The sequence below is a fragment of the Gobio gobio genome (assembly GCF_949357685.1).
Source record: "Gobio gobio genome assembly, chromosome: 19".
NCBI lineage: Eukaryota > Metazoa > Chordata > Actinopteri > Cypriniformes > Gobionidae > Gobio > Gobio gobio.
In genome coordinates, this window is record NC_137112.1 from 14,536,168 (window position 1) to 14,801,464 (window position 265,297).

Genomic DNA, 265,297 nt, shown 5'->3' on the forward strand with positions numbered 1-265,297 from the left:
CGTGATCAGAGAAATTTTACTTTGAGAGGGAAAAATACCGTTTTTTGGGCTAAAATGTGCTAACCTCTCATGCCACATGTCTCCCTTCTTTAGAGGATGAGTAAAATTGATGGCTTTTCAAAATGATGTGGTCACATGACCAATTCCTTCTATGGTTTTCCAGAAACAAATGGGTGGAAGCAGGCCCATCGCAAGGGGGGTGCGAGGCCCTGTGCGAACGTGATGTGCCAGGCCCGGGGGTATAGCCTTTTAACTGGGGTCTACTCTGTTGCTATAGTGACGAACAATTTGTTGTTTATGTGGATATTTAAGAAAAAAAAATCGTATATTCAGTTTAACAGCAGGTTCAAGAAGTTAAACCGTGTAACTGAACTGGGCAGTGCGCACATTTTTACGCTAAAAATATGTTCTAAATTATGAAGGGGTCAAATGCGTTTGCAAAACGCCCAGAATGCACTTGAATTAGTTTGGACTGCTCTCTCACTGAATCATCAGAAGCCATTTCTCAGTCGGTACAATTATAAACAGACAGTATTGAGAGGACCAGCGCTGTTTTTCAGTATTTCCTCTGTGAAAATGAACAAAATGGATGTCTGACAATTTCGTTGCTTTTTGCAGTTTTCAGATTTAAAAAACGTTTAAAACGTCTCGAGATAGAGCTTTAGTTAGGTTATGCTTATTTAACTTTAATAGTGTTAAATAAAAAACCTTTTGTGCATACCGTCAGATGAAATGCAAGCGTCTGTGCTTTCTCCATCCATGCAATAAATGCACATGCTTGAATGAGCGCACATTTCTAGCGTATTTACTTGAACTTCGTAGGTAATATCTATGGTTTGACCCATGTCAGAGGCGGCCAAAAATCTGAAATTTGAATGGACTGGGAATAAAGCTCTATGAACTTGACGTGCGATGCCCCCTGACTGACATGTATGCGCATGAATCACCGTCACACGCACAGAGAAATGGGCTATTGCAAGTTACTGCATAATACATTTTTAACAAGCAGAATAATAAAGCATCACCATACACACTTTTAGCTATGTTTTTTTAAAACTATTATAGTATTTTGAAGGACAAAAACATGAACTTTAACTATTGGCTTTACATCATCAAGTCAGCTGTCGTCTTTACTTTTGCGCGAGGCCCTGTGCGGTCGCACGCTTGGCACAGCCCTTGCGACGGTACTGGGTGGAACTACTTCCCCCCTGGCACAAATCACCCCACTCTCCCCTACATCCCATAAACAAATGAAAAACCTAAAGCACTCACCGCCTGTTTCACCCATCATATTCGCCATCGACCTCCTTGTCCAATCTGGAATAAAAGCAATACAAAACACAAAACACAACACAACAAAACACAATACAATACAATAAACTCTCCTCAAAAATACTCCTCCCAGAAAAGAAAAAAAGAAAAGAAAAACAAAAAATTAATCAAACTCGAAAATAAGAAAAGAACAACAAGATAGCACTATCCTTAGAAATAATAAGAACTAAAACTCAAAAATATAACTCTGTGTAAAGGATATCTCTTGCGATGTTCTTCCAGAATACAAAGTCTTGTCTCAGGAATCGTCAAAACAGCTTCAAAATCTCAAAGTCAGCACAGAAAATATTCTGCAAAAGTTTGTGAATTCGCCTCGTCTCTCTCAACAACAGATCGAGATCGGTGTGCATGCACAAGAGTCTGAATTCATAACATGCGTCGGCGTCGCCATAGCAACTAAAACTCAAATAATTCATATGAGCAGAGCACGTGACCGCGCATCGATCTGAACACATTTATTGAAGTTACAAACTTAATCTTTAATAAAAAGTCTGAAAATGTTTCATTGACTCAGTTCAAAACTTTGATTCAGTGATTCCTCTGCATCATCATCACTCAGAAATGCTAGATATCTCTGCAATTAGACGTCCCCGTTTTCCGGAAATGTCCCCGTTTTACAGCTCGTTCAAAACAGCCCGCATATGGCATATACATTGCAAAAAAGCCCAACATACAGCAGCTGCTGGAGCAATCGTGTAGTGATTATTTCTCCAGCAGATGGCGCTGTGAGCTACGCTGACTCTACTTGGTCGCGCGCGCCGCTTCATGATGAACGTAACACGAGAGCAGAGCGCCATTATCGTCAAATATCACAAGAAACATCGTTATCACTTTCATGGTAGTAACACACTAACCATTCATGTTAAATTACTGTTTGCATGTGCTTTATAACAGATCCTCAACGGGGTGCGGGATTGTTTTGTCCCCAAAAGTTCCACAGTCACAAAGCAGCTCACAACAAATACATAAATGCAGAATACACATACTTAAACACATGCTTAAAATAAGCCTAAAATGCAAAATAACAAGACCAATTAAAGATAGAGTTATTTTCAAGCACAAACGTAACAAAACATTTAAAGTAGAAAAAGAAGAAGTAATTTATACAGTATAAACTTGTGAAAATGAAAGTATTAAATACAATTACATTTGTTAAATAGTTTATTTGTATAATGTGTTTTTGTTAAGTCATGTTCTAATATTGTTTTGAACGGCTTGTGATTTACAGTGGTGGTTTTACTATTAACTGTTTTCATTGTTTGATTGTTTTTTTGTTTTGTTTTTGCGGGTGCGGTGAATTGTATTAAAACCAGACCAACTAAATCATAATAATTATTCATGTTAATAATAATATAGGGAGCCCACAACGACAACAAAAAACATTCAAAAATATATTGTCCCCGTTTTTAATTAATCGACAGGCCCAATAACAAATGAGATTTCTTAGTGATATTTTGACCACTCAAATAGGAAATGTCCCCGGTTTCCATTTCAGAAATCTGGTCACCATACTCTGCATGCATCAAAATGGGTTGGTAAATACTTTTATTTATTTTTACTATATTTTGCTATATTATTGCATATGAATCAAATAATGTTTCCTTGTATTAGTTTAATGGTGAATTTTTGTAGTTCTTATATTTTAACTTGTTTCAGGGTATTAAAATGTAAGGTTATATATGTGTGTGTTTAAAATCAACACAAATTCAACAACATTTTTTTTAACACAAATTAAAGAAAATTAGATTTTTTTTGCAGTGTGACTAACACTTATTTCTATCCAGCGATTCATGGCATTCATGTCAATAATGTCAACAACAACAAAAATTATTGAGTCATGTACACTAGTATACAATGCCTGTGTACCCTCTATAAGAAAATCTATTTATGCTGTTTTATTTGTTCTCTTTCTCATTGTTCCTAAAAATATAAAAAATAATATAGGCCTATATAAAAATGTAGTAGGCATATGCATCCCTAACCAGTCTTAAGGGAAAGTTCACCCAAAAAATAAAATTCTGTCACCACAAAGATATTTAGAATGTTTGTAACCAAGCAGATCTCGCCCCCCATTTGACTACCATAGTATTTTTTATCCCTTTAAAAAGCCCAATTATTCCTTAGAATAGCAGTGATTTGGAAAATGCTGTTGTTATGGTCTGAAGTGTTAAAATGGTCAAATGAGACCTTGTTTGTAACCTCTAAAATAGGCCTACAGTTTTGATTTTGATTTTTTGAATTTCATTAGGTTTGATTCAAATGGTAAATACAGACATTTGTGATCTTTGTAAATATCCAGTGCAGTTTTAGTCTCATGAAATTACAAACATTAGTCTTGCTTCATGTCAGAGAAGCTGATTTAAGGGCACAACACAGATGACCTCAGTGTATGTTGTCTTCCAGTGTACACCACTAAGCTGCTGATTAAAACCCCAAACTGTTGCTTTAGACATAAATGAAGATGCAAAGGCCATAAAAGGATGACATTTCTCTTAACATGCCATTTGAAACCTTTAAAATACAACATGTATGGCAAAAGGTACAAAACATTTAAAATTAACATGATTACATAATGAAGAGTTAGACGTACATTTATTTTAAACAACTAAAGTCAGAAAAAGTGACCTTTAAGTTAAAACATACAGTATGCTTTTATATTTGCATTACCACCTATCTTAAGTGTGAGCATTTGACAGAGGTTTTGTTTTTGTTGATAGATAGACAGACAGACAGATAGATAGATGGATGGATGGATGGACGGACGGACGGACGGACAGACAGATAGATAGATCTGTGTGCTCGTGTGTTTGAGTAAACGCTAGTGATAGTAGCTTCACGACGGGACGCCGTCACCTTACTTCGGGAGGGGAATTACCTCAAAGTATTGAAATTGTGTTAGATGTATTCGAGAAGGGAATTACCTCGAGATACTGTAGTTTTATATTAACAGAATTGTCCGTGGTGAAGTCAGATAAACGGATTGAGAATTCCCGCGACAGAGGTGAACCAGAAGGGATGTTTAGCTGTTTGAAATGCATTGAAGTTAAACTGATAACTGAATGAAATGAAATAAACTCTTATGGTGTAAAGTATTTTTGGTGTTCTTCTCTGTGTAATGATATTAGAACAGCATGCGTCACTGAACATTTAAACAAATTCCAGCATTAAACAAACAAAACAATGAAACTAACAACTTGGGACGATGAACGGGATGTTACAACACCGACATCAGGGCTACAAACACACAACTACACCAGGATGGCACATTTTGCCGGCATTTATGCTGCGTTCCAGGCAGGTTTCTGAGCCCGTAAGTTACGACTTCAAACCACGACTCACGACTTTGTAGCGTTCCAGGCAAAGTCACGCCGAACTGCCTGAGCGGTAGCTTGATGTAAACAAAGCGTGGCGGACCGTACGGGGCTTATGCTCATTTACAATCACTTCTATCGCCAAAGGTGCTCACTCCTTGCTTACTTGAGGGAAACGGAGGAGAAAAGCGGCGCATAAGGCAAGAGAAGCTGTTATACCTTTTATTTTATGTATCTCTGTATGTATATCTGGAAATGTATTTGGTATTATTTTATTCTTGCACTCAATGGCCTGAAAACGAGCTAAGGCTAGAAAAGCTGCTGATAATGCACAACATTTGCGGATGAATAACGTTAGAGCAATACCTTAATTTTAAAAAACGATTTGGGTTTTAATGTACGACTTTCATAAACACCGCATCCGTAGGGGCTGCCATTGTTGCTTCGCGGGCTAATGTGACGTCAGAGCTCGTAACTGGGAGTACATCGATCTAGTACGAGTTCACGGGTGGGAAGTCACGGGTTTGACTGGTGCACTTTCATGGGAAGAAGGTTGGAAAAACACGGGTCGCCTAGAACTCGGCATTCGTTTGTGTGTATGTGTAATGGTGGAAACAGTTTGTTGTGTGCACATGCCCATGTTCAGTCCCTTCAAAATAAAAGTCCGGGGCCACAGTCAGTCTGTGACAACTATATAAATAAAGATGAGTTGTTCTAACTAAACAAAGCAAATGTGGCTGTGATGACTTGATGACTCTTTCCAGTCTTCGGTCTCTCGTGTTCTCGCTCAGACGTGGGCCGGCTCTGATCTCTGGTGCGGCGGCTTGGGTTCCTGTCAGGTCGGGGTTGGACTTCAGGCTTCGGGTCAAGTCTCGAGCTCAAGCGCTCCACCAAGGACAGCAAGTGTTATTTCCTATCCAATACAAAGATTATATGAACATGTGAACTCATGAATGTTTTTTTAGAGCTGATTTACAACAGAACTGAATTCTTGCAATTGCGTCACTGATTGTGTCATTTTCCTGTTTATTACTGTGAAGCCGCTCTGAAACAATCTGTATTGTATAAAGCGCTGTATAAATGAAGCTGACTTGACTATAACAATGAACACACATTTGAAAACCTCACTACAAATAATCCAGAACTGAAGATAAATGATCATAATCCTACTCTGTCTGTTAGACTTCCTCACACCTGAAATCACTGATCGAGTGAATCTCCTGCACTTCTCCTGAACTTCTCCAGATCATTTCTAATCCACTCATGTTGTAACATCTGCTCTAACGTCGGCCGTTTCGTTGGATCCCGGGCTAGGCACTTGCTAATCAGATCTCTGCATTCTGTACACATTTTATTAAGGAGCGGCTGGTTAGTCATGACCATGTGACACGAACGTTGGCATCTATGAAAACAGCATCTGATGAACAATAAACTGAATGTATTTCAACTTGAAAAATCTTACATACTTCACCTTTACCTGTTTCTAAACAGAGCCTTTGCTTTATGTGTGTGTGTTTATATATGTTATCAATATTTTTCACTCACCTTTGGATACGTTGGAGTTCTGAAATGCAACTTTGGCTTGTGTGATTTCCTTTGTATTGCCAAAGGGAACACAAGCGTTCATCATCTCGTACAACAACACCCCTAGAGCCCAGACATTTGTTGGGATGGCGTGGAATAGAGGTTCAGTGAAGACTTCAGGCGGGGTGTAACTCAGTAATCCTGTAAGCAAGACATTTGCACATTGTTGAGCAATTTCTTCAAAGCATCAAATTATCAGAAAGTCAATACATCCAGGTTTCCACACTCCAAAAATACTCACCACAGTATATGTTGCTCTTGTAGCCATCGTCACTAAGTAGCTGACCGCAGCCGAAGTCTATCAGCTTGAGCTCTAGCGTGTTTGTCTTCACCAGGAAATTCTGTGGATGAACGTCATTATGAAAAACGCCATGCTCGATGCAGTGTTGCACTGCCAGCACAGCCTGTCTCATGATGACCCGAGCTGTGGTTTCATCCAGTGGAGGATCACGAAGGATGAAGTGGAGCAAGTTCTCGCAGGGTTCAGGGAACTCCATTATGAGGTCGAATGTCCGAGGATGTTCAAACCAGTCGTACAGTCGGATGACGTAGGGGCTTGTGGGTTCTTGCCTCATCATGAGCAGCAGCGCCACTTCTGTTACGAGAGGTGTGGGATGCCCGGGCTAGAGAAAAGTAGTAGACAGAAGGTTAGCTGGGTCAAAATCTGAAGAAAACATATCATTTTTAAATGTACTTTTCTTTGATCTTTATAGATACGATCATCAGAGCCTTTCCAGGTTTACTGATCTATTACATTTACACCTAATGCTTCCTCCAGGAGTATTGACTACAGTAATCAGCACTTAAACAACAAATACACATTTAACTTTTGACCAACTTACAATATCAAGATAACGATCGTTGTTGATCTTGCGCATCTGCTTGATGGCAATCTGCAAAAAAAAAAACCAAAAAACAATGTTCAATAACAGTAACAGTGTTCAAACGCCTGTTTGTACAATTCAGCAAGATTGCTTTACCTTTTTGCCATCAAGTTTCCGTGTTCCCTTGAACACTCTTCCGAATCCTCCGGATCCAATCATCTCTCCCACGGTATAGAGAGTCTCAAAGGAGTCTGAAAAACAAAATATGAGAAATATATGAGCTTGCTGGATCCTTTGTTTTATATTAAAAATAACAGTGCAAACAAGACAATAATAATACTGTTTAAAACAATGTTGGAGAAATAATGTCTGTGGATTGAGCCTTACTTGGCTTGACGCCGGAGTGATCTGGATCAGGTGATGATGGACCAGGATCGGGTTCTGGCTCCAGATCCGCTGGAGGAACAAACGGCTCCACAACATCCTCAGCACTGAGACAACAGCAGAGGAGCGAGCGCCTCATAGCCTGACACACGTTCCTGAAGAAAGAACGATCTCCTTTCCTCTTCTTACATTCTGCAGGTTTTTCTGAAATGAAGAAAACAAAACTGAATTATTAGAAACATCTTTGACGTCAAAATAGGCAATGATATAATGACATACCTTACATTTTACTGTTAAATCCAGAAAAAATAAATAAATGTGCCTGTACTGTGACTGTCTTACGCATGAAATAGCAAAATCTCCATCTGTACACTTTACACCGCCCAGCTTTATTTCAGTCTCACCTGTTGAGCTCTTGTTCACTGGTGAAAGGCCATTTGAAGTCTCCGTTGGCTCGACGGGAACTTGACCTGGCAGCAGAGGCCACATCCACTCTTCGGGGCTGTCGGACCAGGACAAACTACAGTGGCTGCAACTGCCCTGTTCGCTTAGGCTATCCGATCTATGGCCACTCCACTTCCAATCGACGATGTACGAGCCTCGGCTGCTGAGGCTCAACGACTCGCTACAGAACCACCTCACTATATTGTCAGAGAGGGACAAAGATGATTTGGACATATTAATAATCAAATTGTTACTTTATTTTTTTTCCCCAACTTTCTATTTTCAAAGACACATTATTTGTTAACTGAGCCATAACTTCTTCAATAAAAGCCTATTCTGACCTCTGCGAAGGAGTTTAGATGGAGTGGACGGACGTCCATCGTCCTGGCTCAGCCGGCTGCCGCTCTGCCACTCCCTCTTCCTGTCAGTCTGACCTGTGGACACAGAAACACAAAACTCAGAAGAGAGAAGTGCTAAATGTGTAGAAGCTCCTGGATCTGTGTCTGGGTCCGGTCCTCAAAACCGCGTCTCCAAACCTCCTGACCAGCCATCTGAGAGAAAGTGGCTCTCCTGGATCTGGAGCGGCCTGAGGCTGGAATTTTTCAGTAACATTAGGGGAGAGTGGGGTGAGTTGTGCCAGTTTTTACTCAAAGTGACTTTAAAGTGAGGCCATGACAGTAATGTCTTCAACTTAAGAACGTACATATATTTCAGGATGTGGTGCATCCCTGAGAACAATAACTTTGGATCTGAAATAAATTGTTTCAGAAATATAGCTTTTGGGGAAAAAAGTGGTCTCGTGGCACAACTTGCCCCTGGTGAGGGGTAAGTTGTGCCTTTGGGGAGAATACGTTGGGGTAAATTGTGCCAGTGATTTCTGAAGTAAAACAGAACATTTTAATGTTATGAACTGTAATGCTATATGAAAGCAAGACAAATTCAATACAAAATTACTAATTTAAGGTTTATTTAGATATTGTCACCCTATTAAACTGTTGGAATAAGTCATATTTTGTAGTTTTTGGGAAAAGACAAAAAACTTCAATACACAAACAATATATGATATTTGTGAATCATTTCAGCCAAAAAGGCTTTGGCAATAAATGCCTGTTGGCACACATAGAAAGCTGCCTGTCAAATATGTAACATATAAGAATAAAGTGAGGCTCATTTCTAAACATCCTATTGTGACTAAATTTCTCTTTATTAACAAAACTGAAATCAGTGTTAGCTAAATGAAACAAATGGCAGGTGAGTCAAACACTGATGAGGCATGCCCATCTCCTCACTTCTCCAGATTATCCCCTGTGGGTACGTAGATCTAGGTGGTCTGGATCTGGCCTTACTACTTAACATCCCACTTGTCAATGCTGCAGGGGAATATAAACTTCTGCTCTCTTCTGGCTGTACCAACAAGTTTTTGGGGTATGGGTAGTTTCTTGAGCACCTCTAGGGATGACTCCTTCATCGTTTTCTTTCAATGTAAAGATGGACTTTCCATCCACAGACTTCTTTCAACTTTGGCACAAATCACCCCAGACTCACAAGTTTGTAAAAACTAGCATGATCCAGCAGTTAAGAGCTAACATCATGTTAACTGTATAGACTCATTGTGTAGCCTGCTAAAGCACTAAAACATGTGTGAAATGTTTTCAAACTTGTCTATAATTGTTCAGACGCTACAATCAAAAAACCGTGATCAGAGAAATTTTACTTTGAGAGGGAAAAATACCGTTTTTTGGGCTAAAATGTGCTAACCTCTCATGCCACATGTCTCCCTTCTTTAGAGGATGAGTAAAATTGATGGCTTTTCAAAATGATGTGGTCACATGACCAATTCCTTCTATGGTTTTCCAGAAACAAATGGGTGGAAGCAGGCCCATCGCAAGGGGGGTGCGAGGCCCTGTGCGAACGTGATGTGCCAGGCCCGGGGGTATAGCCTTTTAACTGGGGTCTACTCTGTTGCTATAGTGACGAACAATTTGTTGTTTATGTGGATATTTAAGAAAAAAAAATCGTATATTCAGTTTAACAGCAGGTTCAAGAAGTTAAACCGTGTAACTGAACTGGGCAGTGCGCACATTTTTACGCTAAAAATATGTTCTAAATTATGAAGGGGTCAAATGCGTTTGCAAAACGCCCAGAATGCACTTGAATTAGTTTGGACTGCTCTCTCACTGAATCATCAGAAGCCATTTCTCAGTCGGTACAATTATAAACAGACAGTATTGAGAGGACCAGCGCTGTTTTTCAGTATTTCCTCTGTGAAAATGAACAAAATGGATGTCTGACAATTTCGTTGCTTTTTGCAGTTTTCAGATTTAAAAAACGTTTAAAACGTCTCGAGATAGAGCTTTAGTTAGGTTATGCTTATTTAACTTTAATAGTGTTAAATAAAAAACCTTTTGTGCATACCGTCAGATGAAATGCAAGCGTCTGTGCTTTCTCCATCCATGCAATAAATGCACATGCTTGAATGAGCGCACATTTCTAGCGTATTTACTTGAACTTCGTAGGTAATATCTATGGTTTGACCCATGTCAGAGGCGGCCAAAAATCTGAAATTTGAATGGACTGGGAATAAAGCTCTATGAACTTGACGTGCGATGCCCCCTGACTGACATGTATGCGCATGAATCACCGTCACACGCACAGAGAAATGGGCTATTGCAAGTTACTGCATAATACATTTTTAACAAGCAGAATAATAAAGCATCACCATACACACTTTTAGCTATGTTTTTTTAAAACTATTATAGTATTTTGAAGGACAAAAACATGAACTTTAACTATTGGCTTTACATCATCAAGTCAGCTGTCGTCTTTACTTTTGCGCGAGGCCCTGTGCGGTCGCACGCTTGGCACAGCCCTTGCGACGGTACTGGGTGGAACTACTTCCCCCCTGGCACAAATCACCCCACTCTCCCCTACATCCCATAAACAAATGAAAAACCTAAAGCACTCACCGCCTGTTTCACCCATCATATTCGCCATCGACCTCCTTGTCCAATCTGGAATAAAAGCAATACAAAACACAAAACACAACACAACAAAACACAATACAATACAATAAACTCTCCTCAAAAATACTCCTCCCAGAAAAGAAAAAAAGAAAAGAAAAACAAAAAATTAATCAAACTCGAAAATAAGAAAAGAACAACAAGATAGCACTATCCTTAGAAATAATAAGAACTAAAACTCAAAAATATAACTCTGTGTAAAGGATATCTCTTGCGATGTTCTTCCAGAATACAAAGTCTTGTCTCAGGAATCGTCAAAACAGCTTCAAAATCTCAAAGTCAGCACAGAAAATATTCTGCAAAAGTTTGTGAATTCGCCTCGGCTCTCTCAACAACAGATCGAGATCGGTGTGCATGCACAAGAGTCTGAATTCATAACATGCGTCGGCGTCGCCATAGCAACTAAAACTCAAATAATTCATATGAGCAGAGCACGTGACCGCGCATCGATCTGAACACATTTATTGAAGTTACAAACTTAATCTTTAATAAAAAGTCTGAAAATGTTTCATTGACTCAGTTCAAAACTTTGATTCAGTGATTCCTCTGCATCATCATCACTCAGAAATGCTAGATATCTCTGCAATTAGACGTCCCCGTTTTCCGGAAATGTCCCCGTTTTACAGCTCGTTCAAAACAGCCCGCATATGGCATATACATTGCAAAAAAGCCCAACATACAGCAGCTGCTGGAGCAATCGTGTAGTGATTATTTCTCCAGCAGATGGCGCTGTGAGCTACGCTGACTCTACTTGGTCGCGCGCGCCGCTTCATGATGAACGTAACACGAGAGCAGAGCGCCATTATCGTCAAATATCACAAGAAACATCGTTATCACTTTCATGGTAGTAACACACTAACCATTCATGTTAAATTACTGTTTGCATGTGCTTTATAACAGATCCTCAACGGGGTGCGGGATTGTTTTGTCCCCAAAAGTTCCACAGTCACAAAGCAGCTCACAACAAATACATAAATGCAGAATACACATACTTAAACACATGCTTAAAATAAGCCTAAAATGCAAAATAACAAGACCAATTAAAGATAGAGTTATTTTCAAGCACAAACGTAACAAAACATTTAAAGTAGAAAAAGAAGAAGTAATTTATACAGTATAAACTTGTGAAAATGAAAGTATTAAATACAATTACATTTGTTAAATAGTTTATTTGTATAATGTGTTTTTGTTAAGTCATGTTCTAATATTGTTTTGAACGGCTTGTGATTTACAGTGGTGGTTTTACTATTAACTGTTTTCATTGTTTGATTGTTTTTTTGTTTTGTTTTTGCGGGTGCGGTGAATTGTATTAAAACCAGACCAACTAAATCATAATAATTATTCATGTTAATAATAATATAGGGAGCCCACAACGACAACAAAAAACATTCAAAAATATATTGTCCCCGTTTTTAATTAATCGACAGGCCCAATAACAAATGAGATTTCTTAGTGATATTTTGACCACTCAAATAGGAAATGTCCCCGGTTTCCATTTCAGAAATCTGGTCACCATACTCTGCATGCATCAAAATGGGTTGGTAAATACTTTTATTTATTTTTACTATATTTTGCTATATTATTGCATATGAATCAAATAATGTTTCCTTGTATTAGTTTAATGGTGAATTTTTGTAGTTCTTATATTTTAACTTGTTTCAGGGTATTAAAATGTAAGGTTATATATGTGTGTGTTTAAAATCAACACAAATTCAACAACATTTTTTTTAACACAAATTAAAGAAAATTAGATTTTTTTTGCAGTGTGACTAACACTTATTTCTATCCAGCGATTCATGGCATTCATGTCAATAATGTCAACAACAACAAAAATTATTGAGTCATGTACACTAGTATACAATGCCTGTGTACCCTCTATAAGAAAATCTATTTATGCTGTTTTATTTGTTCTCTTTCTCATTGTTCCTAAAAATATAAAAAATAATATAGGCCTATATAAAAATGTAGTAGGCATATGCATCCCTAACCAGTCTTAAGGGAAAGTTCACCCAAAAAATAAAATTCTGTCACCACAAAGATATTTAGAATGTTTGTAACCAAGCAGATCTCGCCCCCCATTTGACTACCATAGTATTTTTTATCCCTTTAAAAAGCCCAATTATTCCTTAGAATAGCAGTGATTTGGAAAATGCTGTTGTTATGGTCTGAAGTGTTAAAATGGTCAAATGAGACCTTGTTTGTAACCTCTAAAATAGGCCTACAGTTTTGATTTTGATTTTTTGAATTTCATTAGGTTTGATTCAAATGGTAAATACAGACATTTGTGATCTTTGTAAATATCCAGTGCAGTTTTAGTCTCATGAAATTACAAACATTAGTCTTGCTTCATGTCAGAGAAGCTGATTTAAGGGCACAACACAGATGACCTCAGTGTATGTTGTCTTCCAGTGTACACCACTAAGCTGCTGATTAAAACCCCAAACTGTTGCTTTAGACATAAATGAAGATGCAAAGGCCATAAAAGGATGACATTTCTCTTAACATGCCATTTGAAACCTTTAAAATACAACATGTATGGCAAAAGGTACAAAACATTTAAAATTAACATGATTACATAATGAAGAGTTAGACGTACATTTATTTTAAACAACTAAAGTCAGAAAAAGTGACCTTTAAGTTAAAACATACAGTATGCTTTTATATTTGCATTACCACCTATCTTAAGTGTGAGCATTTGACAGAGGTTTTGTTTTTGTTGATAGATAGACAGACAGACAGATAGATAGATGGATGGATGGATGGACGGACGGACGGACGGACGGACGGACAGACAGATAGATAGATCTGTGTGCTCGTGTGTTTGAGTAAACGCTAGTGATAGTAGCTTCACGACGGGACGCCGTCACCTTACTTCGGGAGGGGAATTACCTCAAAGTATTGAAATTGTGTTAGATGTATTCGAGAAGGGAATTACCTCGAGATACTGTAGTTTTATATTAACAGAATTGTCCGTGGTGAAGTCAGATAAACGGATTGAGAATTCCCGCGACAGAGGTGAACCAGAAGGGATGTTTAGCTGTTTGAAATGCATTGAAGTTAAACTGATAACTGAATGAAATGAAATAAACTCTTATGGTGTAAAGTATTTTTGGTGTTCTTCTCTGTGTAATGATATTAGAACAGCATGCGTCACTGAACATTTAAACAAATTCCAGCATTAAACAAACAAAACAATGAAACTAACAACTTGGGACGATGAACGGGATGTTACAACACCGACATCAGGGCTACAAACACACAACTACACCAGGATGGCACATTTTGCCGGCATTTATGCTGCGTTCCAGGCAGGTTTCTGAGCCCGTAAGTTACGACTTCAAACCACGACTCACGACTTTGTAGCGTTCCAGGCAAAGTCACGCCGAACTGCCTGAGCGGTAGCTTGATGTAAACAAAGCGTGGCGGACCGTACGGGGCTTATGCTCATTTACAATCACTTCTATCGCCAAAGGTGCTCACTCCTTGCTTACTTGAGGGAAACGGAGGAGAAAAGCGGCGCATAAGGCAAGAGAAGCTGTTATACCTTTTATTTTATGTATCTCTGTATGTATATCTGGAAATGTATTTGGTATTATTTTATTCTTGCACTCAATGGCCTGAAAACGAGCTAAGGCTAGAAAAGCTGCTGATAATGCACAACATTTGCGGATGAATAACGTTAGAGCAATACCTTAATTTTAAAAAACGATTTGGGTTTTAATGTACGACTTTCATAAACACCGCATCCGTAGGGGCTGCCATTGTTGCTTCGCGGGCTAATGTGACGTCAGAGCTCGTAACTGGGAGTACATCGATCTAGTACGAGTTCACGGGTGGGAAGTCACGGGTTTGACTGGTGCACTTTCATGGGAAGAAGGTTGGAAAAACACGGGTCGCCTAGAACTCGGCATTCGTTTGTGTGTATGTGTAATGGTGGAAACAGTTTGTTGTGTGCACATGCCCATGTTCAGTCCCTTCAAAATAAAAGTCCGGGGCCACAGTCAGTCTGTGACAACTATATAAATAAAGATGAGTTGTTCTAACTAAACAAAGCAAATGTGGCTGTGATGACTTGATGACTCTTTCCAGTCTTCGGTCTCTCTCTTCGGTGTTCTCGCTCAGACGTGGGCCGGCTCTGATCTCTGGTGCGGCGGCTTGGGTTCCTGTCAGGTCGGGGTTGGACTTCAGGCTTCGGGTCAAGTCTCGAGCTCAAGCGCTCCACCAAGGACAGCAAGTGTTATTTCCTATCCAATACAAAGATTATATGAACATGTGAACTCATGAATGTTTTTTTAGAGCTGATTTACAACAGAACTGAATTCTTGCAATTGCGTCACTGATTGTGTCATTTTCCTGTTTATTACTGTGAAGCCGCTCTGAAACAATCTGTATTGTATAAAGCGCTGTATAAATGAAGCTGACTTGACTATAACAATGAACACACATTTGAAAACCTCACTACAAATAATCCAGAACTGAAGATAAATGATAATAATCCTACTCTGTCTGTTAGACTTCCTCACACCTGAAATCACTGATCGAGTGAATCTCCTGCACTTCTCCTGAACTTCTCCAGATCATTTCTAATCCACTCATGTTGTAACATCTGCTCTAACGTCGGCCGTTTCGTTGGATCCCGGGCTAGGCACTTGCTAATCAGATCTCTGCATTCTGTACACATTTTATTAAGGAGCGGCTGGTTAGTCATGACCATGTGACACGAACGTTGGCATCTATGAAAACAGCATCTGATGAACAATAAACTGAATGTATTTCAACTTGAAAAATCTTACATACTTCACCTTTACCTGTTTCTAAACAGAGCCTTTGCTTTATGTGTGTGTGTTTATATATGTTATCAATATTTTTCACTCACCTTTGGATACGTTGGAGTTCTGAAATGCAACTTTGGCTTGTGTGATTTCCTTTGTATTGCCAAAGGGAACACAAGCGTTCATCATCTCGTACAACAACACCCCTAGAGCCCAGACATTTGTTGGGATGGCGTGGAATAGAGGTTCAGTGAAGACTTCAGGCGGGGTGTAACTCAGTAATCCTGTAAGCAAGACATTTGCACATTGTTGAGCAATTTCTTCAAAGCATCAAATTATCAGAAAGTCAATACATCCAGGTTTCCACACTCCAAAAATACTCACCACAGTATATGTTGCTCTTGTAGCCATCGTCACTAAGTAGCTGACCGCAGCCGAAGTCTATCAGCTTGAGCTCTAGCGTGTTTGTCTTCACCAGGAAATTCTGTGGATGAACGTCATTATGAAAAACGCCATGCTCGATGCAGTGTTGCACTGCCAGCACAGCCTGTCTCATGATGACCCGAGCTGTGGTTTCATCCAGTGGAGGATCACGAAGGATGAAGTGGAGCAAGTTCTCGCAGGGTTCAGGGAACTCCATTATGAGGTCGAATGTCCGAGGATGTTCAAACCAGTCGTACAGTCGGATGACGTAGGGGCTTGTGGGTTCTTGCCTCATCATGAGCAGCAGCGCCACTTCTGTTACGAGAGGTGTGGGATGCCCGGGCTAGAGAAAAGTAGTAGACAGAAGGTTAGCTGGGTCAAAATCTGAAGAAAACATATCATTTTTAAATGTACTTTTCTTTGATCTTTATAGATACGATCATCAGAGCCTTTCCAGGTTTACTGATCTATTACATTTACACCTAATGCTTCCTCCAGGAGTATTGACTACAGTAATCAGCACTTAAACAACAAATACACATTTAACTTTTGACCAACTTACAATATCAAGATAACGATCGTTGTTGATCTTGCGCATCTGCTTGATGGCAATCTGCAAAAAAACCCCCAAAAAAACAATGTTCAATAACAGTAACAGTGTTCAAACGCCTGTTTGTACAATTCAGCAAGATTGCTTTACCTTTTTGCCATCAAGTTTCCGTGTTCCCTTGAACACTCTTCCGAATCCTCCGGATCCAATCATCTCTCCCACGGTATAGAGAGTCTCAAAGGAGTCTGAAAAACAAAATATGAGAAATATATGAGCTTGCTGGATCCTTTGTTTTATATTAAAAATAACAGTGCAAACAAGACAATAATAATACTGTTTAAAACAATGTTGGAGAAATAATGTCTGTGGACTGACCCTTACTTGGCTTGACGCCGGAGTGATCTGGATCAGGTGATGATGGACCAGGATCGGGTTCTGGCTCCAGATCCGCTGGAGGAACAAACGGCTCCACAACATCCTCAGCACTGAGACAACAGCAGAGGAGCGAGCGCCTCATAGCCTGACACACGTTCCTGAAGAAAGAACGATCTCCTTTCCTCTTCTTACATTCTGCAGGTTTTTCTGAAATGAAGAAAACAAAACTGAATTATTAGAAACATCTTTGACGTCAAAATAGGCAATGATATAATGACATACCTTACATTTTACTGTTAAATCCAGAAAAAATAAATAAATGTGCCTGTACTGTGACTGTCTTACGCATGAAATAGCAAAATCTCCATCTGTACACTTTACACCGCCCAGCTTTATTTCAGTCTCACCTGTTGAGCTCTTGTTCACTGGTGAAAGGCCATTTGAAGTCTCCGTTGGCTCGACGGGAACTTGACCTGGCAGCAGAGGCCACATCCACTCTTCGGGGCTGTCGGACCAGGACAAACTACAGTGGCTGCAACTGCCCTGTTCGCTTAGGCTATCCGATCTATGGCCACTCCACTTCCAATCGACGATGTACGAGCCTCGGCTGCTGAGGCTCAACGACTCGCTACAGAACCACCTCACTATATTGTCAGAGAGGGACAAAGATGATTTGGACATATTAATAATCAAATTGTTACTTTATTTTTTTTCCCCAACTTTCTATTTTCAAAGACACATTATTTGTTAACTGAGCCATAACTTCTTCAATAAAAGCCTATTCTGACCTCTGCGAAGGAGTTTAGATGGAGTGGACGGACGTCCATCGTCCTGGCTCAGCCGGCTGCCGCTCTGCCACTCCCTCTTCCTGTCAGTCTGACCTGTGGACACAGAAACACAAAACTCAGAAGACAGAAGTGCTAAATGTGTAGAAGCTCCTGGATCTGTGTCTGGGTCCGGTCCTCAAAACCGCGTCTCCAAACCTCCTGACCAGCCATCTGAGAGAAAGTGGCTCTCCTGGATCTGGAGCGGCCTGAGGCTGGAATTTTTCAGTAACATTAGGGGAGAGTGGGGTGAGTTGTGCCAGTTTTTACTCAAAGTGACTTTAAAGTGAGGCCATGACAGTAATGTCTTCAACTTAAGAACGTACATATATTTCAGGATGTGGTGCATCCCTGAGAACAATAACTTTGGATCTGAAATAAATTGTTTCAGAAATATAGCTTTTGGGGAAAAAAGTGGTCTCGTGGCACAACTTGCCCCTGGTGCAAGACAAATTCAATACAAAATTACTAATTTAAGGTTTATTTAGATATTGTCACCCTATTAAACTGTTGGAATAAGTCATATTTTGTAGTTTTTGGGAAAAGACAAAAAACTTCAATACACAAACAATATATGATATTTGTGAATCATTTCAGCCAAAAAGGCTTTGGCAATAAATGCCTGTTGGCACACATAGAAAGCTGCCTGTCAAATATGTAACATATAAGAATAAAGTGAGGCTCATTTCTAAACATCCTATTGTGACTAAATTTCTCTTTATTAACAAAACTGAAATCAGTGTTAGCTAAATGAAACAAATGGCAGGTGAGTCAAACACTGATGAGGCATGCCCATCTCCTCACTTCTCCAGATTATCCCCTGTGGGTACGTAGATCTAGGTGGTCTGGATCTGGCCTTACTACTTAACATCCCACTTGTCAATGCTGCAGGGGAATATAAACTTCTGCTCTCTTCTGGCTGTACCAACAAGTTTTTGGGGTATGGGTAGTTTCTTGAGCACCTCTAGGGATGACTCCTTCATCGTTTTCTTTCAATGTAAAGATGGACTTTCCATCCACAGACTTCTTTCAACTTTGGCACAAATCACCCCAGACTCACAAGTTTGTAAAAACTAGCATGATCCAGCAGTTAAGAGCTAACATCATGTTAACTGTATAGACTCATTGTGTAGCCTGCTAAAGCACTAAAACATGTGTGAAATGTTTTCAAACTTGTCTATAATTGTTCAGACGCTACAATCAAAAAACCGTGATCAAAGAAATTTTACTTTGAGAGGGAAAAATACAGTTTTTTGGGCTAAAATGTGCTAACCTCTCATGCCACATGTCTCCCTTCTTTAGAGGATGAGTAAAATTGATGGCTTTTCAAAATGATGTGGTCACATGACCAATTCCTTCTATGGTTTTCCAGAAACAAATGGGTGGAAGCAGGCCCATCGCAAGGGGGGTGCGAGGCCCTGTGCGAACGTGATGTGCCAGGCCCGGGGGTATAGCCTTTTAACTGGGGTCTACTCTGTTGCTATAGTGACGAACAATTTGTTGTTTATGTGGATATTTAAGAAAAAAAAATCGTATATTCAGTTTAACAGCAGGTTCAAGAAGTTAAACCGTGTAACTGAACTGGGCAGTGCGCACATTTTTACGCTAAAAATATGTTCTAAATTATGAAGGGGTCAAATGCGTTTGCAAAACGCCCAGAATGCACTTGAATTAGTTTGGACTGCTCTCTCACTGAATCATCAGAAGCCATTTCTCAGTCGGTACAATTATAAACAGACAGTATTGAGAGGACCAGCGCTGTTTTTCAGTATTTCCTCTGTGAAAATGAACAAAATGGATGTCTGACAATTTCGTTGCTTTTTGCAGTTTTCAGATTTAAAAAACGTTTAAAACGTCTCGAGATAGAGCTTTAGTTAGGTTATGCTTATTTAACTTTAATAGTGTTAAATAAAAAACCTTTTGTGCATACCGTCAGATGAAATGCAAGCGTCTGTGCTTTCTCCATCCATGCAATAAATGCACATGCTTGAATGAGCGCACATTTCTAGCGTATTTACTTGAACTTCGTAGGTAATATCTATGGTTTGACCCATGTCAGAGGCGGCCAAAAATCTGAAATTTGAATGGACTGGGAATAAAGCTCTATGAACTTGACGTGCGATGCCCCCTGACTGACATGTATGCGCATGAATCACCGTCACACGCACAGAGAAATGGGCTATTGCAAGTTACTGCATAATACATTTTTAACAAGCAGAATAATAAAGCATCACCATACACACTTTTAGCTATGTTTTTTTAAAACTATTATAGTATTTTGAAGGACAAAAACATGAACTTTAACTATTGGCTTTACATCATCAAGTCAGCTGTCGTCTTTACTTTTGCGCGAGGCCCTGTGCGGTCGCACGCTTGGCACAGCCCTTGCGACGGTACTGGGTGGAACTACTTCCCCCCTGGCACAAATCACCCCACTCTCCCCTACATCCCATAAACAAATGAAAAACCTAAAGCACTCACCGCCTGTTTCACCCATCATATTCGCCATCGACCTCCTCGTCCAATCTGGAATAAAAGCAATACAAAACACAAAACACAACACAACAAAACACAATACAATACAATAAACTCTCCTCAAAAATACTCCTCCCAGAAAAGAAAAAAAGAAAAGAAAAACAAAAAATTAATCAAACTCGAAAATAAGAAAAGAACAACAAGATAGCACTATCCTTAGAAATAATAAGAACTAAAACTCAAAAATATAACTCTGTGTAAAGGATATCTCTTGCGATGTTCTTCCAGAATACAAAGTCTTGTCTCAGGAATCGTCAAAACAGCTTCAAAATCTCAAAGTCAGCACAGAAAATATTCTGCAAAAGTTTGTGAATTCGCCTCGTCTCTCTCAACAACAGATCGAGATCGGTGTGCATGCACAAGAGTCTGAATTCATAACATGCGTCGGCGTCGCCATAGCAACTAAAACTCAAATAATTCATATGAGCAGAGCACGTGACCGCGCATCGATCTGAACACATTTATTGAAGTTACAAACTTAATCTTTAATAAAAAGTCTGAAAATGTTTCATTGACTCAGTTCAAAACTTTGATTCAGTGATTCCTCTGCATCATCATCACTCAGAAATGCTAGATATCTCTGCAATTAGACGTCCCCGTTTTCCGGAAATGTCCCCGTTTTACAGCTCGTTCAAAACAGCCCGCATATGGCATATACATTGCAAAAAAGCCCAACATACAGCAGCTGCTGGAGCAATCGTGTAGTGATTATTTCTCCAGCAGATGGCGCTGTGAGCTACGCTGACTCTACTTGGTCGCGCGCGCCGCTTCATGATGAACGTAACACGAGAGCAGAGCGCCATTATCGTCAAATATCACAAGAAACATCGTTATCACTTTCATGGTAGTAACACACTAACCATTCATGTTAAATCACTGTTTGCATGTGCTTTATAACAGATCCTCAACGGGGTGCGGGATTGTTTTGTCCCCAAAAGTTCCACAGTCACAAAGCAGCTCACAACAAATACATAAATGCAGAATACACATACTTAAACACATGCTTAAAATAAGCCTAAGATGCAAAATAACAAGACCAATTAAAGATAGAGTTATTTTCAAGCACAAACGTAACAAAACATTTAAAGTAGAAAAAGAAGAAGTAATTTATACAGTATAAACTTGTGAAAATGAAAGTATTAAATACAATTACATTTGTTAAATAGTTTATTTGTATAATGTGTTTTTGTTAAGTCATGTTCTAATATTGTTTTGAACGGCTTGTGATTTACAGTGGTGGTTTTACTATTAACTGTTTTCATTGTTTGATTGTTTTTTTGTTTTGTTTTTGCGGGTGCGTTGAATTGTATTAAAACCAGACCAACTAAATCATAATAATTATTCATGTTAATAATAATATAGGGAGCCCACAACGACAACAAAAAACATTCAAAAATATATTGTCCCCGTTTTTAATTAATCGACAGGCCCAATAACAAATGAGATTTCTTAGTGATATTTTGACCACTCAAATAGGAAATGTCCCCGGTTTCCATTTCAGAAATCTGGTCACCATACTCTGCATGCATCAAAATGGGTTGGTAAATACTTTTATTTATTTTTACTATATTTTGCTATATTATTGCATATGAATCAAATAATGTTTCCTTGTATTAGTTTAATGGTGAATTTTTGTAGTTCTTATATTTTAACTTGTTTCAGGGTATTAAAATGTAAGGTTATATATGTGTGTGTTTAAAATCAACACAAATTCAACAACATTTTTTTTAACACAAATTAAAGAAAATTAGATTTTTTTTGCAGTGTGACTAACACTTATTTCTATCCAGCGATTCATGGCATTCATGTCAATAATGTCAACAACAACAAAAATTATTGAGTCATGTACACTAGTATACAATGCCTGTGTACCCTCTATAAGAAAATCTATTTATGCTGTTTTATTTGTTCTCTTTCTCATTGTTCCTAAAAATATAAAAAATAATATAGGCCTATATAAAAATGTAGTAGGCATATGCATCCCTAACCAGTCTTAAGGGAAAGTTCACCCAAAAAATAAAATTCTGTCACCACAAAGATATTTAGAATGTTTGTAACCAAGCAGATCTCGCCCCCCATTTGACTACCATAGTATTTTTTATCCCTTTAAAAAGCCCAATTATTCCTTAGAATAGCAGTGATTTGGAAAATGCTGTTGTTATGGTCTGAAGTGTTAAAATGGTCAAATGAGACCTTGTTTGTAACCTCTAAAATAGGCCTACAGTTTTGATTTTGATTTTTTGAATTTCATTAGGTTTGATTCAAATGGTAAATACAGACATTTGTGATCTTTGTAAATATCCAGTGCAGTTTTAGTCTCATGAAATTACAAACATTAGTCTTGCTTCATGTCAGAGAAGCTGATTTAAGGGCACAACACAGATGACCTCAGTGTATGTTGTCTTCCAGTGTACACCACTAAGCTGCTGATTAAAACCCCAAACTGTTGCTTTAGACATAAATGAAGATGCAAAGGCCATAAAAGGATGACATTTCTCTTAACATGCCATTTGAAACCTTTAAAATACAACATGTATGGCAAAAGGTACAAAACATTTAAAATTAACATGATTACATAATGAAGAGTTAGACGTACATTTATTTTAAACAACTAAAGTCAGAAAAAGTGACCTTTAAGTTAAAACATACAGTATGCTTTTATATTTGCATTACCACCTATCTTAAGTGTGAGCATTTGACAGAGGTTTTGTTTTTGTTGATAGATAGACAGACAGACAGATAGATAGATGGATGGATGGATGGACGGACGGACGGACGGACGGACGGACAGACAGATAGATAGATCTGTGTGCTCGTGTGTTTGAGTAAACGCTAGTGATAGTAGCTTCACGACGGGACGCCGTCACCTTACTTCGGGAGGGGAATTACCTCAAAGTATTGAAATTGTGTTAGATGTATTCGAGAAGGGAATTACCTCGAGATACTGTAGTTTTATATTAACAGAATTGTCCGTGGTGAAGTCAGATAAACGGATTGAGAATTCCCGCGACAGAGGTGAACCAGAAGGGATGTTTAGCTGTTTGAAATGCATTGAAGTTAAACTGATAACTGAATGAAATGAAATAAACTCTTATGGTGTAAAGTATTTTTGGTGTTCTTCTCTGTGTAATGATATTAGAACAGCATGCGTCACTGAACATTTAAACAAATTCCAGCATTAAACAAACAAAACAATGAAACTAACAACTTGGGACGATGAACGGGATGTTACAACACCGACATCAGGGCTACAAACACACAACTACACCAGGATGGCACATTTTGCCGGCATTTATGCTGCGTTCCAGGCAGGTTTCTGAGCCCGTAAGTTACGACTTCAAACCACGACTCACGACTTTGTAGCGTTCCAGGCAAAGTCACGCCGAACTGCCTGAGCGGTAGCTTGATGTAAACAAAGCGTGGCGGACCGTACGGGGCTTATGCTCATTTACAATCACTTCTATCGCCAAAGGTGCTCACTCCTTGCTTACTTGAGGGAAACGGAGGAGAAAAGCGGCGCATAAGGCAAGAGAAGCTGTTATACCTTTTATTTTATGTTATTTGTATATCTGGAAATGTATTTGGTATTATTTTATTCTTGCACTCAATGGCCTGAAAACGAGCTAAGGCTAGAAAAGCTGCTGATAATGCACAACATTTGCGGATGAATAACGTTAGAGCAATACCTTAATTTTAAAAAACGATTTGGGTTTTAATGTACGACTTTCATAAACACCGCATCCGTAGGGGCTGCCATTGTTGCTTCGCGGGCTAATGTGACGTCAGAGCTCGTAACTGGGAGTACATCGATCTAGTACGAGTTCACGGGTGGGAAGTCACGGGTTTGACTGGTGCACTTTCATGGGAAGAAGGTTGGAAAAACACGGGTCGCCTAGAACTCGGCATTAGTTTGTGTGTATGTGTAATGGTGGAAACAGTTTATTGTGTGCACATGCCCATGTTCAGTCCCTTCAAAATAAAAGTCCGGGGCCACAGTCAGTCTGTGACAACTATATAAATAAAGATGAGTTGTTCTAACTAAACAAAGCAAATGTGGCTGTGATGACTTGATGACTCTTTCCAGTCTTCGGTCTCTCGTGTTCTCGCTCAGACGTGGGCCGGCTCTGATCTCTGGTGCGGCGGCTTGGGTTCCTGTCAGGTCGGGGTTGGACTTCAGGCTTCGGGTCAAGTCTCGAGCTCAAGCGCTCCACCAAGGACAGCAAGTGTTATTTCCTATCCAATACAAAGATTATATGAACATGTGAACTCATGAATGTTTTTTTAGAGCTGATTTACAACAGAACTGAATTCTTGCAATTGCGTCACTGATTGTGTCATTTTCCTGTTTATTACTGTGAAGCCGCTCTGAAACAATCTGTATTGTATAAAGCGCTGTATAAATGAAGCTGACTTGACTATAACAATGAACACACATTTGAAAACCTCACTACAAATAATCCAGAACTGAAGATAAATGATCATAATCCTACTCTGTCTGTTAGACTTCCTCACACCTGAAATCACTGATCGAGTGAATCTCCTGCACTTCTCCTGAACTTCTCCAGATCATTTCTAATCCACTCATGTTGTAACATCTGCTCTAACGTCGGCCGTTTCGTTGGATCCCGGGCTAGGCACTTGCTAATCAGATCTCTGCATTCTGTACACATTTTATTAAGGAGCGGCTGGTTAGTCATGACCATGTGACACGAACGTTGGCATCTATGAAAACAGCATCTGATGAACAATAAACTGAATGTATTTCAACTTGAAAAATCTTACATACTTCACCTTTACCTGTTTCTAAACAGAGCCTTTGCTTTATGTGTGTGTGTTTATATATGTTATCAATATTTTTCACTCACCTTTGGATACGTTGGAGTTCTGAAATGCAACTTTGGCTTGTGTGATTTCCTTTGTATTGCCAAAGGGAACACAAGCGTTCATCATCTCGTACAACAACACCCCTAGAGCCCAGACATTTGTTGGGATGGCGTGGAATAGAGGTTCAGTGAAGACTTCAGGCGGGGTGTAACTCAGTAATCCTGTAAGCAAGACATTTGCACATTGTTGAGCAATTTCTTCAAAGCATCAAATTATCAGAAAGTCAATACATCCAGGTTTCCACACTCCAAAAATACTCACCACAGTATATGTTGCTCTTGTAGCCATCGTCACTAAGTAGCTGACCGCAGCCGAAGTCTATCAGCTTGAGCTCTAGCGTGTTTGTCTTCACCAGGAAATTCTGTGGATGAACGTCATTATGAAAAACGCCATGCTCGATGCAGTGTTGCACTGCCAGCACAGCCTGTCTCATGATGACCCGAGCTGTGGTTTCATCCAGTGGAGGATCACGAAGGATGAAGTGGAGCAAGTTCTCGCAGGGTTCAGGGAACTCCATTATGAGGTCGAATGTCCGAGGATGTTCAAACCAGTCGTACAGTCGGATGACGTAGGGGCTTGTGGGTTCTTGCCTCATCATGAGCAGCAGCGCCACTTCTGTTACGAGAGGTGTGGGATGCCCGGGCTAGAGAAAAGTAGTAGACAGAAGGTTAGCTGGGTCAAAATCTGAAGAAAACATATCATTTTTAAATGTACTTTTCTTTGATCTTTATAGATACGATCATCAGAGCCTTTCCAGGTTTACTGATCTATTACATTTACACCTAATGCTTCCTCCAGGAGTATTGACTACAGTAATCAGCACTTAAACAACAAATACACATTTAACTTTTGACCAACTTACAATATCAAGATAACGATCGTTGTTGATCTTGCGCATCTGCTTGATGGCAATCTGCAAAAAAAAACCCCAAAAAACAATGTTCAATAACAGTAACAGTGTTCAAACGCCTGTTTGTACAATTCAGCAAGATTGCTTTACCTTTTTGCCATCAAGTTTCCGTGTTCCCTTGAACACTCTTCCGAATCCTCCGGATCCAATCATCTCTCCCACGGTATAGAGAGTCTCAAAGGAGTCTGAAAAACAAAATATGAGAAATATATGAGCTTGCTGGATCCTTTGTTTTATATTAAAAATAACAGTGCAAACAAGACAATAATAATACTGTTTAAAACAATGTTGGAGAAATAATGTCTGTGGATTGAGCCTTACTTGGCTTGACGCCGGAGTGATCTGGATCAGGTGATGATGGACCAGGATCGGGTTCTGGCTCCAGATCCGCTGGAGGAACAAACGGCTCCACAACATCCTCAGCACTGAGACAACAGCAGAGGAGCGAGCGCCTCATAGCCTGACACACGTTCCTGAAGAAAGAACGATCTCCTTTCCTCTTCTTACATTCTGCAGGTTTTTCTGAAATGAAGAAAACAAAACTGAATTATTAGAAACATCTTTGACGTCGAAATAGGCAATGATATAATGACATACCTTACATTTTACTGTTAAATCCAGAAAAAATAAATAAATGTGCCTGTACTGTGACTGTCTTACGCATGAAATAGCAAAATCTCCATCTGTACACTTTACACCGCCCAGCTTTATTTCAGTCTCACCTGTTGAGCTCTTGTTCACTGGTGAAAGGCCATTTGAAGTCTCCGTTGGCTCGACGGGAACTTGACCTGGCAGCAGAGGCCACATCCACTCTTCGGGGCTGTCGGACCAGGACAAACTACAGTGGCTGCAACTGCCCTGTTCGCTTAGGCTATCCGATCTATGGCCACTCCACTTCCAATCGACGATGTACGAGCCTCGGCTGCTGAGGCTCAACGACTCGCTACAGAACCACCTCACTATATTGTCAGAGAGGGACAAAGATGATTTGGACATATTAATAATCAAATTGTTACTTTATTTTTTTTCCCCAACTTTCTATTTTCAAAGACACATTATTTGTTAACTGAGCCATAACTTCTTCAATAAAAGCCTATTCTGACCTCTGCGAAGGAGTTTAGATGGAGTGGACGGACGTCCATCGTCCTGGCTCAGCCGGCTGCCGCTCTGCCACTCCCTCTTCCTGTCAGTCTGACCTGTGGACACAGAAACACAAAACTCAGAAGACAGAAGTGCTAAATGTGTAGAAGCTCCTGGATCTGTGTCTGGGTCCGGTCCTCAAAACCGCGTCTCCAAACCTCCTGACCAGCCATCTGAGAGAAAGTGGCTCTCCTGGATCTGGAGCGGCCTGAGGCTGGAATTTTTCAGTAACATTAGGGGAGAGTGGGGTGAGTTGTGCCAGTTTTTACTCAAAGTGACTTTAAAGTGAGGCCATGACAGTAATGTCTTCAACTTAAGAACGTACATATATTTCAGGATGTGGTGCATCCCTGAGAACAATAACTTTGGATCTGAAATAAATTGTTTCAGAAATATAGCTTTTGGGGAAAAAAGTGGTCTCGTGGCACAACTTGCCCCTGGTGAGGGGTAAGTTGTGCCTTTGGGGAGAATACGTTGGGGTAAATTGTGCCAGTGATTTCTGAAGTAAAACAGAACATTTTAATGTTATGAACTGTAATGCTATATGAAAGCAAGACAAATTCAATACAAAATTACTAATTTAAGGTTTATTTAGATATTGTCACCCTATTAAACTGTTGGAATAAGTCATATTTTGTAGTTTTTGGGAAAAGACAAAAAACTTCAATACACAAACAATATATGATATTTGTGAATCATTTCAGCCAAAAAGGCTTTGGCAATAAATGCCTGTTGGCACACATAGAAAGCTGCCTGTCAAATATGTAACATATAAGAATAAAGTGAGGCTCATTTCTAAACATCCTATTGTGACTAAATTTCTCTTTATTAACAAAACTGAAATCAGTGTTAGCTAAATGAAACAAATGGCAGGTGAGTCAAACACTGATGAGGCATGCCCATCTCCTCACTTCTCCAGATTATCCCCTGTGGGTACGTAGATCTAGGTGGTCTGGATCTGGCCTTACTACTTAACATCCCACTTGTCAATGCTGCAGGGGAATATAAACTTCTGCTCTCTTCTGGCTGTACCAACAAGTTTTTGGGGTATGGGTAGTTTCTTGAGCACCTCTAGGGATGACTCCTTCATCGTTTTCTTTCAATGTAAAGATGGACTTTCCATCCACAGACTTCTTTCAACTTTGGCACAAATCACCCCAGACTCACAAGTTTGTAAAAACTAGCATGATCCAGCAGTTAAGAGCTAACATCATGTTAACTGTATAGACTCATTGTGTAGCCTGCTAAAGCACTAAAACATGTGTGAAATGTTTTCAAACTTGTCTATAATTGTTCAGACGCTACAATCAAAAAACCGTGATCAGAGAAATTTTACTTTGAGAGGGAAAAATACCGTTTTTTGGGCTAAAATGTGCTAACCTCTCATGCCACATGTCTCCCTTCTTTAGAGGATGAGTAAAATTGATGGCTTTTCAAAATGATGTGGTCACATGACCAATTCCTTCTATGGTTTTCCAGAAACAAATGGGTGGAAGCAGGCCCATCGCAAGGGGGGTGCGAGGCCCTGTGCGAACGTGATGTGCCAGGCCCGGGGGTATAGCCTTTTAACTGGGGTCTACTCTGTTGCTATAGTGACGAACAATTTGTTGTTTATGTGGATATTTAAGAAAAAAAAATCGTATATTCAGTTTAACAGCAGGTTCAAGAAGTTAAACCGTGTAACTGAACTGGGCAGTGCGCACATTTTTACGCTAAAAATATGTTCTAAATTATGAAGGGGTCAAATGCGTTTGCAAAACGCCCAGAATGCACTTGAATTAGTTTGGACTGCTCTCTCACTGAATCATCAGAAGCCATTTCTCAGTCGGTACAATTATAAACAGACAGTATTGAGAGGACCAGCGCTGTTTTTCAGTATTTCCTCTGTGAAAATGAACAAAATGGATGTCTGACAATTTCGTTGCTTTTTGCAGTTTTCAGATTTAAAAAACGTTTAAAACGTCTCGAGATAGAGCTTTAGTTAGGTTATGCTTATTTAACTTTAATAGTGTTAAATAAAAAACCTTTTGTGCATACCGTCAGATGAAATGCAAGCGTCTGTGCTTTCTCCATCCATGCAATAAATGCACATGCTTGAATGAGCGCACATTTCTAGCGTATTTACTTGAACTTCGTAGGTAATATCTATGGTTTGACCCATGTCAGAGGCGGCCAAAAATCTGAAATTTGAATGGACTGGGAATAAAGCTCTATGAACTTGACGTGCGATGCCCCCTGACTGACATGTAGGCTATGCGCATGAATCACCGTCACATGCACAGAGAAATGGGCTATTGCAAGTTACTGCATAATACATTTTTAACAAGCAGAATAATAAAGCATCACCATACACACTTTTAGCTATGTTTTTTTAAAACTATTATAGTATTTTGAAGGACAAAAACATGAACTTTAACTATTGGCTTTACATCATCAAGTCAGCTGTCGTCTTTACTTTTGCGCGAGGCCCTGTGCGGTCGCACGCTTGGCACAGCCCTTGCGACGGTACTGGGTGGAACTACTTCCCCCCTGGCACAAATCACCCCACTCTCCCCTACATCCCATAAACAAATGAAAAACCTAAAGCACTCACCGCCTGTTTCACCCATCATATTCGCCATCGACCTCCTTGTCCAATCTGGAATAAAAGCAATACAAAACACAAAACACAACACAACAAAACACAATACAATACAATAAACTCTCCTCAAAAATACTCCTCCCAGAAAAGAAAAAAAGAAAAGAAAAACAAAAAATTAATCAAACTCGAAAATAAGAAAAGAACAACAAGATAGCACTATCCTTAGAAATAATAAGAACTAAAACTCAAAAATATAACTCTGTGTAAAGGATATCTCCTGCGATGTTCTTCCAGAATACAAAGTCTTGTCTCAGGAATCGTCAAAACAGCTTCAAAATCTCAAAGTCAGCACAGAAAATATTCTGCAAAAGTTTGTGAATTCGCCTCGTCTCTCTCAACAACAGATCGAGATCGGTGTGCATGCACAAGAGTCTGAATTCATAACATGCGTCGGCGTCGCCATAGCAACTAAAACTCAAATAATTCATATGAGCAGAGCACGTGACCGCGCATCGATCTGAACACATTTATTGAAGTTACAAACTTAATCTTTAATAAAAAGTCTGAAAATGTTTCATTGACTCAGTTCAAAACTTTGATTCAGTGATTCCTCTGCATCATCATCACTCAGAAATGCTAGATATCTCTGCAATTAGACGTCCCCGTTTTCCGGAAATGTCCCCGTTTTACAGCTCGTTCAAAACAGCCCGCATATGGCATATACATTGCAAAAAAGCCCAACATACAGCAGCTGCTGGAGCAATCGTGTAGTGATTATTTCTCCAGCAGATGGCGCTGTGAGCTACGCTGACTCTACTTGGTCGCGCGCGCCGCTTCATGATGAACGTAACACGAGAGCAGAGCGCCATTATCGTCAAATATCACAAGAAACATCGTTATCACTTTCATGGTAGTAACACACTAACCATTCATGTTAAATCACTGTTTGCATGTGCTTTATAACAGATCCTCAACGGGGTGCGGGATTGTTTTGTCCCCAAAAGTTCCACAGTCACAAAGCAGCTCACAACAAATACATAAATGCAGAATACACATACTTAAACACATGCTTAAAATAAGCCTAAAATGCAAAATAACAAGACCAATTAAAGATAGAGTTATTTTCAAGCACAAACGTAACAAAACATTTAAAGTAGAAAAAGAAGAAGTAATTTATACAGTATAAACTTGTGAAAATGAAAGTATTAAATACAATTACATTTGTTAAATAGTTTATTTGTATAATGTGTTTTTGTTAAGTCATGTTCTAATATTGTTTTGAACGGCTTGTGATTTACAGTGGTGGTTTTACTATTAACTGTTTTCATTGTTTGATTGTTTTTTTGTTTTGTTTTTGCGGGTGCGGTGAATTGTATTAAAACCAGACCAACTAAATCATAATAATTATTCATGTTAATAATAATATAGGGAGCCCACAACGACAACAAAAAACATTCAAAAATATATTGTCCCCGTTTTTAATTAATCGACAGGCCCAATAACAAATGAGATTTCTTAGTGATATTTTGACCACTCAAATAGGAAATGTCCCCGGTTTCCATTTCAGAAATCTGGTCACCATACTCTGCATGCATCAAAATGGGTTGGTAAATACTTTTATTTATTTTTACTATATTTTGCTATATTATTGCATATGAATCAAATAATGTTTCCTTGTATTAGTTTAATGGTGAATTTTTGTAGTTCTTATATTTTAACTTGTTTCAGGGTATTAAAATGTAAGGTTATATATGTGTGTGTTTAAAATCAACACAAATTCAACAACATTTTTTTTAACACAAATTAAAGAAAATTAGATTTTTTTTGCAGTGTGACTAACACTTATTTCTATCCAGCGATTCATGGCATTCATGTCAATAATGTCAACAACAACAAAAATTATTGAGTCATGTACACTAGTATACAATGCCTGTGTACCCTCTATAAGAAAATCTATTTATGCTGTTTTATTTGTTCTCTTTCTCATTGTTCCTAAAAATATAAAAAATAATATAGGCCTATATAAAAATGTAGTAGGCATATGCATCCCTAACCAGTCTTAAGGGAAAGTTCACCCAAAAAATAAAATTCTGTCACCACAAAGATATTTAGAATGTTTGTAACCAAGCAGATCTCGCCCCCCATTTGACTACCATAGTATTTTTTATCCCTTTAAAAAGCCCAATTATTCCTTAGAATAGCAGTGATTTGGAAAATGCTGTTGTTATGGTCTGAAGTGTTAAAATGGTCAAATGAGACCTTGTTTGTAACCTCTAAAATAGGCCTACAGTTTTGATTTTGATTTTTTGAATTTCATTAGGTTTGATTCAAATGGTAAATACAGACATTTGTGATCTTTGTAAATATCCAGTGCAGTTTTAGTCTCATGAAATTACAAACATTAGTCTTGCTTCATGTCAGAGAAGCTGATTTAAGGGCACAACACAGATGACCTCAGTGTATGTTGTCTTCCAGTGTACACCACTAAGCTGCTGATTAAAACCCCAAACTGTTGCTTTAGACATAAATGAAGATGCAAAGGCCATAAAAGGATGACATTTCTCTTAACATGCCATTTGAAACCTTTAAAATACAACATGTATGGCAAAAGGTACAAAACATTTAAAATTAACATGATTACATAATGAAGAGTTAGACGTACATTTATTTTAAACAACTAAAGTCAGAAAAAGTGACCTTTAAGTTAAAACATACAGTATGCTTTTATATTTGCATTACCACCTATCTTAAGTGTGAGCATTTGACAGAGGTTTTGTTTTTGTTGATAGATAGACAGACAGACAGATAGATAGATGGATGGATGGATGGACGGACGGACGGACGGACGGACGGACAGACAGATAGATAGATCTGTGTGCTCGTGTGTTTGAGTAAACGCTAGTGATAGTAGCTTCACGACGGGACGCCGTCACCTTACTTCGGGAGGGGAATTACCTCAAAGTATTGAAATTGTGTTAGATGTATTCGAGAAGGGAATTACCTCGAGATACTGTAGTTTTATATTAACAGAATTGTCCGTGGTGAAGTCAGATAAACGGATTGAGAATTCCCGCGACAGAGGTGAACCAGAAGGGATGTTTAGCTGTTTGAAATGCATTGAAGTTAAACTGATAACTGAATGAAATGAAATAAACTCTTATGGTGTAAAGTATTTTTGGTGTTCTTCTCTGTGTAATGATATTAGAACAGCATGCGTCACTGAACATTTAAACAAATTCCAGCATTAAACAAACAAAACAATGAAACTAACAACTTGGGACGATGAACGGGATGTTACAACACCGACATCAGGGCTACAAACACACAACTACACCAGGATGGCACATTTTGCCGGCATTTATGCTGCGTTCCAGGCAGGTTTCTGAGCCCGTAAGTTACGACTTCAAACCACGACTCACGACTTTGTAGCGTTCCAGGCAAAGTCACGCCGAACTGCCTGAGCGGTAGCTTGATGTAAACAAAGCGTGGCGGACCGTACGGGGCTTATGCTCATTTACAATCACTTCTATCGCCAAAGGTGCTCACTCCTTGCTTACTTGAGGGAAACGGAGGAGAAAAGCGGCGCATAAGGCAAGAGAAGCTGTTATACCTTTTATTTTATGTATCTCTGTATGTATATCTGGAAATGTATTTGGTATTATTTTATTCTTGCACTCAATGGCCTGAAAACGAGCTAAGGCTAGAAAAGCTGCTGATAATGCACAACATTTGCGGATGAATAACGTTAGAGCAATACCTTAATTTTAAAAAACGATTTGGGTTTTAATGTACGACTTTCATAAACACCGCATCCGTAGGGGCTGCCATTGTTGCTTCGCGGGCTAATGTGACGTCAGAGCTCGTAACTGGGAGTACATCGATCTAGTACGAGTTCACGGGTGGGAAGTCACGGGTTTGACTGGTGCACTTTCATGGGAAGAAGGTTGGAAAAACACGGGTCGCCTAGAACTCGGCATTCGTTTGTGTGTATGTGTAATGGTGGAAACAGTTTGTTGTGTGCACATGCCCATGTTCAGTCCCTTCAAAATAAAAGTCCGGGGCCACAGTCAGTCTGTGACAACTATATAAATAAAGATGAGTTGTTCTAACTAAACAAAGCAAATGTGGCTGTGATGACTTGATGACTCTTTCCAGTCTTCGGTCTCTCTCTTCGGTGTTCTCGCTCAGACGTGGGCCGGCTCTGATCTCTGGTGCGGCGGCTTGGGTTCCTGTCAGGTCGGGGTTGGACTTCAGGCTTCGGGTCAAGTCTCGAGCTCAAGCGCTCCACCAAGGACAGCAAGTGTTATTTCCTATCCAATACAAAGATTATATGAAAATGTGAACTCATGAATGTTTTTTTAGAGCTGATTTACAACAGAACTGAATTCTTGCAATTGCGTCACTGATTGTGTCATTTTCCTGTTTATTACTGTGAAGCCGCTCTGAAACAATCTGTATTGTATAAAGCGCTGTATAAATGAAGCTGACTTGACTATAACAATGAACACACATTTGAAAACCTCACTACAAATAATCCAGAACTGAAGATAAATGATCATAATCCTACTCTGTCTGTTAGACTTCCTCACACCTGAAATCACTGATCGAGTGAATCTCCTGCACTTCTCCTGAACTTCTCCAGATCATTTCTAATCCACTCATGTTGTAACATCTGCTCTAACGTCGGCCGTTTCGTTGGATCCCGGGCTAGGCACTTGCTAATCAGATCTCTGCATTCTGTACACATTTTATTAAGGAGCGGCTGGTTAGTCATGACCATGTGACACGAACGTTGGCATCTATGAAAACAGCATCTGATGAACAATAAACTGAATGTATTTCAACTTGAAAAATCTTACATACTTCACCTTTACCTGTTTCTAAACAGAGCCTTTGCTTTATGTGTGTGTGTTTATATATGTTATCAATATTTTTCACTCACCTTTGGATACGTTGGAGTTCTGAAATGCAACTTTGGCTTGTGTGATTTCCTTTGTATTGCCAAAGGGAACACAAGCGTTCATCATCTCGTACAACAACACCCCTAGAGCCCAGACATTTGTTGGGATGGCGTGGAATAGAGGTTCAGTGAAGACTTCAGGCGGGGTGTAACTCAGTAATCCTGTAAGCAAGACATTTGCACATTGTTGAGCAATTTCTTCAAAGCATCAAATTATCAGAAAGTCAATACATCCAGGTTTCCACACTCCAAAAATACTCACCACAGTATATGTTGCTCTTGTAGCCATCGTCACTAAGTAGCTGACCGCAGCCGAAGTCTATCAGCTTGAGCTCTAGCGTGTTTGTCTTCACCAGGAAATTCTGTGGATGAACGTCATTATGAAAAACGCCATGCTCGATGCAGTGTTGCACTGCCAGCACAGCCTGTCTCATGATGACCCGAGCTGTGGTTTCATCCAGTGGAGGATCACGAAGGATGAAGTGGAGCAAGTTCTCGCAGGGTTCAGGGAACTCCATTATGAGGTCGAATGTCCGAGGATGTTCAAACCAGTCGTACAGTCGGATGACGTAGGGGCTTGTGGGTTCTTGCCTCATCATGAGCAGCAGCGCCACTTCTGTTACGAGAGGTGTGGGATGCCCGGGCTAGAGAAAAGTAGTAGACAGAAGGTTAGCTGGGTCAAAATCTGAAGAAAACATATCATTTTTAAATGTACTTTTCTTTGATCTTTATAGATACGATCATCAGAGCCTTTCCAGGTTTACTGATCTATTACATTTACACCTAATGCTTCCTCCAGGAGTATTGACTACAGTAATCAGCACTTAAACAACAAATACACATTTAACTTTTGACCAACTTACAATATCAAGATAACGATCGTTGTTGATCTTGCGCATCTGCTTGATGGCAATCTGCAAAAAAAAAAACCAAAAAACAATGTTCAATAACAGTAACAGTGTTCAAACGCCTGTTTGTACAATTCAGCAAGATTGCTTTACCTTTTTGCCATCAAGTTTCCGTGTTCCCTTGAACACTCTTCCGAATCCTCCGGATCCAATCATCTCTCCCACGGTATAGAGAGTCTCAAAGGAGTCTGAAAAACAAAATATGAGAAATATATGAGCTTGCTGGATCCTTTGTTTTATATTAAAAATAACAGTGCAAACAAGACAATAATAATACTGTTTAAAACAATGTTGGAGAAATAATGTCTGTGGATTGAGCCTTACTTGGCTTGACGCCGGAGTGATCTGGATCAGGTGATGATGGACCAGGATCGGGTTCTGGCTCCAGATCCGCTGGAGGAACAAACGGCTCCACAACATCCTCAGCACTGAGACAACAGCAGAGGAGCGAGCGCCTCATAGCCTGACACACGTTCCTGAAGAAAGAACGATCTCCTTTCCTCTTCTTACATTCTGCAGGTTTTTCTGAAATGAAGAAAACAAAACTGAATTATTAGAAACATCTTTGACGTCAAAATAGGCAATGATATAATGACATACCTTACATTTTACTGTTAAATCCAGAAAAAATAAATAAATGTGCCTGTACTGTGACTGTCTTACGCATGAAATAGCAAAATCTCCATCTGTACACTTTACACCGCCCAGCTTTATTTCAGTCTCACCTGTTGAGCTCTTGTTCACTGGTGAAAGGCCATTTGAAGTCTCCGTTGGCTCGACGGGAACTTGACCTGGCAGCAGAGGCCACATCCACTCTTCGGGGCTGTCGGACCAGGACAAACTACAGTGGCTGCAACTGCCCTGTTCGCTTAGGCTATCCGATCTATGGCCACTCCACTTCCAATCGACGATGTACGAGCCTCGGCTGCTGAGGCTCAACGACTCGCTACAGAACCACCTCACTATATTGTCAGAGAGGGACAAAGATGATTTGGACATATTAATAATCAAATTGTTACTTTATTTTTTTTCCCCAACTTTCTATTTTCAAAGACACATTATTTGTTAACTGAGCCATAACTTCTTCAATAAAAGCCTATTCTGACCTCTGCGAAGGAGTTTAGATGGAGTGGACGGACGTCCATCGTCCTGGCTCAGCCGGCTGCCGCTCTGCCACTCCCTCTTCCTGTCAGTCTGACCTGTGGACACAGAAACACAAAACTCAGAAGACAGAAGTGCTAAATGTGTAGAAGCTCCTGGATCTGTGTCTGGGTCCGGTCCTCAAAACCGCGTCTCCAAACCTCCTGACCAGCCATCTGAGAGAAAGTGGCTCTCCTGGATCTGGAGCGGCCTGAGGCTGGAATTTTTCAGTAACATTAGGGGAGAGTGGGGTGAGTTGTGCCAGTTTTTACTCAAAGTGACTTTAAAGTGAGGCCATGACAGTAATGTCTTCAACTTAAGAACGTACATATATTTCAGGATGTGGTGCATCCCTGAGAACAATAACTTTGGATCTGAAATAAATTGTTTCAGAAATATAGCTTTTGGGGAAAAAAGTGGTCTCGTGGCACAACTTGCCCCTGGTGAGGGGTAAGTTGTGCCTTTGGGGAGAATACGTTGGGGTAAATTGTGCCAGTGATTTCTGAAGTAAAACAGAACATTTTAATGTTATGAACTGTAATGCTATATGAAAGCAAGACAAATTCAATACAAAATTACTAATTTAAGGTTTATTTAGATATTGTCACCCTATTAAACTGTTGGAATAAGTCATATTTTGTAGTTTTTGGGAAAAGACAAAAAACTTCAATACACAAACAATATATGATATTTGTGAATCATTTCAGCCAAAAAGGCTTTGGCAATAAATGCCTGTTGGCACACATAGAAAGCTGCCTGTCAAATATGTAACATATAAGAATAAAGTGAGGCTCATTTCTAAACATCCTATTGTGACTAAATTTCTCTTTATTAACAAAACTGAAATCAGTGTTAGCTAAATGAAACAAATGGCAGGTGAGTCAAACACTGATGAGGCATGCCCATCTCCTCACTTCTCCAGATTATCCCCTGTGGGTACGTAGATCTAGGTGGTCTGGATCTGGCCTTACTACTTAACATCCCACTTGTCAATGCTGCAGGGGAATATAAACTTCTGCTCTCTTCTGGCTGTACCAACAAGTTTTTGGGGTATGGGTAGTTTCTTGAGCACCTCTAGGGATGACTCCTTCATCGTTTTCTTTCAATGTAAAGATGGACTTTCCATCCACAGACTTCTTTCAACTTTGGCACAAATCACCCCAGACTCACAAGTTTGTAAAAACTAGCATGATCCAGCAGTTAAGAGCTAACATCATGTTAACTGTATAGACTCATTGTGTAGCCTGCTAAAGCACTAAAACATGTGTGAAATGTTTTCAAACTTGTCTATAATTGTTCAGACGCTACAATCAAAAAACCGTGATCAGAGAAATTTTACTTTGAGAGGGAAAAATACCGTTTTTTGGGCTAAAATGTGCTAACCTCTCATGCCACATGTCTCCCTTCTTTAGAGGATGAGTAAAATTGATGGCTTTTCAAAATGATGTGGTCACATGACCAATTCCTTCTATGGTTTTCCAGAAACAAATGGGTGGAAGCAGGCCCATCGCAAGGGGGGTGCGAGGCCCTGTGCGAACGTGATGTGCCAGGCCCGGGGGTATAGCCTTTTAACTGGGGTCTACTCTGTTGCTATAGTGACGAACAATTTGTTGTTTATGTGGATATTTAAGAAAAAAAAATCGTATATTCAGTTTAACAGCAGGTTCAAGAAGTTAAACCGTGTAACTGAACTGGGCAGTGCGCACATTTTTACGCTAAAAATATGTTCTAAATTATGAAGGGGTCAAATGCGTTTGCAAAACGCCCAGAATGCACTTGAATTAGTTTGGACTGCTCTCTCACTGAATCATCAGAAGCCATTTCTCAGTCGGTACAATTATAAACAGACAGTATTGAGAGGACCAGCGCTGTTTTTCAGTATTTCCTCTGTGAAAATGAACAAAATGGATGTCTGACAATTTCGTTGCTTTTTGCAGTTTTCAGATTTAAAAAACGTTTAAAACGTCTCGAGATAGAGCTTTAGTTAGGTTATGCTTATTTAACTTTAATAGTGTTAAATAAAAAACCTTTTGTGCATACCGTCAGATGAAATGCAAGCGTCTGTGCTTTCTCCATCCATGCAATAAATGCACATGCTTGAATGAGCGCACATTTCTAGCGTATTTACTTGAACTTCGTAGGTAATATCTATGGTTTGACCCATGTCAGAGGCGGCCAAAAATCTGAAATTTGAATGGACTGGGAATAAAGCTCTATGAACTTGACGTGCGATGCCCCCTGACTGACATGTATGCGCATGAATCACTGTCACACGCACAGAGAAATGGGCTATTGCAAGTTACTGCATAATACATTTTTAACAAGCAGAATAATAAAGCATCACCATACACACTTTTAGCTATGTTTTTTTAAAACTATTATAGTATTTTGAAGGACAAAAACATGAACTTTAACTATTGGCTTTACATCATCAAGTCAGCTGTCGTCTTTACTTTTGCGCGAGGCCCTGTGCGGTCGCACGCTTGGCACAGCCCTTGCGACGGTACTGGGTGGAACTACTTCCCCCCTGGCACAAATCACCCCACTCTCCCCTACATCCCATAAACAAATGAAAAACCTAAAGCACTCACCGCCTGTTTCACCCATCATATTCGCCATCGACCTCCTTGTCCAATCTGGAATAAAAGCAATACAAAACACAAAACACAACACAACAAAACACAATACAATACAATAAACTCTCCTCAAAAATACTCCTCCCAGAAAAGAAAAAAAGAAAAGAAAAACAAAAAATTAATCAAACTCGAAAATAAGAAAAGAACAACAAGATAGCACTATCCTTAGAAATAATAAGAACTAAAACTCAAAAATATAACTCTGTGTAAAGGATATCTCTTGCGATGTTCTTCCAGAATACAAAGTCTTGTCTCAGGAATCGTCAAAACAGCTTCAAAATCTCAAAGTCAGCACAGAAAATATTCTGCAAAAGTTTGTGAATTCGCCTCGTCTCTCTCAACAACAGATCGAGATCGGTGTGCATGCACAAGAGTCTGAATTCATAACATGCGTCGGCGTCGCCATAGCAACTAAAACTCAAATAATTCATATGAGCAGAGCACGTGACCGCGCATCGATCTGAACACATTTATTGAAGTTACAAACTTAATCTTTAATAAAAAGTCTGAAAATGTTTCATTGACTCAGTTCAAAACTTTGATTCAGTGATTCCTCTGCATCATCATCACTCAGAAATGCTAGATATCTCTGCAATTAGACGTCCCCGTTTTCCGGAAATGTCCCCGTTTTACAGCTCGTTCAAAACAGCCCGCATATGGCATATACATTGCAAAAAAGCCCAACATACAGCAGCTGCTGGAGCAATCGTGTAGTGATTATTTCTCCAGCAGATGGCGCTGTGAGCTACGCTGACTCTACTTGGTCGCGCGCGCCGCTTCATGATGAACGTAACACGAGAGCAGAGCGCCATTATCGTCAAATATCACAAGAAACATCGTTATCACTTTCATGGTAGTAACACACTAACCATTCATGTTAAATTACTGTTTGCATGTGCTTTATAACAGATCCTCAACGGGGTGCGGGATTGTTTTGTCCCCAAAAGTTCCACAGTCACAAAGCAGCTCACAACAAATACATAAATGCAGAATACACATACTTAAACACATGCTTAAAATAAGCCTAAAATGCAAAATAACAAGACCAATTAAAGATAGAGTTATTTTCAAGCACAAACGTAACAAAACATTTAAAGTAGAAAAAGAAGAAGTAATTTATACAGTATAAACTTGTGAAAATGAAAGTATTAAATACAATTACATTTGTTAAATAGTTTATTTGTATAATGTGTTTTTGTTAAGTCATGTTCTAATATTGTTTTGAACGGCTTGTGATTTACAGTGGTGGTTTTACTATTAACTGTTTTCATTGTTTGATTGTTTTTTTGTTTTGTTTTTGCGGGTGCGGTGAATTGTATTAAAACCAGACCAACTAAATCATAATAATTATTCATGTTAATAATAATATAGGGAGCCCACAACGACAACAAAAAACATTCAAAAATATATTGTCCCCGTTTTTAATTAATCGACAGGCCCAATAACAAATGAGATTTCTTAGTGATATTTTGACCACTCAAATAGGAAATGTCCCCGGTTTCCATTTCAGAAATCTGGTCACCATACTCTGCATGCATCAAAATGGGTTGGTAAATACTTTTATTTATTTTTACTATATTTTGCTATATTATTGCATATGAATCAAATAATGTTTCCTTGTATTAGTTTAATGGTGAATTTTTGTAGTTCTTATATTTTAACTTGTTTCAGGGTATTAAAATGTAAGGTTATATATGTGTGTGTTTAAAATCAACACAAATTCAACAACATTTTTTTTAACACAAATTAAAGAAAATTAGATTTTTTTTGCAGTGTGACTAACACTTATTTCTATCCAGCGATTCATGGCATTCATGTCAATAATGTCAACAACAACAAAAATTATTGAGTCATGTACACTAGTATACAATGCCTGTGTACCCTCTATAAGAAAATCTATTTATGCTGTTTTATTTGTTCTCTTTCTCATTGTTCCTAAAAATATAAAAAATAATATAGGCCTATATAAAAATGTAGTAGGCATATGCATCCCTAACCAGTCTTAAGGGAAAGTTCACCCAAAAAATAAAATTCTGTCACCACAAAGATATTTAGAATGTTTGTAACCAAGCAGATCTCGCCCCCCATTTGACTACCATAGTATTTTTTATCCCTTTAAAAAGCCCAATTATTCCTTAGAATAGCAGTGATTTGGAAAATGCTGTTGTTATGGTCTGAAGTGTTAAAATGGTCAAATGAGACCTTGTTTGTAACCTCTAAAATAGGCCTACAGTTTTGATTTTGATTTTTTGAATTTCATTAGGTTTGATTCAAATGGTAAATACAGACATTTGTGATCTTTGTAAATATCCAGTGCAGTTTTAGTCTCATGAAATTACAAACATTAGTCTTGCTTCATGTCAGAGAAGCTGATTTAAGGGCACAACACAGATGACCTCAGTGTATGTTGTCTTCCAGTGTACACCACTAAGCTGCTGATTAAAACCCCAAACTGTTGCTTTAGACATAAATGAAGATGCAAAGGCCATAAAAGGATGACATTTCTCTTAACATGCCATTTGAAACCTTTAAAATACAACATGTATGGCAAAAGGTACAAAACATTTAAAATTAACATGATTACATAATGAAGAGTTAGACGTACATTTATTTTAAACAACTAAAGTCAGAAAAAGTGACCTTTAAGTTAAAACATACAGTATGCTTTTATATTTGCATTACCACCTATCTTAAGTGTGAGCATTTGACAGAGGTTTTGTTTTTGTTGATAGATAGACAGACAGACAGATAGATAGATGGATGGATGGATGGACGGACGGACGGACGGACAGACAGATAGATAGATCTGTGTGCTCGTGTGTTTGAGTAAACGCTAGTGATAGTAGCTTCACGACGGGACGCCGTCACCTTACTTCGGGAGGGGAATTACCTCAAAGTATTGAAATTGTGTTAGATGTATTCGAGAAGGGAATTACCTCGAGATACTGTAGTTTTATATTAACAGAATTGTCCGTGGTGAAGTCAGATAAACGGATTGAGAATTCCCGCGACAGAGGTGAACCAGAAGGGATGTTTAGCTGTTTGAAATGCATTGAAGTTAAACTGATAACTGAATGAAATGAAATAAACTCTTATGGTGTAAAGTATTTTTGGTGTTCTTCTCTGTGTAATGATATTAGAACAGCATGCGTCACTGAACATTTAAACAAATTCCAGCATTAAACAAACAAAACAATGAAACTAACAACTTGGGACGATGAACGGGATGTTACAACACCGACATCAGGGCTACAAACACACAACTACACCAGGATGGCACATTTTGCCGGCATTTATGCTGCGTTCCAGGCAGGTTTCTGAGCCCGTAAGTTACGACTTCAAACCACGACTCACGACTTTGTAGCGTTCCAGGCAAAGTCACGCCGAACTGCCTGAGCGGTAGCTTGATGTAAACAAAGCGTGGCGGACCGTACGGGGCTTATGCTCATTTACAATCACTTCTATCGCCAAAGGTGCTCACTCCTTGCTTACTTGAGGGAAACGGAGGAGAAAAGCGGCGCATAAGGCAAGAGAAGCTGTTATACCTTTTATTTTATGTATCTCTGTATGTATATCTGGAAATGTATTTGGTATTATTTTATTCTTGCACTCAATGGCCTGAAAACGAGCTAAGGCTAGAAAAGCTGCTGATAATGCACAACATTTGCGGATGAATAACGTTAGAGCAATACCTTAATTTTAAAAAACGATTTGGGTTTTAATGTACGACTTTCATAAACACCGCATCCGTAGGGGCTGCCATTGTTGCTTCGCGGGCTAATGTGACGTCAGAGCTCGTAACTGGGAGTACATCGATCTAGTACGAGTTCACGGGTGGGAAGTCACGGGTTTGACTGGTGCACTTTCATGGGAAGAAGGTTGGAAAAACACGGGTCGCCTAGAACTCGGCATTCGTTTGTGTGTATGTGTAATGGTGGAAACAGTTTGTTGTGTGCACATGCCCATGTTCAGTCCCTTCAAAATAAAAGTCCGGGGCCACAGTCAGTCTGTGACAACTATATAAATAAAGATGAGTTGTTCTAACTAAACAAAGCAAATGTGGCTGTGATGACTTGATGACTCTTTCCAGTCTTCGGTCTCTCTCTTCGGTGTTCTCGCTCAGACGTGGGCCGGCTCTGATCTCTGGTGCGGCGGCTTGGGTTCCTGTCAGGTCGGGGTTGGACTTCAGGCTTCGGGTCAAGTCTCGAGCTCAAGCGCTCCACCAAGGACAGCAAGTGTTATTTCCTATCCAATACAAAGATTATATGAACATGTGAACTCATGAATGTTTTTTTAGAGCTGATTTACAACAGAACTGAATTCTTGCAATTGCGTCACTGATTGTGTCATTTTCCTGTTTATTACTGTGAAGCCGCTCTGAAACAATCTGTATTGTATAAAGCGCTGTATAAATGAAGCTGACTTGACTATAACAATGAACACACATTTGAAAACCTCACTACAAATAATCCAGAACTGAAGATAAATGATCATAATCCTACTCTGTCTGTTAGACTTCCTCACACCTGAAATCACTGATCGAGTGAATCTCCTGCACTTCTCCTGAACTTCTCCAGATCATTTCTAATCCACTCATGTTGTAACATCTGCTCTAACGTCGGCCGTTTCGTTGGATCCCGGGCTAGGCACTTGCTAATCAGATCTCTGCATTCTGTACACATTTTATTAAGGAGCGGCTGGTTAGTCATGACCATGTGACACGAACGTTGGCATCTATGAAAACAGCATCTGATGAACAATAAACTGAATGTATTTCAACTTGAAAAATCTTACATACTTCACCTTTACCTGTTTCTAAACAGAGCCTTTGCTTTATGTGTGTGTGTTTATATATGTTATCAATATTTTTCACTCACCTTTGGATACGTTGGAGTTCTGAAATGCAACTTTGGCTTGTGTGATTTCCTTTGTATTGCCAAAGGGAACACAAGCGTTCATCATCTCGTACAACAACACCCCTAGAGCCCAGACATTTGTTGGGATGGCGTGGAATAGAGGTTCAGTGAAGACTTCAGGCGGGGTGTAACTCAGTAATCCTGTAAGCAAGACATTTGCACATTGTTGAGCAATTTCTTCAAAGCATCAAATTATCAGAAAGTCAATACATCCAGGTTTCCACACTCCAAAAATACTCACCACAGTATATGTTGCTCTTGTAGCCATCGTCACTAAGTAGCTGACCGCAGCCGAAGTCTATCAGCTTGAGCTCTAGCGTGTTTGTCTTCACCAGGAAATTCTGTGGATGAACGTCATTATGAAAAACGCCATGCTCGATGCAGTGTTGCACTGCCAGCACAGCCTGTCTCATGATGACCCGAGCTGTGGTTTCATCCAGTGGAGGATCACGAAGGATGAAGTGGAGCAAGTTCTCGCAGGGTTCAGGGAACTCCATTATGAGGTCGAATGTCCGAGGATGTTCAAACCAGTCGTACAGTCGGATGACGTAGGGGCTTGTGGGTTCTTGCCTCATCATGAGCAGCAGCGCCACTTCTGTTACGAGAGGTGTGGGATGCCCGGGCTAGAGAAAAGTAGTAGACAGAAGGTTAGCTGGGTCAAAATCTGAAGAAAACATATCATTTTTAAATGTACTTTTCTTTGATCTTTATAGATACGATCATCAGAGCCTTTCCAGGTTTACTGATCTATTACATTTACACCTAATGCTTCCTCCAGGAGTATTGACTACAGTAATCAGCACTTAAACAACAAATACACATTTAACTTTTGACCAACTTACAATATCAAGATAACGATCGTTGTTGATCTTGCGCATCTGCTTGATGGCAATCTGCAAAAAAAAAAACCAAAAAACAATGTTCAATAACAGTAACAGTGTTCAAACGCCTGTTTGTACAATTCAGCAAGATTGCTTTACCTTTTTGCCATCAAGTTTCCGTGTTCCCTTGAACACTCTTCCGAATCCTCCGGATCCAATCATCTCTCCCACGGTATAGAGAGTCTCAAAGGAGTCTGAAAAACAAAATATGAGAAATATATGAGCTTGCTGGATCCTTTGTTTTATATTAAAAATAACAGTGCAAACAAGACAATAATAATACTGTTTAAAACAATGTTGGAGAAATAATGTCTGTGGATTGAGCCTTACTTGGCTTGACGCCGGAGTGATCTGGATCAGGTGATGATGGACCAGGATCGGGTTCTGGCTCCAGATCCGCTGGAGGAACAAACGGCTCCACAACATCCTCAGCACTGAGACAACAGCAGAGGAGCGAGCGCCTCATAGCCTGACACACGTTCCTGAAGAAAGAACGATCTCCTTTCCTCTTCTTACATTCTGCAGGTTTTTCTGAAATGAAGAAAACAAAACTGAATTATTAGAAACATCTTTGACGTCAAAATAGGCAATGATATAATGACATACCTTACATTTTACTGTTAAATCCAGAAAAAATAAATAAATGTGCCTGTACTGTGACTGTCTTACGCATGAAATAGCAAAATCTCCATCTGTACACTTTACACCGCCCAGCTTTATTTCAGTCTCACCTGTTGAGCTCTTGTTCACTGGTGAAAGGCCATTTGAAGTCTCCGTTGGCTCGACGGGAACTTGACCTGGCAGCAGAGGCCACATCCACTCTTCGGGGCTGTCGGACCAGGACAAACTACAGTGGCTGCAACTGCCCTGTTCGCTTAGGCTATCCGATCTATGGCCACTCCACTTCCAATCGACGATGTACGAGCCTCGGCTGCTGAGGCTCAACGACTCGCTACAGAACCACCTCACTATATTGTCAGAGAGGGACAAAGATGATTTGGACATATTAATAATCAAATTGTTACTTTATTTTTTTTCCCCAACTTTCTATTTTCAAAGACACATTATTTGTTAACTGAGCCATAACTTCTTCAATAAAAGCCTATTCTGACCTCTGCGAAGGAGTTTAGATGGAGTGGACGGACGTCCATCGTCCTGGCTCAGCCGGCTGCCGCTCTGCCACTCCCTCTTCCTGTCAGTCTGACCTGTGGACACAGAAACACAAAACTCAGAAGACAGAAGTGCTAAATGTGTAGAAGCTCCTGGATCTGTGTCTGGGTCCGGTCCTCAAAACCGCGTCTCCAAACCTCCTGACCAGCCATCTGAGAGAAAGTGGCTCTCCTGGATCTGGAGCGGCCTGAGGCTGGAATTTTTCAATAACATTAGGGGAGAGTGGGGTGAGTTGTGCCAGTTTTTACTCAAAGTGACTTTAAAGTGAGGCCATGACAGTAATGTCTTCAACTTAAGAACGTACATATATTTCAGGATGTGGTGCATCCCTGAGAACAATAACTTTGGATCTGAAATAAATTGTTTCAGAAATATAGCTTTTGGGGAAAAAAGTGGTCTCGTGGCACAACTTGCCCCTGGTGAGGGGTAAGTTGTGCCTTTGGGGAGAATACGTTGGGGTAAATTGTGCCAGTGATTTCTGAAGTAAAACAGAACATTTTAATGTTATGAACTGTAATGCTATATGAAAGCAAGACAAATTCAATACAAAATTACTAATTTAAGGTTTATTTAGATATTGTCACCCTATTAAACTGTTGGAATAAGTCATATTTTGTAGTTTTTGGGAAAAGACAAAAAACTTCAATACACAAACAATATATGATATTTGTGAATCATTTCAGCCAAAAAGGCTTTGGCAATAAATGCCTGTTGGCACACATAGAAAGCTGCCTGTCAAATATGTAACATATAAGAATAAAGTGAGGCTCATTTCTAAACATCCTATTGTGACTAAATTTCTCTTTATTAACAAAACTGAAATCAGTGTTAGCTAAATGAAACAAATGGCAGGTGAGTCAAACACTGATGAGGCATGCCCATCTCCTCACTTCTCCAGATTATCCCCTGTGGGTACGTAGATCTAGGTGGTCTGGATCTGGCCTTACTACTTAACATCCCACTTGTCAATGCTGCAGGGGAATATAAACTTCTGCTCTCTTCTGGCTGTACCAACAAGTTTTTGGGGTATGGGTAGTTTCTTGAGCACCTCTAGGGATGACTCCTTCATCGTTTTCTTTCAATGTAAAGATGGACTTTCCATCCACAGACTTCTTTCAACTTTGGCACAAATCACCCCAGACTCACAAGTTTGTAAAAACTAGCATGATCCAGCAGTTAAGAGCTAACATCATGTTAACTGTATAGACTCATTGTGTAGCCTGCTAAAGCACTAAAACATGTGTGAAATGTTTTCAAACTTGTCTATAATTGTTCAGACGCTACAATCAAAAAACCGTGATCAGAGAAATTTTACTTTGAGAGGGAAAAATACCGTTTTTTGGGCTAAAATGTGCTAACCTCTCATGCCACATGTCTCCCTTCTTTAGAGGATGAGTAAAATTGATGGCTTTTCAAAATGATGTGGTCACATGACCAATTCCTTCTATGGTTTTCCAGAAACAAATGGGTGGAAGCAGGCCCATCGCAAGGGGGGTGCGAGGCCCTGTGCGAACGTGATGTGCCAGGCCCGGGGGTATAGCCTTTTAACTGGGGTCTACTCTGTTGCTATAGTGACGAACAATTTGTTGTTTATGTGGATATTTAAGAAAAAAAAATCGTATATTCAGTTTAACAGCAGGTTCAAGAAGTTAAACCGTGTAACTGAACTGGGCAGTGCGCACATTTTTACGCTAAAAATATGTTCTAAATTATGAAGGGGTCAAATGCGTTTGCAAAACGCCCAGAATGCACTTGAATTAGTTTGGACTGCTCTCTCACTGAATCATCAGAAGCCATTTCTCAGTCGGTACAATTATAAACAGACAGTATTGAGAGGACCAGCGCTGTTTTTCAGTATTTCCTCTGTGAAAATGAACAAAATGGATGTCTGACAATTTCGTTGCTTTTTGCAGTTTTCAGATTTAAAAAACGTTTAAAACGTCTCGAGATAGAGCTTTAGTTAGGTTATGCTTATTTAACTTTAATAGTGTTAAATAAAAAACCTTTTGTGCATACCGTCAGATGAAATGCAAGCGTCTGTGCTTTCTCCATCCATGCAATAAATGCACATGCTTGAATGAGCGCACATTTCTAGCGTATTTACTTGAACTTCGTAGGTAATATCTATGGTTTGACCCATGTCAGAGGCGGCCAAAAATCTGAAATTTGAATGGACTGGGAATAAAGCTCTATGAACTTGACGTGCGATGCCCCCTGACTGACATGTATGCGCATGAATCACCGTCACACGCACAGAGAAATGGGCTATTGCAAGTTACTGCATAATACATTTTTAACAAGCAGAATAATAAAGCATCACCATACACACTTTTAGCTATGTTTTTTTAAAACTATTATAGTATTTTGAAGGACAAAAACATGAACTTTAACTATTGGCTTTACATCATCAAGTCAGCTGTCGTCTTTACTTTTGCGCGAGGCCCTGTGCGGTCGCACGCTTGGCACAGCCCTTGCGACGGTACTGGGTGGAACTACTTCCCCCCTGGCACAAATCACCCCACTCTCCCCTACATCCCATAAACAAATGAAAAACCTAAAGCACTCACCGCCTGTTTCACCCATCATATTCGCCATCGACCTCCTTGTCCAATCTGGAATAAAAGCAATACAAAACACAAAACACAACACAACAAAACACAATACAATACAATAAACTCTCCTCAAAAATACTCCTCCCAGAAAAGAAAAAAAGAAAAGAAAAACAAAAAATTAATCAAACTCGAAAATAAGAAAAGAACAACAAGATAGCACTATCCTTAGAAATAATAAGAACTAAAACTCAAAAATATAACTCTGTGTAAAGGATATCTCTTGCGATGTTCTTCCAGAATACAAAGTCTTGTCTCAGGAATCGTCAAAACAGCTTCAAAATCTCAAAGTCAGCACAGAAAATATTCTGCAAAAGTTTGTGAATTCGCCTCGTCTCTCTCAACAACAGATCGAGATCGGTGTGCATGCACAAGAGTCTGAATTCATAACATGCGTCGGCGTCGCCATAGCAACTAAAACTCAAATAATTCATATGAGCAGAGCACGTGACCGCGCATCGATCTGAACACATTTATTGAAGTTACAAACTTAATCTTTAATAAAAAGTCTGAAAATGTTTCATTGACTCAGTTCAAAACTTTGATTCAGTGATTCCTCTGCATCATCATCACTCAGAAATGCTAGATATCTCTGCAATTAGACGTCCCCGTTTTCCGGAAATGTCCCCGTTTTACAGCTCGTTCAAAACAGCCCGCATATGGCATATACATTGCAAAAAAGCCCAACATACAGCAGCTGCTGGAGCAATCGTGTAGTGATTATTTCTCCAGCAGATGGCGCTGTGAGCTACGCTGACTCTACTTGGTCGCGCGCGCCGCTTCATGATGAACGTAACACGAGAGCAGAGCGCCATTATCGTCAAATATCACAAGAAACATCGTTATCACTTTCATGGTAGTAACACACTAACCATTCATGTTAAATTACTGTTTGCATGTGCTTTATAACAGATCCTCAACGGGGTGCGGGATTGTTTTGTCCCCAAAAGTTCCACAGTCACAAAGCAGCTCACAACAAATACATAAATGCAGAATACACATACTTAAACACATGCTTAAAATAAGCCTAAAATGCAAAATAACAAGACCAATTAAAGATAGAGTTATTTTCAAGCACAAACGTAACAAAACATTTAAAGTAGAAAAAGAAGAAGTAATTTATACAGTATAAACTTGTGAAAATGAAAGTATTAAATACAATTACATTTGTTAAATAGTTTATTTGTATAATGTGTTTTTGTTAAGTCATGTTCTAATATTGTTTTGAACGGCTTGTGATTTACAGTGGTGGTTTTACTATTAACTGTTTTCATTGTTTGATTGTTTTTTTGTTTTGTTTTTGCGGGTGCGGTGAATTGTATTAAAACCAGACCAACTAAATCATAATAATTATTCATGTTAATAATAATATAGGGAGCCCACAACGACAACAAAAAACATTCAAAAATATATTGTCCCCGTTTTTAATTAATCGACAGGCCCAATAACAAATGAGATTTCTTAGTGATATTTTGACCACTCAAATAGGAAATGTCCCCGGTTTCCATTTCAGAAATCTGGTCACCATACTCTGCATGCATCAAAATGGGTTGGTAAATACTTTTATTTATTTTTACTATATTTTGCTATATTATTGCATATGAATCAAATAATGTTTCCTTGTATTAGTTTAATGGTGAATTTTTGTAGTTCTTATATTTTAACTTGTTTCAGGGTATTAAAATGTAAGGTTATATATGTGTGTGTTTAAAATCAACACAAATTCAACAACATTTTTTTTAACACAAATTAAAGAAAATTAGATTTTTTTTGCAGTGTGACTAACACTTATTTCTATCCAGCGATTCATGGCATTCATGTCAATAATGTCAACAACAACAAAAATTATTGAGTCATGTACACTAGTATACAATGCCTGTGTACCCTCTATAAGAAAATCTATTTATGCTGTTTTATTTGTTCTCTTTCTCATTGTTCCTAAAAATATAAAAAATAATATAGGCCTATATAAAAATGTAGTAGGCATATGCATCCCTAACCAGTCTTAAGGGAAAGTTCACCCAAAAAATAAAATTCTGTCACCACAAAGATATTTAGAATGTTTGTAACCAAGCAGATCTCGCCCCCCATTTGACTACCATAGTATTTTTTATCCCTTTAAAAAGCCCAATTATTCCTTAGAATAGCAGTGATTTGGAAAATGCTGTTGTTATGGTCTGAAGTGTTAAAATGGTCAAATGAGACCTTGTTTGTAACCTCTAAAATAGGCCTACAGTTTTGATTTTGATTTTTTGAATTTCATTAGGTTTGATTCAAATGGTAAATACAGACATTTGTGATCTTTGTAAATATCCAGTGCAGTTTTAGTCTCATGAAATTACAAACATTAGTCTTGCTTCATGTCAGAGAAGCTGATTTAAGGGCACAACACAGATGACCTCAGTGTATGTTGTCTTCCAGTGTACACCACTAAGCTGCTGATTAAAACCCCAAACTGTTGCTTTAGACATAAATGAAGATGCAAAGGCCATAAAAGGATGACATTTCTCTTAACATGCCATTTGAAACCTTTAAAATACAACATGTATGGCAAAAGGTACAAAACATTTAAAATTAACATGATTACATAATGAAGAGTTAGACGTACATTTATTTTAAACAACTAAAGTCAGAAAAAGTGACCTTTAAGTTAAAACATACAGTATGCTTTTATATTTGCATTACCACCTATCTTAAGTGTGAGCATTTGACAGAGGTTTTGTTTTTGTTGATAGATAGACAGACAGACAGATAGATAGATGGATGGATGGATGGACGGACGGACGGACGGACAGACAGATAGATAGATCTGTGTGCTCGTGTGTTTGAGTAAACGCTAGTGATAGTAGCTTCACGACGGGACGCCGTCACCTTACTTCGGGAGGGGAATTACCTCAAAGTATTGAAATTGTGTTAGATGTATTCGAGAAGGGAATTACCTCGAGATACTGTAGTTTTATATTAACAGAATTGTCCGTGGTGAAGTCAGATAAACGGATTGAGAATTCCCGCGACAGAGGTGAACCAGAAGGGATGTTTAGCTGTTTGAAATGCATTGAAGTTAAACTGATAACTGAATGAAATGAAATAAACTCTTATGGTGTAAAGTATTTTTGGTGTTCTTCTCTGTGTAATGATATTAGAACAGCATGCGTCACTGAACATTTAAACAAATTCCAGCATTAAACAAACAAAACAATGAAACTAACAACTTGGGACGATGAACGGGATGTTACAACACCGACATCAGGGCTACAAACACACAACTACACCAGGATGGCACATTTTGCCGGCATTTATGCTGCGTTCCAGGCAGGTTTCTGAGCCCGTAAGTTACGACTTCAAACCACGACTCACGACTTTGTAGCGTTCCAGGCAAAGTCACGCCGAACTGCCTGAGCGGTAGCTTGATGTAAACAAAGCGTGGCGGACCGTACGGGGCTTATGCTCATTTACAATCACTTCTATCGCCAAAGGTGCTCACTCCTTGCTTACTTGAGGGAAACGGAGGAGAAAAGCGGCGCATAAGGCAAGAGAAGCTGTTATACCTTTTATTTTATGTATCTCTGTATGTATATCTGGAAATGTATTTGGTATTATTTTATTCTTGCACTCAATGGCCTGAAAACGAGCTAAGGCTAGAAAAGCTGCTGATAATGCACAACATTTGCGGATGAATAACGTTAGAGCAATACCTTAATTTTAAAAAACGATTTGGGTTTTAATGTACGACTTTCATAAACACCGCATCCGTAGGGGCTGCCATTGTTGCTTCGCGGGCTAATGTGACGTCAGAGCTCGTAACTGGGAGTACATCGATCTAGTACGAGTTCACGGGTGGGAAGTCACGGGTTTGACTGGTGCACTTTCATGGGAAGAAGGTTGGAAAAACACGGGTCGCCTAGAACTCGGCATTCGTTTGTGTGTATGTGTAATGGTGGAAACAGTTTGTTGTGTGCACATGCCCATGTTCAGTCCCTTCAAAATAAAAGTCCGGGGCCACAGTCAGTCTGTGACAACTATATAAATAAAGATGAGTTGTTCTAACTAAACAAAGCAAATGTGGCTGTGATGACTTGATGACTCTTTCCAGTCTTCGGTCTCTCGTGTTCTCGCTCAGACGTGGGCCGGCTCTGATCTCTGGTGCGGCGGCTTGGGTTCCTGTCAGGTCGGGGTTGGACTTCAGGCTTCGGGTCAAGTCTCGAGCTCAAGCGCTCCACCAAGGACAGCAAGTGTTATTTCCTATCCAATACAAAGATTATATGAACATGTGAACTCATGAATGTTTTTTTAGAGCTGATTTACAACAGAACTGAATTCTTGCAATTGCGTCACTGATTGTGTCATTTTCCTGTTTATTACTGTGAAGCCGCTCTGAAACAATCTGTATTGTATAAAGCGCTGTATAAATGAAGCTGACTTGACTATAACAATGAACACACATTTGAAAACCTCACTACAAATAATCCAGAACTGAAGATAAATGATAATAATCCTACTCTGTCTGTTAGACTTCCTCACACCTGAAATCACTGATCGAGTGAATCTCCTGCACTTCTCCTGAACTTCTCCAGATCATTTCTAATCCACTCATGTTGTAACATCTGCTCTAACGTCGGCCGTTTCGTTGGATCCCGGGCTAGGCACTTGCTAATCAGATCTCTGCATTCTGTACACATTTTATTAAGGAGCGGCTGGTTAGTCATGACCATGTGACACGAACGTTGGCATCTATGAAAACAGCATCTGATGAACAATAAACTGAATGTATTTCAACTTGAAAAATCTTACATACTTCACCTTTACCTGTTTCTAAACAGAGCCTTTGCTTTATGTGTGTGTGTTTATATATGTTATCAATATTTTTCACTCACCTTTGGATACGTTGGAGTTCTGAAATGCAACTTTGGCTTGTGTGATTTCCTTTGTATTGCCAAAGGGAACACAAGCGTTCATCATCTCGTACAACAACACCCCTAGAGCCCAGACATTTGTTGGGATGGCGTGGAATAGAGGTTCAGTGAAGACTTCAGGCGGGGTGTAACTCAGTAATCCTGTAAGCAAGACATTTGCACATTGTTGAGCAATTTCTTCAAAGCATCAAATTATCAGAAAGTCAATACATCCAGGTTTCCACACTCCAAAAATACTCACCACAGTATATGTTGCTCTTGTAGCCATCGTCACTAAGTAGCTGACCGCAGCCGAAGTCTATCAGCTTGAGCTCTAGCGTGTTTGTCTTCACCAGGAAATTCTGTGGATGAACGTCATTATGAAAAACGCCATGCTCGATGCAGTGTTGCACTGCCAGCACAGCCTGTCTCATGATGACCCGAGCTGTGGTTTCATCCAGTGGAGGATCACGAAGGATGAAGTGGAGCAAGTTCTCGCAGGGTTCAGGGAACTCCATTATGAGGTCGAATGTCCGAGGATGTTCAAACCAGTCGTACAGTCGGATGACGTAGGGGCTTGTGGGTTCTTGCCTCATCATGAGCAGCAGCGCCACTTCTGTTACGAGAGGTGTGGGATGCCCGGGCTAGAGAAAAGTAGTAGACAGAAGGTTAGCTGGGTCAAAATCTGAAGAAAACATATCATTTTTAAATGTACTTTTCTTTGATCTTTATAGATACGATCATCAGAGCCTTTCCAGGTTTACTGATCTATTACATTTACACCTAATGCTTCCTCCAGGAGTATTGACTACAGTAATCAGCACTTAAACAACAAATACACATTTAACTTTTGACCAACTTACAATATCAAGATAACGATCGTTGTTGATCTTGCGCATCTGCTTGATGGCAATCTGCAAAAAAAAAAACCAAAAAACAATGTTCAATAACAGTAACAGTGTTCAAACGCCTGTTTGTACAATTCAGCAAGATTGCTTTACCTTTTTGCCATCAAGTTTCCGTGTTCCCTTGAACACTCTTCCGAATCCTCCGGATCCAATCATCTCTCCCACGGTATAGAGAGTCTCAAAGGAGTCTGAAAAACAAAATATGAGAAATATATGAGCTTGCTGGATCCTTTGTTTTATATTAAAAATAACAGTGCAAACAAGACAATAATAATACTGTTTAAAACAATGTTGGAGAAATAATGTCTGTGGATTGAGCCTTACTTGGCTTGACGCCGGAGTGATCTGGATCAGGTGATGATGGACCAGGATCGGGTTCTGGCTCCAGATCCGCTGGAGGAACAAACGGCTCCACAACATCCTCAGCACTGAGACAACAGCAGAGGAGCGAGCGCCTCATAGCCTGACACACGTTCCTGAAGAAAGAACGATCTCCTTTCCTCTTCTTACATTCTGCAGGTTTTTCTGAAATGAAGAAAACAAAACTGAATTATTAGAAACATCTTTGACGTCAAAATAGGCAATGATATAATGACATACCTTACATTTTACTGTTAAATCCAGAAAAAATAAATAAATGTGCCTGTACTGTGACTGTCTTACGCATGAAATAGCAAAATCTCCATCTGTACACTTTACACCGCCCAGCTTTATTTCAGTCTCACCTGTTGAGCTCTTGTTCACTGGTGAAAGGCCATTTGAAGTCTCCGTTGGCTCGACGGGAACTTGACCTGGCAGCAGAGGCCACATCCACTCTTCGGGGCTGTCGGACCAGGACAAACTACAGTGGCTGCAACTGCCCTGTTCGCTTAGGCTATCCGATCTATGGCCACTCCACTTCCAATCGACGATGTACGAGCCTCGGCTGCTGAGGCTCAACGACTCGCTACAGAACCACCTCACTATATTGTCAGAGAGGGACAAAGATGATTTGGACATATTAATAATCAAATTGTTACTTTATTTTTTTTCCCCAACTTTCTATTTTCAAAGACACATTATTTGTTAACTGAGCCATAACTTCTTCAATAAAAGCCTATTCTGACCTCTGCGAAGGAGTTTAGATGGAGTGGACGGACGTCCATCGTCCTGGCTCAGCCGGCTGCCGCTCTGCCACTCCCTCTTCCTGTCAGTCTGACCTGTGGACACAGAAACACAAAACTCAGAAGAGAGAAGTGCTAAATGTGTAGAAGCTCCTGGATCTGTGTCTGGGTCCGGTCCTCAAAACCGCGTCTCCAAACCTCCTGACCAGCCATCTGAGAGAAAGTGGCTCTCCTGGATCTGGAGCGGCCTGAGGCTGGAATTTTTCAGTAACATTAGGGGAGAGTGGGGTGAGTTGTGCCAGTTTTTACTCAAAGTGACTTTAAAGTGAGGCCATGACAGTAATGTCTTCAACTTAAGAACGTACATATATTTCAGGATGTGGTGCATCCCTGAGAACAATAACTTTGGATCTGAAATAAATTGTTTCAGAAATATAGCTTTTGGGGAAAAAAGTGGTCTCGTGGCACAACTTGCCCCTGGTGAGGGGTAAGTTGTGCCTTTGGGGAGAATACGTTGGGGTAAATTGTGCCAGTGATTTCTGAAGTAAAACAGAACATTTTAATGTTATGAACTGTAATGCTATATGAAAGCAAGACAAATTCAATACAAAATTACTAATTTAAGGTTTATTTAGATATTGTCACCCTATTAAACTGTTGGAATAAGTCATATTTTGTAGTTTTTGGGAAAAGACAAAAAACTTCAATACACAAACAATATATGATATTTGTGAATCATTTCAGCCAAAAAGGCTTTGGCAATAAATGCCTGTTGGCACACATAGAAAGCTGCCTGTCAAATATGTAACATATAAGAATAAAGTGAGGCTCATTTCTAAACATCCTATTGTGACTAAATTTCTCTTTATTAACAAAACTGAAATCAGTGTTAGCTAAATGAAACAAATGGCAGGTGAGTCAAACACTGATGAGGCATGCCCATCTCCTCACTTCTCCAGATTATCCCCTGTGGGTACGTAGATCTAGGTGGTCTGGATCTGGCCTTACTACTTAACATCCCACTTGTCAATGCTGCAGGGGAATATAAACTTCTGCTCTCTTCTGGCTGTACCAACAAGTTTTTGGGGTATGGGTAGTTTCTTGAGCACCTCTAGGGATGACTCCTTCATCGTTTTCTTTCAATGTAAAGATGGACTTTCCATCCACAGACTTCTTTCAACTTTGGCACAAATCACCCCAGACTCACAAGTTTGTAAAAACTAGCATGATCCAGCAGTTAAGAGCTAACATCATGTTAACTGTATAGACTCATTGTGTAGCCTGCTAAAGCACTAAAACATGTGTGAAATGTTTTCAAACTTGTCTATAATTGTTCAGACGCTACAATCAAAAAACCGTGATCAGAGAAATTTTACTTTGAGAGGGAAAAATACCGTTTTTTGGGCTAAAATGTGCTAACCTCTCATGCCACATGTCTCCCTTCTTTAGAGGATGAGTAAAATTGATGGCTTTTCAAAATGATGTGGTCACATGACCAATTCCTTCTATGGTTTTCCAGAAACAAATGGGTGGAAGCAGGCCCATCGCAAGGGGGGTGCGAGGCCCTGTGCGAACGTGATGTGCCAGGCCCGGGGGTATAGCCTTTTAACTGGGGTCTACTCTGTTGCTATAGTGACGAACAATTTGTTGTTTATGTGGATATTTAAGAAAAAAAAATCGTATATTCAGTTTAACAGCAGGTTCAAGAAGTTAAACCGTGTAACTGAACTGGGCAGTGCGCACATTTTTACGCTAAAAATATGTTCTAAATTATGAAGGGGTCAAATGCGTTTGCAAAACGCCCAGAATGCACTTGAATTAGTTTGGACTGCTCTCTCACTGAATCATCAGAAGCCATTTCTCAGTCGGTACAATTATAAACAGACAGTATTGAGAGGACCAGCGCTGTTTTTCAGTATTTCCTCTGTGAAAATGAACAAAATGGATGTCTGACAATTTCGTTGCTTTTTGCAGTTTTCAGATTTAAAAAACGTTTAAAACGTCTCGAGATAGAGCTTTAGTTAGGTTATGCTTATTTAACTTTAATAGTGTTAAATAAAAAACCTTTTGTGCATACCGTCAGATGAAATGCAAGCGTCTGTGCTTTCTCCATCCATGCAATAAATGCACATGCTTGAATGAGCGCACATTTCTAGCGTATTTACTTGAACTTCGTAGGTAATATCTATGGTTTGACCCATGTCAGAGGCGGCCAAAAATCTGAAATTTGAATGGACTGGGAATAAAGCTCTATGAACTTGACGTGCGATGCCCCCTGACTGACATGTATGCGCATGAATCACCGTCACACGCACAGAGAAATGGGCTATTGCAAGTTACTGCATAATACATTTTTAACAAGCAGAATAATAAAGCATCACCATACACACTTTTAGCTATGTTTTTTTAAAACTATTATAGTATTTTGAAGGACAAAAACATGAACTTTAACTATTGGCTTTACATCATCAAGTCAGCTGTCGTCTTTACTTTTGCGCGAGGCCCTGTGCGGTCGCACGCTTGGCACAGCCCTTGCGACGGTACTGGGTGGAACTACTTCCCCCCTGGCACAAATCACCCCACTCTCCCCTACATCCCATAAACAAATGAAAAACCTAAAGCACTCACCGCCTGTTTCACCCATCATATTCGCCATCGACCTCCTTGTCCAATCTGGAATAAAAGCAATACAAAACACAAAACACAACACAACAAAACACAATACAATACAATAAACTCTCCTCAAAAATACTCCTCCCAGAAAAGAAAAAAAGAAAAGAAAAACAAAAAATTAATCAAACTCGAAAATAAGAAAAGAACAACAAGATAGCACTATCCTTAGAAATAATAAGAACTAAAACTCAAAAATATAACTCTGTGTAAAGGATATCTCTTGCGATGTTCTTCCAGAATACAAAGTCTTGTCTCAGGAATCGTCAAAACAGCTTCAAAATCTCAAAGTCAGCACAGAAAATATTCTGCAAAAGTTTGTGAATTCGCCTCGGCTCTCTCAACAACAGATCGAGATCGGTGTGCATGCACAAGAGTCTGAATTCATAACATGCGTCGGCGTCGCCATAGCAACTAAAACTCAAATAATTCATATGAGCAGAGCACGTGACCGCGCATCGATCTGAACACATTTATTGAAGTTACAAACTTAATCTTTAATAAAAAGTCTGAAAATGTTTCATTGACTCAGTTCAAAACTTTGATTCAGTGATTCCTCTGCATCATCATCACTCAGAAATGCTAGATATCTCTGCAATTAGACGTCCCCGTTTTCCGGAAATGTCCCCGTTTTACAGCTCGTTCAAAACAGCCCGCATATGGCATATACATTGCAAAAAAGCCCAACATACAGCAGCTGCTGGAGCAATCGTGTAGTGATTATTTCTCCAGCAGATGGCGCTGTGAGCTACGCTGACTCTACTTGGTCGCGCGCGCCGCTTCATGATGAACGTAACACGAGAGCAGAGCGCCATTATCGTCAAATATCACAAGAAACATCGTTATCACTTTCATGGTAGTAACACACTAACCATTCATGTTAAATTACTGTTTGCATGTGCTTTATAACAGATCCTCAACGGGGTGCGGGATTGTTTTGTCCCCAAAAGTTCCACAGTCACAAAGCAGCTCACAACAAATACATAAATGCAGAATACACATACTTAAACACATGCTTAAAATAAGCCTAAAATGCAAAATAACAAGACCAATTAAAGATAGAGTTATTTTCAAGCACAAACGTAACAAAACATTTAAAGTAGAAAAAGAAGAAGTAATTTATACAGTATAAACTTGTGAAAATGAAAGTATTAAATACAATTACATTTGTTAAATAGTTTATTTGTATAATGTGTTTTTGTTAAGTCATGTTCTAATATTGTTTTGAACGGCTTGTGATTTACAGTGGTGGTTTTACTATTAACTGTTTTCATTGTTTGATTGTTTTTTTGTTTTGTTTTTGCGGGTGCGGTGAATTGTATTAAAACCAGACCAACTAAATCATAATAATTATTCATGTTAATAATAATATAGGGAGCCCACAACGACAACAAAAAACATTCAAAAATATATTGTCCCCGTTTTTAATTAATCGACAGGCCCAATAACAAATGAGATTTCTTAGTGATATTTTGACCACTCAAATAGGAAATGTCCCCGGTTTCCATTTCAGAAATCTGGTCACCATACTCTGCATGCATCAAAATGGGTTGGTAAATACTTTTATTTATTTTTACTATATTTTGCTATATTATTGCATATGAATCAAATAATGTTTCCTTGTATTAGTTTAATGGTGAATTTTTGTAGTTCTTATATTTTAACTTGTTTCAGGGTATTAAAATGTAAGGTTATATATGTGTGTGTTTAAAATCAACACAAATTCAACAACATTTTTTTTAACACAAATTAAAGAAAATTAGATTTTTTTTGCAGTGTGACTAACACTTATTTCTATCCAGCGATTCATGGCATTCATGTCAATAATGTCAACAACAACAAAAATTATTGAGTCATGTACACTAGTATACAATGCCTGTGTACCCTCTATAAGAAAATCTATTTATGCTGTTTTATTTGTTCTCTTTCTCATTGTTCCTAAAAATATAAAAAATAATATAGGCCTATATAAAAATGTAGTAGGCATATGCATCCCTAACCAGTCTTAAGGGAAAGTTCACCCAAAAAATAAAATTCTGTCACCACAAAGATATTTAGAATGTTTGTAACCAAGCAGATCTCGCCCCCCATTTGACTACCATAGTATTTTTTATCCCTTTAAAAAGCCCAATTATTCCTTAGAATAGCAGTGATTTGGAAAATGCTGTTGTTATGGTCTGAAGTGTTAAAATGGTCAAATGAGACCTTGTTTGTAACCTCTAAAATAGGCCTACAGTTTTGATTTTGATTTTTTGAATTTCATTAGGTTTGATTCAAATGGTAAATACAGACATTTGTGATCTTTGTAAATATCCAGTGCAGTTTTAGTCTCATGAAATTACAAACATTAGTCTTGCTTCATGTCAGAGAAGCTGATTTAAGGGCACAACACAGATGACCTCAGTGTATGTTGTCTTCCAGTGTACACCACTAAGCTGCTGATTAAAACCCCAAACTGTTGCTTTAGACATAAATGAAGATGCAAAGGCCATAAAAGGATGACATTTCTCTTAACATGCCATTTGAAACCTTTAAAATACAACATGTATGGCAAAAGGTACAAAACATTTAAAATTAACATGATTACATAATGAAGAGTTAGACGTACATTTATTTTAAACAACTAAAGTCAGAAAAAGTGACCTTTAAGTTAAAACATACAGTATGCTTTTATATTTGCATTACCACCTATCTTAAGTGTGAGCATTTGACAGAGGTTTTGTTTTTGTTGATAGATAGACAGACAGACAGATAGATAGATGGATGGATGGATGGACGGACGGACGGACGGACGGACGGACAGACAGATAGATAGATCTGTGTGCTCGTGTGTTTGAGTAAACGCTAGTGATAGTAGCTTCACGACGGGACGCCGTCACCTTACTTCGGGAGGGGAATTACCTCAAAGTATTGAAATTGTGTTAGATGTATTCGAGAAGGGAATTACCTCGAGATACTGTAGTTTTATATTAACAGAATTGTCCGTGGTGAAGTCAGATAAACGGATTGAGAATTCCCGCGACAGAGGTGAACCAGAAGGGATGTTTAGCTGTTTGAAATGCATTGAAGTTAAACTGATAACTGAATGAAATGAAATAAACTCTTATGGTGTAAAGTATTTTTGGTGTTCTTCTCTGTGTAATGATATTAGAACAGCATGCGTCACTGAACATTTAAACAAATTCCAGCATTAAACAAACAAAACAATGAAACTAACAACTTGGGACGATGAACGGGATGTTACAACACCGACATCAGGGCTACAAACACACAACTACACCAGGATGGCACATTTTGCCGGCATTTATGCTGCGTTCCAGGCAGGTTTCTGAGCCCGTAAGTTACGACTTCAAACCACGACTCACGACTTTGTAGCGTTCCAGGCAAAGTCACGCCGAACTGCCTGAGCGGTAGCTTGATGTAAACAAAGCGTGGCGGACCGTACGGGGCTTATGCTCATTTACAATCACTTCTATCGCCAAAGGTGCTCACTCCTTGCTTACTTGAGGGAAACGGAGGAGAAAAGCGGCGCATAAGGCAAGAGAAGCTGTTATACCTTTTATTTTATGTATCTCTGTATGTATATCTGGAAATGTATTTGGTATTATTTTATTCTTGCACTCAATGGCCTGAAAACGAGCTAAGGCTAGAAAAGCTGCTGATAATGCACAACATTTGCGGATGAATAACGTTAGAGCAATACCTTAATTTTAAAAAACGATTTGGGTTTTAATGTACGACTTTCATAAACACCGCATCCGTAGGGGCTGCCATTGTTGCTTCGCGGGCTAATGTGACGTCAGAGCTCGTAACTGGGAGTACATCGATCTAGTACGAGTTCACGGGTGGGAAGTCACGGGTTTGACTGGTGCACTTTCATGGGAAGAAGGTTGGAAAAACACGGGTCGCCTAGAACTCGGCATTCGTTTGTGTGTATGTGTAATGGTGGAAACAGTTTGTTGTGTGCACATGCCCATGTTCAGTCCCTTCAAAATAAAAGTCCGGGGCCACAGTCAGTCTGTGACAACTATATAAATAAAGATGAGTTGTTCTAACTAAACAAAGCAAATGTGGCTGTGATGACTTGATGACTCTTTCCAGTCTTCGGTCTCTCTCTTCGGTGTTCTCGCTCAGACGTGGGCCGGCTCTGATCTCTGGTGCGGCGGCTTGGGTTCCTGTCAGGTCGGGGTTGGACTTCAGGCTTCGGGTCAAGTCTCGAGCTCAAGCGCTCCACCAAGGACAGCAAGTGTTATTTCCTATCCAATACAAAGATTATATGAACATGTGAACTCATGAATGTTTTTTTAGAGCTGATTTACAACAGAACTGAATTCTTGCAATTGCGTCACTGATTGTGTCATTTTCCTGTTTATTACTGTGAAGCCGCTCTGAAACAATCTGTATTGTATAAAGCGCTGTATAAATGAAGCTGACTTGACTATAACAATGAACACACATTTGAAAACCTCACTACAAATAATCCAGAACTGAAGATAAATGATAATAATCCTACTCTGTCTGTTAGACTTCCTCACACCTGAAATCACTGATCGAGTGAATCTCCTGCACTTCTCCTGAACTTCTCCAGATCATTTCTAATCCACTCATGTTGTAACATCTGCTCTAACGTCGGCCGTTTCGTTGGATCCCGGGCTAGGCACTTGCTAATCAGATCTCTGCATTCTGTACACATTTTATTAAGGAGCGGCTGGTTAGTCATGACCATGTGACACGAACGTTGGCATCTATGAAAACAGCATCTGATGAACAATAAACTGAATGTATTTCAACTTGAAAAATCTTACATACTTCACCTTTACCTGTTTCTAAACAGAGCCTTTGCTTTATGTGTGTGTGTTTATATATGTTATCAATATTTTTCACTCACCTTTGGATACGTTGGAGTTCTGAAATGCAACTTTGGCTTGTGTGATTTCCTTTGTATTGCCAAAGGGAACACAAGCGTTCATCATCTCGTACAACAACACCCCTAGAGCCCAGACATTTGTTGGGATGGCGTGGAATAGAGGTTCAGTGAAGACTTCAGGCGGGGTGTAACTCAGTAATCCTGTAAGCAAGACATTTGCACATTGTTGAGCAATTTCTTCAAAGCATCAAATTATCAGAAAGTCAATACATCCAGGTTTCCACACTCCAAAAATACTCACCACAGTATATGTTGCTCTTGTAGCCATCGTCACTAAGTAGCTGACCGCAGCCGAAGTCTATCAGCTTGAGCTCTAGCGTGTTTGTCTTCACCAGGAAATTCTGTGGATGAACGTCATTATGAAAAACGCCATGCTCGATGCAGTGTTGCACTGCCAGCACAGCCTGTCTCATGATGACCCGAGCTGTGGTTTCATCCAGTGGAGGATCACGAAGGATGAAGTGGAGCAAGTTCTCGCAGGGTTCAGGGAACTCCATTATGAGGTCGAATGTCCGAGGATGTTCAAACCAGTCGTACAGTCGGATGACGTAGGGGCTTGTGGGTTCTTGCCTCATCATGAGCAGCAGCGCCACTTCTGTTACGAGAGGTGTGGGATGCCCGGGCTAGAGAAAAGTAGTAGACAGAAGGTTAGCTGGGTCAAAATCTGAAGAAAACATATCATTTTTAAATGTACTTTTCTTTGATCTTTATAGATACGATCATCAGAGCCTTTCCAGGTTTACTGATCTATTACATTTACACCTAATGCTTCCTCCAGGAGTATTGACTACAGTAATCAGCACTTAAACAACAAATACACATTTAACTTTTGACCAACTTACAATATCAAGATAACGATCGTTGTTGATCTTGCGCATCTGCTTGATGGCAATCTGCAAAAAAACCCCCAAAAAAACAATGTTCAATAACAGTAACAGTGTTCAAACGCCTGTTTGTACAATTCAGCAAGATTGCTTTACCTTTTTGCCATCAAGTTTCCGTGTTCCCTTGAACACTCTTCCGAATCCTCCGGATCCAATCATCTCTCCCACGGTATAGAGAGTCTCAAAGGAGTCTGAAAAACAAAATATGAGAAATATATGAGCTTGCTGGATCCTTTGTTTTATATTAAAAATAACAGTGCAAACAAGACAATAATAATACTGTTTAAAACAATGTTGGAGAAATAATGTCTGTGGACTGACCCTTACTTGGCTTGACGCCGGAGTGATCTGGATCAGGTGATGATGGACCAGGATCGGGTTCTGGCTCCAGATCCGCTGGAGGAACAAACGGCTCCACAACATCCTCAGCACTGAGACAACAGCAGAGGAGCGAGCGCCTCATAGCCTGACACACGTTCCTGAAGAAAGAACGATCTCCTTTCCTCTTCTTACATTCTGCAGGTTTTTCTGAAATGAAGAAAACAAAACTGAATTATTAGAAACATCTTTGACGTCAAAATAGGCAATGATATAATGACATACCTTACATTTTACTGTTAAATCCAGAAAAAATAAATAAATGTGCCTGTACTGTGACTGTCTTACGCATGAAATAGCAAAATCTCCATCTGTACACTTTACACCGCCCAGCTTTATTTCAGTCTCACCTGTTGAGCTCTTGTTCACTGGTGAAAGGCCATTTGAAGTCTCCGTTGGCTCGACGGGAACTTGACCTGGCAGCAGAGGCCACATCCACTCTTCGGGGCTGTCGGACCAGGACAAACTACAGTGGCTGCAACTGCCCTGTTCGCTTAGGCTATCCGATCTATGGCCACTCCACTTCCAATCGACGATGTACGAGCCTCGGCTGCTGAGGCTCAACGACTCGCTACAGAACCACCTCACTATATTGTCAGAGAGGGACAAAGATGATTTGGACATATTAATAATCAAATTGTTACTTTATTTTTTTTCCCCAACTTTCTATTTTCAAAGACACATTATTTGTTAACTGAGCCATAACTTCTTCAATAAAAGCCTATTCTGACCTCTGCGAAGGAGTTTAGATGGAGTGGACGGACGTCCATCGTCCTGGCTCAGCCGGCTGCCGCTCTGCCACTCCCTCTTCCTGTCAGTCTGACCTGTGGACACAGAAACACAAAACTCAGAAGACAGAAGTGCTAAATGTGTAGAAGCTCCTGGATCTGTGTCTGGGTCCGGTCCTCAAAACCGCGTCTCCAAACCTCCTGACCAGCCATCTGAGAGAAAGTGGCTCTCCTGGATCTGGAGCGGCCTGAGGCTGGAATTTTTCAGTAACATTAGGGGAGAGTGGGGTGAGTTGTGCCAGTTTTTACTCAAAGTGACTTTAAAGTGAGGCCATGACAGTAATGTCTTCAACTTAAGAACGTACATATATTTCAGGATGTGGTGCATCCCTGAGAACAATAACTTTGGATCTGAAATAAATTGTTTCAGAAATATAGCTTTTGGGGAAAAAAGTGGTCTCGTGGCACAACTTGCCCCTGGTGCAAGACAAATTCAATACAAAATTACTAATTTAAGGTTTATTTAGATATTGTCACCCTATTAAACTGTTGGAATAAGTCATATTTTGTAGTTTTTGGGAAAAGACAAAAAACTTCAATACACAAACAATATATGATATTTGTGAATCATTTCAGCCAAAAAGGCTTTGGCAATAAATGCCTGTTGGCACACATAGAAAGCTGCCTGTCAAATATGTAACATATAAGAATAAAGTGAGGCTCATTTCTAAACATCCTATTGTGACTAAATTTCTCTTTATTAACAAAACTGAAATCAGTGTTAGCTAAATGAAACAAATGGCAGGTGAGTCAAACACTGATGAGGCATGCCCATCTCCTCACTTCTCCAGATTATCCCCTGTGGGTACGTAGATCTAGGTGGTCTGGATCTGGCCTTACTACTTAACATCCCACTTGTCAATGCTGCAGGGGAATATAAACTTCTGCTCTCTTCTGGCTGTACCAACAAGTTTTTGGGGTATGGGTAGTTTCTTGAGCACCTCTAGGGATGACTCCTTCATCGTTTTCTTTCAATGTAAAGATGGACTTTCCATCCACAGACTTCTTTCAACTTTGGCACAAATCACCCCAGACTCACAAGTTTGTAAAAACTAGCATGATCCAGCAGTTAAGAGCTAACATCATGTTAACTGTATAGACTCATTGTGTAGCCTGCTAAAGCACTAAAACATGTGTGAAATGTTTTCAAACTTGTCTATAATTGTTCAGACGCTACAATCAAAAAACCGTGATCAAAGAAATTTTACTTTGAGAGGGAAAAATACAGTTTTTTGGGCTAAAATGTGCTAACCTCTCATGCCACATGTCTCCCTTCTTTAGAGGATGAGTAAAATTGATGGCTTTTCAAAATGATGTGGTCACATGACCAATTCCTTCTATGGTTTTCCAGAAACAAATGGGTGGAAGCAGGCCCATCGCAAGGGGGGTGCGAGGCCCTGTGCGAACGTGATGTGCCAGGCCCGGGGGTATAGCCTTTTAACTGGGGTCTACTCTGTTGCTATAGTGACGAACAATTTGTTGTTTATGTGGATATTTAAGAAAAAAAAATCGTATATTCAGTTTAACAGCAGGTTCAAGAAGTTAAACCGTGTAACTGAACTGGGCAGTGCGCACATTTTTACGCTAAAAATATGTTCTAAATTATGAAGGGGTCAAATGCGTTTGCAAAACGCCCAGAATGCACTTGAATTAGTTTGGACTGCTCTCTCACTGAATCATCAGAAGCCATTTCTCAGTCGGTACAATTATAAACAGACAGTATTGAGAGGACCAGCGCTGTTTTTCAGTATTTCCTCTGTGAAAATGAACAAAATGGATGTCTGACAATTTCGTTGCTTTTTGCAGTTTTCAGATTTAAAAAACGTTTAAAACGTCTCGAGATAGAGCTTTAGTTAGGTTATGCTTATTTAACTTTAATAGTGTTAAATAAAAAACCTTTTGTGCATACCGTCAGATGAAATGCAAGCGTCTGTGCTTTCTCCATCCATGCAATAAATGCACATGCTTGAATGAGCGCACATTTCTAGCGTATTTACTTGAACTTCGTAGGTAATATCTATGGTTTGACCCATGTCAGAGGCGGCCAAAAATCTGAAATTTGAATGGACTGGGAATAAAGCTCTATGAACTTGACGTGCGATGCCCCCTGACTGACATGTATGCGCATGAATCACCGTCACACGCACAGAGAAATGGGCTATTGCAAGTTACTGCATAATACATTTTTAACAAGCAGAATAATAAAGCATCACCATACACACTTTTAGCTATGTTTTTTTAAAACTATTATAGTATTTTGAAGGACAAAAACATGAACTTTAACTATTGGCTTTACATCATCAAGTCAGCTGTCGTCTTTACTTTTGCGCGAGGCCCTGTGCGGTCGCACGCTTGGCACAGCCCTTGCGACGGTACTGGGTGGAACTACTTCCCCCCTGGCACAAATCACCCCACTCTCCCCTACATCCCATAAACAAATGAAAAACCTAAAGCACTCACCGCCTGTTTCACCCATCATATTCGCCATCGACCTCCTCGTCCAATCTGGAATAAAAGCAATACAAAACACAAAACACAACACAACAAAACACAATACAATACAATAAACTCTCCTCAAAAATACTCCTCCCAGAAAAGAAAAAAAGAAAAGAAAAACAAAAAATTAATCAAACTCGAAAATAAGAAAAGAACAACAAGATAGCACTATCCTTAGAAATAATAAGAACTAAAACTCAAAAATATAACTCTGTGTAAAGGATATCTCTTGCGATGTTCTTCCAGAATACAAAGTCTTGTCTCAGGAATCGTCAAAACAGCTTCAAAATCTCAAAGTCAGCACAGAAAATATTCTGCAAAAGTTTGTGAATTCGCCTCGTCTCTCTCAACAACAGATCGAGATCGGTGTGCATGCACAAGAGTCTGAATTCATAACATGCGTCGGCGTCGCCATAGCAACTAAAACTCAAATAATTCATATGAGCAGAGCACGTGACCGCGCATCGATCTGAACACATTTATTGAAGTTACAAACTTAATCTTTAATAAAAAGTCTGAAAATGTTTCATTGACTCAGTTCAAAACTTTGATTCAGTGATTCCTCTGCATCATCATCACTCAGAAATGCTAGATATCTCTGCAATTAGACGTCCCCGTTTTCCGGAAATGTCCCCGTTTTACAGCTCGTTCAAAACAGCCCGCATATGGCATATACATTGCAAAAAAGCCCAACATACAGCAGCTGCTGGAGCAATCGTGTAGTGATTATTTCTCCAGCAGATGGCGCTGTGAGCTACGCTGACTCTACTTGGTCGCGCGCGCCGCTTCATGATGAACGTAACACGAGAGCAGAGCGCCATTATCGTCAAATATCACAAGAAACATCGTTATCACTTTCATGGTAGTAACACACTAACCATTCATGTTAAATCACTGTTTGCATGTGCTTTATAACAGATCCTCAACGGGGTGCGGGATTGTTTTGTCCCCAAAAGTTCCACAGTCACAAAGCAGCTCACAACAAATACATAAATGCAGAATACACATACTTAAACACATGCTTAAAATAAGCCTAAGATGCAAAATAACAAGACCAATTAAAGATAGAGTTATTTTCAAGCACAAACGTAACAAAACATTTAAAGTAGAAAAAGAAGAAGTAATTTATACAGTATAAACTTGTGAAAATGAAAGTATTAAATACAATTACATTTGTTAAATAGTTTATTTGTATAATGTGTTTTTGTTAAGTCATGTTCTAATATTGTTTTGAACGGCTTGTGATTTACAGTGGTGGTTTTACTATTAACTGTTTTCATTGTTTGATTGTTTTTTTGTTTTGTTTTTGCGGGTGCGTTGAATTGTATTAAAACCAGACCAACTAAATCATAATAATTATTCATGTTAATAATAATATAGGGAGCCCACAACGACAACAAAAAACATTCAAAAATATATTGTCCCCGTTTTTAATTAATCGACAGGCCCAATAACAAATGAGATTTCTTAGTGATATTTTGACCACTCAAATAGGAAATGTCCCCGGTTTCCATTTCAGAAATCTGGTCACCATACTCTGCATGCATCAAAATGGGTTGGTAAATACTTTTATTTATTTTTACTATATTTTGCTATATTATTGCATATGAATCAAATAATGTTTCCTTGTATTAGTTTAATGGTGAATTTTTGTAGTTCTTATATTTTAACTTGTTTCAGGGTATTAAAATGTAAGGTTATATATGTGTGTGTTTAAAATCAACACAAATTCAACAACATTTTTTTTAACACAAATTAAAGAAAATTAGATTTTTTTTGCAGTGTGACTAACACTTATTTCTATCCAGCGATTCATGGCATTCATGTCAATAATGTCAACAACAACAAAAATTATTGAGTCATGTACACTAGTATACAATGCCTGTGTACCCTCTATAAGAAAATCTATTTATGCTGTTTTATTTGTTCTCTTTCTCATTGTTCCTAAAAATATAAAAAATAATATAGGCCTATATAAAAATGTAGTAGGCATATGCATCCCTAACCAGTCTTAAGGGAAAGTTCACCCAAAAAATAAAATTCTGTCACCACAAAGATATTTAGAATGTTTGTAACCAAGCAGATCTCGCCCCCCATTTGACTACCATAGTATTTTTTATCCCTTTAAAAAGCCCAATTATTCCTTAGAATAGCAGTGATTTGGAAAATGCTGTTGTTATGGTCTGAAGTGTTAAAATGGTCAAATGAGACCTTGTTTGTAACCTCTAAAATAGGCCTACAGTTTTGATTTTGATTTTTTGAATTTCATTAGGTTTGATTCAAATGGTAAATACAGACATTTGTGATCTTTGTAAATATCCAGTGCAGTTTTAGTCTCATGAAATTACAAACATTAGTCTTGCTTCATGTCAGAGAAGCTGATTTAAGGGCACAACACAGATGACCTCAGTGTATGTTGTCTTCCAGTGTACACCACTAAGCTGCTGATTAAAACCCCAAACTGTTGCTTTAGACATAAATGAAGATGCAAAGGCCATAAAAGGATGACATTTCTCTTAACATGCCATTTGAAACCTTTAAAATACAACATGTATGGCAAAAGGTACAAAACATTTAAAATTAACATGATTACATAATGAAGAGTTAGACGTACATTTATTTTAAACAACTAAAGTCAGAAAAAGTGACCTTTAAGTTAAAACATACAGTATGCTTTTATATTTGCATTACCACCTATCTTAAGTGTGAGCATTTGACAGAGGTTTTGTTTTTGTTGATAGATAGACAGACAGACAGATAGATAGATGGATGGATGGATGGACGGACGGACGGACGGACGGACGGACAGACAGATAGATAGATCTGTGTGCTCGTGTGTTTGAGTAAACGCTAGTGATAGTAGCTTCACGACGGGACGCCGTCACCTTACTTCGGGAGGGGAATTACCTCAAAGTATTGAAATTGTGTTAGATGTATTCGAGAAGGGAATTACCTCGAGATACTGTAGTTTTATATTAACAGAATTGTCCGTGGTGAAGTCAGATAAACGGATTGAGAATTCCCGCGACAGAGGTGAACCAGAAGGGATGTTTAGCTGTTTGAAATGCATTGAAGTTAAACTGATAACTGAATGAAATGAAATAAACTCTTATGGTGTAAAGTATTTTTGGTGTTCTTCTCTGTGTAATGATATTAGAACAGCATGCGTCACTGAACATTTAAACAAATTCCAGCATTAAACAAACAAAACAATGAAACTAACAACTTGGGACGATGAACGGGATGTTACAACACCGACATCAGGGCTACAAACACACAACTACACCAGGATGGCACATTTTGCCGGCATTTATGCTGCGTTCCAGGCAGGTTTCTGAGCCCGTAAGTTACGACTTCAAACCACGACTCACGACTTTGTAGCGTTCCAGGCAAAGTCACGCCGAACTGCCTGAGCGGTAGCTTGATGTAAACAAAGCGTGGCGGACCGTACGGGGCTTATGCTCATTTACAATCACTTCTATCGCCAAAGGTGCTCACTCCTTGCTTACTTGAGGGAAACGGAGGAGAAAAGCGGCGCATAAGGCAAGAGAAGCTGTTATACCTTTTATTTTATGTATCTCTGTATGTATATCTGGAAATGTATTTGGTATTATTTTATTCTTGCACTCAATGGCCTGAAAACGAGCTAAGGCTAGAAAAGCTGCTGATAATGCACAACATTTGCGGATGAATAACGTTAGAGCAATACCTTAATTTTAAAAAACGATTTGGGTTTTAATGTACGACTTTCATAAACACCGCATCCGTAGGGGCTGCCATTGTTGCTTCGCGGGCTAATGTGACGTCAGAGCTCGTAACTGGGAGTACATCGATCTAGTACGAGTTCACGGGTGGGAAGTCACGGGTTTGACTGGTGCACTTTCATGGGAAGAAGGTTGGAAAAACACGGGTCGCCTAGAACTCGGCATTCGTTTGTGTGTATGTGTAATGGTGGAAACAGTTTGTTGTGTGCACATGCCCATGTTCAGTCCCTTCAAAATAAAAGTCCGGGGCCACAGTCAGTCTGTGACAACTATATAAATAAAGATGAGTTGTTCTAACTAAACAAAGCAAATGTGGCTGTGATGACTTGATGACTCTTTCCAGTCTTCGGTCTCTCTCTTCGGTGTTCTCGCTCAGACGTGGGCCGGCTCTGATCTCTGGTGCGGCGGCTTGGGTTCCTGTCAGGTCGGGGTTGGACTTCAGGCTTCGGGTCAAGTCTCGAGCTCAAGCGCTCCACCAAGGACAGCAAGTGTTATTTCCTATCCAATACAAAGATTATATGAACATGTGAACTCATGAATGTTTTTTTAGAGCTGATTTACAACAGAACTGAATTCTTGCAATTGCGTCACTGATTGTGTCATTTTCCTGTTTATTACTGTGAAGCCGCTCTGAAACAATCTGTATTGTATAAAGCGCTGTATAAATGAAGCTGACTTGACTATAACAATGAACACACATTTGAAAACCTCACTACAAATAATCCAGAACTGAAGATAAATGATAATAATCCTACTCTGTCTGTTAGACTTCCTCACACCTGAAATCACTGATCGAGTGAATCTCCTGCACTTCTCCTGAACTTCTCCAGATCATTTCTAATCCACTCATGTTGTAACATCTGCTCTAACGTCGGCCGTTTCGTTGGATCCCGGGCTAGGCACTTGCTAATCAGATCTCTGCATTCTGTACACATTTTATTAAGGAGCGGCTGGTTAGTCATGACCATGTGACACGAACGTTGGCATCTATGAAAACAGCATCTGATGAACAATAAACTGAATGTATTTCAACTTGAAAAATCTTACATACTTCACCTTTACCTGTTTCTAAACAGAGCCTTTGCTTTATGTGTGTGTGTTTATATATGTTATCAATATTTTTCACTCACCTTTGGATACGTTGGAGTTCTGAAATGCAACTTTGGCTTGTGTGATTTCCTTTGTATTGCCAAAGGGAACACAAGCGTTCATCATCTCGTACAACAACACCCCTAGAGCCCAGACATTTGTTGGGATGGCGTGGAATAGAGGTTCAGTGAAGACTTCAGGCGGGGTGTAACTCAGTAATCCTGTAAGCAAGACATTTGCACATTGTTGAGCAATTTCTTCAAAGCATCAAATTATCAGAAAGTCAATACATCCAGGTTTCCACACTCCAAAAATACTCACCACAGTATATGTTGCTCTTGTAGCCATCGTCACTAAGTAGCTGACCGCAGCCGAAGTCTATCAGCTTGAGCTCTAGCGTGTTTGTCTTCACCAGGAAATTCTGTGGATGAACGTCATTATGAAAAACGCCATGCTCGATGCAGTGTTGCACTGCCAGCACAGCCTGTCTCATGATGACCCGAGCTGTGGTTTCATCCAGTGGAGGATCACGAAGGATGAAGTGGAGCAAGTTCTCGCAGGGTTCAGGGAACTCCATTATGAGGTCGAATGTCCGAGGATGTTCAAACCAGTCGTACAGTCGGATGACGTAGGGGCTTGTGGGTTCTTGCCTCATCATGAGCAGCAGCGCCACTTCTGTTACGAGAGGTGTGGGATGCCCGGGCTAGAGAAAAGTAGTAGACAGAAGGTTAGCTGGGTCAAAATCTGAAGAAAACATATCATTTTTAAATGTACTTTTCTTTGATCTTTATAGATACGATCATCAGAGCCTTTCCAGGTTTACTGATCTATTACATTTACACCTAATGCTTCCTCCAGGAGTATTGACTACAGTAATCAGCACTTAAACAACAAATACACATTTAACTTTTGACCAACTTACAATATCAAGATAACGATCGTTGTTGATCTTGCGCATCTGCTTGATGGCAATCTGCAAAAAAAACCCCAAAAAAACAATGTTCAATAACAGTAACAGTGTTCAAACGCCTGTTTGTACAATTCAGCAAGATTGCTTTACCTTTTTGCCATCAAGTTTCCGTGTTCCCTTGAACACTCTTCCGAATCCTCCGGATCCAATCATCTCTCCCACGGTATAGAGAGTCTCAAAGGAGTCTGAAAAACAAAATATGAGAAATATATGAGCTTGCTGGATCCTTTGTTTTATATTAAAAATAACAGTGCAAACAAGACAATAATAATACTGTTTAAAACAATGTTGGAGAAATAATGTCTGTGGACTGACCCTTACTTGGCTTGACGCCGGAGTGATCTGGATCAGGTGATGATGGACCAGGATCGGGTTCTGGCTCCAGATCCGCTGGAGGAACAAACGGCTCCACAACATCCTCAGCACTGAGACAACAGCAGAGGAGCGAGCGCCTCATAGCCTGACACACGTTCCTGAAGAAAGAACGATCTCCTTTCCTCTTCTTACATTCTGCAGGTTTTTCTGAAATGAAGAAAACAAAACTGAATTATTAGAAACATCTTTGACGTCAAAATAGGCAATGATATAATGACATACCTTACATTTTACTGTTAAATCCAGAAAAAATAAATAAATGTGCCTGTACTGTGACTGTCTTACGCATGAAATAGCAAAATCTCCATCTGTACACTTTACACCGCCCAGCTTTATTTCAGTCTCACCTGTTGAGCTCTTGTTCACTGGTGAAAGGCCATTTGAAGTCTCCGTTGGCTCGACGGGAACTTGACCTGGCAGCAGAGGCCACATCCACTCTTCGGGGCTGTCGGACCAGGACAAACTACAGTGGCTGCAACTGCCCTGTTCGCTTAGGCTATCCGATCTATGGCCACTCCACTTCCAATCGACGATGTACGAGCCTCGGCTGCTGAGGCTCAACGACTCGCTACAGAACCACCTCACTATATTGTCAGAGAGGGACAAAGATGATTTGGACATATTAATAATCAAATTGTTACTTTATTTTTTTTCCCCAACTTTCTATTTTCAAAGACACATTATTTGTTAACTGAGCCATAACTTCTTCAATAAAAGCCTATTCTGACCTCTGCGAAGGAGTTTAGATGGAGTGGACGGACGTCCATCGTCCTGGCTCAGCCGGCTGCCGCTCTGCCACTCCCTCTTCCTGTCAGTCTGACCTGTGGACACAGAAACACAAAACTCAGAAGACAGAAGTGCTAAATGTGTAGAAGCTCCTGGATCTGTGTCTGGGTCCGGTCCTCAAAACCGCGTCTCCAAACCTCCTGACCAGCCATCTGAGAGAAAGTGGCTCTCCTGGATCTGGAGCGGCCTGAGGCTGGAATTTTTCAGTAACATTAGGGGAGAGTGGGGTGAGTTGTGCCAGTTTTTACTCAAAGTGACTTTAAAGTGAGGCCATGACAGTAATGTCTTCAACTTAAGAACGTACATATATTTCAGGATGTGGTGCATCCCTGAGAACAATAACTTTGGATCTGAAATAAATTGTTTCAGAAATATAGCTTTTGGGGAAAAAAGTGGTCTCGTGGCACAACTTGCCCCTGGTGAGGGGTAAGTTGTGCCTTTGGGGAGAATACGTTGGGGTAAATTGTGCCAGTGATTTCTGAAGTAAAACAGAACATTTTAATGTTATGAACTGTAATGCTATATGAAAGCAAGACAAATTCAATACAAAATTACTAATTTAAGGTTTATTTAGATATTGTCACCCTATTAAACTGTTGGAATAAGTCATATTTTGTAGTTTTTGGGAAAAGACAAAAAACTTCAATACACAAACAATATATGATATTTGTGAATCATTTCAGCCAAAAAGGCTTTGGCAATAAATGCCTGTTGGCACACATAGAAAGCTGCCTGTCAAATATGTAACATATAAGAATAAAGTGAGGCTCATTTCTAAACATCCTATTGTGACTAAATTTCTCTTTATTAACAAAACTGAAATCAGTGTTAGCTAAATGAAACAAATGGCAGGTGAGTCAAACACTGATGAGGCATGCCCATCTCCTCACTTCTCCAGATTATCCCCTGTGGGTACGTAGATCTAGGTGGTCTGGATCTGGCCTTACTACTTAACATCCCACTTGTCAATGCTGCAGGGGAATATAAACTTCTGCTCTCTTCTGGCTGTACCAACAAGTTTTTGGGGTATGGGTAGTTTCTTGAGCACCTCTAGGGATGACTCCTTCATCGTTTTCTTTCAATGTAAAGATGGACTTTCCATCCACAGACTTCTTTCAACTTTGGCACAAATCACCCCAGACTCACAAGTTTGTAAAAACTAGCATGATCCACCAGTTAAGAGCTACCATCATGTTAACTGTATAGACTCATTGTGTAGCCTGCTAAAGCACTAAAACATGTGTGAAATGTTTTCAAACTTGTCTATAATTGTTCAGACGCTACAATCAAAAAACCGTGATCAGAGAAATTTTACTTTGAGAGGGAAAAATACCGTTTTTTGGGCTAAAATGTGCTAACCTCTCATGCCACATGTCTCCCTTCTTTAGAGGATGAGTAAAATTGATGGCTTTTCAAAATGATGTGGTCACATGACCAATTCCTTCTATGGTTTTCCAGAAACAAATGGGTGGAAGCAGGCCCATCGCAAGGGGGGTGCGAGGCCCTGTGCGAACGTGATGTGCCAGGCCCGGGGGTATAGCCTTTTAACTGGGGTCTACTCTGTTGCTATAGTGACGAACAATTTGTTGTTTATGTGGATATTTAAGAAAAAAAAAACGTATATTCAGTTTAACAGCAGGTTCAAGAAGTTAAACCGTGTAACTGAACTGGGCAGTGCGCACATTTTTACGCTAAAAATATGTTCTAAATTATGAAGGGGTCAAATGCGTTTGCAAAACGCCCAGAATGCACTTGAATTAGTTTGGACTGCTCTCTCACTGAATCATCAGAAGCCATTTCTCAGTCGGTACAATTATAAACAGACAGTATTGAGAGGACCAGCGCTGTTTTTCAGTATTTCCTCTGTGAAAATGAACAAAATGGATGTCTGACAATTTCGTTGCTTTTTGCAGTTTTCAGATTTAAAAAACGTTTAAAACGTCTCGAGATAGAGCTTTAGTTAGGTTATGCTTATTTAACTTTAATAGTGTTAAATAAAAAACCTTTTGTGCATACCGTCAGATGAAATGCAAGCGTCTGTGCTTTCTCCATCCATGCAATAAATGCACATGCTTGAATGAGCGCACATTTCTAGCGTATTTACTTGAACTTCGTAGGTAATATCTATGGTTTGACCCATGTCAGAGGCGGCCAAAAATCTGAAATTTGAATGGACTGGGAATAAAGCTCTATGAACTTGACGTGCGATGCCCCCTGACTGACATGTATGCGCATGAATCACCGTCACACGCACAGAGAAATGGGCTATTGCAAGTTACTGCATAATACATTTTTAACAAGCAGAATAATAAAGCATCACCATACACACTTTTAGCTATGTTTTTTTAAAACTATTATAGTATTTTGAAGGACAAAAACATGAACTTTAACTATTGGCTTTACATCATCAAGTCAGCTGTCGTCTTTACTTTTGCGCGAGGCCCTGTGCGGTCGCACGCTTGGCACAGCCCTTGCGACGGTACTGGGTGGAACTACTTCCCCCCTGGCACAAATCACCCCACTCTCCCCTACATCCCATAAACAAATGAAAAACCTAAAGCACTCACCGCCTGTTTCACCCATCATATTCGCCATCGACCTCCTCGTCCAATCTGGAATAAAAGCAATACAAAACACAAAACACAACACAACAAAACACAATACAATACAATAAACTCTCCTCAAAAATACTCCTCCCAGAAAAGAAAAAAAGAAAAGAAAAACAAAAAATTAATCAAACTCGAAAATAAGAAAAGAACAACAAGATAGCACTATCCTTAGAAATAATAAGAACTAAAACTCAAAAATATAACTCTGTGTAAAGGATATCTCTTGCGATGTTCTTCCAGAATACAAAGTCTTGTCTCAGGAATCGTCAAAACAGCTTCAAAATCTCAAAGTCAGCACAGAAAATATTCTGCAAAAGTTTGTGAATTCGCCTCGTCTCTCTCAACAACAGATCGAGATCGGTGTGCATGCACAAGAGTCTGAATTCATAACATGCGTCGGCGTCGCCATAGCAACTAAAACTCAAATAATTCATATGAGCAGAGCACGTGACCGCGCATCGATCTGAACACATTTATTGAAGTTACAAACTTAATCTTTAATAAAAAGTCTGAAAATGTTTCATTGACTCAGTTCAAAACTTTGATTCAGTGATTCCTCTGCATCATCATCACTCAGAAATGCTAGATATCTCTGCAATTAGACGTCCCCGTTTTCCGGAAATGTCCCCGTTTTACAGCTCGTTCAAAACAGCCCGCATATGGCATATACATTGCAAAAAAGCCCAACATACAGCAGCTGCTGGAGCAATCGTGTAGTGATTATTTCTCCAGCAGATGGCGCTGTGAGCTACGCTGACTCTACTTGGTCGCGCGCGCCGCTTCATGATGAACGTAACACGAGAGCAGAGCGCCATTATCGTCAAATATCACAAGAAACATCGTTATCACTTTCATGGTAGTAACACACTAACCATTCATGTTAAATTACTGTTTGCATGTGCTTTATAACAGATCCTCAACGGGGTGCGGGATTGTTTTGTCCCCAAAAGTTCCACAGTCACAAAGCAGCTCACAACAAATACATAAATGCAGAATACACATACTTAAACACATGCTTAAAATAAGCCTAAGATGCAAAATAACAAGACCAATTAAAGATAGAGTTATTTTCAAGCACAAACGTAACAAAACATTTAAAGTAGAAAAAGAAGAAGTAATTTATACAGTATAAACTTGTGAAAATGAAAGTATTAAATACAATTACATTTGTTAAATAGTTTATTTGTATAATGTGTTTTTGTTAAGTCATGTTCTAATATTGTTTTGAACGGCTTGTGATTTACAGTGGTGGTTTTACTATTAACTGTTTTCATTGTTTGATTGTTTTTTTGTTTTGTTTTTGCGGGTGCGTTGAATTGTATTAAAACCAGACCAACTAAATCATAATAATTATTCATGTTAATAATAATATAGGGAGCCCACAACGACAACAAAAAACATTCAAAAATATATTGTCCCCGTTTTTAATTAATCGACAGGCCCAATAACAAATGAGATTTCTTAGTGATATTTTGACCACTCAAATAGGAAATGTCCCCGGTTTCCATTTCAGAAATCTGGTCACCTTACTCTGCATGCATCAAAATGGGTTGGTAAATACTTTTATTTATTTTTACTATATTTTGCTATATTATTGCATATGAATCAAATAATGTTTCCTTGTATTAGTTTAATGGTGAATTTTTGTAGTTCTTATATTTTAACTTGTTTCAGGGTATTAAAATGTAAGGTTATATATGTGTGTGTTTAAAATCAACACAAATTCAACAACATTTTTTTTAACACAAATTAAAGAAAATTAGATTTTTTTTGCAGTGTGACTAACACTTATTTCTATCCAGCGATTCATGGCATTCATGTCAATAATGTCAACAACAACAAAAATTATTGAGTCATGTACACTAGTATACAATGCCTGTGTACCCTCTATAAGAAAATCTATTTATGCTGTTTTATTTGTTCTCTTTCTCATTGTTCCTAAAAATATAAAAAATAATATAGGCCTATATAAAAATGTAGTAGGCATATGCATCCCTAACCAGTCTTAAGGGAAAGTTCACCCAAAAAATAAAATTCTGTCACCACAAAGATATTTAGAATGTTTGTAACCAAGCAGATCTCGCCCCCCATTTGACTACCATAGTATTTTTTATCCCTTTAAAAAGCCCAATTATTCCTTAGAATAGCAGTGATTTGGAAAATGCTGTTGTTATGGTCTGAAGTGTTAAAATGGTCAAATGAGACCTTGTTTGTAACCTCTAAAATAGGCCTACAGTTTTGATTTTGATTTTTTGAATTTCATTAGGTTTGATTCAAATGGTAAATACAGACATTTGTGATCTTTGTAAATATCCAGTGCAGTTTTAGTCTCATGAAATTACAAACATTAGTCTTGCTTCATGTCAGAGAAGCTGATTTAAGGGCACAACACAGATGACCTCAGTGTATGTTGTCTTCCAGTGTACACCACTAAGCTGCTGATTAAAACCCCAAACTGTTGCTTTAGACATAAATGAAGATGCAAAGGCCATAAAAGGATGACATTTCTCTTAACATGCCATTTGAAACCTTTAAAATACAACATGTATGGCAAAAGGTACAAAACATTTAAAATTAACATGATTACATAATGAAGAGTTAGACGTACATTTATTTTAAACAACTAAAGTCAGAAAAAGTGACCTTTAAGTTAAAACATACAGTATGCTTTTATATTTGCATTACCACCTATCTTAAGTGTGAGCATTTGACAGAGGTTTTGTTTTTGTTGATAGATAGACAGACAGACAGATAGATAGATGGATGGATGGATGGACGGACGGACGGACGGACGGACGGACAGACAGATAGATAGATCTGTGTGCTCGTGTGTTTGAGTAAACGCTAGTGATAGTAGCTTCACGACGGGACGCCGTCACCTTACTTCGGGAGGGGAATTACCTCGAAGTATTGAAATTGTGTTAGATGTATTCGAGAAGGGAATTACCTCGAGATACTGTAGTTTTATATTAACAGAATTGTCCGTGGTGAAGTCAGATAAACGGATTGAGAATTCCCGCGACAGAGGTGAACCAGAAGGGATGTTTAGCTGTTTGAAATGCATTGAAGTTAAACTGATAACTGAATGAAATGAAATAAACTCTTATGGTGTAAAGTATTTTTGGTGTTCTTCTCTGTGTAATGATATTAGAACAGCATGCGTCACTGAACATTTAAACAAATTCCAGCATTAAACAAACAAAACAATGAAACTAACAACTTGGGACGATGAACGGGATGTTACAACACCGACATCAGGGCTACAAACACACAACTACACCAGGATGGCACATTTTGCCGGCATTTATGCTGCGTTCCAGGCAGGTTTCTGAGCCCGTAAGTTACGACTTCAAACCACGACTCACGACTTTGTAGCGTTCCAGGCAAAGTCACGCCGAACTGCCTGAGCGGTAGCTTGATGTAAACAAAGCGTGGCGGACCGTACGGGGCTTATGCTCATTTACAATCACTTCTATCGCCAAAGGTGCTCACTCCTTGCTTACTTGAGGGAAACGGAGGAGAAAAGCGGCGCATAAGGCAAGAGAAGCTGTTATACCTTTTATTTTATGTATCTCTGTATGTATATCTGGAAATGTATTTGGTATTATTTTATTCTTGCACTCAATGGCCTGAAAACGAGCTAAGGCTAGAAAAGCTGCTGATAATGCACAACATTTGCGGATGAATAACGTTAGAGCAATACCTTAATTTTAAAAAACGATTTGGGTTTTAATGTACGACTTTCATAAACACCGCATCCGTAGGGGCTGCCATTGTTGCTTCGCGGGCTAATGTGACGTCAGAGCTCGTAACTGGGAGTACATCGATCTAGTACGAGTTCACGGGTGGGAAGTCACGGGTTTGACTGGTGCACTTTCATGGGAAGAAGGTTGGAAAAACACGGGTCGCCTAGAACTCGGCATTAGTTTGTGTGTATGTGTAATGGTGGAAACAGTTTGTTGTGTGCACATGCCCATGTTCAGTCCCTTCAAAATAAAAGTCCGGGGCCACAGTCAGTCTGTGACAACTATATAAATAAAGATGAGTTGTTCTAACTAAACAAAGCAAATGTGGCTGTGATGACTTGATGACTCTTTCCAGTCTTCGGTCTCTCGTGTTCTCGCTCAGACGTGGGCCGGCTCTGATCTCTGGTGCGGCGGCTTGGGTTCCTGTCAGGTCGGGGTTGGACTTCAGGCTTCGGGTCAAGTCTCGAGCTCAAGCGCTCCACCAAGGACAGCAAGTGTTATTTCCTATCCAATACAAAGATTATATGAACATGTGAACTCATGAATGTTTTTTTAGAGCTGATTTACAACAGAACTGAATTCTTGCAATTGCGTCACTGATTGTGTCATTTTCCTGTTTATTACTGTGAAGCCGCTCTGAAACAATCTGTATTGTATAAAGCGCTGTATAAATGAAGCTGACTTGACTATAACAATGAACACACATTTGAAAACCTCACTACAAATAATCCAGAACTGAAGATAAATGATAATAATCCTACTCTGTCTGTTAGACTTCCTCACACCTGAAATCACTGATCGAGTGAATCTCCTGCACTTCTCCTGAACTTCTCCAGATCATTTCTAATCCACTCATGTTGTAACATCTGCTCTAACGTCGGCCGTTTCGTTGGATCCCGGGCTAGGCACTTGCTAATCAGATCTCTGCATTCTGTACACATTTTATTAAGGAGCGGCTGGTTAGTCATGACCATGTGACACGAACGTTGGCATCTATGAAAACAGCATCTGATGAACAATAAACTGAATGTATTTCAACTTGAAAAATCTTACATACTTCACCTTTACCTGTTTCTAAACAGAGCCTTTGCTTTATGTGTGTGTGTTTATATATGTTATCAATATTTTTCACTCACCTTTGGATACGTTGGAGTTCTGAAATGCAACTTTGGCTTGTGTGATTTCCTTTGTATTGCCAAAGGGAACACAAGCGTTCATCATCTCGTACAACAACACCCCTAGAGCCCAGACATTTGTTGGGATGGCGTGGAATAGAGGTTCAGTGAAGACTTCAGGCGGGGTGTAACTCAGTAATCCTGTAAGCAAGACATTTGCACATTGTTGAGCAATTTCTTCAAAGCATCAAATTATCAGAAAGTCAATACATCCAGGTTTCCACACTCCAAAAATACTCACCACAGTATATGTTGCTCTTGTAGCCATCGTCACTAAGTAGCTGACCGCAGCCGAAGTCTATCAGCTTGAGCTCTAGCGTGTTTGTCTTCACCAGGAAATTCTGTGGATGAACGTCATTATGAAAAACGCCATGCTCGATGCAGTGTTGCACTGCCAGCACAGCCTGTCTCATGATGACCCGAGCTGTGGTTTCATCCAGTGGAGGATCACGAAGGATGAAGTGGAGCAAGTTCTCGCAGGGTTCAGGGAACTCCATTATGAGGTCGAATGTCCGAGGATGTTCAAACCAGTCGTACAGTCGGATGACGTAGGGGCTTGTGGGTTCTTGCCTCATCATGAGCAGCAGCGCCACTTCTGTTACGAGAGGTGTGGGATGCCCGGGCTAGAGAAAAGTAGTAGACAGAAGGTTAGCTGGGTCAAAATCTGAAGAAAACATATCATTTTTAAATGTACTTTTCTTTGATCTTTATAGATACGATCATCAGAGCCTTTCCAGGTTTACTGATCTATTACATTTACACCTAATGCTTCCTCCAGGAGTATTGACTACAGTAATCAGCACTTAAACAACAAATACACATTTAACTTTTGACCAACTTACAATATCAAGATAACGATCGTTGTTGATCTTGCGCATCTGCTTGATGGCAATCTGCAAAAAAAAAAACCAAAAAACAATGTTCAATAACAGTAACAGTGTTCAAACGCCTGTTTGTACAATTCAGCAAGATTGCTTTACCTTTTTGCCATCAAGTTTCCGTGTTCCCTTGAACACTCTTCCGAATCCTCCGGATCCAATCATCTCTCCCACGGTATAGAGAGTCTCAAAGGAGTCTGAAAAACAAAATATGAGAAATATATGAGCTTGCTGGATCCTTTGTTTTATATTAAAAATAACAGTGCAAACAAGACAATAATAATACTGTTTAAAACAATGTTGGAGAAATAATGTCTGTGGATTGAGCCTTACTTGGCTTGACGCCGGAGTGATCTGGATCAGGTGATGATGGACCAGGATCGGGTTCTGGCTCCAGATCCGCTGGAGGAACAAACGGCTCCACAACATCCTCAGCACTGAGACAACAGCAGAGGAGCGAGCGCCTCATAGCCTGACACACGTTCCTGAAGAAAGAACGATCTCCTTTCCTCTTCTTACATTCTGCAGGTTTTTCTGAAATGAAGAAAACAAAACTGAATTATTAGAAACATCTTTGACGTCAAAATAGGCAATGATATAATGACATACCTTACATTTTACTGTTAAATCCAGAAAAAAATAAATAAATGTGCCTGTACTGTGACTGTCTTACGCATGAAATAGCAAAATCTCCATCTGTACACTTTACACCGCCCAGCTTTATTTCAGTCTCACCTGTTGAGCTCTTGTTCACTGGTGAAAGGCCATTTGAAGTCTCCGTTGGCTCGACGGGAACTTGACCTGGCAGCAGAGGCCACATCCACTCTTCGGGGCTGTCGGACCAGGACAAACTACAGTGGCTGCAACTGCCCTGTTCGCTTAGGCTATCCGATCTATGGCCACTCCACTTCCAATCGACGATGTACGAGCCTCGGCTGCTGAGGCTCAACGACTCGCTACAGAACCACCTCACTATATTGTCAGAGAGGGACAAAGATGATTTGGACATATTAATAATCAAATTGTTACTTTATTTTTTTTCCCCAACTTTCTATTTTCAAAGACACATTATTTGTTAACTGAGCCATAACTTCTTCAATAAAAGCCTATTCTGACCTCTGCGAAGGAGTTTAGATGGAGTGGACGGACGTCCATCGTCCTGGCTCAGCCGGCTGCCGCTCTGCCACTCCCTCTTCCTGTCAGTCTGACCTGTGGACACAGAAACACAAAACTCAGAAGACAGAAGTGCTAAATGTGTAGAAGCTCCTGGATCTGTGTCTGGGTCCGGTCCTCAAAACCGCGTCTCCAAACCTCCTGACCAGCCATCTGAGAGAAAGTGGCTCTCCTGGATCTGGAGCGGCCTGAGGCTGGAATTTTTCAGTAACATTAGGGGAGAGTGGGGTGAGTTGTGCCAGTTTTTACTCAAAGTGACTTTAAAGTGAGGCCATGACAGTAATGTCTTCAACTTAAGAACGTACATATATTTCAGGATGTGGTGCATCCCTGAGAACAATAACTTTGGATCTGAAATAAATTGTTTCAGAAATATAGCTTTTGGGGAAAAAAGTGGTCTCGTGGCACAACTTGCCCCTGGTGAGGGGTAAGTTGTGCCTTTGGGGAGAATACGTTGGGGTAAATTGTGCCAGTGATTTCTGAAGTAAAACAGAACATTTTAATGTTATGAACTGTAATGCTATATGAAAGCAAGACAAATTCAATACAAAATTACTAATTTAAGGTTTATTTAGATATTGTCACCCTATTAAACTGTTGGAATAAGTCATATTTTGTAGTTTTTGGGAAAAGACAAAAAACTTCAATACACAAACAATATATGATATTTGTGAATCATTTCAGCCAAAAAGGCTTTGGCAATAAATGCCTGTTGGCACACATAGAAAGCTGCCTGTCAAATATGTAACATATAAGAATAAAGTGAGGCTCATTTCTAAACATCCTATTGTGACTAAATTTCTCTTTATTAACAAAACTGAAATCAGTGTTAGCTAAATGAAACAAATGGCAGGTGAGTCAAACACTGATGAGGCATGCCCATCTCCTCACTTCTCCAGATTATCCCCTGTGGGTACGTAGATCTAGGTGGTCTGGATCTGGCCTTACTACTTAACATCCCACTTGTCAATGCTGCAGGGGAATATAAACTTCTGCTCTCTTCTGGCTGTACCAACAAGTTTTTGGGGTATGGGTAGTTTCTTGAGCACCTCTAGGGATGACTCCTTCATCGTTTTCTTTCAATGTAAAGATGGACTTTCCATCCACAGACTTCTTTCAACTTTGGCACAAATCACCCCAGACTCACAAGTTTGTAAAAACTAGCATGATCCAGCAGTTAAGAGCTAACATCATGTTAACTGTATAGACTCATTGTGTAGCCTGCTAAAGCACTAAAACATGTGTGAAATGTTTTCAAACTTGTCTATAATTGTTCAGACGCTACAATCAAAAAACCGTGATCAGAGAAATTTTACTTTGAGAGGGAAAAATACCGTTTTTTGGGCTAAAATGTGCTAACCTCTCATGCCACATGTCTCCCTTCTTTAGAGGATGAGTAAAATTGATGGCTTTTCAAAATGATGTGGTCACATGACCAATTCCTTCTATGGTTTTCCAGAAACAAATGGGTGGAAGCAGGCCCATCGCAAGGGGGGTGCGAGGCCCTGTGCGAACGTGATGTGCCAGGCCCGGGGGTATAGCCTTTTAACTGGGGTCTACTCTGTTGCTATAGTGACGAACAATTTGTTGTTTATGTGGATATTTAAGAAAAAAAAATCGTATATTCAGTTTAACAGCAGGTTCAAGAAGTTAAACCGTGTAACTGAACTGGGCAGTGCGCACATTTTTAAGCTAAAAATATGTTCTAAATTATGAAGGGGTCAAATGCGTTTGCAAAACGCCCAGAATGCACTTGAATTAGTTTGGACTGCTCTCTCACTGAATCATCAGAAGCCATTTCTCAGTCGGTACAATTATAAACAGACAGTATTGAGAGGACCAGCGCTGTTTTTCAGTATTTCCTCTGTGAAAATGAACAAAATGGATGTCTGACAATTTCGTTGCTTTTTGCAGTTTTCAGATTTAAAAAACGTTTAAAACGTCTCGAGATAGAGCTTTAGTTAGGTTATGCTTATTTAACTTTAATAGTGTTAAATAAAAAACCTTTTGTGCATACCGTCAGATGAAATGCAAGCGTCTGTGCTTTCTCCATCCATGCAATAAATGCACATGCTTGAATGAGCGCACATTTCTAGCGTATTTACTTGAACTTCGTAGGTAATATCTATGGTTTGACCCATGTCAGAGGCGGCCAAAAATCTGAAATTTGAATGGACTGGGAATAAAGCTCTATGAACTTGACGTGCGATGCCCCCTGACTGACATGTATGCGCATGAATCACTGTCACACGCACAGAGAAATGGGCTATTGCAAGTTACTGCATAATACATTTTTAACAAGCAGAATAATAAAGCATCACCATACACACTTTTAGCTATGTTTTTTTAAAACTATTATAGTATTTTGAAGGACAAAAACATGAACTTTAACTATTGGCTTTACATCATCAAGTCAGCTGTCGTCTTTACTTTTGCGCGAGGCCCTGTGCGGTCGCACGCTTGGCACAGCCCTTGCGACGGTACTGGGTGGAACTACTTCCCCCCTGGCACAAATCACCCCACTCTCCCCTACATCCCATAAACAAATGAAAAACCTAAAGCACTCACCGCCTGTTTCACCCATCATATTCGCCATCGACCTCCTTGTCCAATCTGGAATAAAAGCAATACAAAACACAAAACACAACACAACAAAACACAATACAATACAATAAACTCTCCTCAAAAATACTCCTCCCAGAAAAGAAAAAAAGAAAAGAAAAACAAAAAATTAATCAAACTCGAAAATAAGAAAAGAACAACAAGATAGCACTATCCTTAGAAATAATAAGAACTAAAACTCAAAAATATAACTCTGTGTAAAGGATATCTCTTGCGATGTTCTTCCAGAATACAAAGTCTTGTCTCAGGAATCGTCAAAACAGCTTCAAAATCTCAAAGTCAGCACAGAAAATATTCTGCAAAAGTTTGTGAATTCGCCTCGTCTCTCTCAACAACAGATCGAGATCGGTGTGCATGCACAAGAGTCTGAATTCATAACATGCGTCGGCGTCGCCATAGCAACTAAAACTCAAATAATTCATATGAGCAGAGCACGTGACCGCGCATCGATCTGAACACATTTATTGAAGTTACAAACTTAATCTTTAATAAAAAGTCTGAAAATGTTTCATTGACTCAGTTCAAAACTTTGATTCAGTGATTCCTCTGCATCATCATCACTCAGAAATGCTAGATATCTCTGCAATTAGACGTCCCCGTTTTCCGGAAATGTCCCCGTTTTACAGCTCGTTCAAAACAGCCCGCATATGGCATATACATTGCAAAAAAGCCCAACATACAGCAGCTGCTGGAGCAATCGTGTAGTGATTATTTCTCCAGCAGATGGCGCTGTGAGCTACGCTGACTCTACTTGGTCGCGCGCGCCGCTTCATGATGAACGTAACCGAGAGCAGAGCGCCATTATCGTCAAATATCACAAGAAACATCGTTATCACTTTCATGGTAGTAACACACTAACCATTCATGTTAAATTACTGTTTGCATGTGCTTTATAACAGATCCTCAACGGGGTGCGGGATTGTTTTGTCCCCAAAAGTTCCACAGTCACAAAGCAGCTCACAACAAATACATAAATGCAGAATACACATACTTAAACACATGCTTAAAATAAGCCTAAAATGCAAAATAACAAGACAAATTAAAGATAGAGTTATTTTCAAGCACAAACGTAACAAAACATTTAAAGTAGAAAAAGAAGAAGTAATTTATACAGTATAAACTTGTGAAAATGAAAGTATTAAATACAATTACATTTGTTAAATAGTTTATTTGTATAATGTGTTTTTGTTAAGTCATGTTCTAATATTGTTTTGAACGGCTTGTGATTTACAGTGGTGGTTTTACTATTAACTGTTTTCATTGTTTGATTGTTTTTTTGTTTTGTTTTTGCGGGTGCGGTGAATTGTATTAAAACCAGACCAACTAAATCATAATAATTATTCATGTTAATAATAATATAGGGAGCCCACAACGACAACAAAAAACATTCAAAAATATATTGTCCCCGTTTTTAATTAATCGACAGGCCCAATAACAAATGAGATTTCTTAGTGATATTTTGACCACTCAAATAGGAAATGTCCCCGGTTTCCATTTCAGAAATCTGGTCACCATACTCTGCATGCATCAAAATGGGTTGGTAAATACTTTTATTTATTTTTACTATATTTTGCTATATTATTGCATATGAATCAAATAATGTTTCCTTGTATTAGTTTAATGGTGAATTTTTGTAGTTCTTATATTTTAACTTGTTTCAGGGTATTAAAATGTAAGGTTATATATGTGTGTGTTTAAAATCAACACAAATTCAACAACATTTTTTTTAACACAAATTAAAGAAAATTAGATTTTTTTTGCAGTGTGACTAACACTTATTTCTATCCAGCGATTCATGGCATTCATGTCAATAATGTCAACAACAACAAAAATTATTGAGTCATGTACACTAGTATACAATGCCTGTGTACCCTCTATAAGAAAATCTATTTATGCTGTTTTATTTGTTCTCTTTCTCATTGTTCCTAAAAATATAAAAAATAATATAGGCCTATATAAAAATGTAGTAGGCATATGCATCCCTAACCAGTCTTAAGGGAAAGTTCACCCAAAAAATAAAATTCTGTCACCACAAAGATATTTAGAATGTTTGTAACCAAGCAGATCTCGCCCCCCATTTGACTACCATAGTATTTTTTATCCCTTTAAAAAGCCCAATTATTCCTTAGAATAGCAGTGATTTGGAAAATGCTGTTGTTATGGTCTGAAGTGTTAAAATGGTCAAATGAGACCTTGTTTGTAACCTCTAAAATAGGCCTACAGTTTTGATTTTGATTTTTTGAATTTCATTAGGTTTGATTCAAATGGTAAATACAGACATTTGTGATCTTTGTAAATATCCAGTGCAGTTTTAGTCTCATGAAATTACAAACATTAGTCTTGCTTCATGTCAGAGAAGCTGATTTAAGGGCACAACACAGATGACCTCAGTGTATGTTGTCTTCCAGTGTACACCACTAAGCTGCTGATTAAAACCCCAAACTGTTGCTTTAGACATAAATGAAGATGCAAAGGCCATAAAAGGATGACATTTCTCTTAACATGCCATTTGAAACCTTTAAAATACAACATGTATGGCAAAAGGTACAAAACATTTAAAATTAACATGATTACATAATGAAGAGTTAGACGTACATTTATTTTAAACAACTAAAGTCAGAAAAAGTGACCTTTAAGTTAAAACATACAGTATGCTTTTATATTTGCATTACCACCTATCTTAAGTGTGAGCATTTGACAGAGGTTTTGTTTTTGTTGATAGATAGACAGACAGACAGATAGATAGATGGATGGATGGATGGATGGACGGACGGACGGACGGACGGACAGATAGATAGATCTGTGTGCTCGTGTGTTTGAGTAAACGCTAGTGATAGTAGCTTCACGACGGGACGCCGTCACCTTACTTCGGGAGGGGAATTACCTCGAAGTATTGAAATTGTGTTAGATGTATTCGAGAAGGGAATTACCTCGAGATACTGTAGTTTTATATTAACAGAATTGTCCGTGGTGAAGTCAGATAAACGGATTGAGAATTCCCGCGACAGAGGTGAACCAGAAGGGATGTTTAGCTGTTTGAAATGCATTGAAGTTAAACTGATAACTGAATGAAATGAAATAAACTCTTATGGTGTAAAGTATTTTTGGTGTTCTTCTCTGTGTAATGATATTAGAACAGCATGCGTCACTGAACATTTAAACAAATTCCAGCATTAAACAAACAAAACAATGAAACTAACAACTTGGGACGATGAACGGGATGTTACAACACCGACATCAGGGCTACAAACACACAACTACACCAGGATGGCACATTTTGCCGGCATTTATGCTGCGTTCCAGGCAGGTTTCTGAGCCCGTAAGTTACGACTTCAAACCACGACTCACGACTTTGTAGCGTTCCAGGCAAAGTCACGCCGAACTGCCTGAGCGGTAGCTTGATGTAAACAAAGCGTGGCGGACCGTACGGGGCTTATGCTCATTTACAATCACTTCTATCGCCAAAGGTGCTCACTCCTTGCTTACTTGAGGGAAACGGAGGAGAAAAGCGGCGCATAAGGCAAGAGAAGCTGTTATACCTTTTATTTTATGTATCTCTGTATGTATATCTGGAAATGTATTTGGTATTATTTTATTCTTGCACTCAATGGCCTGAAAACGAGCTAAGGCTAGAAAAGCTGCTGATAATGCACAACATTTGCGGATGAATAACGTTAGAGCAATACCTTAATTTTAAAAAACGATTTGGGTTTTAATGTACGACTTTCATAAACACCGCATCCGTAGGGGCTGCCATTGTTGCTTCGCGGGCTAATGTGACGTCAGAGCTCGTAACTGGGAGTACATCGATCTAGTACGAGTTCACGGGTGGGAAGTCACGGGTTTGACTGGTGCACTTTCATGGGAAGAAGGTTGGAAAAACACGGGTCGCCTAGAACTCGGCATTAGTTTGTGTGTATGTGTAATGGTGGAAACAGTTTGTTGTGTGCACATGCCCATGTTCAGTCCCTTCAAAATAAAAGTCCGGGGCCACAGTCAGTCTGTGACAACTATATAAATAAAGATGAGTTGTTCTAACTAAACAAAGCAAATGTGGCTGTGATGACTTGATGACTCTTTCCAGTCTTCGGTCTCTCGTGTTCTCGCTCAGACGTGGGCCGGCTCTGATCTCTGGTGCGGCGGCTTGGGTTCCTGTCAGGTCGGGGTTGGACTTCAGGCTTCGGGTCAAGTCTCGAGCTCAAGCGCTCCACCAAGGACAGCAAGTGTTATTTCCTATCCAATACAAAGATTATATGAACATGTGAACTCATGAATGTTTTTTTAGAGCTGATTTACAACAGAACTGAATTCTTGCAATTGCGTCACTGATTGTGTCATTTTCCTGTTTATTACTGTGAAGCCGCTCTGAAACAATCTGTATTGTATAAAGCGCTGTATAAATGAAGCTGACTTGACTATAACAATGAACACACATTTGAAAACCTCACTACAAATAATCCAGAACTGAAGATAAATGATAATAATCCTACTCTGTCTGTTAGACTTCCTCACACCTGAAATCACTGATCGAGTGAATCTCCTGCACTTCTCCTGAACTTCTCCAGATCATTTCTAATCCACTCATGTTGTAACATCTGCTCTAACGTCGGCCGTTTCGTTGGATCCCGGGCTAGGCACTTGCTAATCAGATCTCTGCATTCTGTACACATTTTATTAAGGAGCGGCTGGTTAGTCATGACCATGTGACACGAACGTTGGCATCTATGAAAACAGCATCTGATGAACAATAAACTGAATGTATTTCAACTTGAAAAATCTTACATACTTCACCTTTACCTGTTTCTAAACAGAGCCTTTGCTTTATGTGTGTGTGTTTATATATGTTATCAATATTTTTCACTCACCTTTGGATACGTTGGAGTTCTGAAATGCAACTTTGGCTTGTGTGATTTCCTTTGTATTGCCAAAGGGAACACAAGCGTTCATCATCTCGTACAACAACACCCCTAGAGCCCAGACATTTGTTGGGATGGCGTGGAATAGAGGTTCAGTGAAGACTTCAGGCGGGGTGTAACTCAGTAATCCTGTAAGCAAGACATTTGCACATTGTTGAGCAATTTCTTCAAAGCATCAAATTATCAGAAAGTCAATACATCCAGGTTTCCACACTCCAAAAATACTCACCACAGTATATGTTGCTCTTGTAGCCATCGTCACTAAGTAGCTGACCGCAGCCGAAGTCTATCAGCTTGAGCTCTAGCGTGTTTGTCTTCACCAGGAAATTCTGTGGATGAACGTCATTATGAAAAACGCCATGCTCGATGCAGTGTTGCACTGCCAGCACAGCCTGTCTCATGATGACCCGAGCTGTGGTTTCATCCAGTGGAGGATCACGAAGGATGAAGTGGAGCAAGTTCTCGCAGGGTTCAGGGAACTCCATTATGAGGTCGAATGTCCGAGGATGTTCAAACCAGTCGTACAGTCGGATGACGTAGGGGCTTGTGGGTTCTTGCCTCATCATGAGCAGCAGCGCCACTTCTGTTACGAGAGGTGTGGGATGCCCGGGCTAGAGAAAAGTAGTAGACAGAAGGTTAGCTGGGTCAAAATCTGAAGAAAACATATCATTTTTAAATGTACTTTTCTTTGATCTTTATAGATACGATCATCAGAGCCTTTCCAGGTTTACTGATCTATTACATTTACACCTAATGCTTCCTCCAGGAGTATTGACTACAGTAATCAGCACTTAAACAACAAATACACATTTAACTTTTGACCAACTTACAATATCAAGATAACGATCGTTGTTGATCTTGCGCATCTGCTTGATGGCAATCTGCAAAAAAAAGCACAAAAAAAACAATGTTCAATAACAGTAACAGTGTTCAAACGCCTGTTTGTACAATTCAGCAAGATTGCTTTACCTTTTTGCCATCAAGTTTCCGTGTTCCCTTGAACACTCTTCCGAATCCTCCGGATCCAATCATCTCTCCCACGGTATAGAGAGTCTCAAAGGAGTCTGAAAAACAAAATATGAGAAATATATGAGCTTGCTGGATCCTTTGTTTTATATTAAAAATATCAGTGCAAACAAGACAATAATAATACTGTTTAAAACAATGTTGGAGAAATAATGTCTGTGGATTGAGCCTTACTTGGCTTGACGCCGGAGTGATCTGGATCAGGTGATGATGGACCAGGATCGGGTTCTGGCTCCAGATCCGCTGGAGGAACAAACGGCTCCACAACATCCTCAGCACTGAGACAACAGCAGAGGAGCGAGCGCCTCATAGCCTGACACACGTTCCTGAAGAAAGAACGATCTCCTTTCCTCTTCTTACATTCTGCAGGTTTTTCTGAAATGAAGAAAACAAAACTGAATTATTAGAAACATCTTTGACGTCAAAATAGGCAATGATATAATGACATACCTTACATTTTACTGTTAAATCCAGAAAAAATAAATAAATGTGCCTGTACTGTGACTGTCTTACGCATGAAATAGCAAAATCTCCATCTGTACACTTTACACCGCCCAGCTTTATTTCAGTCTCACCTGTTGAGCTCTTGTTCACTGGTGAAAGGCCATTTGAAGTCTCCGTTGGCTCGACGGGAACTTGACCTGGCAGCAGAGGCCACATCCACTCTTCGGGGCTGTCGGACCAGGACAAACTACAGTGGCTGCAACTGCCCTGTTCGCTTAGGCTATCCGATCTATGGCCACTCCACTTCCAATCGACGATGTACGAGCCTCGGCTGCTGAGGCTCAACGACTCGCTACAGAACCACCTCACTATATTGTCAGAGAGGGACAAAGATGATTTGGACATATTAATAATCAAATTGTTACTTTATTTTTTTTCCCCAACTTTCTATTTTCAAAGACACATTATTTGTTAACTGAGCCATAACTTCTTCAATAAAAGCCTATTCTGACCTCTGCGAAGGAGTTTAGATGGAGTGGACGGACGTCCATCGTCCTGGCTCAGCCGGCTGCCGCTCTGCCACTCCCTCTTCCTGTCAGTCTGACCTGTGGACACAGAAACACAAAACTCAGAAGACAGAAGTGCTAAATGTGTAGAAGCTCCTGGATCTGTGTCTGGGTCCGGTCCTCAAAACCGCGTCTCCAAACCTCCTGACCAGCCATCTGAGAGAAAGTGGCTCTCCTGGATCTGGAGCGGCCTGAGGCTGGAATTTTTCAGTAACATTAGGGGAGAGTGGGGTGAGTTGTGCCAGTTTTTACTCAAAGTGACTTTAAAGTGAGGCCATGACAGTAATGTCTTCAACTTAAGAACGTACATATATTTCAGGATGTGGTGCATCCCTGAGAACAATAACTTTGGATCTGAAATAAATTGTTTCAGAAATATAGCTTTTGGGGAAAAAAGTGGTCTCGTGGCACAACTTGCCCCTGGTGAGGGGTAAGTTGTGCCTTTGGGGAGAATACGTTGGGGTAAATTGTGCCAGTGATTTCTGAAGTAAAACAGAACATTTTAATGTTATGAACTGTAATGCTATATGAAAGCAAGACAAATTCAATACAAAATTACTAATTTAAGGTTTATTTAGATATTGTCACCCTATTAAACTGTTGGAATAAGTCATATTTTGTAGTTTTTGGGAAAAGACAAAAAACTTCAATACACAAACAATATATGATATTTGTGAATCATTTCAGCCAAAAAGGCTTTGGCAATAAATGCCTGTTGGCACACATAGAAAGCTGCCTGTCAAATATGTAACATATAAGAATAAAGTGAGGCTCATTTCTAAACATCCTATTGTGACTAAATTTCTCTTTATTAACAAAACTGAAATCAGTGTTAGCTAAATGAAACAAATGGCAGGTGAGTCAAACACTGATGAGGCATGCCCATCTCCTCACTTCTCCAGATTATCCCCTGTGGGTACGTAGATCTAGGTGGTCTGGATCTGGCCTTACTACTTAACATCCCACTTGTCAATGCTGCAGGGGAATATAAACTTCTGCTCTCTTCTGGCTGTACCAACAAGTTTTTGGGGTATGGGTAGTTTCTTGAGCACCTCTAGGGATGACTCCTTCATCGTTTTCTTTCAATGTAAAGATGGACTTTCCATCCACAGACTTCTTTCAACTTTGGCACAAATCACCCCAGACTCACAAGTTTGTAAAAACTAGCATGATCCAGCAGTTAAGAGCTAACATCATGTTAACTGTATAGACTCATTGTGTAGCCTGCTAAAGCACTAAAACATGTGTGAAATGTTTTCAAACTTGTCTATAATTGTTCAGACGCTACAATCAAAAAACCGTGATCAGAGAAATTTTACTTTGAGAGGGAAAAATACCGTTTTTTGGGCTAAAATGTGCTAACCTCTCATGCCACATGTCTCCCTTCTTTAGAGGATGAGTAAAATTGATGGCTTTTCAAAATGATGTGGTCACATGACCAATTCCTTCTATGGTTTTCCAGAAACAAATGGGTGGAAGCAGGCCCATCGCAAGGGGGGTGCGAGGCCCTGTGCGAACGTGATGTGCCAGGCCCGGGGGTATAGCCTTTTAACTGGGGTCTACTCTGTTGCTATAGTGACGAACAATTTGTTGTTTATGTGGATATTTAAGAAGAAAAAAAACGTATATTCAGTTTAACAGCAGGTTCAAGAAGTTAAACCGTGTAACTGAACTGGGCAGTGCGCACATTTTTACGCTAAAAATATGTTCTAAATTATGAAGGGGTCAAATGCGTTTGCAAAACGCCCAGAATGCACTTGAATTAGTTTGGACTGCTCTCTCACTGAATCATCAGAAGCCATTTCTCAGTCGGTACAATTATAAACAGACAGTATTGAGAGGACCAGCGCTGTTTTTCAGTATTTCCTCTGTGAAAATGAACAAAATGGATGTCTGACAATTTCGTTGCTTTTTGCAGTTTTCAGATTTAAAAAACGTTTAAAACGTCTCGAGATAGAGCTTTAGTTAGGTTATGCTTATTTAACTTTAATAGTGTTAAATAAAAAACCTTTTGTGCATACCGTCAGATGAAATGCAAGCGTCTGTGCTTTCTCCATCCATGCAATAAATGCACATGCTTGAATGAGCGCACATTTCTAGCGTATTTACTTGAACTTCGTAGGTAATATCTATGGTTTGACCCATGTCAGAGGCGGCCAAAAATCTGAAATTTGAATGGACTGGGAATAAAGCTCTATGAACTTGACGTGCGATGCCCCCTGACTGACATGTATGCGCATGAATCACCGTCACACGCACAGAGAAATGGGCTATTGCAAGTTACTGCATAATACATTTTTAACAAGCAGAATAATAAAGCATCACCATACACACTTTTAGCTATGTTTTTTTAAAACTATTATAGTATTTTGAAGGACAAAAACATGAACTTTAACTATTGGCTTTACATCATTTAGTCAGCTGTCGTCTTTACTTTTGCGCGAGGCCCTGTGCGGTCGCACGCTTGGCACAGCCCTTGCGACGGTACTGGGTGGAACTACTTCCCCCCTGGCACAAATCACCCCACTCTCCCCTACATCCCATAAACAAACGAAAAACCTAAAGCACTCACCGCCTGTTTCACCCATCATATTCGCCATCGACCTCCTCGTCCAATCTGGAATAAAAGCAATACAAAACACAAAACACAACACAACAAAACACAATACAATACAATAAACTCTCCTCAAAAATACTCCTCCCAGAAAAGAAAAAAAGAAAAGAAAAACAAAAAATTAATCAAACTCGAAAATAAGAAAAGAACAACAATATAGCACTATCCTTAGAAATAATAAGAACTAAAACTCAAAAATATAACTCTGTGTAAAGGATATCTCCTGCGATGTTCTTCCAGAATACAAAGTCTTGTCTCAGGAATCGTCAAAACAGCTTCAAAATCTCAAAGTCAGCACAGAAAATATTCTGCAAAAGTTTGTGAATTCGCCTCGTCTCTCTCAACAACAGATCGAGATCGGTGTGCATGCACAAGAGTCTGAATTCATAACATGCGTCGGCGTCGCCATAGCAACTAAAACTCAAATAATTCATATGAGCAGAGCACGTGACCGCGCATCGATCTGAACACATTTATTGAAGTTACAAACTTAATCTTTAATAAAAAGTCTGAAAATGTTTCATTGACTCAGTTCAAAACTTTGATTCAGTGATTCCTCTGCATCATCATCACTCAGAAATGCTAGATATCTCTGCAATTAGACGTCCCCGTTTTCCGGAAATGTCCCCGTTTTACAGCTCGTTCAAAACAGCCCGCATATGGCATATACATTGCAAAAAAGCCCAACATACAGCAGCTGCTGGAGCAATCGTGTAGTGATTATTTCTCCAGCAGATGGCGCTGTGAGCTACGCTGACTCTACTTGGTCGCGCGCGCCGCTTCATGCAGAGCGCCATTATCGTCAAATATCACAAGAAACATCGTTATCACTTTCATGGTAGTAACACACTAACCATTCATGTTAAATTACTGTTTGCATGTGCTTTATAACAGATCCTCAACGGGGTGCGGGATTGTTTTGTCCCCAAAAGTTCCACAGTCACAAAGCAGCTCACAACAAATACATAAATGCAGAATACACATACTTAAACACATGCTTAAAATAAGCCTAAAATGCAAAATAACAAGACCAATTAAAGATAGAGTTATTTTCAAGCACAAACGTAACAAAACATTTAAAGTAAAAAAAGAAGTAATTTATACAGTATAAACTTGTGAAAATGAAAGTATTAAATACAATTACATTTGTTAAATAGTTTATTTGTATAATGTGTTTTTGTTAAGTCATGTTCTAATATTGTTTTGAACGGCTTGTGATTTACAGTGGTGGTTTTACTATTAACTGTTTTCATTGTTTGATTGTTTTTTTGTTTTGTTTTTGCGGGTGCGGTGAATTGTATTAAAACCAGACCAACTAAATCATAATAATTATTCATGTTAATAATAATATAGGGAGCCCACAACGACAACAAAAAACATTCAAAAATATATTGTCCCCGTTTTTAATTAATCGACAGGCCCAATAACAAATGAGATTTCTTAGTGATATTTTGACCACTCAAATAGGAAATGTCCCCGGTTTCCATTTCAGAAATCTGGTCACCATACTCTGCATGCATCAAAATGGGTTGGTAAATACTTTTATTTATTTTTTACTATATTTTGCTATATTATTGCATATGAATCAAATAATGTTTCCTTGTATTAGTTTAATGGTGAATTTTTGTAGTTCTTATATTTTAACTTGTTTCAGGGTATTAAAATGTAAGGTTATATATGTGTGTGTTTAAAATCAACACAAATTCAACAACATTTTTTTTAACACAAATTAAAGAAAATTAGATTTTTTTTGCAGTGTGACTAACACTTATTTCTATCCAGCGATTCATGGCATTCATGTCAATAATGTCAACAACAACAAAAATTATTGAGTCATGTACACTAGTATACAATGCCTGTGTACCCTCTATAAGAAAATCTATTTATGCTGTTTTATTTGTTCTCTTTCTCATTGTTCCTAAAAATATAACAAATAATATAGGCCTATATAAAAATGTAGTAGGCCAATGCATCCCTAACCAGTCTTAAGGGAAAGTTCACCCAAAAAATAAAATTCTGTCACCACAAAGATATTTAGAATGTTTGTAACCAAGCAGATCTCGCCCCCCATTTGACTACCATAGTATTTTTTATCCCTTTAAAAAGCCCAATTATTCCTTAGAATAGCAGTGATTTGGAAAATGCTGTTGTTATGGTCTGAAGTGTTAAAATGGTCAACTGAGACCTTGTTTGTAACCTCTAAAATAGGCCTACAGTTTTGATTTAGATTTTTTGAATTTCATTAGGTTTGATTCAAATGGTAAATACAGACATTTGTGATCTTTGTAAATTATCCAGTGCAGTTTTAGTCTCATGAAATTACAAACATTAGTCTTGCTTCATGTCAGAGAAGCTGATTTAAGGGCACAACACAGATGACCTCAGTGTATGTTGTCTTCCAGTGTACACCACTAAGCTGCTGATTAAAACCCCAAACTGTTGCTTTAGACATAAATGAAGATGCAAAGGCCATAAAAGGATGACATTTCTCTTAACATGCCATTTGAAACCTTTAAAATACAACATGTATGGCAAAAGGTACAAAACATTTAAAATTAACATGATTACATAATGAAGAGTTAGACGTACATTTATTTTAAACAACTAAAGTCAGAAAAAGTGACCTTTAAGTTAAAACATACAGTATGCTTTTATATTTGCATTACCACCTATCTTAAGTGTGAGCATTTGACAGAGGTTTTGTTTTTGTTGATAGATAGACAGACAGACAGACAGACAGACAGACAGACAGACAGACAGACAGACAGACAGACAGACAGACAGACAGACAGACAGACAGACAGACAGACAGATAGATAGATAGATAGATAGATAGATAGATAGATAGATAGATAGATAGATAGATAGATAGATAGATAGATAGATAGATAGATAGATAGATAGATAGATAGATAGATAGATAGATAGATAGATAGATAGATAGATAGATAGATAGATAGATAGAACACTTTTACTTCAAAGTCATGGTTCAGCGAGTTAAATATTGTGGCAGTAGCGACATCTGCTGGTTGAGAGGTGCGTAGCATAGGCCTATGCACATTTCAGTGAAATTTTTAGCTTGAGCTATCTTTCTTTAAAATAAAAGCTTCTTGGTTTGATATTTTGTGATATATATAGTTATTCTGAATATTGTGTCCAAATACTTCTATATTATTTACCATTATTGCAGCAAATACGTTACCGTTTTTCTCAATCGCTTTGGCTCAATTCTCGAATTTCTTATTGATTTAAGCAAATTGCAAATGTTTTGGCACGTGCGCAAAAGAGTTAAGTACAATTGTCTACAATTTGCACAATGACTAAATGCACATGGCTTGATCATCAAAACTGATGGGTTTGATTCTCAGTGAAACTGTCAAACACTTCACAATTTATAATCTTTCATCGTGTGAGCCATCACATGCAAAATTATCCATTCAGTGATTAATCTGTCAGACATGTTATATTCACTGGTGTAGTGCAGGCTATACGGCGTATACCCACTTCTTTATCAGTCGGCATTGAGTATACACACTTTTAAATCCCCTCTGATGCGCATCATTCAGCAAGTTCTGCATTAGCCATGACAGTCCAGCACATCATTTATAATTATATGTATATAACATCGTATTACAAAATTACAATTCAATTACTATTCTTTATCGATTAACTTGCAGTTAGTGAAGGCGGGATAGGCGGAATCAGTTCTCCTTGCCCCTTAATATTCAACACGCACACACAGATGTCCAATGAACCGCAGAACCATATACGTCACTCACAACAGTCTGAGAGCAACAGCACCACGCCACAGTGACGTCACTCACAACAGTCTGAGAGCAACAGCACCACACCACGGTCTCATGCCGGAAGTGGGCGGAGCTGATTTATCTTCGTATACATTGCTCAATGCTCATGGAGCAATCATACATTGGAGCGTTTCAAACCATGTTAATAATGTCAAGTATTTTATTAATACGTTCTAATTGTAGAGAGGTATAGATAGATAGATATACTCACTTTTCATTAATAGTACATAGTTAAATCATAAAAATACACACATTACACATTGAATATATTTCTAACGCAAGTTATATATGTAATGTAAATTAATATATATATATAAAATGTAAGTTTATATATATATATATATATATATATATAAACCCCATTGCAACGTTTTGTTAAGGATTTTTAAAGTAAAAAGTTTCTATTTATATTATGTCTTTAAAGATTATATTAGATCAATTGAACATAAAGCTTAAAACACTAAAAATGAAAACAAAGATTGAGCATTTGAACATTTATTTATATGACAAAATATTTTTTACTCAAGCATTTCAGAATGAACCTTTTTTCATAGTACATAATACACATTACACAATTCTACACTGGAATGCATAATTCAAGCAGATTCAGATTAATCAAATCCTAAAACAACACACAAATTATTTACTTCCCCAAAGGCATCATATACTAGCTGGGGTTTGCTTTAAAAAAATACACAATCAGACCAAAGAGAATATATTGAACTAGGTTCAAAGTTATTGCACAGCAGGTACATGACAAATTAAATCAAATGAAATCTCCATAAATATACAATTAATTCTGAGACTCCTTTAGTCCAAACACTTAAAAAATACTAAAGGCTCTTTGGCAAGTTGTTGGTCAACCATTTCAGCCTGTGAAAGTTGAAGGGCTTTTTCCTGGTCTTCCTCTTTCAATTTCAGAAAGCACGGCTCCTCCACGAAACCTCTGAAAACGTTTGGTAGTTCGCCTGCAGTGCAGAGGTCTTCTGTGATCCGTGGCTCCTTCATGAGAGAAGGGAACAAAAAATGGGATAAAATGTTGGAAGTTTTTTAACAATCTCGTGTGTTGAAGGATGTAGCATGTATAATAGTTTGTAAAAAAGTTTTGAAATTCAATTTTCCTCATGTCTATATTTGTGACAAATCATACCCTGTCACAAATCAAATTAATTAACCATTTTCAGTTCAAAATGTATACAGAAATCAAAGGCAAGCTTTCACACTGTGCTTATCGTCGTTCTAAACACACTTTTAACCCCGGGTAAAGTAACATTTCACACTTTTATATTTACGTGCTTTGGACAGTCACTGAAACACTGCATTCTATATAAATAATAAATTCACCGTTGGAGAGGAAAAACGTCAAATGCTGACAGAAAACGCAACAATTGCAGTGAAGAAGAGACCATTTTAATTATTTATAGTCTGAAATGTCCATTCAGGATAAACTTGTAATACGAGGACATGCAAAGCTTGAGCATTTATGTAAACATATTGTGTGCAGTGTTCGTCCAATCAGTGAAACTGCAAATAAGGACGTTATCCTATGGCTTAGTACAGTACAGTGTGGAACGGCAGTGTATGAATACCCAGGATTAATTGTTCATCTCAGGTAAATGATGATCAGTGTGAAACAAGATAACCCAGGATTCTGTATACCCGGGGTTTACTATTTCAAGTGTGAAAAGCCCTCATGTTTTTCATCCTAATGAAGAGAAGCTCTTATTTTTTAAAAAATGTCTTACTATTAACATGAATATCCCACAGTCAATAGAGCCGACCAACTGTTGTGGAACAGTCTAAAACAATAGAACATTATTAAGTTATTCCTGGAAAAGATGTGACAGATATAACAACACACTATCTGTATAAGTAGCTTATGTCTTTATGAGAGCCTTTTAAAACTAACCTTGTTTTTGATCAGCCTCCATTGTCCTGTGCTGGGGTGAGTCTGCTTGTCAATTTACTGCAACATAATCAAACAGAAATATTATATATAATGTAACCATAAAAATTGTACAAGAGAGACAAGTTTCATTGTTCTCAAGCAAAAATGACCACTTACTGCAAATTCAGAATATAAAAGAAACTTTCAGAACGTCATCCAAATGAACAATATCTATATTTGGCAATTCATATCACATGTTTGGTTGTGTATTTGATTTGATTTTAATAGGACATATTCAGACACATGAAATATTGTTTGTATTTTGTTAGCTTAAGGACATTGTGCTTATATATAAATATATCTACTTGAAACTTTGAAGATGAGATGACATTTTTGACCAAATCATGCAGAAAACCAACTAATTCTAAAGGGATAACAAATAAATACTATTTCTTGCCACTCAAAACATTCATACCTTCATGGACAGCTGCTTTTTGAAGTGAATTTGAAGGTGTGCATTCAACTAGTGCCATCTGGTCAGTTTAAAAACACTGGGCAGTGAAAACTGTTGCAGAATGTCTTGCATTGATGAAAATGAAGTAAAGCTGAGCCTCTCCAAATCGTAATGTGCCTCTATAAATTCGAAAAAAATCCACATAAAACACATTGGTCAGTATCAGAAAAGGTAATTAAATAAAAATACAGCGCCAACAACAAAGTAAAATCACAAACAATAAATATGTAACTTAAAGAAAGACCATATCAACAGATGCGAGAGACATCGTAAAGCTCGTTTAAAAAAAGATTAGAGCCACGTGCTGTATAAAGTGTTAATACAACAACTATGGATCAAATACACAACACAAATAAACTTGATAGATTAAAACCACAACACAAAAACAACTGTTTACCGTATTCTCTTTTTCCGCCATGCCGATTGTTTAGTTTTCGTTAACTCCGCCCACTTCCGGTCCTGCGGTTCAGAGAGCAGAGAATTTCAGCCAATCAGAAGAGCTCTTTTAAACACACCATATTAATTTGCGGATGTGCAAAATTCGTCTGTGACTTCACATTTTTGATACAGGTGTGTGAATGCGTTTTGCACCATATTCACTGCAGCAACTGTAGCAAAAATGTGAGCGTATGAGTTTTTTCATGTGTGATTCGTAGAATAGGATTTGTGCACCTGCAGTGAAGAATGTGTGAAGGTGTAACTGTTGTGTTGTGTTTGTAGGTGAGAAAAAAAATCTACAAGTTTACAACTCCTAAAATATTTTTCTCTGTGACTTCAAATGTATTGATACACATATGTGGATATGATCTATAGATACAAATTCCACTCGCACGCGTGTTCAGTTGTTTTGCACCAAAAATACCTTCATAGTATACATGGATTTCTCGGCGACGTCATCACTGCTTGCGCACGCACCCGAGAGGCAGAAAGAAGAAACCTCTCGTGTTGTAGGTTAGTAGCGGCGTGTCTGTAAGTCAAAATGCCAAGGAGTTGCTGCGTGTTTAATTGTACCAACAGAGCCAGTGCTGGGTGCCTGATGTTTAACATACCTAGGGGGAAGCATGCGTTTGCCAAAAAAGTATTACCTAACATGATCATTCATACATGTATCACAGAAACACTGCAAAATTAAAGACAGACAAACAGATCCAACTAAAATCACGTTTTATTGAGTCAGCAGTTATATACAAACAATAAGGAAAGCTTCAATGTTGTTGCAGTAGCGGACCAGCGATCTGTCTTTCTGCCTCCAGGATGCGCACGCACCCTGTAATGTTTGTAAACAGGAAACCCGTGTATGTGTTGTCTCAAGGACACGCCCACAACTGAGGGAACTCATAAATATTTATGCTGTGCCACCAGTGGGTGGAACCAAAGAGCTCAGTAACCGAGTATACTGTAACACCGCTCAGGCTTTCGCTCAGTTGCATCATTTCCGCTGTCTCTGCTCACCGGCTGAGGGACCACATGTAAGTCTCATCTGACACTTCATCTTCGTTCAAAACTCACAGCTCCTTGTTTATGGATCACATTATAGAGAAACGCGATCATAACTCGAACTATTACGCGAACTATGACTGTAGAGACGAGCGCGCGCGCACGAGCTGCTGTATTTATTTACACTTCGAAACAACTTCATCATCATCTCCATAAAGTGCTTTGTATCCGTTAATAACAAACACTTTTTAAGAGAGTATAAGCAGTCTTAATGTTACAACAATGTTTTTGGTTTAGTGATTTAAATGTTTATGAACTGTTAATGTAAACTGTCTGTTTTGCATTAATTCTGTTTTTTGTGTTGTTGTTATACAGATAGCAGGTTAGAAAAATGAAACTGAAATTAAGAAACCCTTCCCAGCTAGACCAGCTCAAAGCATGACCTTTAAAGGCTCTGAATTACCTATTGTTTTTAAAATCTTCCTATTTTTATTTAACCAGATTGTATTTTAAATTACATGTGGCCCTTTTTTTTGTGGGTTAGTAACATGTAGCCTAATTTATAATATTTGGTATATTTTATATTATGTTTCTTTACCCTTATTCTTGTTTATATTGTCAGTATTGTATACAATAGATCATGACAACAGGACACACCTGTCATTGCCACATGCCATTTCACAAAGCTGACGTATCAGCTGGTCCTAGTTAAAGACTAGCTTGGACCAGCTAATGACTAGCTTAAACCAACTTGGAGTAGCTAAAGAAAAGCTTGGGCCATCTAAAGAAGACCATCTTTAACTAGCTTGGACTAGCTAAAGACCATCTTAAACCAGCTTGGAGTATCTAAGGAACAGCTTGGGCCAGCTAAAGACCATCTTAAACCAGCTTGGAGTATCTAAGGAACAGCTTGGGCCAGCTAAAGACCATCTTAAACCAGCTTGGAGTATCTAAGGAACAGCTTGGGCCAGCTAAAGACCATCTTAAACCAGCTTGGAGTAGATAAAGAACATCTTGGGCCAACTAAAGACCATCGTAAACCAGCTTAGACCATCTTAAACCAGCTTGGACTACCTAAAGACCATCTTAACACATCATGGGCCAGCTAAAGACCATTTTAAACCATCTTGGGCCAGCTAATGAACATTTTAAACCAGTTTGGGCCAGCTAAAGAAGACCAGCTTAAAGCAGCTTGGGCCATCTAATGAACATTTTAAACCAGCTTGGACCAGCTAAAGACCTGCTTGGACCAGCTAAAGACCAGCTTACTTCAGCTTGGGCCAGTTAAAGACCATTTTAAACCAGCCCGGGCCAGCAAATGGCCATCTTAAACCAGCTTGGGCCAGCTAATGAACATTTTAAACCAGTTTGGGCCAGCTAAAGACCAGCTTGGGCCATCTAATGAACATTTTTAAACCAGCTTGGACCATCTTAAACCAGCTTGGGCCAGCTACAGACCATCTTGACCATCCTGGGCCAGCTAAAGACCAGCTTAGACCATCTTAAACCAGCTTGGACCAGTTAAAGACCATCTTTAACCAGCTTGGGCCAGCTAATGACCAGCTTGGACCATTTAAAGAACATCTTAAACCAGCTTGGACCAGCCAAAGACCATCTTAAACCAGCATGAATCAGCTAAAGACCATCTTAAACCAGCTTGGACTTGGAATTTAAATCATTTGATGCAAGGCTTGTTCACTCACTGTAGCTATTAAAAAGTTATTATTTAATAATAATAAAAAAAACCACTCATAAAGAAATCACTATAACTTTGAATTTTTTTTTAATTATTAAGAAAATTTTACCCATGTTCCTGTGACTTTTTCTTTTCAGTGAAACCACAGTGAGCGAGGAATGTAAATGTACCATGAATGCGTCTTAACAGAGGTTCATGTGATGCTTTGTGTGAGGTGCAGACCGAAACTGAAGTTGAAGCATGACCTTTAAAGGCTCTGAATTAGCTACCTTCTTTACCCTTATTCTTGTTTATATTGTCAGTATTGTATACAATAGATCATGACAACAGGACACACCTGTCATTGTCATTGCCACATGCCATTTCACAAAGCTGACGTATCAGCTGGTCCTAGTTAAAGACTAGCTTGGATCAGCTAATGACTAGCTTAAACCAACTTGGAGTAGCTAAAGAAAAGCTTGGGCCATCTAAAGAAGACCATCTTTAACTAGCTTGGACTAGCTAAAGACCATCTTAAACCAGTTTGGGCCAGCTAAAGACCATCTTAAACCAGCTTGGAGTATCTAAGGAACAGCTTGGGCCAGCTAAAGACCATCTTAAACCAGCTTGGAGTAGCTAAAGATTCAAGAACATCTTGGGCCAACTAAAGACCATCGTAAACCAGCTTAGACCAGCTACAGACCATCTTTAACCAGCTTGGACTACCTAAAGACCATCTTAACACAGCTTGGGCCAGCTAAAGACCATTTTAAACCATCTTGGGCCAGCTAAAGACCAGCTAACTCCAGTTTGGGCCAGTTAAAAACCATTTTAAACCAGCCTGGGCCAGCTAATGACCATCTTAAACCAGCTTGGGCCAGCTAATGAACATTTTAAATCAGTTTTGGCCATTTAAAGACCAGCTTGGGCCATCTAATGAACATTTTTAAACCAGCTTGGACCATCTTAAACCAGCTTGGGCCACCTAATGAACATTTTAAACCAGCTTGGACCAGCTAAAGACCAGCTTGGGCCAGCTAAAGACCATCTTGACCAACCTGGGCCAGCTAAAGACCTGCTTAGACCATCTTAAACCAGCTTGGAGCAGTTAAAGACCATTTTAAACCAGCCTGGGCCAGCTAATGACCATCTTAAACCAGCTTGGGCCAGCTAATGAACATTTTAAACCAGTTTGGGCCAGCTAAAGACCAGCTTGGGCCATCTAATGAACATTTTTAAACCAGCTTGGACCATCTTAAACCAGCTTGGGCCAGCTAATGAACATTTTAAACCAGCTTGGACCAGCTAAAGACCAGCTTGGGCCAGCTAAAGACCATCTTGACCATCTTGGGCCAGCTAAAGACCTGCTTAGACCATCTTAAACCAGCTTGGACCAGTTAAAGACCATCTTTAACCAGCTTGGGCCAGCTAAAGAAGACCATCTTAAAGCAGCTTGGGCCATCTAATGAACATTTTAAACCAGCTTGGACCAGCTTAAACCAGCTTGGGTCAGCTAATGAACATTTTAAACCATCTTGGACCAGCTAAAGACCAGCTTGGACCAGCTAAAGACCAGCTTACTTCAGCTTGGGCCATCTAATGAACATTCTTAAACCAGCTTGGACTATCTTAAACCAGCTTGGGCCAGCTAATGAACATTTGAAACCAGCTTGGACCAGCTAAAGACCAGCTTGGGCCAGCTAAATAAAGACCATCTTTAACCAGCTTGGGCCAGCTAATGACCAGCTTGGACCATTTAAAGAACATCTTAAACCAGCTTGGACCAGCCAAAGACCATCTTAAACCAGCATGAATCAGCTAAAGACCATCTTAAACCAGCTTGGACTTGGAATTTAAATCATTTGATGCAAGGCTTGTTCACTCACTGTAGCTATTAAAAAGTTATTATTTAATAATAATAAAAAAACACTCATAAAGAAAACACTACAACTATGAATTTTTTTTAAATTATTAAGAAAGTTTCACCCACGTTCCTGTGACTTTTTCTTTTCAGTGAAACCACAGTGAGCGAGGAATGTAAATGTACCATGAATGCGTCTTAACAGAGGTTCATGTGATGCTTTGTGTGAGGTGCAGACCGAAACTGAAGTTGTTCACTGATAATCATAACAAAATAATGTAATCATAAAGTCAGCATGAAAGGGAAGTTGCACTGGTATATCAGAGTGAAACGCTTTTCAAACAAGAACAAACGTAGGGCGGGGCTTGATTTTGTCTGTGGGAAATTGATTGGATGGTTGTGGTTTGCTATTGGTGGATCTCACATGAGTGTCAGGTTGCCCCACCCTCGTCATCAGAGAAGAGATGATGCTGCAAGAGGAAGGGGAAGTCACGATAAATCATTTATAATACAACAAACAAGAAGTGTACATTTTAATATCATGGTGACTTTAAATGTTTTGCTGGAAATAAAGAAGTTTAATCTGAAACTCGCTTCTAGGGAGCTTGGAATGAATTTGATGAAGTGTGTGTGTGACTAATGGATGGTGTTTGTTGTGTTCTCTAGTCAGAATGGTGGAAGCAGTGCCAGAATCCATCCACTTCCCCTCGGAGGAGGAGCGAATCCTGCAGCTGTGGGAGCAGAAGGACTGTTTCCAGGAGTGTCTGAAGCAGTCCAAGAACCGGCCCAGGTGAGTCTGCCGTCCACTGGAGCTCACGCACAGGCACTGGCAGGGCCGGAGCTAGTGGATCCGGGGGCCCGGTGAAACCGCGGGGACTTCCCGAAATCCGGGAGCCCTGGGAAATTGCCGCCATCTTTCTCCCCTCTAGCGACGGCCCTAGGTCACTGTTCCATCACGGTGCTCACAATCAGGGTTTGTGTAGTGAATAAGGGAGAGTGGGGTAAGCTTTGCTGCTTGAATCATCTAGACAGGAAGAGGATGTCTGCTATCAACTGAGTATCTTATATTGGGTTAAGTTGAGGCGTTGGGTTGTTTGTGAACTATGTACTTCAGCGTCACACCATTTACATCTTCACAAAGAAGCCTGGAACAGGTTTAATATCAGAATATAATTGTAATATTGTTTCCTGCACTTGGAGGCAAAGTTCACTGGCACTATTAGCTGAGTCGCTGACACATCTTACCCCAAAGTGTGCGTTTTTAACAATGCTTTTAATAATACATGCCTCTGTTTATATTTGTAACGGCTAGCTGCGATTTAGGTGATTTTAATGCTTGACATGGAGGCAAAGAACTGCCGGAGGCGAAGCGGAGTGCATTCAAACAGTTTAAAAGGGATAGTTCACCTAAAGATGAAAATTAGCCCATGATTTACTCGCCCTCAAGTAGTGTTAGACCGATATTTGCGCTTTTTACATGCATCGGCCGATACAAGGCTGCTGCATTCGCCGATATTTTTTTCAAGCGATTAAGTTAAGTGCACCTAAGCATTAAATGACTAGGTTGTAAATAATTTTAAAAGTATAAAAGTTTTAAGTATAGTACAGTCAGTGTGCACTTTATTATGCTGCTTGCTTGTTGATACTGTGTGCAATAATGTAATTATTTTATTTATGCTTAAATATTTATTTTCAGAATTTAGTTTCACCACTGAACTCTTTTTTTTCTTGTTCTACCTCACCTGTTTTTACTATTTGTTAAATATTGTTTTTTTTTAGTTCAATAAATGTTCCTTTTTTCAATTTTTAAATGGTTATCATCCTGATCATTGTGTCATTTTTATGATGTAAATTGAGGGAGCAAAAGCAGTATCGGCTCCAAATATCGGCTCAAGAAAATCGGCAGCTCGTATCGGTCATCGGCTAAGGCTGATGAAAAAAAAATCGGTAACGGTATCGGCACTAAAAAATCCATATCGGTCGATCCCTACCCTCAAGTCATCCTAGGTGTATGTGACATTCTTCTTTCAGACGATTAAATTCTGAGTTCTATTAAAAAAGTCCTGGCTAATCCAAGCTTTATAAGAGCAGTAATAGTTGCTCTGTTTTATGAAGGCCATAAAAAGTGCATCTGTTCGTCAAATAACGTGCTCCACACGGGTCTGGGGGGTTAATAAAGGCCTTCTGAAGTGAATCGATAAAGTAAAGTTTCGGCCGATCGCCTTCCGTATTCAATTTATGGAAAAAGTGTTGAAAGTGCCTCTGCAGTTCAAAATGCTTGCGCTACCAGGTATGCTCGTCAGATGTGGCGTAAGCATCTTGAACTGCGAGAAAGTACAAAAAGACCATACACACACTACATGAACTTTCTAAAAAATAATCATTCATAAACTTCAAAAAGGTTGAAGTGAATTACAAAGGTGTTTGCAATGGACTCTGGGCTGTTTACATTAATCTTGCACAAGTACATTCTCAGACTGGCCTTTTTGAGCATGCGGTTAAAAACTAGCTCAGAGCGCCATCTGCTGTAAAAAACTAAGCTCAGAATCAAAGTCTTTGACCAGTGAATTTTTGCGATCGTTCACTATTGAGTTGTGTGTCGTGACGCAGTGTGTGGAGGACCATTACCCTAAAGATTACTCTCATTGATTTGTTTTTCAGGTACACGTTCTATGACGGGCCGCCCTTTGCCACCGGTCTGCCTCACTACGGCCACATCCTGGCTGGAACCATCAAGGACATTGTGACCAGGTTTGCCCATCAGAACGGCTTCCACGTGGACCGGCGCTTCGGCTGGGACTGTCACGGCCTGCCTGTGGTGAGAATCACTCACCATCACTCACACTGGCTCGTTTCAGTCCAAACTCTCAACATCTCAAACTCTTATAATGCGGTCACGCTGTGCTTACAGTCGTTTTCAGACAAAAAGAAATTTGAACTTCTGAACTTGAATGAAAGAAACTGAAAAAAAGATGATAAAAAAATTTACCGTAATGTAATACCATGGTGCTTTATGTATTCCAGTCATGCTAACAAACATATACCATGACCAAAATATCTTGCTTGGTAATAACAGGCCTCAACAATATGGAACCAGTTTAGACAGTAGTTAGAAATAGGGAGGCAAGATGGATCGGCCCTCCATATTATTGTAGGGCCCTATGATTTCCACAATGCAACGGAATTGCAGGATGTCACAGGATTTGTCAAATTTTGGATGAATAAATAAGTAGGTCAGTAAACTTAAACGAAAGTTATAGACAAGCGTCTGTGAATATTAAACTGCAAAAAGACATTTTAAATATGAATCATGCTTGTTCTGTGTGAATGAATGTTTCATCACACACACACACTGAAGCATGTGTGACGCTTGCAGTGTTTTCAGGTGTTTCTCAAAAATGATTTGGATTTAGATTTATCTAGGCAGTCTATGCAAGCACACTGCACTCACAACATATCAAAAATCACAACCAATCAGAAGAGCATGTGGGCGTAGTCTCTCTGGAAGCACACTCACAACTAAATCAATCAAAAATCACAGCCAATCAGAAGAGTGTGTGGGCGGAGTCTCTGCACTTTTAACATGTTTATAATATTGAACTAATACTCAGTGTCAAGACAGCTTGTAATGTCACCATGAGGACATTTACACCAGCACAATTCACAAAACCATCTTCAAACATCAGTGTTTGTGTGGCATGAAAGCGCACGTGCTGATGATTGGAACAGAAGCACTGATTGATGACAAATGACATCAGACTGATGGTGTGGTGCGTTTCCTTCCTTTGATTTCTCTGTCATTGTTGATGTTTTTCAGGAATATGAAATTGATAAAACCCTGGATATCAAAGGACCTGAGGATGTGGCAAAGATGGGGATAGCGGAGTACAACAAGCAGTGCAGGAGCATCGTCATGAGATATGCTAATGAGTGGGAGGTACGAGCGTGTGCGTGTGTGTGAATATGGACCTTTGACTCAACAGATGGGTCTGTATAACATTCATTTAGTGCAATTAAAAAGATAGAAAGACATAGGGCCTTGGAACAACAGCAGGGTGAGTAAAATATAGCTTCATTTTCATTTCAGGGTGAACTATCCCTTTAATGAATAATGCGACAAGGAGTTTGTTTATTCAGAATGGAATGGATGGCAAATGGATCCGAATGAAGAAGCGTAACTTTGTACACATTTGTTACTTAGGCCTACTTTGCTAAAAATATATATATATAATATTTCTGATTATGGCATAGCTTTCTCCCCACCCAATTGACTTATCGGTAAGCCCCATCCCCCTTAGTTACTGTTGCTAACTCGGACAAGCAAACAGAGTTGCTAACTGTCTTACAATGACTGCTGTCAGTGTGAAAACCTTATCCCAAGATGTTTTTGGACACAGAATGTACTGTACTCCGTCCGATTGATGGCCAAACTTTACTAATGGTTTATGAAGTTTATTTATACAAAAACAAACCTATACAGACCTTATGCCTTTTCAGGGGTGCTAATAAACTGTAAACTTATCTGAAAACAACTCCGATAAACTGCGAGTGCGAGCTCTCCCTTTCACTACCCGCATTGCTCCGTAGACTATAATACCCATCAAAATAGAAGCCAGATAATGCAGACCTTAAACATTATCTAAACTTACAGAAATACATTTAAAAAAACAAAAAACAAACAAATTAGAAGATAAATCCCAATAAAGTGTGACACAGAAGGATTATCATGTTATATAATATTATATTAATTATACCTCGTCGAGGAGCATTCAAGTGGGACTTAAAGGAATAGTTCACCCAAAAATGAAAATTCTGTCATCGTTTACTCACCCTCATGATGTTCCAAACCCGTATACATTTCTTTGTTCTGCTGAACACAAAGGAAGTTATTATGAAGAATGTTTGTAACCAAGCAGATAGAGCTACCATTGACTACCATAGTAGGGAAAAAAATATGGTTGCTCTCTCTGCTTTGTAAGAAACATTCTTCAAAGTATCTTCTTTTGTGTTCAGCAGAACAAAGAAACTCATACAGGTTTGGAACAACTTGAGGGTGAGTAAATGATGACAGAATTTTCATTTTTGGGTGAACTATCCATTAAAATATGCCATGGAGCGATATTTAAAAGATTTTAAAATAAATATGGTGGGAGATTAATTTGGAGACGAGAGTTTACAGATCACAATGCAAACTGGAGAAGCCTCACGTTATGGTCGTCACGAATGCAGATGACAACATCCAGGATCAACACTGTTCATGTACCGCAGAGTAAGATTAAATTAATGCACATTTAGCCATCTTAATATGGAGAGATGCACTGAAATGTAGACCTTTGTTTATCTGTCTTTGACCTTCACTGTTTACGTTACATGACATGAGAACACTTAGTTATTTCGGTTTGTATGTCACTAACTTAAACGTAACTTAATGAGAGTATGACAAGCAGAAAATCCTCTCAGGATACCTGGAATCAGTGTTACAGTACCTCGGGCACTTCGTTTTACCATTTTTGTAGCATAAACACCATATACCGATGAGAGCTTCGGGTTTTCCAATGTTTCTCTATGGCGCTGAAACCTAAAGATGTCCGAGTTCCGGTCCCAGCGCAACTGATATTCAACTGCCATTGGCTCATCTGCGTTCGAGGGGAGGGGCTTACCGATAGGTCAATTAGGCTAATAAAGTAATGATTAAAAAAACACAAATGCTTGATCAAGGGCCCATCCCGAGGATAGTGGCGGGAAATATCGGCCCGACCAATTATTACTCCACCACCTGCATGACATTATTAATGACAGTTCAATATTGTTGAACAGACGTAAATTGAACAACATATGTGCAACAAAGTTACTACGGTTTCAGAAAACAGTTCTCCAGTGAGTTATTGGTCCTCAAGTGTATTTTAATCAGTTGTCATGTCAAACATGTGACATTTGATTGGAGAGGCTATATATATATATATATAAAACATCTTCAGAAAACTAGGAATATGGGCTACTGTCATTGTTTCTTTTGTACTCAAGAGCTGCTTGTGACAGGACATTGATTTTTGAAGTAACCTATTCCTTCATCATTACGACTATATGATTTGTTTTTGATATGATTATGACTCCCCAGAGATCCGTGAGACGAATGGGCCGCTGGATTGACTTCAAGAACGACTACAAGACCCTGTACCCCTGGTTCATGGAGACCGTGTGGTAAGATTCCCGCCAGCACTATATAGCCCTGTTCGGACGCTGATTGTTTCCCATGGGAATGTAAGGTCAATTCAACATTTACAACTAGTCTGTGACTTTACCCACTGCAATTGACCCACTGTTTTGGCAATTTTGGAGATTTGGATCATTTCTTTAATGAAAACTATGATGATAAAATGTTCATCAACAACCTTTTTTTCCATGACTAAGGCAAGACGATGATAAGATGCACCAATGTCTTTAAATTAAAACTTTGACTATATCAACTGCGGCTGTAACGATTCTTCGTGTAATTTTTTTTTATTTTTACTTTTGTCGAGTAACCGCTAAAATACCGGAAGTGGCGTATTCCACGGCTGCACGATATATTAAAACTAGGGCTGTCAATAAATAATTTTTTTTCGCACCTTTAACGTGAAATTAAGCATATGCCATTTATCTTATTAAACACATACATTTTGTCATAATTTGCTATATCCAAAGTAAACAATCAGATTGAAGGGTGATTCTCACAAAACTGTATTTTCTGCAAGCTTCAAGCTCCAACTGACTTAATACTTTTTTGCCCCACTGTATCTGTCCGTCGGTTACCGACGGGTCCCATCGGGTTCGTATGCATCCTCTAGTACATATGACAAATCAAACATTATCCTTCCCGAGTGTGTGTGGAAACAACGTGAATGTACTGAAATGTGTCTGTACATGAATGCCGCGTGCGATCAGTGATCATGAGCGCGCACACACGGATTATTGTTTGTGCATCAGACACTCACACGCTTACTGTACGACTCCGGTACGTCACCAAAATTGCGCTCTTCGGAAGCAATCGCAGAATACGACAGCTCGTGTTTTAAAGCAAAGCGCACACTGGAACGAACCATGCAGTAAAAACGCAATGTGAGTCTCTATTCTCTCTGATATGTCTGATGTGATCAGCCTGGCCTTCTTTACATGAGTACTGTTTGAATGAATTAAATTACTGGATCACTGAACACTTTCCCAGAGTTTAACGGATTTAAATGGCCTGATCACAAACAGAGAAGCAGAATCGGGTTAAAGAGTTAGAATGGAAATGTCCTCCTCCCAGGGTTACAGGTGCTGTAGATGCTCAGTGTGATTGTGATAAACTCCTGACTTCTAAGATCATCTAACTGTGTGACAAAAATGACGTTAATGACGCAGTTTCACGTGCTTGTGTAAATTATTTGCGTTAATTGCGTTAAATTATTTTAACGCGTCAAGGACTTTTAATTACTCATATGCGTTAACGCATTAACGTTGACAGCACTAATTAAAACCATTTTAAAACCATTCTACAGAATAGTGCTACTGTGAATTCACAAAGGCAGCGATTCAGTTGAATAAATATATGCCCTGGGGTTTAAAATGCACTTATTATTTACATGCGTGTAGGTTACGTGCGTCTTATAGTGGGTTATAAATTGCATGCATGTAGTTTCTCAAACTCCATCTCTGAATATACTGTGAGTTTGGGTTGCTTATAACATTCATCTGGGAACACAGTGGGCCCTATCATACACCCGGCACAATGGAACGGCAGGCGTCGGCGACGCAAGTGTTTTTTGCTAGTTTCAGCCCGACGCAGGATTCATCTCTGGAGCGTTCAGTCTTTCCTCCTTGTAAATAGTGAATCCGCCTTGGTGCGAGCGCAACTGGCTTTTAAAGGGAATGGGAGATGAGACTGATTGGTTTATTGCACATTACACCCAAAACACATCCGTGACTCATTAAGAGACAAGGCACAACCCTTTTGGACCATGCACCCCACCCCCTCCACCAAACTTTACACTTGGCATAATGCAGTCAGGCAAGTACCGTTCTCCTGGCAACTGCCAAACCCAGACTCGTTCATGGGATTGCCAGACATAGAAGCGTGATTGGTCACTCCAGAGAACACGTCTCCACTGCTCTAGAGTCCAGTGGCGGCGTGCTTTACACCACTGCATCTCAAGATATGCATTGCACTTGGTGATGTAAGGCTTGGATGAGCTGCTCGGCCATGAAAACCCATTCCAGTAAGCTCTCTACGCACTGTTCTTGAGCTAATCTGAAGGCCACACGAAGTTTGGAGGTCTGTAGCTTTTGACTCTGCAGAAAGTTGGAGAGCATGCACTGACCCCGCTTTGTGATTTTTATTTAAACATTGTTTTTAATTTCTTTTTTTTTTACATGGCCTACCACTTCGTGGCTGAGTTGCTGTTGTTCCCAATTGCTTCCCCTTTGTTATAATACCACTAACAGTTGAGTGTGGAATATTTTGTGGACTTATTGCACAGGTGGCAATTTATCACGGTACCATGCTTGAATTCACTGAGTTCCTGAGAGCGACCCATTTTTACACAAATGTTTGTAGAAGTGTCTGCATGCCTAGTGCTTGATTTTATACACCTGTGGCCATGGAAGTGATTGGAACACCTGAATTCAATGATTTGGTGGGGTGTCTCAATACTTTTGGCAAAAACAGAAATAATAGGTTGCTTTAACTTAACTTAATAACTTAATTTCTTATTAGTAAACAGAAATAATAGATTGTAGATTGACTTAACTTAACTTAACTATGTGAGTAACACATTTCACAATCAAAAATCTCGCTCCTCCACGTGAATAAATCATCATCTGAACATGTTTTATCACTAAGGAGCCATAGAAAAATATTTTTACAGATGTCCACCTGATAAACAATTACCGTCCGAGTGACTACAGCAAAAACGGTAAAATATGCCAGGCAGTCTGTGAACTTGTGAGATTTGACTGGGTGGTTGGGGGATTTTTGAACATTTTTATTGTATTTTTAGAAGACACTTGATCTATTAATGAGAAGCCAACTTTTCATTTTCAGCTTTTACATTCATTACATATAATGACAGAAGCAAGCAGCTGGACATGCGTTACGTTACGTGATGGTTGTTGTTGTGTTTCAGGTGGGTGTTTAAGCAGCTGTATGATAAGGGTCTGGTGTACCGCGGGGTGAAGGTCATGCCGTTCTCCACCGCCTGCAACACGCCACTGTCCAACTTCGAGGCTAATCAGAATTACAAGGTCAACATGAGGCTTGATTTCTCTCATTCTCACATTTTCATCACTTGATCTTTGGTGCAGATGTGTAAAGTGCTTGACTTTGCTCAACAGGATGTGCAGGATCCGTCTGTGATCGTGACCTTCCCTCTTCTGGAGGATGAGGCGGTGAGTTTCCTCGCATGGACCACCACACCATGGACCCTGCCCAGCAACCTGGCCCTGTGTGTCAACCCCGACTTCAGCTATGTCAAGGTCAAAGGTATGGTTCATTTGTAGCTATATGGAACCAAATCTTATTTTATTGCTACTTTTTGACAAATTAATAACTGGATGATCATTAGTTTTTGAGAGAAAAATTTCTGTTCATGAAAATAAGTCATGAACCACTGTGGGTATTTCATGCAGCTGTTAAAGTAACAATATTGGAACATCCATTTTTATATTTGAATTTGAATTCTTCAAGTAGAGCGATCCTCATGGAGAAGGTTTCATACTAGGGATGCACCAATCCGATACTTCGTATCAGTATGGGCTCTGATACCGTCATTATTTGCCGGATCGGGTATCGGTCAGACAGGACAGATCCAAATCCGATTCTGTGCGTTTAATATTCTGTTATTGCTAAGCCCCAGTGCTCCACAAAAGGCACGAAAACATTATAAAGCATCATCAACGCTTCATGCACTATATTAAAGGGATAGTTCACCCAAAAATGAAAATTAGCCCATAATTTACTCACCCTCAAGTCATCCTAGGTGTATATGACATTCTTCTTTCAGACGAATAAAATCGGAGTTATATTACACAAGTCCAGGCTAATCCAAGCATTAGAATTGGATTTATAGTTGCTCTGTTTTTGAAGTCCATAAAAAGTGCATCTGTCCGTTAAATAACTGCTTCACGCGGCTCCGGGGTGTTAATAAAGGCCTTCTGAAGCGAATTGATGCGTTTGTGTAAGGAAAATATCCATATTTAAAACTTTATCAAGTAAACTTTTGACATAGGTTTTTTTTACGACTACATAGGGAGCCCTTACTTGCACATTAATATTAAAAGTTAACAACAGAGCCCAAACTATTAGCCTAAATTCAGTTACTATTTATTTTTAGGTATAATAATCAACACTCAAATAACATAGGACGCAAACATGTAAACTTCACAGAAGGCAGTTTTGGCAATAACTTCTAAATCTAATTATAAAATAGTTTTTTTCTCCAATTCCTTGTTGAAATATAGTCATTTATACACAGTATATGTCATTTTCATGACATATTTATTTAAACATACATGAAATATTCAAGACATCATTAACCCTCTGGTGCTCTTCGTTTAGGGGTTGCATTGGTTGTCTTCCCAGTCACAAGTGACCGGACACCTAAAAATTATTATTATTTTTCTTCAATAAAATTTGTTCTTTTTTAATTTTGTATTTTGAGATTATTTGATGGTATTTTTTAATATTTATGCAATAATTATGGTCTATTTTTTTTTTAATTATTGCAGTATTTCAGGTTAAAATAGAGACTAGGCCTTCAAAATATATATTTTTTAAGGCAGATTAGCACCCTCTTTTGGAATTTTTTAAGAAATCATGAAACCATGGGTGTAATCACTAGAGGTCTCTATGGAGAATTCCCTAGTTCTGCTTTGAACACATTTAATGATTTTTTTGTTGATGGGTTTGAATATATATTTAAAAAATCTCAAAGACTAATTATTTTAAAGTTTTAGATATTTTTTTGTTTGTTAGAAATATAGATTTTATTCTGTGAATTTGTGTTTTTGCAGATTTCCCATTCATTTCCTATGGTGTCATTTTTGACCGAAGAGCACAAGTGGGAGTATTTTTTTTTACGACCACTTAGCATGCTCAAGCCCTCATGCCCTTTTTTGGTGTGTTTACATACCGAATCCTAGAAAAGTCACCAAGTTTCAAATCATTCTGATGAAGCTGTGATTTTTAAAAATTCCAAATGTGGTCCATAGGGTCAGCTTTTCATAGGTGTGTGTGTGTGTGTATAAGTGTGCGTGTGTGTGTGAGTGGACATGTCAATATCACACTCTTGATGTTTCAGAATGTCACCCTTAACTGCTGTGTACTTTTTTTCAGCATTGTGGCCGATTTGTAAATTATACATACAAATATTCTGTGAATTTGTTTTTGTTTTTGCTGATTTCCCATTCATTTCCTATGGTCGGTCATTTATGACCGAAGACAATGAACGCTACTTTTTTTTTAACGACCAATTAGCTTGCTCGAATCATGGCCCCAATTTTTTTGTGTTTACACACCTAATCCAAGAAAAGTCACCAAATTTCATATTCCGATGAAGCTGTGATTTTTAACATTTCAAAACTTTTCCGGTCAGAAATGACTGAAGAGCACCAGAGGGTTAACAGGTTAAGTAGAATATAATGAATATACAGGCTAATATCGTTGTTGAAATGTAATCATTTATACACAGTGTCTGTCATTTTCATGACATATTTATTTAAACATGCATGAAATAATCAAGACATCATTAACAGGTTAAGTAGAATATAATGAATATATAGGCTAATATAGTCCATATATTTAGTGAAAGAGTTGATTTCTCTAGTGAATAAAATTCTGTGTACACTGAATGACTTCTGAGGTAAATGTGATAAATGACATTGTTTACTTTACAAGCAGTTTTATTGAGGTCTTTCCGCTGTTGAAACACTGAGCGATTACACAACATATGATTCGTGACAGTAAGTTGTAATGTATCCTCAACATACCTTCAGATGTTCATTCATGTTTATTCTTTAGGAAGAGATGATCGATTGCATTCACAGATGATTGCATTTGGCCGCTTGAACTGTGATCAGTGATCAGTCATGCCACATTAAAGAGCGTCAAAATGGCATTTCTCATTTGAATTTCGTGATAAAATGGACTGAATATTTAATATGTTTGTGTGGGAAGTGTGTTCGTGAAGTGTGTGGAAGTGTGTTCCGGATTTAAAACAAGCTACTGTTAACTGTTAAAGATGGCACACGTGCACCGAACTGAAAGCCTTGTACCAAAACGGTTCGGTATGAATACGTGTACCGTTACACCCCTATTATCCACTAATCTAGTTTATCCACCATCTAGTTTATAGTAGTATTTTTGTCATAGATTGTGATTTATATATTTTTTAAATTTGTGTTTTTTCTTAATAATGAAGTTCTGTATTTAGTAGATTGTGGTTAATACACAAACGAGTGATTATCATTTCAACACACTGAGGTATAGAAACACTACATTGAATTTTTAAACAAAACTGCACAGGTATCGTCTGATACTCAGAATTTTTGGGATCGGATCGGTTCTGAAAAAATGGTATTGTGCATCCCTAGCGCATACACATTATGAACATCTACACTTTAAAAAATGCTGGGTTGCTTCAAACCAATTTTTTTGGGTCATATATGGATAAACCCAACTGTTGGGTTAAAAATTGAATAAAACATTTTTAACCCAATGGCTGAGTTTGTCATAATTTGACCCAATTTTTGGGTTGAAACAACCCAGCATTTTGTTTTTGATTGTGTATACTGATTATCTCCAATTTTTGTGCAATTTTTACCAACTTATTGGGATTTAATTTGTAATTTACAATTACATAAACTTTGAATTTCTTAACTCAATTGAAGAAAGAAGAAATGGCAGATTTAAATTTTTGTACAGTAAGTTAATTCATACATTTAACTTAAATGGATCATATAAACTCCATTTAAATATTTCTGTTGTGTAAATTTAGCTAGCTATAACTTGCTAATTCAGAAAATGCTAATTGGTAACACAAAGCATTAAACAGTATTAAATCTCCTATTAAACAATGCGTAGCGCCACTCAACCCGGTGCGCCAAAACACTTATTGATAAACTTCAATATTTCATACATACTAATCACACATTTCAACATGACTGACCATGCGAGAATCGTTTACTAATAATTCTTATTAGCTAACATAAATAATAGGTTACTTTAACTTAATAAGTTAACTCAATTTCCTAATTCGTAAACAGAAAAAATAGGTTTCATTAACTTAGCTTAATAACTTAACTTAGTAACTTAATAATTGTCCTATTAGTAAACAGAAATAATAGGTTTCGTTAACCTAATAACTTATTATTTTACAAAAGCACAATATTTAGTTGTTATTGTGAGTGTACACAAATAAAAGCAGACACTTTACTGTCGTAATGATGTCTTTTATCTGTATGACCACAAACAACAGAGCATTTTAAGTTCTTTCCGCTCTTATGAGGAAAAAAATCCAAGTGAACTCACTGGTGCTTTCATCGAACACTAATTTAACATGCCAGAATAAAACCCAATTTTAGAAAAAAAATGTCGCCACTCGACTGTGCGCCAAAACACTTATTTATGAACTTTTCATATTTGATCACATTTCATACAAATTAAATCCCACATTTTTGTAATCGGATTGGAAAAAACGGCAAACCACATAGAAAATTTATGTAAAAAATTGAGTTGATATCCTGAAGTTGACTTCTGCAAGGAAAGCACCAACACTTTATTGTGTTTGATGTAACATTTGGTCAAAAGTTGAAGCTGTGCTAACGGGCTCACGCTCCTCCTTCACCTGATGCATCGCTGCAGTCGATGAGAAACCTCAAAGCAGGTCATTTATAAAGAGCGTAGTCTGTAAAAATAGCTCTTTGTGGTCTTTTTTTTAGCGTGAGCGTGGCTTTGGATCTCCTCTAAAGATCCTGACCTAGTTTGTGTTGAGGCTGCGATGTCCTGCAGCCGCTGACAGGGGGCGCCGTGAGCCCATGGGTTCAGCAGCGCTGCTTCTGCTGCATGAGAGAGACGTGCTGAATACCAATGATGTGTCAGGAGTCTGTGTGTCAGTGCTCCACATCTCTGCCCAATCATTTCCCAGCCTGCCCTGGGGAAGTGCCATGTTTTATTGATGCTCTCGCATTGTTTCTCTCTCCGTATGTATGTCGTAGTATCAGAGCGGCTCCTTTTTTCAGGTCGCTTCGATTCCCTTTTTGAATCTGTTTCGTGGTTTGAGATGCTGCTGCAATGACTGTGATTGATCTGTGTGACGCATATAAGACACAGCTGGCACATCTTACCCCGGACCACCTGGCACACTACCCCGCAGCGAGCTTCCACTGCCTGTTCACCAATGATTTAATCACTGTGATGTGTTCTGTAATGTGTCTCATGATCTGTTCTGTGTCTCAGATAACACCTCACAGAAGATTTACATCATGATGGAGGCCAGACTTGTCGCTCTCTTCAAATCTGACACTGAATACACCATTCTGGACAAGTGAGTTAATTAATACTGACTCTCAACAACTTGATGACCTCACATCCTTGTTCAAAAGAAGTGCGTACTCTGAGAGTATGCGATTACAGACACTGCCATCTTTTGCACAAACTTTCAGTAGCAAGTCTGTATGACTTCTGATTCATTTCAGGACAGTTAATCTGATGTGTATCTCTTGGCCAGACTGAATCATAGTATATCACACTACGAGTGTATGTGTGTGTGAGAGAGAGTGTGTGAGGTTTGTGTGTGTTTGAGATTTTGTTTGTGTGTGTGTTTGTGTGTCTCTGTGATTCTGTGAGTGGGAGTGTGTTCTCGGAGCAGTGCGTGTGTGTGCGCGCGTGAGTCTGTGTGTGTGATTCTGTGAGTGTGTGCCTGTGAGTGTGTGCGTTCTCTGAGCAGTGTGCGGTGTGGTGGGCTGATAACAGTAAGCGGAGGTATTGTGGGATTAGTCCTGAGCCGAACTGCTATTATTGATTAATATCTCTCTGCTTTTGATTAATGTTCTTCAGAAGGTGATGCTGTGACTGGAATGAGAAGCAAGAGTAGAGTTAATTTCACTGCACTCCTTGATGTTTGTGTAAAAACAATTAATTAATTAATTGACTCACCGCCATGTTGTTCCAAACCTCTATGACGTTTTCGTTGCATTCTTTCAACACAAAAGGAGGAATTATGAAGACTTTTTTCCATGCAATTACAGTGAATGAAAAAGCAACATAAACGTGTCATTAAAGACTCTTGGACTATATTACATATTATTCGTTCATCCATGTCTTTATGTCTTTATGGTGCACAGTCATGTTGGAACAGGAAGGGGCCATCCCCAAACTGTTCCCACAAAGTTGGGAGCATGAAATTGTCCAAAATGTCTTAGTATGCGGAAGCATTAAGAGTTCCTTTCACTGGAACTAAGAGGCCAAGCCCAATCCCTGAAAAACAACCCCACACCATAACCCCCCTCCACCAAACTTTACACTTGGCACAATGCAGTCGGGCAAGTACCCTTCTCCTGTCAACCGCCAAACCCAGACTCGTCCATGGGATTGGCATACAGAGAAGTGTGATTGGTCACTCCAGAGAACAGTGGCGGCGTGCTTTACACCACTGCATCCCACGCTTTGCGTTGCACTTGGTGATGTAAAGCTTGGATGCAGCCGCTCGGCCATGGAAACCCATTTCATGAAGCTCTCTACGCACTGTTCTTGAGCTAATCTGAAGACCACATGAAGTTTGGAGGTCTGTAGCTATTGACTCTGCAGAAAGTTGCCGACTTCTGCATGCGCTGACCCCGCTCTGTGATTTTACGTGACCTACCACTTCATGGCTGAGTTGATATGGTTCCCAATTGCTTCCAATTTGTTGTAATTCCACTAACAGTTGAGGGTGGAATATTTAGTAGTGAGAGAATTTCACGAATGGACTTATTACACAGGTGCCACAACCTATCAAGGTACCACACTTGAATTCATTGAGCTCCTGAGAGCGACCCATTCTTTCACAAATGTTTGTAGAAGCGCCTGCATGCCAAGTGCTTGATTTCATACACCTGTGGCCTTGGAAGTGGTTGGGAGACCTGAATTCAATGATTTGGAGGGGCGTCCCTATACTTTTGGCAATCTAATGTACGTTCCGTGGCTCAATTTGTGTAACAGATTGAATTATATTCCCACCTGTTTTTCTGTATTGATCAATCAAAGACCCTTGAGTGTTCATATTCGAAGGTCAAGGAGAGTTTTGCTGCGATGGCTTTGTTTCTGTAATTCTCTAACCGCTGTGGTGTTGTAGTTCTGTGTTGATAACCTGTGTTTTTGATTTCTAGATTTCCTGGCAAGAACCTGAAGGGCAAAAAATACAAGCCTCTTTTTGAGTACTTCATCAAGGTAAGGCATGTAATGCTGTGTCGCTGCACTGAACATTTCATGCTCGCGTCTCTTTGAAGGGAACATAGATTGAGGAAATGTTGACAGAATGGGTGAACAATCACTTTAAAAACTGAGACTTCAGTATCATGTTAGTATTATAATAAAGTTTGTTTGCTCTTTTCTGCTCAATTCTGCTGTTTAAATCCATGCATGGGAGTGTGTGAAGTCAGGATGAAATGACAAGTCTTTCTGTTTAAAGCTCTGCATCTGTCAAATGAGATCTTGACAAATGCTTGTCTTTCATTTCAGTGTAAGGAGAGTGGGGCGTTCTCTGTGGTGGTTGATAACTACGTGCGTGATGATGACGGTACTGGAGTTGTCCATCAGGCCCCGTACTTTGGAGCTGTAAGTCACATCTGCATACTTGCATTAAATTGTGTGCTTTAGGTATTGTGGGTATCACTGTGTCCTAACCAGACGCAATGCGATAAGATTCCAGCATCAAGCAATTTGTTTGTTCACACCAGACGCGACACGACTATGAGACATGACAAGATCAGAAGTGCATGTGGGCAGAGTCTCTCTGCAAGCGCACTGCACTCACAACCAAATCAATCTAAAATCACAGCCAATCGGAAGAGCATGTGGGCGGAGTCTCTCTGCAAGCGCATTGCACTCACAACCGAATCAATTTAAAATCACAGCCAATCAGAAGTGCATGTGGGTAGAGTCTCTCTGCAAGCGTACTGCACTCACAACCGAATCAATCTAAAATCACAGCCAATCAGAAGTGCATGTGGGTAGTCTCTCTGCAAGCGCACTGCACTCACAACCGAATCAATCTAAAATCACAGCCAATCGGAAGTGCATGTGGGCGGAGTTTCTCTGCAAGCGCATTGCACTCACAACCGAATCAATCTAAAATCACAGCCAATCGGAAGAGCATGTGGGTAGAGTTTCTCTGCAAGCGCACTGCACTCACAACCGAATAATATAAAACCACAGCCAATCGGAAGAGCATGTGGGCGGAGTCTCTCTGCAAGCGCACTGCACTCACAACCGAATAATATAAAACCACAGCCAATCGGAAGAGCATGTGGGTAGTCTCTCTGCAAGCGCACTGCACTCACAACCGAATCCATCTAAAGTCACAGCCAATCGGAAGAGCGTGTGGGCGGAGTCTCTGCAAGCGCACTGCACTCACAACCAAATCAATCTAAAATCACAGCCAATCAGGGTCTCAGTAGGTGGAGTCTCTCTGCAAGCGCACTGCACTCACAACCGAATCAATCTAAAATCACAGCCAATCGGAAGTGCATGTAGGCGGAGTTTCTCTGCAAGCGCACTGCACTCACAACCGAATCAATCTAAAATCACAGCCAATCGGAAGTGCATGTGGGCGGAGTCTCTCTGCAAGCGCACTGCACTCACAACCGAATCAATCTAAAATCACAGCCAATCGGAAGAGCGTGTGGGCGGAGTCTCTGCAAGCGCATTGCACTCACAACCGAATCAATCTAAAATCACAGCCAATCAGAAGAGCATGTGGGCGGAGTCTCTCTGCAAGCGCACTGCACTCACAACCGAATCAATCTAAAATCACAGCCAATCGGAAGAGCGTGTGGGCGGAGTCTCTGCAAGCGCATTGCACTCACAACCAAATCAATCTAAAATCACAGCCAATCGGAAGAGTGTGTAGGCGGAGTCTCTGCAAGCGCACTGCACTCACAACCGAATCAATCCAAAATCACAGCCAATCAGAGTCTCAGTAGGTGGAGTCTCTGCAAGCGCACTGCATTCGCAACAATTTTTTTTTTTAAATCATCCATTAATTTAAATTTACTTTAATTTGTTAGAAAACCAAAAAGCAGATCCTAGATGTTCTTGAACGGATCCTGTCAGGACAGTTGAAGAAAGTGTTAGGGTCATTAAATAAACCTTGAAGCACAGTTGAAGCCGTTTATTAAAAAGAGTGGCAGGAGGAAGCCTTTGCTGAGAAATTCATATCACGTTTGGCCCAAAGGCTTGTGATCATCTCAAGCGCGACTCCATCTGATGAGACTGAAGTGAACCCTGGTCCTCATCTCTGTGCTGAATGTTTGATGCAGACCAGCGTCATCATCTGTGCCAGAGACAGCAGAACTCTTGAAGGTAGAAGGACAAACGGATGATGCTAAAAATGGAAAAATCCTACAGGAAGAGCTACTGTTATGCACATGAGCTCAGAGACCCGAAATGATTCATTATAGGAGAGCAAGCAGAACATACAGTAAAGGACACACTGCACTTAAACATCTGTGCTGTAAAGCACTATTACTGTTGGTTAGCGGTCTGGTCAAACCTCTAACGGTATTAAAGTGAAAGGGTGAACACTCGCATCGTTCTCAGTAGGACTGGGTATCATTCAAAAAATTTCAATACCGATACCTTGACTTCGATACAAATTCCTGAACAATACTTTTTTTCCGAAACCAATTGTATTTTTACATTACCGCTGAAAAACCGTAGGTTTTATTTTTTCAGTTTGTTGACATTTTTTACAGACTCAAAGACTCGTATACGGTACTGGGGGGCGAAAAATATGCCTTACACATAAAGCTTGCTGCAAAGCACTGGCAAAAGTAGCATAATGATTATGAATGTAAAAATAGCAAGGAGACATTTTAATTGTTTATTAATAAACTAGTGCTTTCTGAGTCCGTGTTGACAGCAAAGATGAGTTTGACGATGCTGACTCGTCATCTCTGCAGTAGGGAACCTGTGCGCTTATAGAGGGAAATGCACCTTTAATTTGGATTGCATAATGTAAGTATTTGTTTTCGACTTAGTTTGTTTAAAAGTAGACATTTCAATCTTTCTATAGGCCTATTTTTCATGCCTGTGAGGCAAGTAGCCTATATGCTGAGTTTTGGTTCATTATTGTGACGCGCTGCAGTTCTTCTTGCAGTCGAATTCGGAGCAACCTTCAAAGGTGGGGTAAGCGCTTTCTGGTAACCGATGTTGATATTTCAAATCACCAAAAAAACACGCCCCTACCCCAAAAGTAGGGATGGGTATCGAGCACCGGTTCCATTTTAGAACCGGTTCCAAATTGCCCAGAACCAGTGATTCGATAAGAAACGCGCATTCCGATTCCGCTTTATCGGTTCCTGTGTGCGCATTTTATTGTGATTTTTAACCGCTGCACACACGTGCGTTCCTATGCTGCAGACACACACACACGTGCGCACAGAACGGCTTCCTCGTCTTTTTGCACAGCACGCGAATGGACAAATACACACAAAAATGTCAAAAAACACAGTCTGTTATGCCGTTGACGGCAGATTTTCTTGATGCCGTTTCTATGATAATGTTAATCAAACAACAAAAGACGAGAAAATTCACTTGCTGTTGTAGACAGAATAACTTTGAACTATTTTTGTAATATATAGGCTATATAATTGATCAATAAAGTGCAGTGTTATTTTACATTTGATTACAGTACCTACCTGAAAATGTTTATTTCAATCATCTTTGTTCAATTGTATTTATTTGTGCAATTGCTAATTTGTTTATTTGTTCTTTTTTTAAATTACTGAGTGTTTACTTGTCTTTAAAGCTACACTGTGTAACTTTTTTTAGTTTATTCTTAGCTAAAAACACTTAGTTCTTTCAAAAATATATGTGCTCATTAATGTATATTTAGTTCTTTCAAGTAATAAAGTATTCTCGTAAGTTTATAATTTGCCATTGAAAATACATACGGGAAAGGGGTTCGAATGCGGGTCGCCATGTTGCCCCTCCATCTTGAAAGTACATTAGCCAAAGGGGGACACACCCGTAAATTCAAGTTTCGTCTTTCGCGTTTTAACACTCGATGGCACCGTGTCAAATGTGGACGAGGTCGAACTGGAAGCCATGTTAATCTTGGACTAAATCGGCCACCGTAGGAGTTAAAACGAAATCGGAATTGAGAGGAACAGAAACTAAAATTTACTGGATGGTCATATACCTTTTCACTGCTAGATGGGGGAAAATATCACACAGTGTAGCTTTAATAATGCTTGAAATTTATATAAGGCTTTTTTTTTTTTTTTGCTATGGTATTTTTAAACCATGAACAAAGTCAACAGGCTAGCATCTTTTGCCTATGGTATTCAGCTACAATTAAATGTTTTGCAATAATAGCCTAATAATAAATGTGTTTTTTACCCTATTGGAATCGAAATTAGGAATCGATAAGAATCAGAATCGATAAGCAGAATCGGAATCGTTAAAATTCAAACGATACCCAACCCTACCCAAAAGTGTCTTGCCCCTATTTTGATAGCTCCGCCCCACACATACGTACGCAACCCAGGCAAGGACTAAGGCTGAATCTGGTGTGCCAGCCGGCCGAGTGTATGATGTCATCAATAAGTGAAAGCAATGTGTGTTACTATGGTAATCCAGGTCACATGTTCAATGAAAAAATCATCCCTTCCATCCCAAAAACACAAACACAGTTCTCATGAACAACTCAAAAGCACGAGCACGACAGACCAACTAATGAACATATTAAAAATATGACAAAATAAGAGGGTTATATCGATCACGACAAGAGGAAACAAACATATATTAGGAGTTTATTACCTTACTTTTCAGGGTGCGTTCACACTTGTAGTTTGGTTCGTTTGGTCCGGACCAAAAAACAAAAACAAAACATATAGTCCTGGTCTGCTTGGCGTTCACACTGGCATTTTTAACAGCGAACCTAAAGTTACCGAACCAAAGGCATAGGGATCAGGGATACGGTCGCAACCTGATTGGTCGGCTTTTATGACGTATATTTCGCGACGGAGCTTGCTTAACGAACATTCAAAACAATGCTTTGTGCTGGATTAAACGCGATCGTTTTATGCGTCTACATATGGTTTTATTTTTACCAGCTGAGAACTCACGAAGAGCTCATAAAATGTTCTAAACATTCAAAACAGCACCAAGAATTCCTCCGTTGTATGCAGAAACGACAATCTGCATATATTAATGAGGCACTTTACCTCCTCGTTGCTCCACGTTTGCCCTCTACTCATTTTGGATACACAGATCTTTCCACATCGTCAAATCAGCTGACTTGTAGCGTCGCCTCTTGTGACAGCACGTCCTGTTTTTGGTTTGTTTACATGTCTTTGGTCGGTGTTGTGTTCATATATCAATCGAACCGCACCAGAAATTGTTTAGAAGCGGACCGACACCCATCTTTTTAGTGGTCTCGGTCCGCTTGTTTGGTGCGTACCAGGGTTCGTATGGTAGCGTTCACATATGTTCAAATGAACCGCACTAACCAATCGCACCAGGGTTCGTTTTAATCGATCCAAACATGACAAGTGTGGACGCACCCTCAGACACACTTTTGGAGCTGATGCTTAAAACAGACAGTGAGGAGGTTTAGACGCTTCAGGTTTATACGGTATGGAAATGAATGGGTAATTATCATCGCTGAAGTGAACAGTGTCCGATGCAAATAGACAAACAAGCGAACATGACACACAAGCAAATGCCAGAATATATTAGTTCTGTGAAACAAAACAAAAAAACAATGTAATCTATCGAGAAGAAATAAAGCAACATCGGCATCCGAATGCAGGCCTCCACGTTCCTTGAGTTCTCTCCAGCGCTGGAAAGCTCATCCGAAATTTACACGAGTCCTACTTCTCGCCTGATCGTAAGCCTTCTTTTGTTCCATAGACATTTTCTGCTTTTGTTTTTTTATCTGCCGTCTCTCTCTTTCTGTCGTCGCTCGGCCAATGTCCGTCCTGTATGTCGTGTCTTTTGAATAATGACGTGCACGGAGCGCTCTCTTCTCCCCATCATTAGTAGACACACCCCTTGCTGCTGATTGGCTACAAGTTTGTTTTGGTACTTGGCCCGAGACAATTTTCTAAAGCATTTTGAAATATCAATTACCCCACCTTTTTAAGTTTTTATTCAAGTGCTTCAGATTTTTCGTGTTGCCATTTCTGCAGCAATTATGTTGTCTATTTTACAATACTCAACGGTATCGAGGCAATTCGGTCAGTGCCTAAAAAGTACCGAAGTCGATACCCAGCCCTAGTGCTCAGTGTTTTGTCGTGGATAGTGACGCACAGCTTCAGTGCTAGTTTAACAGAACCTTCAGCTGATGTCCTCAGGTTGTTTTGCACATTAGTTCTTCATGTACTTCATGTTTTCTTTAAGCAGGATCATATCGTTGGGCTCATTTCTCTTGTGTGTCATATAGATGTTTGTTTTTCCCATTGCTAGCTCAGTGCCAGCGTGTTCTGTCATTGATTCCCGGGGAACACTCTCATTGTGTGCTCATGTTCTCAGAATCACAGTCCCCATGTGTTGAAAGTTTCCTCTGTCCACAGGATGATTACCGCGTCTGCATGGACTATAAGATCATCCAGAGAGACTCAGCACCCATCTGCCCTGTGGACGCATCCGGTGTGTTCACTTCAGAAGTTACTCACTTCGCTGGTCAGTACGTGAAGGTATGGATGGCGTCCACTTCTCTTAGAAACATGGGTCACACTTTAGATTAGGGTCCAATTCTCACTATTAAAGGGTTAGTTCACCCAAAAATGAAAATTCTGTCATTAATTACTTACCCTCATGTCGTTCGACACCCGTAAGACCTCCGTTCATCTTCGTAACACAAATTAAGATATTTTAGCTGAAATCCGATGGCTCGGAAAGGCCTCCATTGGCACAATGCACTTTACACTCTCAAGACCTATAAAAGGTACTAAAGACGTCATTACAATCCATCTCACTACAGTGCAGGTTCTACAATAACTTTATAAAGCGGCGAGAATAGTTTTTGTGCGCAAAAAAAACCTAAATAACGACTTAAATAGTGATGACCGATTTCAAAATAATGCATCATGAAGCTTCGAAGCGTTATGAATCAGTGAGTCGATTCAGCGGTTTGGATGGCCAAAGTCACGTATTTCAGCAGTTTGACACGCGATCCGAATCCTGAATCCTGAATCGACTCGCTGATTCATAACGCTTCATGATGCATTGCTTTGAAATCGGTCATCACTATATAAGTCGTTATTTAGGTTTTTTTTGCGCACAAAAACTATTCTCGCCGCTTTATAAAGTTATTGTAGAACCTGCACTGTAGTGAGATGGATTGTAATGACGTTTTTAGTACCTTTTAAGGGTCTTGAGAGTGTAAAGTGCATTGTGCCAATGGAGGCCTTTCCGAGCCATCGGATTTCAGCTAAAATATCTTCATTTGTGTTCCGAAGATGAACGGAGGTCTTGCGGGTGTCGAACGACATGAGGGTAAGTAATTAATGACAGAATTTTCATTTTTGGGTGAACTAACCCTTTAACTACGACTTTTGCCTCAATAAACTTTGATTTACTGCTTATTAATAGTTAGTAAGGTAGTTAAGTTTAGGAAATTGGGTAGGATTAAGGGATGCAGAATAAGGCATTAATATGAGCTTTATTAGAGCTAATAAAGAGTCCTAGTAATATGCATGATAATAAGCAACTAGTTCATAGTGAGAATTGGACCCTAAACTAAAGTGTTACCGAAACACGAGACACTGTTTGCTGTCTGATGAAATGCTTGACAAAAATGGAAGCTCATCAGAGGCTTGGCTCAAGCGCACAGTTTATTTATCCTCTCACAGTTTATTCCGATATAGAGTTTGATTTTAGCATGTGGTTAACTAGAGTTGGGTTAAATTTCTCGATTTTCTTGATTCTCATTTTGACGAACTGATATTGATATTGACCCAATCTTTTAATCTGTGCTGTTTACAGTTTATGCGTAAACATCAAACTTCACTAAACATTTGTAATGTAATAAGCTTTGATACTTATGAAATAAAACAAAGCCTCAGCTTTCAAATTCATTTAATTGTATAACAAAATTCAAGCAATAAATGTAGGATTTAGGCTCTTTAATGTGTTGTGACAGTTCACTGTACTGCCTCAGTTGAACCGATCATCTCTTCCTCTTTACTACTAGTTATAGCACAAAATAAACATGAATGAACATCAGAAGGAATGTTGAAAGATACAGAACAACTTACTGAAATTAATCATGTCTCATGTAATTGCTCAATCAGTGTATTAACTGCAGAAAAACACCAGTAAAACAGCTTGAGAACGTTATGGTGTTTAACGTTTTTCACATTTACCTCATGAAAGCCATTCAATAACTCGATAGTTAGCTAGAAAAATAACTATAGAGAGGAGCATTTTAATAAATATATGCACTATTACATAATAATTATATTTTAATGTTTTGTATACATTACTTAACTTGTTCTTCAATATTTAATGTTGTTTGAATAAATTCATCATGAAAGCAAGTTATGACAGCCAGCGTTTAAATGTTTATATTCATAAAACTACATTATTATAAAAACTTAAATGTTTGTATATAAACCAGTCATTACATTTAACCTGTATATTATAGTAATGTATCGACTGACAGTGTCGTTTACAGCTTTAGTTAAGAGAGATGTTTTCTTTGAGAAAAATGTATATGTATTGAACCTGATATATATTCAAATAAATTGAATCATATTGCATACAATTTGTCAATACTCAGCTCTATTGTTAACTGATCATCTCTGAGCAACACAGCGTTACTGAATGAATCAGCATTTTTTATCAAATTGGTTAAGTAAATGATTCAATGATCCATTCATAAAGAATCACTTGCTTAGTATCTAAATGAGTCAGCATTTTTGAACGAATTGGTTAAGTGAATGATTCAATGATCCATTCATAAAGAATTACTTGCTTGGTTTCTAAATGAATCTGCTTTTTTGAATCCCTGCCGCCATTTTGAAGTGCGTTCCACTTTGTGAATGTACAGACCCTCGCTCCTTCGATTTTGACAGAGGGAGCGAGTCTACTTCATATGTACACTTCAGGCAGCTGTATATACCACAATGCAACGCGATTGTGACGTCACCGCTTATTGCATTTAATTTACCCCGCCTCAAACAACTGATATTTTGTCATAAAACACCACTTTGCACCACTTTTTTTTTTTCATTTAAAAAAAAATCTTAAACATGTTAATAGCCACACAAATGTGGTTCAGGCAACACGTACATTGATTATCTTCAGTGCATGTATATCTCGTTTACATAAAAACATTATTAAACATATTATTATGTGGTTCAGGCAATAAGTATGCATATGATTATCACTGACTGTAATAAAATTAAATATGACATAAAACAGAACTCATTCTCTTTTTTTGTTAAATGTCAGTTTATGCGTGATCAATATTAGCCATTATAAAAGTATAAGAAGCAATACAATAAATAAAGCAAACAATTCACTCAAACCTACAAAGTCAGCTCTAGTAGGCTACAACTCTGTAAAGTTAAATATCCTAAAAATGTAAAGTTATGAAACCTCACTTTGCCCTCAGCCAAAACGATTTGCCAGGGAACAAATTAAAGATTCATGAGACCAAAGATCGGCCGTTAGATCTACACAAGACGAATCATATCTCAGAGACATCAGAGCCAGTGGCAGACGTCAGAAGGACTAGCAGAAGAAAGGCTGCTGTCAGCGGGGTTAACGAGCACTGAGCACGATAGCCTGGATCTCACAACTCTGAAAACGGCAGACAAAATTGTCAAATAGGCGCTCTCTTTATAAATAAACCACAGGTTTAATCTTTTAACAAGTACGTTCTCGCCTGAAAAAGTCTTAAAAATACAATTTGTTAGACATTAACAGTAGTATTTTTAAATTACGCAGGGTCTCTCGTCCGCTATTGATGCATTCTGGGATACCTGTCTTTCTCAAGTCTGCTCAAGTCACCTTCTGATGCATTTGAACTGTACTTGGCTAGATGTGAACTTTGAATTGGAACAGTACTTGGGCATCGACTGATGACATTTCACAAGTCCATGAGAACACAAGTACAGACAAGCTGAGTGACTCTATCAAGAATGCTGCTGTTCCATTAGCAGAGAACCGGACTTGTGTCCTCCTGTCATTGGGAGTTCGTTCTCCTGAGTCGAACTTGGCAAGTTTGAACTACTATGGACGCAAGTCACAAGTTTGCGTACTTGGTATTGAGAAACGCCTACAGTCACTTGCTTAGTTTCTAAATGAATCCGCTTTTTTGAACATATGCAAGGCAGTGCTGTAGTTCAGTCACATTCAGATCAGACTCCATTCTGGTATACAACGCTCACTTTTCACAATCCAATCAACAACCGTTTGTTTCTTGGTCAATACCATTTATTACTGATACATTTCTGGCCAAAGTTGGTTGCAGTTTCAGTTTCATGCTGACTTTGACAAATGCTAGTCGTGCTGAGCTGCTGCCGATCTCGCCTCTGCCAGTGAAGTTTTTGTATGTGTAGTCCAGCACTCAGAAGAGCAGTTGAGGTTTAAGGAAGCTCCTTGTCTCCAGCGGGTGTGATTGGGTGACAGAAGGACTATGGGAGCGCTGATGTCAGCAGTTTAGCTCAGCGGCAGATGACTGACAGAGATACTGAGCTCTGTTTCCTGAGAATAACTTTCATCATAGTTCTGCTCTGTCATTTTTGTATTTTGGCACTCATAGTCAGTTTCTCTTGCGCTCATTACCGCGCTCACACATTCCAGCTATATTGAATCAAGGTGCAAATCACTGGTGGGTTTGCTAATTAACACTTGAACCCCGTCAGTTTTAGGGTCTGAAACCTTGTGTAGGTTATACAAAACAATAGTTCACCCAGAAATAACTATGAATCTTCTGTCATCTTTTACTCCCTCATATCAACCCAAACTAAGCCACTGTCAACAGGGCTGAAACTCTAAATTTTTTCCAAAATTGGGATTGAATTAAAATTTTATAGGCATTATTTCAGTTAGAGGAAAATGTGAACAGCACAATAGGCTGCAACAAATAAGTATAAACTCAACAATATCATATCTTACATTGTTTGTTCAAAAAACAAAAAGTGCATTTTCTACAAAAGTGCATACAATTATAAATTCGAAAGATTTAACTCGCAAGCTCTCAGGCCAGTTTCACTGTTCATTTTTGCACACTAGTGCTGTCAAATCGATTTTAATCGCATCTAACAAAAGTTTGTGTTTTTATAATAAATGTGTGTCTGTGTCTATGTGTATATATACAGTATATAAACAGACATGCATATACACACACACACACACACACACACACACACACACACACACACACACACACACACACACACACACACACACACACACACACACACACACACACACACACACACACACACACACACACACACACACACACACACACACACACACACACACACACACACACACACACACACACAATATATATAATGTATACATATACTGTATATAAATATAATAATATACACCGATCAGGCATAACATTAACAGGTGAAGTGAATAACACTGATTATCTATTCATCACAGCACCTGTTAGTGGGTGGGATATATTAGGCAGCAAGTGAACATTTTGTCCTCAAAGTTGATGTGTTAGAAGCAGGAAAAATGGGCAAGCGTAAGGATTTGAGCGAGTTTGACAAGGGCCAAATTGTGATGACGGGACGACGGTCAGAGCATCTGCAAAACTGCATCTCTTGTGGGGTGTTCCCGGTCTGCAGTGGTCAGTATCTATCAAAAGTACTCCAAGGAGGGAACAGTGGTGAACCGGCGACAGGGTCATGGGCGGCCAAGGCTCATTGATGCATGTGGGGAGTTAAGGCTTTGCTCAAATTGCTCAAGAAGTTAATGCTGGTTCTGATAGAAAGGTGTCAGATTACACAGTGCATCGCAGTTTGTTACATATGGGGCTGCATAGCCGCAGACCAGTCAGGGTGCCCATGCTGACCCCTGTCCAATGTCGAAAGCGCCAACAGTGGGCACATGATCATCAGAACTGGACCACGGAGAAATGGAAGAAGGTGGCCTGGTCTGATGTATCACGTTTTCTTTTACATCACGTGGATGGCCGGGTGTGTGTGCGTGGCTTACCTGGGGAACATATGGCACCAGGATGCACTATGGGAAGAAGGCAAGCCGGCGGAGGCAATGTGATGCTTTGGGGAATGTTCTGCTGGGAAACCTTGGGTCCTGCCATCCATGTGGATGCTACTTTGACACGTACCACCTACCTAAGCATTGTTGCAGACCATGTACACCCTTTCATGGAAACGGTATTCCCTGGTGGCTGTGGCTCTTTCAGCAGGATAATGCGCCCTGCCACAAAGCAAAAATGGTTCAGGAATGGTTTGAGGAGCACAACAACGAGTTTGAGGTTGACTTAGCCTCCAAATTCCCCAGATCTCAGTCCAATCCAATCTCAATTTGACATGTCATATTCATCCATTTTAGTTATTATTAGACATATTCTTGTCATATATATGCACACGGGTCTTGTAAACACTGGTGAGGTTTCATGTAGGACCTCAGGAGTTAAAGTTTTCTCCAGGAGGAATACAGATACCCTTCAAAAGGCCTCACAGGTTAAGAAAAGTTTCCTAATATCGATTATACATGAGACAGGAAGCCAATTCAGCCCCGCTCTGCTACAAGGACACACTGGACATGTTTCCATTAAAGTGAATTAATATGACTTTTGTTGAAAGGCAGGCAATGAAACGTGCAGGAGCCGGGATGTGATCGTGCTCAAAGAGTCCAGGCGTTTCATGCATTTGTACAGCTCCAGCGCTGGCGTTGAGCCCTGCTGCAGATAAAGCCATAAAGCGAGGCCTGCGTCTGCAGAAGGGCTCAACGCCAGCGCTGCAGCTAGAGTAATGTCTTATTCTTTAATTGTCACACTTTGTCTGGTTTTATCTTCTGCATGCTCTAAGACTTTGTTCTGTCCTCAATGCTTTCAGGATGCAGACAAGAACATCATCAAGTGGCTGAAGGAGAAGGGGCGTCTGGTGAACTCCAGCTCTTTGAAGCACAGCTACCCTTTCTGCTGGAGGTGAGTGCAGATGCATGAGGTGCATGTTTTCATTTATCGTTATTCAGCTAATTTTTGCGGCTGAAATCCAGTTATTTCAATTGAAATTGAGCAGTTTGTCTAAGAGCCAAGAATATTTGTAATAAACAGTAAATCTGGCATTGTATATTAGGAATTTATACCGTGGTCTGTCTGAATACTAGATTCTGATTGGCTGGAATGTTTGCAATAAAATAGTTTAATACACAGGTAGTTCCAAGTCAGTTGAATCACCGTTCTATATTAATGGTGCAGTGTGTGAATTTTAGCGGCATCTAGCGGTGAGGTTGTGAATTGCAATTAGCCACCGCTCACCCCTCCCTTTCGAAGCACATAGTGAAGCTACGGTGGCCGACACAGGACAAAAATGTTGTCTGATGCCTGTTTCACACATATTCCGTTTACGGTGCATATTTCTTTCCGTACCCATGTTAACCGGTTAGAGCTTTCACACTGCACGTGGATGCGGCCCGGCAGTATGTTTCAGGAGTGGTCCGTCTGCTGCGATCGTTTCCGCGTCTATTTTTTGCTGTGCTGGATGCGCTGAATTAAAGTGACAGTGCAATGTACGCATTAAAATAAACATGTATTGACGTGAAAATCTAGTAATTTCACCACAGATGCATATCATTTGAATATAATTTATAATTCTACAAAGTTTCAAAGTCATCACATGGCTTTTTTGCCTCAGGTAAAGCAAGGAAAACGACACCTTACCTGGCATTTAGCTAAACAAGGAGACATAATGGATAGCGCTCGTCCTATCTCCTTTCTTGGAGGTGGAAAAACAAAGTTCTTTATAACCTGCAGGATTTCTTGAAAAAAAAGATTTACGAAATAAAAGACAATATTCGTAACTCGTGTGCAATTCATATGCACTTCAGACGAAGTATGTGTGAAACAGGCGTGAGACAGCAGAGAGTGACTAGCGCTCTAGCGCTAAAAGTGTGTCCGTTTGGGGCTACATTAAAAGAAAAATGGATAATTGTGACCCATACAATGAATTGTTGGCTATTGCCACAAATATACTGAGCTCAGAGCTCAGTATATTTGACCTCAGTTGTGGCATGTTAACAGTTAAACACACATTTCTTCTGTTGGCTTATTAACAAGCTGTGGATGATGCCCTGCACATCCAGCCCACCACAGTGCCCTTAAATTCTACATTTAGTTCATAGATGAGAGAAAAACCATTAAACTGATATATTGGGTGTTGAGATGGAACTTAAATAGAAATGCCTCTTGCCGATGAGAATTGATGAAGTCAGTGGTATCCTGATGAAAGCTTTCTCTCTATGCTGTGTCTTGAAGAACATGGCAGAGCAAAATGCCGACTTAACTGTAAGGGAACCCGCGGTGTATGAAGATTGTAATGGCTCATTCTAAGATAATAAAAACATAATGCTTCATTATGTAAGGTCTTTATACACCACTAAAAACATGGTTAGGTATATTATATTGCATTTCTGTCAATAGATCCTCATAAATACTACACAGTGCACCTTCATTAATTGAATTCATTCAGGAGCACAGAAACGTATCAACACTGCCCGCATCTTTTGATAATAAAACAGCTTTGCTACTGAATCGCTACATTATATTTCTCAGCAACGAGGGAGTGACTTTGCTATTCTGAAATAAATTCACAGCTTTGTAGAGAGAGAGAGAGAGAGAGATAATTCGATAATTCGCTCTCGATAATTATTTAAAATAAATGCTATAAATTGTTCATTCAAATAAATGTAATCTTACACACTACTTTATCTCTGTGTCTGATTCTAAGCGGGCAGAATGCTAGATCTAAAGAACCGTAACTGACGAAAATAACCGTCAATTTTACCCTTCTGGTCAAATATTGCACTGCAAACATCAATAACAGCTTTAAGTTGTCAAAGCTGGCAAATACCCATGGTATAAGTGAGATAATCCATGGCTAGCTGTGCATTAAACGATTTTAATGCTCTTCGCGGAGACAACCACCCTCCTCTTTACGTTGGCTGGTTCATTGCCTCCACGTCGTGCATTAAAATAGTTTACAGCTAGCCATGGATTATCCCTTACATCATTGGCTCTTTGACAAATTGTTTCAAAGCTGCTTTGAATAAAAATGTCTGTTAAATGCATAATGCAATAAAAAAAAAGATATAATCACATAATAAGAGCTGTCTGTTTAATATGTTAATGTGATTCGTTATTATCGTTTAGCAAGGCTGGGTTAAAAATATAGATTACTCAATTTTAATCAGTTCTCTTTTTCATGGACCAATAGTGATCTCAATAGTGACCTTGATCTTTTAATCCGGGTGCACACTGTGCGATTTCTAATTGTCCTTCACGTTTGTTCCTTGTCAGACTGTATGAGCATGTAAGCCATGTCATACTGTAAGATCTAAGTAGTCATTAATGTCAAACTGTACGACAGTCAAGGCACGCTAAAAACGGACGCACGCAAGAAAATTTCGACCGGAGTTTATCATTAATCAATGACGCGTTCAGTGACCGTGAGCTGCATTACACACGGGATTGAAATGGTGGCTACAATTAAATCTCAAGCGCTCATTTTGGTCATAATTTGTCTTAAAAAACGAAGATAATTTGATAGCCATCGTAGGAGAAGTCACACTGCAGGATTGTGCGCCAAATCTTATGACACTGCCAGAATTTCGTCTGAGGTGTAATTTTATCACAGCGGTCATTAATCGGCTGTCGGTGAACATGTCAAACTAACGGTCAAAGACTTCAGATTTTAGCCTAGGATCAGAGGAATCTTTTAGGATTTGCTAAATTTGTCTCGACGGCCAAATCGTGGCCAAAATCGCACGGTGTGCACCCGGCTTTAGTCTGTGCTGTTTTCAGTTCATAATTGAACAAAGCTTCACTAAACATAATTTGCCTAAATCTAATAATCACAATAAGCTTAGTGCTTTGATACTTTCGATAAGTCTCAGTGTTCATATTCTGCAGGTTTTATAATGAAATTCAAGGAATAAATGTGACCTTGGAGCACAAAACCTGTCATAAGTCATATTGTTGTTATTATTATTATTTTCCTATCCTAACAAACCACACATGAGTGAAAAGCTTATTTATTCACTTTAGCTTTCAGATGTATAAATCTCAATTTTAAAAAATGTACCCTTATGACTGGTTTTGTGGTCCAGGGTCACACGTGGTTTTGTGCTCTTTAATGCGTGGAGACAGTTCAAGCGGCTCGTGAACTGATCATCTCTTCCTCTTTACTACTAGTTATAGTACCTAATAAACATGAATGAACATCTGAAGGAATGTTGAAAGATACAGAACAACTTACTGAAATCAATCCTGTCTCATGTAATCAATCAGTGTTTCAACCGTGGAAAGACGTCAATAAAACGCGCAACGTCACATTTACCTCAGAAAAGCTATTCAGTGACCATAAACTCGATAGTTAGCTTGAAAAATAACTAGCATTTTAATAAATATATGCACCATATTACATAATCAACCTATTCTTCAATATTTGTATGTTTGAATAAATCTGTCATTTATTAAGTTATTATTATAAAAACTTCCTTTCTACTTCCTTCTACTTGACACCATCAGCTGTTTGTTCTGCTGACCAAATTAATCACTCAGAGAACTTGACTACTGTCAAAGTTTTATTTTTCTTTATCGCCCAGCACCTCGCAATTCTGTGACCTCTTCTGGACGGGGCAGAGTTAAATCAATAGCGTAGCCTATAGAGAGGGGCATGATGGGGCTGGAGCATTAGCATACGTTGCTCAATACCGGCCCTGCTGCTTCAGCACTTCACATGACCGGCAGAGGTCACAGCATCGCCTCCAGCCTCATTAACCCCTCTCAAGAAGGTAAAGTCATGCAACGCTTACGCCGTCAATAAATCACTCTCCTATTGACTCTTATGAGCTCTGCCCATCCTGTCGCATTATGGATATTGAAGGGGTTTGTCCGTGTAAATGCATAGCAGATATTGACGGTCGATCAGGAGAGATTCAGAATGCCAATGCGGAGTCTCACAGAGGTCAAACATGTTCCTGTTATCATAGATGATATAGAAATCAGCAGAGAACAGAAGCCTGTTTCACTTTTATCAACATTCAGTAAAGGTCAACCAACAAAACTTTCATCTGGTCTTCATTGGTTAGCATAATACAACCTCTAACTCTAGGAAAAAGCTAAATAGTTGATTAAAACCTGTTGATTGATCATTACAGTTACTAGAAGGATTATTGGACTATTCTGGCCAATGCAAAGTTAAAGGGGTCATGAACTGGCTTTTTTATACTGTTTTTTGAGGTCAACTTATGACGTTCGCTGGTTTTTACATTCAAAAACATCATAGTGAATAAGTAATAGGCTATTTTCTGCCATGGTTTTGAGCCTCTCTCAAGACATGGTCGGTTTTGATGGGCGTGCCGCACTGAAGACTTGGAAGTAAACGCCCACGGTTAGGATTGGATAAGATTTGCATATTTAATGAGCTTCTGCTCCCCCTGTCAGTGACAGCGTGTGGCAAACGGCAACCGGAATGAATCTCCCAGCCCACAGCCAGGGCTCGCAAAATGTCTTTATCAAACAAAAGGTTTGGTGTTTAAATGAACATACGTGCAATGTCTTCCCCACGTGAGCTTGATATTCATTAAAAATAAAGTTCATCCATGCATTCATAATATTGGAATCCGAAAAGCTTATGTGGTATGTTTATTGCTTAGAAATTCGATGCGGTTTAGCTCTTTGCTGCTCTTAGCTGTTATGTTAGTGGCACGAGTCTGTGGGCGGGGCTACAGAATCAGGCGTTGTTCTTCTTCTGTTGAGGCGTTGCTTCACTACACTCTTACATAATAGCCTGCACATTCTGAGATCGATCGTTTGCTGGGCCTGGTGTCTATAAAAGCTTTTCTTTGACTAACAAGGAAGTTTTCAGCTCTGAAACTTACAGGATATTCTTATATTACCATGACCTTTTATATTCGATTAGATTCGATTAGATTAAAGTTTATTGTCATTACACATGTACAAGTACAATGCAACGAAATGAGTTAACAGAAATGAGCTTATATCAAAAGCTCAAGGAAAAGTTGATTTTTCAATTCATCACCCCTTTAATCAATTTGTAAAATAATTGTTAGGTACAAGTAAAAAGTAGGGATGCATCAATCTGATATCTGGAATTGTCACTTTTTAAACCTTTCGGCTAGCGGTCAGACATGACTAATCCAAACTCAGTACTGTATGCTAATCATAGTCACTGCACAGCTCCCAAAATAGAAACCAATGCCCTTTTAGTTATTAACTGAGAGACTGTGTACTTTAATCCCTCATTAAAAAACTTGATGAAGCATTGAATAATTAAATCGCAACAATGGTTCAATTTACATGGTGATTAATTGTTTATATTAAATACAATATTATCAGTTGTTTTGTATTTTAGATGAAACCCAAAGCAAAAGCAATTTATCATCCTGTATTTATAATAAAAATATATTTTTAATGGTTAACTTTTAAAATGATTAATCACATAGAGGTTTCTTCATTATCGGTAAAGCACAGTATCTTAATGGAGAAAAAAAATACAGAATATTTTTTTTTTTTGTACTTCAAGAGCACTCTGGGTTTCCCAAACAATTTTACCATACTCTCCCTTCGGCCATTGTTTGGTAGTCCTTCCATATAAAGCTGGCACAGGAGAAAGTATCAATGTATTATTGAGAGTAAAATTATTCCTATTAAATATTTTAAAAACCCTTTAATTCGCAGGTCGGACACGCCGCTGATCTATAAAGCAGTGCCCAGCTGGTTTGTGAGGGTGGAGCACATGGTGGAGAAACTTCTGGACAACAACAGCAAATGCTACTGGTACAGTCAATCTGGCATCTATAAACCTCATCAAAGTTCGGTTGCTGTTTTCTCATACATTTGAATGGATATTCAGTCTCTCGTCCATTTCTCAGATGCAGTTTCGATGTCATTTGAGTTCGTTTCATTTGTTGAATTCCTTGAAGCCTTTTTTTCTGCTACTTTTTCAAACTCATCCTTTTGATCTCACTAAATTTGTCCAGGTTTCATCTACAGTCCATGGTGGCAAAAAGCTTTTCAAAGAGTTTTTGTCTGTCAGATCTTTTGGCAGAAAGGACCCAAGGATGTACGTTGACTAATTAGCCTGTATCTCCCGAACGCAAAGTTCAGTCTGCATGACACTAGGTACACTTTCAAACGAGGATGTTTTGAGGATATGCACCAATTTTCATCCAATTCTGCCTATAGTAGGCACTGTAATTGAAATATAGTCATAACTCTGCAATTGTTTGATGAAGATAATGGAAATTTGCCACATGCACATGACAGCTGTGGTCCTTGGCTCTCGTTTTCCACTGTTTCTTGGACACGCTTGCAGCTATATTTAAAAGTCTTTTTGTAAAAGTGTCAGCTTTAATGTATGCGCATAATCTACAGCCTCCTGCGTGAAACAATAACAAGACGAGACAGGCTGAATGTGGATGTTTAAGTGTACACTGGCAGCTGCTCGGTGATGGTTGGGCCACAGCACAGGTGTTTGGCATAGGGATGTCACGATACCAAAAAATATCTAGTAGTCGGTACCGATACCACCAAAAGTACACAATACTTGATACCAAAGTCGATTAACATTATGAAATCTTACGAAGCATTAACTTTTTTTATAGATATTTTTAAAAAGAAATTACAATAATCTCACCAAAATGTTTGCTCACTCAATGTATTTGTGACCCTGGACCACAAAACCAGTCATAAGGGTCAATTTTTTAAAATTGAGATTTATACTTCATCTGAAAGCTTAATAAATAAGCTTTCCATTGATGTATGGTTTGTTAGGATAGGACAATATTGTATGAAAATCTGGAATCTGAGGGTCCAAAAAAAATTCCTTTAAAGTTATCCAAATGAAGTCCTTCTTAGCAATGCATATTACTACCAATAATACATTTTTGAAATATTTACAGTAGGAAATTTACTAAATATCTTCATGGAACATGATCTTTACTTAATATCCTAATGTTTTTTAGGCATTAAAAGAAAAATGGATAATTGTGACCCATACAATGAATTGTTGGCTATTGCCACAAATATACTGAGCTCAGAGCTCAGTATATTTGACCTCAGTTGTGGCATGTTAACAGTTAAACACGCATTTCTTCTGTTGGCTTATTAACAAGCTGTGGATGATGCCCTGCACATCCAGCCCACCACAGTGCCCTTAAATTCTACATTTAGTTCATAGATGAGAGAAAAACCATTAAACTGATATATTGGGTGTTGAGATGGAACTTAAATAGAAATGCCTCTTGCCGATGAGAATTGATGAAGTCAGTGGTATCCTGATGAAAGCTTTCTCTCTGTGCTGTGTCTTGAAGAAGGGCAGCAGGACGATGCCCAGGAGGACATTTAACCTTCCTTTACTAAGGGATGGATTATTTCAATTGTTAGATATGTTTTTCTGAGATAGGATAATAAAAATGAAAGAGTCTGTCCTACTTGTGCGCCATGAAATCAGCTAGCATTAACCATTTACACAAATCAGTTTTGCTTATGTTTACAGAAATTGGCTTAAAGGTTTTATTTTTCTCAATATAACTTTAATGTAGTCGATCATAACATTTTCACTCACAGACCTGCAAGTTGACCTAAATTGACCTAAATCATTTATTGTTGCTGTAGGTAATCAATCCTCAAAATTGGCATTTCTTGTGACCGCTGTTGTTCTGGTTTTATGTTACGTTCAGGCAGTGTTACCTTTGCAACGCAGAGAAGCAAAGAAAGAAGCTAGCAGCAGACCTACTGCAAAATTTAGTAAAGACATTTGGAGACCATTTTAAGCAAAAAGGTTGAAACCCCACATGAATACATTGAGTTGTATAGAGCCAATTTCATGTTTTGTTTAAAAAACATGTTAAAAAAGGTTCCACCGCTTTTTTGTGTCCTCAGAGTGCCCCCATACATAAGCGTGTGAAATTTGGTGAAAATATCTTTAAAAGACATTTATATTTATGAACACATCCAAAATTACCTACACCTGACTTTGCATTTTTTTGCTACTTACAATAAAACATTTTGGCTTGTGACATTTTGTCAACCCGCTATCATTCCGGTTTTCCTATGGTGGTTTTGTCTTGATCGAACTAACGGTTTCAAAGATGGTCACAAAAGTTGTTTAAGCGCTATATTACAACGTTGCACAATCCATAAGGCGAAACCTGGCATGTTTGGTATCCTTGGACTCGGCAAGGATTCAGGAATCTAATGCCTGGCTCACACTACAGGAGTTTTAGGCCGATTTATGGTCGATTTTCCCCTCCCGAGATTCTGAGAAAAAATCTTGTCCACGACCTCGATCGGTTCCTATGTTCGGCGCAGATTATCTGGTAATGTGAGACGTTCACAGATAAAATCTTGCCCCTCCCGATCTGCTCTCACACAAATCGGGCTCGCCCCGATCATATCAAACATGTTTGATATTTATCGGGATGAGCAAGATTGTAATAACGTCAGTACTGTCACAATAGCCAATAGGAAACAAGTCTACGACTATGTATGTGCGCGCGCGCTGTGTGTGTCTATGTGCGCGCGCGCGCTGTGTGTGAGAGAGAGAAAGCTGCAAACCATTGTTTCTTATAAGTAGACACATTTCATAATACATAGCCTACTATACTAGCACCAATTGTATTTTCATATTACAGCACAAATCTACACTGTAAAAGGTGACACTGTCGCTTTTGAACTAGGCAGGCAATATTATAACGGTAAACATTCTAGCACACTATAGCCCTATTCGCACGGGTTTAGTAGGCTATTATCTGGGGACATCTGGTGATTTGTATTAATTGCAGAGAATGTCTGTGATCTTAATCCCGTCCGAATCGGCCATGTCTGTAATATGTAAAGTAAATATTCCCCCGCAAATGACCTACCATATTTCGCCAAACACCGAGGCCCTGTGATAATATTAGTCCCGTGCGAATCGGCATCTCTGTGATTTGGCCGGGTTTAGGCGGATCGTATATCATTTTTGCAAGGTTTTTGTTTCCTGTGTGCATTTTTATCTTTATCTTTAATGAAGAATGACAATAGGCTGCATAAAATGCGCACCGTAATGAATTCCCGTGCGGCCGCGCGGATTATACTTTCACTTTAGAATGAGCATCAATTTGGGAGTAAATTGCTTGAATGGTGTGTTTAATATTCTTAATGAAAACACAAAAACAGAAAATGACAATGACAAACTCGCTTAAATGGGCGCTTTTACATTTAGGTTTGAAACTGAATCTTCCGCCGTATATATTATATTGCTCACTTCAGTTTTTAATTGTAGCGTGTGTTCTCTAACTTAACTAAATTATTATTTTTATTACTATAAAACAATCAAAATGATATTGATACGACTGTTTATAATTTCATACAGCTATATCTATAACGAAAAAAACATTAAGTCTTGACATCATATCCGGGAGATAAGTCAGTAAATTCGAGTAAAATCACAGGCTTTGCTTATCCCGTGCGAATGCGCCACGCAAAATTCAGATGTGGGGAGTAATTTCTAAATAACACGAGGTCCCCAGATAATACTAATCCCATGCGAATACTAGGGCTTATGATAGTAATATAAGGTAAATTTGACCTCCATTTCTCGCTGAAGAACTGACAGTCCATGTTGATCCCGTCTCCCCAACCATTTTCTCATCCACACTCGTTTATTCTTACGCTTTTGTTTTTTTTTTCACAACAAGCGATCATTATTGATAGAGCAAATTTTCGGTTTACAGTATCCATTTTCCCCGATTCCGATCTGCTGCGTAGATCACGTGACGCGCTTCCTCTGGCACGATAATCTTAATAACATTTTGTAGTGTGTGATGCTTCACGAATTTCAAATCTTGTAGTGTGAGCATGTTTAAGATTTGAGGGAAGAAAATCTGCAAAGATTCTCCTGAAGTGTGTGCTGCAACCAGATTTTACAATCGGATAGGATTTTAAAACTCCTGTAGTGTGAGCCAGGCATAAGGAGATGACTCCTGTGAAAATAAGTCAACCACATGCAAAGTTATAAGCATGTAAAAACCACTAGGTGCGCTGGTCCGAAAGAACAAAATGGCCGACATGTAAAAATTGGATATCACTCGACTCGAAACCTAACCCATATCTGACAAGACCACTTTTATGATTTTTGGGCAAACCGTTCAAAAGTTAGTAGCAAAAATATATATATTTTGTATCTCCGCACCAGTAGGTGGCACTGCACCGAAACGCAGCATGTAGCCTCAGGTCATGCTTGTGAGGATGTGTACCAAGTTTGGTCCAAATACGATAAACCAAGATACAGCCGGAAGTCTATTTTTGAAAGCGCTACGTAAAATTTGTTTGCGCATTATTCGAAAACACTTTAAATCAACTTGATCGACTTGCCTGAAGATGATCTGGTTCCATTTTCGTGCCAATCAGATAAACCGCCTAGGAGGAGTTCGAAAAAGTAGGATTTTTGGCAGGAACATTTGGCAGGAAAATTGCCAATACAGAAAATTTAATCATAGTGCATATATTAAAGTACGTCATTTCTGAGACATTCAACGACCCGACAATAGGTGAAAACAAGCATCAACCAATGCCAACAGACGACTGAGGTAACGCACTGATTCGATAAAACCCGACAGTGTTTGTTGCAGTTGTTCAGTGTCTGTCGTTCAGTGTGAATCGGGTATTTGTGCAATTAACTCTGAATGTTGCTGTGAATGACTTTTTTGTTGACGCTTCTGCATCGGCATGTGAAGTGGTGTTTCCATTTGTGTTTGTTTCCAGGGTACCCGAGTTTGTCAAGGAGAAGCGTTTTGGCAACTGGCTGAGGGACGCACGAGACTGGGCGATCTCTCGAAACCGCTACTGGGGGACGCCCATCCCTCTGTGGGTCAGTGATGACTATGAAGAGGTCAGTGATGGATCCTTGAGCACTTTAAAAATCTTCATTTTTTTTTTTAAACTTTGAGTGATATTTCATACCTTTTATTTATGTATGTGCTCAAAAATGGTTCAAAATGTTTAATGCAAGAAAGAAATCACTGTAAAAAATCTAGTTAAAACTATTCAAGTTCTTTTTCTAACTTCGTTCGGTGTTTCACTATGGGAATCGCTTTGGCGTGACCAACTACGGAAGCTCTTATGCCACCACGTCTGTCTTTGACAGACAGGTCGACCTGAGATCAGGCTCCGCCTCCACCTATATAACTCAGGTTGGACCTGACAAAGTCATTCTCGCTTTCTTCCCGTGAGGGATTACAACAGCTCTCTCAGCACGTCCGACCTCATCGCTGATTTCGCTTAACTGTTCAACAGGCGGGCCGTCATTGGATTACGCTACCGAACGCGACATCAGTGGATTGGATTGTGTTGAGTGTCACACCGAATAGTGTATGCGTCAAGGTGAGCTATTCTTTTTGGTCTATCGCGTGTTATCACGACGGTAGAATTTTCAGTGGTGTCAAACCACCGTTGGGCTTTACGCGTCAAGCGAGCCACGAAACCATCAGACTAACGTGTTGTGACGAGTCTCTGAATCACTCCTCCTCTCTCAAGCCGTTATGTCGACAGTCATTACCCCCGCCAAAGGGAATGAGTCGAAAAGCAGGGAGCCTGCACCCCGGCCGTGTCCATCGTCATGTGGAGCAACCGTCTCAGGCAGGGACCCCCATCCCATGTGCATCGTGTGCATGGGCGCGAAGCATGCTCAAACGTCGCTTGCGGACCCACAAACGTGTGTTCACTGTGCGTCATTGCCGGTGAAAATTTTGGAGAGAAGGCTGAGAGTGGCGGTGGGTAACCAGCAGGACCCATGTCTGGCCGGAGCCACCGCGAAACCTAAGGCTACTGACCATCAGCGAGCTACCACGACGAGCTGGGCTGATATGATGGAAGCCGAATCCCCGGATATGCCTCCTCTATTCGATGGCCTTCTCGCACACGAGGAGGAGGAACCGGGGGACGAGGACGCGGAGGGCGATGCTAACTCTGACCTCCTCGACTTGGACATGGACGACGAAGAGGAGGAAGACAACTCTCTCTTCCCTGTCCAACAGTCTAGACCTCCTAGCGCGACCGACTCGGGCGCTCAGGCAGACGGTAACCTGCACGAAGTGTGCAAGCGAGCCGCGGCAAAACTGGGCTTAGCGTGGCCCGCGGCTCAGGATTCTGAAGGAGCAGAGAGGGACCTTTACGACGGGAAAAGGCTACCGCCTGCTCAAACCACAACAAGACAACTCCTACCCGCCGTGCCGGCGTGCATGAAGGAGATGTCCCGTCATTGGGGTAGCCCCTTTAAGAGCAAGCTCCCGACCAAGGGATGCTCTAAGCTCGAGATCCAAGGAATGGGAGAGCTGGGGCTGGCCGGACCCCCAGCGATAGAGTCGTCAGTGGCCTATCACCTCCATCCGAATCGCTGCTCAATTTCTGCCTCATCCCAAATTTCGCTGCCGAACAAAATGGAGCGTCTGACCGCGTCCGTCTATCAGAGGATGTACAAATACGTGGCGCAGTCAGTGTGCTCGTTGAACGCGGTGACTTTACTGTCAGCGTACCAGGCCGAGATTTTGGAGGAAATGGGGCGACAGCTAGATACGGGGGTGCCAAACCCAGCACTCTGGGATGAGATATGTGTGGTGAACGACCTAATTCTCCACTCTTCTCGTGGCGCGGTTCAGGGCTGTGGCCGTGTTATGGGCTTGGCCGTTTCAGGTGAGAGAGCGTTATGGCTGAACCTGTCTGGATTGAGCGACGCTCAAAAAGCTGAGGTGATGGACGCTGCGTTCGACCCAACCAAGGGCTTATTCGGACCAGCTCTCGAGAAAATGAGAGAGACCAGCACCCTCAGGAAACAGGAGGATGAAGCTTTCAACCTCTGTTTACCACGCAAGCAAACACCGCGACCACCCTCTCAGCCAGCACGGCAGGGCTTCGCAGCAGCCGCTACTGCGAGAGGGAGACATACGGGGGCTAGGAGTGTGAGACCGGCTCCTAGCGGACAGCAATCTGGCCATCGTCCGAGATCTGATGGATCCGGACCCTGGGGGAAACATTCATTTGCGGCCGCGGCGGCGAGAAATCGCCCACCCCACCCCGAGGATCGGAAGAAAAAGCGTGCGACCTGACACGCGAATGCTCCCCTGCACTTCTCTCTCCGCCCGTGAAGAGAAGGAGGGAGTCCAGCCCTGTTGTTCTCAGTTCAGTAAGGGCTATAGCTATAAGCTATCAGGGTCAAAATGTTCTCCAGTGTCACCAAGCACTCACAGGGGGTTTTCAAACACCTATCGGTTCAGGGGAATGTTTAATAAAGAATGCACTATCGCATCCAGGCCACAAGCTAAGGGCGATATGCTCCCCGAATTCAATAAACACAATAAATGTTTCACTATCGCAGCCAGACAGACAGCCGAGGGTGATAGATCACACAAAAATCCAAACATTGAAACGTGTATCCCTAGCCTCTCCGCCGTAGGGAGCACTCGCGCCTCCAGAAGGGGTCTGCGCGGAGACTGTAATGACGTCATCAGAGCGTGCCGGCGTTGGGGAAGTATACAGGGGACCTCTCTCGGCCTGCATACTCAGTTGGCGCGCATGCGCAGCTCATCCGTGGGTTGCAAACACGATTTCACGGGGGTACAGACTTCAATTTGCCATGAAACCACCCAGATTCAATGGTATAATAGTCTCAGCGGCCGAGGGAGAATCAGCTCGCGCCCTGACGGCCGAAATAGACACTCTTTTAGACAAACGAGCCATCAGAGTGGTGCCAAAGGAAGTGAGCTGTCAGGGTTTATATTCCCGTTACTTTGTGATTCCAAAGAAGGAGAGCTCATCTCTGCGTCCAATTTTAGATCTCCGTGTGTTAAACAAACACCTACGGAAGTATTCATTCAAAATGTTGACACACAAAACACTTTGTCGATCCATCCGCCAGAACGACTGGTTTGTGACGATCGATCTGGCAGACGCGTATTTTCACATAGATGTTTACCCGTCTCACAGGAAGTATCTCAGGTTTGCATTTCGAGGCACTGCTTACGAATTTCAGACAATGCCCTTTGGTCTGTCTCTAACACCAAGAGTATTCAGCAAATGTGTGGAAGCAGCACTTTTCCCGTTAAGAAACAAGGGGATACGAATACTGTCGTACATAGACGATTATCTGATATGCGCCTCATCGAAAGAGCAAGCAATCAAAGACGCAGACAGGGTGTTAATGCATCTCGACAGCTTGGGATTCAAAATAAATATGAAAAAGAGCCGCTTAGAGCCAGCTCAGCACACAGAATATCTAGGACTCAGTATAAACTCCCTCTCTTATCGAGTCACTCTGACAGAGAGGAGGGTCACGTCCTTCACTCAGTGTCTCTCCCGTTTTCAGACGGGGAAAATTGTCCCGTTCAGACTGTGTCTACGAATGCTGGGGTTAATGGCTTCGGCGATATCTGTAGTACGGCTGGGACTACTCATAATGAGGGACTTTCAGCGCTGGGTCGCGCATCTGCGTCTGTGTTCTCGGCGTCATCTCAACCGACCGGTGAGAGTGACTTATGCGTGCGTCAGAGCGCTCCGACATTGGAAAAGCCCAGCGATCCTCAGATCGGGGATTCCCTTGGGGACAGTGTCGTCGACAGTCACTATGACGACGGACGCGTCATTAAAGGGCTGGGGAGCGACTCTGATGGGCAGAACTGTGAACGGGGTGTGGCCTCCACAGCTGATTCACAAGCACATAAATTACTTGGAATTGATGGCAGTGTTTCTAGCACTGAAACATTTTCTGAGCTTCATCAGGGGCCAGCATGTTTTAGTGAAAACAGACAACTCCACAGTGGTTGCTTATATCAACCGACAGGGGGGCACACGCTCTCTTCAACTGCACCAGTTGGCAAAAAAGCTGATTGTATGGTGCGACATAAGGCTGTTATCTATCAGGGCAACCCATGTTCCAGGCATATTGAACAGGGGGGCAGACTTATTGTCCAGGGGAAATCCCCTGTACGGAGAGTGGAAAATTCATCCCCAGGTGGTGAAGCAGATATGGCAGAAATACGGCCAGGCGGCCGTAGATCTCTTCGCCTCGCAGGAAAACGCTCAATGTCCTCTGTATTTCTTTCTGGCGGATGGAAATGCACCGTTGGGTGTGGATGCTTTAGCCCACCCATGACCAAATGTCCTGCTGTATGCATTTCCTCCTCTGAGCCTGATTTCACCAACTCTGGCCAGGGTGAGGGAAATGGGATTGTCGCTGATACTGATAGCTCCACGTTTTTCTTCGTTAAAGTTATACCTAGCGGCTATATCTGCTTGTCATGTGGGTTTTGGTGACAAGACCGCAGGTCAGCACCCTTTAATAAGTTGCTTTATGAAGGGGGCACGACGTAAGAGGCCAGTGGCCAGACGGATGGTCCCATTGTGGGATTTGTCTACGGTTTTAGAGGCCCTTTCTCAACACCCTTTTGAGCCGTTGGAAGCTATAGGGTTAAAGTTTTTTTCTCTTAAGACAGCACTGCTGTTAGCGCTGGTCTCAGCTAAGAGGGTGAGTGACTTACAGGCTCTGTCGGTCAGCCCGTCTTGTCTGCGGTTTTCTCCAGGGTTCACAAGGGTTTCCTTTCGCCCTAATCCTGCTTTCGTACCTAAAGTAGTGGACTCGTCGTATAGATGTCAAACTACAGAACTTGCAGCTTTTCACCCTCCTCCGTTCTCTTCTCCGGAGGATACGAGGTTGAATTCTTTGTGTCCTGTACGAGCACTTCGTGTGTATGTGGAAAGGACAGCTGGTTTCAGGGTAAATGACCAGCTGTTTGTGTCATGGGCTACTCCTCGCAAGGGGAAGCCATTGTCACGTCAGCGACTGTCCCATTGGATTGTAGAAGCTATTTCTCTAGCATATAAATGCAGAGGTTCCCAACCTCCCGAGGGCTTAAGGGCCTGTGCTGCAGCAAGCTGGGCCACACCGCACACTTTTGTGCGATTTTATAGACTGAATGTGTCGGAGCCATCCTTAGCTCACGCAGTGCTAGGAGCCAGCACATCAGGTCCCATATGATGGGGTATAGCGTACGTTGTGCAATCCGGGAGTGGATTATATCTCCCATAGTGAAACACCGAACGAAGTTAGAAAAAGAACGATGGGTTACTTAACGTAATCCCGGGTTCTTTGATAACAGAGTGAGGTGTTTCACCAACACTTCCCTCCTTGCACAGGAAAGGGAAGAAATCTCTCCATAATGACTTCGTTAGGTCCAACCTGAGTTATATAGGTGGAGGCGGAGCCTGATCTCAGGTCGACCTGTCTGTCAAAGACAGACGTGGTGGCATAAGAGCTTCCGTAGTTGGTCACGCCAAAGCGATTCCCATAGTGAAACACCTCACTCTGTTATCAAAGAACCCGGGATTACGTTAAGTAACCCATCGGCTTGTTTTCCACACTGTTTTTCAGTTAAGACAAGGCAGGGTTATTATTGCTAAACAGAACTAAAACAAACTATTAAAAACGCTTTGTTAATTGAAGTAAAGCTGAAATAAAATATATGTAGTTCGGTTCGTTGTCTTTATGGGGGAGGAAGGAAGAAGACGGGGTCAGCGACTTTATTACTCAAACTTTCAGATACAAACACAACGGGCGCACGTGGGCACATAAACACAACAAATAGACTCAAAACTTCTTCAGATCGATCACTCGGTTTCCACTTCGTTTCCTCAGGCAGCAGGTGTGTGCGCAGTCCCAGTCCAAACTCTCTCTCTCGTCTCTCTCCCCGCAGCGGCTTATATGCGGTCTCTCCACGCCAATTACTGCAATCAGACACAGGTGTTCATCATCTGCACTTGACCTACTTACTCACCGCTCGGCTCCACTCTCTCTCTCCCGCTACAGACCTCGCGAAACCACGCCCCCTCCGCCACAATATAATATAAATATTAGCTGAAAAAATAAAAAAAATTATTAATATATAAATATATATAATATAATGATCAGGCATAATGTTATGCCAGGTGAAGTGAAAACACTGATTATCTCCATCACAGCATCTGTTAGTGGGTGGGATATGTTAGGCAGCAAGTGAACATTTTGTCCTCAAAGTTGATGTATTAGAAGCAGGAAAAATGGGCAAGCGTGAGGATTTGAGCGAGTTTGACAAGGGTCAAATTGTGATGGCTAGACAACTGGATTAGAGCTTCTCCAAAACTGCAGCTCTAGTGGGGTGTTCCCGGTCTGCAGTGGTCAGTATCTATCAAAAGTGCCCCAAGGAAGGAACAGTGGTGAACCGGCGACAAGGCTCATTGATGCACGTGGGCAGCAAAGGCTGGCCTGTGTGGTCCGATGAAACAGACGAGCTACTGTAGCTCAAATTGAAGAAGTTAATGCTGGTTCTGATAGAAAGGTGTCAGAAAACACAGTGCATCGCAGTTTGTTGCATTTGGGGCTGCATAGCCGCAGACCAGTCAGGGTGCCCATGCTGACCCCTTGTCACCGCCTGAAAGCTCCAACAGTGGGCATGTGAGCATCAGAATTGGACTATGGAGCAATGGAAGAAGCTGGCCTGGTCTGATGCATCACATTTTCTTACATCGTGTGGATGGCCGGGTGCATGTGCGTGGCTTACCTGGTGAACACATAGCACCAGGATGCATTATGGGAAGAAGGCAAGCCGGCGGAGGCAGTGTGATTCTTTTGGTGATGATACACAGGGCAACTTTTTGAGCAATGTTACTAGGCAATGTTGTCGTCAACGGGCAACCAGGTAAGACACAGGGCCCATGACTGATATAAAGTATCCAGATAGAAATTTGTTGCCCATTCCCAATGGGAAAGTGGCCAAGAAACATTGCTTTGTAACATTGCTCAAAAAAGTTGCCCCATGTATCATCACCTTTAGGGCAATGTTCTGGTGGGAAACCTTGAGTCCTGCCATCCGTGTGGATGTTACTTTGACACGTACCACCTACCTAAGCATTGTTGCAGACCATGTACACCCTTTCATGGAAGCAGTATTCCCTGGTGGCTGTAACTCTTTCAGCAGATAATGCGTCCTGCCACAAAGCAAAAATGGTTCAGGAATGGTTTGAGGAGCACAACAAAGAGTTTTAGGTGTTGACTTGGCCTCAACATTTCCCAGATCTCAATCCAATCGAGCATCTGTGGGATGTGCTGAACAAACAAGTCCAATCCATGGAGTCCCCGCCTCGCAACTTACAGGACTTAAAGGATCTGCTGCTAACATCTTGGTGCTAGATACCCCAGCACACCTTCAGGGGTCTAGTGGAGTCCATGCCTCGACGGGTCAGGGCTGTTTTGGCAGCAAAAGGGGGGCCAACACAATATTAGCAAGGTGGTCATAATGTTAACGCATGCGATTAATTTGTTTGGTTTAACGTGTTAAAAATATTTAACGCAATTAACGCAGCATCCGTTTTTTCTGTCATCCTTTGGATAGCCTTACATGATCACTCTCTTATTCATGCAAATGCTTTTAAACCATTCAAGCGCGAAAAGACAAAAAGACAACGCGCTGTCTATGAAACCCCGTTTGATTATCACGATTTTGAAAACTCACGCTAAATCCCGTCCAGCCAGCTTCAGTCTGGTGCAGGCGCAGCGCGCAACGTTGTTTTTTGAATGAGAAGGAATGGCTGAAGGCAGTGACAGCACTCAGCCTTCTAAAAGGATAATCCGCTCTCTGCAGAAAAAGCAGCCAAGTTGGACCGTCCGCGCGTGTTCGGTGCTGTTCGCGAGTGTCACGAGTCGCGACAGCAATAATGCTAACCACTTGCGTTTCTGTGGTAATACAGCTCCTGCACTGGGATTCAAGCAGCTGTAGCTTGTTTAAGGTAATGGCGAAAACAATTTTTTTAGAACTGCAGCGAAAATTTGAAACTAGGCTATACAAACTTTAATATATCCTTTTATTGAAACGGTGCTTTGCTGTGCTAAGAGACATTTCACCTGCTGGTACTTTCACTTTTGCCACAGAGACCTTTTATGTCCTATAAATGTGTCATATTTATGATAGTCCACGCAGATTTCAATTGATGATACTTTTATTAATTATGAAACATGAACGAATGAGAAAGAAAAGAGCGGGATCTGCTTTATATTGAAAATAAATATTAAAAGTGCGATAAGACCCTTTGTCTACGGTTGCGCGCATAAACAGCCAAATAAACTGAAATGTATTCAAATGCAGTATTCACGTAAACACAGTAAATGTAAGCACTGTGTGCATTCACTCTCTCACAAACACACACACACACACATACACACACGGACAGGATTTATGCTCATCAGTTGGTAACTCAATAACCTCACAGTGAAAGCCCTGCACAATTAATTCCATATTGCAACTTATTAATTGATTGCTGCATATTTGTTTGTTTTTAGTTGTTTACAGACCCAATAATTACTACTGCTGAAACTTTACATGAAATTTGTCATTTGTATGTGTTCTTAGGCATTTATCTTCTCTATCTATGTACAGCACTTTGCCCAACTCAGGTTGATTTTAAATGTGCTTTATAAATAAAATTTGAATTGAATTTTATTAAAAAGCATGTTTTTAATAATAATATTATATTATTTTTTACCGTGGCTCTTTTGGGAAAATGCATTAACCAAAAATAAAAAAAATGTCTCTGGTCAAAAAAGGTTCCTGACCCCTGGTCTAAGGTAATACAAATATAACGGTTCATTATGTAAGGCCTTTATACACCACTGAAAATATAGTTATGTATATTATATTGCATTTCTGTCAATAGATCCTCATAAATACTACACATTGCACCTTTAATTTGATATCAAGAGGAAAATCATCATGAATGTTGCTCCAGTGCTAATTCCCATTAGCCTTACCTGGTATGAGCTCTGTTAAGATTGAGGACGTAACTATTTGCCTCCTTTATTTTAATATTCTTAGAAGGATGACTGTCTTAAACATTCATAAGTGCTTAATTTGATATCAAGAGCAAAATCATCATGAATGTTGCTCCAGTGCTAATTCCCATTAGCCTTATCTGGTATAAGCTCTGTTAAGATTGAGGGCGTAACTATTTGCCTCCTTTATTTGAATATTCTTTGAAGGATGACTGTCTTAAACATTCATAAGTGCTCTTATTAGCGTGTTTTTCTTAAAAGCTCAACTTGTGGAAAGTCAGAATTAGGTTGTTGGCATCTCTGACTGCTGAAAGGAGCTATTCGAAAAGAAGGACAGCGACCTGCTTCCTGAAAATAGCATAATGAGTTGTTTCCCAGAGCGAGTCTCTGGTGTGCCGCGGACTCCCCGAGCGGAGCGGAGCGGGGCCAGAAAGCGCAGCTCTCCTGCTCTCTGCCGAGGCGGCTGTATCTGGGCCACGCTACCTGAGACCAGCGGGAAACGGGGACAGCGTCCAACCTCGCCTCTCACTTTTACTAACACACTTTATGGTAAACTTCACTGCCCACCTGGTGCAAATAAAGGTTGTCCTGGTTTTTGACCGGTGTTAAGTTTGCATATGCGCGTTACATAACATGAGACAAATTAGCCGTTTTATGCTTATAGCTTCTTACTAGGCCCAGTAACCAACCACCTACAAACCACTAATAATAACCTCCAACCACCTCTCAACACACAAAACACCCGAGAGACTGCCAAGAATAGCCACGTAACAGTCTAGAAACCACCCGAGGTGCACCTTGCAAAGCCCCAAATGCCTTAATGACGCCCTAGCAACAATCCGGGGAAAGTTGCATAAACACAGTCATTGTGTTAATATTGAGTCTTAAGTGTGACCAGTTAGCCAAGGGGTATGCCTGCCGGACCACGCCCCCTCAGCCGGACCGGGTGGCAGAAGAGCTGCTTCATGACTGGAGTTAATAGGGGAAAACGCAAGTAAAACAAACGATTCTCAGTAAAATTAAAGGTTAGACTCGATATAGTGTTCCCTATCTTGTGATCCATGGATATTGATATGCAGCCAGGAATCGTGTTTTCCTGCAGATGGGTCTATATACTGAAGCGTGTATGTTGCTGCTTTTCAAGAATGGAATACAAGTTTTATTCAAATTCTGAATATATTATAGGCATATTATTTTAATTTTTTAATCGCCTAAACAGCGCGACACAATGAATCTCTTATTTACATAACGTCTACGCTTAGAGAGGATTAGTGCACGTGCAGAACTCAGCACTGGACAAACACTCCAGCGGTGAGTGGATTCTAACTTCAACACCTGTGATTGGCCATTATGTTCAAGAAATCAACAAACATGTCTGTGATTGGCTACATTTCTCACCAAAGCGAAAACACATTGGAAATTGAATCAATTGACGAGCGCAAACACAGGTACGCACTGGATCTTTTGCCAACTCTTTTTGGCTAATATACTTTTATTAGAAAGAAAACAGATCCTAGACCAGCAGTTATGGGCACTTTTCCCTCTAAAAGCAATCCGTAGCAAAAGTAGCAGTGGCTTGAGTGAGAAAATCACATGCTATTATCAAGTCCGTCTCCCTCGGGGGGCACAGGGATGTCCATGGGGTGACCAAGATCCGTTTTATTAAGTATCCTCGCAAGCGGAGTTAAATATTGTCTTAAATGAACGTAAAGATGGGATCTGTGTGAGATGCATGTTCGTCAGCTCTTAAAGCGACAGCAGCCTTATAAAACTGCTGCTGAAGATTGTTTTAAGTTCACCTTTAAAGCCTAATAAATGTTACAATTGATAGCTTTCAGTTATAAAGTAATGCTGAATGCCTATAATTAATGGCTAAAATTGAGAGAAATCAATTTCATAGAGACATCAGTATCCTTATTGGTGATATTGGCTTCCTTTCATAAAATTACGCCATTTTAACAAATATTTAAAATACACCGATCAGGCATAACATTATGACCTAATATTGTGTTGGTCCCCCTTTTGCTATCAAAACAGCCCTGACCTGTTGAGGCATGGACTTAAATAGACCCCTGAAGGTGTGCTGTGGTATCTGGCACCAAGATGTTAGCAGCAGATCCATTAAGTAAGTTGTGAGTTGGGGTCTCCATGGATCGGACTTGTTTGTTCAGCACATCCCACAGATGCTCGATTGGAATAAGATTTGGGGAATTTGGAGGCCAAGTCAACACCTCAAACTCATTGTTGTGCTCCTCAAACCATTTCTGAACTTTTTTCATGTTTGCTTTGTGGCAGGGCACATTATCCTGCGCTCCCCACGTGCATCAATGAGCCTTGGCCGCCCATGACCCTGTCGCCGGTTCACCACTGTTCCTTCCTTGGAGCACTTTTGATAGATACTGACCACTGCAGACCGGGAACACCCCACAAGAGCTGCAGTTTTTGAAATGCTCTGACCCAGTCGTCTAGCCATCACAATTTGGCCCTTGTCAAACTCTCTCAAATCCTTACGCTTACCCATTTTTCCTGCTTCTAACTCATCAACTTTGAGGACAAAATGTTCACTTGCTGCCTAATATATTCCACCCACTAACAGGTGCCATGATGAAGAGATAATCAGTGTTATTCACTTCACCTGGTCATAATGTTATGCCTGGTCGCTGTATAGGTCAAATGTGATATTGCTACAATATAAAAGTATATAAAAAGCTTGAATGTTAGGTTCGATTAATCACGATTATTTACAGAAAAATTTGCAATTCTAATTTTTCAATTAACAGCCCTAAATAATAATATATGCACACTAGTGGTCAAAAGTGTGTGTTTTGTGTTTAGGTTGTGTGTGTGGGATCCATGGCTGAGCTGGAGGAGCTGACAGGAATTAAAGTGTCTGATCTTCACAGGGAGAGGTGAGACACAAACACACCTTACCCTCAAACCTATGTGCTGTGTTTCTGCTGAGCTTTACCTGTGGAGATCAGTCCGGTGTTGATGTGTGTGTGTGTGTGTGTGTGTGTGTGTATTCGGCAGCATTGACAGTCTGACCATCCCGTCTCGCTGTGGGAAGGGCCAGCTCAGGAGGGTCCTGGAGGTCTTTGACTGCTGGTTCGAGAGCGGCAGTATGCCCTACGCACAGGTGCACTATCCGTTTGAGAACAGGCGTGAGTTTGAGGACGCCTTCCCGGCCGATTTCATCGCTGAGGGCATCGACCAGACCAGAGGATGGTGAGGAACCCTCTGTGACTGCTCCGATCAATAGATATAATAAACACAAACTTCAAAATAAAAGACATGAAAACATGAATGTGAATCGACATGACGGTCACGTGTGTCCAGAACATTCCGGGTCACACGTCACTCGAATCAAAAGAAGAAACTATTGGTTGACAGATACTGGTTTATTTGAGGGCCGATATCTTAGAAATTAGGATGGCTGATGAAATTTCAAATGTGTGTATAATAAATATCAGCCAATATGTATAATATAGTGTTATTTTAGTTTTTATTATTGTTTTGAATTGGCTTTTATTTTTATTTTCATGGTAATATTACTTGCATTTCATTTGTAGCAATTTTATGTGCTTTTGTAAATGTACTATTTTTTTTCTACATATATATACAGTGAGGAAAAAAATAAGTATTTGAACACCCTACTATTTTGCAAGTTCTCCCACTTGGAAATCATGGAGGGGTCTGAAATTGTCATCGTAGGTGCATGTCCACTGTGAGAGACATAATCTAAAAAAAAAAATCCAGAAATCACAATGTATGATTTTTTAACTATTTATTTGTATGATACAGCTGCATATAAGTATTTGAACACCTGTCTATCAGCTAGAATTCTGACCCTCAAAGACCTGTTAGTCTGCCTTTAAAATGTCCACCTCCACTCCATTTATTATCCTAAATTAGATGCACCTGTTTGAGGTCGTTAGCTGCATAAAGACACCTGTCCACCCCATACAATCAGTAAGAATCCAACTACTAACATGGCCAAGACCAAAGAGCTGTCCAAAGACACTAGAGACAAAATTGTACACCTCCACAAGGCTGGAAAGGGCTACGGGGAAATTGCCAAGCAGCTTGGTGAAAAAAGGTCCACTGTTGGAGCAATCATTAGAAAATGGAAGAAGCTAAACATGACTGTCAATCTCCCTCGGACTGGGGCTCCATGCAAGATCTCACCTCGTGGGGTCTCCATGATCCTAAGAAAGGTGAGAAATCAGCCCAGAACTACACGGGAGGAGCTGGTCAATGACCTAAAAAGAGCTGGGACCACCGTTTCCAAGGTTACTGTTGGTAATACACTAAGACGTCATGGTTTGAAATCATGTATGGCACGGAAGGTTCCCCTGCTTAAACCAGCACATGTCCAGGCCCGTCTTAAGTTTGCCAATGACCATTTGGATGATCCAGAGGAGTCATGGGAGAAAGTCATGTGGTCAGATGAGACCAAAATATAACTTTTTGGTCATAATTCCACTAAACGTTTTTGGAGGAAGAAGAATGATGAGTACCATCCCAAGAACACCATCCCTACTGTGAAGCATGGGGTTGTAGCATCATGCTTTGGGGGTGTTTTTCTGCACATGGGACAGGGCGACTGCACTGTATTAAGGAGAGGACGACCAGGGCCATGTATCGCAAGATTTTGGGGAACAACCTCCTTCCCTCAGTTAGAGCATTGAAGATGGGTCGAGGCTGGGTCTTCATGACAATGACCCGAAGCACACAGCCAGGATAACCAAGGAGTGGCTCTGTAAGAAGCATATCAAGGTTCTGGCGTGGCCTAGCCAGTCTCCAGACATAAACCCAATAGAGAATCTTTGGAGGGAGCTCAAACTCCGACAGGCCAGAAACCTGACTGATCTAGAGAATATCTGTGTGGAGGAGTGGGCCAAAATCCCTCCTGCAGTGTGTGCAAACCTGGTGAAAAACTACAGGAAACGTTTGACGTCTGTAATTGCAAACAAAGGCAACAGTACCAAATATTAACATTGATTTTCTCAGGTGTTTAAATACTTATTTGCAGCTGTATCATACAAATAAATAGTAAAAAAAAAATCATACATTGTGATTTCTGGATTTTGTTTTTAGATTATGTCTCTCACAGTGGACATGCTCCTACGATGACAATTTCAGACCCCTCCATGATTTCTAAGGCTGCGTTCACACTGCAGGCTGAAACGACCCAATTCCGATTTTTTTGCCCTTATGCGACCTGTATCTGATCTTTTCATGACAGTCTGAACGACACAGATCCGATCTTTTCAAATGCGACCCAGGCCACTTGGGTATGTGGTCCAAATCCGATACATATCCGATCTTTTGAAATGCGTCTTCAGTCTGAACTGCCAGGTCACATGTATCCGACCCGCACGTCATTGATACGCGACAAACGTCATCATTGTAACTCCCGTTCCTTACTCCAGTCCAGTGGTGGCGGTAATGCACAAGAAATAGTTGCTAACCGCCAATAAAAGAAGAAGTACGCACCTGTTGCTAGCCAATACACTCCAACTCCAACGCGTTTCTGCACTGTTATGGGCCGCCGCAGACGTGTCTCTTCCCGTGACAAAGTTAGTTGAAGGCGCTCGCAAACATAATTGAAGGTGGATCTGGTCATTCTGAAGTTACTGACGAATTCAGTATCAGTAAAGCCACTCACATCAGTATCCCACCACTCCTGGCTGCGACTCCGCACACACACGTTTCTCTGTACCGACGTTGCTACCACTGCTCCACAAAACGCCATGGCCAAAAACCTTGCTCTCCTCCTCTTTTTTAATTTTCTTCTTAACATGAGAAGGTTGTAATGGTGCTGGCTCCGTTGCGAAAATAACTTTAATAAAGCTAAACGAACTCCAATGCTGACACCCATATTTGGCTACTTCCGTAAACAACAAGTGACGTCGTTGACCGTTGAGTACTCTTCTGCGCATGTGGGTCACTTCTGGGTCATTTCACGTTCACACAGGAGATCACAAAAGGTCGCATTTAATTGGAAATGTGAACGGCCTTGCAAAAAAATCGAATTTTTTCAAAAAATCGGAATTGAGCATTAAGCCCTGCAGTGTGAACACAGCCTAAGTGGGAGGACTTGCAAAATAGCAGGGTGTTCAAATACTTATTTTCCTCACTGTGTATATATATATATATATATATATATATATATATATATATATATATATATATATATATATGTGTCAGTAGTTTTAGTTAGTAATAATAACCCTGACACACACTCTCTCTCTCTCACACACACACACACACACACACATGCAAACACTCTCACTCTCACACTCACACATGCAAACACTCACACTCGCTCACACACACTCACACACGCAAACTTTCACATTCACACACACACACACACACACACACACACACACACACACACACACACACACACACACACACACACACACACACACATACACTTATTCTCACACACACACACACACACACACATACACTTATTCTCACACACACACACACACACACACACACACACACACACACACACACACACACACACACACACACACACACACACACACACACACACACACACATACACTTATTCTCACACACACTCACACACACACACACACACACACACACACACACACACACATACACACACTCACTCACACTCACACACTCACACACACATACACACACTCACTCACACTCACACACTCACACACACACACACACACACACACACACACACACACACACACACACACACACACACACACACACACACACATGGAGTTTTCATGTTTTATGGGGACTTTCCATAGGTGTAATGGTTTTTATACTGTATAAACTGTATATTCTATCCCCCTACACTGCCCCTGCCCCTAAACCTACCCCATCACAGGAGACATTCTGCATTTTTACATTTGCAAAAAACATCACTTAGTCTGATTTATAAGACGTTTTCCTCATGGGGACCTAAAAATGTCCCCACAAGGACGAGGATTTTGGATATTGCCATCTTTGTGGGGGCATTTTGTCCCCATAACCTAGGGATTATCAGTCCCCCCCCACACACACACACACACACACACACACACTTACTCTCTCTCACACACACACACCTTTTGATTGAGATCTGATGCAGCACTGCAGTTACGGAACGACATGAATTGATTGCCATGATTATTATGCACTCACTCTGTTGGTGGAACATGTTTGGACTGAATCTGAGTAGATTCAGTGAGTTCGGTAACGCTTATGCTTCTTTGGCTGCTCATCTGCTGCAGGTTTTACACGTTACTCGTGCTCTCCACTGCTCTGTTCGGGAAACCGCCATTCAAGAACGTGATCGTCAACGGCCTGGTTCTTGCGAGGTAATCCACACACACACAGCCTGTCAGGCTCCGCCCTTAGGCAGAAATGCAGTACTAGTGTTAATGACCCAGTGACCTGGAAACGTGTGTTCTGTGTGCAGCGATGGACAGAAGATGAGCAAGCGTAAGAAGAATTACCCCGACCCCGGTCTGGTTGTGCAGAACTACGGCGCCGACGCGCTCCGGTGAGAGAAACACACTGATGCTTCGTACACACACATGAGTGATCTCCAAAATTATCATGTGTTTAGTTTTGCCTTTCACATTATCTCGGAATATTAATATGTGAACCATTTTAAATTCCCCTGAAGCACAGTTGAGACATGACCATATGGTTAATAAATAAAAACATATTTATATCCATCCATATGGGGCAGTGCACACTAAACACTGCAACGTATGATGACGTGATATTGCCTTTTAAATCTGTTGATTTTGTTTGTGTACACTCACACACATTCACACGTTCACACACACACACACACACACACAATCACACACACATTCACACACTCACACACACAATCACACACCTACACACTACCACACACACCCACTCTTGGACGCTTACGCTACCACACACACACACACACTCAAACACACTCACGCTCTTACCCGCACGCACTCGCACACTACTACACTCACACACACATACTCTTGCACGCTCACACTACCACACACATACTCAAGTACACTCAGGCTCTCACTCACACGCACTCGCATGCACACACACTCACTCACTCGCACACTACTACACTCGCACACACACACACACTCACTCGCACACTACTACACTCACACACACACTCACTCACTCGCACACTACTACACACACACATTCACACGCTCACATACTACCACACACACACACTCACACACACAATCACACACACAATCACACTCGTACACACTACCACACACACACTCTCGGACGCTCACACTACCGCACACTCAAACACACTCACGCTCTTACCCGCACGCGCTCGCATACGCATGCACTCACTCGCACAGTACTACACTCACACACACACACACACTCTTGCACGCTCACACTACCACACGCACACTCAAACACACTCAGGCTCTCACTCGCATGCACTCGCATGCACACACACTCACTCGCACACTACTACACTCGCACACACACTGACTCGCACACTACTACACTCGCACACACACTCACTCACACACTACTGCACTCGCACACTACCGCACATTTACATGCACTCAAACACCTCACATTACCACGCACACACTCAAACACACACGCTCACTCGCACGCATGCCCTCGCTTGCACACACACGCTCTCGCACACACACTCACACACACGCACGCACGCTCAACCACACACACGCACGCTCTCGCACACACACTCACACGCATGCACGCACGCACACACACACTCTCAAGCGCACACTACCACACACGCACTCACACGCACACTATCACACACTGTCACAGGCACACACACGCTCACACACACGTTCACACAATCACACACTTACACACTTAGACACTCTCTCTCGCACACTTCCACACATTCTCATACACTGCACACTACCACACACTCTCACATGCGCTCACACACTCACTCACACTACCACACACTTACACACCCACAGGCGCTCACACACGCACACACATGCTCACACACACACACACACACTCACTTGCACACTACCACACACTCACATTCACACTCACACGCACATTCTTGCACGCACGCTCACACACAAACGCTCACACACACACACTCATACATATAGCGAATACAAAAATCAGAATGACCGTTTAATTAAATACTGGAAATCTTATTACCGTATATCAGCACGTCTACTTATGACCAATTAAATGCTTGAAGATTCATTGTTCAAGAACACTTCAAACTCTGTTGGTCACATGCTGTTATAGTTATTTATCTTCAACCAAAGCACCAATGCTTTATCCACGCCTGCTTGGCGGAGTACAGTAGGGTGATAAGTGAAAGTGTCTTGAGTCGGAGAGAAATGGCCGCATACACACTCACAAATGCAATCACAAAACTCTTTTTTTAGATTCCTTGTCTGTGTCTCCTGACCTACATCATCATGACATGATAGAGATGAGCTCATGCCTGAACTCACAATCAATGTGTGTGTTTAGTTCTTGATGGTGCCTGTCTAAAGCGTTGAGTTTGTCATATTCTTCCAGACGAGTGTGTTCACAGAGACATTCGGTTGTCAATGCATAATTTTCCATTATGCGTTTAATATGGTCAGAGCACTAAATGTAACATCTCTGACCTTTCACGAGTAAAGAGACGCTCTTCCTCGTGTTGCTTTAAGTTTAATTTTATCCGTTTCTGTCCCTTCAGACTGTATCTGATCAACTCCCCTGTGGTCCGTGCCGAGAACCTGCGCTTCAAAGAAGAGGGAGTGCGAGACGTGCTCAAAGACGTCTTCCTGCCCTGGTACAACGCCTACCGCTTCCTAGTGCAGAACGTCCAGAGACTGCAGAAGGTACGTGATCTGAGCTCCGATGCTTTGATGAGGCTCTTCAACTCCAAGGCTTTGCTCCGTCAGCGCAACACTTTTACTTAAGTTTCATTTTTTGTGCCAGGAACAGCGGAGGGGGAAAACACAAGCAAATCTGATTTTACAATCCTGATCCAAAGCACATCTATGTACAGTTTTCCATTCTTAAGTTTGTTTTTTTATTTGTTATTTTATGTTTTTGGAATTACACCGATCAGGCATAACATTATGATAAGCATCACACTGACACCTTTCTCCCCACGTGCATCAATGAGCCTTGGCTGCCCATGACCCTGTCGCCGGTTCACCACTGTTCCTTCCTTGGAGCACTTTTGATAGATACTGACCACTGCAGACCGGGAACACCCCACAAGAACTGCAGTTTTGGAGATGCTCTGACCCAGTCATTCTAGCCATCACAATTTGGCCCTTGTCAAACTCTCTCAAATCCTTACGCTTGCCCATCAACTTTGAGGACAAAATGTTCACTTGCTGCCTAATATATCCCACCCACTAACAGGTGCCGTGATGAAGAGGTAATCAGTGTTATTCACTTCACCTCATAATGTTATGCCTGATCGGTGTATATTCACATAAAAACAGTTATTTTATATTGATCAAATAAATGTGGCCTTGGTGAGCATAAAATATAACTTCAAAGGGGTTGTCAAATTCAATTTGGAACTTATCCTAACATATCGGAAAAAGAACTTCAGCTGAATGCTCATGGGGTTCATCTGTCAAGAAGTTTGGGATGCCAAGCTCAAATTACATTTGACAACTGGAGATGAAGATCTTCAGTGAATGAAAACATTGAACTGCTTACTATTTCAAAAGTATCTGGTTGGGCCATGATCGTTTTTTCCCTCATTAGGAAGAGGCCATTGAGTTCCTGTACAACGAGAGTACAGCCAGCGTGAGCGAGAACATCATGGACAAATGGATCCAGTCATTCACCCAGTCGCTCATTCAGTTCTTCAGAGATGAGATGGGAGGTGAGCATCTGATGAACTCCTGCACTTGAAGTGATTTGTCAACAAGGACAGTCTGAAATAGACGTGTGCCTATGTTTCCAGCCTACAGACTCTATACGGTGGTTCCCAAACTTGTCAAGTTCGTGGATATGCTCACCAACTGGTACGTGCGGACGAACCGCAGGCGACTGAAGGTAGGCAAGATACGACTCGCACAAAACCTGTCAAAAATATCCCATGAATCGTGTTTCATATTTATCAAGAGAAAGAAATAAATCTTGCACCTGCTTGTGATCCTCAGGCTAGACGTGACCCACATTGAAAACCATTATTTATGATTCATTATTTGAAAGGCCATAGAGCACAGATCAATAATGGTATTTCATTCCTGAATGTCATTATTCATCCATATTGTGCAAAGTACACTTAGAAATCTGTATTGAATCAGTGCTTGGACCATTTACAAAAAGAAAGGAAAGAGACAAAAAGAAGGGTGGAAGGAAGGAAGGAAAGAGGGGTGGACGGGTGGAAGGAAGGAAAGAAGGGATGAAGGAAGGGAGGACGGATGGACCGCGGGACGGGAGGAAGGAAAGAAGGGTGGAATGAAGGAAAGAAGGGTTGACAGATGGACAGAGGAAGGAAGGGAGGCAAGTAGGGTGCAAGGAAGAAAGGGTGGGAGGAAGGAAGGGAGGACAGATGGACCAAGGGATGGTGGGAGGGAGGCAGGAAGAAAAGAATGGAAGAAGGGATGAATGAAGGAAGGAAAGAAGGGATGAAGGAAGGGAGGACAGATGGACAGAGGAGAGGGAAGGAGGAAGGAAGGAAAGAAAGAAGGGCTGAAGGGAGGACAGATGGACAGAGGGGAAGAAGGCAGGAAGGAAAGAAGGAAGGAAGAGAAGAAGGGAGGATGGAAGGATAGAAGGGATGGATGAAGGAAGGAAGGGAGGACAGATGGGCTGAGGGATGGAAGGGAGGGAGGAAGGAAAGAAGGGAGGAAAGAAGGAAGGAAAGGATGAAGGACAGATGGAACGAGGGAAGGAAGGACAGATGGATGGAAGGAAAGAAGAGTGAAAGGAAGGAAAGAAGGAATGGAGGAAAGATGGATCGAGGGATGGATGGAAGGAAGGAAGGAAGGACAGAAGGGTGGAAGGAAGGACAGAAGGGTGAAAGGAAGGAAAGAAGGCAGGGAGGAAAGAAGGGAGGGAGGTTTTATGAGATTTTCTCAAATATTCTACACGTCGTAACTTGAACTGATTTAGTGAGAACATTGTTCGATCTCATCTTTATGAATTATGATTAATAAGAATGTTCCACTGATGATGATGAGCATCACATCTGGACTTTGTGTTCTGCTCATCTGTGCATGTTCAGCTCTCTCTCCTATAGAGTCTCTGTACTTTCTGCTGTTCACGAGACCTGCAGCTCAAACATGATGCCGTGGTGATGTGTGGTTTAAGAGCGGAGGAGTCAGCAGTGTGTGTGTGTGTGTGTGTGTGTGTGTGTGTGTGTGTGTGTTCAGGGGGAGAGTGGCTCTGAAGACTGCGTCCGCGCCCTGGAGACCCTCTTCAGCGTGCTCTTCTCCATGTGCCGTCTGATGGTGAGTCACGCCAGCTCAGAAAGCACATGATGAAATGATTGAGTATAGAAGTGTAGCGATGCTTGAGGAAGAATTGTGTTGCAATACTAAAGTTAATATTACTGCAACCAGAAAATAAAGGATTGTTTTGCACACTGGGATTCTTGTAAAAAAACAAACAAAAACAATCCTTAGCTTGAAAAGCAGAATTGTTGAAGATAATAGTTTTCTTGTTTTAAGCATCAATTTAACACCTTTTTGTGAAGTTTAAGAATATCAATGAATAACAACGAATAACTAAAATAATACAAATAAAAATAATAAATAAAGGAATAGTTGACATTAGAATTGTCATTATTTGAATGTCATTTCAGTCAATCTTCTGTGGAACAAAAAAACTGATTTTATAAATTAATTAAAAAATAAATAATAATAAAAAAATAACTGAAAGCATGTTTTCAAAATAATAATGGTAAAGTTATAAATATATAATTTATAATATTTATATATTTTAATAACAATGATGTGTTAATATGTAATTTAAAAACAACAATTGAAAATGTAACTCATTCATTGTAATGTATATTAGAATAAAAAATATAATAAACATAAATTATTGACATTATATCATTATATACAGGGAGTGCAGAATTATTTGGCACGTTGATTTTCTGATCATATTTTTTTTCCAGGCACATTTGACCAATTACAAACCACAGTAATCCTAATAACTACTATTGATTTAGTATTTAATAATGTATAAGTGATATATAATTGTTCATGAAGGCTGGAAATGAAAATCACCTTATATTCAGGTGTGCAGAATTATTAGGCATGTTTTCTTTTACAGATAAATTGAGCCAAAAAAGAGATTTAACTCAGACTGAAAAGTCAAAAAGTATTAAATGCCCATGAGAAGGATGCAATACTAATGCAATACTAGACATTGCAGTTAAGGCATGACCATTGGACAGTGAAATGCTCGTTGGGTCAGCAGGATCTGACAAAAACAGGTGGTGAAGAAAAGACACCTGTTAACTGCAAAATTTTGGGAGTTCATTTTTTGTCCATCTCTGCAAAACGGACTTCAGGATGGACTAAAATGAACTCCCAAAACGTACTGCCAGATTCTGGAAGATGAATTCTTCAAACAGTGGTACTAGAGGATGTGGTGCTGGTCCTTCAAGAGTCACTCTCAACCTATCTGTCCATAAAGCCTATAAAAAAACCTTCTTCATGTATTTTACAACACTTCAGCTTGTGATTCTTATCTAGTGGGGGTCATTTTTTAGGATTCTTTACCTAACTGAAGTCTCTGAGATCCTGACACCTTGCACTTCTGGAGACTCCAGGTAGGTTGCAGCTCTGGAAAATGGTGGCGCTGGAGACTAAAGGGTTCCTGATGGTTTCACCCTTAATTCTTCACCTTAATTCTTAATTCTTTTGCAGTTAACAGGTGTCTTTTCTCCGCCACATGTTTTTGTCTGACCCTGCTGACCCAACGAGCATTTCACTGTCCAATGGTCATGCCTTAACTGCAATGTCTAGTATTGCATTAGTATTGCATCCTTCTCATGGGCATTTAATACTTTTTGACTTTTCAGTCTGAGTTAAATCTCTTTTTTGGCTCAATTTATCTGTAAAAGAAAACATGCCTAATAATTCTGCACACCTGAATATAAGGTGATTTTCATTTCCAGCCTTCATGAACAATTATATATCACTTATACATTATTAAATACTAAATCAATAGTAGTTATTAGGATTACTGTGGTTTGGAATTGGTCAAATGTGCCTGGAAAAAAAATATGATCAGAAAATCAACGTGCCTAATAATTCTGCACTCCCTGTATATATTATATATATAATAACAATAATATATATTTATAATATATTATATTTTTATTCAAATATTATTTTTACTTTAAGTTTTCAATTATATATTAACACATCATATTTATATACAATCTATTATTTATATAAAATATAATATTATTATTTTTGATTTTATATATATATATATATATAATATATATAGCTCTGAATTTTTGTTATTTCTCAATGTTAAGTGGTCTCTTAATTTTTTTCCAGAATTGTGTATATATTTATAATATTCATATATAAAAAATATACAAACATTTATTTTTTATTGTTAATAATAATAAATTAAAAATAATATATTAACTAAATTATTGTAATATAAAAACAATTATAGCACAATTTAATATATATATATATATATATATATATATATATATATATATATACGTCTAATATTAAAATACTATATTATGGTTGTTATTATTATTGATAATCTTAAATAATTACAAAATAATAATTGAAATTGTAATTCATTCATTGTAATATAAAAATAATGATAGTACAATCAAAAATATATTAATCTATTGATATTGAAATATATTATTATAATTATTATTGTTATTATTATTATTATTATTATTATTATTATTTCTTGATAAGAAATAATTAAAATAATAATTGAAAATTTCCAAGAATATCCTGACCATTGTTTGTAATGTAATGACAGTGAATGAGGACTAGAGCTGTCACACTTCAAAATGACTTTAAAGCATCATATCAATCGTTCATATGACTTGTACAGTGAGTGTTTATTTAGAAGATTGAAAGTCTTGATCTCTGCTCTAGATGTCATATATGCGTTTATGAAAGTAGCAATGGCCAATTCTTGAACAGATCATTCTTTGGATCAGTGAATCGCTGATTCAGTTTGCAGGAATCGTTCAGACTGGTTGAACGATTCAGTCACAGCAGATGATCAGTTAAAAGATCACCACTTAAATTTCAGTCTGTTTCTCACGCAAAGCATCATATGACTTATGAAAACTTATCACACAAGTCACATGGGTGACTGTTATGATACTTTGATACTATGAGTCCTTGTAAGTGAATGGAAAAGAGCAACCGGCACATGATTCACAACTCCTTTTGTGCTCCACTGAAAGTCACATGGGTTTTCCAACAACATGAGATATTATAAAGATGATTTTTGCAGTGTAATAGTTGTCCAGATGCAGAGCTGATCATCTGTTCATAACTGTGAAGGCAGGGCTTCAATGGAGCTCATTTACGACAATAATAAATTACCGACCCAAAATGTCATTTGATAGATAAGCAGACAGTCAATGCCCCATTTTCCTCGTCACAACTTAATGTTTAAATGAATCTTCATAAAAGCTCACAGGAGCCGATGATGAAGCTTTGGTAGTTGTGCTTAGTAGTAGTAGCTCCTCTTCTGTCTCTAGTGAAGTGTTTCCTCTGCTCAGGCTCCCTTCACGCCGTTCATAACGGAGATGATGTACCAGAACCTGCGGCATTTGATCGACCCGGCGTCAGTGGAGGAGAAGGACGCGGGAAGCATTCACTACCTCATGCTGCCACACGTCAGGTACACAATACAGTTTGATTGATCCATTTCCGTTGTAGGAGATCATTAGCTGTTTACTTTGGGGCCACTCACATGACACCATTTTCATTGGAAAAAGAAATGCGTTTCAGCCGCTCATCCGCACGGCAACAGCGCCCGGCAGCTAGAGAGTGCAGACCTTGAAACAGTTTTGAAACGATACCGCCATCATCCCTGTGCAAGCCTCGAAAAATGCAAATCCATGAGAACGGTGCGTAAGCATTACATGTTTAGTTTACAGGCAAGCACGTTAGAAATCGGAACGTGCTCAGGCGCGTAGTTTTCTTTTACAAAAAGACTGCTACATTACTTGTCTGGTATGCATAATAAAGCGTTTTTAATCGGTAACATTTTCATCTGAGAAGAAGTGAAGGAGGCTTCACAGAGGAGAGTCTAGTTAACACTTCAGGGCTTCATTATGGTCATGTCTAGGCCATAGACCGTAAAAAATATGGACGACGCAACTTCATTCACTTCCGCTGAAGTAATTGAAGCCTCCGGAGGTCCGAATATGGCGCTGACGTCTTGCGCAGATTTGGGACCGGACTCTGCGCAGTAGAGAGCAGGAAGTAGAGACGCAATATCAAAAGCCCGCCCACACTCTCGCAGACGCAGAACAATTCATTATTTTGGTGTGAAATAAACAGTTATGGAAATGCTAAAGCTAAAGCTCCAATCTCCTCCCAAAAATACCCCAAAAAGTCTGTTAGTGCCTCAGTGACAACTTCACTCAGAGAATAACTGTTCAGCATTTTGCATTGAGAGCATGTGCCGTAATTTACATATATTTTTAAGATGGAAGAATGCAGTTTTACAGATGCTAGAAACGTGGCTTTCAAATGAAAGATTGGTATCAAAGAGCACACCCAGGTTCCTCACTGACGACGAGGACTTGACAGACGAGCCATCAAGTGTTAAAGGATTAGTTCACCTCAAATAGAAAATTTCCTGATAATTTACTCACCCCCATCTCATCCAAGATGTTCATGTCTTTCTTTCTTCACTCGAAAATGAATTGAGTTTTTTGAGGAAAACATTCCAGGATTTCTCCTGGTCCAAATCAATGCAGTTTCAAAGGAAGAGCTTCAGAGGCTCTGCACGGACGATTTTGAAGTTGAGTGTTTTTTGGTAAAGGGAGTGTGTATTAGTCTTTGCACGTTTGCTCGGGGCGGTACTTCCGTATACGTCTAGCGTGACCTTTCCGGCATGATTACACAATCCGTGGCTGTCGCAGAGCAGCGCAAGATGATTTTTAGGTTAATTTAGGTTAAAAGTATAAAAATGTATTCTATCATTATAATTTTTATTTAATATTACAATTAATGAATTAAAAAGTTTTCAATTATTGTTTTTAAATGATATATTACTAATACATATTTATATATTTTAAACTTTACTATCATTATTTATATACGTATGCATGTATGTATGTATGTATGTATGTATATGTGTGTATAAATAAAATAAAATAAAAAAAATAATCTTTTTATAATTATATAATAATAATAATAATAATAATAAATTATAATTTAACTCAATTGTAATGTAAACTTAATTATAACAATAACAAATATATCAATCTAATATTAAAATATATATATTTTATTATTGTTATTATTATTGATAATAAAATAATAATTTCAAAATATATTAATCTAATTTTAAAATGTTATTATTATTTCTTAAAGGGGTCATATAATGCCATTTTTAAGTTAATATGATTCTTTAGTGTCTAAATGAAAAGTTTGTAATATACTTTAATTAAAAATTCTCATTTGTATTGTAAGAAAACACAAATTTTACCTGGTCAAAAACAGCTCTGTTTTCAGCAAGCCATTTCAGTGCATGTGCCCTTAAATGATAATGAGCTTTGCTCACCCCGCCCCTCTGTTCTGTGGCGCGTTTTGACACAACACCACAACACACGTGGGAGTCTTTGAGGACACATCTGGGCAACCGTATCAATTTGAACCGGAGTCGGACCCGGAACAAGATGACAGCCCCAACGAAGTTCGAACAGGACGTTTCTGAATGGTTGGTTAATATAATGTTGTAGTAACGTTTGTTCGTGTGGGAAGAAGGAGGCGGGAACCGGCGAGCAATACAACATACTTTTAATAAAATAAATGAACACAAAGTGAAAGTACGGACGTCTGCCTCACACATACATAAACAAAACATAAATAAAACACAAGTTAAAATCCAGGCCTGGTCCTCTCTCCTCCTTTACTGGAGTCGCTCGTCCTTTTATGTCTCCGTGCTCCCTCATGAGAGGACTCGAGACCGGTGTGCCTCGCAGGTGACGTTCATTCTCAATCACGCACACCGATCTCGCTCGCTCCTCCCATGTCTCTCGCTCCTCCACCTCGCCACAAATGTCACTTTGATCTATCTTTGTATACTGGCCTGGGCGCATAGTGATATACGAATGCTATGTGTTTACTGATGTATACGTTAGTTCATTGTTACCACGTTAACTTTATCGCCAGCGTACACAGTTTGTAATAACCATAACACGTTGTTCATTATAAACGTGGGATTATGAATTATATTGAGAACGTCATCATACATATAAAAGCATGCCGTAATGTAACTTACCCTGTAAACTTTAGCCGCATTAATTGTGAAGCGTGCAAGCGATTTGCAAAGATTAATATGAAGGTTAATAAAACGTTACACTCACTTCTTCTGGAGGTGCAGCAGGAACACGAATAGTTGGTAGCGATCCTTTTTTCAGGAGCTTCTTCTTAGCAAAACCTGCTTTTTACTGACCCTCGTTTATAAAGCTGTCTGGTGAGAAATGATTTGCGCACACATGAAAGCATTGATGTTGATCGGGGGAATATTCCCTTCGAAAACAAAGCTCAGCCACTGCGTCTTCAGCGGTTCGGATTTAGGAACATCAAAATGACTGCTGGGTTCGTTATTACACCCAAGAACAGAACACCACAATCGCTTAGACGCCATTCTGCTCCAGCGTATCAACAATGGCGGACTGATGACAGCTCGCTCAGGGCGGGTCTGTGTTGAAACGCTGCTGTTAATTAACAATCGTGGGAGGGGCGTACACTGTGTGACATCACACGGTCAGACGGCTCGATTTGAGATGGGAAAACATACAAGGAGATAAAAAAAAAAACACTGGATGGATTTTTATCATTAGGATGGTTGTGTACGGGCACTGCCAACACACATTTCCGTACAATCAACTTGTAAAAGTGCATGTACCATTATATGACCCCTTTAATAATAAGTAATTGAAAAAATAATAATTGAAAACCTAATTAAAATGCAGAATTGAAAAGTTAACTGAAATGATGAGATTAGCTGTGATAGTCTCAGGAACAGTGCAGACACTCTGAAACGACGGCTGGAGTGGATCTGTATAAGCAGCTGGACCAGTGTTGAGTTGATGAGATCCTCGCATGTCTGGTGGCGTTGGGGAGCGTGAACAGATTGATATGCAGACGAGTGCTGAAGCTGATTAAACTCATTAAAATGTGATTCCACATAAAGATGCCCTCATTAACATTTTGACAGACTAGAACTGATACTTTCAGAGAGCGTTCGACGAAAGAAAATAGTTTTTCCTTCCTTATTTAATGAACTTTATACAACAGTTCTTTCTGGTTCTCAAATCTCATTTTCCAGCCGTGCAATATTCACCCAGTATCGAACCGTTTCACCGTTTGTATCGCTTGCGGCGTCTGTCATGGCGGTCGAGCAAATCCACCAAAAGTTAAAAAAAATGCTACTGCCTGTAAACTACGAAATGTAGTTTCAACAGTTTTTTTAGGTGAGAATGTTGTTATTTAGACCTCAAATATGTGACTTATATAGACCAGGGGTGTCCAAACTTTTTTAAAAGGGGGCCAGATTCGATGTTGTGGACACACCTGGCGGCCGGTTCTTTTTATATTATATTTTATTTATATATGCTGACAGATTAGCTTGAGATAGGACACAGATTTAATACACAAACAATATCTGTAAAACTTTTAACAACCTTGTTTTTAAAGGGTGAAATTTAAATATTATTACGGAGTTGCACATTTTACTCTTATTTAAATTAACGAGTACTCTATTTAGATCACCACAGGTAAAACCAACCATGGTAAAAAGTAAAAATATTGTTTCTACTGTATATCTAGAATTATTTTATGGTATTTAGTCTATACACACATTTACTATAAATACAAATGCACAAAACTCCAAGTTTATGACAAAAAATTGTCTGTATTTTGGCCTTCATTACTCGTTTAATACATAACAAATTATATAAAATGAGATTGTAACTTACAATTCTGACAAAATACCACGGTTACAGTTAGTGTTACCACAGTAAATCCATGATAAATGTTGGTTGAAAAGTATTCTAACTGGATCATTGTGGCTCAGTGTTTTTCCTGATTTGCACATTAGTGTTGTTGATTAAGTCAGCGCTGTTTCAACTGGCTTTAAACTAAATTTAATCAGAGAGATTTGCAGCTCGTACCGGAGACCTCTACACCGAACTCGAACACTTCTCACTGGCTGTTTAGTAATCATGTGATCGAGACACTCAGCAACACATTTTTCGTTCCGCTTTTGATGCGTAAAATCTAGTACTACCACCTTGTGTTGACATGGTGAGACTGCACAATTTGTAAATTATGCGTGGCGGGCCACATATAATATATTTTAAAAGACAAACTGTAGGCCGTTTTAAATTCATCCCCGGGCCGCATTTGACCCACGGGACGGACTTTGGACACCCTTGGTTTAGACTCTTTGGCAGATGTGAGCTCCAGGTCGTCAGCGCTGGTTCATCGCTCGTGTACCCGCAGAGAACAGCTTCATCTCGGACAGTCCTTCGAGGATTTGCCGCTGGCTCTTACTGTATGTAGATAGTGGCAAAACAGATATAATTCATCTGGGGTATATCAAACGAACAATCTTTGGTTTTATTAATCCATTACTTCTTCCAGAGCAAAACTATTTGGATTAAGGGGAGAATTAAGTGTGATAACTATTGAGCGCTGCTTTTGTACGCTTGACTGAATCGTTTGCATTTGTTTATTACCTATTTTCTTTAAAATGGCTTTTTTTGTTGATTTAAATATTATTGTTCAATACCTATATTTTAATATTAATAATATGCCATATTTGGTATTGAGAAGGGGTCCGTCAGTGATTGCGATAGTCGAATTCAGTGACAGTTACAATATTACACCACTAGATGGCAAAGCCTGTCTTTATGAGTGACTGGTTGTAAACAAGGAAGTTGTTTCAGCGCTGTCAAACTTTTAAAAGGACAAAGAAATCGCTTTCCTCAGTGGACATTCAAACTGATTTGTAATACTCATTAAGTCGATCTCTCTCTCATAATACTCTGCTCTACATAATCCACTAATCTTCAATGAAGAGACTCCGCGTTCCTAGCTTTAAAGTGACGTTTAGTAACGGAGGCTGTTAAACTTGAGATTTGAGTCCATGGCGGAAGGAAGTAGTTCTGCACAAAAGAGTGTTTTTAAAGACAGTCTGTTGTTTCTGATTTATTTACACACTTGTGCCGTTGGAACTGTTGTATAAACGCAGGATCACACTCGTAATGGAAATATACAGCCATATCGCATAGCTACTCGTGTGATCTTACTCATTCATCAGATGTTCTGTTCTGAATCAATCTCATGTTTTTAGCATGTGCTCGCTCTGATAAATGCGTCACGCTCAGGGCAGAACAGTCCTTACGTGTCCTTACATGTCCTTGCGTGTTGCTGAAATGATTTAGCGTGTCCTTTTAAGGTTTGCCTGTAAACATTTACAAGAGCGCTCTGGTTTGAGTGCCGCCCAGTACAGTAAACGCTCTGAAGGTCTTTTCTTCCTCGCTCTGTCTCTGCCGCTTTTCTAAATTCACCTAATGTCCTGTATTACTGTGGTCTGTGTGTATTAATAAGCACAGAGGTGACCGTCCGTCCGAGACGTGGAGGCCGTCCAGAGGACACTGGGCTCATTAACTGATTAAACATCTCCTTCTCTTCAGTCGTTTTGCATTTGCTGATGCACTGCACACTTTAACCAAGAAACAGTTCAAGGATGGAGCTTTTTGCATTGATTTATTATGATGTAAAGCATATAGTGGTCATCTGTCTGTGAATGTGGCATCTGAAATGTACGGTGTACCAGTATAAAACACACTTTGTGCCATTTTAATAAGAAGTCAGCAAAAACTGGTAAACCAAAACTGAGAATTAGAAAGTATTTCAACTCATGAAGCCTTTTGAGTGAGTCCACAGGCTGTAGAAGAGGGGTGTCCTAGGTCAGTCCTGGAGGGCCACTGTCCTACAGAGTTTAGCTTCAACTTGCCTCAACACACCTGCCTGGAAGTTTTTTAGTATGCCTAGCACAGGGGTGCCCAATCCTGTTCCTGGAGGGCCACTGTCCTGCAGAGTTTAGCTCCAACCCCAATTAAACACACCTGAATCAGCTAATCAAGGTCTTACTAGGCATACTAGAAACTTCCAGGCAGGTGTGTTGAGGCAAGTTGGATCTAAACTCTGCAGGACAGTGGCCCTCCAGGAACAGGATTGGACACCCCTGCTGTAGAGTAACTAGGCGTCAGTGGAGGAAAAGGACACATGCCTCATGCTGCCACACGTCCGGTACACATTACAGACATGGGCCATAACCACCATAGACATTGAAATGGCCAAATTGCAATATTTGAAATTCTAGCTCTTCAGTATGTGGTCTAACAGCGCTCGTCAATGTCAAAATGATTGAGGTGGCCAATCATATCAAGGTAGGCGGAGTTTATCAGTCACAGAAGCAAATCGTGAATTCCTGCGCAAAGTGTCAGTTTAACGTTGAAAGAAAGTGAGACGTGCAAAACATTTAATACATGTGAACTGTTTTGTGATTGAAGATAAACGACTGACAGTGACATCCAGCGATACTACTTTTTTTTTTTTTCAAATGTGGCCGTTTTGAATTGAAAATATGCTTTAATGTGATTAATGTCATTCCTAAGAGACAAGAAATGTTTCACGTTTTCGCCATTTTATGCACACAAATAAAAGTTCATATGTGCATATTTTAATGCAAATGAATACAAATATTATTTGCAAATAGTTTAAAATGATTATTTCCCAACTAGAAATAGACCTAGAATTTCCTTCACTGTTCTGTTTCTATAGGCTTTGTAAAAATTGGCCACAATGTTCAAGACACTTGATTACAGTCACCGCGAATCATCGCTGCTGCACATCTATGCTGGCAAAATGAGTTTGAAAGCGCATGGGCTAGTAACATTCCTCGAATTTGAGATTTTCACAAAAATTCACGAAAAAGTTCATTACTCCCTCGTCAGGCGATCCCAAAGCTCCAAATAGCAATTAAACATCTGAAAGTAGCTGTATTTGTACGTTTTCTGAGAGGAGTACCTTTACTTTGTCCACGAAAACTCGCTTCTCGACCACTTGCTACTTTGTGAATATTGATAGCAAATTCTCGATGGCAGAAGTTTGAGCCAATGAAGCTGATGTAAACAAAACGATCTCACTCACACTGACTGACAGATCTGAAGCGTGTGCACAAAGACGCCTCATATACACATGCTTCCCTGCCATTGACAATATTTTCCGGATGACCTGTTTTCCGGATATATGGTAGGGGATTACACATTTTCACATTTTACACATTTCTCCTTTTATACAGTAAAATACGAGATGACAAAAGTCACTCACTGCTCTTGAATTAATAACTTCAATAACTTAAATAATCTATATTTATACAGTGAAGACTATGAAGTGATATATTACATTTTGATGACTATTTCTGAACATGAAAATATAGTTTAGACCTATGAAAAACCTGAAAAGAACTGTTTTATGTTGTATGTTCTGTTGTATTTATTTGTGCTGTTGCTTATAATTCTATTATTTGTTCTTATTTCATTACAGACTGTCTTTAACAATATTTAAAATGTATATGAGTTAGGCTTTTTGGTGTCAACCTTATTTATTTAGGTTATATGGGTCAAAAACAATAACTAGGCCTATTTTATTTTATTTATTACTTTTTTTGTGGTGGGGCCAGTCAAAATTTTGGCAGGGCAAGTAAACATTTGAACCATTGGCCTGACCAATATTTCCATTCACATAGAAAACAGCTGTTTTGCACAGGAATAATATTCAAATTATTTAAAAAGACGCTCTCAGTTCTGTGATTGTTTGAGCTTAACCCCTAGGAGTCTGAGCTGTGTTGGGGCCCTTTAGAAGTTTTGACATGCTCTGACATTTGTGCATTTTTCAGTTGATTATAAACATATTGATGGCAAAAGTGTAATTACACTGTATTCAGCACAAACTGGGCTACCATAATATGTGAGCAACATGTATGTACATGCTTGTATTTTTGAGAGAATAATGTTTATGCATAATTTTTGAAAAAACTATTTTTTTTTTTTAATTAAAATGAAGGCTTCAAAACACACAATAGATATGTGTTCACAAGACCTTTGATTATTGGGTGTTTTTGCATTGAGTTTTTGCTTCAAAATGAGGTGAGAATCATTGAGCCTACTCATTCACATAAAACAATATATTCATTTACATTTTGTAAAACACTTTTGAACGACTCATGAATAATAATGAATAATGAAAACCCATGAATAATGTGATCACTCCTGAGAAACAAAGACTTGCATAATAATGAGCTGCATAATAAATGAGCCTTAGGTAGGCCTACTAGATTTTAGGTTTACTAGATAAGTACAGTAACAGTAAAAAATATAGCTGCGAGCAGCCATTAACGGGGCCAAGCGCAAAGAAGACAAGACATGCCAACATGGCTAGGAGGGTTAGACCAACTGCAATGAGCAATTAAAGGCATTTTAAGATGATTTTAGGCAAAATTGCTGAAAAATCATATATACAGTCATTGATAATATGATTTAATGGTTTATCACTTTTGACCAATAGGTGGCGCAGTAACAAAATTAATGTGGTGTGGTCAGAGTGAGATGACAATGACAAAGGCAAAGTTTGGTGTCAGTATGTCAAAACTTTGCAGAGATACAGCCTCAAGAGTCATTTTGGCATCATGGCTCAAATTTGTCGCTGCAGTATATGAAACCGGTTTTGTCTGTTGACACAAAATTAATAACTTTTTGCTGTAATAGTCTGAAGATGTCACGATTCGATTTTGGTGAAAATCAGACAAATGGTCTAGGAGGAGTTTGAAAAAGAAGGTTTCTAAAGGAAATCAAAAATGGCGAACAGATTGTTTGGCCAAATATGGTAAAAATGGGATCTATGTTCTTGGCATGACCCAAGGAATCTATTAAAACCAGTTTTATGCCAATAGTCAAATTTAATCAAAAGTTATTAGCATTATTGGAAAATTCATTATAACTTTTGTCCACAAGGTGGCGCTGCCTTGAAACTTTTTGAGTACTTTCAAGGCTTGGTGACGAAGACACACACTGAGTTTCTTAACGATACGCCAATGTGTTTGTAAAACATAGCACTTTGTAGCAAAATTCAAAATGTCCGACGCCCAAAATGGTTGATATGGGAAAATTGGGTATGGCATGGCTCTGCGTGATGCCCCGACTCTAAAGAGACAGTTTTGTGATATTTGGCTAAAGCGTTCTTATGTTATAATCAAAAATATCACATTTTTGTATCTCTGGACCACTAGGTGGCACTGCGCCGAAACGCTGCAGGCAGCCTCAGGTCATGGCTGGCATAACACACACCAAGTTTGGTTTGAATATGCTAAAGCGTTGCGGAGATAGAGCCTGACTTTCATGTTTGTGGGCACTTTGTCGATTTCATTCGAGCGTTATTCAATAACAGTTTGACTAATCATCTCGAGTCTAATACGGTTTTGTCAGCATAGTCTGATGATGATCGTGTTAAATTTTCGTGCAAATTGGAGCAACAGCCTAGGAGGAGTTCGCAAAAGTAGGTTTTTCGGTTAATTAAAATTGGCGGGAACATTTTTATGACGGAAAATGACGTCATAGGGTGCAATCGAATTGGCTTGAGCTAAGGAATCAGAGGAATAATTTTGTTTCTAGCCCTTAGGGTTCAAAAGTTATTAGCAAAAATATGACTCAAACTTTGGACAGGTGGTGGCGCTAGAGAGATTGTTTTAGAGATTTCAAAATTGGTGTGGTTAATGCAGGGCCTGTCCTCTATCTGTGTGCCAAATTTCACAACTTTCCCGCAAGCGGTTCTATGGGCTGCCATAGACTTCAATGGCGGAATAATAATAATAAGAAATCTAACGATTTCAATAGGTGCTTGGCCCCTAAAAATTGTTTTCTGGGGGAAAAATCTAAATGTTTTTTTACTTAAAGTTTTTACTTAAAGCAAGCTAAATTATCTGCCAAAAAATAAATGTTTTTTTGTTTTTATTATACCAGTCTGTTATATTATATCAAATAAATTAAAAACATTGATTAAAATTAAGATACAATTTATACAAAACTAAATTCAGTTTAAAGAAAGCAATTAACTTTCTTAAAAAAAACAACAACAACAACATGGGGTATAATATTTAAACGTCAATATGCAGCAAATTCGTTTTAAAAACATTGATTAAAATTAAGATACAATTTATACAAAACTAAATTCAGTTTAAAGAAAGCAATTAACTTTCTTAAAAAAAACAACAACAACAACATGGGGTATAATATTTAAACGTCAATATGCAGCAAATTCGTTTTAAAAACATTGATTAAAATTAAGATAAAATTTATACAAAACGAAATTCACTGTAAAAAAGGCAATTAATACTCAAATATCATTTCCATCTTAAGTTCATTTATGAGGCCCATGCGATGCAGCGCTATGGCTATTGTCGGTTATATTGACTTCTTATAAAATAAGAAGCAACTATATTAAAAACATTGATTCAAATTTAGATACAATTTATACAAAACGAAAACAGGCCAAATAAATCTTGTCTAAACAGTCTTGCCATGGTGCATCAGGATTTATATTTAAACAGTCTTTTTGCGTTTCATATTCACAGATGGTAACTGAAACTTACCACAATCAGCCCTGAATCAGCTTTCCGTGAGGATAATTATTCCAGGATTATTACTCAAAGCGATGTATCTGAACCATAGATTTACTAGTTGTGTTTGTATGAGTTGATGTGTGTGTGGGCGTCGACGCATGGATTGCCTGTTTTTGAATCTGAATGAGCGCGCGGTCCGTGGACGTGGCCGCATTATGAGTCAGTAATGAGTTGACCGATATCTCCCACTTTTCACACAGATTACATGAACACAGAATATTTGTTTTCGTTTTGACTTACATGATTTAAAACCTGACATTTGAACATTTCTTTAGACAAATGTCTCATGTTTGTGTGTCAAGTTTTCACTAAGCTACAGGTCATTTTCTGAAGAGAATCAGATTAGACATCATTGAGAGAGAGGCTGAAGATCGCGAATCTTGTTTGTTTCCCTTATTTTGCAAAAAGCACAACTATTTGTTTTTATTGTGACTGTACACAAACTTAACAGAATATAATGATGTATAACACTTGCATGAATGATAAAAAACGACAGTTATTTGATTGTCTTTGGCACTGATAAGAAAAAAAGAGAGCCGATCGCGCCGGCGTGACCGCCGAATGGAGGGGGTTTGAGGGGTCATGAATTGGCTATTTTTGTATACGGTTGTCTGAGGTCAACTTATGACGTTTGCGTGGTTTTTACATTTAAAACATCATAATGAATAAGTAATAGGCTATTTTATGCCCTGGTTTTGAGGCGCTCTCAAGAAATGCTCGGTTTTAATGGCTGTGCCACACTGAAGACTAGGAAGTAAATGCCCACGGCTAGGATTGGATAAGATTTGCATATTTAATGAGCTTCTGCTCCCGTGTCAGTGAAAGCGTGTGGGGAAACCTGAACCAGAATGAATCGCCCACATCGCTCGCAAAATGTCTTTATCAAACAAACACAATGATTTATCTCTCATCCACCCGCAATTGATAGGAATGTTATTTTTTTATTACTTGGCCCGCCCGATCGGTGAATATAAGAGCGAACCGTACACACACACACGCACGCCCTTCAAAGGAATGTTATTTCACTATATAAGATAGCCCGTCGGCAGGCCGGGCTTACGTTTAGGTAGCCTGTCTGAAAAACACATAGCGCAGGGACGTTGGGTTTTGCGAGCCCTGGCCCATACATGCCAAAGCCTGATCCCGAATCGCAATGAACCAACAACACCACAAATAAAGGATTCTTCAGACTTCTGTTCAGTTAGACACGTACACATAATCCATAGATATCAAACGATCTGTAACAATGCATTACTATCACATATAAAAAAAAAACGTTTTTACTCGCATTAGTGTGTTGCTTCATTCATTAATTAATTCATGTAATCTCATCCTGTCTGCAAATCCAGTCTCTTGTTTACAAACGTATCAGTGGTGAAATAAAGGAACAGACGCGCAATATCTTCCCTACATGAGTTTGATATTTATAAAAAATAAAGTTCATGCATTCATAAAATTGGAATCCGAACAAAGCTTATGCAGCATGTTTATTTCTTAAACGTTCGATCCGGTTTAGCTCCATGTAGGCCTATGTCTTGTCAGTGGCACGAGTCGGTGGGCGGGGCTACAGAATCAGCCGTTGTTCTTCTTCTTTTGAGGCGGTACTTCACACGATGACATCAAGGTGTGGCATATTCTGAAATCGATCATTTGCTGGGCCTGGTGTCAATAAAAGCTTTTTTTTTTGACTAACAAGGAAGTTTTCAGCTCTGAAACTTACAGGATATTCTTATATTACCATGACCTTTTATATATCAAAAGCTCAAGGGAAAGTTGATTTCTCAATGCATGACCTCTTTAATGTGTGTTTGTGTGTTTGGCAGGGAGTCTCTGATTGACAAGCGCATTGAGAACGCCGTATCCCAGATGCAGTCGGTCATCGAGCTGGGCCGTGTGATCCGAGACAGGAAGACCCTGCCCGTCAAGGTGAGAGCCACTTCATTACGATGGTTAACCCTCAGATAGGAGAGGTGAGGGTGAGCATGCTGACGGTGAGTGTGTGGATGTTCACAGTATCCGCTGAAGGAGGTGGTGGTGATCCATCAGGACGCGGAGGCTCTCGCAGACATCCAGTCCCTGCAGAAGTACATCCTGGAGGTCAGTGTGTGTCACAATCACAGCACACGCTCCCTGTCACTGATCATCATTTAGCTTCTCGCTCTTTCCCATGAAAATACTGTGAATGAGGACTGACAAATGCAAGACATTTCATGTCTCAGGCACTGTCAACACGAACACGGGTATTTTCAGAACCGCAGCTTTTTCTACGCGGTTTGGATGTTCGTCCACACTAGGGATGGGCATTTTTGTCAATTTCTCATTTCCAGTACTCGGGGGCGGGGCATGTGCAGGGGGCGGGGCATGTCCGTCATTGAGATAATGAAAATACTGTTATGAAAATGGTTGTTGACAAATACAAACGTGACATGAAAACGGGTATATGAAAACATGAACATATAAAGCAAAAAATAACTGCTAGATTATGATGCATAAATGTCTTTGAAAAAGAAACATCTTTATAAAATGACCGTCTCAAATAACCACGTCAATAATATCGAGCATTGCATTTGAGCTGAAACTGTGAAATAACACCACCCTGCAGAGCTTGCTAGCTGGTTAATAAACTCAACCAAACGCACCCTATATCAATATTAATATGAAGATTATGAACCTATTACGACATAAATCAACACAAAAGGACGTGAATGCGCACGTGAACTTCAGCGTGCTAGATTTTACAGGCTTGAAACGGAACATTTTGAATGCGCTCTTCCCTTAACAGCGCTGATACACGGACAACGAAAGCACACAGAAACAACATTTTATTAAAATAGTGTTCTCATTATAATGCTTTGACAGATTGACTCTGCACATCATGCACTTAATTTTATTATTCATGATCAAAGTGTTTACAGACATCACTGCGCGTTTTCGAACTCATAACGAAAAACAGCTTTAAATAAACTAGGTCTACTGGTCTACTTCTCATGATCGATTATCGCTGTCACGTTCGAGTACTCGATTACTCGACCACTGTTGCCCATCCCTAGTCCACACGCAAACGCAGTGTCCGGTTACTGAAACCAGTCTTTTGTGAAAACTCCGGCCAGGGTGAAATTGTTTAGAAAATCCGGTTACAGCGTTGTCGTGTAGTTGGTGAAACCGGAGATTTTGGCTTGTTAAGTCGAAATGTACGCTGTTTTCTCCTTTGTTTGACGTCAGTTTGTGTCAACTGACACCGTCATCGCTTTTGTTTACATGAGTGGAGTCTATGTAATGGTGCACGTAGCTTTTAATAACTCTGCTAACGCTTATCACATGTATACACATACATGCGCAGTTATCTCATTGTATTGCAGAACAGAGGCGCCAGAATGCAATAATACAACATAGTAAGGCAAGTGTGTGAAGCTTCAGTCCACTTGGGCCCTGCCCCTGTGTACAGTTACCTGTCACTGAGTCCAAAGTAAACTTGCAGAAGGGTTTCACTGAGCCCATGGCATCCCTCAGTGCATCGGTGCCGTGGATGGGACCCATGTGGAAATCAGGCAGCCAATCATAGCGCGGTTTTGCGTTTTCATGTGGATGGAGATTTTTTTTAAACCGTGCTTCTGGGGACGCGAATGTTTTTTAAAACGGAGGAGGAAAAACTCTGGTTATAAAAATACCCGTGTACGTGTGGACTAGGCCTCAGTTGACTTTCATTTTAATTTTAGATATCTACAATTAAGTTTTCTACTTAACATTAAAATATTAGTACATTTAAATAGAGTAAATTGTACAAATTTAATAGTGCCTCTATATCATGACGTGTTTATCATTCTCAGCCTATATTTTAACAGAATTTATAATAAAATTGTATTATTTTAAAATCTATATTTAAACTCCTCATATATAATATACACCGATCAGGCATAACATTATGACCTCCTAATATTGTGCTGCCAAAACAGCCCTGACCCATCGAGGCATGGACTCCACTAGACCCCTAAAGGTGTGCTGTGGTATCTGGCACGAAGACGTTAGCAGCAGATCCTTTAAGTCCTGTAAGTTGTGAGGTGGTGCCTCTATGAATCGGACTTGTTTGTTCAGCACATCCCGCAGATGCTCGATTGGATTGAGATCTGGGGAATTTGGAGGTCAAGTCAACACCTCAAATTCGTGCTCCTCAAACCATTCCTGAACCATTTGTGCTTTGTGGCAGGACGCATTATCTGCTGAAAGAGCCACAGCCACCAGGGAATACCGCTTCCATGAAAGGGTGTACATGGTCTGCAACAATGCTTAGGTAGTTAGTACGTGTCAAAGTAACATCCATATGGATGGCAGAACCCAAGGTTTCCCAGTAGAACATTACCCAAAGCATCACACTGCCTCCGCCAGCTTGTCTTCTTCCCATAGTGCATCCTGGTGCCATGTGTTCCCCAGGAAAGCCACACACCCGGCCATCCACGTGATGTAAAAGAAAACGTGATTCATCAGACCAGGCCACCTTCTTCCATTGCTCTGTGTTCCAGTTCTGATGCTCACATGCCCACTGTTGGTGCTTTCAGCGGTGGACAGGTGTCAGCATGGGCACCCTGACTGGTCTGCGGCTATGCAGCCCCATACGCAACAAACTGCAAAGTACTCTGTATTCTGACACCTTTCTATCAAACCAGCATTAACTTCTTGAGCAATTTGAGCTCCAGTAGCTCGTCTGTTTGATCGGACCACACGGTCCAGCCTTCGCTCCCCATGTGCACCAATGAGTCTTGGCCACCCATGACCCTGTCTCCGGTTCACCATTGTTCCTTCCTTGGAGCACTTTTGATAGATACTGACCACTGCAGACCGTGAAGACCCCACTAGAGCTGCAATTTTGGAGATGCTCTGACCCAGTCATCTATACATCACAATTTGGACCTTGTCAAACTCGCTCAAATCTTTACGCTTTCCCATTTTTTCCTGCTTCTAACACATCAACTTTGAGGACAAAATGTTCACTTGCTGCCTAATATATCCAACCAACTAACAGGTGCCGTGATGAAGAGATAATCAGAGTGTTCACTTCACCTGTTAATGTTATGCCTGATCGTTGTATAATTATAATTATTATTATTAAACTATAATAATTAATTTTTTAAATGTATTTTACTTATTACCTCTGTATGAAAAGGAGCATTGAGATGCTCCAATGTTTCAAATGCAGTCTAATTATTATTTACAGTTGTAGTCTAATAGTAATTTATTCACAGTACTAGTCACAATAGCATCAGGCAGTTTTTTTTACTGGTAAAAATGTAATTAAAGAGACCTGCACGGGTTATTCTTACTAGTCAGCAGTGTGTTGCAGAGCTCCGTATTCTCAGGCAACTCATTATGGTAATTTCACCTCATGCATATTTATCAAGGATTTTCTGAAAAGGCAGGTTTAAGAGAGTGGCGGGCCAATTCAAAATGCATTCAGTGCAGAAGGAGAGACAGCATTGTCTGCTTTCAATAGAGGCTTGAGAGCAGTTCCTCGGAGATGAGAGACTTTCTCCTCGTCTCACATGTTGAGTTTTGGTTGTATTTCAGCTCACGGTCATTCAGCAGTTCTTAAAAATAGAAATCAAGCTATGGAACTGACCAAACTTGAAGAACCACATGTAAATCAACTATACATGCATCTTGCATATAATTACTGTCTATTACTGTCTATCAGTAATTATAGGGTACAACGCGGCCAAATGCACACCTTTAGAAAAATGGGCTTTTCATTAATCCCATAATGTATGGTTGCAGAAAAAATATGTTCATATTGAATATTAATGAAGCAACAGATTTTGTGAAAACCAACAAATCATAAAAGTGGTTTATTTTGTTTAAAAATCGTATAAATGTATGAGGTGGCGAGGGGGACCTTTTACCCCAAATATGTTAATATAAAAATATATTTTTAAAATACAGAAACAAAATTATTTTAAAAAGTAAAGATTCTGAAAGCATTGAAGGAGATCCCATAATAATTGAATATAGATTTACAGTAGTAAGAATAAATGATAATTTATTATATGATATGACTCATATAATATTTCTTTAATCTACACCGGAGCAAAACTAGATCCCTTTATAATCAGAGAAGCTGTTTGCCCAGAAACTGTAGAAATGTTGCACGCTTTCCTTTTGATCGTGATGGAGGTGATCTACTGTAGTTTGTGTCATGGGTTCTACAGCATTATTATATTAATATCCATTAAATTTAATTATGCAAAATTCACTTTTATAACACAGATGTGTGTCCACAGTGTGTGTAAACAACCAGCCTATAATCGTAAAAATCCACCTAATACTTTTTTTATAATCCCCATCAATCATTATCAATCTCTCATAATGTGCTGTTTAAGCTAAATAAAAAGCTATAAATAAATGATATGGGGGTATTTTGAGCTGAAACTTCACAAACACATTCTAGGGACACCAGAGATTTATATTACTTCTTGTGAAAAGGGACATAATACAGTATGTCCCCTTTAAAACAACGTCTGCAGACAAATCATATGTCAGTGTTATTAAAGTCGGCATGAGACGGAGGTTTCACCAGTGTTAATTTTGACATCAAATTTTGATTTCGTTTTAGTCCTAGTCTTTTGACTAAAATGCCATTTAGTTTTAGTCATATTTTAGTCACCTGAATTGTTTTTAGTTTTAGTGTAGTTTTAGTCGACTAAATATCATAAGATTTTAGTCGACTAAATCTACAGTAGATTTAGTCTCCTAAAATCGAACGAGTTTAGTTAAATTGTAATATATTAAGCATGTAAGCATTACATAACCGACTGTCACTTGAACTGACATTTTGACATCATTTTGTTTGACATTAAAAATACACGAAACAGAGCTCAATTCACTTTTTGTTTGTTTTTTAAAAACATCTATATAGTTTTTATAACTTTGTATTTCTGTTTTAGTTAGTAGGCCATATCAGGTTAAGCTAAAGCTTCAAATAAGTTTATTTATTTTTTTAATTTCAGTTAACATTTATTTAATTTCAAATAATGAAGTTTTTTTTTTTTATGGTTTTAGTTAACTATTATAACCCTGATACTTTGATACTTTAATGGATATGTGTCAAATACTGGTCTTTCCTCCTGACTGTGAATTAAATGGGAATTAAATTAAATACAGTTTATTGTGTATTGTGCGTGATTTTTATTACAAACAAGCTCGAAATACACATTGACTCTTATTTTGAAATGTCTGTGCCTTACTATTGCAGTTGCAGCTGCTCATTCAAGTTCAGAAGATAAAATATGCGTTGTCACAACCGTCTAAAACATATTAGTATATAAACATCGTAAAGTAAACATTGTCATTATTCATCAGTATTAGTTCATAAACAATTGCCTGGCATAAATGCGCGCTATTCATTGATTGTGAGCCGCTCTGGAGCGCTGTTTTGGGGATGTGTGAGCCTGTAGAACGCGCAACAGCGCCGTGTTCTCCAGCGGTTATCAGCACGTTCAAATCAAATGTGTGCATCTGTTACAGGATATCAGTTCTGACTGGATCTCTTCCCTAATCGTCCCTCCCTAACATTTTCGTCTCGTTTTTATTTGTTGACGAAAATGACAGTTGATTTTCGTCATAGTTTTTGTCATCCAACGCTAGTTTTTATTTAGTTATCGTCTCGTTTTCGTCAGTGAAAAAAGGTCGTTGAAGAAAATTATGACACAAATTATTCGTCAACGAAATTAACACTGGTCTTTTCTTCCCTATTGTGCCGTATATCCGAGTGAAACGCTTCTCAAACAAGAACAAAAGTAGGGCGGGCTTGATTTTGTCTGTGGGGAATTGATTGGATGGTTGTGTGGTTTGCTATTGGTGGATCTCATGTGAGTGACAGGTTGCCCCGCCCTCATCAGAGAAGAGACGAGATGAAGTTATTCTGATTCAAGATCACCAGGAACATGAATTTAAAACTATAATGATGTGCACCGATAAATCATTTAGAATAAACACTGCTACCCCACAAAAAACAATGAATTTAATAATGACTTCAAACCAAGGCACAGTTTGATCAGCTCAGCAGCTCCCTCTGCTGGTGTGGTGCCCTTGGCAAATATGTTAACCTAAGCATGCATGAATGTCTACATCACTGCGCTCCTCCAGTGTATGTGAACACATGTCGTGCAGCGAGTGTGTGAGCAGACACTCAACCTGTGTCCTTCATCTCCAGTCCCTGCCGCAATGATTTATGGGTGGGCTGGGCCTCCGAGCTAAAATTAGCCACTCTGTCTCCGTGTCTGCCACGCTCGATTGTTAAACACCCCCACAGAGAGAGCAATAGGCGGCACACGCCACACGCACACCATTGATCCCAGCGCTAGCTTCAGTATTCACCATGACCCGCCCGACTCGCAAATATATTCATGAGAAAATAACCTGGATGAAAGATGATGAAACTTCCAGTTGCGTTTCGCTTTGCATTATTTAGCGAGATAATCAGGTATTTAAATGCATTCATATCCAGCAGCAACTGAGATGCGGTTTTAACCGTTCACTGACGTACCAGAGACCACTGTTGTTTTGCATCAGGTTTTCTTTGACATAATGCTCTCAAACTGATGAATTTGTTGATGACACAGAGTTGAAAGTGCTTCCTTGCAGCTGGTATAAAGCACCATCCCTGTGTGGTTCATTAGATGCCATGTTTTATTCAGATGACGCTTCTGTGACTCGTGTCCCAGATGAACATGTGAGCCGTCGCAGTGGAGGCACAAACAGTACCGTCTGGCTTGTTTTTATTCCGCTCTCGCAATGTGAGAAACACAGCAAACGCTGCAGTCACCTGATTTAATGAACCATCTCCCACTGCAATACACCAAAAACACAAACCCTCACTCGTGTCTCTCTCACAGGCGCTTTAAAACTTTATATCGTCGCTGTCGGGCAGAAGCCTTGTAACTCCTTGTTTCATAAATCAAATTTTTCACAAATTTGACATCATTGGAGCTCCTCTCTTCCCAGTCTGTCAGTGACGCCAGAGATTGTCTTAATATAGTATCTCTTACCATTGGAGAAAGCTTAACGGCTAACTTGGATCACGTGTGACACCTCAGCCTATCGTGTAATGGCAGTGACGTCAGTGCCCGCCATTCTAAGTTACAGTTTACATTAATCAGTTTCTTGTGGATTAGCGCCCTGGCCTTGTGAATCAATGTTATATAGAGACAGAGCGTCATAATCTGAAAACCACGCCCACGGGACAATCCAACCATCTTCATTGACTTTGTATTGCGTGAAGCGGCCTCCTTGTCATTTCTGACTTGTAACAAAAAACAGAACAATGTCTAAAAGCGGCTATGTGACGAGGTGTACAGTAAACAAGCTAAAAAACCCACAACCAAAAACCCAGAAGTTTTTATAAGCTGTTGACCCAAAAAACAAACGTTTAAAGACACAAAAGTGGATACAGGCAATTGAGACAGAGAGTGACATGTTATATTACACTGAGAACTACGCCCACTGAAGGGGAACGCAATCAGAGACAGGAAATGTAGTATATAAAACTGACATTTGGATATTTGACTTAACAGTGACAAAATGTTTACTGCACAGATAGTGAGGCATTCTGAGTGTCAGGATCCCAACATTTACCCATTCTTCCTTGCTTTTCTTATTGCCTGTATCCACTTTTTCCTCCTTAAAGGCTGGCTTTTATGGTTTTGTAGCTTATAAAAACGTAGTTCTGTTTTTTTTAGCTTGTTTGCTGTACACCTTGTCACATAGCAGGTTTTAGATATTGTTCTGTTTTTTTATCAAATTTTTCACAAGTCAGGAATGACAAGGAGGCAGCCTCACGCAATACAAAGTCAATGGAGACGGTTTGATTGTACCCCCCCCCCCCCCTTTTTGGTGTGGGTGTGGCCTAAATGCGCTCTGTCTCTATATTTGGTGTTATATCGCTATTAAACGTACAGTAGGACTGATGTTTGTAAAATGTGCTTTACTGAGCAGAAAAAAAGAGTGTGAATATCTCTTAGCTGCAAAGTTCGCATTAAATCACATTTAAGAGTACACTAAAAACTTAACTGTAATTTAATACATATTTAATCCATAATTTTGTCATTCATTAAAAAGCGTTATATCATCATCATCATTAGGCACACAGCAGAGTCATACATCATCACAACACAAGACCGGACAGCGATAGAAAGAATTTTTTTTTATTTTCATTAAACAACATTCAATATAACATTTATTCAATTATTCATTTTCTCTTTATTCATTAAAATGCATAAAATCAGCGTCATGTGCATACATGCAGTTATAATAGTCATTACCATTCAAGCCATTTAAATCATAACTGTTTAAAACCTGAAAGCCAAAGGTGTTTTTTCTGTGTTTTTTACTTTCTTTAGAAAATATACAATATCATTCAATATTACTATTAAATACTATGGTAATGCGTAGGCTGTACCGGTTAACATGACAACCGCGGTGGCTGAGTAGCACAGATCGGTGGTCGGCCAAAACACTTTTTTTGTATGTAAATGCTGTTTTACGTGAATATTATGACACGAGTGAAGCACAAAGCTTTATTTACAAAATAAATAATAGGTTCACGATTAAATGTTACATCGCAACCATGGAAACACAATGGATTCATGCTGAGGTAGGCTTTGTGAGTTGAGTCAAATTTAAGCTTTGTGTTTTGCGATCTGGTCACCCGACTTTCCACGAATTTAGGCTTACTCCATTTTATTATACTGGATATGGAATCTCTTATTTATTTTCCCAAATCTTCATTTTCGTCTCTCTTGAGGGATAAACGTTTCTTCCTTTTGTTTGCTTTTAATTAGGAGTATATTCCCTCCATTTATTGTGGTAAAGTAGAAAACGGTGTAGGACAGATACATTTTACTTCAAATTCTATTTAACACAGTTTGTGCTTGTTATCAGACTTGAGGTGCGTCAAGTTTATTTGTATAGCGCATTTCATACACGCCGGAGATTTTTAGTTACACTTTCTCTTGCAGCACATAATCAAACAAAGCCTAAAGTTCTTGACCCTGCAGAAGATAAATCCACTCTTCAAATATTTTACTACAATCCATTTTCTAATCTAGTTTTTTAACATTAGGAGAAAACATGAAGATATTGGAAAAGCGATGCTCTTCCTGCTTGTGTCCCATCCCTTTCAGTGCAAAGCGGAATGCACCTCTGTGGGGAAATGTAAAACAAATATTTTTTTAAACTAATATATAACTTTCTTATATTATTTATATTGCCATTATTTACTGATATTTATTTGAATGTTTTACAAGCTGTAGTATGTTGTTTCACTGACGGAAGTACTAAAATAAACACACATAATTAAATGGATGTTTGAGATGGTTTATATTTTTTATTTTCAAAATGTAGGCTATTTAATTTATATATATATATATATATATATATATATATATATATATATATATATATATACATACATACATACATACATACATATACATATACATATACATATACATATATATATATATATATATATATATATATATATATATATATATATATATATATATATATATATATAATATACTCACACAAAAGCTTAAAGTTTATTCAGTGTAGTGAAGCCTCTTCTCCTTTGAGTTCCATTAAAAAACAGCCTCTGGTCTCCTTTCCTGCGTACTGGTTGCAGGCTTGTCATTTAGTGGCTTTGGTGACGTTCTGTTTAGTTCCTGTCTCTATGAAGCCCCTCCTTCTGAAAAGCACAATATGATCCGATTGGTCTGCTGGAGCAGTGTGTTGTGATTGGTGTTTGGGAAATGTCCCGCCCCTTACCATAACCGCCAGTTTCAACACACTACTAACTAACTCAACCAGTCCTGCCCCTTTATTCTAAGTATGAATTATTATAATGAGAAATATTGTGATTTGGATTTCCCGGAAGAAAACTCAAGACTACAATGGAGGCGTTTCAGGAAGTTCAGAAACCGAGACACTGATAGAGAGAAGAACTCCCTCTGGAGGGACTTAGAATAGAATAGGACCCCTTTATGCCTGGTACACATTGTGACGATTTCTGTGGTCGTGGTTCCTAAACTCTGTACAGCGAGAGAGGTTCAAAGATGGCCGTTGTCACAGTCTTGTGACCAAAGATAGCCTGCGGTCATTTTCTGACGGTCATAAATTTATCATGATCATCTACTGACTAGCCAATAAAATTGCAGCATGACATGGCGAATTGATAAACGCGCCATTTTGAATTTAAAATAAGCTGTCATTCATGACTGAATGTGACGAGACGAAAAAAAATTAGTTTTTTTACATTTTTGACATATTAGACACAAACGAGTGAATGTGTGCAATGTGCATTTTTTAAAATAAAATATTATTTGTTTAAATGGATTACTTCACAACTATATAGGCTACAATTAGGAATGGAACATTTGACCATTCTTATTTCTTCTTTATTCCCTTAAATCCCTTTTAATTCTTTAAATAAAAAGAGACCTCCCCTTAAAAAAACCCCGACCCCATTAAGACATTAGATAGATAAATCATACACAAGTAGATCCATGTCGTATAATGTGATTTGTAAAGATCTTTATAAAATTGCCAAAATCTGTAGCAGGCATTAACTAATGAAAACTATTGAAAAGAGCTTGTGACTGCTCCTTAAGCTGTCAGTCAAACCTCATAACTCCGCCCCGTCTCTATCGTGAATGGAGGTCTGTTTGCAATGCTAAATAAAAAACTGGTTCTTTGAATAATGTTTTATTGGTAACGCTTTACAATAATGTTCATTAGTTAACATTAGTCAACTACATTAGTTAACATGAACTAATAATTAACTGCACTTATAAACCATTTATTTATCTTTGTTAAAGTAAATTCAACATTTACTAATGCATTATTAAAATCTTGCTAACATTAGTTAATGCACTGTGAACTAACATGAACAAACCATGAACATCTGGATCTATATTAACTAACGTTAACAAAGATTAACTAATGCTGAACAAAGGTGTTGTTCATGGTTAGTTCATGTTAACTAATGCATTAACTATTGTTAATTAACACAACCTTATTGTAAAGTGTTACTGTTTTATTTGCTCCATCCATCTTATCCCATCCCATAATACAGTTTTATTTTCCATTTCCTGAAAAGTAGCGGTTTTGGATGTACAAGGTTTCTGCCCGACAGCGACAATCTAACCCTTGCACTTTGATTCAATGATTAAATGTAGTTTTTCTAGCAGTAAAATGGTTTACATCTTGTTGTAAAACTCGTCAATCTCAAAGCGGCATGACATTGTGTCTTTCACCAGGAGTTGAACGTCCGCCAGCTCACTCTGTCCACCGACAAGGACAAATACGGGATTCGTCTGAGGGCTGAACCTGATCACATGGTGCTGGGCAAGCGGCTGAAAGGCGCGTTTAAATCTATTACTGCGTCCATCAAGGAGCTGAAGAGCGAAGACCTGGAGGCCTTCCAGAGGACAGGCATGTACCGCGCACACATTTACATGTGAATCAAAAACTATCAGCAGATACACACACAAACTCACAGATCTTCACTACGACCCGCCAAAATAAAAGTTTGGTTCGACTGGTTGCAGACATTTATTACTATTGTACAGTAGAATTTACTTCTCTAAGTAATACTAATAATAAATTAATATCTTAATTTTTTTAAGTAAACCTTAATTTTAACAGTAAAAAGTAAAATATATTGTTACCTTTTAATTTGATTTAATTTTAAAAGATTAATTAAATGCCTTCATTTGATTGCTACCATTTTTGGTAAACTATTACATTATGAAAGTTTTATGAATTTGATAAGACATGCTTACATTTTTATTATTATTATTATATTTAATTTAACATTAAAACTTTTTTTTTAATTTAATTGAAAATTCAGAGTTTGGGGAAAATACAATTTGGGAAAAAGTCAAACGTATTTCGCAGGCTGTTAAAAATAGTATTTTTGTTTTATATATATACATTTAAAACTTTTAATAAATTGTTGTTCAATTCTATAAGCTTAGTTATTTTGATTAATTATAGATGCTTTTTTAATAAATAAAAAATAAACAGAAAACAGAATTTGAGAAAAAAAATAGAATTTGGGAAGTAATAAACATTTAATAAATTGTTGTTAAGTTGTATAAATTTCATATAAATTAATTAGACATTACATTAATTACCACAATTTTATTCAACCATTAAAATGGACAAAAACAATTCATCCCTAATTACTATAATGACAAGTGAAGTGAAAGTGTGCTACAAAAATGAATTCTAAATGCACCAAAAGGACCATTCTCAATTCTCAATTTTTTTTTAAATTATAAACATACTTAAACCAAATGAGCATAAACAGTAAAGAAAGGCCTGCATTAAAGCAGATCTTCAGATATGATGTGAATCGCTCTGCCACGTCACGTGATCTCTGTTCTCAGAGAGAAACCCGAGGCGGTTTACTGGCACTGACGTGGGCGCTGGTTACCTGTTGCAGAGGAAGAGAAGAGCTAAACCAGCCGTGCAAATCTCACATTAGAGTGCGATGATCTGATAGTCATGTTCAACTCTCCCCTTTCTGAAGCATTTTCATGCCTTTTATATGTAACACTGCCGCTGTAATAAGTGGAACGCTGGATAAGACTGGGAAAATGTGCTGTGTGAATGAAAGCAGGCGGTCGCTCTCCCGATTTCCCCACAAAATCTCATTACGCTAACAGAAACAGTGATATTTATACAGAAAATATATTTTTTTAAATATAAAAGTTATTTTTGGATATAAAATTTGATTTTTTTTAAAAAGTGTGATTTCTGGACCTGGAAACGTCTTTTTAACTTTAAATTAAAGCTTATGGAATTTAAAGTACCGGTCAAGAGAATTTTTTTTAATGTTTTTGAAATAAATCTCTCAAGCCTGCATTTATTTAATCAAAAATACAGAAAAAAACTGTAATATTGTGAAATATTATTACAATTTAAAATAATGGATTTCTATTTTGATATACTTTTAAATGTAATTTATTCCTGTTATCAAAACAGCAGAAATAGAAATTTGATCCTGTGATCAAAGCTGAATTTTCAGCATCATTACTCCAGTCTTCAGTGTCACATGATCCTTCAGAAATCATTCTAATATGATGATTTGATGCTCAAGAAACATTTATGATTATTATCAGTGTTGAAAACAAAGTTTTTTTTCTTCAGGATTCATTGATGAATAAAAAGTCAATAAGTCAAGTGTTTATTCAAAATAGAAATCTTTTCTAACAATATAAATCTTTACTATCACATTTTATCAATTTAACACATCCTTGATCAATAAATGTATTCATTTCATCAAGTATGAACGGTAGTGTATGTTGTTAAAAAAGATTTATATTTTGAACAAATGCTGTTCATTTTGACTTTTTATTCATCAGTAAATCCTGAAAAAAGTATCACAGGTTATAAAAAATATTTTTTATAACCTGTTTCCAACATTGATAATAAATAATCATAATAGAAGGAAATCTGAAGGATCATGTGACACTGAAGACTGGAGTAATGATGCTGAAAATTCAGCTTTGATCACAGGAATAAATTACACTTTAAAGTATATTAAAACAGAAAGCCATTGTTTTAAATTATAGTAACATTTCACAAAAAAAAAAATCTGTTTTTTTGATCAAATAAATGCAGCATTGATGAGCCTTTTGTCCAGTTGCTATATACATTCAAACCAAAAATTATTCAAACACCAGATATAATTTTTTACTAGTGTGTGCAGGACACTATAGTTCATTTCTGTAAGTGAGGATAGCAAAATAAAGTCAACTGTGACATATAATATCCAAAAATTCTTCATACAGTGACTACCAGTAAAATGTATAAAAGTTTGGGATCAAAAATGATTCAGACACTTTGACCTGATCATGTTTTGCTGAAGTGTTTTTTCTTTAATTGCTAATGTGACCTTTGACACCACAGACTGAACAAAATGAAGCATTGCTTGGTCATTGGTTGATCTAAATTGGTATTATCTAATTGTTCTTAAATTTAACAGCTGATGGTTGATTGTAATCAATTACATCCCTTTCTGTCAAAGTTTTCTGACATTATCAAGATGAATTTGTTCAGACACAGTTTAACTGAGTTTAACAGACACAGTTTAACTGCGTTCTTGTCATATTTTATTACCATTTTCTAAACTATAGCGAATAAACTGTGATAATGTGAGAAAATGTTGAAGGTGTCTGAATACATTTTTGGGTTGACTGTATATATAATGTGTATAGCAACCACAAACCTTATTTTTTATATATAAGTGCTGGGTAGATTTCTTACAAATTGAAGTCCATGGCTGAAAACAAATGGCTCATTTTAGGTAATATAATCTGACTACTTTTAAATTACTTTTATCTTAACTAGTTTATCACATAGATTTGAGTAAGATAGGATAATCTTGTAATAGTGATATAACAAAAAACATTGGAAATTGACAAAATGACGTGCATTACACATTAATTACATCAGGGTTTCCCAAACGGGGATTTGTGAAGGAACTGCAGGGAGTTTGTAAATTGAAAAGGTAATAATTAATTAAACAATAAAAATGTAAAGATTCTAAATAAATATAATCAAAATAAAACACAAAAATGAATAAGTAATTGTGCAATCAATTGAAATGTGATTGTAGTCTGTATTTTAAGTGTATAATTTTTGTTTGTAAGACAGATTATATCTAATCATTTACTACACACTGCAATCACAAGTTAGTAAAGTCATGCACATTCAGTGGTAAAGAAAAGTTTCTGAAATTATGGAATTACATTTTTTATAATGATTTTATTTAATTATTTGAATGTATTACCAAAAATTTTCAGTTGCTCTGTCATTATCAGACATGTTTTGGGTTTCTTCAGATATAGTCTGAATTTGTTTGTCATCTGTTGATCTCCTCTACAGGATCTATCGTAGTGGACGGTCATGAGCTGCATGAGGACGACCTGCGTCTGATGTACAGCTTCGATCAGACCTCAGGAACACCGGCCCAGTACGAGGCCCATTCAGATGCTCAGGTGCTTGCTCGATCTGTACTCGCTCATCTCTTCAGTCGACACGCTTCTGTCGTGAAGTGATCAGAACCGCAGATGTTTGTCTTCACAGGTGCTGGTTCTGCTCGACGTCACGCCGGATCAGTCCATGGTGGATGAAGGTGTGGCCCGCGAGGTCATCAACCGCATCCAGAAACTACGCAAGAAGGTGAGGACCTAAAGTCAAGCGAGTCAAAGTCAGCTTTATTTGGAGTTCACTACATTCATTCAGTGTCTTGAGACGTGAAAAACACGGGTCACGAGCTGATCGCGTGAACAAAGTGCGTTTCGCTCTGAAACACGCAGCGCAAACAGACTATATACTTATATAATAAATCTTTTGCTATTTGATAAGGGCACAAAGCCATATTGTGCTTTCAATTTGTTCATTTGACAGATTCTTTGCTAGAGCAATGGTGCAACTGGAGGCACAGATTAGACATTGAGAGGGACAAGTCCCCGCCAATAATTAGAAATGGCCAAATTGCCCCCCCCCCCCCTTAAAAGTCACATTTATAGTCTGGTCTGCCTCAGCGGTCTAACAGCGCTCCTCAATGTCAAAATGATTGAGATGGCCAATCAGATCAAAGTAGGTGCAGTTTACCGGTCACAGGGTGGGTTGCACCAACAAGGATTAAATTGAACTCAATTTAGAGCTAATCTAGAATTTGTTGATCTAGGCTTTTTTTTAAATCGAGTTAATAATAATTTAATTAATAATGTAATAATTTGTTAAATTTATATAGCACTTTTCTAGGCACTCAAAGCGCTTTACATAGAAGGGGGGAATCTCCTCAACCACCACCAATGTGCAGCATCCACCTGGATGATGCGACGGCAGCCATATTGCGCCAGAAGGTCCACCACACACCAGCTGATTGGTGGAGAGGAGACAGAGTGATGAAGCCAATCGTATATATATATATATTAGTTAAAAAGTAACAGTGCCATTCAGTAGCGATCACTATAGATCCGCAGTCTTTACTCTTGAGGACTGAACAGGTTCTGCTCGATCATCTTCAGTAAAATGTTCTGGGTCCGATTCGGGCTCAAATTGGTATGGTTTTATTGACGCTATTGTTTCTTATACTACCCAAAGCACAGTCCACCGGTAAAGGGGTGTGACGTTTCCGACAAACGTGCACTAAGCGGTTAGCAAATCACAACACACTGGGCCAGCTAACCAATCTGAGCCCATTGCGTATTTTTGAGGGACCGGCTTCATAGAACCCGGAAACCATCAGACCGTTTTTACAAGGAGGGACAGAGCAGTGTAGAATAAAGGTAAAATATATGAAAAATAATGCAATTTTTAAAAAACGAAGCATGAACACGTTACAGTGCACCCCACAAACACAATCAAGCCTTCGAAAGAATGTGTTTTACCACCCCTTTAAACCTCCTCACATCTTAAAATGAATCCATAATTGAGATTTAAATCTGAGTTTAAAGTTATGGAGCAACAGGATTAAAGTTAAGCTATCTTAAATATAAAATAAATCCAGGCTCAAAATGATGGTTTAAATGTAAACCTGCTTATTTTTAAGCAAGGTTTAAAGTTTTGTGCAACAATAGATAAACCTTGTTTTAATCTAGATCTAAGATTAATCCATGTTGGTGCAACCCACCCACTGAAACAGTGCGAATTCCAGCGTGAAGCGTCAATTTAACGTTAAAAGAAAGTGAGACAAGCAAAACATTTAATACATGTGAACTGTTTTGTGATAAAAGTTAAACGGCCGCCAGTAACATTAGGGCTGCACGATTTAATTTTTATTTAATGCGCAGCTACTCAGTGAAGCACAGCTGTGATCTGTAGTAAATGCTGCTCCATCTGAAAGCCAGAGGGCGCTCTCATGCCCTCATTTGCAAATGTCTCATTTGCGTCAGTGAAAAAAGGTTGTTGATGAAAATTGACACATAACGAATAGGGCTGGGTATCGATTCAGATGTTTCGATTCGATTTCGATTCTCGATTCAATTTCGATTCAACTCATTGAATATAGATTTAATTCAAATAGCCTACTATATTTATAAAAAGAACAGTGAACATGAGTTTACAAGTGGGTAATTAAAAAGAAATTAAGAGCCACAAACCTGTATATTCAATTATTTTTATTTTAGGTACACTTGGGTAAGCCTACATTAAAACAGAACCCATCTCTATATTTCAAATGCATACAATTATGTTAAATGCAATACAATTTAGTTTTTATGGATATTTTGATACACTTATTCTAAAACATAAAAAGGATATTGGATGATTTTTAGCAATTTTCAGTAAAGGACAAGCATTTCTTGCGATTTAGCCGACCGTAATTCAGACTCTGTCCGTTTTTATGGAGGCTTTTTCCTCCAGGGGCATCTGAGCTTTGATTCGTGGCCCGGATGATGCATTATATTTCGTCACTATCTCTGTTATTTGCGTGCCTTCCTTAGATGCGATTGCCATTAGATTTTATCTTAACGACAAGCATATATGCGATACCGGGCAGGATTGACTGGAAACCCCTGGGGGGAAAAAAAACGATTCTTGGCCTTGAGAATCGATTTTGAATCGACCACATTTTAAAAAACGATTAATCGAAAAAACTATTTTTTTGCCCAGCCCTAATAACGAAATTAACACTGGATCCGATCGACCAAAATGCTTCTTAATGCCAGGTGGAAACAGCCTCAGATAAAAGTAGGTACTTTATTGATCCCACGTGGGAGTTTGAAGTAACAGGTGCAATCTTGTTTGTTTGAGCGATATATCAAAACTGACTCAACCAATGGTTTGTGTTTGGGACGGGACTCATTTGAAACCAGTGTGTTGATTTTTACAGTTCTGTTCTCACTGGTTTTCTCCAGAGGAGCGTTAAGATATTTTGGTGAAGGTTAAAGTCTTATTTCTGCTGTGTGCTTCCACACCTCTGACGTCTCCTCCCGTCATGTGTTTGTCTTTGCTCTCTCTCTCTCTCTCTCTCTCTCTCTCTCTCTCTCTCTCTCTCTCTCTCTCTCTCTCTCTCTCTCTCTCTCTCTCTCTCTCTCTCTCTCTTTCTCTCTTTCTCTCTCGGGGTCAAGCTCACTTGTTTTTCCCAGACTCATGAGAGATGCTATTTGGACAATCTTTCCACCCCAGAGTTCTGCATGCATTAAGCAATTGTTCGTTCTTAATAAAGCTTCTGCCGTAATAAAGCTTAAAGACAAACAGTGCTTTGAAGTTGTGTGGAAATCAGTAAAGTAAGACCGATTTCCTTTCTTCACCCCCCTCGTCCTTATTTTTTTTCTTAATAAACAAGCGTTTTTTCCACTCGAGGAGCAGTGCGAGGTCTATATGTGAGGGGGAAGGGCACATGGACGCCCGCCAGGACCGAATTCCTCTCTTATTGAAAGTCTGAAAAAAAATCGGAGGGAATTTTCCATGGGAGGGAATTAATTTTTCAGCGTTTGCTGAGATGAGAGCTGGTAACCAGGGAGGGTTCATGGAAAAGCAGAAGCCATTGTGAGGTTTTTTTTCCCTCGTTGTTCAAAGGTGCCGAATGCCCAAGCCTATATTTTCCACAACAAGCCCGTTTGTTTTTCGCATTGTCTGCTTTGGGAAAATGATTAGCACTAGCTGGCATTTCCCAGTACACGTCTTTAAAATGAAGGCAGATTAAATGAGCTGTTCTTCACCACTGAGAGAAAATGAAAATCAGAAAATGTTGATCGTCCACTTCAGGTGGTCAGACTAAATAATTTATAATATTAGCCCTGTTTCCACTGAAATTACCCGAATTTTTTTTCCCCCAGACCTGTTGCTGTCTGCGTTTCCATGCAGTCTAAAGTACCATGAAGATTAGTCCGGTTACGTAGGACTGCGTGCAACTTTCCAGTTCCCACTGGATTTCGTCCTCCGCATATAAACTTAATAAAGCCTGAACCCTATTTTTTTAAACTCCATTGATTTGAATATCAAACCACTCTCACTGCACCCACCGCAACAGACTTTTAGGTTGAAATAAAATGCTGCGTGAACTCAACCTATCAGCATGTTCAGCGCCCAAGTCCCACCTCCGAAAGTTCCTGAACTGTCTGAAAAGTACTACATTGCGAGCAGGGACTCTTTGAGGGGGACATTTTTACCCGTAACTTTATTTAGACCCTCAGGGTTCCCACGGGTCCTCTAAATCCTAAAGTTTGTGAATCTGAGAAAAAAAAGTCTGTGCCCTGGAAAGTTTTTGAAAATAAACACACATAGATACAGGTCCTTGAAAGTGCTTGAATTTATTTTGTGCAAGAAGTTTTCTAATGTGTGAATTCGCCAACACTTCGTGGCCTGTGCATACTAGCTGGCTTGATTTATATTAGTTACACACAAAGTGTGTCCCGCGTGAGGTACTTTGTGTTGTACGTTACCATGACTTTCACTCGCGCACAAAACTACTACGATCAGCGTTTTCAGAGCCTACACCGAACACAAATGTGTTCAGTCAATGACTGTATACTGTGTTCAATAAACATAAAACTTTTGTGATAATCTGTTGTCCAAATACTTTATATAATGTAATGTTGAATTGCTTTGCTTGTTAAGATAATGTAAACCCATGAGGCAAGATAAACTTAAAGTATATTCATACATCTCAAAACTTCTGGTTACATGAGCCTAAGCTCTTTTCAATAAAATCCATGCAAAAGTTAATATCAGATTATTTTAGTCATGTCATGTACAGTAGAAATACGACAAATAGAATATGTCATATGGCCAAAAAAAAATGCTTTTTTGCATAGTTGTGTTTAGCCCTATTCGGACAGTAATTGTTTCTCACGTGGAAGTCCGTAAAAATAAATGTGCATGCCACCTCAGTGATAAACCTTGTGCATTCGGATGGTGATTTATTCACGATGGAGGAGCGAGTTTTGTGATCCTGCCAACCTGGGAACGCGCTGCTCACGTGGTCAATAACATGATTGTATACTGTAAATAAAATGTCAAATGCTTGGTATAATAAGAATAAATGCATATTTAATTTAATAATATGAAAATAATATCCTAATTATTATTTAATTATTTAAATATGTTTAAAAATAGGAAGATATATAGACGCACATTATAGTTAAAATGGTTTTCTGTCATTTTTTGTCAAGGATCATTTTATTCCACTTGATAAGTTAATACAGCCTCTTATTTACATGAGGTAAACATAATGCTGCTTGGTTATTTTAACATGTATAATTGCTGCTGTAATTACGGCCCATTTCAAATGTTTACGTGCTTTTCTTCTTTTTATTTTTTGAGCGGTGATGAAATATATTGCTCTTGTAAATACTTGCCAGCATTTCAGTAATAAAAGTCTAGATCTTTAAGACGCATCCAAATAACAGTGAAGCGAAACCGTACGGTGCTCTGCAGTGGTCAAAAAGGATATAAACAGTGCATTTTAAAGTGATATATTCCTGAAAACTCAGAGATGTGGATTTAAATTACCACACAACCTCTGTGTTTGTCCAAAAACAGTAGGTAATTCGGCCGGGGATTTTTATGCGGTGGTGGGAGAAAAACACTGACATTCTGGATTCGGACAGCAATAAAATCACTGACTAGCCCGTCAATGATGAAAATACCTTATGACCCCATGAGAAACAATTACCGCCCGAATAGGGCTATAGTCACATTAAAACTGTAACAATGTATCTAACGATGTAACCTTGCTCTCACTTGAATTGTGTCCCCACATTACGTCCTTGAATTTGAAATGAACCAAGGTGTGGGAACCCTGGACTCTGGTTCCTGCAGTCGAAAAACACACAGAGTTCCACCCCAAAGTCCCTAGTTCCTGGGGAAAGTGGAAATGCGGCTATTGAGAATCATTTGAGTGACTGGTTACTGTACTCCTGCGTATGAGACTGTAATGTGTCCTAACATGTCGTCTCAGGGTCATTTGGTCCCATCGGATGAGATCACCGTATACTACAGCAGTCATCCGGCTGGGGAATACCTGGATCGAGTCATCCAAGCACACACGGACTTCATCTTGGCCACCACTAAAGCTCCCCTCAAGCCGTATCCAGTGGCCCAGAATGCCAGTGTGATCGTCCAGGAGAAAACTCAGGTGACGCACTGATCAGATACTCATTCACATGTCTGTGCTAATTTCCTGCTGTTTATTCTTCTACTAATGCCCTGATACCAACATTTGATATATTCTAGGTAGGGATTCGCCTATGTCCAATAAAAGTATCACTATCGTCCATCGGCAGATTGTCTAAAAACAGCCGATGATCAGGGGCAATTATATCCTGTGCTGTCCAACACAACATAACTTAATTAGTCCTGTTAAGCTTCTGAATCAGATGGATGAGTGGTTTTAAGAGAGGGAGAATGGCTAAAGCATTGCCAGGTCCTTTGTTTGCCCTCCACCAAACATTATTTGTAACTAGTGTTGTCACGATAGTGGAGTTTGCAACTACGATACGATACGATACCTTGAAAAATATCAAAATTCGATTTTCGAAACCACAGAGTCTTTAGTTTAGTCATATTTTAGTCACCTGAATTGTTTTTATTTTTAGTCGACTAAAATTTAATGAGTTTAGTTCAATTGTAATGCTTTAATTGAGTATTTAAGCATTACATAACTGACTGTTACTTGAATACATGACAACTGATATTTTGACATCATTGTGTTTTTGACCGTTCAAGCGCAAAAATACACAAAGTTAAATTCACTTTTTTTGTTTGTTTTTTAAAAACATCTATATAGGTTTTATAATGTTGTATTTCTGTTTTAGTTAGTATATCAGGTGAAGCTAAAGCTTCAAAAAAGTTTATTTATTTTTTTATTTCAGTTTACATTTATTTAATTTCAAGTAATGAAAATGGTTTTAGTTAACTATTATAACCCTGATACTTTATTGAATAATATATGTCAAATACTGTTCTTAGTCTTTCCTCCTGACTATGAATATAAGACCTTGATTAGCTGGTAAAGGTGTTTTTAATTGGGGTTGGATCTAAACTCTGCAGGGTAGTGGCCCTCCAGGAACAGGATTGGACACCCCTGGTCTAAAACATATAACTATATAAACATCGTAAAGTAAACATTGTCATGAATAATGACAGCATTAGTTCATAAACAATAACCTGTCATAAATGTGTGTTATTCATGATTGAGCCGATCTGAAGCGCTCAACAGCGGCGTGTTTTCCCGCAGTTAGATCCGCACGTTACAACTCAAATGTGCACATCTGTTACACAGGACATCAGTTCTGACTGGATCTCTTCCCTAATCGTCCCTCCCTAACATTTGCGTCTCGTTTTTATTCATTGACGAAAAAGACAGTAGATTTTCATCATAGTTTTTGTCATTCAAAACTGGTTTTTATTTAGTTATCGTCTCAGTGAAAAAAGGTGAAAAAAAGGCTAAATTAACTTTGAAACTCAATGCAGTTTCAAAGGAAGGGCTTCAGAGGCTCTGCACGATCCCAGACGAGGAATAGGATCTTATCTAGCCAAGACATCGCTCATTTTTAAAAAAAAAAAAAAAGCTAAACCTAAATTGGTCAACTTGGACCGTCAACCGTTGGTTCCCATTGAAGTCCATTATGTGGAGAAAAATCCTGAAATGTTTTCCTCAAAACACGTAATTTCTTTTCGACTGAAGAAAGAAAGACATGAACACATTGAATGAGATGGGGGTGAGTAAATCATCAGGAAACTTTCATTTTGAAGTCAACTAATTCTTTAAACCCCTGGTTTATATTGACGCAAAACTATATTATCACACAGCTAAATGTGACTGTAAGGCATGAAGATATTAAGATATAATAAACATTAACATCATGATTTTCTGTAAAGATGCCTGTTAACATGAATACGCTATATAAAACTGTATAAGATCAAATATGAATAAGGCATCATGCATGAGATGATTCCGACTAATCCAAACAGACGCTAGTAATAGAATAGTAATAGGTTTGCCTCTAACAGGAACAGTTGCTTCACCACTAATTGAAATACACATGAAGACTGTCATGTACAGGAGGAGAAGACCCAATGAACTATTAATGGTGTATAAACTCGAATTATCATCACAAGTCCAGGCGCATATTTTCATTGCATTCCCAGATTCTTTCTCCAAATATTCCACAAAATAAACGCGTGGTGAACTGAGGAAGGAAATAATGATGAACTCAGAATATAAAAAATATATTATAAATAAATTATAAAAAGAAAGCTGGTCTCAGCTGTATGAACACTCTTATGAGCGGTTTACACAACACGGTTTTCAACTCAAAAAGGAAAAGTTTTATGCTGTTAATTTGTGTGTTCATTTTAGTCATTTTTGTGGTCTCCTTTGAGAGAGACTTTTGTGGAGAAAAAAAAACAAATGAGTGTAACCGCACGCACAAACTCAGAAAAAGACATACTAAGGTAAAAATTCTGAATGTTGAGTTTGTTATTTATAACATATCATAACATATACCACATAACACAACCAAGGGAGATTTTTTGCAGAATATTATCACGATTGCAAAGATTACATTGATTTTATAGTTCAATAAACAAGTAGTTAATATCAAGTTACTTGTATTTTAGACACAATATTGACTGTTTTTGTTCCATTTCACCAACGAAAATGGTTCCAAACAAAGATCACAGCAGAACTATTGCTCGTTCTCAAAGCAACACTTTACTTTGTTTTGTTGTTAAACGAATCGGTTGAATGAATGATTCAATGACTCACTCGTTAAGTCGTATTGTACAAATATTGTGTACAAATAACATTTATTTGTATATTAAAAAATTTATTTAACCTTCATCCTTCCCCCGTATCCCGTAACAAATCTTTTCCTCGCGGGTCAAAATGACTTTTTATTAAAAAAAAAAATTTCAGAAGCTTATTTAATTAATTAGGGCCCGAGCACCGATGGTGTGAGGACCCTATTGTAATTGCTCAGGCTATTATTATTATTCTACAAAATGAATCACATTAGGTCAATTTGAGTGTCTCTGCCGACCTCTTTTGGGAAGAAAAAATATATATATAACATATTTTTTCATGAATCTTGCCACTAGATGGCTTCTATATGGGGCAAAAGAGCTGTTCCGCTAGGCATTCTAAAATCATTTTCAAAATTTAAAATAATAATTTAGCATTTCTAGGTATTCTAGGTATTTTCTGTGTGTACTGAAGCATTCCTCGCATTCCACTTATTCCTAACGGGGTCAAATTGACCCGTGAGGGAAGGATTTGTTACTTTTTTTTATTACATCCACATAAATAATTTTGTTGTGTATTTAGTGCAACAAAAATGAGTTCTGGGACAAAATAACCTGAGGGAATGATGAAAAGCTCATAACTAGGGCTGGGCATAATCGCATCCGAAAAGGTTTGTGTTTAAATAATGTGTGTGTGTGTGTGTATAATTACTGTGTATAACTATTATTATGTATTTATAAATACACACTCATTCATTTATATATTTAAGAAATATTTGCATTTATATACTGTGTATACATATTTATATAATGTATCTTATATATAAATATTTATATATAAATAACATATTTTTCTTAAGTATATAAATGAATGAGTGTGTGTTTATATATACACATCATAATTATACATGGTACAAACACATTATGTAAACACAAACATTTATTTCGGATGCGATTAATTGCGATTAATCGATTTCCCAGCACCATTCATAACATTTATTTATTGCAGTTGTAAATTTGCAGAGTAAATTATTTCATTTGATTGCTAACAGCTCTGTAGTGTCTTATTATAATTGAATTTATTGATCAAATGTAAGAATTTGACATGAAAGAAGACGCATACATTAAAGAAGATAAAAAAATTGGCCTTTATAAAGGTAAATAATGCCCTTGGGTTAAATGTCAACAGCATTGATGAAAGTATTGCTTCAGAATAAATGGTTTACACCACTAAAAATATTTTTTTCCCCCTGGACAAGTAACTTTTTTACTCAGACAAGTGAATGACCAATTTGACAAGGCTTAATGTTGAGCCCCCCGTTAGGGCTACGATAAACATTCAGAAAGCAAAATCGGATTAACAACCTTCTCCTCTTTATCACTTATTGCTGTCAATGTTAAAAACATTCATTTGTATCGTTAGATATACCCAACAATAATTGCATGTAAAGTGTCATGATACCCCCCTGTTTTAGCCTGGACATTCACACCTCAAAGTTTCAAAAGGTCTCTAAAAATGGGCGTGTAAAGCTGTGGAAGGGGAGACAACAACCAATAAAACACAGACCTGCAACACGCTCATTATTCAGACTCATGAATATTAAAATATGACCACGGAGAGAAAAAAAATAACCCTATATAACATCAAAATGCCAAAACAAGGAAGAAACTTTTTCAATTAATAATTTTTTCAGTACATTTACAAGCACTTTGTTCTCTACACAAATGACATGCGTCAGTTTAACACATAAGGAATAAAGACAGTGTTACTTTTTTGCCCATTCTTCTTTGAATTGTCGTTCTACATTGTCTTCTGAGTATCAGAATAATGTATTGTGTCATCGCGTTTGTACGACTGTATCATTGTCCATTTGCACATATATTTAATTTGAGGAAGACATGATTAAATATGTGCGCATACACGGCCCATGTTTAGGGCACTTGAGGATTTGAAATGTGTCCATAACTTGAAACGTGCTCGCTCTGGTCTGTATCTGATCCATGATCCTGGTGGTGAGCGTTGTTAAACTTATCATGGCGTTCAGTGCAGAAGCCGCTCTCATGCAAGCGCCGCGTGCTGTTTGTCTCATGAGTAATACAGCGCAGTGAATGAGTTAAAAGAGCTCATTCTCATGAATAAATTCAGAGGACCAACTGATGTAGAATCGTGCAGCCACTCACACACTCCAGATGAATGCTTCTACCTCACACTCTGTGACGTTGCTTCGACTTTGCTTTTCAACCCAGATAAACGAAATTGCTCCGAAAAATGCAAAAATAACCATTGTGTTTTTTTTTTTTTTTTTGTGTTTGTGTTGAATGATAGTTGAAAGGCTCCGATCTGGACTTGACTATCGTGAAAGGAGCCGGAGTCTCCAAAGCCCCGCTGACCACTGCAGCCTGTGCTTATGTCAACCTCAGAGTCGCGCTCAAGGACAAACAGCAAGGTACACCTCGACTGCACTAGTTAAGACAATCACAAGCTTCAATCCGCAGCAAAGGCGCTTTCCTGTCACTTATCACACATGTGCACTTTAATAATCCACTGAACGCATGTTAACGTCGATCGGTTTACGTTGAAGCCATTTATGACTTTACTCTGATAAAGAAAAACATGTTAACTAGGGGTACAATGGTTCAAATTACTCACGGTTCGGTTTGTATCATGGTTTCGGTATGGTTCGGTATGTGCTATGTTCAGGGAAATTAGGACATTTGTCAAATAAAAATAAAGAAAATAAGAACTAATAATCAAACTAGGGATGTCATGGTACCAAAGTAGTTGGTACCAATACCATAATAATTTAATGGTACTCTGTACCAATTTCGGTACCACAGCTAAAAAAAAATGTTTTTACCATTTAAAAAAAGTATTAAATGTATTACGTTTATTATGTATAGTGATAATCATTATAAGTAAATAATACATAAACATTTAAAGGCTGTATGCTGTTTAAAAAAAAAAGTCAAGTGAAAAATAAGCAACCATCTAGGTATAATTATTATTATTACATAGAGACGTAGCTAAATCTATTGTAGGCTACTAGTGTTGCTTTCGTCAACGAAAAGTATGACTAAATATCGTCGTCAACGAACATTTATCACGTGATGAAAATGAGACGAGAAGCAACGTAAATGCTGGTCATGTGACGATGACTATAATTAAATGTATAATGCAATATTGTTGACAAATAAATACGAGACTAAATGTGGTTCACAAAATAAAAACATATGTTTGTCTCGTTAAATCGCGTTATTATTTTGCAGTATTTCTGTGCGTGTCATTCAGGGGCTGCATCAGGTCGCACTGTGCAGACGCAGGCGACGTCACTCTCTTCAAGCCCCACTCGTAGCATTATTTAGAAGATATGCAGCTGTGGTGAGTTAACGACAACAAACAAAGTTAAGTCTGACACAGAGAAAGGGACTGATGGCCGGCCAGTCGGGGTTCGTAAGCCCTATTCGGACGGTAATTGTTTCTCCTGCGGTCGTAAGGTGTTTTCATCATTTACAGGGGCTAGTCAGTGATTCTATTGTTATCTTAATTCAGAATATCAGTTTTTCTCCCACCACCCGTGTAAAAATCCCCGGCCAAATTAACGTTACCTAACTTACTGTTTGACAAACACCAAGGTCGTGTGGTGCTGTCTGAATTCACATCTCTGAGTTTTCAATAATCAGAATTCACTGTTTATATCCTTTTTGACCACTGCAGAGCACCGTACGGTTGCGCTTCGCTGTAATTTGGATACATTTTAAAGATCTAGACTTTAATTACTGAAATGCTGGCAAGTAAATGGTAAAATGGACTGCATTTATATAGCGCTTTCAACAGACCCATGGCCATCCAAAGCGCTTTACATCTTGCCTCACATTCACCCATTCATACACCGACAGCCGTGTCAGCCATGCAAGGCGCCATCCAGCTCGTCGGGAGCAGCTGGGGTTAGGTGTCTTGCTCATGGACACCTCGACACTTGGTCAGGTGGAACCGGGAATTGAACCACGAACCTTCCGGTTTGTAGACAACCTACATGAACCACTGAGCCACTGCCGCCAAGTATTTACAAGAGCAAGATATTTCATCACCGCTCAAAAAAAAGAAAAAATGAAAAGCACGTAAACATTCGAAATGTGTCGTTATAACGGCAGCAATTATATATGTTAAAATATGCTGCATTATGTTTACCTCATGTTTACCTCCGATCATTTCCATGTAGAATAAAATGACATCCTTTATTTTGAGATAAAATACAAAACAATTTAAATATAATGTGGGTCTAATTTTAAACCGATTTAAATAATTAAATAATAATTAGGATATTATTTTCCTATTATTAAATTAAATATGCTTTTATCCTTATTTCGACATTTGGAAAAACTTTAATTACATTGAAGTGGAAAATAAAACGGTGTTGTGGGGAAAAAAAAGGGGAGAAATGTGGCCACAAAATCACAGGAAAAAAAACACCACAAACCTTAAGAGACATCTCAATGTTTTTATTTTATTTTATTATAATAAATATGTTGTAAATTCAAATCAAAGCATCTTCCGTGTCTGGAATGGATGTATTCTTGAGTCTATAAGGTAACAATAATATAATAAGATAACGACCGCCCATCATTCACACAGAGACGCAGAACATGCAGGAGTAATATTTAAATAGTATTTTGCAGTTTAATATTCACAGACACTAGTATAAATTTGGCTATAGTCTTGAGCCCTGTGCTTAGATAAACACGGAAGCGAAATGCTAGTATCGTCATATTTTTATAATTTCAGTACCGACTTGGTACCGAAGTACCAGTACTTGTGACATCCCTAAATCAAACTACAAGCAACAGCACAAATACATACAATCGAGCAAAGATGCATAGAAAATAAAATGCTTTTCAGGTTTTCCAGGCTCAGAAATTGAATAATCAAATATAAAATAACATTGCATATTATAATCTTCACTGAATAAATTAAATAAAGATGAATCATTATTGAAATTAGAAAAGCTATTCAGTCAAGAGCAGTGGGTGATTTTCTGTCTCATTTGTTGTTTGATTAATATTAAAAAAACAGACAGCAGGAAAAGGCTTCTGTCCCTTTAAGACATAATGCACATCAGTTCATACTGTTACACATGAACACGCGTCTTTATCGACTGTTTATGCTTTACTTAAGACATAACCTACCATGTTTGCTAGGATACTTGCCAAGACGGGCATGTTGTCACACTTTTGTGAATTTGTCCGTTCAAGCACAAGATGTGAAAGAACTAAATATTTGCGTGCTTCAGATGAGTGCACACTCTACACACACACGCACAAATCTTCTCTCATAGCATGCAAGTTCTCTTTCGCGTCTTGCTCTTGAATAATTAAATTGGCACGGCTTAAATGAGTTTAGTTTAAACACGTGCTGTTCTGGTCTCACCTGGGCTCACGCGCTATCAACACCCGATGATGACGGTAAACGACTGGGTCATGTTCCAGCACACGCACTCGCATACAAGAGTGACTGTTTTGTCCACGCTTTTTGATCATCGCTGTTGTAATGTATTGGGAAGCCAGAATGTGTATCCATCAACGGAAACATACATGAGCCTAACTCTGTCTGTCTTTTAAGCGTTAATATTTTCAAGAAACCATATTATAGACACGTCATCAGATTTGAGATGAAACGTGGCGCAAATGTGTGCCGAACCATTGGTGGAGAACCTCACAGTTAATTTTTTTGCAAAGAACCGCTACACCCCTAATGTTAATGCATTTACATGAACACATGCATCATCAGCTTATTTAGCACAATCATGTTAAGAACGTGCATGTAAACGCGCTCATTGTCTGTTTAGTAAGTTGATGAGAAGGACACAGGTAAGCGAGAACTCTCTAAACACGTGTTTGTGGTGCTGTCCTTCCGTTCCCGCGGAGCCGTGCTTACTCTCGCTCCATTCATGTGTCTCTCAGAGGGTGTCGTTCTGCTGGAGAATCCCAAGGGCGATGACATACTGGACGTGGAGCGGCTGAAGACTGTGTGCTGCAGTGTCTTTGGACTCAACGGTGCACCTGTGACCATATTCAATGGAAAGACAGGTGAGATCTGGCTCATACATGCATCACCGATGCTTTACAACCCCAGACCGGTGGAACCAGAACCTGGTTGTGAAATGGTTATGCTAGTTCTAGTGATATGGGGATTTCAATGACAAAGTGGCCAATATATTGATATTTTGCATGTATAAAGTGAAGTCAACAGTTAAAGGGTTAGTTCACCCAAAAATGAAAATTCTGTCATCAATTACTCACCCTTATGTCGTTCGAGACCCGTAAGACCTCCGTTCATATTCGGAACACAAATGAAGATATTTTTGTTGAAAGCTGATGGCTGAGAAAGGCTTCAGTTAGGCCTCCATTGGCATTCAGTACACTTATACTCCCAAGACCGATAAAAGGCACTTAAAATGTCATTACAAAGTCCATCTCACCACAGTGACTCTACAATAATCTTACGATGCGACGACAATAGTTTTTGTGCGCAAAAAAAAATCAAAATAACACCTTTATCCAGCTTGTTATTGCCTTCCGCGTGTGCCTCCACGACGCATGCGCGAGAATATGACGTAGCGCCGGGGCTCGGGATTCCATGAAATGCACACTCGAACCCCATTTTGAGCACTACGCCGAGACCTAAAGCACGATCAATGTAGAATCCAACAGCTGAGATACGCGCGTCTTCCTCTGATTGTAAACAAATCACTTCTGGGTCATCTGTCCGAACGCCGGATCTGCGTCATATTCTCGCGCATGCGTCGTGGAGGCACACACGGAAGGCAGTAACAAGTTGGAAAAAGGTGTTATTTTGATTTTTTTTGCGCACAAAAACTATTGTCGTCGCATCGTAAGATTATTGTAGAGTCACTGTGGTGAGATGGACTTTGTAACGATGTTTTGAGTGCCTTTTATCCGTCTTGGGAGTAAAAGTGTACTGAATGCCAATGGAGGCCTTTCTCAGCCATCAGCTTTCAACAAAAATATCTTCATTTGTGTTCCGAATATGAACGAAGGTCTTACGGGTCTCGAACGACGTGAGGGTGAGTAATTAATGACAGAATTTTCATTTTTGGGTGAACTAACCCTTTAATATTTGGGATTTTTTTTTTAACAGGAAAAGAAAGTTGTTTTTAGTTCTGGTTCTCGACTCTGATTGGCTGAAAGCCTTAACTAGCCGTGCGTTATTCTACTAATATCACATGGAAACCATTTCACAGTTTGTATCACTCCGCTGGTTTCTGCCGGATCTATACTGCCAGCATTTCTCACAGCAAGCGTCAATGGTGGAAGAGCAAACCCAGTGTAATTTTTACAATACTGCTGTTATTGTGCTACATGAGATATTTTTTAGGCGAGAATGTAGTTGTTTAGACCTCAAATATGTGATTTATATATAAAAAAAATTACATTTTAGACGTTTTCGGCACTCATGTACCCGCCGAGAACAGTTTATCTTGGCCAGTCCTTCAGGAATTTGCAGCTGGCTCTTACTGTATGTAGATGGTGATTTAAATATGAGATGTATAATTAATTTTGGGTATATATGAAAAGGGCAATCTTTAGGTTTATTAAAGGGTAACTCAACCCCTGATCAGAGCCGAACTCCACTTACTGGCAATATTTGAAAAATGCTGAAAAAGTGGGCAGAGCCCAGCGGAGACAGAGGGGACGAACCGTGGGCGGGGCTGAGCGGGGGGCGTGCACCTGAGACCCGGAGGGACGGATTGATTAGGGCGTGGTGAGCTCGTGCCAGGGGCGGTGGTAGTGAGCTGTTGGAAGAGCCAACATACATCACGATGGCAAACAACGTCCAATAGGAAAATTCAACTGCAGTAGCCACCGTTCAACCTTAAGAGGGCAGCACTCAGACGTATTTACCATAGACTGTAAAAACATTTGGACGTAGTGTCCGTGACGTCACCCATAGGATTCTGAAGAGCAGTTTTGAAGCATAAAGTAAGGACGAGCTGGCCGTTGCCATCTTGGCTGCGCGTCATCACGCGTCACTCCCGGATAATAGAAAATGGGCATCCACCTGTCACTCAAAGTGGCCACGCCCCTTAATTATGCAGAAATGTAAGGCTTTATATAATGTAAACGAATGAGTTATAAAAAAATTCACTCCCCTCACAGTTGTCATGAAGGGCAAAATTTGCCATATAGACCAAAACCACAATTTGTACCAGGCTGTAAACATGTTTTTTTCTGTTGTAAAGTTGGGCATTTTAACATGGGGCTCAATGAGATTCTGCTCCCTTCTGGAGCCTGTCTCTAGCAGCCAGTTGATGAATTGCAGTTTAAGTCACTTCCGTATTGGCTTCAAGAGAAAATGTGGGAGGTTGACGCTTGGTTTTTACACCATATATTGTAGAATTAAAACACTTTATACCCAAAGGTCAAAACATTTACTTGAATCAATGAACAGCACTAATAAAGCCCCAGTCTTGCAGATCATTAACTATAAAAAAAGTTTGTTTTAGGGTTTAGTTACCCTTTAATGTATTACTTGTTCCAGAGCAAATTGATGTTACAAAGGGTAGCGATGCACCGATTGCAATTTTCCTGGCCGAAGGTTTTTGGGTTTTCGCAAACTTGCGGGTGTCGGGTCGGGTTCTTGCTAATGTTTAATGAACAGCCTTGGGTTAGGGTCGTGTTTGGTTGTGTAACTAAGAAAAATACATACATACATACATACATACATACATACATACATACATACATACATACATACATACATACATACATACATACACACACACACACACACACATGCATACATACATAGGCTATATATATATATATATATATATATATATATATATATATATATATATATATATATATATATATATATATATATATATATATATATATATATATATATATATATATATATATATATATATATAGTGAGGAAAATAAGTATTTGAACACCCTGCTATTTTGCAAGTTTCTTAAAAATCATGGAGGGGTCTGAAATTGTCATCGTAGGTGCATGTCCACTGTGAGAGACATAATCAAAAAACAATAATACAGAAATCACAATGTATGATTTTTTACATTTTTATTTGTATGATACAGCTGCAAATAAGTATTTAAACACCTGAGAAAATCAATGTTAATATTTGGTACAGTAGCTTTTGTTTGCAATTACAGACGTCAAACGTTTCCTGTAGTTTTTCACCAGGTTTGCACACACTGCAGGAGGGATTTTGGCCCACTCCTCCACACAGATATTCTCTAGATCAGTCAAGTTTCTGGCCTGTCGCTGAGAAACACAGAGTTTGAGCTCTCTCCAAAGATTCTCTATTTGGTTTAGGTCTGGAGACTGGCTAGGCCACGCCAGAACCTTGATATGCTTCTTACAGAGCCACTCCTTGGTTATCCTGGCTGTGTGCTTCGGGTCATTGTCATGTTGGAAGACCCAGCCTCGACCCATCTTCAATGCTCTAACTGAGGGAAGGAGGTTGTTCCCCAAAATCTTGCAATACATGGCCCCGGTTGTCCTCTCCTTAATACAGTGCAGTCGCCCTGTCCCATGTGCAGAAAAACACCCCCAAAGCATGATGCTACAACCCCATGCTTCACAGTAGGGATGGTGTTCTTGGGATGGTACTCATCATTCTTCTTCCTCCAAACACGTTTAGTGGAATTATGACCAAAAAGTTATATTTTGGTCTCATCTGACCACATGACTTTCTCCCATGACTCCTCTGGATCATCCAAATGGTCATTGGCAAACTTAAGACTGGGCCTGGACATATGCTGGTTTTAGCAGGGGAATCTTCCGTGCCATACATGATTTCAAACCATGACGTCTTAGTGTATTACCAACAGTAACCTTGGAAACGGTGGTCCCAGCTCTTTTTAGGTCATTGACCAGCTCCTCCTGTGTAGTTCTGGGCTGATTTCTCACCTTTCATAGGATCATTGAGACCCCACGAGGTGAGATCTTGCATGAGCCCCAGTCCGAGGGAGATTGACAGTCATGTTTAGCTTCTTCCATTGTCTAATGATTGCTCCAACAGTGGACCTTTTTTCACCAAGCTGCTTGGCAATTTCCCCGTAGCCCTTTCCAGCCTTTTGGAGGTGTACAATTTTGTCTCTAGTGTCTTTGGACAGCTCTTTGGTCTTGGCCATGTTACTAGTTGGATTCTTACTGATTGTATGGGGTGGACAGGTGTCTTTATGCAGCTAACGACCTCAAACAGGTGCATCTAATTTAGGATAATAAATGGAGTGGAGGTGGACATTTTAAAGGCAGACTAACAGGTCTTTGAGGGTCAGAATTCTAGCTGATATTCAAATACTTATTTGCAGTTGTATCATAAAAATAAATAGTAAAAAAAATCATACATTGTGATTGCTGAATTTTTTTTTTTAGATTATGTCTCTCACAGTGGACATGCTCCTACGATGACAATTTCAGACCCCTCCATGATTTCTAAGTGGGAGAACTTGCAAAATAGCAGGGTCTTCAAATACTTATTTTCCTCACTGTATATATATATATATATATATATAAATCATTTTTATTTTATCATTATAATAGGCTATATCACAAAACAGTTTTGTGCATGTTCTATCGCTCTTGCGCGCTATTTCAGTCACAACACAGCAGACGGCAGAAAGCAAACATTAACTATGAGTGCGATAACGCAAAAAATTACTGAAGAAATTTGTGACTATTACACCTGTTAAACCACAGCAAAGTTATGTAATTGGTAAGTCTGTGCTTTTTCTCTTACTGCTGTGCTGATAGGGCCACTGTGGCTGTGTTTGTACATTTATTTATTTACCGTTGCAAGCAGTCTTTAAATACAACATATGGCAAAAATTGTATTTGCTGTTATTAAACGGACCTCGGATTTGGGTTGGGTTCGGGCTTAACAATGTAATGGTCGGGTTAAAAGATCTCGGGTACAGGCCGGGTTCGGGCTTCAGTTTAAAACCTGTGCAGACCTCTAATACAGATTAATGCTTACAATTAGTTACAAAAGTTATTCAGTCGAGAGCAGAGAGTGGTTTTCTTTAAATTAATACTCAAGATGCGCGTTTTGACATCATGTGTGTATTTGAATGTTTAAAGGTCCCGTTTTTCCTGTTTTTTTGAAGCTTTGATTGTGTTTACAGTGTTCAATATAACGTGTTCATGTTTCGCGTGTAAAAAAACACAGTGTTTTTCACACAATTTACTTATCTGTATACCGCTGTTTTCACTGTCCTCAAACCGGCTTGAAGATTTCCCTGTTCTATGAAGTCCCTCCTTCAGAAATACGTAACGAGTTCTGATTGTGCCAGCGGTTCCCGTGTTGTGATTCGACAGCAGCTTAGGGCACGTTGTCCGCAAAGGTCACGTCTCTCACCATAACGGGGAGATGCATGCGCTCAAAGTACAGCGTCCCTGAAGGCCAAACAAAGGTGATTTGACTCTGGGATGAAAATAACAGCGTCTCGACGACATGGCGACAAACACACTACAAACGCAACCGAACGCAACACTTCCTCTTCTCCACGTGGGAGAGCAACAAGACCACGCCCCCTTTTTCGCGTATTCTTGTGGGCGGAGGTTAGTCAACAAACTGTTCTACTGACGTCATTAAAGCAGGATGTACAGGGATGTAGTCCAAACCGGCCGTTGTAGGCTTTGAAAGGGAACTTCTGTTAAATAAAATATCTCGCTTGGCATTGAACTTTGAGCTTTATAATTTTACAGGTATTATTTATGCTCTAACAGCAAAATTACACACTAACTAAAGTTTGAAAAATGGGATCACGAAGAACAGGACCTTTAAGCGCAGGAAGACACTCATTTTGGCATTTGTGACTCAAGCTGTTTGAGAATTTAAATGTTTTATCAATTCAAATTTTTCTGAATTCCATATTAATGGTTTAATCAAAAACATTTCTAATTAATTGAATGAATTGTTTTGGTCTGTGCGATAACACACGTTGCCAGTTTACCCAATAGTATTTCGACACCACAGGTTGCCAGTTGGCAGAAACCACAGAGTATTGCTGCAATAGAAGCCAGCGAACAAACTGGGTCAGAGATCACAGATTCTACCCGACCTAAAAATCCTCAGCATCCATCTAAAAATCTCTATGAATGAGAGCATATTAAAACACGGATAAATCCACTCCTCAACTTAGAGTGTGTGAGTCTCCTCAGCTTTCATTGTTAATTACTCGTTCTCGAGTCTGAGGAGGAGGAGGGGGCGGGGGCAGGGGCAGGCCAAACTATTTAGAATTTGGACTGCAGTACCCATTACAACCTCTAGCTGTCAAACTGTTTTTATGACTGGATTCCGTACGCGTTTTCCACTTATACAGATCAGTGGTGCGCACGCTTTTGGTGTGAGCTTGAAACTTTAGTAAAACTTTAGCAGGAATTAGTAAAATGATGCCCAATACAAGCACTATTTAACCGGAGCTCATCGCTAATGAGACGAGTGAATGAGAGGAGGTGTGTGTGTGTGTGTGTGTGTGTCACTTCACTGATGGAGAGAAGAGAGCGAGAACGCTCGGCTGACGTTACTGGCAACAAAAAACGTCTCGAAATCGGTAAGACCCAAGACTGACCGGTGCATCTCTATCTACGGGCAAAGTTACGTTTCATAACTTTATATTTTTATTTAACTTTAAAGTCTGGTCTAACTAGAGCGCTGCTTTTGTTTTTATCGACTGAATTGTTTGCCTGTTTATTTCCTATTGTACAAACTTGTATAAAATGTCTATTATTGTTCATTAAAATATTATTGTTCAATTATTGATATAAATAATACTATGCCGTGTTTGGTATTGAGAGAGGGTCCGTTAGTGATTGTGATTTTGACTTCAGTGTTAGTTACATAATTACACCACTAGATGGCAGCAAAGACTTTTGTATTGAAAGAGACTGAAACAAGGATGTGAACAAGGACGTTGTTATCCTCTAAACTGTTAAAAGGACAAAGACACAGATATACTTAAACAGATTTTTATTATGAATATAAGACTGTCCTGAAGAATATCAGCTTATATTCAGCTTATGAATTCTGTCATTGATTAGGAATAACGGCGTGGTTTCAGTTAGGTCAGCTGAACCCTTGTTTGCACAATGTTTATTTATTTGTCCATCTGTCTCTGTTAGGAGTTTAGTAAAGCAGTTGAGTGTGTTTTCACGCAGGTCATTTATTCTTCAGCTGATCAGTGTTTAGTCATGTATATATGTGTGTGTGTGTGTGTGTGTGTGTGTGTGTGTGTGTGTGTGTGTGTGTGTGTGTGTGTGTGTGTGTGTGTGTGTGTGTGTGTGTGTGTGTGTGTGTGTGTGTGTTATTGCGTGTTCTCTTCATCTCAATTCTTCCCACGCTCACTTTTGTAGATCGTGTTGTCACGACACCATCATTCGAGTAATTTGGAGCGCTCTTCAGATCGAACACATGCAGACACGTACATGAGCATGTGGTCGCAGATTTAGTTGGCACTCTGGTACTATAAGATCCACGTGTGTTTGTGTGTTTCAGCGCTGCGTGCCGACGCCGATCTGATGTCTCTGAGCGGGAAGACTCTGGCGGTGACCTCAGGTTCGAGTCCTGCCGATGTGAGCAGCTCAGACGCTCTGCTGTGTCCGTACGTCAATCTGCAGCTCATGAATGCCAGTCCAGCAGGTGAGACACGTTAAAGGCTTCATGGGCTGAAAAATACACACCTCACCTCAGCAAAATCATATACACACACAGAGAAGACAATCCCATGATGCATTTTGAGGAGCTCTGAGAAAAATCCATCCAATATGTCGAGAGAAATGTTGATTCAATATATAAATGAGTATTGATACAAATTTTTACAAAATTACATATAAAAAAAAATAGTTTTTAACCAAAACGTTGAGTACAATGTATACTTGTGCATTTTAAAGTCTGGTTTGCGCTTTGAGCTCCTGTCTTGTAGAGCGTCCCAAATCTGCCACAGACAGACAGGGTTATTATCCATAACTAAAACAAAACAAATCAATAAAAAATAAATTTTTGTTACTTAAAATATAGGTGTGTGTGTGTGTGTGTGTGTGTGTTGACCTAGTGTGATGGTATGTGAATGCGTGTGTGTGTGTGCGTTGTTCTGGTGTTACTGTGTGTGTATTATTCTGGTGTGATTGTGTGTGTTGGCCTGGTGTGAGCGTGTGTGTGTGCACGTGTTGTTCAGGTTTGACACTGTGTGTGTGTGTGTGTGTGTGTGTTCTGGTGTGACTCTGTATGTGTGTGTTGTTCTGGTGTGACGGTATGTGTGTGTGTTGTTCTGGTGTGACTGTGTGTGTTCTGATGTGACTGTGTGTGTGTGTGTGTGTGTGTGTTGACCATGTGTGACTGTGTGTTTGCGCGTGTTATTCTGGTGTGATTCTGTGTGTGTGTGTGTGTGTGTGTGTTCTGATGTGAGACTGAGTGTGTGTGTGTGTGTGTGTGTGTGTGTGTGTGTGTGTGTTGGCCGGGTGTTACTGTGTGTGTGTGTGTGTGTTGTTCTGGTGTGATGTGTGTGTGTGTGTGTGTGTGTGTGTGTGTTTGTGTGTGTGTGTGTGTGTGTGTGTGTTGATCTGGTGTGACTGTGTCTGTTGTTCTGGTGTGACAGTGTGTGCGCGTGTGTGTTCTGGTGTGAGTGTGTTGTTCTGGTGTGAATCTGTGTGTCTGTGTGTGTGTGTGTGTGTGTGTGTGTGTGTGTGTGTGTGTGTGTGTGTGTGTGTGTGTGTGTGTGACCTGGTGTGACATTGTGTGTGTGTGTGTGTGTGTGTGTGTTCTGATGTGACACCGTGCGTGTGTGTGTGTGTGCGCGCACGTTAACGTGGTGTGGCGGTGTGTGTGTGTGTTGGCCGGGTGTTACTGTGTGTGTGTTGTTCTTGTGTGTGTGTGTGTGTGTGTGTGTGTGTGTGTGTGTGTGTGTGTGTTGATCTGGTGTGACTGTGTCTGTTGTTCTGGTGTGACAGTGTGTGTGCGCGCGTGTGTGTGTTGTGGTTGTTTAGTCTGGTGTGTGTGTGTGTGTGTTGTTCTGGTGTGCATGTGTATGTGTTTCTCTGGTGTGAGACTGTGTGTGTGTGTGAGTTCTGGTGTGTGTGTGTGTGTGTGTGTGTGTGTGTGTGTGTGTGTGTGTGTGTGTGTGTGTGTGTGTGTGTGAGAGAGAGAGACTCTGTTTTGTTCTGGTGTGACTCTGTGTGTGTGTTACTTTGGTGTGACTGTGTTTGTGTGTGTGTGTGTGTGTGTGTGTGTGTGTGTGTGTGTGTGTGTGTGTGTGTGTGTGTGTGTGTGTGTGTGTGTGTGTGTGTGTGTGTGTGTGTGTGTGTGTGTGTGTGTGTGTGTGTGTGTGTGTGTGTGTGTGTGTGTGTGTGTGTGTGTGTGTGTGTGTTTTACTCTGCTGTGACTCTGTGTGTGTGTGTTTTTTTTGTCTTATAGAGTGTCAGACAGGAGATGTGGCCACGCTGCTTTTAATGAACCCAGCGGGTAAAAACGCCTTACTCTACCCTGATCTGCTGCGTGAAACTGCTAAAGTCTTCGGCCTGAGAGGAAGGAGACTGATGCTGTGTGTGAATGAAGAGCTCACAGAAGGTGAGGAACACGTCAGTGCCTGATCACAACATGCACTTCACTCAATCTGTACTCTGCATGTGTGGATTTGAGAAATCTAACACATGTTCACTTCCCAGAACCAGCACCATACTGATATTCAATACCAGTGAAGTTTTGTTTGAGGATGAAAAACACACTCCTTTATTTAAGTGAAGTGAAATATTAATATATATTCTTAAGAAACTGACCATGTTGCACATGTTCTATTACTAATATGTGACTCAGAAAAAGGCCTTGATTTAATTTCATCCATCAAGATTGGTAAAGTCAGCCAGTAAGGAAAGTCATTTCAAGCCTCGGGTAAAAATTGAAGTAAACATGAAAAAAAAAAAAGATATGAATGAAGTCATCAGTGTATCTGACAGCAGCATCCATCATTGCAACATTCAGATATTATGATGCAAAAGTCTTCACATACTGTATGTAATAAAGCTGCACGATTCTGAATAAAACAACTAAACAAGACATCATTTACTAGAGGTTCTGACCAAATGTTAATTGCTGCTGTGTATTAAAAAAAATATTTATTTATTTTAGGGCTGTCAAGCGATTACATTTTTTAAATCTAATTAATTACACATTGTGGCGATTAATTAATCAAATTAATCGCACATTAAATTTGGCTGAGAAATAAGATGATTTTAAGTCATTATTGTTGAAAAAATCAAATAGACCGAAATTTTTTGGGGGTTAAACTATATCTTTAATATTTGTTTTTATTAATATGTAAATATGAAATTATACTCTAAATAAGAAACTGCCAGTAGGTGGCAGTACATGTCTAGTTGAGTCATTCATTCAGGGATGAAGTAAATGGTTCTCTTTATGAAAATGATAATTAACAATTATTGGTTCACCCGATTCATTCAGAACGCGGATATTATGTATTGCTCGGAGTCGGAGACAAACAACAAACGTTTCTATTGTAAAAACGCCCTGAGACTAGTGTTTTTGAACAAATCTCTTGAATGATTCAATGACTCACTCATAAAGACATCACTTGTTTAATTACTGGATGAATCAGCTTTTTTAAACGAATCCCTTGAATGAATGATTCAATGACTGACTGATAAAGACTTCACTTGTTTCATTACTGGATGAATCAGTGTTTTTTAACGAATCTTTGAATGAGTGATTCAATGACTCTCTCATAAAAACTTCACTTGTTTCATTACTGGATGAATCAGCGTTTTTGAACTAATATCTTGAATGAATGATTCAATGAATGACTGATAAAGACTTCATTTGTTTCATTACTGGATGAATCAGCATTTCTGAAAGAATATCTTGAATGAATGATTCATTGACTCACTCATAAAGACTTCATTTGTTTCATTACTGGATGAATCAGCGTTTTTGAACAAATCTCTTGAATTAATGATTCAATGACTGACAAAGACTTAATTTGTTTCATTACTGGATGAATCAGCGTGTTTGAACAAATCTCTTGAATGAATGATTCAATGACTGATTGATAAAGACTTAATTTGTTTCATTACTGGATGAATCAGTGTTTTTGAACAAATCTCTTGAACGAATGATTCAATGACTCTCGAAGTCTCTTGTACTATGGCAATCAAAATCACCTTTTAAAAAGTAACTTGACACTTCAAATAAAGATTGTATCAATTACATAGTTAGACCAGTAGGCGGAGACAAGAGACTGTTAGAAATGTGTTTGTCATTGAATCATTCACTCAAGAGATTTGTTCAAAAACGCTGATTCATCCAGTAATGAAAACACACAATTTGAAAATGACAGAAGAGCACAAAAGGTTCACATAGAATGACTTTCATTAGTTCAACACGTCTTCTGCAAAAGCATAAATAACTGATTTTCAGTTAAACAGTCAACTGTTTATATATAATATATTGAACTAAAGCCACACAAGTAAACTAATAATGTTTATCAGTGAATGGTCTACCACTCAACCATATTCCTCTGCTGTTAATGAATGCAATCCCAAATATAATGAGAGCTCATAAATTCCTTGAGGAAGTTGAGCAAACAGAAATATGATGTAATAAACAATATTTGGTGGAAAATCTTAATATATAATACATAATAAATCCATAATTAAATATTTTAGGTGTGAAGTTCAATGAAGTTCATTCCATTGTAATTGTACTTCCCAACGTTCTAATCTGAATCACAGTCGTTTTTCATGTTTGCTACTTGAGTTCTGAACGCTGCCGTCGGTTTCCCATCAGTCACCTGTGTGTGTGTGTGTGTGTGTGTGTGTGTGTGTGTGTGTGTGTGTGTGTGTGTGTGTGTGTGTGTGTGTGTGTGTGTGTGTGTGTGTGTGTGTGTGTGTGTGTGTGTGTGTGTGTGTGTGTGTGTGTGTGTGTGTGTGTGTGTGTGTGTGTGTGTGTGTGTGTGTGTGTGTGTGTGGAGGGTTGATTTACTGGCTCACTCACGCTTATTCCACAGGAGGACACCTTCACTGCTGCTCTCACTCTAGCAATAAATAATCCCAAACCAATTACTGTGTGCCGGGTTACAGCGGCGCTCTGATGCAGGGACGTGGTTTCCCTTCAGATCAGGGTTGAGCGAGGCAGATGAGGTCAGACCTCAAGGTCAGTCCGGTCACCTTCAGTGATCCGGAAGTTATGTTTCCAAGAGACCTCACAGACTGAGAATATGCTCACACTTTGAATATTGAATATTAACATGCAACAGTCATTATGGTTTTACTGCGTTTGAAAAATGAATTTCCCTGACCTTTAGTTGTGATTGGTGAATAAAAACATGTGCACTGCAGATCTTCCCCCCCCCCAAAAAAAAAACAAAAACAAAAAATATATATATATATATATATATTCTTCATGACCCAAAACTTTTGAACAGTAGTACAGTGGTGCAAAAGCTTTCTATTTCAGATAAATACTGTTCTTTTGAACTTTATATACATTAAAGAATCAAAAAAAAGTTTTACACAACTGTTTTCAACATTGATAATAATCATAAATGTTTGTTGAGCATCATATTAGAATGATTTCCGAAGGATCATGCGACACTGAAGACTGGAGTAATGATGCTGAAAATTCAGCTTTGATCACAGGAATAAATTACACTTTACTACACGCTCACTTAAAGGATTATTAGGAACACCTTTTCAATTTCTCATTAATTAAATTATCTAATCAACCAATCACATGGCAGTTGCTTCAACCACAGGGGTGTGGTCCAGGTCAAGACAATCTCCTGAACTCCAAGCTGAATGTCAGAATGGGAAAGAAAGGTGATTTAAGCAATTTTGAGCGTGGCATGGTTGTTGGTGCCAGACGGGCCGGTCTGAGTATTTCACAATCTGCTCAGTTACTGGGATTTTCACGCACAACCATTTCTAGGGTTTACAAAGAATGGTGTGAAAAGGGAAAAACATCCAGTATGTGGCAGTCCTGAGGGCGAAAATGCCTTGTTGATGCTAGAGGTCAGAGGAGAATGGGCCGACTGATTCAAGCTGATAGAAGAGCAACTTTGACTGAAATAACCACTCGTTACAACCGAGGTATACAGCAAAGCATTTGTGAAGCCACAACACGCACAACCTTGAGGCGGATGGGCTACAACAGCAGAAGACCCCACCGGGTACCACTCATCTCCACTACAAATAGGAAAAAGAGGCTACAATTTGCACGAGTTTACCAAAATTGGACAGTTGAAGACTGGAAAAATGTTGCCTGGTCTGATGAGTCTCGATTTCTGTTGAGACATTCAGATGGTAGAGTCAGTATTTGGCGTTAACAGAATGAGAACATAGATCCATCATGCCTTGTTACCACTGTGCAGGCTGGTGGTGGTGTAATGGTGTGGGGGATGTTTTCTTGGCATACTTTAGGCCCCTTAGTGCCAATTGGGCATCGTTTAAATGCCACAGCCTACCTGAGTATTGTTTCTGACCATGTCCATCCCTTAATGACCACCATGTACCCATCCTCTGATGGCTACTTCCAGCAGGATAATACACCATGTCACAAAGCTCGATTCATTTCAAATTGGTTTCTTGAACATGACAATGAGTTCACTGTACTAAAATGGCCCCCACAGTCACCAGATCTCAACCCAATAGAGCATCTTTGGGATGTGGTGGAACGAGAGCTTCGTGCCCTGGATGTGCATCCCACAAATCTCCATCAACTGCAAGATGCTATCCTATCAATATGGGCCAACATTTCTAAAGAATGCTTTCAGCACCTTGTTGAATCAATGCCACGTAGAATTAAGGCAGTTCTGAAGGCGAAAGGGGGTCAAACACAGTATTAGTATTGTGTTCCTAATAATCCTTTAGGTGAGTGTATATTCATAGAAAACAGTTATTTTACATTTTAATAATATTTCACAATATTACTGTCTTTTTGTGTTTTTATTAGTGCTGTCAATCGTTAAAAATTCTACCAATTCATTGCACCAGTGTTAATTTTGTTGACGAATAATTTTCGTCATAATTTTCGTCAACAACCTTTTTTCACTGACGAAAACTAGACGATAACTAAATAAAAACTAGTGTTGGATGACTAAAACTATGACGAAAACTTATATATATACGAGCACTGTCATTTTCGTCAACAAATAAAAACGAGACGAAAATGTTAGGGAGGGTCGATTAGGGAAGAGATCCAGTCAGAACTGATGTCCTGTGTAACAGATGCTGATCTAACCGCTGGAAAACACGGCGCTGTTGCGCGCTCTACAGGCTCACCCCCGCATCCCCAATACAGCGCTCCAGTGCGGCTCACAATCAATGAATAGCGCACATTTATGCCAGGCCATTGTATATGAACTAATGTTGATGAATAATGACAATGTTTACTTTACGATGTTTATATACTAATATGTTTTAGACGGTTGTAACAATGCATATTATATCTCTTCATCTGAACTTGAATGAGCTCCTGCAACTGCAATAGAGGCGCAGACCTTTCAAAATAAGAGTCAATGTGTATTTCGATCTTGTTTATAATTTAAGTCACACATTATATATTCATATTTGGTTACACAATAAACTGTATTTCCTTTCATTCCCATTTAATTTATAGTCAGGAGGAAGGACCAGTATTTGACACATATTCAATAAAGTATCAGGGTTATAACAGTTAACTAAAACCATTAAAAAAATCATCACTTGAATAAATGTTAACTGAAATAAAAAATAAATAAATAAATAAACAAACCTATTTGAAGCTTTAGCTTTACCTGATAGGGCCTACTAACTAAAACAAAAATACAAAGTTATAAAAACTCTATAGATGTTTTTAAAAAACAAACAAAAAAGTGAATTGAGCTCTCTTTCGTGTATTTTTAATGTCAAAAACAAAATTATGTCAAAATTAAATGGAGCTTAAATGCTTAATGTATTATAATTGAACTAAACTCATTAGATTTTAGGAGACTAAATCTACAGTAGATTTAGTCGACTAAAATCATATGATATTTAGTCGACTAAAACTAGACTAAAACTAAAAATAATTCAGGTGACTAAAATATGACTAAAACTAAATGGCATTTTAGTCAAAAGACAATGACTATAACTAAATCAAAATTTGCTGTCAAAATTAACACTGCATTGCACATTTGTTCTGTAATTTAATCGCGATTAAAATTTGTAAAATATTTTTATATTGTAATAATTTCAGTTACTTTCCAAATTAATGTAGAAACAATTTAAAGACAGTATATTTGAAATATTTGTTGTAATGGCATCTTTTTATGAAGACTGCTACTATTTTAAACATTAATGATAGACATTCAACATTACAGTGTAATTAAAAGGTATATCGATTTCAAGTGAGCTTAAAACAATCTTCATATAAACCCATATTTACCTGTACCTGTTTATTTTAATTTTGACTTTACAGGGACTTTAAGATCTGCCGCTGCCGAACATGACGCGGATCTGACACGCGCATCTCATTTTTTCACAACTCTTTTAGTTAATTTAAAACGTTATTTAACTTATTTAAGACTGCTCTTATGAGAATACTCCACAAAACTAGCATTCTGGCATAATTCGGTGTTGTTGTTGTTCAAAGTTCAAAGAACTCAATTCTGGCGTACGTCTTTCAGACAAGGGGTGCGTCTCAATCAGCTCCTAGTGCAGTATTCAGGGCACTGATCAGGGAGTCGCCACATTCATGTACACGATATACTGATTCATGACCTAGGAAACTCGGGAGCTGATTGAGACGTACCCTGGACATTCACAGACAGCGTGTTCTTTTTTGTCTTGTCGCTCTGGAATGGTTTTAAAGCATTTACATGAATAAGAGCGTGATAATATAATGTAACGCTAGCCAAAGGATGATAGAAAAAACGGATGCTGCGTAAATTGCATTAAATATTTTTAACGCGTTAAGGCTATTTCACACCGGACACTTAACGAAAAATCAAATATTTTGCGTGCAATTAATTTGCGTCAAAACCATTTACATCAGCCGTGACGCGAATTTGCGACGTCTGTGAAGTTTCGGAGCTCCAACATTCCAAAACATTTGCGACGACAGCTGAGAAAACATGGACACTTCATCATCCAGTGAAGACGAGCTTTTCAATTTCTTTAAAAGACCGAAAAGAAGGTTTTGGGTGCACCCAGTCTTAAAGAACAGAGTCTGAAGGGGAGTATGCTAATCTTGTAGCCTAGAAATCTAGACGCACCCTAGTCTCCCTAGTCACCCCATCTAGCAACTCTCCGTTGGCTTTCAAAATATGAAAAAATGCACGTCCTGGCGAGTGAACGTATGCAGAGTTGATTGAGAAATCGGGTGTTACAATGAATTTGGTCCGTGCAGCTCTTAAAGGGCCGGACCTAATATTCTGTGTGAAGCAGGGCAGGTCAGGAACATGGCGGCCAAGTGAGTTTATAGGGTTTTTTAACCCTAAAACAAAGATAAAACAATGATTAATAAGTTCTGTCATATTATTCAATTACTTTAAACGTTTTTTGCGATGGTATGGATTCAGTATCGGTATTGAGGTATTTTAGTCTGGTATCGTATCGAAGTCATAATTTTGGTATCGTGACAACACTATTCTATATAAAAAGTATTTGCTGATATTCTCTTTTTTTTTGTTATGTTGGTTTACAAATGTGTACCTTTTAACATTTTTACTCTTTTAGTTTTACATTTTGTCAAGGGCTTGTTTACATTTATACTTTTTTTTATAGTACACTAACGAATGCCAACGTTGCAAGTTAAATTAAATGTTTTTAAGTAAAATTGTTGAAAATTATTGTGATGAATTAGTCGATAGATTAATCGATATAAAAATAGTCGTTAGTGAGTTCCCAGACCGAACATCTTGATGTGTCAGGCTACTAATCCTGTACAGTAGCTAAAACTTTATCATGGCCAGTTCCGCACTTACTTTCGAATGTCCGTGGGACAATTTGAGGAGCTCTTCCAGAGACCGTAACACCGCATATGACGAGACAAACCACAACCTTCGGGGAACCAATCGATCCAGCGCAGCTATGTTTCCAGCGGAGTCAAAATGTAAACATTTAAGTGCCACAGTCCTACTGACGAACCCACATTCACTTTCCATAGTCGCACAATTAGGTTTAAAAAAAAAAAAATCAACAAGTTTTATCTCAAAAGGTTATGTTATTATTGTCTGTAGCCGACAGCGATTTGCATGTACTCCCACAGGAGCTGTAATCTCGTGAGAAATGCGATACCTGGCAAAGGTAAATGTTGATTGAATACATAGTAACATCATCTGGACATTTCGTCACCTTTGTTTCCTTGTATATGATTGGTTGAAGCTTTTTCTGTCTCTGCGAGAGTATTCAAAAATCGACATTGAAGCAGAATAAATTTACGTTTTTCCGCCGCATCGCATTCGGTGGGGAAGCACTCATGCACAAACAGCTGATCAAAAAAATAAAACCATCGCACAAATTATTCACGCGTCAAAATCACGTCCAGTGTGAAAGGACCATGTATTGTGTGTTAATGCTAATTTTGACAGCACTTATTTTTATTGAAATAAATGCAGCCTTGATGAGCTTAAGAGACTTCTAAAAACATAAGAAATCTTACTGATCAAAATCTTTTGAATGGCAGTGTACATTTAGAGAAATTTGTGAATTTGAGTGATTCGTTGAAAAGAACAGATTGAAATTAGATGTCACTGTGGATTGTGGGCAAGTTTTACTGACAATATCTCACCGATGACTAGACTAGATTTGATTCCTGACTTCTTGAAAATGGTTTTAAAATCCGCTGATATGTGCCAGTGTTCTTCTAAAACATCTGGAAATGAAAAGCACAATGCCCGTTTCCTAATTTCTTGTCTCATCTCAGAGCCAGAGCACGTTTTGTCTGCAGACATCAGACTCGTACTGTTTGTCCGTAACCAAGCGGACCAGAAGAGTGTTTGTGTTTGTTTGCTTGTTAAACGGAAGTGGGTCATATCCCAGAGGCCTCTTCTGTTCTCCTAGACACACGGATGAAGATGTCCGTCATGCGCTCAGGTGTGTCTCGGAGACGGCAGATATCCGTCTAGTGTTTCACAGCACAGACGCTGGACTCCCATGATGCCGCCACCTGCACTGAGAGCTTCTGCTCTACTTCATCGCTGTCTAGAAACAGGTTCACTTGTTCATACTGTGAAAAAAATAAAACGGTAATACTTTACAATAAGGTTCATTCGTTAACATGAACTAATAATGAACTGCACTTATAAAGCATTTATTTATCTTTGTTAATGTTAATTTCAACATTTACTAATGCATTATTAAAATCGTAGTTAATGCACTGTGAACTAACATGAACAAACCATGAACAGCTGGATTTATATGAACTAGCGTTAACAAAGATGTACCAATGCTGAATAGAGGTGTTGTTCATGGTTAGTTAACTAATGCATTAACTAAGGCTATTGCTCCTACAGCTTGTTAGGTTAACTAATCATGAAAAAGTGTTGATTATAGCATTATATTTAGATCTATGGCATTATATTCAGATCTATAGCATTATATTCAGATCTATGGCATTATATTCAGATCTAAAGCATTATATTCAGATCTATAGCATTATATTTAGATCTATGGCATTATATTCAGATCTATAGCATTATATTCAGATCTATGGCATTATATTCAGATCTAATCTATAGCATTATATTCAGATCTATAGCATTATATTCAGATCTATGGCATTATATTCAGATCTAATCTATGGCATTATATTCAGATCTATAGCATTATATTCAGATCTATGGCATTATATTCAGATCTATAGCATTATATTCAGATCTATAGCATTATATTCAGATCTATGGCATTATATTCAGATCTAATCTATAGCATTATATTCAGATCTATGGCATTATATTCAGATCTAATCTATAGCATTATATTCAGATCTATAGCATTATATTCAGATCTATGGCATTATATTCAGATCTAATCTATGGCATTATATTCAGATCTATATCTATAGCATTATATTCAGATCTATGGCATTATATTCAGATCTATAGCATTATATTCAGATCTATGGCATTATATTCAGATCTAATCTATAGCATTATATTCAGATCTATGGCATTATATTCAGATCTAATCTATAGCATTATATTCAGATCTATAGCATTATATTCAGATCTATGGCATTATATTCAGATCTAATCTATGGCATTATATTCAGATCTATATCTATAGCATTATATTCAGATCTATGGCATTATATTCAGATCTATAGCATTATATTCAGATCTAATCTATGGCATTATATTCAGATCTATAGCATTATATTCAGATCTATATCTATAGCATTATATTCAGATCTATATCTATAGCATTATATTCAGATCTATAGCATTATATTCAGATCTATAGCATTATATTCAGATCTAAAGCATTATATTCAGATCTATGGCATTATATTCAGATCTAATCTATAGCATTATATTCAGATCTATATCTAAAGCATTATATTCAGATCTATGGCATTATATTCAGATCTATAGCATTATATTCAGATCTATAGCATTATATTCAGATCTATAGCATTATATTCAGATCTATAGCATTATATTCAGATCTAAAGCATTATATTCAGATCTATGGCATTATATTCAGATCTAATCTATAGCATTATATCCAGATATATGGCATTATATTCAGATCTATAGCATTATATTCAGATCTATGGCATTATATTCAGATCTAATCTATAGCATTATATTCAGATCTATAGCATTATATTCAGATCTATGGCATTATATTCAGATCTAATCTATGGCATTATATTCAGATCTATAGCATTATATTCAGATCTATGGCATTATATTCAGATCTATAGCATTATATTCAGATCTATAGCATTATATTCAGATCTATGGCATTATATTCAGATCTAATCTATAGCATTATATTCAGATCTATGGCATTATATTCAGATCTAATCTATGGCATTATATTCAGATCTATATCTATAGCATTATATTCAGATCTATGGCATTATATTCAGATCTATAGCATTATATTCAGATCTAATCTATGGCATTATATTCAGATCTATAGCATTATATTCAGATCTATATCTATAGCATTATATTCAGATCTATAGCATTATATTCAGATCTATAGCATTATATTCAGATCTATAGCATTATATTCAGATCTAAAGCATTATATTCAGATCTATGGCATTATATTCAGATCTAATCTATAGCATTATATTCAGATCTATATCTAAAGCATTATATTCAGATCTATGGCATTATATTCAGATCTATAGCATTATATTCAGATCTATAGCATTATATTCAGATCTATAGCATTATATTCAGATCTATAGCATTATATTCAGATCTAAAGCATTATATTCAGTTCTATGGCATTATATTCAGATCTAATCTATAGCATTATATTCAGATCTATAGCATTATATTCAGATCTATGGCATTATATTCAGATCTATAGCATTATATTCAGATCTAATCTATAGCATTATATTCAGATCTATAGCATTATATTCAGATCTATGGCATTATATTCAGATCTAATCTATGGCATTATATTCAGATCTATAGCATTATATTCAGATCTATGGCATTATATTCAGATCTAATCTATGGCATTATATTCAGATCTATATCTAAAGCATTATATTCAGATCTATGGCATTATATTCAGATCTATAGCATTATATTCAGATCTAATCTATGGCATTATATTCAGATCTATAGCATTATATTCAGATCTATATCTATAGCATTATATTCAGATCTATATCTATAGCATTATATTCAGATCTATATCTATAGCATTATATTCAGATCTATAGCATTATATTCAGATCTATAGCATTATATTCAGATCTAATCTATGGCATTATATTCAGATCTATAGCATTATATTCAGATCTATATCTATAGCATTATATTCAGATCTATAGCATTATATTCAGATCTATATCTATAGCATTATATTCAGATCTATAAGATCTATAGCATTATATTCAGATCTATAGTATTATATTCAGATCTATAGCATTATATTCAGATCTATATCTATAGCATTATATTCAGATCTTAGATCTATAGCATTATATTCAGGTCTATAGCATTTATATTCAGATCTATAGCATTATTTTCAGATCTATGGCATTATATTCAGATCTATAACCTTATATTCAGATCTATGGCATTATATTTAGATCTATGGCATTATATTCAGATCTATGGCATTATATTTAGATCTATGGCATTATATTCGAGTCTCTATATCATCTATGGCATTATATGTAGATCTATGGCATTATATTCAGATCTATATCTATGGCATTATATTTAGATCTTTGGCATTATATTCAGATCTATGGCATTAAAATTAAATATATTCAGATCTATATCTATGGCATTATATTCAGATCTATGCCATTAAAATTAAATATATGGCATTATATTCAGATCTATATCATTATATTCAGGTCGTGGCATGAAAGGTTGCAGTGATGATGATTGTAGCCGATCACACACATGTTGAGCGCATTAATGCAGGATCTCGTCATTGTAACTCGATTTCTGCTCATGAACGAATGCTTTCATCATAACTAACAGTGCAAACACAATATAAATAAGAGATTTGCTTTTTATAACTGGTTCTTTGATCACTTTCTATATATAATTTAATCTCAGTTTTAATAACAGATTATTTTCATCCTACTAAGAGAAACAATGTGAATTTGAGCATTTAGTCACTGGTTTGATTTACTGACACACAGACAAAGAACATCTGACTGGACATGAATCATATCAGAAATCACTGGTCTCAGATCAGGCATTAGAATTAACACGGTTACTCACATGTTGAGGCATTTCTGTCGAGTCCATATCGTAAAAGTCTGTTTGCAAAGCCTGCTCCGAAATTGTGACTGATTTCCCAAAGAATCCACAGTGAAATGTAGCGAATACAAATAAATAATGCTCAACTGGGACATTCACATTGTTAAAATAAATAAGCACATTCCTAGCATTAGGATCCTTTGGAAGGTAATGTTATTTTTAGTCTGTTTGTCTCTCCTCGTCATCTCACTAACACTCCAGTGGGCGGGGCCAAAGTTGAATGAAGTGGGCGTTGATCTTCTGCAGAGGCGGTCTTTCACCGTCTATTATAGGCAATGAGTCGTTCTCTGGGCTTGGTTACAATAAAAGCTGATTTTGGACTAACAAGGAAGTTCTCAGTTCTGAAACTTACAGGATATTCTTATAGTATGATGACCTCTCATATGTCAAAAGTGCAGATTTTTCAGATTTCTCAGTTCATGATGCCCTTAATAAATAGAGACCGAAAGATCAAATCACATACTGCATACTATAGAGGGTTCTATATTCTTTTTAAAACTTGCTTTGCTACCAATAAAATGTATGTTTTATGTGGTATGAATGAAATCTGGATGTACTGCATCCTCCATGTTGTCATGTGACCTACACCGTCCATTCCGTCGCTTCACTGCCATTCACAAATCCTTTCCTCGTGTCCAGTGGATGTGCATTTCAGAATCTCGTAGATCATCCTGGTACTTTTCGTCTACTGTTTTTGGCATACTATGTAGCAGGGAAGTAATTGATTTCAGATGCAGTGAGAGACTCTCTTCATTAGTACTGATGTGAAAATGTCTGTGTTTTCAGAACTGACGGCATCCTCTCTGAAGACTCTGAACAAGAAGACCCTGTATGTCAAAGTTCTTCCTACAACAGCAGAAGCGTAACCAGATCAATCCTGCGTCTAATGAAGGTCCTGACAGCAGCTCGTCCTCCTCACGTCTGTTTGTCGTGATGCCGCTGGGGTTCCTCGTGCTTTCTGGGTTTGGTGTTGGAAATGGAAAAGGGAAACAATGTAATGGTCAGATAAATCAATGTCTGTTGATCGAGGGTCTTGAAGATTTAGACACTTTCTGTAACTGGAGCTGTACTCTGAATCATGTGTGGGGAAGCTTTGAATAAACCTTGAGGTGCAAATAAAACTACGAGTTATTCATTTATCATTCTCTTCAGAATGGCACTGCCATGACAATGCAATACACGCATCCATCCAAATGCTGTACAAATGTTTCTTAAAGAGGGCTGGTTGATAGCCCCTTTTTACAAGATGTAAAATAAGTCTCTGATGTCCCCAGAGTGTGTATGTGAAGTTTTAACTCAAAATATCCCACAGATAATTTTTTATAGCATGTTAAAATTGTCACATTTTGAGGGTGAGCAAAAACCGTAGACTGTAAAAAAAATATGGACGTGGTGTCCGTGACGTCACCCATAGGATTCACTCCCGGATAACAGAAAATGGGCAAAGAGGCAGGACGTGGGCGGAGCTGAGGTGACGTGATGACTAACAGACAGCAGATAAATGGCTATCCACCTGTCACTCAAAGTGGCCACGCCCTTAATCATGCAGAACTTTAAGGTTTTATATAATGTAAACGAATGAGTTAAAAAAATGTACCCCCCTCACAGTTGTCATGAAGGGCAAAATGAGCTGTATAGACCAAAACCACCATTTGTACCAGGCTGTAAACATGTTTTATTTTGCTGGAAAGTTGGGCATTTTAACATGGGGCTCAATGAGATTCTGCTCCCTTCTGGAGCCTGTCCCTAGCGGCCAGTCGATGAATTGCAGTTTAAGTCACTTCAAGAGAAACTGCGGGAGGTTGCCGATTGGCAAAAACGTGCCGTTTTTGTGTCCCTTTAAATGCAAATGAGCTGCTGCTCATGGGGTGGAGCTTCAAGAACTCCAGTTAGCAGCTCTGATAACCTCATGCAGACAGGCAATGAAACTGTTCAGCCTTTTATGTTCAAACCGGAGTCAGACAATGATGGAGAGACTGAAGAAGAAGTGACAACATGTAGAATGCGACAGGACGTTTCTGAATGGTTAGTTGATTAATTTATGAGTTAATTATCTTCAAGATATTGATTAGCATGTTCTAATCTCACCCCCTTTGTTGCGTGTTCCCGGGGGTGGGGTTTATGTAAATTTCAGGGTTAGTGATGTCACTAACCTGTGAAGAAGCTTGTTGTAGTCCTTAAAAAGGGATTTCTTTAAAAGAAAATCTCTCTCTTTGCTTTGAACTTTGAGCGTTGTAACTTGGCAGATGTTGTTTATACTCCAAACAGCAACATTACACACTAAAGTTAAAAAAGTCAGATCATATTCAACCACCCCTTTAATATCATACTTTAATAATAGTCATTGGTAGATCAGAGTCAAGGGTCTTAAACTCACCCTCATGTCGTTCCAAATGCATAAGACTTGAAGATATTTTTAATGAAACCTGAGAGATTTCTGTCACCCTATTAGATGTCCATTCACCCCTAATTTTTCATAGTAAAGCTAATAGAACTAGATGTTTCAATCCCTTTAGTAGGAAACTCTTGATTGTAGCAGCCGGTGTGGAGTGGTGAAAAGAAGGGTAAGGTATGTCATTGGGGTCATCAGGTGGGCACCCTGCTTCATCGACGTTTCGTTGATTGAAGCCCACAACGTCTCCAGAAGGCTCAACGGTGTACCCAGCGTCCCAGGTACACCCCCCTCCATGCCTTACCCTCCATATTCCTGATGGGCTCTGCATGGCAGGGGCGTCCTTCTCCCTGAGTCAGGCCTAAGCCTGACTGCATACCATTTGCCTCTACCTTGCTGCCCAGTTAGGGTCTTTGCGCTTGATCCAGAGCCAGTTACTGCTTTTTTCAGCAGCGCTTGACATGGACTTGATGGCCTGTTGGAGAGAGCGACCCTTCACCCCTATTTTTTTCAGTAAACTCATAGTAGATGTGGCAACAAATCCCCTGCATCCCACTTCTACTGGGAAGATGCTGGTCTTCCAGCCGTTCTGAGATGCTTCAGCTGCCAGGTCGGAATATTTGTTCTTTTTCCTCTCATAAGCCTCTTCAACCCCATCTTCCCATGGTACTGTTAATTCTACAACATATGCCAGCTTTTTTGTTGGAGACCACAGGACAATGTCTGGCCGGAGTGTTGTAGCCACTATTTCTGGGGGAAACACAAGTTTTTTTATCAAGGTCTACTTCCAATTTCCAATCCCGCGCTGACTGCAGGATGCTTACATCCTTAGGTGTTGTACTATTTTCTTGATGTTGGCCAGCTGGTACAAAGTTTATGAAGTTGACCTGTCCTGCTGATGTTTGTGGGAGATTGTTTGTGGTGGTTCGCCTCTGTTCCATTATTGATGCCAGCTCTCTGAGTACTTGGTTATACCGCCAAGTATAGCGCCCTTGGGTAAGACTTGTGGTACACCCTGATAGAATATGCCTTAGGGAAGCAGGTACTTGACACAGGGAACAGGCAGGGTCTTCTCCATACCACTCTTTCAGATTTTGGGGGGAGGGTAGCAGGTCATATGTGGCTCTAATGACAAAACTCAGTCGAGCTCCCTCCATCTGCCAGATGTCACGCCAGCTGAGCTTTTTCTTCTCCAGACCCTCCCATTTGGTCCATCTCCCCTGCTTGGCCATTGAGACGGCTTTGGCATATCGCTCTTCCTCCTCCTGTCTCTTGACTTCTCCTATCACTAGCTGTCTCTTCTGTATTGATGTTGCTTTATGCCATAGAGGGTTAGTTTTTGGGATGAGTCCGAACCCTGCCCTCCCATGCTGTACTTGTCCAACTATGTCTCTGAGGTGAAGTGCAGACTTTGCACTCTGAACAGCTTCTAATGGAGTCCACTTCCTTCCCGCTACCACCCGGGGGGCTGCTGTTCGAATGACTGCATCCTCGGATTCAGTTAGGGTCATGACGAGCCTTGCTTTAGTGCATTTGAACTCTTCCACGAGCCCTGTGATTGGTAATTCCAACTTGCCATGTCCATAAAGTCCGACAGAACTTAAACAACGTGGAATTCCAAGCCACTGCTTCAACTGTGTGCTTATCAGCCGTTCCAACTTTTCAATCTTGGTGATAGGGATCTCATACACAGTTAATGGCCACAAGAGTCTTGGGAGTATGCCAAACTGAAAGCACCATGACTTGAGTTTTCCTGGCAACAAGGTCTTGTTGATGCGCTCCATGTACATGTTGGTATCATTTTTCAGTTGTTCAAACTGCTCTGTGTCTCTGAGCTTCGCATCATACCATCTCCCCAAGCTCTTTACTGGCATTTCTGAGACAGTTGGGACAGGTGTTCCGCCGACATAAAATCTTTGGTCTTTGACTTGGCCTTTCACGATGGAGATGCTTCTGCACTTATTGGGCTTTAACTTCATCCTCGCCCATGTTATATTCTGATGAAGTTTTTCCAGCAGTCTCTTGGTGCAGGGGACAGTTGTTGTGAGTGTTGTTAAATCATCCATATAGGCTCGAATTGGTGGTAACCTCTGATTACATTGTAGTCGTTCTCCACCCACGACCCATTTTGAGGCTCTTATAATAATCTCCATTGCCATCGTGAAGGCCAATGGGGAGATGGTACACCCCGCCATGATGCCTACCTCAAGCAGTTGCCAACTTGTGGTGAAGCCTGATGTTGTAATGCAAAACTGTAGATCCTGGAAGTAGTGTTTTACTAGATTTGTAATTGTTGTCGGCACCTGGAAGAAATCAAAGGCAGCCCACAGAACTGAATGAGGGACTGACCCGTATGCATTAGCCAGATCGAGGAACAGGACGTGTAGATCTTTCCCTTCTTTCTTTGCAGTCTGGATTTGATGCCATATGATACTGTTATGTTCAAGGCATCCCGAAAAGCCTGCGATGCCAGCCTTTTGGATTGACGTATCAATGAAGTGATTTTGTTTTAAATAGTTTGTCAGTCGTTGTGCCAACACACTGAAAAAGATCTTACCTTCAATGTTCAAAAGGTTTATTTGGCGGAACTGTTCAATGGTGGTTGAATTCTTTTCTTTTGGGATGAACACCACTCCTGCTCTTCGCCAAGCTTTCGGGATGATTTGCTTGTCCCACACCACTTTCATGTTTTTCCACAGGATTTTCAAAATATCTGGAGCATTCTTGAAGACACTATATGGTACGCCATTAGGGCCTGGTGCAGATGCCGATCTTGCCTTTTTCACTGCCTGCTTTACCTCGCTCAGCTTGGGAGGGCTGATATCAAACTGATGTTGTGGTGGTGATATTGGAGGGATGTCTGTTGGGACAATAATCGGTTCATCTTTTTTCTCATCAGTATAGATGGTTCTCAGATGCTCTTCAACCTGGTCTCTTGATGTTTTCAGGGATCCACTCTTCTCCTTTGTGAATATGCCTTTCACAAATTTAAAAGGGTCTTTATAGAAATCGGTTCTGGCTTTTTCCTTCTTTTTCCGGCGCATCCGTAGGCTTTCTGCTCGGCGGAGTTTTGAGAGCCTGTGCTTTAGGTCCTCTTGAAGGAAATTGATGCCTTCCCTTTCTTCTACTGTCGCCTTTCTCCACAACTTTCTTAGCCGTCGCCTCTCTTTCACAAGTTGTTGGATTTCCTGCAGCCGACGGGACTTGGGGGCGGGAAGCATATCTTTCTCACGGACTTGCTCCTTCACTCCACATTTCTCCTCTCCGTAGCTGTAAATAAGATTGCCCATCTTCTCCAGCTTCTTCTCGGCTGATCCTTTGATGTTACTTAGGATAAGGCTTAAGTCTGTGTTAATGCTTTCCCACTCCTTGCTGTTAGACTTCGGCCATTTCACCAATGGCTTACGTCCTTGCATGTTTTCTTTTTTGTGGTGGGCTGGTTGTTGTCTTGGACTGGTGGTTCTGCCTGAAGCTTCCTCCTTATTCCCTGGGGTGCTGATTCTCTGCGGACTGTGGGTTTCTTCCTGCCGCTGAGTCTCATCCGACTGATTTAACCTTCTTCTTGACAGAATCCGGTCAATGCGGGGCCCTGGGTTGCTGGTTTTCAGGCATTTCTTCCGTCCTTGATGTACCTTTAGACCATGGGTCGATGTTACTTTCGCCCATCCACACACGCAAGTCTGAAGAACATGTCCATCTGCTAGTTTCTCAAGAGTTTTCCTACTTCCTTCATTCGATGTCATGTCCATTCCAAGGGTCATTACCGGGAGGTCAATCTGTGAGTCTTCTTGCGCCCCTGCTCTCGCAGACTCTAGGGGTATTCTTCTTTTTGAACTTTTCGTAGCCAGATAAGGTGACTCTTGTGCCCTAATAGGGTGACGGAGCCTGCTGCTATGGGTAGCTAGCCCATAACAGCCCCGTTGGGGTCTATTTCCTCCTGTCAGCTGTCTCTCCATGCTGTCACAAAGTCTTTCCCTTGTCGTCAGCTGCACTTTCACAACAGTCACTGGGTTTTCTTCCAGAAGATCAGTAAAGCTAATAGAACTAGATGTTTCAATCCCTTTAGTAGGAAACTCTTGATTGTAGCAGCCGGTGTGGAGTGGTGAAAAGAAGGGTAAGGTATGTCATTGGGGTCATCAGGTGGGCACCCTGCTTCATCGACGTTTCGTTGATTGAAGCCCACAACGTCTCCAGAAGGCTCAACGGTGTACCCAGCGTCCCAGGTACACCCCCCTCCATGCCTTACCCTCCATATTCCTGATGGGCTCTGCATGGCAGGGGCGTCCTTCTCCCTGAGTCAGGCCTAAGCCTGACTGCATACCATTTGCCTCTACCTTGCTGCCCAGTTAGGGTCTTTGCGCTTGATCCAGAGCCAGTTACTGCTTTTTTCAGCAGCGCTTGACATGGACTTGATGGCCTGTTGGAGAGAGCGACCCTTCACCCCTATTTTTCTCAGTAAACTCATAGTAGATGTGGCAACAAATCCCCTGCATCCCACTTCTACTGGGAAGATGCTGGTCTTCCAGCCGTTCTGAGATGCTTCAGCTGCCAGGTCGGAATATTTGTTCTTTTTCCTCTCATAAGCCTCTTCAACCCCATCTTCCCATGGTACTGTTAATTCTACAACATATGCCAGCTTTTTTGTTGGAGACCACAGGACAATGTCTGGCCGGAGTGTTGTAGCCACTATTTCTGGGGGAAACACAAGTTTTTTATCAAGGTCTACTTCCAATTTCCAATCCCGCGCTGACTGCAGGATGCTTACATCCTTAGGTGTTGTACTATTTTCTTGATGTTGGCCAGCTGGTACAAAGTTTATGAAGTTGACCTGTCCTGCTGATGTTTGTGGGAGATTGTTTGTGGTGGTTCGCCTCTGTTCCATTATTGATGCCAGCTCTCTGAGTACTTGGTTATGCCGCCAAGTATAGCGCCCTTGGGTAAGACTTGTGGTACACCCTGATAGAATATGCCTTAGGGAAGCAGGTACTTGACACAGGGAACAGGCAGGGTCTTCTCCATACCACTCTTTCAGATTTTGGGGGGAGGGTAGCAGGTCATATGTGGCTCTAATGACAAAACTCAGTCGAGCTCCCTCCATCTGCCAGATGTCACGCCAGCTGAGCTTTTTCTTCTCCAGACCCTCCCATTTGGTCCATCTCCCCTGCTTGGCCATTGAGACGGCTTTGGCATATCGCTCTTCCTCCTCCTGTCTCTTGACTTCTCCTATCACTAGCTGTCTCTTCTGTATTGATGTTGCTTTATGCCATAGAGGGTTAGTAAATAAATATATGATAAAAGTAATCCATGTGGTAATCAAGTCTACTGAAGAGACACGGTCGCTTTATATATTGAATGAATTTAAAGCTGCAGTCCGTAACTTTTTTGGTTAAAATGGTCCAAAATCAATTTTTGAGCAAGTACACAACAAGCCAGTGTTCAACTAGGAATAAGATTTGTTAAGGCATGACCATTGGACAGTGAAATGCTCGTTGGGTCAGCAGGATCTGACAAAAACAGGTGGTGAAGAAAAGACACCTGTTAACTGCAAAAGAATTAAGAATTAAGGTAAAGAATTAAGGGTGAAACCATCAGGAACCCTTTAGTCTCCAGCGCCACCATTTTCCAGAGCTGCAACCTACCTGGAGTCTCCAGAAGTGCAAGGTGTCAGGATCTCAGAGACTTCAGTTAGGTAAAGAATCCTAAAAAATGACCCCCACTAAATAAGAATCACAAGCTGAAGTGTTGTAAAATACATGAAGAAGGTTTTTTTATAGGCTTTATGGACAGATAGGTTGAGAGTGACTCTTGAAGGACCAGCACCACATCCTCTAGTACCACTGTTTGAAGAATTCATCTTCCAGAATCTGGCAGTACGGTTGGGAGTTCATTTTTAGTCCATCTCTGCAAAACGGACTTCAGGATGGACTAAAATGAACTCCCAAAACGTACTGCCAGATTCTGGAAGATGAATTCTTCAAACAGTGGTACTAGAGGATGTGGTGCTGGTCCTTCAAGAGTCACTCTCAACCTATAAAGCCTATAAAAAAACCTTCTTCATGTATTTTACAACACTTCAGCTTGTGATTCTTATCTAGTGGGGGTCATTTCTTTACCTAACTGAAGTCTCTGAGATCCTGACACCTTGCACTTCTGGAGACTCCAGGTAGGTTGCAGCTCTGGAAAATGGTGGCGCTGGAGACTAAAGGGTTCCTGATGGTTTCACCCTTAATTCTTCACCTTAATTCTTAATTCTTTTGCGGTTAACAGGTGTCTTTTCTTCACCACCTGTTTTTGTCAGATCCTGCTGACCCAACGAGCATTTCACTGTCCAATGGTCATGCCTTAACTGCAATGTCTAGTATTGCATTAGTATTGCATCCTTCTCATGGGCATTTAATACTTTTTGACTTTTCAGTCTGAGTTAAATCTCTTTTTTGGCTCAATTTATCTGTAAAAGAAAACATGCCTAATAATTCTGCACACCTGAATATAAGGTGTTTTTCATTTCCAGCCTTCATGAACAATTATATATCACTTATACATTATTAAATACTAAATCAATAGTAGTTATTAGGATTACTGTGGTTTGGAATTGGTCAAATGTGCCTGGAAAAAAAATATGATCAGAAAATCAACGTGCCTACTAATTCTGCACTCCCTGTATTTTTCAATTGAATAAATGTTAATAACGTACATATCCTTATTTCCTTATATGTACAGTAGGCTATGAAGTGATACTAAAATCGAAATCGATATACCGTCAGCCCCTTCTTTGTGTACTCACGGGTGAGCCGAAGCTCATTAAATATGCAAAACTGTTATCCAATCCTAGCAGTGGGCGTTTACTTCTAAGACTTCAGTGCGGCACGCCCATAAAAACCGAGCGTTCCATGAGAGAGCCTCAAAACCAGGGCATAAAATAGCCTATTACTCATTCATTATGATGTTTTTGAATGTAAAAAAATAAGTAGACCTCAGACAACCGTATAAAAATATTAAAAAAGCCAGTTCATGACCCCTTTAATTAAGGCTTTTATTCTCATATAAACATTGAGCAATGGGATCGCAACTGTTATTGCAAACCTCATTAGTTCTCGCATGTTCAGCATGTTTGAGCTTCCATTGAGCATATTTGATGTGTTTGACGCATGTGGGTTTGTGTTTTGAAGATGAACAAAAGTTTTCAGAGTTTGAAACGACGAGGGCAAGTAAATTATGACACAATGTACATTTGTGGGTGAACTATCCCTTTAAGGTGTGGTTAAATTGATCATTTCTTGGCCAAATTTTATTAGTGAAATCAGTCATTTCAATGGGAATCGGCACAAAGTTTGCCTGATGGATTTCCAGTGGTGAAGAAATTACCTTCCGGGTCAAGTTTGGTGAACTTTGACACTAAACACTTTACCTATTTAAATAAAATAGGCTGTTTGGAAAGAGCTTGTTTAGGGTTGGTTTGTTTGCTGGCAGAATAGCTTTGGATGTTACATTCATTGTCATTATTCCTGTATCATTCGTTTAGTGTTTTGTAATATCCAGCTTCACTTTCTTTCGCTGGTGTATTTTCACTGAGCAACAGTAAATGAGGTGAGAGGGTTTCTGAGTTGAGTTGTTTTGTCGAGGACAAAATGTGTATTTCAGTTATACCTTTGTGACTTTTATCCTGTCTGGATCTGCCAGATCTGAGTGTCATTTTTGTAGTCGCTGAGAGCTGAAAAATGTTATTTGAGTAAAACGCGGCACTTGTCGCTGTAACTTTTTACCCAGCCGCCCAATCAAATTGGAGGAGAGGCGGGACAATACCTCAGCGACCAACCGTTCTCTATTTCTGCGTGGTTCAGCATCTCTTCATCCAAAACAAGAGTCAGAGTAAGTACTTTACATTGTGTTATTTTCAGAAACAAGCTCTCTGTGAAATCAGATAGTGACACGGATATATTTGCAAACCAAGCATCTGGACTGAAATAAACTTCACCAAATCACTCTCAAACGCCCACATCTAGGTGTTTTCAGAAGAGCGCTTGGTGCTTTCGGCTGGCTAAAAACACTTTGGTGGACACACGGCCTTATGTTTGAGCTGCTGCTTTGTGTTCATTCCTGCTCTTCTCACAGAGCATGCGGCGCTCTAGATCGGTTTGTAAAGGTTAAAACTGTTTTGAAGTTCTCACAGTGTCTTAAAGGGATCATGAACTGCATTGTTTAGTTTTTTTATAATGTTTCCTGTGGTGCATTTATAATGTTTAGTAAGATTTTTACATCAAAAATTGTCATAATTTAGAAAGAAAGGGCATTTTCCTACCCTGATTTTAGCCTCTGATTTGAACGCTCTGTTTGAAGGGGCGTGTCTGCCGTGAGACTTCAGTGTAAACAGCCACTGCTATGATTGGCTGCTGTTCATGACCCGTTTAAAACTGCAGTGCTCATGACCAGTGTTGGGGAAAGTTACTTTGAAAAGTAATGCATTACAATATTGCGTTACTCCCTTAAAAAGTAACGAATTGAGTTACTTTTTAAGAAAAGTAATGCGTTACGTTACTTTTGCGTTACTGTTTCTCACCTGGGCTGGGCTGGGCTTGTTTTTTTTTATTTTTTTTATAACAAAGTTATATTTTTGTGCAATGGTAAAGACCTCTTCATACCAAAATTGAAATAATAAGGTGAATGAAAATTCACGCATGAACAGTAGAGGGCGCAGCTCTGCTGTGCTGCCATTCTGGATAATGGTAGAATAGGATGCAGGAGAAAAAAGTTTTACCAATAAAAACTAAAAATATAGTAATTTTCATCATCACAGGTCAGCAACAAGACATTGGTAAATAGGTATAAAGGTAGATTATGCATACAAATAGTTGTTTTTATTTAACATTTAATTATTGGAGGTTTGCATAGTACTCTGATTTTGCATTTGACTGATTTTATTCATTTTGAGGAGTACAGAATCTTTATTGTGCAAGTGAGATAAATAAATGCTCACATTTAGTCTAGAACTACAATAACCATCATGTTTACACACAACGCCTCTGCACTTATTTTTCTCAACATGAGGGCAGGAGAGCTGTCAGTCAAATAAAAGTGAAAAAGTAACTCAGATATTTTGTTGTAAATTTGAAAAGTAATGTGTTACTTTACTAGTGACTTGGAAAAAGTAATATTATTATGTGTAACTCAAGTTACTTGCAATGCGTTACTGCTCATGACACAAGATGTTGAAAAACATTGATACACGTGAAATGGCTGAAGATGTCATGTCGACTGCAGAGGTTCACTGCTTCAACTTTGGCGCTTCTGGAGCTGCCACCAAACGTGTTGGTTCACCGTACTAAAACAGGCCCAAAAAGCTTGGATTGTCAGCAGAAACCTCATCTGTCCCATCTGCCATCACCCCTGTCCATCGGTTGAGTGAGATTATCCCTGAATCGCAGTGACTTGGTCTTTTGCTGCCACTGTGGCTGAGTGAATATTAAACAAACCTTCACCATCTGTCTGCTCACCACTCGCTCCCTCTGAAGTCACCGGAGGAGCACAGAGCGGCCACTCCGCCATCTGCTACACGCGCTCGCTCTGCTCAGCCATCGCTTATAATTAAACTATTGAGAGAATCCCACATGGACGGAAATCTGTCACTGCACGAGACTCTTCGGTCTCTGATGCGGCTGTTGAACATCTTCAAATGTCCTCCAAAACCTCTGAATTGTGTTTACAATGACGGAGGAAGCCTGGAGACGCCACACCGAGATGAGCATGAAAATACAGACTCCATCACCACAGTTTTATGAAAGAATTAATATAAATGTGTTAAAGGTCCTGTTCTTCGTGATCCCATTTTTCAAACTTTAGTTAGTGTGTAATTTTGCTGTTAGAGCATAAATAATACCTGTAAAATTATAAAGCTCAAAGTTCAATGCCAAGCGAGATATTTTATTTAACAGAAGTTCCCTTTCAAAGCCTACAGCGAACGGCCGGTTTGGACTACATCCCTGTACATCCTGCTTTAATGACGTCAGTAGAACAGTTTGTTGACTAACCGCCGCCCACAAGAATACGCAAAAAAGAGGGCGTGGTCTTGTTGCTCTCCCACGTGGAGAAGAGGAAGTGTTGCATTTGTAGAGTGTTTGTCGCCATGTCGTCGAGACGCTGTTATTTTCATCCCGGAGTCAAATCACCTTTGTTTGGCCTTCAGGGACGCTGTACTTTGAGCACATGCATCTCCCCGTTATGGTGAGAGGCGTGACCTTTCCGGCGAACGTGCGCTAAGCTGCTGTCGAATCACAACACGGGAACCGCTGGCACAATCAGAACTCGTTACGTATTTCTGAAGGAGGGACTTCATAGAACAGGGAAATCTTCAAGCCGTTTTGAGGACAGTGAAAACAGCAGTATACAGATAAGTCAATTGTGTGAAAAATACTGTGTTTTTTTACACACAAAACATGAACACGTTATATTGCACACTGTAAACACAATCAAAGCTTCAAAAAAACAGGAAAAACGGGACCTTTAACCAAAATATGAGCTGCACATTTCTGCTCTTAAAGGTATATTTTACCCAAAAATGGGATATCAAAGGCAGCGAAGGATACATATATGCTGCCTTCAAAGCTCGATCAGATGAAGGTATCTCAGGAAAAGTGAAGCTAACATTAGATTCGGACGTGCCTTGATGCCTTCCTGCCTTGAAATTTTGTGTCCTCCGAAGGCAGCATTTTCCAGGTTTCGGACGCAGCCATTCAATCTTTGATTCAACGATTCATTCAAAACACTGAATCGTTCAGTAACACACCGTTGCTGTGAGAAGCATTATGGTTCTGCGGTGATCTTTGTTTGGAACTATTTTTGATGCTGAAATCGAACAAAAACAGTGAATATTGCATCTAAAATGTAAGTGACTTAATGTTAATTAATTGTTTATGGAACTGTCATATGAAATCAGTGTCATTTTCAGTTGTGATGGTATTCAGGAAAACAGCACTCTTGGTTCTGTGATGTTGCTTAATTGTAGGCTATAATATGTTATAAATATAAAAACTCCACAATTTGTCATTTGAACCGTGTTAACTGAGTTTCTTTGTATGAGCAGCGCTCATTTGTTGTGAATTCTCCTCGAGCGGCTGCGCGAGCGTCAACAGCGCAACCTTGTTACCATCAGTTATTATTATTATTACCGCCATTACATTATATAAAATTCTTTCACTTGCCCCTTCAAAAAAATCCACTTGTCCCGGACAAGCGTTAATGTCGAGCCCTGCTTAACGGATGAAAAATGCCAAAAATAGCAAACACCAAGACTGCTAACGCAATGCCAAACAGTCCTGTCCTCATTTTGGAATCCAACTGACAAATTGCTATTTTCAGACATATTATGCTATTTTACAGGTTCATAATGTTGTTCTGGCGTCTCCTCCAACAGGTTCACATGCATCCAAGGTCAAACACAGTAACACACTTTAATTGTCTCCTAATATCCACTGCAGCATCAGCTCTTTTCTCTCAGTGTCTGAAACGCTTCCATCAAGGATTCAGTCTCTCTAAACCCCGCCTCTCTGAGAGCTGCTCTGCTCTGATTGGTCAGAAAGCAAATGTTCATTAATATATCTCAGCTCTTGACACGCAGTGATACGAACGGTAACGATGGCGTGGGTTTTACCGTATCAATCTCATCAAAGTGGATTTGCTTTGCGTCTTCTCCACATGAACAACATCAACCAAACTCTTCCGGTCTCAGATACAGCTACAGTGTGTGAGGGCGGGGCAAATAGACGCTGCTCAGCCAATCATGACCAGAGGCGGGCATTATGCGAATTAGTTACAAACCTACGTTCTGCTGGAAGTAGAAGTGGAATGGCGACTTGTTTCAGTTCAAAATCACTTCCATCTATTGGGAGACAACACTTTGATCTGTGAAACTTTGCAAAGAGCTTTTACATTCATAAAAAGCTTTAAAAACAAGCTGTTGGATTGATGTCAACTGCCAATTAAGCATATGAGGCCATTGTCCAGAACAAGTCTCTGCTGGATCACCCGCTGCCGTGTTTTACTGTCACACACACTGCTGAAGTGTTGAGACCGGTTTCACAGGATTACTGAGGCTGTATGAGGAACAGGGCGAGCTGTAGATTAACACCTGCTTCACCTCCAGAAACAACTGCGGCTTTAATTCCCTCCACACAGCCGAGTGACCGCATTCCATGACGGATTGAGGCACAGACCTGGATCTGCTCATTAATTCCTTTATATTACGTTGCATACAACTTATTGTTGTTATTGTACTGATTGTTCAGTATGTCGAACGTTTATGTCCCTTTGAATGAATTCACGCAATGACAATGAACAGCATATTGATAAAGAGCTAGAGTTAGTTATTGTTCACTCTCATCAGGACATCAACCTGAAGTTCATTGTCATGTTTTAAAGGGTTAAAATGAAAATTCTGTCATTAATTCCTCTCCCTCTTGTAACCCGTAAAACCTTCATTCATCTTCAGAACACAAATGAAGATATTTTTGATGAAATCCGAGAGCTCTCTGACCCCTTCATAGACAGCAATGTAATTAACACTTTCAAAGTCCAGAAAGGAAGTAAAGACATTGTTACAAATAGTCCATGTGACTCCAGTGGTTCAACCTTAATGTTATGAAGTGACGAGAATACCTTTTGTGTGCAAAAACAAACAAAAACAACGGCTTTATTCAATAATTTCATTTTGCGCAACAGTTCAGCGCTTTCGAGATCAACAACAGCCGATGCTGTAGCCTACAAAGGATCTGCGTAGGAGACTGACACAGGCCAGAACGAAATGATTGAATAAAGTCGTTATTTTGTTGTTGTTTTTTTGCGCACAAACAGTATTCTTGTCTCTTCATAACATTAAGGTTGAACCACTGGAGTGTGACGTCATCACAGACGTTGCTGTGTCCGAAGAAATTTCGCATTCTTAAAGTCTAGTGTGACCGCGGCTTTAGGAGTGAACCTTCTTTCTATATCTATAGTCTTTGATAACTTCCCCTCCCTCTTGCAGTGACATCTCTTCTCTGATGATGAGGGCGGGGCAACCTGTCATTCACATGAGATCCACCAATAGCAAACCACAACCATCCAATCAATTCCCCACAGACAAAATCAAGCCCCGCCCCACATCTGTTCTTGTTCGAAAAGCCGTTTCACTATGGTCAAGAAAAGAGCCAACTTGTTTTCAGCCAACAATGTTTTCTTAAAGGGATAGTTCACCCAAAAATAAAAATTAGCCCATGATTTACTCACCCTCAAGTCATCATATGAATAAAATCGGAGTTCTACTACAAAAGTCCTGGCTAATCCAAACATTAGAATTGGATTTATAGTTGCTCTGTTTTTGAAGTCCATAAAAAGTGCATCTGCCCATCAAATAACTGCTCCACGCAGCTCCGGGGTGTTAATAAAGGCCTTCTGAAGCGAATCGATGCGTTTGTGTAAGGAAAATATCCATATTTAAAACTTTATCAAGTAAACTTTCGGCCGACCGCCTTCTGTGAAAAAGTGTTGAATGTTGAAAGTGAAACTCAAGATGCGTACGTGACGTCATGACGAGCCTACCTGATCGTGTTAGTCTTTCGATCGGCAGGGGAACTTTCAACAATTTTTCCATATATTGAACAGGGAAGGTGGTTGGCCGAAAGTTTACTTTATAAAGTTTTAAATATGGATATTTTTCTTACACAAACGCATCGATTCGCTTCAGAAGGCCTTTATTAACATCCCAGAGCCACGTGGAGCATGTTATTTGACGGACAGATGCACTTTTTATGGACTTCAAAAACAGAGCAACTATAAATCCAATTCTAATGCTTGAATTAGCCTGGACTTTTGTAATATAACTCCGATTTTATTCGTCTGAAAGAAGAATGTCATATACACCTAGGATGACTTGAGGGTGAGATTATTATGGGCTAATTTTCATTTTTGGGTGAACTATCCCTTTAACGTTCACATAATAGGAAAAAAAGAAACGTTTGAACGTTCTGAGAACAATCGAAAATGACGTTTTCATAACTTAACTTAAAGGCTTAGTTCACCGTCAAATGAAAATAATGTAATTTATTACTCACCCTCATGCCGTTCCACACCCGAAGGCCTCCGTTCATCTTCGGAACACAAATTAAGATATTTTTGTTGAAATCCGATGGCTCAGTGAGGCCTACCTAGCCAGCAATGACATTTCCTCTCTCAAAATCCATTAATGTACTAAAAACATTTTTAAATCAGTTGATGTGAGTACAGCGGCTCAATATTAATATTATAAAGCGACGAGAATATTTTTGGTGTGCCAAAAAAAAACTAAATATAATGGCCGATTTCAAAACACTGCTTCATGAAGCTTCAGAGCGCATATGAATAAGCAAATCAAATCATGATTCGGATCGCGTGTCAAACCTTCAAACGTGACTCTGGCGCTACCCTGATTCATAACCATGAAGCAGTGTTTTGCACTCGGCCATCACTAAATAAGTCGTTTTTGGCGCGCAAAAAATATTCTCGTCGCTTTATAATATTAATATTGAACCACTGTTCTCGCATGAACTGATTAAAAAATGTTTTTAGTACATTAATGGATCTTGAGAGAGGACATTTCATTGCTGGCTATGCAGGCCTCACTGAGCCATCGGATTTCAACACAAATATCTTAATTTGTGTTCCGAAGATGAACGGAGGTCTTACTGGTGTCGAACTGCATGAGAGTGAGTAATAAATTACATTATTTTCTTTTTTAGGTGAACTAACCCTTTAAAAAAACGTTTAGCTGGCCAGCGAAATGTGTTTATTGTAAATGTATGGAAATCCTCCTGTAAATATCAATCATAACGCGTATAGCGCGTCGTTTTAAGGACACCCGGACTTCTTCTGTCGGAGGCTGAGGGAGTAATTCACACGGCTGCTTACAGATGAAAGGCATTTGTGTCTGTGAATGAATGAAAACTTCTCCATGTGTAGTGAGAGCCGCTCTTCCCCTCGGGGTAACACGGAGACGTAATGGAAAAATCTCAGTCACTTCAATCTACTCAAAGCCCCCGGATCTCCTGCAAACTCAATGCACTGGAGCTCTAAACACACGCCAGAGGACCAAACGAGGTAAGTTTACACGGCTTTACTTCTCATATATTGTTGACAGCACTGACGATACGGTGATGCGCCTCTGAGAGCGCGCGAGCTGATCGAGCATCATTGGGGACAATTAGAGGAGATACAAATCCGAATCACGCAGGCTAAATATCAGTTTCAGACGGCTGGAATTAAATTAATATAAAACCAGTAAGACGTTTAAATATCTGCAGAGGAGCGCCGCTGTGTTTCTGTATTGTATTGTGTGTTTATGTGTTGTGGAAACGAGAACCGCGTTGCATTACGGATGTTTCACAGCAGAACCAGACCTCGAAGAAACAGTGCAGAAATGATTATAATCAAGCTGGCTCTGATATGTCAAATGCGCTGACTTATGGAAAACTTGCACTTTTTATGATGAGCGCTTGACTGGTAGAGTTGGTGCATTTTGTTTAGATAGTTAAGTTTATTGTGTTGAATATCCCTTATGAAAGTTGTGCATCTCTAAAGCAGTGCAAGTGAGAGAGAGAGAGAGAGAGAGAGAGAGAGAGAGAGAGAGAGAGAGAGAGAGAGAGAGAGAGAGATGAAAGCTTCAACTGAGCTCTCAGGATTATTATAAATTTCAGGTCAGGACATTTTTATACACGTATTTTATGCATTTTAAATGTCCAAGTTAAACAAGTAATTGATTTCATTTGGAAGTCATTCTTAACCAATGCAACATGCTCGGTGTACATTTCCTCAGCTGATGCATTTCTTGGGAATTGAACCCATGACCTTGGTGTTGCTAGCGCTGTCCTCTACTGCTCAAAGTACAGGAACATCACTGTAGCGTGTAAATGATTGGATATTTCTGTTACTTACACAAACATCTAAACATTGCTTTGCCAATAGAAGCCTCAGCCCCATTTTCCCAATTTTTTGCTGTGTCATGAATTATTGCAGTTTGGTTTTAAAGCCATTATTAGCTAGTTTGATGGCAGTTGCTAGTGTTGATTGTATAATGTGTGGTTGGGGAGTAACAAAACACATTAACAAAACGCAAACTTAGTTGCATGTTTCAAATACAAAATTTGAGTAACGATATTTCTTTACTGTTAAATTTTAAATTTCTGGTAATCAAATTTCAGTTACATCCGAAAATGATTTTAGATTACCAAACTGAGTGTGAATTTTAATGTTATTTAATTAATTTTAACGTTAATGTAAACTGTAAACGGGTGATTAATATAAAAAGTGATTGCTGATTCTCAGACTCTGACAGTCTGCAGAAGCATCCTATAAAAAACCGTTCTAATCATAAGTTTCATACCTTTTGCAGAATATGCGAAATTTTATAAATTTGAACAAAATAAGAGGGATCTGGGATCATAAAAATGACGTTCGTTACTTTTATTTAGTACTGTCCTGAATAAGATATTTCACATAATAGATGTTTATATACTCCACTATACTAAATTACTGAAATTATACTGAATTTAATGTTGCCACATTCAAAAAGGTACAAACCCTTGAATCTGAACTGTCTGTTGTTACCTGATGATCCATGACTGTCTTCATGTTTCATGTTCAGACTCAGTCATTTGTTTAGGTAATTGCAACATTTGAGTTTATATAACACAATTCTGACTTTATAACTCACAATTGTGAGTTTAAATCTCACAATGAGAAAAAAAAGTTGCACTTAACTTTTTATATTTAGTGGTGGAAACAAGCTTCCATGAATCTCAATGTTTTAAGAGCAGGGGGTGAAAACTTTTGAACAGGATGTGTAATTTTTTTAAATTTTGTTTAAAGATCATATTTTTCCATTTAGTACTGCCCTTCAGAAGCTAATAACTACATGTTTCCCAGAAGACAAAAATAGTACAATTTACCCTGCACAATTTTCCCTTAAGTACAAACAACCCCCACACCATAATCACCCCTCCACCAAACTTTACACTTGGCTCAATGCAGTCAGGCAAGTACCGTTCTCCTGGCAACCGCCAAAAACAGACTCGTCCATGGGAAGCGTGATTGGTCACTCCTGAGGACAGTCTCCACTGCTCTAGAGTCCAGTGGCGGCGTGCTTTACATCACTGCATCCTATGCTTTGTATTGCACTTGGTGATGTAAGGCTTGGATGAGCTGCTCGGCCATGGAAACCCATTCCATGAAGCTCTTTACGCACTGTTCTTGAGCTAATCTGAGAATGACTGTAGCTATTGACTCTGCAGAAAGTTGGCGACTTCTGCGCACTGTGCGCCTCATGCGCTGACCCCGCTCTGTGATTTTACGTGGCCTGTAAAATGTTTAGTTGCTGTTGTTCCCAATTGCTTCCACTTTGTTATAATACCACTAACAGTTGAGCGTGGAATATTTAGTAGTGAGGAAATTTCACGAATGGACTTATTGCACAGGTGGCAACCTCACGGTACCCGCTTCAATTCACTGAGCTCCTGAGAGCGACCCATTCTTTCACAAATGTTTGAAGAAGCGTCTGCATGCCTAGTGCTTGATTTATACACCTGTGGCCATGGAAGTGATTGGAACACCTGAATTCAATGTTTTGGAGCGTTGTCCCAGTACTTTTGGCAATATCGTGTATGTACATATCAGTATAGATGCCTGGAGTGCTTATTTTCATAGTGCACCATGTCTTCATCTGACATTGTGAATGTGTCTTTTAAGTGCATTGCTTCTTATTTATTGGCAGTACAGTACAATGTTCTGCTGAGGTTATATTTAATATTACCAAGAGAGTCGTTCAGCTGTTCCTTAATGCCATGTAGCCAAATCTGATCAGAGCAGAAATCATTGAAATGCACGATTAGTACGTAGCACACTGAGCATGCTTGTTTCAGGGGATTCACGCTTTGTCTTCTTGATCCGGCTGATTTTGCTCATGTGTTGGGGCAGTGCACGTTTCAGGTGTACTTTGGTATATTGGCATTACATTAAACATGAAAGCCCTTATTTAAAGGGGTGGTAAAACACATTCTTTCAAAGGCTTGATTGTGTTTGTGGGGTGCACTGCAACATGTGTTCATGCTTCGTTTAAAAAAAAAAAATTGCATTATTTTTCATATATTTTACCTTTATTCTACACTGCTCTGTCCCTCCTTTCCAGGTTCTATGAAGCCGGTCCCTCAAAAATACGCAATGGGCTCAGATTGGTTAGCTGGCCCAGTGTGTTGTGATTCGCTAACCACCTAGTGCATATTTGTCGGAAAAGTCACGCCCCTTACCTTTAGCAGTAGACTGCTTTGGTAGTATTAATGGCGTCAATAAAACCATACCAATTTGAGCCCGAATCGGACCCAGAAAATTTTAGTGAAGATGATCGAGGAGAACCTGTTCAACCTGTTCAGTCCTCAAGAGTAAAGACTGCGGATCTATAGTGATCGCTACTGATATTGACATTTATTTCACTTCAGCTGTGATAAAGTATACAAACCATAGACTGTAAAAAAATATGGACGTAGTGCCCGTGACGTCACCCATAGGATTCTGAAGAGCAGCTTTGAAGTGTAAAGTATAGGGACGAGCTGGCCATTGCCATCTTGGCAGCGTGTCATCATGCGTCACTCCCGGATAACAGAAAATGGGCAAATAGGCAGGACGTGGGCGGAGCTGAGGTGACGTGATGACTAACAGACAGCAGATAAATGGCTATCCACCTGTCACTCAAAGTGGCCACGCCCTTAATTATGCAGAACTTTTAGGCTTTATATAATGTAAACGAATGAGTTATAAAAAAATTCACCCCCCTCTCAGTTGTCATGAAGAACAAAATTTGCCGTACAGACCAAAACCACCATTTGTACCAGGCTGTAAACATGTTTTTTTTCAGTTGTAAAGTTGGGCATTTTAACATGGGGCTCAATAAGGTTCTGCTCCCTTCTGGAGCCTGTCCCTAGCGGCCAGTCGATGAATTGCAGTTTAAGCCTCTGGTGCTCTTCGTTTTAGGGGTTGCATTGGTTGTCTTCCCGGTCATAAGTGACCGGACACCTCCACCCCAGTAAAACCAATGCAATTTATTTTTCTTCAATAATATTTTTCTTTTTCATTTTGTATTTTGAAATGATTTGATGGCATTTTTTAATATTTATGCAATAATTATGGTCTATTTTTGCCATTGAAAATTATACAACAATTTTTTTTAAATTATTTTTTTTTTATTATTGCAGTATTTCAGGTTAAAATAGAGACCAGTGCCCGGTTGCATAAAGCACCTTAAGTTTTTCCCTCAAGTATGATACTTAAGGGGCGATTTCCCCTTACCTAAGAGAATAACTTATGGGTGTTGCATATAATCTCTTAAACGGGTCTCTTAGGTAAGGGAAACATTTAAGTGTTTCACGACAGCGATCCTGGATTCACGTTATAAAAGTCTGGTTGCCGTAGATTTGCAATACACTAACACTAATGCTGCGTTCACCCCAAACGTGAATAGAGCGTCAAATTCGCGTCTAGTTTGACACTTGAACTTTGAATGCATTCGCGCGTCCAAAGCGAGATGGACACGTGCAAAAAGCAAGCGTTTGAAGCGAAATTGACCTTTTGCGCTTTTCATAGTGGTTGTGTGCGGCCGCGAAATTGAAAAATACTACTGTTATTGTGTCACGAAATGTCGTTTTAAGAGTTGTTCAGTCGAGAATATAGTTGTTTGAAGCTCAAATCTGTGGTTTATTTGTAAAGATAGCGCCTATTTAAAAATGTTGTGAGATCCCGGCGATCACCTCGCGCTCAAGTCCTCCTGACTTGTGCCGCTGGTAAACGAGAAATCTTCGGTTCTATTATATGAAACATATAAGTTAAAAGACATTAATGACTTGTTATAACGTCAAACGACTTCTTTAATTATGTGAGTTTTCTTCATCTCATTCAGAAATGTACGTATGACTGCAAGTGTTCAGTGTCACAGTGGTTGCGATGTGTGATGGTCAAATCGGTATTCTTGCAACAATTTTTCAACGCTAGATGGTCCAAAGGGTTCTCCCTATCCCTAAAAATTCTTCTTGGCACATAATGATCTTCAGCCGGTTCCATAAATTCAGCCATGTCGTCTTATTTTTGTCCGCGTTACTGTTAAGGTTACGATTTCCAAACCTTAAGTTATACTTAAGGAAATGACCGTTAAGGGGATTTATGCAACACTTAACGCTTTTTAAGGGATTACTTAAGTGAAAAAACAGCATTTAAGGGGAATACTAAGTGTTTATGACATTTCACTTAAAGAAACCCTTAAGTAACACTTAAGGTTTTTTTTCTGCAACACCCTTAGGTTTAAGGGAAACATAAGGGCAAACTTAAGGGAAAATTACTCTTAAGGTGCTTTCTGCAACCTGGCACAGGCCTTCAAAATAATTTTTTTTAAGGGAGATTAGCGCCCTATTTTGGAATTATTTAAGAAATCATGAAACCATGGGTGTAATCTTGGGCTGTGAATCTTTGGGTAGGAAGCGAATCGATTCGATTCACGATTCATTGGTTTTCGATTCGATTCAAGAACGATTTTTGACAATTCAGAACGATTCGATTCAAGACGATTCACATTAAAATTAGATGCGATTCGATTAATTCGATTCGATTATGCATTTTTTTTTATATGCATTCATAGGATTATTAAAATGCTTCCCCTAATGTGTCTTAGTCAGGGTGTGAATTACACAGCGGCCTTCAGAGGTCAGAGAGTGGGCAAAAAAAAAAAAAAACTGTAACACTTTACAATAAGGTTCATTAGTTTAACATTAGTTAACTACATTAGTAAACATGAACTAATAATGAACTGCACTTATAAAGCATTTATTTTACCTTTGTTAATGTTAATTTCAACATTTACTAATGCATTATTAAAATCTTGTTAACATTAGTTAATGCACTGTGAACTAACATGAACAAACCATAAACAGCTGGATTTGTATTAACTAACATAAACAAATATAAACTGATGCTGAACTAATGCTGTTGCAAAATAAAACATAATACCAGGTTAGTTGATTAGGTCATGTTAACTAATGCATATACTAATGTTAACTAATACATCCTTACTGTAAAGTGTAACAAAAAACAAACAAAAAAAACTTTAGTCTATTGTTAATGTTAGTTCATATTACTTTATTGTTTGATTATTATTACACACTTCCCATATAAAACGGCATTTGTAGAAATTTACATAAGCCAGAATTTAAAAAGGCTTTAAAAGTATTGTTAGTTAATGCTAACTATTGTGTAGGATAATGTTAATGGCTACACAACCTTATTAAAGTGTTCCTGGCATTTAAACACTTTCTCAACTAATCCTAAACTAACTTTTCTTCACAGAATAGAAAGGAAAACCCTCTTTGTTTTCTTTATACGGGTCATTTTCCTTATGATGATTCTAAAAGAAAACGCACCGGTGTCTACTGTTGCTATTTTCGGAGGCTACTTTAAATGCGCATTTGATTTGATATATAAACAGCACACTCTTATTTCAGTGTTGGTAATGTTGTAGTTACTTTAGCAGTTTCATTCGTATATTCAGTTAAACGACATTAAGTTTTCATGTATCATTCATCAGAACTGTGCGTATGCATTTTAGACACTTACACAAACGTGTTTGCTCCGTCCATGCAATAAATGTTCATCCTTGAATAAGCAGGGTTTTACTTCAACTGGTCAGGTAGGCCTACTGTATTTCCGTAAAACTTAAATATTTTATTTTATATAAAATAACGGGGGCGTTCCCACGCAATGAAAGCGTTTTATTTCAACAGTAGTGACTGCGGTGACTTGGTAGTTGACAATGGCTCGCGGTTTGACTCGGGACAATTCCTGTCTCGATAGAGAGCGGTCATCTGCTCATGTGGTCGCAGTGGCCATCCTGAGGAGAGCTCAAACATGAGATGCTCAAACATGTGTCAGTGAGCGACGGATGGAGCGCGAGAGCAATCCAGTGAAGGCGGTAACGTTAAAGCGCGTCTGTGAAGCATGCTGTGAAGGCGAGCTGTGAGGGCGCGGATGACGCAGCACAACGTCTCTATTAATTCACGCATTTAGTAGATATAACCTAATGTTAATTTTAAAGCACTGAATCGCTATTGAATCGCTAATTAATTAGATTCTTAGCATTTTAAATCGATTATCGGCCGAATTAAACGATTCACGATTCAAAATGCACGTTCAAGATCGATGCATATGCATCGTCAGGATTTGTAATCGATGCATCGAGAAAACGAGTGAATCGTTACACCCCTAGTATAATCACTTGAGGTCTCTATGGAGAATTCCCTAGTTCTGTTTTGAACACATTTTAGATTTTTTTTGTTGTTAGAAATAAAGATTTTTTCTGTGAATTTGTGTTTTTGGAGATTTCCGATTCATTTCCTATAGTGTCATTTTTGACCGAAGAGCACAAGTGGGAGTATTTTTTTACGACCACTTAGCATGCTCTAATCATGCCCTCAATTTTTTTTTTCATATCATTCCGATGAAGCTGTGATTTTTTTAAAATTCCAGAACCTATGAACCAGGGATGGAAATTAAATTTTTTGTCCACCGGCCACTGTGGCTGGTGGATTTCAAAATCTACCAGCCACTCAATGTTTTTACCAGCCATTTCTTGTTTTTAACCGACAATGTGTAACTGCATGTGAAAATTAATACTACAAGCTCTACAATACTTCAGCAGTTTATTTAATCTCAAGTCTCAATGAAATACTGGCATTTTCTCTTTCTCTCTTATACACACACAAACCATGAACTGATATTAATTTCATTAAATGAGTAGGGCAGATTAATGGATGTGGCATTTGGATGATTCGTGGTCTTTTATGGCTTCCAGTTTTAGGTTTTTAGTCCCAACAATGAAACTATTAGTTTTGGCATCTTCTGAAGCGTGTTGACGACATACTAGGGTTGCCACCTTCAGTGTGGCAAAATAAGGGACACCCATTCACGACAATGTAACATTTTTATATTATTTTACATTTGATTATTTAATTTATTTCTAAAGCCTATTTGGTGCACTTTAAAGGGATAGTTCACCCAAAACTAAAACATTCTGTCATCATTTACTCTCCCTCATGATGTTTCAAACCTGTATGAGTTTCTTTGTTCTGCTGAACACAAAAGAAGATATTTTGCTGAAAGTTTGTACCCAGGCTGCTTTGGGGGCACCAATGACTTCCATAGTAGGAATGAATCTTCCAATGTGTTCAACATAACAAAGAAATGTGTACATGTTTGGAACAACTTGAGGGTGAGTAAATGATGACAGAATTTTCATTTTTGGGTGAACTGTCCCTTTAAGCAGTCATTCTGAACCACTAATCACTTTTTTGACAATTCTGAAATTCAAAATTGTTAAATTTTGTATTAATTTACTTAAATTTTGACTGTTATTATGTAATTATTTGTCCAATTTTTATCTAAATATTATTTTAATAAAGGGCAAACTTTATATGGCAGGATTATTTATTATGTATGATTAAAATTATACATTAATAATAACATTAATTAGGCTATAATCTATTAATTAACCTGTCTAAAAATATATAATAATTCTGTCTGCCAAGCTCTGATAATGTATGGAATATTATATAAATATATTATCCATTTAAAAAAACAATAGACCTATACCTTGTAACAAGTACAATTCGGTGCTGCTCCTTTAAGGGGGAAGGCACTTATTTTACTCACTCGCTGAGTGGGCAGTCCTTAGATGGAGCTCGAGCTGTGAGCTGCATGTATGCTTTATATATTTCTGTTGCTCTTTATCGTTTATTTTTCCAAAGTTGTTGCTTTAAGTCAGTCAGTCTGAGCAACTGAAATGCTTCTCATAAAGTGTGCAGTTCGCCTGAGGTTCATCACGAGTTACTGGACAGACCCATTGATACCTTTTTTTCTATTCAGCTCTATATCTGGAGATCCTCTTGCGTTCAAACGGTGGATGCGACGCGAGCTCGATATGTCTTTAAAAAACCGTGCATGTTTCCAGCGCATGTTCTCGAGACTCCGCCGCTATGGCAATAAAGCCGCTTAACGCAACCACGCGCAAATTAACTTCTCTACTGCATATTGTGAATTTGATTTGTAACGGCACATTTCTTTTTGAAGGTGTGACTCCTCTAAAAGTGTCCGCCGTCCAGCTGAAACAGTCGGCTATGCTATTTTTATTTACCCGCCACGGTGGCCGGTAGGTGAAGCGAATCTACCTGCCACAACACAAAATCACCCGCATTTGGCTGGTGGCGGGTGCTAATTTCCATCCCTGCTATGAACCTATGTGGTTCATAGGTTCAGTTTTTCATAGGTGTGTGTGTGTATAAGTGTGTGTGTGTGTGTGTAAAAGTGTGTGTGTGTGAGTATTGATTATTGCCGATAACCGATTGTTCCACCAATCAACTATTGGTGCCGATTAATCGGCAAAACCGAAGAATCGGTCGACCTCTAATAAGATGCACTCTTCACAAAGTGTGGCGCGAGAAACCAAAAGCCTTCTGTCAGTGAGTTTACAATTTGTAATATATAAGCACACTACATTCCAAACGACATAAATGAAGACTTCGTAGAGCATTTGTAAGGAAAATACCGGCAGGCGAGAACACACACTGTTTGGTACATACTCCACAAGAACAAAGAAATTTGTTTGTTTTCTCAAGGTTGCAAGAACAAGAACAAAGTTTGTTCTGGCCATGACATTCCATACCTCACGAGAAACGCAGGTGCCGAACATTTCCCTTTCTCCGCATTAACCCTGCGCACTTTAAATTTCTGACCAATCAC

The 265,297-nt window shown here is 39.3% G+C and overlaps 4 protein-coding genes and 1 long non-coding RNA gene across 6 annotated transcripts; 1 reads left to right on the plus strand and 4 right to left on the minus strand.

Annotated features, from left to right (window-relative positions):
* Positions 1-3,807: 3,807 nt before the first annotated feature.
* On the minus strand, positions 3,808-13,179 carry LOC307142833 (serine/threonine-protein kinase pim-2-like). Its single transcript, XM_079843957.1, has 9 exons — positions 10,846-13,179; positions 8,221-8,313; positions 7,840-8,076; positions 7,439-7,639; positions 7,208-7,302; positions 7,070-7,120; positions 6,469-6,850; positions 6,189-6,368; positions 3,808-5,556 (listed from the first exon to the last, which is right to left on the minus strand). Exons 1-9 carry the CDS (start codon positions 10,871-10,873, stop codon positions 5,522-5,524), a joined length of 1,302 nt encoding a protein of 433 aa, XP_079700083.1. The 5' UTR covers positions 10,874-13,179; the 3' UTR covers positions 3,808-5,521.
* A 38,427-nt stretch (positions 13,180-51,606) lies between these two features.
* On the minus strand, positions 51,607-60,978 carry LOC307143025 (serine/threonine-protein kinase pim-2-like). The gene is made up of 9 exons (XM_079844270.1): positions 58,645-60,978; positions 56,020-56,112; positions 55,639-55,875; positions 55,238-55,438; positions 55,007-55,101; positions 54,869-54,919; positions 54,268-54,649; positions 53,988-54,167; positions 51,607-53,355 (listed from the first exon to the last, which is right to left on the minus strand). Exons 1-9 carry the CDS (start codon positions 58,670-58,672, stop codon positions 53,321-53,323), a joined length of 1,302 nt encoding a protein of 433 aa, XP_079700396.1. The 5' UTR covers positions 58,673-60,978; the 3' UTR covers positions 51,607-53,320.
* Positions 60,979-89,850: 28,872 nt separating this feature from the next.
* LOC307142968 (serine/threonine-protein kinase pim-2-like) lies at positions 89,851-93,320 on the minus strand. Its single transcript, XM_079844203.1, has 5 exons — positions 93,232-93,320; positions 93,093-93,143; positions 92,492-92,873; positions 92,212-92,391; positions 89,851-91,579 (listed from the first exon to the last, which is right to left on the minus strand). The coding sequence occupies exons 1-5, from the start codon at positions 93,292-93,294 to the stop codon at positions 91,545-91,547; spliced, it is 711 nt and encodes a 236-aa protein (XP_079700329.1). The 5' UTR covers positions 93,295-93,320; the 3' UTR covers positions 89,851-91,544.
* A 7,879-nt stretch (positions 93,321-101,199) lies between these two features.
* LOC307142905 lies at positions 101,200-103,580 on the minus strand. 2 transcript variants are annotated; one of them, XR_013818523.1, is made up of 5 exons: positions 103,518-103,580; positions 103,082-103,239; positions 102,628-102,684; positions 102,464-102,517; positions 101,200-101,720 (listed from the first exon to the last, which is right to left on the minus strand). It is a non-coding gene; the product is annotated as an uncharacterized lncRNA (long non-coding RNA). The 2 variants fall into 2 exon arrangements; XR_013818522.1 differs by lacking the exon at positions 102,464-102,517.
* Positions 103,581-104,522: 942 nt separating this feature from the next.
* iars1 (isoleucyl-tRNA synthetase 1) lies at positions 104,523-239,193 on the plus strand. The gene is made up of 34 exons (XM_079844853.1): positions 104,523-104,589; positions 108,760-108,883; positions 110,755-110,911; positions 111,911-112,030; positions 114,212-114,294; positions 117,237-117,354; positions 117,445-117,592; positions 122,564-122,651; positions 124,474-124,534; positions 124,826-124,921; positions 130,885-131,007; positions 137,368-137,459; positions 143,235-143,333; positions 148,305-148,431; positions 160,225-160,298; positions 160,420-160,614; positions 164,667-164,753; positions 164,855-164,938; positions 167,108-167,252; positions 168,142-168,262; positions 168,344-168,435; positions 169,761-169,838; positions 173,123-173,244; positions 186,156-186,258; positions 186,346-186,429; positions 197,637-197,811; positions 201,274-201,386; positions 201,475-201,570; positions 207,302-207,478; positions 212,414-212,534; positions 216,046-216,171; positions 223,635-223,778; positions 225,549-225,701; positions 238,867-239,193. Exons 2-34 carry the CDS (start codon positions 108,765-108,767, stop codon positions 238,944-238,946), a joined length of 3,801 nt encoding a protein of 1,266 aa, XP_079700979.1. The 5' UTR covers positions 104,523-104,589; positions 108,760-108,764; the 3' UTR covers positions 238,947-239,193.
* The last annotated feature ends 26,104 nt before the right edge of the window (positions 239,194-265,297 follow it).

Bases quoted from the DNA above. Each gene is read 5' to 3' on its own strand.
- LOC307142968 (XM_079844203.1), bottom strand. From the start codon at position 93,294: ATGATTGGATCCGGAGGATTCGGAAGAGTGTTCAAGGGAACACGGAAA. The intron at 93,144-93,231 runs GTAAAGCAATCT...TTTTTTTTGCAG, and splicing joins GGAAACTTGATGGCAAAAAG to ATTGCCATCAAGCAGATGCG. The intron at 92,874-93,092 runs GTAAGTTGGTCA...ACTTTTCTCTAG, and splicing joins ACGATCGTTATCTTGATATT to CCCGGGCATCCCACACCTCT.
- iars1 (XM_079844853.1), top strand. From the start codon at position 108,765: ATGGTGGAAGCAGTGCCAGAATCCATCCACTTCCCCTCGGAGGAGGAG. The intron at 117,593-122,563 runs GTATGGTTCATT...TCTGTGTCTCAG, and splicing joins CAGCTATGTCAAGGTCAAAG to ATAACACCTCACAGAAGATT. The intron at 186,259-186,345 runs GTGAGAGCCACT...GGATGTTCACAG, and splicing joins GGAAGACCCTGCCCGTCAAG to TATCCGCTGAAGGAGGTGGT.
- LOC307143025 (XM_079844270.1), bottom strand. From the start codon at position 58,672: ATGGCGAATATGATGGGTGAAACAGGCG. The intron at 55,102-55,237 runs GTAAGGCTCAAT...TTTGTTTTTCAG, and splicing joins TCACTCCGGCGTCAAGCCAA to ACTCCTTTGAGACTCTCTAT. The intron at 54,168-54,267 runs GTGAGTATTTTT...TCTTGCTTACAG, and splicing joins CAAGAGCAACATATACTGTG to GATTACTGAGTTACACCCCG.
- LOC307142833 (XM_079843957.1), bottom strand. From the start codon at position 10,873: ATGGCGAATATGATGGGTGAAACAGGCG. The intron at 7,121-7,207 runs GTAAAGCAATCT...TTTTTTTTGCAG, and splicing joins GGAAACTTGATGGCAAAAAG to ATTGCCATCAAGCAGATGCG. The intron at 6,851-7,069 runs GTAAGTTGGTCA...ACTTTTCTCTAG, and splicing joins ACGATCGTTATCTTGATATT to CCCGGGCATCCCACACCTCT.